Below are 260,048 nucleotides of genomic sequence, written 5' to 3'. Positions count from 1 at the left end.
ATGCTCCCTTCTACCCCATCTCATACTTGCCTACCTTACAATTTTTCTTTCCGAGTTTACCTGAGAGGAGATGCAGGTAAGAGGCAACGGGGGCAGGGCCGGACTAATCTTGCCATTAGGCCCCACCCCCTCATGACAAAATTGCCACATATTTGCATAGGGGCGAGTGTCTTCTACAGATTCCGGGACAGTAGGAAAGTATGCCCCATCTCTCATCCTAATCCTCTGCTACATGCAGGGGCATGGCCAGAAATTTGTGGGCCCCATAGCAACATTTTGAAGGGGCCCTTGTGCAAATGCTTCTAAAGAGACACCTCTCCACAGCAGTTGTTAATTTTATGCCCCATAATAGTGCCCTAGTTATTTTATGAACCATAGTAGTGCCCTAGGTCACATTATACAACATATTACCCCCAATTTACATTATGACATACAGTGTCCCCAGTTCATATTTTGTCAGACTATGGTGCCTCCACTTCATATTGTACCACCTTACAGTGCACCAGTTCACATGATATAATATTATAATCCCCTCCAGTTCATTTTATGCCACATTACAATGAGCAGTTCCAGGGGCATAACTAGATATATTGTAGGCCCCAAGGCAAAAGTTTGTAAGGGTCTCTATGTACCACCCAAATGTTGAAAAATGTATATAACACATGTAACTTTGGTAGGGAAGGTGGGCCCTCTCAGCTCTGGGCCCCATAGCAGCTGCACTGCCTGCACCTATGGTAGCTACGCCCTTGGCTACATGGCTCACTCCTATTCCTTTTGTGTCACCCCTGTCTGTCTGCCCCTCCCGTTTGGAATGTAAGTTCTCACGAGCAGGGCCCTTTTCCCTCATGGGCTTTCCCTATATACTCCATATTACCTACAACAGCACCTAACCTTCGGTTTCTGCCACCCTGATGATTATTTCAGTGTCCTGTTCCCTGATGCAGCTACGTTTATATACCGTGTACTTGTTCTACATTCAGGTCTATTCATGAAGCAGTGAAAAGAGTGGAGAAGCGAGCCAGTGGAGAAGTTGCCCATGGCAACCAATCAGCTGCTATGTATAATTTTATAGAATGCACTTGATAAATGTTACTTCAATGCTGATTGGTTGCCATGAGCAGCCGCTCCATTGACTCACTTCTCCACTCTTTTCACTGCTTCAGTCTTGTACTGTATGTCGCTGTTGCTCATTTGTTTATGTACTTTGTTGGGCGCTGCAGAACCTTTGTGCGCCATATAGGCAATAATAATAATAATAATGAATTGTGCAGTCTTGTTCACAGCCCCATATGGGTGTATAATAAAACATTACAGTGTCCATTTGATCAGGTGCGATGCCGGTGATTTAGCGCACTGTTACGCCTCATGTATTGTAATCCTTAAATCGCATATTTTAATACACAGCTATCTGGGATGCAAATAAAGATGCCCAGCTTAGGGGTGAAATCGGCACAATTTGGGGTGCCATTACAAGCATTACATTGCAGTGGCATATCATAAGTATCACCCGCAACTTGCCGGTAGTTGCATTGACAAGCCAGTAATATGCAAACAGTGCAATACAGTTAGTGCAATACAGATCAGTTGTCCAGACTAACAGAATTCTGTGTGACACCCGAGGGAGTGTCTGCAGGTGTCTGTGACCTTGTAACCTACAGCGAGGTGTCCAGCAGGAGTGTAGTATGGTATGCCGGCGGCCAGCATACCGGCGCCGGAATCCCAACCGCAGCAATACCGGCGCCGGAATCCCAACCGCCGGCATACCGACAGCTGGGCGAGCACAAATGAGCCCCTTGTGGGCTCGCTGTGCTCTCCACGCTGCGGGCACGGTTATCTATTCTCCCTCCAGGGGGTGTCGTGGACCCCCAAGAGGGAGAAAAGGTGTCGGTATGCCGGTTGTCGGGATTCCGGTGTCGGTATACTGTGCGCGGGGATCCCGACAGCCGGCAAACTGAAGACCACCAGTCCAGCAGAGCTAATGTATAATTTGGGCCTGTGTAAAACAAAGGATATAGGCCCTCATTCCGAGTTGTTCGCTCGCTAGCTGCTTTTAGCAGCCGTGCAAATGCTAGGCCGCCGCCCTCTGGGAGTGTATCTTAGCTTAGCAGAAGTGCGAACGAAAGGTTAACACTTCTGCAACTGAAAAATTTCATGCAGTTTCAGAGTGGCTCAAGACTTACTCCTAGCTTACGATGACTGCAGTCTGTTTAGTTCCTGGTTTGAAGTCACAAACACGCCCTGCGTTCGGCCAGCCACTCCCCCGTTTCTCCAGCCACTCCTGCGTTTTTATTCGACACTCCTGCGTTTTTACACACACTTCCCGAAAACGGTCAGTTACCACCCAGAAACACCCACTTCCTGTCAATCACTCTGCGGCCAGCAGTGCGACTGAAAAGCGTCGCTAGACCTTGTGTGAAACTGCATCGGATTTTGTAAAAGTACGTCGCGCGTGCGCACTGCGCCTCATACGCATGCGCAGAAATGCCGCTTTTTTACCTAATCGTTGCGCTGCGAACGAAAGCAGCTAGCGATCAACTCGGAATGAGGGCCCAAAGGCCTAATTCAGACCTGATCGTAGCAGAAAATTTGTTAGCTAATGGGCAAAACCATGGGGGTCATTCCGAGTTGTTCGCTCGTTGCCGATTTTCGCTATGGTGCGATTTGTTGCTAATTGCGCATGCGCAAGGCACGCAGGGCGCATGCGCTTAGTTATTTAACTAAAAACTTAGCAGATTTGCTGTGGATTCTGCGGCGCTTTTCAGTCGCTCTGCTGATCGGTAAATGATTGACAGGAAAGGGGCGTTTCTGGGAGGTAACTGAGCGTTTTCCAGGAGTGTGCTAAAAAACGCAGACGTGTCAGGGAAAAACGCGGGAGTGTCTGTGGAAACGGGGGAGTGGCTGGCTGGACGCAGGGCGTGTTTGTGACGTCAAACCAGGAACTAAACGGACTGAGCTGATCGCAATCTAGGAGTAGGTCTGGAGCTACTCAGAAACTGCAAAGAATTATTTAGTAGCAATTCTGCTACTCTTTCGTACGCTATTTTACTAAGCTAAGATACACTCCCAGGGGGCGGCGGCCTAGCGTGTGCAATGCTGCTAAAAGCAGCTAGCGAGCGAACAACTCGTAATGAGGACCCATGTGCACTGCAGGGGGGGCAGATATAACATGTGCAGAGAGAGTTAGATTTGTGTGGGTTATATTGTTTCTGTGGAGGGTAAATACTGGCTGCTTTATTTTCACACTGCAATTTAGATTTCAGTTTGAACACTGCAGTGCACATGGTTTTGCCCATCTGCTAACAAATTTGCTGCTATGATTAGGGGTCATTCCAAGTTGATCGCTCGCTAGCTATTTCTCTTACGTCCTAGAGGATGCTGGGGTCCATACTAGTACCATGGGGTATAGACGGGTCCACCAGGAGCCATTGGCACTTTAAGAGTTTAACAGTGTGGGCTGGCTCCTCCCTCTATGCCCCTCCTACCAGACTCAGTTTAGAAAATGTGCCCGGAGAAGCCGGTCACAGCTAGGGGAGCTCTACAGAGCTTCTTCAGTAAAAGTTTTTTTAGAGTTTATTATTTTACAGGGAGGCTGCTGGCAACAGTGTCCCTACATCGAGGGGGAGCAGTCTCCGCCCTGCGGGGTCTGAGCCACTGTCTCCGCTGACTGGACACTGAGCTCCAGAGGGGATAGATCGCTCCCCGCCACAGGGGATCGCTCACCCCAGCAGCATGCTGCCGACCCCTTACAGAGCTGAAGAGTGGCGAGTGAGACACCAACTTCCCTAGCACTCGGGGGGCCGGTGTGAAGATGGCGGCATCAGGGTAGGAGCGCAGTCTTACCTGCGCTCCGGAGGCTCAGTGGTACATAGTGCGGCGCTGTGAGGGGCGCCCTGAGCCAGCGCCTGCACCCTACACTGGTCACAAAGCCTGTCGGGGTCCAAGGATCTCAGCCAGCATAAATTCTCAGGCCAGTATAATCCTATGAAGAGCGGGAAGACAGCGCCATTATGGGGCGGAGCTGCTCCTCAGAGCGGACCCAGCAGCGTTCAGCGCCATTTTCCTGCCTGCACAGCGCTGTCAGTGAAGAGCAAGTCCCTCCACAGCAACTCCAGCTATCTCTTCCGGTACCAGGGGGTTGTAGAAGGGAGGGGAGGCTGAAAAACGACTGTGTAACCTATTAAGGTGCACAGTCAGCGCTTATAGGGGGTCTCCCTGTATATTAAAAGCGCTGTGTGTGGGTTGGCTCCAATCTCTGTGTCTCTCGCCATTCTTGGGGGTGAAACTCTGTCTGTCCTCCCCTGTGTGTGTGGATTGTCTGTGATCTCCTTTAGCTATGTCCAGGGACTCTGTGTCATATGCTGCAGAGGATACGTCCTGTCAGGATGATCCCATTCTATGTAATCAGGTTAGCACTGGTTTAGCACAGATACCAGCAAGGGAGCTGGAGTGTTTTTCCTCTATCAGCTCTGTGTTTTCTCAGATTTCTACTAGGGCTGCACAGACTGAATTTGCACCTCAGGCTTTACAGAATTTCTATGGCAGTCTGGCCCAGTTCTGTCGCCTCAGGGCCCCCCACTGTATATTCCCAAACACGTGTTCTTGAACAGATTAGGCAAGACAGCACGGATACCGATTCTGGCACTGCAGACGGTGATGGGGATGAGCTGGGGGGGAGGGCGGCATCTCTCACAAATAAGGTGCAGTTGATGATAGAGACCATTACAGATGTGTTGAATATTTCTGATACAACACCTAAGCAGGTTGAGGAAAACCTCGCTAACCTTCCCTGCGTCAAAAGTATGAAATGCTATATTTGAACAAGCATGGGTAAATCCTGCAAAAATATTCGGGATCCCTATGAGGATCAAGGTAGCTTTTCCTTTCCCTGTGGGGGATAGGACAGAGTGGGAAACCTGCCCGGTGTGGGAGCCGGCTGATTGTAAAATTGATAATACGCTCAGTTCAATGTGCATGGCTTCCGGGGCAATGTCACGTCCCACTATTGCCAGTGCTTGGATTGCCAAGTCTATAGTAAAGTGGTCAGGTACGTTACTGGAGGATTTGGATATAATGGCTAAAAATGATGTTAAATTGTTTTTACGTAACATTCAGGATTCGGCAGGCTTTCTGGCTGAATCCATGAAGGACCTGGGTTCCATGACTGCGGGGTTTCTTCCATGTCTGTCTCTGCTCGTCGAGGACTGTGGCTGCGCCAGTGGTCTGCCGACGCGGAATCCTGGAAAAGTGTGGAGACCCTACCCTACACAGGTCAGGCTCTCTTTTCTTCCCTCAGCTGTTCCTGCTACGAAGAAACCCTTTTCTTCAACTACATCACAGCCCTTTCGGACTGCCAAGCCCAGAAAGGCCAGGCCGTCAAAGGGTCGGCCCAAGTGCAAGAAACCTGCTGCTGAGCTTTCCCAGGAACAGAAACCTGTTTCAGGTACACCAAAGTCCTCCGATTGACAGTGGACTGCACGCCCTGGAGTTGGGGCCGGTGGGGGGCGACTCTCAGGCGTTTCAGTCACGTCTGGGTGTCGTCCGGCCTGGATCCCTGGGTGCAAGACATTGTATCCCAGGGGAACAGGCTGGAATTTCATAATCTCCCGCCTCACCGATTTTTCAAATCAGGTTTGCCAGCTTTGCTGGCAGACAGGGCTATCCTGCAGGAAGCTGTCCAGATGTTGGTGGAGGCACAGGTTTTTGTACCAGTCCCACCTCTTCTGCAAAACAAAGGTTACTCTTCGAACCGTTTCATGGTACATAAACCGGATGGTTCAGTCAGACCCATTTTGAATTTATAATCACTACACTCCTCTCTGAGGGAGTTCAAATTCAAAATGGAGTCTCTAAGTGCGATGTTGTCAGGTCTGGAAAAGGGGGAACTCCTGATATCCCTGGATATCAAGGATGCATACCTCCACATTCCGATTTGGCCGCCGCATATCGGCCTCTCCACAGCACCAAGGGTTTTCACCAAGGTATTGGAGGATATGATGTTTCTCCTCCGCAGTCAGGGGGTGAACCTGCTTCCATATCTGGACGTTCTGCTGTTAAAGGCGTCGTCCAAGGAGAAGCTGTTGCAATCCATTGCCCTCACGACCACTCTGCTCAGAGTACATGGGTGGATTCTGAATTTTCCAAAATCACATTTGGAACCAACCAGGAAGCTGTCCTTTCTGAGAATGATCATCGACACGGCAGAGGGTTTTTTCTTCTAGAAGACAAAAAAAGCATTGATAATACACGGTACACCAGTGCATTTGCCTTCTGGGAAAGTCGTGGCCTCCTATGAGGCTTTTTAGTACGGGAGGTTTAATGCTCGGTCCTTCCAACTAGTTCTCCTGGACAAGTGGTCAGGATCACATCTACACAGGCACCAGAGAAGACGTCTGTCGCCAAGGGCCAGGATTTCACTCCTCTGATGGCTGCAGTTATCCTCACCTTCTGGAAGGCCGCAGGTTTGGGATTCAGGACTGGATCCTTCTAACCACAGATGCTAGCCCCCCGGGAATGGGGAGCTGTCACTCAAGGGGAGACCTTCCAAGGACGGTGGTCCGGTCCAGAAGCCGGCCTACCGATAAACATTCTGGAATTAAGAGCCGTCTAAAACGGTCTTCTTCCAGTGGCCCCTCTTCTCAGAAATTGGGCCATTCAAGTGCAGTCGGACAACGTAACGACAGTGGCTTACATAATCCGACAGGGCGGAACGAAGAGCAGAGCTGCCATATCAGAGGTGACAGGAATCATCCTCTGGGCAGAAAAACGAATCTTCATTCCAGGAGTAGATAACTGGGAAGCAGACTTCTTCAGCAGACACGATCTCCATCCAGGAGAGTGGCGCCTCCATCCGGAGGTGTTTACTGAGATAACAGATCTTTGGGGAATACCCAAAATAGACATGATGGTCTCTCGTCTCAACAAGAAGCTTCGGCTATATTGTTCCAGGTCGAGGGACCCGCAAGCAGTGGCGGTGAATGCCCTAGTGACTCCGTGGATATTCCAGTCGGTGTACGTGTTTCCACCACTCCCACTCATCCCAAGAGTGCTAAAACTCATTAGGAGAACAGAAGTTCAAGCGATCCTCATTGCTCCAGACTGGCCAAGAAGGTCTTGGTACGCGGATCTTCTGGATCTACTGTGAGAAGAGCCGAGGCCTCTTCCTCTTCGGGAGGACCTGCTGCAGCAGGGGCCGTTCGCCTATCAAGACTTACCACGGCTACGTTTGACAGCATGGAGGTTGAACACCTGATACTAGCTCGGAAGGACATTCCGAACAAGGTTATTCCCACCCTGATCCAGGCTAGGAAAGGGGTAACGTCTAAACATTACCATCGTATTGGAAAACGTATGTCTCTTGGTGTGAGTCCAAGAGGTTTCCTACGGTGGAGTTTCACATGGGACGTTTTCTCCTCTTCCTGCAAGCAGGAGGGGATATGGGCCTACGTTTGGGATCTGTGAAGGTCCAGATTTCGGCCTTATCCATTTTTCTTCCAGAAACAATTGGCTGCCCTCCCTGAGGTTCTGACTTTTTTGAAGGGAGTTCTGCACATCAAACCTCCCTTTGTACTGCCTACGGCGCCTTTGGACCTTAACATGATGTTGCAGTTCCATAATCGGATTGGTTCGGGCCTCTACAGGAGGTTGAGGTCAAGTTTCTTATGTGGAAGGCTGTCACTTTGTTGGCCTTAGCTTCTGCCAGACATGTGTCGGAGTTGGGGGCTTTGTCCTGTACAAGCCCTTACTTGATCTTCCATGAAGATAGAGCTGAGCTCCGGACGCGTCGGCAGTTCCTTCCAAAGGTTGTGTCGGCTTTTCATATCAATCAACCTATTGTGGTGCCAGTGGCTACTGACTCCTCAAATTCTTCAAAGTCCTTGGATGAAGTGAGGGCTTTGACAATTTATGTGAAGAGGACTTCTCATCACAGATGATAGGACTCTCTGTTTGTCCTGTATGATCCCAAGAAAATTGGGTGTCCTGCTTCTAAGCAGACGATCTCTCGCTGGATCAGGTTCACTATCCAGCATGCGTATTCTACGGCGGGATTGCCGTGTCCTATGTCTGTTAAGGCCCACTTTACTCATAAGGTGGGTACTTCCTGGGCGGCTGCCCGGGGTGTCTCGGCATTACAACTTTGCCGAGCAGCTAATTAGCCTGGGTTGAACACGTTGCAAAATTCTACAAGTTCGATACTTTGGCCTCGAGGACCTCAAGTTTGGTCTATTAGTTCTGCAGGAGCCTCTGCGCTCTCCCTCTAGTTCTGGGAGCTTTGGTACATCCCCATGGTACTAATATGGACCCCAGCATCCTCTAGGACGTAAGAGAAAATAGGATTTGAATTACCTATCGGTAAATCCTTTTCTCGTAGTCCGTAGAGGATGCTGGGCGCCCGCCCAGCGCTTCTTTATCCTGCAGTGGTTATTTGGTTTAGTACTGCCTGGTTCCTAGGTAAGTTCTGCGTTCTTTACTGTTTCAGTACTGTTTCAGTACTGTTTCAGCTGTTACTGAGTTGTTCCGGCATGTTAGCCGGATTTGCCTTGTTGTGTGAGCTGGTATGAATCTCGCCACTATCTGTGTATTTCCTTCTCTTGAAGTATGTCGTCTCCTCGGGCACAGCGCCAGCCCACACTGTTAAACTCTTAAAGTGCCAATGGCTCCTGGTGGACCCGTCTATACCCCATGGTACTAATATGGACCCCAGCATCCTCTACGGACTACGAGAAAAAGATTTACCGTTAGGTAATTAAAATCCTATTTTTTTGCAGCGCTACAAACAGATAGTCGCCGCCTATGGGGGAGTGTATTTTCGCTTTGCAAGTGTGCAATCGCATGTGCAGCCGAGCACTACAAAAAAAGTTTTGTGCAGTTACTGAGTAGCTCAGAACTTACTCAGCCGCTGCGGTCACATCAGCCTGTTCTCGCCCAGAATTAATGTCAGACACCCGCCCTGCAAACGCTTCGACACACTGCGTTTTTCCAACCACTCCCAGAAAACGGTCAGTTGACACCCACAAACGCCCTCTTCCTGTCAATCTCCTTGCGATCGACTGTGCGAATGGATTCTTCATAAAATCCATCGCAAAGCAACAATCCGCTTTGTACCCGTACGACGCGCCTGCGCATTGCGGTGCATACGCATGCGCAGTTCGGACCTGATCGCAGCGCAGCGAAAACTCCTAGTGTGCAATCAGGTCGGAATGACCCCCCAGGTCTGAATTAGGCCCAGAGCCTGTATTATATGCTGGACACTTACAGCTGTATAACATGCTGGCCGATAGCTCTGTGTAAAGTGATGATGATGCTGTCATAGAAAATGGAGCATTTATCTGAGACAGCATTGTAACGTATTGCCCTGTGCTGTTCACAATGGTATCCGTTAAGGTTGACACTCATTAGGTCGATCACTATTGGTCGACATTGACACGGTTGACATTGACAAATGGTCGACACATGAAAGGTCGACATGTCTTTTATTTTTTTTTAAATATTTTATTTTTTAACTTTTTCAAACTTTACGATCCACGTGGACTACGATTGGGAATAGTAACCTGTGCATGGCGAGCGAGGGAACGCGGTACACTAATTGGGGTTCCTGGTCATGTTACGGAAAAAATGACACCAAAAACTGTTAAAAAATCCATGTCGACCTTTTCATGTGTCGACCTTTCATGTGTTGACCATTTGTCAATGTCATATCATGTCAATATCGTCCAATAGTGGTCGACCTAATGACTGCCGACCTTAACATTGTCGACCATTCATACCGGAACCGTTCACAATAACCTATGGTAACAAAAATAGCCTATTTATTGTGTACTGCTCACTAGAATGCTCTCTATATTGCACAGTTACTAGAATGATCTGTATTGTATAGAGATCACTAGAACGCTCTGTATTGAATATTTGTTCAATAGAATGGTCTCTGTATAGTAAAGTGGACATTAAAATGCGCTCTTTATGGTATGGCTGCTATTAGAATGCTCCCTTGTATTTTGTTAACGCTCTGTATTGTACAATGTTCACCAGAATGCTCTATGTATTGTATAGAGTTACTAGATTGCTCTCTGTATTTTAAAGTGGTCACTAGAATGCAATCCTTAGTGTATGGTTGCTCTTAGAATGCTTAATGTATTGTATTTCGGTCACTATAATTCTCTCTGTATTGTATATTGCTCATCAGGGATTGGGTACGGGATCGCAACATTGAGGATGCCGGAGGTCAGAATACAGACAGTGGTATCCCGACTGTCATAATCCAAACATATTTAGGTAAGTAAGCCAACCCTTCCTACCCGCAGCCTAACCCTAAACCTCCCCTCCCGCAGCCTAACCCTAACCTTCCTCTCCCACAGCCTACCTCTATCCCATCCCTCCCGCAGTCTACCCCTAACCTTCCTCTCCCACAGCCTAACTCTATCCCACCCCTTCTGCAGCCTAACCCTAACCCTCCCCTCGGAGCCAAACCCTAACCTTCTCCTCCCGCAGCCTAACCCTAACCCTCTCCTCCCACAGCCTAACCCTAACCTTCCCCTCCCACAGCTTATACTTAAACATCCCCTGCTGCAGCCTAACCCTAACCTTCCCCTTCCACAGCCTAACCATATCCCACCCCCCTTGCAGCCTAACTCTAACCCCGCCCCTCGCAGCCTAACCCTCCCCTGCTGCAGCCTAGCCTCCCCTCCTGCAGCCTAACCCTAAGCTTCCCCTTCCACAGCCTAACCCTATCCCACCTTGCAGTCTAACCCTAACCCTGCCCCTCACAGCCTAACCCTAACCTTCCCCTCTCGCAGCCTAACCCTAACCCTCCCCTCCCGCAGCCTAACCCTAACCCCCAATCTGGTCTAAGGGATGGCTTATGGCTAGGCAGACTGGACAAAGCAGTAGCGAAGCAGGTGCCATGTTTTTGCACATACGAGCTCGCAGCTGGGTTCATTTGCTGAAGGCACCTGGACATGACTTTTAGTGGGGGCTGACGTGCTTTTATGCCCTTAAAGCATTTCATTTTTTTACGAAATCTATGATTTTTTTTGTAGGTTTTTCTTGTGATTTGGCTTCCATTGTACTCTCGCGAGCTCGCTTCACCCGCCACCCTCCAGATGGTCACTTCCTGTCAATCACTTCTCCATGAAATCCTCATTGCGAGCGAGAACGCAGCGGCACCTTGACGCATGTGCAGTGCGATGGCAGCACACGCGCAGTCTGATGATAATTGCTCCGTTGGATGAACATTGCCCATTGCGTGCAAACATGAATTAGACCCAATGGGGTCAATTCAATTCGTCAACTTATGAATAGCACCGGGAATTAGCTCCCGACGCTATTCAATTCAGCTGCTAGTTACTCGCAATTGTCGGGAATTCTTCTCTCATCCCCGGGGGATGAGAGAAGAAACCCGACAAAAGTGCTACCTCGCGGCCGGCGCGAGGCTGATTCTGTCGGGAATCAGCCTCGCGCCGGGGAGTTAAGTCGGAGAATGCCCGTTCTCCCGACAATTCAACCTGTTTAGTCGGCGAGAACGGGACATCGCCGACTTAACTGGAGCTGAATTGAATAACGTCTGGAGCTAATTCCCGGCGCTATTCATAAGTTGCCGAATTGAATTGACCCCATTGTTTGTTAGAATATTATGTGCATTATACAATGGTCATTACAATCAGCGCTGTATCAGGGGGTCGTCCCTACCCCTATTCACGTGACATTGTGACATTACGCCTAGGGGTGGGGCCACTGGCTGTAACAGAGCACTGGTCGGAGTATCCTAAAGATGCTCTGGAGAAGGCAGAAGGCTACAGGACAGCATTGCCTGCACGCACAGTCCTAGTTAGGGTCCTGATTATAGTATATAGGTTACTAGAATGATCTCTGATTGAATATTGGTCATTAGAATACTCTCAGTGTATTAATGTAGAGTGTTGAGGCTGTTGCTGTGATGTATTTCATTATTATCATGATATGGTTCATCTTCAGGGATTGATTAATCCATGTAGTTAGTAGAAGAGGTCACAGTCCAGATCCCCTCTGGTCATACCTCCCAGGGCAGGTTTTAATTTTTTTTTTACCTGTGCGTTGCCAGGGGTTTTACGCATTGTGTCATGGTTTTTGCCATGCTCGTTGCCATGGGGAATGCACGTTGCCACGGGGAATTCTCGTTGCCTAGGGGTAGCTAGGAATGGCCACCGACCATCGATGATTCAAAATCATCGATGGTCTATGACCGACGTTTAACACTTTTACCATCGATGGGGGAGAACCAGATGGTTTCCCACCATCGATGGCTCAGTGCTACCAAATAGTTTGTTTGTTTTTTCCTAAAAGTGTCAGGGCACAGAGCTTAGCTCCGCCCCCTGACACCCACTAAACCACACCCCCTGGTCCGCCCGCATGTGTACTAAATCAGGGATGACCATCGATGGGTAAATCCATCGATGGATCCATTCCAGATGGTTTTACACCATCGATGGATAACCCACCGATGGCCATGCCCCGGTCAGCATGTGCTGGCGGGCACTAGCGAGTCCGAGTCCGTTCTGCCGGTGGGCGTTTGTAGAATGACGCGATTGCGTCATGACATCTCAACGCGATCGCGTCATGACGTGATCGCATCATTCTGCAAACGCCCACCGGCAGAACGGACTTTAAGGAGGAGGGAAGGGGAGCAGTGGCAGCTGGCCCGGACATTTTCCGGGCATGCCACTCAAGGGGTTAAAGGAACAGGTGCAGGTGATATCTGATCAGTGGGAGTACCTGCATTTACATCAGCTACAATGGAAGACACAAAGGGGTACATTTACTGAAGCTTGTAAAAGTGAAAAGAGGTGATTGTGTCTATCACTTTCTAGGATGTAATAGTACATTTAGCCCATATTGTTTGTGCAGTTACTAATGTATCACTATAGTCCTGTATTGTTGATTATAGCAGTGAGACGTGGTGAGTAAAACACCATTCCCATCACAGTTACATAGATGGATATGAGTGAGTGGGAGATTACACTTAGGGGGATATTCAATTTGGTCCGAAGAGACATCGTGAGTAAAAAACCCCCGATGTTTCTTCGGGTGCTGCGGTCGGGCTATTTAATTTGCTCGGCCGGTAACAAGTCCTCTTACACCCGAAAACACACAGGTTCAGTGAAACCTGTGTGTTTTCGGGTGAAACAGCCCCGTTTTCGGTTGAAAACGGGGCTGTTATCGGGCATTTTGCTTCGCCTGCCGGAGGCAGGTGAAGCAAAACCCCCGATAAGCCGCAGCACGCGCCGGCTTATCGGGGCCAATTAAATAGCCCCCACCGGCCGATACTTATCACCCGGCACCCCGGGCCAAATTGAATATCCCCCTTAGTGTCCGTGTTAGGGTGCTTTATCCTGTTGGTTTGAACGACCGCGCTCCCACCCAGCGGGGAAGGGGTTAATCCGTGCCAGCTGTTAGGAAAAGATCTGCATTAGAAGGATGGGACCACCCAGGCAGTGCAGGGGGCAGGGATCTGTGTGTTTGTATCTGTGCGCCCTGGGGGAAGGGGGTGGGGGGGCTTTGTATATCTTTGCCTATATGTTTGTAAGATTCTGCGTGCCGGTTATTTGTGTGTCTGTGTTTATGTGTTCGAGAGACAGATGTATTTGTGTACCTTCGCTGTATAATTGTATGCCTCTCTGCACATGGGTAATTGTGTGTGTATTTACACAATCAGGCCCAGATGTGTGTCCATCGCTTTGGGTGGCAGGATTTGTGTATCTTTGCCTGATAAATGGTATGGATCTATGCAGTGTTTGGGAGAATGTCATAAACTGACAGTATGGAACTGGGTATTCCAATGAGCAAATTGTGACCCTGATGTTACTGATCGCTATCTTATTCCTCACTGATATCAGGGACAGTAAATCCATCAACGACAACGTAACCTCCAGACAATGAGCAGTGAGCCCCTACGCTGGAATTTGTGTAGGCCTCACGATTTCTAGATCATCAACTGGACCACCATCCCCTGATGCAAAAGGTCTGCTGTCACACTTATGGAGGCACAATGGTGCCGGAGCCTGGTAAGGGGGAGGGGAGCGAGGCGGGCCAGCGGCGCAAAATCGGGGGAGCCCGTCCCAGTTCTAACACCTGGGGCAGCCTGCTGGCCAATAAGGCAGTATGGCTGCACTTGGGGGGGTCATTCCGACCCGTTCGCACTCAGCGGTTCTTCGCTGCGGTGCGAACGGGTTGGAACAGTGCATGCATGGTGGCCGTATTGCGCACGCGCACCGTCACCGGGCTGCGGCCAGAACAAAGAAGAAAGTGATCGCTAGCGTGATCGCAAGAAGATTGACAGGGAGGAGGCGTTCCGGGGGGCTACTCACCGTTTTCCGGGCGTGGAGATCCGAACGCAGGCTTGTCCAGGCGTTTGGAGGGCGGATGTCTGACGTCAATCCCGGGACCTTCGTCGCTGGATCCGTCGCACAGGGTAAGTAAGTATGACCCTGGTCTTGTTTTGCAGGAAACTTTTTTAGCATAGCAGGGCTGCACAAGCGATCGCAGCCCTGAATATGCTAAAATACACTCCCCCATAGGCGGCGTCTAGTTGATCGCACCAGCAGCAAAAAGTTGCTACGTGCGATCAACTCGGAATTACCCCCTTGGTTGGGGAGGAGGCAGGATCCAGGGATAAGGAGCAGCAGGAAGGAGTCACTCTCAGCAGAAGTTCCCCACCCTCCTAGCGCTGTAGCGGAGTGCAGGCCATTAGAGATTTTGGTGGGATTTAATAGTGGGTTTTCAGTCTGTTGTTTTCTTTTGTATGTATGGTGTTTCTTTTGTGTGTGTTATATTATGGCGATGGTTATGGTTGTTGTTGTTGGCGTTTCCTATATAATAAAAAATAAAATAAGTAAATAAAGAATAAATAACTAAAAAACAACTATGGAATGTCAATGAGGGTAATGTAATTGGGGTACAGCGGTGATGTGGCTGTCACAAGGGATGTCACAGTCTATGGGGGGGATTCAGGCCTGATCGCTGGACTGCTAACTTTGCTGTCCTGCGTTCAGATAGTCGCTGCCCCCAGGAGGAGTGTATATTCGCCGTTCAAGTGTGCGATCACATGTGTACGCCAAGCTGCAAAAATCACTGTGTGGGGTGAAAGCAATTTAACCCAGGAATAAAGCAGTGTTATTCCTGGGTTAAATACCGGGTCAGGTGAAGTGTGAACGAGTTGCCGGAAGCAGAGCGTATGTGGGCGTATGTGGTCATGGGGCTCGGGAGCCTCCTATAGCCCCACTACTTGAGGAGCTGTATGAGGCTCCAGAATTGAAATCTGGAGAAGAATTATTCCTAGGTCATAAAGAGAAAACAACTGTATATTTTGTGTTCATCATTGTGCTATGATTCATATTCAGCGCTGTCCTCCATGGGGGGTAACTCAGATCTGATCGCAGCAGCAAATTTGTTAGCTAATGGACAAAACCATGTGCACTGCAGGGGGGGGGGGGGGGGGGGGGGGCAGATGTAACATGTGCAGAGAGAGATTTGGGTGGGGTGTGTTCAAACAATAATCTAAATTGCAGTGTCAAAATAAAGCCGCCAGTATTTACCCTGCACAGAAGCAAAATAATCCACCCAAATCTAACTCTCTCTGCACATGTTATATTTGCCCCCCCTGCAGTGCACATGGTTTTGCTCATTAGCTAACAAATTTGCTGCTGTGATCAGGTCTGAATTAGGCCCCCTGGGGGTAATTCTGAGTTGATCGTAGCAGGAACTTTGTTAGCAGTTGGGCAAAACCATGTGCACTGCAGGGGGGGCAAATATAACATGTGCAGAGAGAGTTAAATTTGGGTGTGGTGTGTTCAATCTGCAATCTAATTTGCAGTGTAAAAATAAAGCAGCCAGTATTTACCCTGCACAGAAATAAAATAACCCACCCAAATCTAACTCTCTCTGCACATGTTATATCTGCCTCCCCTGCAGTGCACATGGTTTTGCCCAGTTGCTATCAAAAATCCTGCTGCGATCAACTTGGAATTACCCCCTATGTGCACTGCAGGGGAGGCAGATATAACATGTGCAGAGAGAGATAGATTTGGGTGTGGCGAATTGAATCTGCAATCTAAATTGCAGTGTAAAAGTAAAGCAGCCAGTATTTACCCTGCACAGAAACAAAATAACCCACCCAAATCTAACTCTCTCTGCACATGTTATATCTGCCCCCCTGCAGTGCACATGGTGTTGCCCAACTGCTAAAAAATGTCCTGCTGCGATCAACTTGGAATTACCCCCCATATACGGTGATAGAGAACATGTCTGTATGTATATGTCACTTTGGGATTACAATGAAGGAAGCCCTCCATCTGCCCCTTTTGTCTGACATCTTTGTTAGCACGTATCCACAGGATTTAATAATCGTTTATATGTAACCTCTCAATCGCAGGCAAAGCCATCACCTATGTATTTGTTGGTATTATGAATTATTCTACCATGGGTCCCAGAGATAAGGCTGCGATAGACAAGTCACAGATGGTTCCTATTACTCTGTCCCTCAGGGATACATGTCTCACAAAACAAATACATTGATGCTTTAATCTTGGCTGCATTCTGTGTGGCTGTTTATGGCTTAATAAGTAAATATTTATGTATCTGATGACAGTGCAATAGGGACGGAGTGGAACGCTGAATTACAATAATTGGATTCTGTTTGTATGTCTCCATAGTTTTATCTCCCAAGTATGGGTCTGGCTGGGGTTCTGCAAATATCCATTATAATAGAGGACAATTCTAGGGACGTTTCTAAACTAGTAACGAATCCAGTCTCTTCCTCTGCAGTTGCTGCTGATGATTTGTAATACTGTATAAGTCTCTGCATTGTAACATTCATGTCAGTGTTTGAAATGTACATTCACTTGGAGCTTTGGATAGAATCAACGTTCTGTGGGTGGTCTCATCCAGGGGGGAAATGATTAGGGTTTTATGTGGGCATTTTCCTGTAGGGCCAGGCTTTTATCTTTCCTGCCATCCTGGGCCCTTGCCAAACGCTTCCCAGAAGACGGTCTCTATTTATATATGTATGCATAATTCCCCATCTATTGCCACATTGTGCTAGGAAAAAAGAGCACGGATGTATAAATGGCCAGTGTGTTTATTTCTGCACGGACATGTGACTTGTAATATATTTTTATTATTAACATTTATAAGACGTACATGTATGGTTGTCATATAGAAGATATACAGTATTTAAGCTGACAGCCAATAGGTTAACAGCAATTGGTTAACATCCATTAGGTCAAAAACTCAGGGACCACACCTAAATGGAGAACATTGGAGGATTCCGGCCACCCTTCTGTATCCTATAAGAAAGGACCCAACAAATAGATAAGCAACTTTCATTGTTTTTCTGGTACCCACCAAATCTATGTGCACATTACACTGTCAGCGGCTCATTCTTCTCCACTGGATTAAAAAGAAGCGAGTTATGCGATAAAGGATTCTGCTGCACAGACAAGCATGACGTTTTTATTCACGGAGAACCAATAATATAGGGCCAGAGTCAGAGATGAAGCATAGAATTTGACGGTAGATAAGAACCCCTTTGGTCCATTTAGGGGGTCATTCCGAGTTGATCGCTCGCTAGCAACTTTTTGCAGCGCTGCGATCTGGTTAAATCTCAGCAAAACTGCGCATGCGTATGCACAGGCGCGTCGTACGGGTACAAAGAGGATGGATTTAACGAAGAATCCATTTGCACAGCCGATCGCAAGGAGATTGACAGGAAGAGGGCGTTTGTGGGTGTCAACTGACCGTTTTCTGGGAGTGTTTGGGAAAACGCAGGCGTGTCCAAGTGTTTGCAGGGCGGGTGTCTGACGTCAATTCCGGGACCAAAAAGACTGAAGTGATCGCAGCGGCTGAGTAAGTCCAGAGCTACTCAGAAACTGCAACAAACTTTCTCTAACGTCCTAGTGGATGCTGGGGACTCCGTCAGGACCATGGGGAATAGCGGCTCCGCAGGAGACAGGGCACAAAAGCAAGCTTTTAGGATCACATGGTGTGTACTGGCTCCTCCCCCTATGACCCTCCTCCAAGCCTCAGTTAGGTTTTTGTGCCCGGCCGAGAAGGGTGCAATCTAGGTGGCTCTCTTAAAGAGTTACTTAGAAAAAGTTTTTAGGTTCTTTATTTTCAGTGAGTCCTGCTGGCAACAGGCTCACTGCATCGAGGGACTTAGGGGAGAGATTTTCAACTCACCTGCGTGCAGGATGGATTGGATTCTTAGGCTACTGGACATAGCTCCAGAGGGAGTCGGAACACAGGGCTCGCCCTGGGGTTCGTCCCGGAGCCGCGCCGCCGACCCCCCTTGCAGACGCTGAAGATGAAGAGGTCCGGAACCAGGCGGCAGAAGACTCTCAGTCTTCATCAGGTAGCGCACAGCACTGCAGCTGTGCGCCATTGTTGTCAGCACACTTCACACAGCGGTCACGGAGGGTGCAGGGCGCTGGGGGGGGGCGCCCTGGGCAGCAATGTATAATACCTGTATGGCGAAAAATACATCACATATAGCCCTTGAGGCTATATGGATGTATTTAACCCCTGCCAGATATCTAAAACTCCGGAGAAGAAGCCCGCCGAAAAGGGGGCGGGGCCTATTCTCCTCAGCACACAGCGCCATTTTCCCTCACAGAAAGGCTGGTGGGAAGGCTCCCATGCTCTCCCCTGCACTGCACTACAGAAACAGGGTTAAAACAGAGAGGGGGGGCACTGATTTGGCGATATGTATATATATTAAAATGCTATAAGGGAGGAACACTTATATAAAGGTTGTCCCTGGATAATTATAGCGTTTTGGTGTGTGCTGGCAAACTCTCCCTCTGTCTCCCCAAAGGGCTAGTGGGTCCTGTCCTCTATCAGAGCATTCCCTATGTGTGTGCTGTATGTCGGTACGTGTGTGTCGACATGTATGAGGAAAATATTGGTGAGGAGGCGGAGCAAATTGCCTGTAATGGTGATGTCACTCTCTAGGGAGTCGACACCGGAATGGATGGCTTATTTATGGAAATTACGTGACAATGTCAACACGCTGCAAGCCGGTTGACGACATGAGAGGGCCGGCGAACAAATTAGTATCTGTCCAGGCGTCTCAAACACCGTCAGGGGCTGTAAAATGCCCATTTACCTCAGTCGGTCGACACAGACCCAGACACGGACACTGATTTCAGTGTCGACGGTGAAGAAACAAACGTATTTTCTTTTAGGGCCACACGTTAAGGGCAATGAAGGAGGTGTTACATATTTCTGATACTCCAAGTACCACAAAAAAGGGTATTATATGTGAGGTGAAAAAACTACCTGTAGTTTTTCCTGAATCAGATAAATTAAATGAAGTGTGTGATGATGCGTGGGTTTCCCCCGATAGAAAATTATTGGCGGTATACCTTTTCCCGCCAGAAGTTCACACGCTTATCAGAACAAGTGGCGGTACCATCTACGGATAGGGCCGTACTTAAGGAGCCAGCTGATAGGAGGCTGAAAAATATCCTAAAAAGTATACACACACATGCTGGTGTTATACTGCGACCAGCGATCGCCTCAGCCTGGATGTGCAGAGCTGAGGTGGCTTGGTCGGATTCCCTGACTAAAAATATTGATACCTTTGACAGGGACAGTATTTTATTGACTATAGAGCATTTAAAGGATGCATTTCTATATATGCGAGATGCGCAGAGGGATATTTGCACTCTGGCATCAAGAGTAAATGCGATGTCCATATCTGCAAGAAGATGTTTATGGACACGACAGTGGTCAGGTGATGCAGATTCCAAACGGCACAAAGATGTATTGCCGTATAAAGGGGAGGAGTTATTTGGGGTCGGTCCATGGGACCTGGTGGCCAGGGCAACTGCTGGAAAATCCATCGTTTTTTACCCTAAGTCACATCTCTGCAGAAAAAGACACCGTCTTTTCAGCCTCAGTCCTTTCGTCCCTATAAGAGTCATATCTGCCCAGGGATAGAGGAAAGGGAAGAAGACTGCAGCAGGCAGCCCATTCCCAGGAACAGAAGCCCTCCACCGCTTCTACCAAGTTCTCAGCATGACGCTGGGACCGTACAGGACCCCTGGATCCTACAAGTAGTATCCAAGGGGTACAGATTGGAATGTCGAGAGGTTTCCCCCCTCGCAGGTTCCTGTAGTCTGCTGTACCAATGTCTCCCTCCGACAGGGAGGCAGTATTGAAAACAATTCACAAGCTGTATTCCCAGCAGGTGATAATAAAATTACCCCTCCGACAACAAGGAAAGGGGTATTACTCCACACTATATGGTGGTACTGAAGGCTAGGTGAGACCTATTCTAAATCTGAAAAATTTGAACACTTACAAGGGTTCAAATCCAGATGGAGTCACTCAGAGCAGTGATAGCAAAGAACAAGGGGACTATATGGTGTCCCGGGACATCAGGGATGCTTACCTCCATGTCCCAAAATTTGCCTTTTCTCACCAAGGGTACCTCAGGTTCGTGGTACAGAACTGTCACTATCAGTTTCAAGACGATGCCGTTGGATTGTCCAAGGCACCCCGGGTCCTTACCAAGGTAATGACCGAAAGGAGGATTCGTCTTCAAAGAAAATGGACGACCTCCTGATAAGAACAAGGTCCAGAGAACAGTTGGAGGTCGGAGTAGCACTATCTCAAGTAGTTCTACGACAGCACGGGTGGATTCTAAATATTCCAAAACCGCAGTTGTTCCGACGACACGTCTGCTGGTCCTAGGGATGATTCTGGACACAGTCCAGGAAAAGGTGTTTCTCCCAGAGGAGAAAGCCAGGGAGTTATCCGAGCTAATCGGGATCCTCCTAAAACCAGGAAAAGTGTCTGTGCATCATTGCACAAGAGTCCTGGTAAAAATGGTGGCTTATTACGAAGCGCTTCCATTCGGCAGATTTCACGCAAGAACTCTTCAGTGGGATCTGCTGGACAAATGGTCCGGATCGCATCTTCAGATGCATCAGCGGATAACCCTATATCCAAGGACAAGGGTGTCTCTCCTGTGGTGATTACAGAGTGCTCATCTTCTAGAGGGCCGCAGATTCGGCATTCAGGATTGGATGCTCGTGACCACGGAGGCCAGCCTGAGAGGCTGGGGAGCAGTCACACAAGGAGTGTGATCAAGTCTGGAGAATTCTCTCCACATAAATATACTGGAGCTAAGAGCAAATTTATAATGCTCTAAGCTTAGCAAGACCTCTGCTTCAAGGTCAGCCGGTATTGATCCAGTGGGATAACATCACGGCAGTCGCCCACGTAAACAGAAAGGGCGGCACAAGAAGCAGGAGGGCAGTGGCAAAACTGCAAGGATTTTTCGCTAGGCGGAAAATCATGTGATAGCACTGTCAGCAGTGTTCATTCCGGGAGTGGACGACTGGGAAGCAGACTTCCTCAGCAGGCACGACCTCCACCCGGGAGAGTGGGAACTTCATCGGGAAGTTTTCCGCATGATTGTGAACCGTTGGGAAAGACCAAAGGTGGACATGATGGCGTCCCGCCCGAACAAAAAATGGGACAGGTATTGCGCCAGGTCACGAGACCTTCAGGCGATAGCTGTGGACGTCCTGGTAACACCGTGGGTGTAACAGTCGGTGTATGTGTTCCCTCCTCTGCTTCTCATAACCAAGGTATTGAGAATTATAAGACATAGAGGAGTAAGAACTATACTCGTGGCTCCGGATTGGCCAAGAGGGACTTGGTAACCGGAACTTCAAGAGATGCTCACAGAGGACTAATGGCCTCGGGAGCTAAGAAGGGATTTGCTTTCAGCAAGTACCATGTCTGTTCCAAGAGGAACCGTGGCATCGGCCTTTAAGAAAGGACCTGCTCCAGCAGGGACCTTGTCTGTTCCAAGACTTACCGCGACTGCGTTTGACGGCATGGCGGTTTGAACGCCGGATCCTAAGGGAAAAGGCATTCCGGAAGAGGTCATACCTACCCTGGTCAAAGCCAGGAAGGAGGTGACCGCACAACGTTATCACCACATGTGGTAAAAATATGTTGCGTGGGTGAGGCCAGGAAGGCCCCACGAAAAAATTTCAACTAGGTCGATTTCTGCACTTCCTGCAAACAGGAGTGTCTATGAGCCTCAAATTGGGGTCCATTAAGGTTCAAGTTTCGGCCCTATAGATTTTCTTCCAGAAAGAATTGGCTTCAGTTCCTGAAGTCCAGACGTTTGTCAAGGGAGTATTGCATATACAGCCCTTGTGTGCCTCCAGTGGCACCGTGGGATCTCAACGTAGTGTTGGGATTCCTCAAATCATATTGGTTTGAACCACTCAAATCTGTGGATTTGAAATATCTCACATGGAAAGTGACCATGCTGTTGGCCCTGGCCTCGGCCAGGCGATTGTCAAAATTGGCGGCTTTGTCTTACAAAAGCCCATATTTGATTTTCCATTCGGGACAGGGCAGAACTGCGGACTCGTCCCCAGTTTCTTCCTAAGGTGGTGTCAGCGTTTCACCTGAAACAACCTATTGTGGTGCCTGCGGCTACTAGGGACTTGGAGGACTCCAAGTTGCTAGACGTTGTCAGGGCCCTGAAAATATATATATATATATATAATTCCAGGACGGCTGGAGTCAGAAAGTCTGACTTGCTGTTTATATTGTAGGCACCCAAAAAGCTGGGTGCTCCTGCTTCTAAGCAGACTATTGCTCGTTGGATTTGTAGTACAATTCAGCTTGCACATTCTGTGGCAGGCCTGCCACAGCCAAAATCTGTAAATGCCCATTCCACAAGGAAGGTGGGCTCATCTTGGGCGGCTGCCCGAGGGGTCTCGGCTTTACAACTTTGCCGAGCTGCAACTTGGTCAGGGGCAAACACGTTTGCTAAATTCTACAAATTTGATACCCTGGCTGAGGAGGACCTGGAGTTCTCTCATTCGGTGCTGCAGAGTCATCCGCACTCTCCCGCCCGTTTGGGAGCTTTGGTATAATCCCCATGGTCCTGACGGAGTCCCCAGCATCCACTAGGACGTTAGAGAAAATAAGATTTTACTTACCGATAAATCTATTTCTCATAGTCCGTAGTGGATGCTGGGCGCCCATCCCAAGTGCGGATTGTCTGCATTACTTGTACATAGTTATTGTTACAAAAAAATCGGGTTATTATTGTTGTGAGCCATCTTTTTTAGAGGCTACTTCATTGTTATCATACTGTTAACTGGGTTCAAATCACAAGTTGTACGGTGTGATTGGTGTGGCTGGTATGAGTCTTACCCGGGATTCAAGATCCTTCCTTATTGTGTACGCTCGTCCGGGCACAGTACCTAACTGAGGCTTGGAGGAGGGTCATAGGGGGAGGAGCCAGTACACACCATGTGATCCTAAAAGCTTGCTTTTGTGCCCTGTCTCCTGCGGAGCCGCTATTCCCCATGGTCCTGACGGAGTCCCCAGCATCCACTACGGACTATGAGAAATAGATTTATCGGTAAGTAAAATCTTATTTTTTTGTGCCGTTGGCTGCAAAAGCGTTTGCACACTTGCAAAGCGAACATACATTCCCCCATAGGCGGCGACTATCTGATCGCAGCGCTGCAAAAAGTTGCTAGCGAGCGATCAACTCGGAATGACCCCCTTAGTCTCCTCCTTTAAATGGCTGCAGTTTGCAGAGCAGCTGCGTGTTTGGATGGAGCTGGTGTATGAAAATCTGCAACTGCACAGGGGATGCATCCACTGTCCTAGCCACTCATAGAAAATGGGGGCGACGCCCCCAAACACTGGCTCCTATCAATCAGGCTGCAGCTTGGGGGCACTGCATGCGAGTTCTGCACAGGGCAGCTGCTCCACCATCAAGTGTACATACATCTATGAATCAGGGCCATAATGTACAAATCTGTAAATGAACCACACCAGCCACTAGCTCATGTCACAGTTTTCCATTTATTCTCAATAATGAATTTGATTGTAATGTACCAAACCTAATATTGGGGGTCATTCCGACCCGTTCGCACGCAGCGGTTTATCGCTGTGGTGCAAAAGGGTGCGGAATGCCGCAGGGCGCGTGCGCAACGTTGCCCGGCGACAGGGGTCTCCGGGTTACGTCACGGCTTAAGAAGGAAGCGGTCGCAGGGCGGTCCGCAAAGAAGATTGACAGGGAGAGGGAGTTGCAGGGCGGATCTGGACCGTTGGAGCCGTTTTCAGGGAGTAGTGAGTAAAACGCAGGTGTGCCAGGAGAACGGAGGGCGGAGGAGTGACGTCAAAGCCGGCCCCAGCATCGCTGGATCCATCGCACGGGGTAAGTAGGTATAGGCCTACTCTTGTTTTGTGTGAATTTTTTTCGCTTAGCAGGACTGCACAAGCGATCGCAGCCCTGCTAAGCTAAAATACACTCCCCCATAGCAAAAAGTTGCTGGCTGCAATCAACTCGGAATGACCACCTTTGTTCAGTCAGTGTTCTTTCCACTCTTTATTTGGATAATTACTGAGGGCCTGATGCAGTGTTAGAAGTTAGAAGTAAAGGACACACACTGTACATTGCACAAAAGAAGAGCGCATGGAAAAAATGCGTATATTCACCCGTATGCATAGCTGTGTGCATTTCAAGATGAAGCAGCGTCTGTGTCTGCCTGGCTTACTACTAGTCATTAGCATTAATGCACACTTGCTCCTGCCCTATAATATGTGCAAGAAATACAGCTTCAAATGTCATACCTTCACCTGTGTCCGGGTCTGTATAGTGGCTGTGAACACACCCACACTGACCTTCACCTGTGTGAGAATACCCCATCACCCCCAGTTTCGCCAAAGTGCTTACAGCTCAGCATCGCCCGTAACTGCATGCGTGCAGGACAACTGTGTATGCAGGTCCTCTACACGAGTCATACACATCAGTCCGTCTCACTCATCTCTCAAGCTCCAAAGTAAAAATGTCCGCTTCCAGCTCAGTCTTTTTTTTTTCAAGCTGTCCTCTATCCGATGAGCCTGATGCAGAGTCGCAGGTAATGCAGTCACAATTATTGATGCCTAAAGCTACCCTAAGGGGGACATGTACTAAGCAGTGATAAAAGAGAAATGAGCCAGTAGAGAAGTTGCCCATGGCAACCAATCAGCTGCTCTGTATACTTTTATGGTATGCAAATGATACGTTACGTTAATTCTGATTGGTTGCCATGGGCAACTTCTCCACTGGCTCACTTCTCCAGTTTTATCACTGCTTAGTACATCTCCCCCTAAGTCCTATGCGACTGTAACACAGAATACAGGTGAATACTCAGCTATACAAGCGCTCCGGCCATAAGAGCAGCTGCCATTAGACCTATACCATACTAGAGGCAGATGTCACTCCATACGTACAACGCAGAATGGCTACATGCCACAGGACGCTTCTCTTACTTGCAGGTGTGCTGTAGCCCCCATTTACCTTTGGTAAGGAGCGTCTGAGATACAAATGACTCAGGATGGCTCCTATCTGATGAACGTTGCATATAACAGCTGCAGCACATGTGCAATTTGCTTTATGCAGCACCATTTGGACTTGCATGTGACTCAGAATCAGGGCCAATGTTACTAAAGTCGTAAACTGTACAGCACTAAGTAAATTGCTGGTGCTTTGGGGATATGGGTTCCAATGTCTCGATAGACAATCAGTAGGTTGACATTGGGAATACTGGGTAATAACAACGGTGTAGCCCATAGAAAATAGGATTTTAATTACTTACAGGTAAATCCTTTTCTCGCAGTCCGTAGAGAATAATGGGGTTCCATATAGTACCATGGGTATAGACGGGTCCACCAGGAGCCATGGGCACTTTAAGAATTTGATAGTGTGGGCTGGCTCCTCCCTCTATGCCCCTCCTACCAGACTCAGTCTATGAAACTGTGGGGGTCATTCCGACCTGATCGCACGCTAGCTATTTTTTGCAGCGCTGCGATCAGGTCAGATCTCAGCAAAACGGAGCATGTGTATGCACCGCAATGCACAGAAGCGTCGTACGGGTACAAAGTGGATCGGTGCTGGGCGATGGATTTAACGAAGAATCCATTCGCACAGCCGATCGCAAGAAGATTGACAGGAAGAAGGCGTTTATGGGTGTCAACTGACCGTTTTCAGGGAGTGTTTGGAAAAATGCAGGCGTGTCCAAGTGTTTGCAGGGCGGGTGTCTGACGTCAATGCTGGGACCGGACCTGCTGAAGTGATCGTAGCGAGTAAGTTCAGACCTACTCAGAAACTGCACAAAACTTTTTTGTACCACTCGGCTGCACAAGCGTTCGCACACTTGCAAAGCGAAAATACACTCCCCTATAGGCAGCGACTATCTAAACGCAACGCTGCAAAAAATAGCTAGCGAGCAATCAACTCGGAATGACCCCATGTGCCCGACGAGACGGACATACTTTGAGAGAAGGATATAAAGGATAGTGGTGAGATTCCGAACCAGCACACACAAACCAGAGGAAAGCCAAGCTAACCAAACAGGAACAGCAACAGCTGAACCAACAATACTTAACCAAGTAACAGTGCAGGAAGAACGAAGCACCAGGCGGGCGCCCGGTATCCTCTACGGACTACGAGAAAAGGATTTGCCGGTATGTAATTAAAATCCTATTTTCTCTTACGTCCTAGAGGATATTGGGGTCCATTTAGTACCATGGGGATGTACCAAGCTCCCAAACCGGGTAGGAGAGTGCTGAGGTTCCTGCAGAATTGACTGACCAAACTGAAGGTCCACAGAGGCCAAAGTATCGAACTTGTAAAACTTAGCAAACATGTTCGAACCAGACCAAGTAGCTGCTTGGCAAAGCTGTACAGCCGAGACACCCTGGGCAGTCGCCCAGGAAAAACCCATCGACCCAGTAGAGTGGGCCTGAACAGATTTTGGAACAGGCAAACCTGCTGTGGGATAAGCATGCTGTATAGTGAGCCTGATCCAGCGTGCAATGGACTGCTTTGAAGCAGGACACCCAATTTTATTGGGATCATAAAGAAAAAACAGCGTGTCCAATTTTCTGTGACGAGCTGTTCACTTTACATACACCTTCAAAGCCCTCACAACATCCAAAAACTCTGAAGTAGGAAAGGTGTCGGTGACAACCGGAACCACAATAGGTTGGTTGAAACACAGACACCACTTTAGGAAGAAATTGCTGACGAGTTCTAAGTTCAGCTCTGTCCTCATGGAAAATTAAATAGGGGCTTTTGTGAGACAAAGCCCCCAGCTCCGACACACGTCTTGCTGAAGCCAAGGCCAACAGTGTGATGGTCTTCCACGTAAGATATTTTACGTCCACTTCCTGTAATGGTTCAAACCAGTCTGATTGGAGGAACTGCAGCACCAAATTGAGATCCCAAGGTGCCGTTGGAGGCACAAAGGGAGGTTGGATGTGCAGAACACCTCAGGAAGAGAAGCCAATTGTTTCTGAAAGAAAATGGATAAGGCTGAAATCTGGATTTTTATGGAACCCAGACGTAGGCCCACATCCACACCAGCCTGCAGAAAAAGCAGGAAACGTCCCAGATGAAAATCTGCCGCAGATTAATTTCTGCTCTCACACCAAGAGACGTATTTCTTCCAAATACAGTTATAATGTTTAGACGTTACCCCCTTCCTGGCTTGGATCATAGTCGGGATAACCTTGTTAGGGATCCCTCTTCTGGCTAGAATCAGCCGTTCAACTTCCATGCCGTCAAACGTAGCCGCGGTAAGTCCTGATAGACGAACGGGCCCTGTTGCAGCATCTCCAGAAGTTCCGCGTACCAGGCTCTTCTTGGCCAGTCTTGAGCAATGAGTATTGCTTGAACCTTTTCCCTTTTTACTCTTTTTAGAATTCTTGGGATCAGAAGAAGTGGAGGAAACAAGTACACCATATGATAGACCCATGGAGTCGTCAGAGCGTCTACCACCACCGCCTGTGGGTCTCTCGACCTGGAACAATACCGCTTGAGCTTCTTGTTGAGACGAGAGGCCATCATGTCGATTTGTGGACATCCCCATCGAAGTGTCAAGCACCTGAACACTTCTGGGTGAAGACCCCACTCCCCTGGGTGCAGGTCGTGTTTGTTGAGGAAGTCTACTTCCCAGTTGTCTACTCCCAGAATGAAGGCCGCTGACAATGCCACAACGGTTTTTTTTCTGCCCAGAGGAGAATTCTTGACACCTCTGACATTGCTGCTCTGCTTTTCATTTCGCCCTGTCGGTTTATGTACATCACTGCCGTCACATTTTCCGACTGGACCTGAATGGCCCGATCTTGAAGAAGATATGAGGCCTGCAGAAGGGTGGTGTATAAGGCCCTGAGTTCCAGAATGTTGATTGGAAGGATGACTTCCTGACTTGACCATCTTCCTTGTAACTGCACCCCCTGGGTGACTGCTCCCCAACCTCCTAGGCTTGCGTCCGTGGTTAACAGAATCCAGTTCTGAATGCCAAACCTCCGTCCCTCGATGAGGTGAGAAGTATGTAGCCACCACAGAAGGGAGATCCTGACTTTTGGCGACAGACGGATCCTCTGGTGCATGTGAAGATGCGATCCGGACCATTTGTCCAACAAATCGAGCTGGAAGAGTCTTGCGTGAAACCTTCCGTATTGAAGTGCCTCGTAAGAGGCCACCATATTCCCCAGAAGGTGAATGCATAGATGCACCGATATCCGGGTTGGCTTCAGGACATCACGAACCATCTACTGAATTACCAATGTCTTTTCCAACGGAAGGAACACCTTCTGCGACTCGGTGTCCAGTATCATTCCCAGGAATGGAAGCCTCCGTGTTGGCTCTAGGTGAGATTTCGGTAGGGTCAGAATTCACCCGTGATCCTGGAGAAGTTTGGTTGAGAGACCAATGCTGTCCAGCAACCTCTCCCTTGACAGCGCCTTTATCAGAAGATCATCCAGGTATGGAATTATGTTTACTCCCTGTTTGCGGAGGAGGAACATCATCTCTGCCATCATCTTGGTAAACACCCTTGGTGCCGTGGAGAGACCAAATGGCAGGGCCTGGAACTGGCAGTGACAGTCCTGCAGTGCAAACTGTAGATAAGCCTGATGAGGCAGCCAGATCGGAATGTGAAGGTACGCTTTCTTGATATCCAGAGACACTAGGAATTCTCCTTCCTCCAGACCGGAGATCACCACTCTCAGAGACTCCATCTTGAAATTGAACACTCTTAAGAACGGGTTCAAGGACTTGAGGTTCAGAATCGTCCGTACCGAACCGTCCGGTTTCGGTACTACAAACAAGTTGGAATAGTACCCCTTGTTTTGCACATGAAGTGGGACTGGAACAATGACGTGAGTCTGTACCAGTTTTTGGATGACATGCTATAAAGTTATATTTGCCTCTTGTGAAACTGGTAAGCCTGATTTGAAGAATCTGTGAGGTGGGAGCTCTTGGAACTCCAGTATATAGCCCTGGGAAATAAGATCTATGACTCAGGGATCCCGGCACGAACCTGACTGAAGAATTTTAGTCGGGCTCCCACCTGACAGCCTTCCAGGCATTGCGATCCACCGTCATGTTGAAGGCTTTGAAGAAGCAGAGCCTGAGCTCTGTTCCTGAGCACCTGCAGTTGCTGGTTTGCGTGGTTTACCTCTTGCGCATCTGGAGGCCGTAGAAGCACCTCTGGATTTGCCCTTAAACTTGGCCGTCTGAAAGGACTGTAAATTTGAAGCTGAATAAGCTTTCCTGGCTGGGGAAGCTGCGGAAGGAAGATACGTAGACTTTCCCACAGTAGCTTTGGAGATCCATTTGTCTAGTTCATCTCCAAACAAGGCCTGTCCTGTGAATGGTAGGCCTTCCACGCATTTCCTGGAGTCCGCATCAGCAGTCCACTGGCGTAGCCACAAGCCCCTGCGTGCTGACACTGCCATAGTGGTGGTGCGTGCAAAGGTTGCAGAGTCCTGTATATGCTGCAGGAGTAAAACCACATCCCCCCTAGACAAGGAATCTAACCCCTCAATTAGGTTACCTGACCATTTAGCAATGGCTTTTGTGATCCATGCACATGCAATAGTGGGTCTCTGAGCCAACCCAGCAGCTGTGTACAATGATTTGAGTGTAGTCTCAATTTTATGATCAGCCGTGTCTTTTAGGGAGGCTGCACCAGGGACAGGCAATACAATTTTTCATGACAGCCTAGAGACTGATGCGTCCACTATCGGTGGATTTTTCCATTTTTTCATATCCTCCAGAGGAAAAGATGAGAGCAACCTTTTAGGGATTTGAAACTTCTTATCAGGATTAACCCACGGTTCTTCAAACAGGGTATTCAATTCCTCTGACACAGGAAAAGTGACTGAGGACTTCTTTTTTTACATTAAAATAAGATTCCTCACACTCCTCTGACACCTTATCAGGAATTTGCGGAACATCTCTGATAGCCTTTATAAGAGCCTCTATTCTCTGTAACAGAGTAGCCCCCCCCCCCCCTCCAAATCCACCTCACCCTCCTCCAAGTCTGATCCGTCAGAGTCAGACTGCAGGATATGGGCCAGAGATAGTTTTTGCAGACAAATGGGAGGGGATTTAGATGCTGGTTTGGGGACTGTGTCTCTATTCATAAACTCATCCACAGTCTGTCTTAAGTATTGCGTCTTTTTCTCATTGCGGGATAATTTCATAGAAATATTGGAGATCATTCCTTTAATGGAATTAACCCACTCCGGTTCAGCCCCGCTATTCTGGGAAGGTGCACTGCCCTGAGTACCCAGTAGCGAGCCCCCTGGTGAAGAGGAATACTCCGCTGTACAAGTAACACACTCTTTGCCTGACATAATGTAAATGTGACAGCACACACACACACACACACACACACAGGAAAAGGTTAAGCACAATTAACCCACAAAGAGCCCTTCAGGTAGACTATACCTCCCAACTGTCCCGATTTTCGCGGGACAGTCACGTTTTTTGGGGACTGTCCCGCTGTCCTACCCGCGGGCCGCAGTGTCCCGCGGTGGGGGGGGGGGGGGGGGCAGCTGGGAGGCTCTGTCTCTCGCTGCCCTGCTTAGAAGAGCAGCGGTGAATAGACGCTGTGCGCATGCGCACAGCGTCTATTCACTGGAGGCAGAGAGGGCATGCCAGCGGGTCACAGAGCGCTGGGCATGCCCCCTCAGTGACAAAAATGGGGCGTGGCTCGCGATCGCGGGTCCTCCTGCGAAGCCACGCCCCCTTTCTTAGACCACGCCCCATTTCCGGGAGGGCGCGCGGCTTCGCCGCACATGTGTCCCTCCTTGACCTAATGCAAAGTTGGGAGGTATGGGAGACACAGTTATTTGGAGCCAGCCCCCACCGTGCCCTTATCGCTAATGCCAAGCTTAGCTGGGTTGCAGACTAAGTACCCTGATATGGGACTTAGTACACTAATAATGCCCCCCCATGCTATGACCCCGATACCGCTGAGGTAAACTGGAGTCACTCTTGAGGAGCTGCGCGTCCCTGTCAGTCAGCGTCTGTGTCCACTGCAGAGGGAAAATGGCGCTGGTGAGCTGCTGGATCCTCTCATAGTGAAGGCCCTGCCCCTTCAATGGCGCGCGTCTTCCCGCTTTTTTATACTGGCTGAGGTAATCTGGTGCTTAAAATGGAGAGAAAACCGTTTTAAGGCTATTTTTGCCAGTGTGGGTACTGTGTACAGTGCACTGAGACGCAGCTGTGTACTGTGTCTGGAGACGCATTCTGCCCCATTAGAAGCCGTGCGTCTCCGTACCCTCATGCCGCAATAATGGCCGGTGACCCGCTAGCCGGGACGCTGGCTCAGTACTCACCACTCTTCTTTCTTCTGGCTTTGTTAGCGGTGGCGGCGTGCTGCGGGAATGTACGCTCGCCATGGTGGGGCTTGCGAATAGTTCCCTCAGGAGCTCAGTGTCCTGTCAGCGGGGAACAGGACCATTAACCTTTCAAGAGGGTGGGCAGTTCACCCCCTAAGTCCCATGAAGCAGCCAGGCTGGTGCCATCCAGTCCTGCGTGAAAATAACAAACATATAAAATAAATGCAGAAAACTGTTCAGGAGCTTCCATAAGCGTGACCGACTCCCCTGGGCACATTTTCTAAACTGAGTCTGGTAGGAGGGGTATAGAGCCAGTCCACATTATCAAATTTTTAACGTGCCCATGGCTTCTAGTGGACCCGTCTATACCCATGGTACTAAATGGAACCCCAGTATCTTCTACGACGTAAGAGAAATGATGGTTTAGGTAGAATGCTCACATAGCTGATTTAGGGGCGAGGTGGTGCTAATTCCATGTGGAGGCAAGTTTCCCATTTTTGAGGACCTACGCAGGAGCCATGCCATGCATTTGCAGATCTGGTCTTGCAGCGCACTGCGGCTGAAGGAGTCGGTTGGTGGTCCGCAGCTGACTAGGGAAGGGGGAGCTTGCAGAAAATGGGGCAGGTTCTGGCCGCACTGAAGGCAGTGGCTGCGTTCTTGGATGCAGGTTTAATGGCTCTGGATTGTTACTCAGATGTCTGATGGTCCAGCGATGTTCATACAGTTGATTCGATGCTGTATCTTCAAACGCAGCCAGTGGATCAGAGAAGCCAAAGGTGGGTGTCATTTCACATAAGACGCCTCATGCAGGTTTTGCATTTTGTTTGCACTACGTACGCAGCGGCAGCGCCATTAGTCTGCACCTCTGACTCAGGTCCTTTTTGCACAGTGGCTGAGCCATTAGCGCGGGCCTCTGACTTGGGCCCCTCAAAACGTTACACACACAAAAAACAAAAAAAGGTGTGAAGTGCAAAAAAGTGCAAGCACACAACTAAAAATAAATAGAGCCCCAGCCAGAAGGCCTGGTGAAAGTAAATATTATCGCTGCCCTAGCCAAAAGGCCAGGGCAAAAAATAAGAATTTACTTACCGATAATTCTATTTCTCATAGTCCGTAGTGGATGCTGGGAACTCCGTAAGGACCATGGGGAATAGCGGCTCCGCAGGAGACTGGGCACAAAAAGTAAAAGCTTTAGGACTAGCTGGTGTGCACTGGCTCCTCCCCCTATGACCCTCCTCCAAGCCTCAGTTAGGATACTGTGCCCGGACGAGCGTACATAATAAGGAAGGATCTTGAATCCCGGGTAAGACTCATACCAGCCACACCAATCACACCGTACAACTCGTGATCTGAACCCAGTTAACAGTATGATAACCGTAGGAGCCTCTGAAAAGATGGCTTCCAACAATAAACAACCCGATTTGTTTGTAACAATAACTATATACAAGTATTGCAGACAATCCGCACTTGGGATGGGCGCCCAGCATCCACTACGGACTATGAGAAATAGAATTATCGGTAAGTAAATTCTTATTTTCTCTGACGTCCTAGTGGATGCTGGGAACTCCGTAAGGACCATGGGGATTATACCAAAGCTCCCAAACGGGCGGGAGAGTGCGGATGACTCTGCAGCACCGAATGAGAGAACTCCAGGTCCTCCTCAGCCAGGGTATCAAATTTGTAGAATTTAGCAAACGTGTTTGCCCCTGACCAAGTAGCTGCTCGGCAAAGTTGTAAAGCCGAGACCCCTCGGGCAGCCGCCCAAGATGAGCCCACCTTCCTTGTGGAATGGGCTTTAACAGATTTTGGCTGTGGCAGGCCTGCCACAGAATGTGCAAGTTGAATTGTACTACAAATCCAACGAGCAATCGTCTGCTTACAAGCAGGAGCACCCAGCTTGTTGGGTGCATACAGTATAAGCAGCGAGTCAGATTTTCTGACTCCAGCCGTCCTGGAAACATATATTTCTCTGACGTCCTAGTGGATGCTGGGAACTCCGTAAGGACCATGGGGAATAGCGGCTCCGCAGGAGTCTGGGCACATCTAAAGAAAGCTTTAGGATCACCTGGTGTGCACTGGCTCCTCCCCCTATGACCCTCCTCCAAGCCTCAGTTAGATTTCTGTGCCCGACGAGAAGGGTGCACACTAGGGGCTCTCCTGAGCTCTTTGTGAAAGTTTTAGTTTAGGTTTATTATTTTCAGTGAGACCTGCTGGCAACAGGCTCACTGCATCGTGGGACTAAGGGGAGAAGAAACGGACTCACCTGCGTGCAGAGTGGATCGGGTTTCTTAGGCTACTGGACATTAGCTCCAGAGGGACGATCACAGGTTCAGCCTGGATGGGTCCCGGAGCCGCGCCGCCGGCCCCCTTACAGAGCCAGAAGAGCGAAGAGGTCCGGTGAAATCGGCGGCAGAAGACGATCCTGTCTTCAGATAAGGTAGCGCACAGCACCGCAGCTGTGCGCCATTGCTCTCAGCACACTTCACACTCCGGTCACTGAGGGTGCAGGGCGCTGGGGGGGCAGCGCCCTGAGACGCAATAAATCGATGAAAACCTTATATGGCTAAAATAAATGCATCACATATAACTCCTGGGCTATATGGATGCATTTAACCCCTGCCAAAACATACAGAAAAACGGATGATAAGGACGCCGAGAAAGGGGCGGAGCCTATCTCCTCAGCACACTGGCGCCATTTTCCCTCACAGCTCAGTTGGAGGGAAGCTCCCTGGCTCTCCCCTGCAGTCACTACACTACAGAAAGGGGTTAAAAAAAGAGAGGGGGGCACAAATTAGGCGCAGTATAAACAATACAGCAGCTATAAAGGGAAAAACACTTATATAAGGTTATCCCTATATATATATATATAGCGCTCTGGTGTGTGCTGGCAAACTCTCCCTCTGTCTCCCCAAAGGGCTAGTGGGTCCTGTCCTCTATCAGAGCATTCCCTGTGTGTGTGCTGTGTGTCGGTACGTTTGTGTCGACATGTATGAGGAGAAAAATGATGTGGAGACGGAGTAGAGTGTCTGTAATAGTGTTATCACCCCCTACGGGGTCGACACCTGAGTGGATGTACTGTTGAAATTGCGTGACAGTGTCAGCTTTGTATAAAAGACAGTGGTTGACATGAGACAGCCGGCTACTCAGCTTGTGCATGTCCAGACGTCTCATACAGGGGCTCTAAAGCGCCCGTTACCTCAGATACAGACGCCGACACGGATACTGACTCCTGTGTCGACGGTGAAGAGACAACCGTGATTTCCAATAGGGCCACTCATTGCATGATTGATGCAATGGAAAATGTTTACACTTTTCTGATAATATGAATACCACCAAAAAAAGGGGTATTATGTTTGGTGAGGAAAAACTTCCTGTAGTTTTCCTAAATCTGAAAAATAAAATGAGGTGTGTGATGATGCGTGGGTTTCCCCCCGATAACAATTGATAATTCTAAAAAGTTATTGGCAGTATACCTTTTCCCGCCAGAGGTTAGGGTGCGTTGGGAAACACCCCCTACAGGGGATAAGGCGCTCACACGCTTGTAAGAACAAGGGCTCTACCCTCTCTTGAGATGGCCGCCCTTAAGGATCCTGCTGATAAAAAGCAGGAGGGTATCCTAAAATGTATTTACACACATACTAGTGTTATACTGCGACCAGCAATCGCCTCAGCCTGGATGTGCAGTGCTGGGTTGGCGTGGTCGGATTCCCTGACTGGAAATATTGATATCCTAGATAAGGACAGTATATTATTGCCTATAGAGCAATTAAAAGATGCATTTCTATATATGCATGATGCACAGCGGAATATTTGCCGACTGGCATCAAGTATAAGTGCGTTGTATTCTACCAGTAAAGTGGTCAGGGATTCCAAACGGCATTTGGAAGTATTGCCTTAAAAAAAGGGGATGTACCCTAGGTCGCCTCTCAAAATAAGACGCCGTATTATCAGGCGCAGTCCTGGTTGGCAAGCGGACAAAAGGGTTCCTCTTTTCTGCTCGTGACAGAGGGAGAGGAAAATGGCTGCAGAGATCAGCCAGTTCCCAGGAACAGAAACCCTTTTCCGCCTCTGCCAAGCCCTCAGTATGACGCTAGGGCTTTACAAGTTCAGGCACGGTGGGGGCCCGTTCTCAGTGAATTTCAGTGCGCAGTGGGCTCACTCGCAAGTAGACCCCGGGATCCTTCAGGTGTTATCTCAGGGGTACAAAATTGGAATTCGAGACGTATTCCCCTCGCCGTTTCCAAAAAGTCTGTTTTACCGACGTCTCCCGCTGACAGGGAGGCAGTTTTGGAAGCCATTCACAAGCTGTATTCCCAGCAGGTGATAATTAAGGTACCCCTCCTGCAACAGGGAACGGGGTATTATTCCACACTATTGTGGTACCGAAGCCAGACGGCTCGGTGAGACCGATTTTAAAATCTAAAATCTTTGAACACTTACATACAGAGGTTCAAATTCAAAATTGAGTCACTCAGAGCAGTGATTGCAAACCTGGAAGAAGGGGACTACATGATGTCTCGGGACATCAAGGATGCTTACCTTCATGTCAAAATTTACCCTTCTCACCAAGGGTATCTCAGGTTATGGTACAGAACTGTCACTATCAGTTCAGACGCTGCCGTAGGGAGGGTCCACGGCACCCCGGGTCTTTACTGAAGTAATGACCGAAATGATGATATTCCTTCAAAGGAAGGGAATTTTTAGTTATCCTTTACTTGGACGATTCCCTGATAAGGGTAAGATCCAGGGAACAGTTGGAGATCGGTGTAGCACTATCTCAGGTAGTGTTGCGGCAGCACGATTGGATTCTCAATATTCCAGATTCGCAGCTGGTTCCGACGACTTGTCTTCTGTTCCTAGGGATGATCCTGGACACAGTCCAGAAAGAAGGTGTTTCTCCCGGAGGAAAAAGCCAGGGAGTTATCCGAGCTAGTCAGGAACCTCCTAAAACCAAACCAAGTCTCAGTGCATCAATGCACAAGGGTTCTGGGTAAAAATGGTGGCTTCCTACGAAGCAATCCCATTCGGCAGATTCCACGCAAGACTTTCCAGTGGAACCTACTGGACAAATGGTCCGGGTCGCATCTTCAGATGCATCAGCGGATAACCCTGTCACCAGGGACAAGGGTATCCCTCCTGTGGTGGTTGCAGAGTGCTCATCTTCTAGAGGGCCGCAGATTCGGCATTCAGGACTGGATCCTGGTGACCACGGATGCCAGCCTGCGAGGCTGGGGAGCAGTCACACAGGGAAGGAATATCCAGGGCTTATGGACAAGCCTGGAGACATCACTTCACATAAATATCCTGAAGCTAAGGGCCATTTACAATGCTCTAAGCTTAGCAAGACCTCTGCTTCAAGGTCAGCCGGTGTTGTTCCAGTCGGACAACATTACGGCAGTCACCCACGTAAACAGACAGGGTGCCACAAGAAGCAGGAGGGCAATGGCAGAAGCTGCAAGGATTCTTCGCTGGGCGAAAAACCATGTGATAGCACTGTCAGCAGTTTTCATTCCGGGAGTGGACAACTGGGAAGCAGATTTCCTCAGCACGACCTCCACCCGGGAGAGTAGGGACTTCACCCAGAAGTCTTCCACATGATTATAAACCGTTGGGAAAAACTCGACAGGTATTGCGCCAGGTCAAGGGACCCTCAGGCAATAGCTGTAGATGCTCTGGTAACACCGTGGGTGTACCAATCAGTGTATGGGTTCCCTCCTCTGCCTCTCATACCCAAGGTACTGAGATTGATAAGATGGAGAGGAGTAAGCACTATATTAGTGGCTCCGGATTGGCCAAGAAGGACTTGGTAACCGGAACTTCAAGAGATGCTCACGGAGGATCCGTGGCCTCTACCTCTAAGAAGGGACCTGCTTCAGCGGGGACCTTGTCTGTTCCAAGACTTGCCCCGGCTGCGTTGACGGCATGGCGGTTGAACGCCGGATCCTGAAGAAAAAAGGCATTCCGGATGAAGTCATCCCTATCCTGATCAAGGCCGGGAAGGATGTAACTGAAAAACATTATCACCGCATTTGGCGAAAATATGTTGCGTGGTGCGAGGCCAGTAAGGCTCGACGGAGGAAATTCAACTGGGTCGATTCCTACATTTCCTGCAAACAGGAGTATCTATGGGCCTGAAATTGGGGTCCATTAAGGTTCAAATTTCGGCTCTGTCGATTTTCTTCCAAAAAAGAACTAGCTTCAGTCCCTGAAGTTCAGACGTTTGTTAAAGGGGTACTGCATATACAGACTCCTTTTGTGCCTTCAGTGGCACTTTGGGATCTCAAGGTGGTTTTTGGGTTCCAAAAGTCACATTGGTTTGACCCACTTAAATCTGTGGAGTTAAAATATCTCACAGAAAAAGTGGTCATGCTGTTGGCTATGGCCTGGGCCAGGCGCGTGTCAGAATTGGTGGCTTTATCCTGTAAAAGCCCTTATCTGAGTTTCCATTCGGACAGGGCGGAATTGAGGACTCGTCCTCAGTTTCTCCCTAAGGTGGTTTCAGCGTTCACCTGAACCAAACCTATTGTGGTGCCTGCGGCTACTAGGGACTTGGGGGACTCCAAGTTGCTAGACGTTGTCAGGACCCGGAAAATATATGTTTCCAGGACGGCTGGAGTCAGGAAATCTGACTTGCTGTTTATCCTGTATGCACCCAACTAGCTGGGTGCTCCTGCTTCTAAGCAGACTATTGCTCGTTGGATTTGTAGTACAATTCAGCTTGCACATTCTGTGGCAGGCCTGCCACAGCCAAAAATCTGTAAATGCCCACTCCACAAGGAAGGTGGGCTCATCTTGGGCAGCTGCCAAGGGGTCTCGGCTTTACAACTTTGCAGAGCAGTTACTTAGTCAGGAGCAAATACGTTTGTAAAATTCTACAAATTTGATACCCTGGCTGAGGAGGACCGGGAGTTCTCTCATTGGGTGCTGCAGAGTCATCCGCACTCTCCCGTCCGTTTTGGGAGCTTTGGTATAATCCCCATGGTCCTTACGGAGTTCCCAGCATCCACTAGGACGTCAGAGAAAATAAGAATTTACTTACCGATAATTCTATTTCTCGTAGTCCGTAGTGGATGCTGGGCGCCCATCCCAAGTGCGGATTGTCTGCAATACTGGTACATAATTATTGTTACCAAAAAATTCGGGTTATTGCTGTAGTGAGCCATCTTTTCTAGAGGCTCCTCTATTATCATGCTGTTAACTGGGTTCAGATCACAAGTTGTACAGTGTGATTGGTGTGGCTGGTATGAGTCTTACCCGGGATTCAAAATCCTTCCTTATTGTGTACGCTCGTCCGGGCACAGTATCCTGAGGCTTGGAGGAGGGTCATAGGGGGAGGAGCCAGTGCACACCAGGTGATCCTAAAGCTTTCTTTAGATGTGCCCAGACTCCTGCGGAGCCGCTATTCCCCATGGTCCTTACGGAGTTCCCAGCATCCACTACGGACTACGAGAAATAGAATTATCGGTAAGTAAATTCTTATTTTTCAGGGCCCTGACTACGTCCAGCAACTTGGAGTCCTCCAAGTCCCTAGTAGCCACAGGTACCACAATAGGTTGATTCATGTGAAACGCTGAAACCACCTTCGGGAGAAATTGAGGACGAGTCCTCAATTCCGCCCTATCCGAATGAAATATCAGGTAAGGGCTTTTATAGGATAAAGCCGCCAATTCTGATACGCGCCTGGCTGAAGCCAGGGCCAACAGCATTACCACTTTCCATGTGAGATATTTCAAATCCACTGTGGCAAGTGGTTCAAACCAATGTGATTTTTGGAACCCTAAAACTACATTGAGATCCCAAGGTGCCACTGGGGGCACAAAAGGAGGCTGTATATGCAGTACCCCTTTGACAAACGTCTGAACTTCAGGCAGTGAAGCCAGTTCTTTCTGGAAGAAGATCGACAGGGCCGAAATTTGAACCTTAATGGATCCTAATTTTAGGCCCATAGACAATCCTGCTTGCAGGAAATGTAGGAAACGACCCAGTTGAAATTCCTCCGTAGGGGCCTTCTTGGCCTCACACCACGCAACATATTTTCGCCAAATGCGATGATAATGTTTTGCAGTTACATCCTTCCTGGCCTTGATCAGGGTAGGGATGACTTCATCTGGAATGCCTTTTTCCTTCAGGATCCGGCGTTCAACCGCCATGCCGTCAAACGCAGCCGCGGTAAGTCTTGGAACAGACAAGGTCCCTGCTGGAGCAGGTCCTTCCTTAGAGGTAGAGGCCACGGGTCCTCCGTGAGCATCTCTTGCAGTTCCGGGTACCAAGTTCTTCTTGGCCAATCCGGAGCCACGAGTATCGTTCTTACTCCTCTCCTTCTTATGATTCTCAGTACTTTTGGTATGAGAGGAAGAGGAGGGAACACATATACCGACTGGAACACCCACGGAGTTACCAGAGCGTCCACCGCTATTGCCTGAGGGTCCCTTGACCTGGCGCAATATCTGTCCAGTTTCTTGTTGAGACGGGACGCCATCATGTCCACCTTTTGGTTTTTCCCAACGGTTTACAATCACTTGGAAGACTTCTGGATGAAGTCCCCACTCCCCCGGGTGGAGGTCGTGTCTGCTGAGGAAGTCTGCTTCCCAGTTGTCCACCCCCGGAATGAACACTGCTGACAGTGCTATCACATGATTTTCCGCCCAGCGGAGAATCCTTGCAGCTTCTGCCATTGCCCTCCTGCTTCTTGTGCCGCCCTGTCTGTTTACGTGGGCGACAGCCGTGATGTTGTCCGACTGGATCAATACCGGTTGACCCTGAAGCAGAGGCCTTGCTTGACTTAGGGCATTGTAAATGGCCCTTAGCTCTAGGATATTTATGTGAAGAGACGTTTCCATGCTTGACCACAAGCCCTGGAAATTTCTTCCCTGTGTGACTGCTCCCCAGCCTCTTAGGCTGGCATCCGTGGTTACCAGCATCCAATCCTGAATGCCGAATCTGCGGCCCTCGAGAAGATGAGCCTTCTGTAACCACCACAGGAGAGATACCCTTGTCCTTGGAGATAGGGTTATCCGCTGATGCATCTGAAGATGCGATCCGGACCATTTGTCCAGCAGATCCCACTGAAAAGTTCTTGCATGGAATCTTCCGAATGGAATCGCTTCGTAAGAAGCCACCATTTTTCCCAGGACTCTCGTGCACTGATGCACTGACACTTGTCCTGGTTTTAGGAGGTTCCTGACTAGCTCGGATAACTCCCTGGCCTTCTCCTCCGGGAGAAACACCTTTTTCTGGACTGTGTCCAGAATCATCCCTAGGAACAGTAGACGTGTTGTTGGAATCAGCTGTGATTTTGGGATATTTAGAATCCACCCGTGCTGACTACCTGAGATAGTGCTACTCCGACCTCTAACTGTTCCCTGGACCTTGCCCTTATCAGGAGATCGTCCAAGTAAGGGATAATTAATACGCCTTTTCTTCGAAGAAGAATCATCATTTCGGCCATTACCTTGGTAAAGACCCGTGGTGCCGTGGACAATCCAAACGGCAGCGTCTGAAACTGATAATGACAGTTTTGTATCACAAACCTGAGGTACCCTTGGTGAGAAGGGTAGATTGGGACATGGAGATAAGCATCCTTGATGTCTAGAGATACCATATAGTCCCCTTCTTCCAGGTTCGCTATCACTGCTCTGAGTGACTCCATCTTGAATTTGAACCTTTTTATGTAAGTGTTCAAAGATTTTAGATTTAAAATTGGTCTCACCGAGCCGTCCGGCTTCGGTACCACAAACAGCGTGGAATAATACCCCTTTCCCTGTTGTAGGAGGGGTACCTTGATTATCACCTGCTGGGAATACAGCTTGTGAATAGCTTCCAATACTGCCTCCCTGTCGGAGGGAGACGTTGGTAGAGCAGACTTCAGGAACCGGCGAGGGGGAGACGTCTCGAATTCCGATTTGTACCCCTGTGATACTACCTGCAGGATCCAGGGGTCCACTTGCGAGTGAGCCCACTGCGCGCTGAAATTCTTGAGACGGCCCCCCACCGTGCCCGAGTCTGCTTGCAGAGCCCCAGCGTCATGCTGAGGACTTGGCAGAAGCGGGGGAGGGCTTCTGCTCTTGGGAAGAGGCTGCATGGTGCAGTCTTTTTCCCCTTCCTCTGCCCCGTGGCAGGAATGAGCGGCCTTTTTCCCTCTTGCCCTTATAGGGACGAAAGGACTGGGTTTGAAAAGACGGTGTCTTTTTTTGCTGAGAGGTGACCTGGGGTAAAAAGGTGGATTTTCCAGCCGTTGCCGTGGCCACCAGGTCCGATAGACCGACCCCAAATAACTCCTCCCCTTTATACGGCAATACTTCCATATGTCGTTTGGAATCCGCATCACCTGACCACTGTCGCGTCCATAACGTTCTTCTGGCAGAAATGGACATCGCACTTACTCTAGATGCCAGGGTGCAAATATCCCTCTGTGCATCTCGCATATATAGTAATGCATCCTTTAAATGCTCTATAGTTAATAATATACTGTCCCTATCCAGGGTATCAATATTTTCAGTCAGGGAATCCGACCAAGCCACTCCAGCGCTGCACATCCAGGCTGAGGCGATCGCTGGTCGCAGTATAACACCGGTATGTGTGTATATACCTTTTAAGATATTTTCCAGCCTTCTATCAGCTGGTTCCTTGAGAGCGGCCGTATCAGGAGACGGTAACGCCACTTGTTTTGATAAGCGTGTGAGCGCCTTATCTACCCTAGGGGGTGTTTCCCAACGTGCCCTAACCTCTGGCGGGAAAGGGTATAGTGCCAATAATTTATTAGAAATCAGCAGTTTTTTATCGGGGGAAACCCACGCTTTATCACACACCTCATTTAATTCATCTGACTCAGGAAAAACCACTGGTAGTTTTTTCACACCCCACATAATACCCTTTTTTGTGGTACTTGTAGTGTCAGAAATGTGCAATGCCTCCTTCATTGCCGTGATCATGTAACGTGTGGCCCTACTGGACATTACGTTTGTCTCGTCACCGTCGACACTGGATTCAGTATCCGTGTCAGGGTCTGTGTCGACCATCTGAGGTAACGGGCGTTTTAGCGCCCCTGACGGTGTCTGAGACGCCTGAACAGGCACTAATTGATTTGTCGGCTGTCTCATGTCGTCAACAGTTTTTTGCAAAGTGCTGACATTGTCACGTAATTCTTTAATTACTACCATCCAGTCAGGTGTCGACTCCCTAGGGGGTGACATCACTAACACAGGCAATTGCTCTGCTTCCACATCATTTTCCTCCTCATACATGTCGACACAATCGTACCGACACCCAGCACACACACAGGGAATGCTCTGATAGAGGACAGGACCCCACTAGCCCTTTGGGGAGACAGAGGGAGAGTTTGCCAGCACACACCAGAGCGCTATATATATACAGGGATAACCTTATATAAGTGTTACTCCCTGTTATAGCTGCTGTATTTATATATTAGCTGCCAATAGTGCCCCCCTCTCTGTTTTACCCTGTTTCTGTAGTGCAGGACTGCAGGGGAAAGTCAGGGAGCCGTCCTTCCAGCGGAGCTGTGAAAGAAAATGGCGCTTGTGTGCTGAGGAGAAAGGCTCCGCCCCCTTCACGGCGGCCTTTTCTCCCGCTTTTTTCAGGAAACTGGCAGGGGATAAATGCATCCATATAGCCCAGGAGCTATATGTGATGCATTTTTTTTAGCCATATAAGGTTTTTATATCGTTTTTATTGCGTCTCAGGGCGCTCCCCCCCAGCGCCCTGCACCCTCAGTGACCGGAGTGTGAAGTGTGCTGAGAGCAATGGCGCACAGCTGCAGTGCTGTGCGCTACCTTATTTGAAGACAGGAACGTCTTCTGCCGCCGCTTTCTCCGGACCTCTTCGCTCTTCTGGCTCTGTAAGGGGGCCGGCGGCGCGGCTCCGGGACCCATCCAGGCTGAACCTGTGATCGTCCCTCTGGAGCTAATGTCCAGTAGCCAAGAAGCCCAATCCACTCTGCAGTCAGGTGAGTTCGCTTCTTCTCCCCTTAGTCCCACGATGCAGTGAGCCTGTTGCCAGCAGGACTCACTGAAAATAAAAAACCTATTTAAACTTTTACTTCTAAGCAGCTCAGGAGAGCCACCTAGCATGCACCCTTCTCGTTCGGGCACAAAAATCTAACTGAGGCTTGGAGGAGGGTCATAGGGGGAGGAGCCAGTGCACACCAGCTAGTCTAAAGCTTTTACTTTTTGTGCCCAGTCTCCTGCGGAGCCGCTATTCCCCATGGTCCTTACGGAGTTCCCAGCATCCACTAGGACGTCAGAGAAAAATAAAGTGCAGACAGAAGTGAATGAAGTGCAATTGCAATAGTGCCATACTAGTGCATGGTGTGGATGCTCACCAGTGCATTTTCAGGCATCACTGGCTCTGAAAAGCACCAGTGTTACACAGCACCTCAGGCTTCAGGCTACTCCCAACCTCCAGCCAACCAGCTTTTCTCCATTCTATGCCAGGATACAGGTCAAACCCCTGGCACGAGAGCAGATACTACAGCAGGCGGTTCTCCTTTCCACACCAGGGGCCTATTTTGCCCCCATAGAAGGACGACAGATACTATGCCTGGCAGTCCTCCACTCTCCACCAAGGGCTGGTCCAACATTAGCATGGTACTACACAAGGTGGTTCTCCATTCTCCACCAGGTGCCCTCTCACACCCGTCAGAAGAACAGACACTACACCAAGTGTTTCCCTAGAACAGATACTACCCCCACTCATGACCTTTTCATTTCCAACTCCTTGCATCTCCTAGCCATTACAGAAACCTGGATTACTCCCTATGACACTTCTGCTGCTTTCTCTGCTGGGGGCCTCACATTCTCACATACACCCCGACCCGGGTGACACCATGGTGGTGGTGACGGGGTCCTTTTACCCTCTAGCTATACATACCAACTTATACCTCCAGAACCATCCCTTACATTCTCTACATTTGAGGGCCATGCAATACGCCTCTACCAACCTACTAATCTTCGAGTTGCTGTCATCTACCGTCCACCTGGCGCTTCCTTCATTTCTCGCAGCAACTTTGCTTCCTGGCTACCTCACTTCCTCTCTTCTGACATTATCCTAGGTGATTTCAATATCCCTATCGATAACCCCACAAAATCACCTGCCTCTACACTCCTTAACCTCACCTCTTCACTTGGTCTCTCCCAGTGGACCACCTCACCCTCCCATGCTCACTGGATCTGGTTTTCACTCACCGCTGCAATATTTCTGATTTCTCCAATTCCCCTTTTCCTCTCTCTGACTACCACCTGCTCTCTTTCAACTTATCTATCTCGGCTTCCCCATCTCTCCCTCCTAAGGCTACCATCACTAAGCGTAACATTGAGACTATTGACACCTCATCCCTATCCTCCCTGTTCGACTCACTTGTCTCTCCTATTCTCTCTCTCTCATGCCCTGAACAAGCCACATCCCTATACAATGCATCTCTTACTTCTGCTCTTGACTCTGTTGCTCCACAAACCACTATTCACCCTCGCAGATCAACACCTCAACGCTGGCAAACCAAATGCACCAGATATCTTCAAAAATGCTCACGTACTGCTGAGCGACAGTGGAGGAAATCACACTCTAAGGCAGACTTCCTCCATTTTAAATTGATGCTCTCATCCTTTAGTGCTGCCCTTTCCCTCGCTAAACAATCATTCTTCAAAATTCTCATCTCTATCCAGTTTTCCAAACCCCGGCGGCTCTTTGCCACTGTGAACTCCCCCCTCTGCCCACTATCACCTCCTCTCCCATCCTTCTCTGCTCTTGACTTTGCCACTTATTTTACATCCAAGATTGACTCCAGGACATCACATCCCACCAGACCAGCAACCAGACACCACCCATCCCTTGCCACCCCTCCCCTTCCCTCTCACCAACTCTGATATCTTTCTCCCATGTATCTGGTGAAGAAGTCATGGCCCTCATCCGTTCTTCCCCCTCCCCACTTGACCCTATCCCTTCCCACCTCCTCCGCTACCTCTCTCTTTCTGCCTGTTCCCATCTTGCCCACCTTCTCAATCTCTTCCTCTCATCAGGCACTGTCCCCTTTGCCTTCTAGCATGCTCGTCTCCCATATTCTTAAAAAACCTACCCTTGATCCAAACACCCTCTCCAACTATCGACCCATCTCTCTCCTCCATTTTGCCTCCAAACTCTTTGAGCGTATTGTCTATAACCGCCTCACTGCCTTTCTTTCTTTCTTCCCACTCACTGCTTGACCCATTCCAGTCTGGTATCCGCTCTCTCCACTCCACTGAAACTGCCCTCACAAAAGTCTGCAATGATCTCCATGCAGCCAAATCTAAGGGCCACTACTCTCTGCTTATTCTTCTTGACCTCTCTGCTGCTTTTGACACTGTGGACCACCCTCTCCTTCTGCAAATCCTTCACTCTCTTGGTCTGCGCGATACTGCCCTCTCCTGGCTGTCCTCCTACCTCTCTGATCATTCCTTCTCTGTCTCCTCTCATGATGCTACCCCCCCCCCCACACACACACACTTTCTCTAACTGTTGGTGTCCCCCAAGGTTGTTCTTGGTCCTCTCCTTTTCTCTCTATATACGACCTCTTTAGGTGAACTCATTAGTTCTTTTAACTTCCAATATCACCTCTATGCTGGTGACACTCAAATCTACCTCTCCTCCCCTGATCTCTCCCCGGCTCTCCTCACTTGTACCTCGAACTGTCTCTCTGCTATCTCTTCCTGGCTGTCCCAGCGCTTTCTTAAACTTAAAATGTCCAAGACTGAGCTGATTATCTTCCCACCCTCCCCTCCCACAATCTCATTATCCATTGATGGCACGACTATCTCCTCTAGACCCCAAGTATGCGGTCTTGGCGTAATCCTTGAGTCCGCCCTCTCCTTCAAACTACACATTCAGCACCTCTCACAAACTTGTCATTTTCATCTCAAAAACATTTCCAGGATCAGACCCTTTCTCACCGGGTATGGATCTTTGGGTCGACACAACTTAGGCCGACAGTCATTAGGTCGACCACTATAGGTCGATATGCATTAGGTCGACATGTACTATGTCGACATGAGTTTTTTCACTTTTCTCTGACGTCCTAGTGGATGCTGGGACTCCGTAAGGACCATGGGGAATAGCGGCTCCGCAGGAGACAGGGCACAAGAATAAAAGCTTTAGGATCAGGTGGTGTGCACTGGCTCCTCCCCCTATGACCCTCCTCCAAGCCTCAGTTAGATTTTTGTGCCCGAACGAGAAGGGTGCAGGCTAGGTGGCTCTCCTGAGCTGCTTAGAATAAAAGTTTATTTTAGGTTTTTTTATTTTCAGTGAGTCCTGCTGGCAACAGGCTCACTGCATCGTGGGACTAAGGGGAGAAGAAACGGACTCACCTGCGTGCAGAGTGGATCGGGTTTCTTAGGCTACTGGACATTAGCTCCAGAGGGACGATCACAGGTTCAGCCTGGATGGGTCCCGGAGCCGCGCCGCCGGCCCCCTTACAGAGCCAGAAGAGCGAAGAGGTCCGGTGAAATCGGCGGCAGAAGATGATCCTGTCTTCAGACTAAGGTAGCGCACAGCACCGCAGCTGTGCGCCATTGCTCTCAGCACACTTCACACTCCGGTCACTGAGGGTGCAGGGCGCTGGGGGGGAGCGCCCTGAGACGCAATATAACAGATGATACCTTAGGTTGGCAAAAGAATACATCACATATAGCTCTTGGGCTATATGGATGTATTTTAACCCCTGCCATTATTACAGAAAAGAGCGGGAGATAAGGACGTCGTGAAGGGGCGGAGCCTATCTCCTCAGCACACAAGCGCCATTTTCCCTCACAGCTCCGCTGGAAGGACGGCTCCCTGACTCTCCCCTGCAGACTACAGAATCAGGGTAAAAAAGAGAAGGGGGGGCACTATTGGCAGCTAAAAATTATATAAACAGCAGCTATAAGGGAATAACACTTATATAAGGTTATCCCTGTATATATATATATAGCGCTTGGTGTGTGCTGGCAGACTCTCCCTCTGTCTCTCCAAAGGGCTTGTAGGGTCCTGTCCTCTATCAGAGCATTCCCGGTGTGTGTGCTGTGTGACGGTACGTGTGTGTCGACATGTATGAGGAGGAAAATTATGTGGAGGCGGAGCAATTGCCTGGGTTAGTGATGTCACCCCCTAGGGTGTCGACACCTGACTGGATGATCGTATTTAAAGAATAAAGTGATAATGTCAGCACTTTGCAAAAATCGGTTGATGACATGAGACAGCCGGCAAATCAATTAGTGCCTGTCCAGGCGTCTCAGACACCGTCAGGGGCCCTAATACGCTCGTTACCTCAGTGGGTCGACACAGACCCAGACACAGATACTGAGTCTAGTGTCGACGGTGAGGAGACAAACGTAATGTCCAGTAGGGCCACACGTTACATGATCACGGCAATGAAGGAGGCATTGAACATTTCTGACACTACAAGTATCACAAAGAAGGGTATTATGTGGGGTGTGAAAAAACTACCAATAGTTTTCCCTGAGTCAGATGAGTTAAATGAGGTGTGTGATAAAGCGTGGGTTTCCCCCGGCAAAAAACTGCTAATTTCTAAAAAATTATTGGCACTATATCCTTTCCCGTCAGAGGTTAGGACGCGTTGGGAAACACCCCCTAGAGTAGATAAGGCGCTCACACGTTTATCTAAACAAGTAGCGTTACTGTCTCCTGATACGGCCACCCTCAAGGAACCAGCAGATAGAAGGCTGGAAAATATTCTTAAAAGTATATACACACATACTGGTGTTATACTGCGACCAGCAATCGCTTCAGCCTGGATGTGCAGTGCTGGAGTCGCGTGGTCGGATTCCCTGACTGAAAATATTGATACCCTGGATAGGGACAATATACTGCTAACTATAGAGCATTTGAAGGATGCATTACTATATATGCGTGATGCACAGAGGGATATCTGCACCCTGGCATCAAGAGTAAGTGCTATGTCCATTTCTGCCAGAAGAGCGTTATGGACGCGACAGTGGTCAGGCGATGCTGATTCAAAACGACATATGGAAGTATTGCCGTATAAAGGGGAGGAGTTATTTGGGGCTGGTCTATCGGACCTGGTGGCCACGGCAACGGCTGGAAAATCCACCTTTTTACCCCAGGTCACTTCACATCAGCAGAAAAAGACACCGTCTTTTCAAACTCAGTCCTTTCGTTCCCATAAGTACAAGCGAGCTAAAGGCCATTCCTTCCTGCCCCGGGGCAGAGGAAGGGGAAAAAGACTGCACCATGCAGCCGCTTCCCAGGAGCAGAAGCCCTCCCCTGCTTCTGCCAAGTCTTCAGCATGACGCTGGGGCTTTACAAGCAGACTCAGACATGGTGGGGGCCCGTCTCAAGAATTTCAACGCGCAGTGGGCTCACTCGCAAGTGGACCCCTGGATTCTACAGGTAGTATCGCAGGGGTACAAACTGGAATTCGAGGCGTTTCCCCCTCGCCGGTTCCTGAAGTCTGCTCTACCAAAGTCTCCCTCCGACAGGGAGGCAGTTTTGGAAGCCATTCACAAGCTGTATTCCCAGCAGGTGATAATCAAGGTACCCCTCCTACAACAGGGAAAGGGGTATTATTCCACGATGTTTGTGGTACCGAAGCCGGACGGCTCGGTGAGACCAATTTTAAATCTGAAATCCTTGAACACTTACATAAAGAGGTTCAAATTCAAGATGGAATCACTCAGAGCGGTGATAGCAAACCTGGAAGAAGGGGACTATATGGTGTCTCTGGACATCAAGGATGCTTATCTCCACGTCCCAATCTACCCGTCTCACCAAGGGTACCTCAGGTTTGTAGTACAAAACTGTCATTATCAGTTTCAGACGCTGCCGTTTGGGTTGTCCACGGCACCTCGGGTCTTTACCAAGGTAATGGCCGAAATGATGATTCTTCTTCGAAGAAAAGGCATCTTAATTATCCCTTACTTGGACGATCTCCTGATAAGGGCAAGGTCCAGGGAACAGTTAGAAGTCGGAGTAGCACTATCTCAGGTAGTGTTACGTCAGCACGGGTGGATCCTAAATATTCCAAAATCGCAGCTGATTCCTACGACACGTCTACTGTTCCTAGGAATGATTCTGGACACAGTCCAGAAAAAGGTGTTTCTCCCGGAGGAGAAGGCCAGGGAGTTATCCGAGCTAGTCAGGAACCTCCTAAAACCAGGCCAGGTGTCAGTGCATCAGTGCACGAGGGTCCTGGGAAAAATGGTGGCTTCTTACGAAGCGATTCCATTCGGAAGATTCCATGCAAGAACTTTTCAGTGGGATCTGCTGGACAAATGGTCCGGATCGCATCTTCAGATGCATCAGCGGATAACCCTGTCGCCAAGGACAAGGGTGTCTCTTCTGTGGTGGCTGCAGAGTGCTCATCTACTAGAGGGCCGCAGATTTGGCATTCAGGATTGGATCCTGGTGACCACGGATGCAAGCCTGAGAGGCTGGGGAGCAGTCACACAGGGAAGAAATTTCCAGGGCTTGTGGTCAAGCATGGAAGCATCTCTTCATATAAACATTCTGGAACTAAGGGCCATTTACAATGCCCTAAGTCAAGCGAAACCCCTGCTTCAGGGTCAGGCGGTATTGATCCAATCGGACAACATCACGTCAGTCGCCCACGTAAACAGACAGGGCGGCACGAGAAGCAGGAGGGCAATGGCAGAAGCTGCAAGGATTCTTCGCTGGGCGGAAAATCATGTGATAGCACTGTCAGCAGTGTTCATTCCGGGAGTGGACAACTGGGAAGCAGACTTCCTCAGCAGACACGACCTCCACCCGGGAGAGTGGGGACTTCACCCAGAAGTCTTCCACCTGATAGTAAACCGTTGGGAAGAACCAAAGGTGGACATGATGGCGTCCCGTCTAAACAAAAAACTAGACAGATATTGCGCCAGGTCAAGGGACCCTCAGGCAATAGCGGTGGACGCCCTGGTAACGCCGTGGGTGTACCAGTCAGTGTATGTGTTCCCTCCTCTGCCTCTCATACCGAAGGTACTGAGAATCATAAGAAGGAGAGGAGTAAGAACTATACTCGTGGCTCCGGATTGGCCAAGAAGGACTTGGTACCCGGAACTTCAAGAGATGCTCACGGAAGAACCGTGGCCTCTACCCCTGAGAAAGGACCTGCTCCAGCAGGGGCCTTGTCTGTTCCAAGACTTACCGCGGCTGCGTTTGACGGCATGGCGGTTGAACGCCGGATCCTGAGGGAAAAAGGCATTCCAGATGAAGTCATCCCTACCCTGGTCAAGGCCAGGAAGGACGTAACCGCAAAACATTATCACCGCATTTGGCGAAAATATGTTGCGTGGTGTGAGGCCAAGAAGGCCCCTACAGAGGAATTTCAACTGGGTCGTTTCCTCCATTTCCTGCAAACAGGACTATCTATGGGCCTAAAATTAGGGTCCATTAAGGTTCAAATTTCGGCCCTGTCGATTTTCTTCCAGAAAGAACTGGCTTCAATGCCTGAAGTTCAGACATTTGTAAAAGGGGTACTGCATATACAGCCTCCTTTTGTGCCTCCAGTGGCACCTTGGGATCTCAATGTTGTGTTGAGTTTTCTAAAGTCACATTGGTTTGAACCACTCACCACTGTGGACTTCAAATATCTCACATGGAAGGTGACGATGCTGTTAGCCCTGGCTTCAGCCAGGCGTGTGTCAGAATTGGCGGCTTTATCATATAAAAGTCCTTACTTAATTTTTCATTCTGACAGGGCAGAATTGAGGACTCGTCCTCAATTTCTACCTAAGGGGGTTTCTGCATTTCACATGAACCAACCTATTGTGGTACCTGCGGCTACTAGGGACTTGGAGGACTCCAAGTTGCTTGACGTTGTCAGGGCCCTGAAAATATATGTTTCCAGGACGGCTGGAGTCAGAAAATCTGACTCGCTGTTTATCCTGTATGCACCCAACAAGCTGGGTGCTCCTGCTTCTAAGCAGACGATTGCTCGTTGGATTTGTAGTACAATTCAGCTTGCACATTCTGTGGCGGGCCTGCCACAGCCAAAATCGGTAAAAGCCCATTCCACAAGGAAAGTGGGCTCATCTTGGGCGGCTGCCCGAGGGGTCTCGGCTTTACAACTTTGCCGAGCAGCTACTTGGTCAGGGGCAAACACGTTTGCAAAATTCTACAAATTTGATATCCTGGCTGAGGAGGACCTGAAGTTCTCTCATTCGGTGCTGCAGAGTCATCCGCACTCTCCCGCCCGTTTGGGAGCTTTGGTATAATCCCCATGGTCCTTACGGAGTCCCAGCATCCACTAGGACGTCAGAGAAAATAAGATTTTACTAACCGATAAATCTATTTCTCGTAGTCCGTAGTGGATGCTGGGCGCCCATCCCAAGTGCGGATTGTCTGCAATACTTGTATATAGTTATTGTTACAAAAATTCGGGTTATTATTGTTGTGAGCCATCTTTTCAGAGGCTCCTTTTCGTTTTATCATACTGTTAACTGGGTTCAGATCACAAGTTGTACGGTGTGATTGGTGTGGCTGGTATGAGTCTTACCCGGGATTCAATATCCTTCCTTATTATGTACGCTCGTCCGGGCACAGTATCCTAACTGAGGCTTGGAGGAGGGTCATAGGGGGAGGAGCCAGTGCACACCACCTGATCCTAAAGCTTTTATTCTTGTGCCCTGTCTCCTGCGGAGCCGCTATTCCCCATGGTCCTTACGGAGTCCCAGCATCCACTACGGACTACGAGAAATAGATTTATCGGTAAGTAAAATCTTATTTTTTTGTTGTCGTTTTCTTCGTAGAGTGACCGGGAACCCTAATTAGTGCACCGTGTCCCCTTGCATGGCTCGCCAAGGTTACTATTCCTAATTGTAGTCCACGTGGATCGTAATGTATGAAAAAGTCCCAAAATTTTTTACAAATGTGAAAAACTCATGTCAACCTTTTGAACTGTCGAACTAGTACATGTCGACCTAATGACCGTATCCCTTCTCACCCAGGATGCCACCAAGGCCATTATCCACTCACTGATTATTTCCAGACTGGACTACTGTAATCTCCTAACTGGCCTCCCTGACAATTACCTCTCTCCACTCCAATCCATCCTCAATGCTGCAGCCCGGCTCATCTTCCTCACCAAACGTACTACATCCACCTCCCCTCTCCTACAAGCCCTTCACTGGCTTCCCTTCCGTTTCAGAATCCAATTCAAACTTCTCGCACTCACTTACAAAGCACTCACCCACCAACATCTCTGACCTTATCTCCCTTTACTCTCCAACCAGTCCTCTTCGCTCTAATGCGCGCCGCCTCTCCTGTCTTCTGATTACTTCCTCTCACTATCTCCAAGATTTTTCAGGTGCTGCTCCCTTTCTCTGGAATTCTTTACCTCTCCCCCACTCTACAGAACTTCAATCGGGCTCTTAAAACCCACTTCTTCACCAAACCCAGCCAAATCTCATCCTAACCCTCTGTCCCACGCTCGGTCTACCCCCATCTGTGTCTGCCCCTCCCCTTTAGAATGTAAGCTCTCACGAGTAGGGCCCTCTTATCTCATGTGCTTATCCTTTTCTTACGTTAATAATCCTCAGATGCCCAAATCCTGCAGTTTTTTGGCCACCTTGGAACTTATCTCTATGTCGTTTACTGGTGTAGTTATGCTTAGTTACCCTGTACTTGTCCTATATTGTCTTCACCTGTAAGTCACTGTTTTCCTGTTCTGATTATGTTCATATGTACACTGTAACTGGGCGCTGCGGAACCCTTCTGGCGCCATATAAATAAAGAATACTAATAATAAAATACTACACTTGATCTTAGCCATAAGGCTGGTGTTTTGGGTGTGCCCACTGGCATTGCAATGGCAGGAGGATGTCTATGGGTATTACGTTGCCTGCCTGATAAATGCCAGGGGCTGTCCAGAGTGAGGAAAGCATCACAGATATAGCGATCCTGCAGCCCTGGGGGACTATTTATCAGGGTGAAGATGTCTGCTAAACATGCGGACACAGCTAGCACGGGGACAGAACTTAATTAACCAAGCTCCAAAACCGGATGGCTTTCAGAGTCTGACAGCAGGGGCTAACCCCATTCAGATCCCCCTGACTCCTCTGGGCCTCGCACATGCTCAGTAACACTTCCAGAATTTCCCAGGTAGATTTGGCGCTGCCGCTGTCAGGATTTTTCATGTCTTTGCTGATTGGTAGCAGACATACAGTATGTGATAAATGAACTGATCCCCCAGTAATCGGCGCACTGGACCGATAATTGCATAATGTATGCCCGGCTGTAAATTGCCCTCCCAACGCTAGAGAAAACCTTGTCCTTCTATTAGCTTGTCATATATTGGTAACATTAATCACCATTGAGGTGTCTTAGGTTCTCTTATCTTGTGCATGCAGAAATCCCCATCAGGACTCCTGGAGATATAATTGCTGTAAGGAATTTGTGTCTGGCTTTGACTGTGTGTGGCCATGGTGCGCTCTACACAGAAGGCTCATGCAGCAGACGGCTTGTGGAGAGACAGGCTTGCAGGTGTATGGAGACTGCTGACAGCACACAGTGAGTAACAGACTCTGCGTCATCTGCCCGGCACCACGAGACATCAGGATACCTGCAGGGTGCGACTTCCTTCTGATCTCTATTACCCAAGTGTCTCCGACTCCTTCACCCCAGAGATATTAATGGAAGTAGAACAATTTACATGATTACAAGCCCAAACTCAGGGCTATGATATGAAAGATATGAAATCCGTTTTATTCGTCAACTACTGCATCAGGGGTAGGCAACGTGTGGTACTGCAGTGGAACTATACATCCCAGCATGCTTGGCCACCATTTTGCTGGTAGATCCTGATAAAACTGTAGCAAAGCATGCCGGACAGGGTCGCCGAGAGGAGGGGAGAGTGCCGGTACTAATTACCGGGCAAGGGCCTCATGGAAGGGCATAGAGGGGGCCGGGGCCAGCTGCTAAGCTTGTCCCCCTTTACACCGTGCTGCTTCCATTTTTGTCTTTCTGGAGGGGGTATGACCATGCCTCAGATTTATCATCGCCCCCTGTAGTACGTGGGCCCCGCTGCTGCCTCAACGGCGCTGATGCTGGGATATCTAGTTCCACAGCAACTGGAGCTCCATAGGTTCCCTACTCTTGTTCTGGATCATGAACTCTTGGCCTTAGTAGATTAATAAGATGCTGAAAATAATAAGAATTTACTTACCGATAATTCTATTTCTCGTAGTCCGTAGTGGATGCTGGGGACTCCGTCAGGACCATGGGGAATAGCGGCTCCGCAGGAGACAGGGCACAAAAGTAAAAGCTTTAGGATCAGGTGGTGTGCACTGGCTCCTCCCCCTATGACCCTCCTCCAAGCCTCAGTTAGGATACTGTGCCCGGACGAGCGTACACAATAAGGAAGGATTTTAATACCCGGGTAAGACTCATACCAGCCACACCAATCACACTGTACAACCTGTGATCTGAACCCAGTTAACAGCATGATAACAGCGGAGCCTCTGAAAAGATGGCTCACAACAATAATAACCCGATTTTTGTAACAATAACTATGTACAAGTATTGCAGACAATCCGCACTTGGGATGGGCGCCCAGCATCCACTACGGACTACGAGAAATAGAATTATCGGTAAGTAAATTCTTATTTTCTCTAACGTCCTAAGTGGATGCTGGGGACTCCGTCAGGACCATGGGGATTATACCAAAGCTCCCAAACGGGCGGGAGAGTGCGGATGACTCTGCAGCACCGAGTGAGAGAACTCCAGGTCCTCCTCAGCCAGGGTGTGCCCCTGACCAAGTAGCAGCTCGGCAAAGTTGTAAAGCCGAGACCCCTCGGGCAGCCGCCCAAGATGAGCCCACCTTCCTTGTGGAATGGGCATTTACATATTTTGGCTGTGGCAGGCCTGCCACAGAATGTGCAAGCTGAATTGTACTACACATCCAACTAGCAATCGTCTGCTTAGAAGCAAGAGCACCCAGTTTGTTGGGTGCATACAGGATAACAGCAAGTCAGTTTTCCTGACTCCAGCCGTCCTGGAAACCTATATTTTTAGGGCCCTGACAACATCTAGCAACTTGGAGTCCTCCAAGTCCCTAGTAGCCGCAGGTACCACAATAAGCTGGTTCAGGTGAAACGCTGACACCACCTTATGGAGAAACTGGGGACGAGTCCGCAGCTCTGCCCTGTCCGAATGGACAATCAGATATGGGCTTTTGTGAGACAAAGCCGCCAATTCTGACACTCGCCTGGCCGAGGCCAGGGCCAACATCATGGTCACTTTCCATGTGAAATATTTCAAATCCACAGATTTGAGCGGTTTAAACCAATGTGATTTGAGGAATCCCAGAACTACGTTGAGATCCCACAGTGCCACTGGAGGCACAAAAGGGGGTTGTATATGCAGTACTCCCTTGACAAACTTCTGGACTTCAGGAACTGAAGCCAATTCTTTCTGGAAGAAAATCGACAGGGCCGAAATTTGAACCTTAATGGACCCCAATTTGAGGCCCATAGACACTCCTGTTTGCAGGAAATGCAGGAATCGACCGAGTTGAAATTTCTTCGTGGGGCCTTCCTGGCCTCACACCACGCAACATATTTTTGCCACATGTGGTGATAATGTTGTGCGGTCACCTCCTTCCTGGCTTTGACCAGGGTAGGAATGACCTCTTCCGGAATGCCTTTTTCCCTTAGGATCCGGCGTTCAACCGCCATGCCGTCAAACGCAGCCGCGGTAAGTCTTGGAACAGACATGGTACTTGCTGAAGCAAGTCCCTTCTTAGCGGCAGAGGCCATGAGTCCTCTGTGAGCATCTCTTGAAGTTCCGGGTACCAAGTCCTTCTTGGCCAATCCGGAGCCACGAGTATAGTTCTTACTCCTCTACGTCTTATAATTCTCAGTACCTTAGGTATGAGAAGCAGAGGAGGGAACACATACACCGACTGGTACACCCACGGTGTTACCAGAACGTCCACAGCTATTGCCTGAGGGTCTCTTGACCTGGCGCAATACCTGTCCAGTTTTTTGTTCAGGCGGGACGCCATCATGTCCACCTTTGGTCTTTCCCAACGGTTCACAATCATGTGGAAGACTTCCCGATGAAGTCCCCACTCTCCCGGGTGGAGGTCGTGCTGAGGAAGTCTGCTTCCCAGTTGTCCACTCCCGGAATGAACACTGCTGACAGTGCTAACACATGATTTTCCGCCCAGCGAAGAATCCTTGCAGTTTCTGCCATTGCCCTCCTGCTTCTTGTGCCGCCTAGTCTGTTTACGTGGGCGACTGCCGTGATGTTGTCCCACTGGATCAATACCGGCTGACCTTGAAGCAGAGGTCTTGCTAAGCTTAGAGCATTGTAAATTGCTCTTAGCTCCAGTATATTTATGTGGAGAGAAGTCTCCAGACTTGATCACACTCCCTGGAAATGTTTTCCTTGTGTGGCTGCTCCCCAGCCGTTCAGGCTGGCATCCGTGGTCACCAGGACCCAGTCCTGAATGCCGAATCTGTGGCCCTTTAGTAGATGAGCACTCTGCAGCCACCACAGAAGAGACACCCTTGTCCTTGGAGGAGACAGGGTTATCCGCTGATGCATCTGAAGATGCGATCCGGACCATTTTTCCAGCAGATCCCACTGAAAAGTTCTTGCGTGAAATCTGCCGAATGGAATCGCTTCGTAAGAAGCCACCATTTTTCCCAGGACCCTTGTGCAATGATGCACTGACACTTTTCCTGGTTTTAGGAGGTTCCTGACTAGCTCGGATAACTCCCTGGCTTTCTCCTCCGGGAGAAACACCTTTTTCTGGACTGTGTCCAGAATCATCCCTAGGAACAGCAGACGTGTCGTCGGAGACAGCTGCGATTTTGGAATATTTAGAATCCACCCGTGCTGTCGTAGAACTACTTGAGATAGTGCTACTCCGACCTCCAACTGTTCTCTGGACCTTGCCCTTATCAGGAGATCGTCCAAGTAAGGGATAATTAAGACGCCTTTTCTTTGAAGAAGAATCATCATTTCGGCCATTACCTTGGTAAAGACCCGGGGTGCCGTGGACAATCCAAACGGCAGCGTCTGAAACTGATAGTGACAGTTTTGTACCACGAACCTGAGGTACCCTTGGTGAGAAGGGCAAATTGGGACATGGAGGTAAGCATCCTTGATGTCCAGGGACACCATATAGTCCCCTTCTTCCTGGTTCGCTATCACTGCTCTGAGTGACTCCATCTTGATTTGAACCTTTGTATGTAAGTGTTCAAAGATTTCAGATTTAGAATAGGTCTCACCGAGCCGTCTGGCTTCAGTACCACAATATAGTGTGGAATAATACCCCTTTCCTTGTTGTAGGAGGGGTACTTTGATTATCACCTGCTGGGAATACAGCTTGTGAATTGTTTCCAATACTGCCTCCCTGTCGGAGGGAGACGTTGGTAAAGCAGACTTCAGGAACCTGCGAGGGGGAGACGTCTCGAACTTCCAATCTGTACCCCTGGGATACTACTTGTAGGATCCAGGGGTCCACTTGCGAGTGAGCCCACTGCGCGCTGAAACTCTTGAGATGACCCCCCACCGCAGCTGAGTCCGCATGTACGGCCCCAGCGTCATGCTGAGGACTTGGCAAAAGCGGTGGAGGAATTCTGTTCCTGGGAATGGGCTGCCTGCTGCAGTCTTCTTCCCTTTCCTCTATCCCTGGGCAGATATGACTGGCCTTTTGCCTGCTTGCCCTTATGGGGACGAAAGGACTGAGGCTGAAAAGACGGTGTCTTTTTCTGCTGAGATGTGACTTGGGGTAAAAAAGGTGGATTTTCCAGCTGTTGCCGTGGCCACCAGGTCCGATGGACCGACCCCAAATAACTCCTCCCCTTTATACGGCAATACTTCCATGTGCCGTTTGGAATCTGCATCACCTGACCACTGTCGTGTCCATAAACATCTTCTGGCAGATATGGACATCGCACTTACTCTTGATGCCAGAGTGCAAATATCCCTCTGTGCATCTCGCATATATAGAAATGCATCCTTTAAATGCTCTATAGTCAATAAAATACTGTCCCTGTCAAGGGTATCAATATTTTCAGTCAGGGAATCCGACCAAGCCACCCCAGCGCTGCACATCCAGGCTGAGGCGATCGCTGGTCGCAGTATAACACCAGTATGTGTGTATATACTTTTTAGGATATTTTCCAGCCTCCTATCAGCTGGCTCCTTGAGGGCGGCCGTATCTGGAGACGGTAACGCCACTTGTTTTGATAAGCGTGTGAGCGCCTTATCCACCCTAAGGGGTGTTTCCCAACGCGCCCTAACTTCTGGCGGGAAAGGGTATAACGCCAATAATTTTCTATCGGGGAAAACCCACGCATCATCACACACTTCATTTAATTTATCTGATTCAGGAAAAACTACAGGTAGTTTTTTCACACCCCACATAATACCCTCTTTTGTGGTACTTGTAGTATCAGAAAATAAGAATTTACTTACCGATAATTCTATTTCTCGTAGTCCGTAGTGGATGCTGGGAACTCCGTAAGGACCATGGGGAATAGCGGCTCCGCAGGAGACAGGGCACATCTAAAGAAAGCTTTAGGATCACCTGGTGTGCACTGGCTCCTCCCCCTATGACCCTCCTCCAAGCCTCAGTTAGGATACTGTGCCCGGACGAGCGTACACAATAAGGAAGGATTTTGAATCCCGGGTAAGACTCATACCAGCCACACCAATCACACTGTACAACTTGTGATCTGAACCCAGTTAACAGCATGATAATAGAGAAGCCTCTAGAAAGATGGCTCACTACAACAATAACCCGAATTTTTTGGTAACAATAATTATGTACCAGTATTGCAGACAATCCGCACTTGGGATGGGCGCCCAGCATCCACTACGGACTACGAGAAATAGAATTATCGGTAAGTAAATTCTTATTTTCTCTGACGTCCTAGTGGATGCTGGGAACTCCGTAAGGACCATGGGGATTATACCAAAGCTCCCAAACGGGCGGGAGAGTGCGGATGACTCTGCAGCACCCAATGAGAGAACTCCCGGTCCTCCTCAGCCAGGGTATCAAATTTGTAGAATTTTACAAACGTATTTGCTCCTGACCAAGTAACTGCTCGGCAAAGTTGTAAAGCCGAGACCCCTCAGGCAGCTGCCCAAGATGAGCCCACCTTCCTTGTGGAGTGGGCATTTACAGATTTTTGGCTGTGGCAGGCCTGCCACAGAATGTGCAAGCTGAATTGTACTACAAATCCAACGAGCAATAGTCTGCTTAGAAGCAGGAGCACCCAGCTAGTTGGGTGCATAGAGGATAAACAGCGAGTCAGATTTCCTGACTCCAGCCATCCTGGAAACATATATTTTCCGGGTCCTGACAACGTCTAGCAACTTGGAGTCCTCCAAGTCCCTAGTAGCCGCAGGCACCACAATAGGTTTGGTTCAGGTGAACGCTGAAACCACCTTAGGGAGAAACTGAGGACGAGTCCTCAATTCCGCCCTGTCCGAATGGAAAATCAGATAAGGGCTTTTACAGGATAAAAACCACCAATTCTGACACGCTCCTGGCCCAGGCCAGAGCCAACAGCATGACCACTTTTTCTGTGAGATAATTTAACTCCACAGATTTAAGTGGGTCAAACCAATGTGACTTTTGGAACCCAAAAACCACCTGGAGATCCCAAAAGTGCCACTGAAGGCACAAAAGGAGGCTGTATATGCAGTACCCCTTTAACAAATGTCTGAACTTCAGGGACTGAAGCTAGTTCTTTTTTGGAAGAAAATTGACAGAGCCGAAATTTGAACCTTAATGGACCCCAATTTCAGGCCCATAGATACTCCTGTTTTCAGGAAATGTAGGAATCGACCCGGTTGAATTTCCTCCGTCGAGCCTTACTGGCCTCGCACCACGCAACATATTTTCGTCAAATGCGGTGATAATGTTTTGCGGTTACATCCTTCCTGGCTTTGATCAGGATAGGGATGACTTCATCCGGAATGCCTTTTTCCTTCAGGATCCGGCGTTCAACCGCCATGCCGTCAACGCAGCCGCGGTAAGTCTTGGAACAGACAAGGTCCTTGCTGGAGCAGGTCCCTTCTTAGAGGTAGAGGCTACGGATCCTCCGTGAGCATCTCTTGAAGTTCCGGTTACCAATTACTTCTTGGCCAATCCGGAGCCACTAATATAGTGCTTACTCCTCTCTATCTTATCAATCTCAGTACCTTGGGTATGAGAGGCAGAGGAGGGAACCCATACACTGATTGGTACACCCACGGTGTTACCAGAGCATCTACAGCTATTGCCTGAGGGTCCCTTGACGTGGCGCAATACCTGTCGAGTTTTTCCCAACGGTTTATAATCATGTGGAAGACTTCTGGGTGAAGTCCTTACTCTCCCGGGTGGAGGTCGTGCTGAGGAAAACTGCTTCCCAGTTGTCCACTCCCGGAATGAAAACTGCTGACAGTGCTATCACATGGTTTTTCGCCCCGCGAAGAATCCTTGCAGCTTCTGCCATTGCCCTCCTGCTTCTTGTGGCACCCTGTCTGTTTACGTGGGTGACTGCCGTAATGTTGTCCGACTGGATCAACACCGGCTGACCTTGAAGCAGAGGTCTTGCTAAGCTTAGAGCATTGTAAATGGCCCTTAGCTTCAGGACATTTATGTGAAGTGATGTCTCCAGGCTTGACCATAAGCCCTGGATATTCCTTCCCTGTGTGACTGCTCCCCAGCCTCGCAGGCTGGCATCCGTGGCCACCAGGACCCAGTCCTGAATCTGCGGCCCTCTAGAAGATGAGCACTCTGCAACCACCACAGGAGGGATACCCTTGTCCCTGGTGACAGGGTTATCCGCTGAAGCATCTGAAGATGCGACCCGGACCATCTGTCCAGTAGGTTCCACTGGAAAGTCTTGCGTGGAATCTGTCGAATGGGATTGCTTCGTAGGAAGCCACCATTTTTACCCGGAACCCTTGTGCATTGATGCACTGAGACTTGGTTCGGTTTTAGGAGGTTCCTGACTAGCTCGGATAACTCCCTGGCTTTCTCCTCCGGGAGAAACACCTTCTTTCTGGACTGTGTCCAGGATCATCCCTAGGAACAGAAGACAAGTCGTCGGAACCAGCTGCGATTTTGGAATATTGAGAATCCAATCGTGCCGCCGCAACACTACCTGAGATAGTGCTACACCGATCTCCAACTGTTCCCTGGATCTCACCCTTATCAGGGAATCGTCCCAGTAAAGGATAACTAAAATTCCCTTCCTTCGAAGGAATATCATCATTACGGTCATTACTTCAGTAAAGACCCGGGGTGCCGTGGACCATCCCTACGGCAGCGTCTGAACTGATAGTGACAGTTCTGTACCATAACCTGAGATACCCTTGGTGAGAAGGGTAAATTTTGACATGAAGGTAAGCATCCTTGATGTCCCGAGACATCATGTAGTCCCCTTCTTCCAGGTTTGCAATCACTGCTCTGAGTGACTCAATTTTGAATTTAAACCTCTGTATGTAAGTGTTCAAAGATTTTAGATTTTAAAATCGGTCTCACCGAGCCGTCTGGCTTCGGTACCACAATAGTGTGGAATAATACCCCGTTCCCTGTTGCAGGAGGGGTACCTAAATTATCACCTGCTGGGAATACAGCTTGTGAATGGCTTCCAAAACTGCCTCCCTGTCAGCGGGAGACGTCGGTAAAACAGACTTTTGGAAACGGCGAGGGGAATACGTCTCGAATTCCAATTTGTACCCCTGAAATATTACCTGAAGGATCCAGGGGTCTACTTGCGAGTGAGCCCACTGCGCACTGAAATTCATTGAGAACGGGCCCCCACCGTGCCTGAACCTGTAAAGCCCTAGCGTCATACTGAGAGCTTGGCAGAGGCGGAAAAGGGTTTCTGTTCCTGGGAACTGGCTGATCTCTGCAGCCATTTTCCTCTCCCTCTGTCACGAGCAGAAAAGAGGAACCCTTTTGTCCGCTTGCCAACCAGGACTGCGCCTGATAATACGGCGTCTTATTTTGAGAGGCGACCTGGGGTACATCCCCTTTTTTAAGGCAATACTTCCAAATGCCGTTTGGAATCCGCATCACCTGACCACTTTACTGGTATAATTGGACAACGCACTTATACTTGATGCCAGTCGGCAAATATTCCGCTGTGCATCACACATATATAGAAATGCATCTTTTAATTGCTCTATAGGCAATAATATACTGTCCTTATCTAGGATATCAAATTTCCAGTCAGGGAATCCGACCACGCCAACCCAGCACTGCACATCCAGGCTGAGGCGATTGCTGGTCGCAGTATAACACCAGTATGTGTGTAAATACATTTTAGGATACCCTCCTGCTTTCTATCAGCAGGATCCCTAAGGGCGGCCATCTCAAGAGAGGGTAGAACCCTTGTTCTTACAAGCGTGTGAGCGCCTTATCCCCCCTAGGGGGTGTTTCCCAACGCACCCTAACCTCTGGCGGGAAAAGGTATACTGCCAATAACTTTTTAGAAATTATCAATTGTTATCGGGGGGAAACCCACGCATCATCACACACCTCATTTTATTTCTCAGATTCAGGAAAACTACAGGAAGTTTTTCCTCACCAAACATAATTTTTGGTGGTATTTATATTATCAGAAGAGTGTAAACTTTTTCCATTGCCTCAATCATGCAATGTGTGGCCCTATTGGAAATCACGGTTGTCTCTTCACCGTCGACACAGGAGTCAGTATCCGTGTCGGCGTCTTGAGGTAACGGGCGCTTTAGAGCCCCTGTATGAGACGTCTGGACATGCACAAGCTGAGTAGCCGGCTGTCTCATGTCAACCACTGTCTTTTATACAAAGCTGACACTGTCACGCAATTTCAACAGTACATCCACTCAGGTGTCGACCCCCCAGGGGGTGACAACACTATTACAGACACTCTACTCCGTCTCCTCATCATTTTTCTCCTCATACATGTCGACACAAACGTACCGACACACAGCACACACACAGGGAATGCTCTGATAGAGGACAGGACCCCACTAGCCCTTTGGGGAGACAGAGGGAGAGTTTGCCAGCACACACCAGAGCGCTATATATATACAGGGATAACCTTATATAAGTGTTTTTCCCTTTATAGCTGCTGTATTGTTTATACTGCGCCTAATTTGTGCCCCCCTCTCTTTTTTAACCCCTTTCTGTAGTGTAGTGACTGCAGGGGAGAGCCAGGGAGCTTCCCTCCAACTGAGCTGTGAGGGAAAATGGCGCCAGTGTGCTGAGGAGATAGGCTCCGCCCCTTTCTCGGCGTCCTTATCATCCGTTTTCTTGTATGTTTTGGCAGGGGTTAAATGCATCCATATAGCCCAGGAGTTATATGTGATGCATTTATTTTAGCCATAAAAGGTTTTCTATCGATTTATTGCGTCTCAGGGCGCTGCCCCCCCAGCGCCCTGCACCCTCAGTGACCGGAGTGTGAAGTGTGCTGAGAGCAATGGCGCACAGCTGCTGTGCTGTGCGCCTACCTTTATCTGAAGACAGGAAAGTCTTCTGCCGCCGATTTTTCCGGACCTCTTCGCTCTTCTGGCTCTGTAAGGGGGCCGGCGGCGCGGCTCCGGTGACCCATCCAGGCTGAACCTGTGATCGTCCCTCTGGAGCTAATGTCCAGTAGCCTAAGAAGCCCAATCCACTCTGCACGCAGGTGAGTTCGCTTCTTCTCCCCTTAGTCCCTCGATGCAGTGAGCCTGTTGCCAGCAGGTCTCACTGAAAATAATAAACCTAAACTAAAACTTTCACAAAGAGCTCAGGAGAGCCCCTAGTGTGCACCCTTCTCGTCGGGCACAGAAAATCTAACTGAGGCTTGGAGGAGGGTCATAGGGGGAGGAGCCAGTGCACACCAGGTGATCCTAAAGCTTTCTTTAGATGTGCCCGGTCTCCTGCGGAGCCGCTATTCCCCATGGTCCTTACGGAGTTCCCAGCATCCACTAGGACGTCAGAGAAATATGTAACACCTCCTTCATTGCCCTTAACATGTAACGTGTGGCCCAAATGGAAAATACGTTTGTTTCTTCACCGTCGACACTGGAGTCAGTGTCCGTGTCTGTGTCGACCGACTGAGGTAAATGGGCGTTTTAAAGCCCCTGACGGTGTTTGAGACGCCTGGACAGGTACTAATTGGTTTGCCGGCCGTCTCATGTCGTCAACCGACCTTGCAGCGTGTTGACATTATCACGTAATTCCCTAAATAAGCCATCCATTCCGGTGTCGACTCCCTAGAGAGTGACATCACCATTACAGGCAATTGCTCCGCCTCCTCACCAACATCGTCCTCATACATGTCGACACACACGTACCGACACACAGCACACACACAGGGAATGCTCTGATAGAGGACAGGACCCCACTAGCCCTTTGGGGAGACAGAGGGAGAGTTTGCCAGCACACACCAAAACGCTATAATTATACAGGGACAACCTTTATATAAGTGTTTTTCCCTTATAGCATCTTAATATATATAATCATATCGCCAAATAAGTGCCCCCCCTCTCTGTTTTAACCCTGTTTCTGTAGTGCAGTGCAGGGGAGAGCCTGGGAGCCTTCCCACCAGCATTTCTGTGAGGGAAAATGGCGCTGTGTGCTGAGGAGAATAGGCTCCGCCCCCTTTTCGGCGGGCTTTTTCTCCCGTTTTTCTGAGACCTGGCAGGGGTTAAATACATCCATATAGCCCCAGGGGCTATATGTGATGTATCTTTTAGCCAGTATAGGTATTTCATTGCTGCCCAGGGCGCCCCCCCCCAGCGCCCTGCACCCTCAGTGACCGCTGGTGTGAAGTGTGCTGACAACAATGGCGCACAGCTGCAGTGCTGTGCGCTACCTCATGAAGACTGAAAAGTCTTCTGCCGCCGGTTTCTGGACCTCTTCACTCTTCGGCATCTGCAAGGGGGTCGGCGGCGCGGCTCTGGGACCGGACTCCATGGCTGGGCCTGTGTTCGATCCCTCTGGAGCTAATGGTGTCCAGTAGCCTAAGAAGCCAATCCATCCTGCACGCAGGTGAGTTCACTTCTTCTCCCCTAAGTCCCTCGTAGCAGTGAGCCTGTTGCCAGCAGGACTCACTGAAAATAAAAAACCTAACAAAACTTTTACTCTAAGCAGCTCTTTAGGAGAGCCACCTAGATTGCACCCTTCTCGGCCGGGCACAAAAATCTAACTGAGGCTTGGAGGAGGGTCATAGGGGGAGGAGCCAGTGCACACCACCTGATCCTAAAGCTTTTACTTTTGTGCCCTGTCTCCTGCGGAGCCGCTATTCCCCATGGTCCTGACGGAGTCCCCAGCATCCACTTAGGACGTTAGAGAAAAAACTATTATGCTGCATATAATCAATCAAGCAGACATCTGCCTTCTTTCAGAGAATCATGTGAATGGGATCAGTATGGAAAGCCGGCGGTCGGGATCCAGACGTTCGAAATACCGACGTCAAGATCCCGATGAAGCCGACAGGGGTGCTATACCCTCTCCCTTACCCCCTTAACCACCCTACCCGCTGCCTAACCCTAACCACCCCCTTAGTGCATAACCCTAACCTTCCCCCCGTAAGTGGCAAAACCTAACCCCCCGTCCCCACTGGCCAAACCTAATCCTCCTAGCCTGCAGCCTAACCCGCGTAAGGGTGTGTCTAACCTTAAGCCCCCACCCCTTCCCGCACCCTAACTTCCCGGGGCGCAGCATGACCCCAACCCCGGAGCCTAAACCTAACACCAACCCCCCACCCGCGGCTTACCACTTCAGCGGCGCAGTGTCAGGACGTTAGGCATCCTGGCTGTCGGGATTCAGACGCCGGGATGTCTACCTATTCGGGATGCCGGTAACGGCATTCCGAATAGTGTCAGGATTCCGGCGTCTCTAATATGACTGCCTGGATCACGACTACATCCCATGTGAATTATGTAGACGATGTGATAAATAAGAACATGGGTCCTGATCCAGACGGTTGGAGTTGCTATTGCTGATGCTTCTGATAAGGTAATGCAGCAGGGGGCGTCATGCTTCCTGCTCGAGTACTGATCCAAATTGCGTCCAAGGGAACAGTATCGGATCTTCCCCAAGCGGCATCGCACTGTCAATCACTGTGTCCTGTGTGGCATCGGTACTTTGCAGTGCAGGACGACACTCTGTCCACATCTGAAGCAGCTCCATAAAGTAGTTGATAGATTGATAAATTTCCAGTTCTACTGTACAGTATGTGAAACACTGATGCCTTAGATTGTACCAGCCATGTATCCATGAACACTCTAATAAACAACCTTTGCCATTTTAGAATGGCTAAATATTCTCTGTAAAGTGCTGTAAAATATGTGTGTACTGTATAAATAATTGGTAGTAAATAAAAATAAATACATAAATAATATAATAGAAAACACAATGGCCAGTACTCAATGGTGTCCAGCATATAATACAGATACCATTCAAGTGACCAGTATACAATAGTGACCAGCATATAATATAGATCCCATTCGGGTGACCAGTATACAATATTGACCAGCACAGATCCCATTCAGGTGACCAGTATACAATAGTGACCAGAATATAATACAGATCCCATTCAGGTGACCTGTATACAATAGTGACCAGCATATAATATAGATCCCATTCGTGTGACCAGTATACAATATTGACCAGCATAGATCCCATTCAGGTGACCAGTATACAATAGTGACCAAAATATATTACAGATTCCATTCAGGTGACCAGTATACAATAGTGACCAGAATATAATACAGATTCCATTCAGGTGACCAGTATACAATAGTGACCAGAATATAATACAGATCCCATTCAGGTGACCTGTATACAATAGTGACCAGCATATAATATAGATCCCATTCGTGTGACCAGTATACAATATTGACCAGCATAGATCCCATTCAGGTGACCAGTATACAATAGTGACCAGAATATAATACAGATTCCATTCAGGTGACCAGTATACAATAGTGACCAGAATATAATACAGATTCCATTCAGGTGACCAGTATACAATAGTGACCAGAATATAATACAGATCCCATTCAGGTGACCTGTATACAATAGTGACCAGCATATAATATAGATCCCATTCGTGTGACCAGTATACAATATTGACCAGCATAGATCCCATTCAGGTGACCAGTATACAATAGTGACCAGAATATAATACAGATCCCATTCAGGTGACCAGTATACAATAGTGACCAGCATATAATATAGATCCCATTCAGGTGACCGGTATACAGTATTGATCAATATATAATGCAGATCCCATTAATGTGACCAGCATATAATATAGATCCCATTCATGTGATCAGTATAAAAAGGTGACCAGCATATAATAAAAATCCCATTCAGATGACCAGTATAAAGTAGTGACCAGCATATACTATAGATCCCATTCACATGACCACTATACATTGTATACCCTTGTCTTTGTGGTAGTTACACAAACAAATGCAATTTCTTTGGGCTTATATACAATACTCTTATAAAATGAACACTATTGTTTGGTATTGGCCTCACTTGCTCTCTAGTTCAGGCCAGGTGAATACAGCTGGAAAATACTGGGACATACGTATTCTAAAGAAAAATAAAATCTAATCCTAACACAAAGACTTCAAAGAAAGAACAAGTACCCCCTTCATGTCAAACATGTTCAACATGTTGCAACATAAATCAGCAACATAATTTTTTTTTAAGCATACTTCAGACATTTACACGGGTTAGGGCCGAATCACACAACACGTTATCTAAACAGGCCCATTGCTCCTGAAATCAGTCATCATCGCCACTGGGGGCTAAAATAAATACAAGACAAAATACACACAACAAACTGAAACAAGACTGCGTATAAAACCCAGCAACGATTTGCTGTAAAACCTTCTTATGCACATTAGAGATGATATGAGAATAAGGCGATGCATCAGCAGAGATGGCTGGAAAGGGGACTTAAACCAAAGCGTCTGCCTGCAAAGCCCATTCATGGGGCTCGATTCAATTCAGCGTAGATTGAATAGTGCCGGGAATTAGCTCCTGGTGCTATTCAATTCTGCCTGCTGTCATGTCAGGGAAGGCTGGTTCTGCTGGACTAAACAAAAAAAACAAAAAAAAAGTTTTGTCGGATTTCTGCTCGCACCCCAGGAGAAGAAAGAAATCCACTAGTCAGGGATGACGACACGTTGAATTGAATAGCTCTGGGAGCTCCCTCCCGGCGCTATTCAATCCGTGCATCCGAAAAGCATCACCAGTGTCCTGGATTAAAGGGCTATTATGGCAAGCCTAGGTATCTTGGCTGTTGTTATAGCCCCAGACTCTCATTTAAGGTCAAATAAATCACTAGAAGTAAAAATGTAATAATTCCCCGCTGTGTTTTCTTTATACACAGTATTTGTTACTGGTATTTTACTTTACATTTTGTTCTCTGACAATCCCTTGAAAACTGTTTTTACTTGTGTCTCATGCCCCAATATTAGTCTTTTAGAAAAGCAAAATGCACCAATTCCATTTAGCGGTCCACACCAACATTTATAAGAAATCAGCCTAGCAAGGAGAGTGTTACATTGCTGTAGCCTAAGGTACAGTGATCTCACTGGTTCTTAATAAGCTGCATTCCCATGGATCTTTGCCCAGCCCACCATATGGCTCCACTGTACGCATTCAGTTTAAAGACTCCTATGGATAAAAAAAAAAATAAGAATTTACTCACCGGTAATTCTATTTCTCGTAGTCCGTAGTGGATGCTGGGAACTCCGTAAGGACCATGGGGAATAGCGGGCTCCGAAGGAGGCTGGGCACTCTAGAAAGATCTTAGACTACCTGGTGTGCACTGGCTCCTCCCACTATGACCCTCCTCCAAGCCTCAGTTAGGTACTGTGCCCGGACGAGCGTACACAATAAGGAAGGATTTTGAATCCCGGGTAAGACTCATACCAGCCACACCAATCACACCGAACAACTCGTGATATGAAACACAGTTAACAGTATGAAACGATAGAGCCTCTCAACAGATGGCTCAACAATAACCCGATTTAGTTAACAATAACTATGTACAAGTATTGCAGATAGACCGCACTTGGGATGGGCGCCCAGCATCCACTACGGACTACGAGAAATAGAATTACCGGTGAGTAAATTCTTATTTTCTCTAACGTCCTAGTGGATGCTGGGAACTCCGTAAGGACCATGGGGATTATACCAAAGCTCCCAAACGGGCGGGAGAGTGCGGATGACTCTGCAGCACCGAATGAGAGAACTCCAGGTCCTCCTCAGCCAGGGTATCAAATTTATAGAATTTTGCAAACGTGTTTGCCCCTGACCAAGTAGCTGCTCGGCAAAGTTGTAAAGCCGAGACCCCTCGGGCAGCCGCCCAAGATGAGCCCACCTTCCTTGTGGAATGGGCATTGACAGATTTTGGCTGTGGCAGGCCTGCCACAGTATGTGCAAGCTGAATTGTACTACAAATCCAACGAGCAAAAGTCTGCTTAGAAGCAGGAGCACCCAGCTTGTTGGGTGCATATAGGATAAACAGCGAGTCAGATTTTCTGACTCCAGCCGTCCTGGAAACATATATTTTCAGGGCCCTGACAACGTCTAGCAACTTGGAGTCCTCCAAATCCTTAGTAGCCGCAGGCACCACAATAGGCTGGTTCAGGTGAAACGCTGACACCACCTTAGGGAGAAACTGGGGACGAGTCCTCAATTCTGCCCTATCCATATGAAAAATCAGATAAGGGCTTTTACATGATAAAGCCGCCAATTCTGACACTCGCCTGGCTGATGCCAGGGCCAATAACATGACCACTTTCCACGTGAGATATTTCAGATCCACGGTTTTTAGTGGCTCAAACCAATGTGATTTCAAGAAATTCAACATCACGTTGAGATCCCAAGGTGCCACAGGAGGCACAAATGGGGGCTGAATATGCAGCACTCCTTTCACAAATGTCTGAACTTCAGGTACTGAAGCTAGTTCCTTTTGAAAGAAAATCGACAGAGCCGAGATCTGTACTTTAATGGAGCCTAGTTTTAGGCCCATATTCACTCCTGCTTGCAGGAAATGCGGAAATCGACCCAGTTGAAATTCCTCTGTTGGGGCCTTTTTGGCCTCGCACCATGCAACATATTTCCGCCATATGCGGTGATAATGTTTTGCCGTAACATCTTTCCTGGCTTTAATAAGCGTAGGAATGACTTCCTCCGGAATGCCCTTTTCCTTCAGGATCCGGCGTTCAACCGCCATGCCGTCAAACGCAGCCGCGGTAAGTCTTGGAACAGACAGGGGCCCTGCTGTAGCAGGTCCTGTCTGAGCGGCAGGGACCAAGGGTCCTCTGAGATCATCTCTTGAAGTTCCGGGTACCACGCTCTTCTTGGCCAATCCGGAACCACGAGAATTGTGTTTACTCCTCGCTTTCTTATTATTCTCAGTACCTTTGGTATGAGAGGCAGAGGAGGGAACACATACACTGACCGGTACACCCACGGTGTCACTAGGGCGTCCACCGCTATCGCCTGAGGGTCTCTTGACCTGGCGCAATACTTCTCTAGTTTTTTGTTTATGCGGGACGCCATCATGTCCACCTGTGGACGACCCCATTGATTTACAATCATTTGGAAGACTTCTGGATGAAGTCCCCACTCTCCCGGGTGGAGGTCGTGCCTGCTGAGAAAGTCTGCTTCCCAGTTGTCCACTCCCGGGATGAACACTGCTGACAGTGCTAGTACATGATTCTCCGCCCATCGGAGAATTTTTGTGGCTTCTGCCATCGCCGTCCTGCTTCTTGTGCCGCCCTGTCGATTCACATGGGCGACTGCCGTGATGTTGTCTGACTGGATCAGCACCGGCTGGTGTAGGAGCAGGGATTTTGCTTGACTTAGGGCATTGTAAATGGCCCTTAGTTCCAGGATATTTATGTGAAGGGCAGTCTCCTGACTTGACCATAGTCCTTGGAAATTTCTTCCCTTTGTGACTGCCCCCCAGCCTCGTAGGCTGGCATCCGTGGTCACCAGGACCCAGTCCTGTATGCCGAATCTGCGGCCCTCCAGAAGATGAGCACTGTGCAGCCACCACAGAAGAGACACCCTGGTTCGTGGAGACAGGGTTATTAAACGATGCATCTGAAGATGCGATCCGGACCACTTGTCCAACAGGTCCCACTGAAAGATTCTGGCATGGAACCTGCCGAATGGAATTGCTTCGTAAGAAGCTACCATCTTTCCCAGGACCCGCGTGCAGTGATGCACCGATACCTGTTTTGGTTTTAGGAGGTCTCTGACTAGAGAAGACAACTCCCTGGCTTTCTCCTCCGGGAGAAACACTTTTTTCTGGGCCGTGTCCAGAATCATTCCCAGGAACATTAGACGTGTCGTGGGGACCAGCTGTGACTTTGGGATATTCAGAATCCAACCGTGCTGGCTCAGCACTTCCTGAGATAGTGCTACTCCCACTAACAACTGTTCCTTGGATCGTGCCTTTATTAGGAGATCGTCCAAGTATGGGATAATTAAAACTCCCTTTTTTCGAAGGAGTATCATCATTTCCGCCATAACCTTGGTAAATACCCTCGGTGCCGTGGAGAGTCCAAACGGCAGCGTCTGGAATTGGTAATGGCAATCCTGTACCACAAATCTGAGGTACTCCTGGTGAGAATTGTAAATGGGGACATGCAGGTAAGCATCCTTGATGTCCAGGGATACCATGTAATCCCCCTCGTCCAGGCTTGCAATAACCGCCCTGAGCGATTCCATCTTGAACTTGAATTTTTTTATGTATGTGTTCAAGGACTTCAAATTTAAAATGGGTCTCACCGAACCGTCCGGTTTCGGTACCACAAATAGTGTGGAATAGTAACCCCGGCCTTGTTGAAGTAGGGGTACCTTGATTATCACCTGCTGGGAATACAGCTTGTGAATTGCCGCTAGCACTGCCTCCCTGTCTGAGGGAGCAATCGGCAAGGCGGATTTTAGGAAACGGCGGGGTGGAATCGCCTCGAATTCCAGCCTGTATCCCTGAGATACTATTTGAAGGATCCAGGGATCCACCTGTGAGCGAACCCACTGATCGCTGAAATTCCTGAGGCGGGCCCCCACCGTACCTGGCTCCGCCTGTGAAGCCCCACCGTCATGCGGCGGATTTGGAAGAGGAAGCGGGGGAGGACTTTTGTTCCTGGGAACCTGCTGTTTGCTGCAGCCTTTTTCCCCTGCCTCTGCCTCTTGACAGAAAAGACCCTCCTTTTCCCCGCTTGTTTTTCTGGGATCGAAAGGACTGAACCTGATAAAATGGCGCCTTCTTAGGCTGTGAGGGGACATGGGGTAAAAATGCTGACTTCCCAGACGTTGCTGTGGAAACTAGGTCGGAGAGACCATCCCCAAATAATTCCTCCCCTTTATAAGGCAAAACTTCCATGTGCCTTTTGGAATCTGCATCTCCAGTCCACTGGCGAGTCCATAAGCATCTCCTAGCAGAGATAGATAGTACACTTACTTTAGATGCCAGCCGGCAGATTTCCCTCTGTGCATCTCTCATGTATAAGACTGAGTCTTTGATATGGTCAATTGTTAACAGGATCGTGTCTCTGTCTAGTGTGTCAATATTTTCTGACAGGTTATCTGACCATGCAGCGGCAGCACTGCACATCCAAGCTGACGCAATCGCTGGTCTGAGTATAATGCCTGAGTGTGTATATACAGACTTCAGGATCGCCTCCTGCCTTCTATCAGCAGGTTCCTTAAGGGCGGCCGTATCCTGGGACGGTAGTGCCACCTTTTTTGACAAACGTGTGAGCGCTTTATCCACCCTCGGGGGTGTTTCCCAACGTAACCTATCCTCTGGCGGGAAAGGGAACGCCATTAGTAATTTCTTAGGAATCACCAATTTCTTATCAGGGGAAGCCCACGCTTCTTCACACACTTCATTTAATTCATCTGACGGGGGAAAAACTACAGGTAGTTTTTTCTCCCCAAACATAATACCCTTTTTTGTGGTACCTGGATGTAAATCAGAAATATTTAACACCTCTTTCATTGCCTCAATCATGCAGCGAATGGCCTTAACGGGCATTAAATTTGACTCATCGTCGTCGACACTGGCGTCAGTATCCATGTCGACATCTACTTGTGCCACCTGAGATAACGGGCGTTTTAGAGCCCCTGATGACTTTTGAGACCCTTGGACAGGCACGAGCTGAAGACTCGGCTGTCCCACAGTCGGCACGTCGTCAAATTTTTTATGTAAGGAGTCTATACGTGTACTCATTTCTTGCCATAATACCATCCACTCAGGTGTCTGCCCCGCAGGGGGTGACATCTCTGCTAAAGGCTTCTGCTCCCCCTCCACATCATTATCCTCCTCAAACATGTCGACACAGCCGTACCGACACACTCCACACACACAGGGAATGCTCAAATAGAGGACAGGACCCACAAAAGCCCTTTGGGGGGACAGAGTAAGAGTATGCCAGCACACACCAGAGCGCTATATATATACAGGGACTAACTGAGTTATGTCCCTAATAGCTGCTTATACTGTATACAGTGCCAATTTAGTGCCCCCCCTCTCTTTTCCCTCTTACTGTACTGTAGAAATGCAGGGAAGAGCCAGGGAGCTTCCTTCCAGCCGAGCTGTGAGGGAAAAATGGCGCCAGTGTGCTGAGGAGATAGGCTCCGCCCCTTTTTCGCGGCCTATTCTCCCGCTTTTTTTGGGATTCTGGCAGGGGTATTTACCTCATATATAGCCCCATGGGCTATATATTGAGGTATTTTAGCCAGCCAAGGTGTTTTTATTGCTGCCTCAGGGCGCCCCCCCCCAGCGCCCTGCACCCTCAGTGACCGGAGTGTGAAGTGTGTATGAGGAGCAATGGCGCACAGCTGCAGTGCTGTGCGCTACCTTGGTGAAGACAGGATGTCTTCATGCCGCCGATTTTCCGGACCATCTTCCTGCTTCTGGCTCTGTAAGGGGGACGGCGGCGCGGCTCCGGGACCGAACATCAAGGCTGGGCCTGCGGTCGATCCCTCTGGAGCTAATGGTGTCCAGTAGCCTAAGAAGCCCAATCCGGCTGCAAGCAGGCGAGTTCGCTTCTTCTCCCCTTAGTCCCTCGCTGCAGTGAGCCTGTTGCCAGCAGGTCTCACTGAAAAAAAAAAAATTCTAAGACTATAACTTTCTAAGAGCTCAGGAGAGCCCCTAGTGTGCATCCAACCTCGGCCGGGCACGAAATCTAACTGAGGCTTGGAGGAGGGTCATAGTGGGAGGAGCCAGTGCACACCAGGTAGTCTAAGATCTTTCTAGAGTGCCCAGCCTCCTTCGGAGCCCGCTATTCCCCATGGTCCTTACGGAGTTCCCAGCATCCACTAGGACGTTAGAGAAAACTAGATATAGGTAAGCTTTTCTTCTGGTTCTTGTTCCAATATATCCCAGCGTCTGTCTCCCTCTGCTGGTAAGACAGTGAAGGTACACATTTGTTATAATGACTGGAATTCTGCTGCTCTCAGGAACAGAATTCCACATAATGCAGAAGGGTTCGTATTTCGGGGCTCGGTACGGGTGACATGCTGGTGACTAATCATTGTCTGTGTCGTCTGTGTCTTCTCCATCCAATATTTATTACCAATAAAGTTCCAAGCAGGATAAACAGACAGTCAGATCTGTCCACCTGCCATGAGTGATTTATAGCACGGAGTCCCAACCAGGAGAGACAGACTGACCAATCTGGCCCCTGACATGGGTGATATGTACCAAGTGGGTCATTCCGAGTTGATCGCTGGCTAGCAGTTTTTAGCAGCCGTGCAAACGCATTGTCGCCGCCCACCGGGGAGTGTATTTTCGCTATGCAGAAGTGCGAACGCCTGTGCAGCAGAGCGCCTGCAAAATCTTTTTGTGCAAAACAAGACCAGCCCTGTAGTTACTCTTCGTGTGCGTTGATTTTAACGACGGAGGGACGGCTTTTGACGTCACACACCCGCTCATCGAACGCCCAGCCACGCCTGAATTTTTTTTGCCACACCTGCGTTTTACCAAACACTCCCTGAAAACGGTCAGTTGCCACCCAGAAACGCCCACTTCATGTCAATGTCCTTGCGATCGGCTGTGCATTTAGAACTGTCGCTAGAACCAGTGCAAAACCACAAAGGACTTTGTACCCGTACGACGCGCGTGCGCATTGCGGTGCATACGCAGATTAACCGTTTTTTTTTCACTGATCGCTACGCAGTGAACAACGGCAGCTAGCGATCAACTTGGAATGACCCCCCAAGTTCAAACACGTGCAGGGGCAAATACCTGGGCGTTAGGTCATCACAAAAACATAAACCCCCTTCCAGCTAAAGCCCCACTGTAACCGCGTTGTCTGACCTGACCAATTTAATGGCCTGCTCTGTCCTTAGATTAGAATTACACAGATATCAACACAGTGATCTGAAATCTCATCTGCCATTTAATGATCCCACAGATGACCCAAAGCATATTCACTCAGATCCCAGCTCTGATCAGTCCAGCGACTGACGCCAGGAGGTAAGGGGTTTTCATATTACGTTTAAGATATTGAGCTTATTACAATACGATTAGACCTATGTCTGGAAGACAATGCATTCAGCAATAGTCCTGGCCACACAAGCTGATATTGGGCAATAGGGGACTCCCATCTTTGGGCTACAGTTACCAATCCCAGTGCCGCAGTGACGAAATCCAACCTCATCTATTATAACTAAACTAGACACTGATCTCATCGCTTTAATACAGCATATATGCCCCTGTTTATAGGACGGTCGTAAATACTGTGCTGGACCAATCAGCAGGGAGTGCCAGCAACGCATATGCCAGTGGTGAAGACCAACTTGCGCATAGACCGTGTGTGCCATCCGTGACAGCGGGCGCAATCATTCACCACAAGCAGGTATAGTTAGTTCTTCCATTTCATAATATAGTGCCACAGCCATATAAAAATATAATGTCATGAATTCTGTCTGCCCAGGACATCTATACAGTGACGCAGACTCTGCTCCATGCATTCAGCCTCATTAAACGTTTATATTGGATGCAGTAATGAATTAACTCTTTGCAGCTCCAGACCCAATCTGTTCATTCCTCCCATGGGCTCATATCCGTATCGATGGCGACACAGTTGTAGGCGGCATAGCGCAGCTTCTCCTCGCAGATCTTGGCACTGAAAGACAGAACAACCATCACACGGTGCCAGGAGCACCAGCAGATAATATAATAGCAATGTGCTGTCCCTCTGTATTTATATAACTACTGTATGTAATAGCTGCATCTATCGTACAGGTGGAAATGTACAGTGTGTATCTCTTCTGGAGGGAGGGCCGACATAGAACAGACACCCCAGAAGGGTTGAGTAAGAAGCAAAATATCAAAACAAATATGTAAGTTAATATATGAATAACATTCACAGCATATTATAATAAGAATTTACTCACCGGTAATTCTATTTCTCGTAGTCCGTAGTGGATGCTGGGACTCCGTAAGGACCATGGGGAATAGCGGCTCCGCAAGAGACTGGGCACAACTAAAAGAAAGCTTTAGACTACTGGTGTGCACTGGCTCCTCCCACTATGACCCTCCTCTAGACTTCAGTTAGGAGACTGTGCCCGGAAGAGCTGACACAATAAGGAAAGGATTTGGAATCCCGGGTAAGACTCATACCAGCCACACCAATCACACCGTATAACTCGTGATACAATACCCAGTTAACAGTATGATAACAACTGAGCCTCTCAACAGATGGCTCAACAATAACCCTTTAGTTAGGCAATAACTATATACAAGTATTGCAGACAATCCGCACTTGGGATGGGCGCCCAGCATCCACTACGGACTACGAGAAATAGAATTACCGGTGAGTAAATTCTTATTTTCTCTAACGTCCTAAGTGGATGCTGGGACTCCGTAAGGACCATGGGGATTATACCAAAGCTCCCAAACGGGCGGGAGAGTGCGGATGACTCTGCAGCACCGAATGGGCAAACTCTAGGTCCTCCTCAGCCAGGGTGTCAAACTTGTGGAATTTAGCAAACGTGTTTGACCCCGACCAAGTAGCTGCTCGGCAAAGTTGTAGAGCCGAGACCCCTCGGGCAGCCGCCCAAGAGAAGCCCACCTTCCTCGTGGAATGGGCTTTCACTGATTTAGGATGCGGCAGTCCAGCCGCAGAATGTGCAAGCTGAATCGTACTACAGATCCAGCGAGCAATAGTCTGCTTTGAAGCAGGTGCACCCAACTTGTTGGGCGCATACAGGATAAATAGCGAGTCAGTCTTTCTGACTCCCGCTGTCCTGGAAACATACATTTTCAGGGCCCTGACTACGTCCAACAACTTGGAAGCCTTCAAGCCTTTAGTAGCCGCAGGCACCACGATAGGTTGGTTCAGATGAAAGGCTGATACCACCTTAGGGAGAAATTGGGGACGAGTCCTCAATACTGCCCTATCCATATGGAAAATCAGATAAGGGCTTTTACATGACAAAGCCGCAAATTCTGATACACGCCTGGCCGAAGCCAAAGCCAACAACATGACCACTTTCCACGTGAGATATTTCAATTCCACGGTTTTCAGTGGCTCAAACCAATGCGACTTTAGGAAATCCAACACCACGTTGAGATCCCAAGGTGCCACTGGGAGGCACAAACGGGGGCTGACTATGCAGCACTCCCTTAACAAAAGTCTGAACTTCAGGCAGTGAAGCCAGTTCTACTTTTGGAAGAAAATCGATCGAGCCGAAATCTGGACCTTAATGGAACCCAATTTTAGGCCCATAGTCATCTCTGACTGTAGGAAGTGCAGAAATCGACCTAGCTGAAATTCCTCCTTTGGGGCCTTCCTGGCCTCACAGCACGCAACATATTTCCGCCATATGCGGTGATAATGGTTTGCGTTCACTTCTTTCCTAGCTTTAATTAGCGTAGGGATAACTTCCTCCGGAATACCCTTTTCCTTCAGGATCCGGCATTCAACCGCCATGCCGTCAAACGCAGCCGCGGTACGTCTTGGAACAGACAGACCCCCTGCTGCAGCAGGTCCTGTCTGAGCGGCAGAGGCCATGGGTCCTCTGAGATCATTTCTTGGAGTTCTGGGTACCAAGCTCTTCTTGGCCAATCCGGAACAATGAGTATAGTTCTTACTCCTCTCCTTCTTATTATTCTCATTACCCTGGGTAAGAGAGGCAGAGAAGGGAACACATACACCGACTGGTACACCCACGGTGTTGCCAGAGCGTCCACAGCTATCGCCTGAGGGTCCCCTGACCTGGCGCAATATCTTTGTAGCTTTCTGTTGAGGCGGGACGCCATCATGTCCACCTGTGGCCTTTCCCAACGGTGTACAATCATTTGGAAGACTTCTGGATGAAGTCCCCACTCTCCCGGGTGGAGGTCGTGTCTGCTGAGAAAGTCTGCTTCTCAGTTGTCCACTCCGGGAATGAACACTGCAGACAGTGCTAACACATGATTTTCCGCCCATCGGAGAATCCTTGTGGCTTCTGCCATCGCCATCCTGCTTCTTGTGCCGCCCTGTCGGTTTACATGAGCGACCGCCGTGATGTTGTCTGACTGGATCAGCACCGGCCGGTGTTGAAGCAGGGGTCTAGCCTGACTTAGGGCATTGTAAATGGCCCTTAGTTCCAGAATATTTATGTGTAGGGAAGTCTCCTGACTTTTCCATAGGCCTTGGAAGTTTCTTCCCTGTGTGACTGCCCCCCAGCCTCGAAGGCTGGCATCCGTGGTCACCAGGACCCAGTCCTGTATGCCGAATCTGCGGCCCCCTAGAAGATGAGCACTCTGCAGCCACCACAACAGCGACACCCTGGCCCTTGGAGACAGGGTTATCCGCCGATGCATCTGAAGATGCGACCCGGACCACTTGTCCAACAGATCCCACTGGAAGATCCTTGCATGGGACCTGGCGAATGGAATTTCTTCGTAAGAAGCTACCATCTTTCCCAGGGCTCGCGTGCATTGATGCACCGACACCTGTATTTGTATTAGGAGGTCTCTGTCTAGAGACAACAACTCCTTGGACTTCTCCTCCGGGAGAAACCCTTTTTATCCTGTTCTGTGTCCAGAACCATACCCAGGAACAGTAGACGCGTCGTAGGAACCAGCTGCGATTTAGGAATATTCAGAATCCAGCCGTGCTGTTGTAGCACTTCCCGAGATAGTGCTACTCCGACGAACAACTGCTCCCTGGACCTCGCCTTTATAAGGAGATCGTCCAAGTACGGGATAATTATTTCGGCCATTACCTTGGTAAATACCTCGGTGCCGGGGACAGACCAACGGCAACGTCTGGAATTGGTAATGACAATCCTGTACTACAATTTTGAGGTACTCCTGGTGAAGAGGGTAAATAGGGACATGCAGGTAAGCATCCTTGATGTCCAGTGATACCATGAAATTCTCCAGGCTTGCAATAATCGCCCTGAGCGATTCCATTTTGAACTTGAACCTTCGTATATAAGTGTTCAAGGATTTCAATTTTAGAATGGGTCTCACCGAACCGTCTGGTTTCGGTACCACAACATTTTGGAATAGTAACCGCGGCCTTGTTGAAGGAGGGGTACCTTGATTTCACCTGCTGGAAGTACAGCTTGTGAATTGCCGCCAGTACTACCTTTCTCCGAGGGCAGCAGGCAAGGCTGATGTGAGGTAACGGCGAGGGGGAGTCGCCTCGAACTCCAGCCTGTATCCCTGTGATACTACTTGCATAACCTAGGGATCCACCTGTGGGCAAGCCCACTGGTCCCTGAAGTTCCCGAGACGCACCCCCACCGCACCTGTCTCCACCTGTGGAGCCCCAGCGTCATGCGGTGGACTCAGAGGAAGCGGGGGAAGATTTTTGATCCTGGGAACTGGCTGTCTAGTGCAGCTTTTTCCTTCTTCCCTTGTCTTTGTGCAGAAAGGAAGCGCCTTTGACCCGCTTGCTTTTCTGAAGCCGAAAGGACTGTACCTGAAAATACGGTGCTTTCTTAGGCTGTGAGGAAACCTGAGGTAAAAAATTTTCTTCCCAGCTGTTGCTGTGGATACGAGGTCCCAGAGACCATCCCCAAACAATTCCTCACCCTTATAAGGCAGAATCTCCATGTGCCTTTTAAAGGCAGCATCACTTGTCCACTGCCGGGTTTCTAGTACCCTCCTGGCAGAATGGACATTGCATTAATTCTGGATGCCAGCCGGCAAATATCCCTCTGTGCATCCTTCATATATAAGACTACGTCTTTAATATGCTCTATGTTAGCAAAATATTATCCCTGCCTAGGGTATTAATATTATCTGACAGGGTATCAGACCACGCTGCAGCAGCACTATTTATGCTGAGGCAATTGCAGGTCTCAGTATAGAACCTGAGTGTGTATATACAGACTTCAGGATAGCCTCCTGCTTTTTATCAGCAGGCTCCTTCAAGGTGGCCATATCCTAAGACGGCAGTGCCACCTTTTTTGACAAACGTGTGAGCGCCTTATCCACCCTAGGGGATATCTCCCAACGTGACCTATCCTCTGGCGGGAAAGGGTACGCCATCAGTAACTTTTTTGAAATTACCAGTTTCTTATCGGGGGAACCCACGCTTCTTCACACACTTCATTCACTCATCTGATGGGGGAACAAAACACTGGCTGCTTTTTCTCCCCAAACATAAAACCCCTTTTATGTGGTACTTGGGTTCATGTCAGAAATGTGTAACACATTTTTCATTGCCGAGATCATGTAACGGATGTTCCTAGTGGATTGTGTATATATCTCAACCTCGTCGACACTGGAGTCAGACTCCGTGTCGACATCTGTGTCTGCCATCTGAGGTAACGGGCGTTTTTTGAGCCCCTGATGGCCTTTGAGACGCCTGGGCAGGCGCGGGCTGAGAAGCCGGCTGTCCCACAGCTGTTACGTCATCCAGCCTTTTATGTAAGGCGTTGACATTGTCGGTTAATACCTTCCACCTATCCATCCACTCTGGTGTCGGCCCCACAGGGGGCGACATCCCATTTATCGGCCTCTGCTCCGCCTCCACTTAACCTTCCTCATCCAACATGTCGACACAGCCGTACCGACACACCGCACACACACAGGGAATGGTCTGACTGAGGACAAGACCCCACAAAGTCCTTTGGGGAGACAGAGAGAGAGTATGCCAGCACACACCAGAGCGCTATATAATGCAGGGATTAACACTATAACTGAGTGATTTTTTTTTTTTTTCCCCCAATAGCTGCTTGTATACATATATTGCGCCTAAATTTAGTGCCCCCCCTCTCTTTTTAACCCTTTGAGCCTGAAAACTACAGGGGAGAGCCTGGGGAGCTGTCTTCCAGCTGCACTGTGAAGAAAAAATGGCGCCAGTGTGCTGAGGGAGATAGCCCCGCCCCTTTTTCGGCTGACTTTTCTCCCGCTTTTTTATGGATTCTGGCAGGGGTAATTTATCACATATATAGCCCTGGGACTATATATGGTGTAGATTTGCCAGGCAAGGTGTCTTATATTGCCCTCAGGGCGCCCCCCCCCCCCAGCGCCCTGCACCCATCAGTGACCGGAGTGTGAGGTGTGCATGAGGAGCAATGGCGCACAGCTGCAGTGCTGTGCGCTACCTGGTTGAAGACAGAAGTCTTCTGCCGCCGATTTTCCGGAACACTTCTTGCTTCTGGCTCTGTAAGGGGGCCGGCGGCGCGGCTCCGGGAACGAACACCAAGGTCGGGTCCTGCGGTCGATCCCTCTGGAGCTAATGGTGTCCAGTAGCCTAAGAAGCCCAAACTACCACCTGTTAGGTAGGTTCGCTTCTTCTCCCCTTAGTCCCTCGCTGCAGTGAGTCTGTTGCCAGCAGATCTCACTGTAAAATAAAAAACCTAAATATACTTTCTTTCTAGGAGCTCAGGAGAGCCCCTAGTGTGCATCCAGCTCAGCCGGGCACAAGATTCTAACTGAAGTCTGGAGGAGGGTCTTAGTGGGAGGAGCCAGTGCACACCAGTAGTCTAAAGCTTTCTTTTAGTTGTGCCCAGTCTCCTGCGGAGCCGCTATTCCCCATGGCCCTTACGGAGTCCCAGCATCCACTTAGGACGTTAGAGAAATATATATATATATATATATATATATATATATACACAGACTGTGATCATTGGGGGTGTGGCATATATTGCTGACATTCATAATATTGACATGAGAATGTTGACATGGCTGTAACATCATGTCACTATTGACCTCATCGCCATTTATCATGTAGACACTGATGGAATGTCGACAAGACGTTCCTAGTGGTCTATCGGTGGCTTACCTTGTACAGTGGGTTTGTCAGTTCCAGCAGTGTATTCTGGATCCTGCCTAGTGTCTACCCCAAACCTACCCTCACTTAGCATAACCCTCTGCTGGCGTGTCGCACAGAATGTCGGCATTTCTCTAATCGACATACTAGGATGGCTGCTTTGGCGCATCACATTGTAATACTTAATCTAGCACTTTTTTAGCACCTAATTATTATTTTTCTACCTATGTAACACCTTTTAACATTCTAATTATTACTTCTTACCTATGTAACACTCTTAACCCATAGCTTCTGCTTCTTACTTAATGTAATACTTTAACCTCTTACTAGTGTGATGAATTGCGGTTGGCCTGTGCTGACCTGGGGGCTCCCATGCCCTGGACGCGTTAGGGACCCACTAGAATAGGTCACCTGTCAACGGTTGGTGGGACCATATTTTTGGCCAAAAATTATGCAAAGCACCTCAATTTTGCTCTATGTTAGATTGCTGAGTGTACTATAATTATTCTGATTAGCAATGCTTAGTACTATAGAGTGTGCATCTGCATTTTCTATTTTTCTGTGTGGAACTACAAGTCTCAGCAGGATAGCACCTCTTACTATGTTTGGAATTAGGGTTTGCAGTCAAAGGTCCTGCCCCCCCAACACACATAAGTTCAATGTTGACACTATGGGCGGTATTCAATTCTTTCCACCCCCTTCCACACCCGTTCTGTTTTTGCTGACGGGCGTGGTATCATTTCAACTCGCTACCCCCCAGGATAGGAAGGCGCCCTAACCCTTTATAAAACTTAACCTGATTACTATGGGCACGATATGTGCGATAACGGGTATCACTTTAGAAAGGAGATTGGGTGTGATAAATCAATCACTCTATAAATGTTTACATTATGACTACATTTGGATCATTGGGGAGGGGGCATTTTTCAAGCACACCGAGGCTTCCTGCCTGAAAATGTACTAGATGGCTAGAGCCTCTGAAATCCCAGACTGGACAACAGCGGAGGACAATGTTTTACTCTTGGTTATGTAACAGATGTATACAGAATGGAAAAGTGTATGTGAGATTGTGCATATATTTATGAATGTTATTATAAACCAAGTAATTCTATTACAGGACATGGGCGAACAAGAGATAAGAGGGCAGGTGAGTCCGGCACTTACCTGGGGTAGCTTGGAAGGTACAAGGTGCTAGAACATGTTGATGACTCTGGTAGGGAGTTATCAGAGCTGTGGACAAGAGAACACATTATCGGAAGTGGAGACATTCTGAGCCAGGATTATATTAATTAATTAATTTCATATAACAATCAAACCTTGGATTTAGGCATGCTGTGCCTTGTAGTTCCGCAACAGTTTAGGCCACAGACTGGCTACGTTTGATGTCATTTTATGTCTGTTGTTCCCCGATTGGTTGCTACAGTTATAACATGACTGTCCCACATGATGAATATAAGTCAGCAAAGGGAGAGAATGTCCAAGTGACCGCGTTACATCATGCGCTGCGTTACTCACCCAGATGATTTATCTGGATAGATGTTGATTGGGGCTGGAAGACGGCTCCGCCCTGTGACAAACCTCAGGAAGCGGCTGCGGTCCTCTGCATTGGGAGAAATGTTGTTAGTGAGGCTAAGAGATTTCCTGTCCATCTCCCAAAATGTGACACCTCTTATATACTGACCACACTCACCATTACCACCTATCACTACATCTATATACCAACACCGCTCACCGCTACCACCTATCACCTATCACTACATCCAATGCATCCGGAAAGTATTCACAGCGCTTCACTTTTTCCACATTTTGTTATGTTGCAGCCAAATGGAATACATTTATTTTTTTCCCTCCAAATTGTACACACAATACCCCATAATGACGTGAAATAAGTTTGAGATTTTTGCAAATTTATTAAAAATAAAAATCGAAGAAATCACATTTACATAAGTATTCACAGCCTTTTCTCAGTACTTTGTTGATGCACCTTTGACAGCAATTACAGCCTCAAGTCTTTTTGAATATGATGCCACAAGCTTGGCACACCTACCTTTGGGCAGTTTCGACCATTGCTCTTTGCAGCACCTCTCAAGCTCCATCAGGTTGTTTGGGAAGCGTCGGTGCACAGCCATTTTCAGATCTCTCCAGAGATGTTCAATGTTCATATCTTGGCTGTGTGCTTAAAGTTGTTGTCCTGCTGAAAGATGAACCGTCGCCCCAGTCTGAGGTCAAGAGTGCTCTGGAGCAGGGTTTCATCCAGAATGTCTCTGTACATTGCTGCATTCATGTTTCCCTTTATCCTGATTAGTCTCCCAGTTCCTGCCGCTGAAAAACATCCCCACAGCATGATGCTGCCACCACCATGCTTCACTGTAGGGATGGTATTGGCCTGGTGATAAGCGGTGCCTGGTTTCCTCCAACCATGACGCCTGGCATTTACGCCAAAGAGTTCAATATTTGTCTCATCAGACCAAAGACTTTTGTTTCTCATGGTCTGGGAGGCCTTCAGGTGCATTTTGGCAAACTCCAGGCGGGCTGCCATGTGCTTTTTACTAAGGAGTGGCTTCCTTCTGGCCACTGTACCATACAGGCCTGATTGGTGGATTGCTGCAGAGATGGTTCCGAACTTCTTCCATTTACGGATGATGGAGGCCACTGTGCTCATTGGGACCATCAAAGCAGCAGATATTTTTCTGTACCCTTCCCCAGATTTGTGCCTCGAGACAATCGTGTCTCGGAGGTCTTCATTTCCTTTGACTTTATGCTTGGTTTGTGCTCAGACATGCGCTGTCAAGTGTGGGACCTTATATAGACTGGTGTGTGCCTTTCCAAATCATGTCCAATCAACTGAATTTACCACAGGTGGACTCCAATTAAGCTGTAGGAACATATCAAGGATGATCAGTGGAAACAGGATGCACCTGAGCTCAATTCTGAGCTTCTTGGCAAAGGCTGTGAATACTTATGTACATGTACTTTTTTCAAGTTGTCATTATGGGGTATTGTGTGTAGAATTTGGAGGGGAAAAAATAAGATTTTACTTACCGATAAATCTATTTCTCGTAGTCCGTAGTGGATGCTGGGGACTCCGTCAGGACCATGGGGATTAGCGGCTCCGCAGGAGACAGGGCACAAAAATAAAGCTTTAGGATCAGGTGGTGTGCACTGGCTCCTCCCCCTATGACCCTCCTCCAAGCCTCAGTTAGGATACTGTGCCCGGACGAGCGTACACAATAAGGAAGGATTTTGAATCCCGGGTAAGACTCATACCAGCCACACCAATCACACCGTACAACTTGTGATCTGAACCCAGTTAACAGTATGACAAACGTAGGAGCCTCTGAACAGACGGCTCACAACAATAACAACCCGATTTTTTTATAACAATAACTATGTACAAGTATTGCAGACAATCCGCACTTGGGATGGGCGCCCAGCATCCACTACGGACTACGAGAAATAGATTTATCGGTAAGTAAAATCTTATTTTCTCTGACGTCCTAGTGGATGCTGGGGACTCCGTCAGGACCATGGGGATTATACCAAAGCTCCCAAACGGGCGGGAGAGTGCGGATGACTCTGCAGCACCGAATGAGAGAACTCCAGGTCCTCTTTAGCCAGGGTATCAAATTTGTAGAATTTTACAAACGTGTTCTCCCCCGACCACGTAGCTGCTCGGCAGAGTTGTAATGCCGAGACCCCTCGGGCAGCCGCCCAGGATGAGCCCACCTTCCTTGTGGAATGGGCCTTGACAGATTTAGGCTGTGGCAGGCCTGCCACAGAATGTGCAAGTTGAATTGTGCTACAAATCCAACGAGCAATCGTCTGCTTAGAAGCAGGAGCACCCAGCTTGTTGGGTGCATACAGTATAAACAGCGAGTCAGATTTTCTGACTCCAGCCGTCCTTGAAATATATATTTTCAATGCCCTGACAACGTCCAGCAACTTGGAATCCTCCAAATCGCTAGTAGCCGCAGGCACCACAATAGGCTGGTTCAGGTGAAACGCTGACACCACCTTATGCAGAAACTGAGGACGCTTCCGCAGTTCTGCCCTGTCCGAATGGAAAATCAGATATGGGCTTTTATACGATAAAGCCGCCAATTCTGACACTCTCCTGGCTGAAGCCAGGGCCAGTAGCATGGTTACTTTCCATGTAAGATATTTCAAATCCACCGATTTGAGTGGCTCAAACCAATGGGATTTGAGAAAATCCAAAACTACATTAAGGTCCCACGGAGCCACTGGGGGCACAACCGGGGCTGTATATGTAGTACTCCTTTTACAAAAATCTGGACTTCAGGAACTGAAGCCAATTCTTTCTGGAAGAAAATCGACAGGGCCGAAATTTGAACCTTAATGGACCCCAATTTGAGGCCCATAGACAATCCTGTTTTCAGGAAATGTAGGAATCGACCCAATTGAAATTCCTCCGTGGGGGCCTTCCTGGCCTCACACCAAGCAACATATTTTCTCCAAATGCGGTGATAATGTTGTGCAGTCACCTCCTTCCTGGCTTTTACCAGTGTAGGAATGACCTCTTCCGGAATGCCTTTTTCCCTTAGAATTCGGCGTTCAACCGCCATGCCGTCAAACGCAGCCGCGGTAAGTCTTGGAATAGACACGGTCCCTGCTGAAGCAGGTCCCGTCTTAGAGGTAGAGGCCACGGATCTTCCGTGAGCATCTCCTGAAGTTCCGGGTACCAAGTTCTTCTTGGCCAATCCGGAGCCACGAGTATCGTTCTTACTCCCCTTTGCCGTATAATTCTCAGTACTTTTGGTATGAGAGGCAGAGGAGGAAACACATACACTGACTGGAACACCCACGGTGTTACCAGAGCGTCCACAGCTATTGCCTGAGGGTCTCTTGACCTGGCGCAATACCTGTCCAGTTTTTTGTTGAGGCGAGACGCCATCATATCCACCTTTGGTTTTTCCCAACGGTTCACAATCATGTGGAAGACTTCTGGATGAAGTCCCCACTCTCCCGGGTGTAGATCGTGTCTGCTGAGGAAGTCTGCTTCCCAGTTGTCCACTCCCGGAATGAACACTGCTGACAGTGCTATCACATGATCTTCCGCCCAGCGAAGAATCCTTGCAGCTTCTGCCATTGCTCTCCTGCTTCTTGTGCCGCCCTGTCTGTTTACGTGGGCGACTGCCGTGATGTTGTCCGACTGGATCAACACCGGCTGACCCTGAAGCAGGGGTTTTGCCAGGCTTAGAGCATTGTAAATCGCTCTTAGCTCCAGTATATTTATGTGAAGAGACATCTCCAGGCTTGACCATACTCCCTGGAAGTTTCTTCCCTGTGTGACCGCTCCCCAGCCTCTCAGACTGGCATCCGTGGTCACCAGGACCCAGTCCTGTATGCCGAATCTGCGGCCCTCTAACAGATGAGCACTCTGCAACCACCACAGAAGAGACACCCTTGTCCGTGGCGATAAGGTTATCCGCTGATGCATCTGCAGATGCGATCCGGACCATTTGTCCAGCAGATCCCACTGAAAAGTTCTTGCGTGAAATCTGCCGAATGGAATCGCTTCGTAAGAAGCCACCATTTTTCCCAGGACCCTTGTGCAATGATGCACTGACACTTTTCCTGGTTTTAGGAGGTTCCTGACTAGCTCGGATAACTCCCTGGCTTTCTTCTCCGGGAGAAACACCTTTTTCTGGACTGTGTCCAGAATCATCCCTAGGAACAGCAGACGTGTCGTCGGAAACAGCTGCGGTTTTGGAATATTTAGAATCCACCCGTGCTGTCGTAGAACTACTTGAGATAGTGCTACTCCGACCTCCAACTGTTCTCTGGACCTTGCCCTTATCAGGAGATCGTCCATTTTCTTTGAAGAAGAATCATCATTTCGGCCATTACCTTGGTAAGGACCCGGGGTGCCGTGGACAATCCAACCGGCAGCGTCTGAAACTGATAGTGACAGTTCTGTACCACGAACCTGAGGTACCCTTGGTGAGAAGGGCAAATTGGGACATGGAGGTAAGCATCTGTCCCGGGAAACCATATAGTCCCCTTTTTCCTGGTTCGCTATCACTGCTCTGAGTGACTCCATCTTGATTTGAACCTTTTTATGTAAGTGTTCAAATATTTCAGATTTAGAATAGGTCTCACCGAGCCATCTGGCTTCAGTACCACAATATAGTGTGGAATAATACCCCTTTCCTTGTTGTAGGAGGGGTACTTTGATTATCACCTGCTGGGAATACAGCTTGTGAATTGTTTCCACTACTGCCTCCCTGTCGGAGGGAGACGTTGGTAAAGCAGACTTCAGGAACCTGCGAGGGGGAGACGTCTCGAACTTCCAATCTGTACCCCTGGGATACTACTTGTAGGATCCAGGGGTCCACTTGCGAGTGAGCCCACTGCGTGCTGAAACTCTTGAGACGACCCCCCACCGCACCTGAGTCCGCTTGTACGGCCCCAGCGTCATGCTGAGGACTTGGCAGAAGCGGTGGAGGGCTTCTGTTCCTGGGAATGGGCTGCCTGCTGCAGTCTTCTTCCCTTTCCTCTATCCCATGGCAGATATGACTGGCCTTTTGACCGCTTGCCCTTATGGGGACGAAAGGACTGAGGCTGAAAAGACGTTGTCTTTTTCTCCTTTATACGGCAATACTTCCATGTGCCGTTTGGAATCTGCATCACCTGACCACTGTCGTGTCCATAAACAACTTCTGGCAAATATGGACATCGCACTTACTCTTGATGCCAGAGTGCAAATATCCCTCTGTGCATCTCGCATATATAGAAATGCATCCTTTAAATGCTCTATATTCAGTAAAATACTGTCCCTGTCAAGGGTATCAATATTTTCAGTCAGGGAATCCGACCAAGCCACCCCAGCGCTGCACATCCAGGCTGAGGCGATCGCTGGTCGCAGTATAACACCAGTATGTGTGTATATACTTTTTAGGATATTTTCCAGCCTCCTATCAGCTGGCTCCTTGAGGGCGGCCCTATCTGGAGACGGTACCGCCACTTGTTTTGATAAGCGTGTGAGCGCCTTATCCACCCTAAGGGGTGTTTCCCAACGCGCCCTAACTTCTGGCGGGAAAGGGTATACCGCCAATAATTTTCTATCGGGGGAAACCCACGCATCATCACACACTTCATTTAATTTATCTGATTCAGGAAAAACTACAGGTAGTTTTTTCACACTCCACAAAATACCCTTTTTTGTGGTACTTGTAGTATCAGAAATATGTAACACCTCCTTCATTGCCCTTAGCAAGTAACGTGTGGCCCTAAAAGAAAAATAAGTTTGTTTCTTCACCGTCGACACTGGAGTCAGTGTCCGTGTCTGTGTCTGTGTCGACCGACTGAGGTAAAAAGAAGTTTTAACGCCCCTGACGGTGTTTGAGACGCCTGGACAGGTACTAATTGGTTTGCCGGCCGTCTCATGTCGTCAACCGACCTTGCAGCGTGTTGACATTATCACGTAATTCCTTAAATAAGCCATCCATTCCGGTGTCGACTCCCTAGAGAGTGACATCACCATTACAGGCAATTGCTCCGCCTCCTCACCAACATCGTCCTCATACATGTCGACACACACGTACCGACACACAGCACACACACAGGGAATGCTCTGATAGAGGACAGGACCCCACTAGCCCTTTGGAGAGACAGAGGGAGAGTTTGCCAGCACACACCAAAACGCTATAATTATACAGGGACAACCTTTATATAAGTGTTTTTCCCTTATAGCATCTTAATATATATAATCATATCGCCAAATAAGTGCCCCCCCTCTCTGTTTTAACCCTGTTTCTGTAGTGCAGTGCAGGGGAGAGCCTGGGAGCCTTCCCACCAGCATTTCTGTGAGGGAAAATGGCGCTGTGTGCTGAGGAGAATAGGCCCCGCCCCCTTTTCGGCGGGCTTCTTCTCCCGTTTTTCTGAGACCTGGCAGGGGTTAAATACATCCATATAGCCCCAGGGGCTATATGTGATGTATCTTTTAGCCAGTATAGGTATTTCATTGCTGCCCAGGGCGCCCCCCACAGCGCCCTGCACCCTCAGTGACCGCTGGTGTGAAGTGTGTGACAACAATGGCGCACAGCTGCAGTGCTGTGCGCTACCTCATGAAGACTGAAAAGTCTTCTGCCGCCGGTTTCTGGACCTCTTCACTTTTCGGCATCTGCAAGGGGGTCGGCGGCGCGGCTCCGGGACCGGACTCCATGGCTGGGCCTGTGTTCGATCCCTCTGGAGCTAATGGTGTCCAGTAGCCTAAGAAGCCAATCCATCCTGCACGCAGGTGAGTTCACTTCTTCTCCCCTAAGTCCCTCGTTGCAGTGAGCCTGTTGCCAGCAGGACTCACTGTAAAATAAAAAACCTAAAAACTTTTTCTAAGCAGCTCTTTAGGAGAGCCACCTAGATTGCACCCTGCTCGGACGGGCACAAAAACCTAACTGAGGCTTGGAGGAGGGTCATAGGGGGAGGAGCCAGTGCACACCACCTGATCCTAAAGCTTTATTTTTGTGCCCTGTCTCTCCTGCGGAGCCGCTAATCCCCATGGTCCTGACGGAGTCCCCAGCATCCACTAGGACGTCAGAGAAATGAATTTATTCCACTTTGGAATAAGGCTGTAACATAACTAAATGTGAAGCACTGTGAATACTTTCCAGATGCACTGTACATAGACACCGCTCACCATTACCACCTATCACTACATACATAAAGACACCGCTCACCACTACCACCTCTCACTACATACATACAGACACCGCTCACCACTACCACCTATCACTACATACATACAGACACCGCTCACCACTACCACCTATCACTAGATATATACACAGACACCGCTCACCATTACCACCTATCACACTACATATATGTGACGATGACGCTCACCATTACCATCTATCACACTACATAAATGAGGACACCGCTCACCATTACCACCCATCACTATATATATACAGACACCGCTCACCACTACCGGTATCTGTTTGGATGGTCGACAGTCATTAGGCCGACCACTATTGGTCGACATTGACATGATCAACATGGACACATGGTCGACACATGAAAAGGTCAACATGGTTTTTAAAAAAACCGAAATTAAGATTTTTAAATTTGTCATACTTTACCATCCACATGGACTACGGTACACTAATTGGAGTTCCTGGTCAAGTTACGGAAAAAAATGACACCAAAAACAGTTCAAAAATCCATGTTGACCTGTCATGTGTCGACCATTTGTCCATGTCGACCAATAGTGGTCGACCTAATGACTGTCGACCTTAACATGGTCGACCATTCATACCGGAACCACCACTACCACCTACTACTACATATGTACGCAGACACCGCTCATCATTACCACCTATCACACTGCATAAATTCATCTCTTCTAGGGGTGGACTATTCCACCCTGGGTAATCCTACGCTGAGCGCCCAAGATGGCTGCCGCACCTGGTACCTTGTGAGGGAGGAATACACAACCCTTGGAAGTTATTATCCAAAATGCCTACACCAATCCTGCATTATGCTGTCTGTGTGCTTAAGGTTTTCTTTTATTATGTCTGTGTGGCTTATCTATTGCTGTCTTACATAAATATTCTGTATTATGTGCATTGTTTTTGATGTCTGTAAAGCGCCTTGAGTCCTGTTGGAGAAAGAGCGCTATATAAATAAAATTATTATTATTAGAAATGAGGACACCGCTTACTATTACCACCTATCACTACATATATACTGACACCGATCACTATTACCACCTATCACTACATAAATATACTCACCCCGCTCATCATTACCACCTATCACTACATAAGTATACTGACCCCGCTTACCATTACCACCAATCACTACATATATACTGACACAGCTCACCATTGCCACCTATCACTACATATATACAGACACCACTCACCATTACCGCCTACCATTAACACCTATCATACTACTTAAATGAGGACACCGCTCACCATTACCACCTATCTCTACAAATATACTGACACAGATCACTATCACCACCTATCACTACATAAATATACTCACCCCGCTCACCATTACCACCTATCACTACATAAGTATACTGACCCCGCTTACCATTACCACCTATCACTACATATATGCAGACACCACTACATATATACAGACACCGCTCACCTTTACCACCTACCACAACATATATACTGACACCGATCACTATTACACCTATCACTACATAAATATACTGATCCCGCTCACAATTACCACCTATCACACTACATATATTCAGACACCGCTCACAATTACCACCTACCACTACATATATACTGACACCGATCACCATTATCACCTATCATACTGCATACGGACACCACTCACCATTACTACCCATCACACTACATACTGTATATGAGGACACCACTCACCATTACCACCTATCACACTACATATATGAGGACACCGCTCACCATTACCACCTATCACACTACATAAATGAGGACACCGCTCACTATTACCACCTATCACTACATATATACAGACACCGCTCACCACTACCACCTATCACACTACATATATACAGACACCGCTCACCATTACCACTACATAGATACTGACACGATCACTATTACACCTATCACTACATAAATATACTGATCTAGCTCACCATTACCACCTATCACACTACATATATGTGACGATGACGCTCACCATTACCATCTATCACTACAGTTATATAGACACCACTACATATATACAGACACCGCTCATCATTACTACCTATCACTACGTATATACAGACACCGCTCACCATTACGCCTACCATTAACACCTATCACACTATTTAAATGAGGACACCGCTCACCATTACCACCTATCACTACATATATACTGACACCGATCACTATTACCACCTATCACTACATAAATATACTCACCCCGCCTACCATTAACACCTATCATACTACTTAAATGAGGACACCGCTCACCATTACCACCTATCTCTACATATATACTGACACCGATCACTATCACCACCTATCACTACATAAATATACTGACCCCGCTCACCATTACCACCTATCACTACATAAGTATACTGACCCCGCTTACCATTACCACCTATCACTACATATATACAGTCACCGCTCACCACTACCGGTATCCGTTTGGATGGTCGACAGTCATTAGGCCGACCACTATTGGTCGACATTGACATGATCAACATGGACACATGGTCGACACATGAAAAGGTCAACATGGTTTTAAAAAAAAACGAAATTAAGATTTTTAAATTTGTCATACTTTACCATCCACATGGACTACGGTACACTAATTGGAGTTTGTGGTCAAGTTACGGGAAAAAATGACACCAAAAACATTTCAAAAATCCATGTGGATGGTAAAGTATGACAAATTTAAAAATCTTAATTTCGTTTTTTTTTTAAACCATGTTGACCTTTTCATGTGTCGACCATGTGTCCATGTTGATCATGTCAATGTCGACCAATAGTGGTCGACCTAATGACTGTCGACCTTAACATGGTCGACCATTCATACCGGAACCACCACTACCACATATGTACGCAGACACCGCTCATCATTACCACCTATCACACTGCATAAATTCATCTCTTCTAGGGGTGGACTATTCCACCCTGGGTAATCCTACGCTGAGCGCCCAAGATGACTGCCGCACCTGGTACCTTGTGAGGGAGGAATACACAACCCTTGGAAGTTATTACCCAAAATGCCTACACGAATCCTGCATTATGCTGTCTGTGTGCTTAAGGTTTTCTTTTATTATGTCTGTGTGGCTTATCTATTGCTGTCTTACATAAATATTCTGTATTATGTGCATTGTTTTTGATGTCTGTAAAGCGCCTTGAGTCCTGTTGGAGAAAGAGCGCTATATAAATAAAATTATTATTATTATTAGAAATGAGGACACCGCTTACTATTACCACCTATCACTACATATATACTGACACCGATCACTATTACCACCTATCACTACATAAATATACTCACCCCGCTCACCATTACCACCTATCACTACATAAGTATACTGACCCCGCTTACCATTACCACCTATCACTACATATATGCAGACACCACTACATATATACAGACACCGCTCACCTTTACCACCTACCACAACATATATACTGACACCGATCACTATTACACCTATCACTACATAAATATACTGATCCCGCTCACAATTACCACCTATCACACTACATATATACAGACACCGCTCACCATTACCACCTACCACTACATATATACTGACACCGATCACCATTATCACCTATCATACTGCATACGGACACCACTCACCATTACTACCCATCACACTACATACTGTATATGAGGACACCACTGACCATTACCACCTATCACACTACATATATGAGGACACCGCTCACCATTACCACCTATCACACTACATAAATGAGGACACCGCTCACTATTACCACCCATCACTACATATATATATATATATAGACACCGTTCACCACTACCACCTATCACACTACATATATACAGACACCGCTCACCATTACCACTACATAGATACTGACACGATCACTATTACACCTATCACTACATAAATATACTGATCTAGCTCACCATTACCACCTATCACACTACATATATGTGACAATGACGCTCACCATTACCACCTATCACTACAGTTATATAGACACCACTACATATATACAGACACCACTCATCATTACCACCTATCACTACGTATATACAGACACCGCTCACCATTACGCCTACCATTAACACCTATCACACTACTTAAATGAGGACACCGCTCACCATTACCACCTATCACTACATATATACTGACACCGATCACTATTACCACCTATCACTACATAAATATACTCACCCCGCTCACCATTACCACCTATCACTACATAAGTATACTAACCCCGCTTACCATTACCACCAATCACTACATATATACTGACACAGCTCACCATTGCCACCTATCACTACATATATACAGACACCACTCACCATTACCGCCTACCATTAACACTTATCATACTACTTAAATGAGGACACCGCTCACCATTACCACCTATCTCTACATATATACTGACACCGATCACTATCACCACCTATCACTACATAAATATACTGACCCCGCTCACCATTACCACCTATCACTACATAAGTATACTGACCCCGCTTACCATTACCACCTATCACTACATATATAGACACCACTACATATATACAGACACCACTCACCATTACCACCTACCACAACATATATACTGACATCGATCACTATTACACCTATCACTACATAAATATACTGATCTAGCTCACCATTACCACCTATCACACTACATATATACAGACACCGCTCACCATTACCACCTACCACTACATATATACTGACACCGATCACCATTATCACCTATCATACTGCATACGGACACCACTCACCATTACTACCTATCACACTACATACTGTATATGAGGACACCACTCACCATTACCACCTATCACACTACATATATGAGGACACCGCTCACCATTACCACCTATCACACTACATAAATGAGGACACCGCTCACTATTACCACCTATCACTACATATATACAGACACCGCTCACCACTACCACCTATCACACTACATATATACAGACACCGCTCACCATTACCACCTACCCACACACCGCTCACCACTACCACCTATCACACTACATATATACAGACACCGCTCACCATTACCACTACATAGGTACTGACACGATCACTATTACACCTATCACTACATAAATATATTGATCCAGCTCACCATTACCACCTATCACACTACATATATGTGATGATGACGCTCACCATTACCACCTATCACTACAGTTATATAGACACCACTACATAAATACAGACACTGCTCACCATTACCACCTATCACTACATATATACAGACACCGCTCACCATTACGCCTACCATTAACACCTATCACACTACTTAAATGAGGACACCGCTCACCATTACCACCTATCACTACATATATACTGACACCGATCACTATTACCAATCACTACATAAATATACTCACCCCGCTCACCATTACCACCTATCACTACATAAGTATACTAACCCCGCTTACCATTACCACCAATCACTGCATATATACAGACACCGCTCACCATTACCGCCTACCATTAACACCTATCACACTACTTAAATGAGGGCACCGCTCGCCATTACCGCCTATCACTACATATATACTGACACCGATCACTATTACCAATCACTACATAAATATACTCACCCCGCTCACCATTACCACCTATCACTACATAAGTATACTAACCCCGCTTACCATTACCACCAATCACTACATATATACACAGACACCGCTCACCATTACCGCCTACCATTAACACCTATCACACTACTTAAATGAGGACACCGCTCACCATTACCACCTATCACTACATATATACTGACACCGATCACTATTACCAATCACTACATAAATATACTCACCCCGCTCACCATTACCACCTATCACTACATAAGTATACTAACCCCGCTTACCATTACCACCAATCACTACATATATACAGACACCGCTCACCATTACCGCCTACCATTAACACCTATCACACTACTTAAATGAGGACACCGCTCACCATTACCACCTATCACTACATATATACTGACACAGATCACTATTACCACCTATCACTACATAAATATACTCACCCCACTCACCATTACCACCTATCACTACATGAGTATACTGACCTCGCTTACCATTACCACCAATCACTAAATATATACTGACACAGCTCACCATTACCACCTATCACTACATATATACAGACACCACTACATATATACAGACACCGCTCACCATTACCACCTATCACTATATATACAGACACCGCTCACCATTACCGCCTACCATTAACACCTATCACACTACTTAAATGAGGACACCGCTCACCATTACCACCTATCACTACATACGGTATTTACTGACACCGATCACTATCACCACCTATCACTACATAAATATACTCACCCGCTCACCATTACCACCTATCACTACATAAGTATACTGACCCCGCTTACCATTACCACCAATTAGTACATATATACTGACACAGCTCACCATTAGCACCTATCACTACATATATTAAGACATCGCTCACCACTACCACCTATCACACTACATATATACACAGACACCGCTCCCCATTACCACCTATCACTACATATATACACAGACACCGATCACTATTACACCTATCACTACATAAATATACTGATCCCGCTCACAATTACCACCTATCACAAAATATATACAGACACCGATCACCATTACCACCTATCACTACATAAAAGTATATGGACCCCGCTCACCGGGGGTGATTCCGAGTTGTTCGCTCGCTAGCTGCTTTTAGCAGCATTGCACACGCTAAGCCGCCGCCCTCTGGGAGTGTATCTTAGCTTAGCAGAATTGCGAACGAAAGATTAGCAGAATTGCGAATAGAAATTTCTTAGCAGTTTCTGAGTAGCTCCAGACTTACTCAGCCATTGCGACCAGCTCAGTCCTTTTCGTTCCTGGTTTGACGTCAAACACACCCAGCGTTTGCCCAACCACTCCCCCATTTCTCCAGCCACTCCTGCGTTTTGCAACTCGAACGCCTGCGTTTTTCCGCACACTCCCATAAAACGGCCAGTTTCCGCCCAGAAACACCCACTTCCTGTCAATCACACTACGATCAGCATAGCGATGAAAAAGCTTTGTTATGCCGTGAGTAAAATACCTAACTTTTGTGTAAAATAACTAAGCGCATGCGCTCTGCGAACCTTGCACATGCGCAGTAAGCGACTAATCGCAGTATAGCGAAAATCGGCAACGAGCGAACAACTCGGAATGACCCCCACCATTACCACCAATCACTACATATGTATATACGGACACCGCTCACCACTACCACCGATCACACTACATATATATGAGGACACCGCTCACCATTATCACCTATCACACTACATATATATACTGACACCGCTCACCATCATCACCTATCACACTACGTAAATATACCGACACCGCTCACAATTATCACCTATCACACTACATACTGTATTAGGACACCGCTCACCATTACTACCTATCACACTACATACTGTATATGAGGACACCTCTCATCATTACCACCTATCACACTACATACTGTATATGAGGACACCACTCACCATTACCACCTATCACTCTACATCAGGGGTGGGGAACCTCCGGCCCGCGGGCCATATAAGGCCCGCAAAGCCGTTTGCTCCGGCTCACCTGCTTCTCTCAGTGAGACATGCCGCCGCTCAGTCCGGCGGCAGCGTGTCTCAGCTGTCAGAACAGGGAGGAGAGCGTGGCTGTCGGGTGGGAGCGGCGGCGTGTAGGACTTGAAACCAGCCACCGGTTCGTGAGCCAATCAGAGCTCGCGGACCGGCAGCCAATCAGGAGCCGCGGCTGGCGGTCCGCGAGCTCTGATTGGCTCTCGAACCAGCGGCTGGTTTCAAGTCCTACACGCCGCCGCCCAACATAGCCGCGCTCTCCTCCGTGTCCCGCCGAAAGGAGCGGTAAGCAGCACGGGGGGGGGGGGGGGGGGCATCTGTATACCTGGCACTGTGGGGGCATCTGTATACCTGGCACTGTGGGGACATCTGTATACCTGGCACTGTGGGGACATCTGTATACCTGGCACTGTGGGGGGCCTTTGTATACCTGGCACTGTGGGGGGCCTTTGTATACCTGGCACTGTGGGGTCATCTGTATACCTGGAACTGTGGGGGCATCTGTATACCTGGCACTGTGGGGGCATCTGTATACCTGGCACTGTGAGGGGCATTTGTATATACCTGGCACTGTGGGGACATCTGTATACCAGGCACTGTGGGGGCATCTGTATACCAGGCACTGTGGGGGCATCTGTATACCAGGCACTGTGGGGGGCATTTGTATACCTGGCACTGTGGGGGGCATCTGTATACCTGGCACTGTGGGGGCATCTGTATACCTGGCACTGTGGGGGCATCTGTATACCTGGCACTGTGAGGGGCATCTGTATACCTGGCACTGTGGGGGCATCTGTATACCTGGCACTGTGGGGGCATCTGTATACCTGGCACTGTGGGGGCATCTGTATACCTGGCACTGCACTGTGGGGACATCTGTATACCTGGCACTGTGGGGGGCCTTTGTATACCTGGCACTGTGGGGGGCCTTTGTATACCTGGCACTGTGGGGGGCCTTTGTATACCTGGCACTGTGGGGGCATCTGTATACCTGTGGGGGGCATCTGTATACCTGGCACTGTGGGGGCCTTTGTATACCTGGCACTGTGGGGTCATCTGTATACCTGGCACTGTGGGGTCATCTGTATACCTGGCACTGTGGGGGCATCTGTATATACCTGGCACTGTGAGGAGCATTTGTATATACCTGGCACTGTGGGGACATCTGTATACCTGGCACTGAGGGGACATCTGTATACCTGGCACTGTGGGGACATCTGTATACCTGGCACTGTGGGACATCTGTATACCTGGCACTGTGAGGGGCATTTGTATACCTAGCACTGTGGGGGCATCTGTATACCTGGCACTGTGGGGGCATTTGTATACCTGGCACTGTGTGGGCAATTGTGGATCTGGCACTGCACTATTGGGGGCATATGTGTATCACGTCCCATTTTAACTGGCCACACCCATTTTTTGGGCGTGTGCGCCTCCGGCACGCACACACAGTACCTCTAAGGGGCAGACCTACTGGGGGGCAGGGTAATTTTTTAAGTTGAGAATTTTTGTATGGCCCCCGAAGGATTTTATAAATATCCAAATGGCCCTCGGTAGAAAAAAAGGTTCCCCACCCCTGCTCTACATACTGTATATGAGGACATCGCTCACCATTACCACCTATCACACTACACGAGGACACCGCTCACCATTACCACCTATCACACTACGTGAATGAGGACACTGCTCACCATTACCACCTATCACTATATATATGTGAAGACGCCGCTCACCATTTGTGAAGTTATTCAGGGCTTCCCAGAAATATTGAACTCGAATATCAGTTGCTTCCAAATCCTCAAACCTGGCTGTAGAGGATGTGACGCACGTTAGTAAAGTGGTAGAAGAACAGGGGAGCAGGACTGAGTTACAGGGGTAAGGGAGACAAACAGAATATACCCAAGAAATAAAGTCACCAGCTGCGCCCGTATACGGTGTATGTATTTTTATTGATAAGCCATCCTTATACTTACTAAGCATTTTTAGGGCTGCCACAGAGATCTCAGGGTCCCCAGAGACCTTTTTCTCCAGTTCCTGCCAAGTAAGGAGATCCAGCACAGCCTGAGGAATGACTTTCAGCAGCCCGGCCTGAAGGGCCTGTACCTGAGAGACAAACCAAGATAGCCACCTAGTGAGGCGGGGAGAAGCGGAGCCAATGACAGATGGAGAAAGGCGCGGTAATGTGACACGAGGAGAGGTGGTGCCAAAGTGTGACAGGACCAATCAGCTTTCAGCATTTCCCCATTAGGACCCAGTCTCAGTCTCTGTGATATTAATTAAGCAGCTACCAGAGAAATGTAGATCTCACAATCATTTATCAGCTTTAGGTAACCTGAGGCTATAGTTGTGGAACTACAAGTCTCAGAATGCTGAAACAGCATGCTGGGACCTGTAATTCCATATGTGAATGTGGCATATTTCCGGGTAAGGCGCTCAGCGCAGCGTCCTACCTGCTCCTTACTCTCCTCCAGGCGAGCTTTCTGCACCATTCTGATAAACTCCAGGCGGTCCTCATAGCGCACAGATATACTGCCGCCGCCGGGCACCAGCTCCACCATCCGCTGATCACTCAGGACCGTCGTGTACGTCAGCTCCTCCCCAAACTTGAACTCAAACGTGTCTTTATCCATCACCTCCATCATTTCCAGCAGCTTAACCTGACAGGGTACAGCAGGACAGGAGACTCAGAAATCCCTGTCTAAGCCCACCTGACACAAGTTCTATGGGATCCAGCACACATGATCACACAGATGTTAAAAACTCTGATTTATTCACAATAGACTATGCAATGCTACACACAACACACTACTATACACAATATGTACACACATTGCTGCATACAAGATATAACAATGCTACATACAAGTTACACACAATGCTACATACAAGAGGCACACCACACAATATATACACAATTCTACATAGAAATATGCACAATGCTACATACAAGTTACACACCACACTACGCAAGATATACACAGAAGGTATACATATTGCTACACAAACCTGAAGATACAAACCACACTACACAATGCTACATACAAGAGACACATCACAGAATATATAAACTATGCTTCACAAGAGACACATTGCACAATATACACCATGCAACACAAGATATACACAATGTTACATAAAAATATATGTACCACATTACACAATATATACTTAATACACATATAAGATACACACCACAATACTCAAACTAAACATAATGCTGCACACAAGATACATGCCACACAATATATATATATATATACGCTCACACACAAAATACTATATACAAGATATACACCACACTACACAAGATACACAATGGTACATACAAGATATACACAACATCATACAAGAGATATACAATTGTACACACAATATACACACCACGCAATATACACAATGCTACATACAAGATACACACCACATTACACAAGCTAAACACAATGCTACGTACAGAATACACATCACACAATCTAAACCCAAAACTACACACAAGAGCAACACAATGCTACATACAAGGTACACATCACACAATATACACACAATGCTACACAAGCTAAACACAATGCACATAAGATCTACACAATACTAAACACAACACTAAAGAAGTGATATACAAAGCTACACAAAACATATATACAATATATACCCAAAGCTAATATATGTAATATAATATGAGTGTCTAATGTATGGAGAACTCACAAGCAGAGAGTCCACAGCCGGGAAATCTTTACTCCAACTGACTTCCTCCCCGGTCAGCTGCTTCCATACGAGGCCGGGTAACGCCAGGACCTGCGGGCAGAGTGCGGTCAGTGCCATGTCAGCAGTGGGAGGAGGCAGAGCAGGAAGTGCCAACTCTGTGCCAGTGATTATGTTACAGGGTCAGTGCCATGCCGGCAGCGAGAGGAAGAGCAGGAAGTGCTCGCTCTGTGCCAGTGATTATGTTACAGGGTCAGTGCCATGCCGGCAGCGAGCGGAAGAGCAGGAAGTGCCCGCTCTGTGCCAGTGATTATGTTACAGGGTCAGTGCCATGCCGGCAGCGGAAAGAGACAGAGTGGAAGTGCCCACTCTGGGCCAGTGATTATTTATGTTACAGGGTCAGTGCCGTGTTGGCAGCGGAAAGAGACAGAGTGGAAGTGCCCACTCTGGGCCAGTGATTATTTACGTTACAGGGTCAGTGCCATGTCGGCAGCGAGAGGAGATAGAGCAGAAAGTGACCACTCTTCGCTAGCAAGTATTTATGTTACAGGGTCAGTGTCGTGTCGGCAGCAAGAGGAGGCAGAGCAGGATGTGCCCACTCTGTGACAGTGATTATTTATGTTACAGGGTCGGTGACGTGTAGGGAGGAGAATCCCGGGATCGGGATCGGCGGGATCCCGGGATTTGGGCCTAAAAATGCCGGGATTTGAATCCCGGGATTGGAGCATCCAATCCCGGGATTCACGGGATTACACTGCGCATGCGCGGGAGGGTGGGTGTGTAAGTAATACTACTTACAATTAGGCGGGCGGCAGCCATAGACAAACGCTGAACGCGGCGGCACTTCAAATGTGGCGCCGGCCTCCAGCCAATCAGAGCTGGCGGACCGGCAGCCAATCAGGGAAGCTGCCGCAGCAGCGGCAGCCAATCAGGAGCGACTACTGCGGCCGCTTCCCTGATTGGCTGACGGTCCGCCAGCTCCGCTTCATTTGAAATGCCGCCGCATTCAGTGTGCCCATGGCTGCCGTCCACCTAATAGTAAGTGATATTACTTACACCCAGCCTCCCTCCCGCGCCGCTACCAACCCTCCCCGCTACCTACACCCTCCCGCACCGCTACCTACACCCTCCCGCACCGCTACCTACATCCTCCCGCCCAGCTACCTACACCCTCCGGCACCACTACCTACACCCTCCCGCACCGCTACCTACATCCTCCCGCCCAGCTACCTACACCCTCCGGCACCACTACCTACACCCTCCCTGCCTTCCTCGCCGCTACCTACACCCTCCCGCACCACCACCTACCCTCCAGTGCTGCTCCCTACACACTTCTTCACTGATCCCTACTGCAATCCCGGGATCCCGGGAATCCCAGGATTGAGCGTTTTTCAATCCCAAATCCCGGGATTGAAAAAACGGCCCGGGATTGGCCTCCCTAGTGCCATGTCGGCAGCGGAAAGAGATGGAGTGGAAGTGCCCACTCTGTGCCAGTGATTATTTATGTCACAGGGTCAGTGCCATGTCAGCAGTGGGAAGAGGCAGAGCAGGAAGTGCCCACTCTGTGCCAGTATTTATGTTACAGGGTCAGTGCAGTGTCGGCAGCGAGAGGAGGCAGAGCAGGAAGTGCCCAATCTGTGCCAGTATTTATGTTACAGGGTCAGTGCAGTGTCGGCAGCAAGAGGAGGCAGAGCAGGAAGTGCTCGCTCTGTGCCAGTATTTATGTTACAGGGTCAGTGCAGTGTCGGCAGTGAGAGGAGGCAGAGCAGGAAGTGCCCACTCTGTGCCAGTAAGTATTTGTTACATTACCATGTAGTGAAGCAGGGATTAAATCTGATAAACACTTGAATCAGTGCAGTGTGGATTTACTGTGGCCGTAGGGTCAGTACAGTGCAGCAGGCGAGGTCAGTATGGAGCCTGTACTTCTTACATAAGAACACATAAACAGTATATGGATGAAGCAATAAGAGGAGAGTGATGAGGACACTATGTACACATTAATACCAGGAATTCTTTTCCCCTGAGGGCTGCGCCCATTAACTGCCCGATCCACTCGTATTTGGCCAGGTCCCTACAGGATGGGTTTGGGACGTACATATCCCGGGCCTCTCCGGTGCCATTTCCCTGTAACAAAGAGAAAACCATCTCTAGCGACTACAGATGCAGTTACATCACCAGGACCAGGCAGGACAGTGACCGTAGAACACCGTCTATATACATATGTCACCATTATATAGGAGGTCCGCAGATCACAGGTCCCATATTAAATAGTGATGGCAGGGGGACATAAGAGCTCAGGCCATTACCTTTCCAAACTCACCTCACACGTGTCATATTAACCCTTTATGACCCCTTGTCCATTTAAATGGACATTATTATAAAAAAAAAATAAGATTTTACTTACCGATAAATCTATTTCTCATAGTCCGTAGTGGATGCTGGGGACTCCGTCAGGACCATGGGGAATAGCGGCTCCGCAGGAGACAGGGCACAAAAGCAAGCTTTTAGGATCACATGGTGTGTACTGGCTCCTCCCCCTATGACCCTCCTCCAAGCCTCAGTTAGGTACTGTGCCCGGAAGAGCGTACACAATAAGGAAGGATCTTGAATCCCGGGTAAGACTCATACCAGCCACACCAATCACACCGTACAACTTGTGATTTGAACCCAGTTAACAGTATGATAACAATGAAGTAGCCTCTAAAAAAGATGGCTCACAACAATAATAACCCGATTTTTTTGTAACAATAACTATGTACAAGTAATGCAGACAATCCGCACTTGGGATGGGCGCCCAGCATCCACTACGGACTATGAGAAATAGATTTATCGGTAAGTAAAATCTTATTTTCTCTAACGTCCTAGTGGATGCTGGGGACTCCGTCAGGACCATGGGGATTATACCAAAGCTCCCAAACGGGCGGGAGAGTGCGGATGACTCTGCAGCACCGAATGAGAGAACTCCAGGTCCTCCTCAGCCAGGGTATCAAATTTGTAGAATTTAGCAAACGTGTTTGCCCCTGACCAAGTAGCTGCTCGGCAAAGTTGTAAAGCCGAGACCCCTCGGGCAGCCGCCCAAGATGAGCCCACCTTCCTTGTGGAATGGGCATTTACAGATTTTGGCTGTGGCAGGCCTGCCACAGAATGTGCAAGCTGAATTGTACTACAAATCCAACGAGCAATAGTCTGCTTAGAAGCAGGAGCACCCAGCTTTTTGGGTGCCTACAATATAAACAGCAAGTCAGACTTTCTGACTCCAGCCGTCCTGGAATTATATATATATATATATTTTCAGGGCCCTGACAACGTCTAGCAACTTGGAGTCCTCCAAGTCCCTAGTAGCCGCAGGCACCACAATAGGTTGTTTCAGGTGAAACGCTGACACCACCTTAGGAAGAAACTGGGGACGAGTTCGCAGTTCTGCCCTGTCCGAATGGAAAATCAAATATGGGCTTTTGTAAGACAAAGCCGCCAATTTTGACAATCGCCTGGCCGAGGCCAGGGCCAACAGCATGGTCACTTTCCATGTGAGATATTTCAAATCCACAGATTTGAGTGGTTCAAACCAATATGATTTGAGGAATCCCAACACTACGTTGAGATCCCACGGTGCCACTGGAGGCACACAAGGGCTGTATATGCAATACTCCCTTGACAAACGTCTGGACTTCAGGAACTGAAGCCAATTCTTTCTGGAAGAAAATCTATAGGGCCGAAACTTGAACCTTAATGGACCCCAATTTGAGGCTCATAGACACTCCTGTTTGCAGGAAGTGCAGAAATCGACCTAGTTGAAATTTTTTCGTGGGGCCCTCCTGGCCTCACCCACGCAACATATTTTTACCACATGTGGTGATAACGTTGTGCGGTCACCTCCTTCCTGGCTTTGACCAGGGTAGGTATGACCTCTTCCGGAATGCCTTTTCCCTTAGGATCCGGCGTTCAAACCGCCATGCCGTCAAACGCAGTCGCGGTAAGTCTTGGAACAGACAAGGTCCCTGCTGGAGCAGGTCCTTTCTTAAAGGCCGATGCCACGGTTCCTCTTGGAACAGACATGGTACTTGCTGAAAGCAAATCCCTTCTTAGCTCCCGAGGCCATTAGTCCTCTGTGAGCATCTCTTGAAGTTCCGGTTACCAAGTCCCTCTTGGCCAATCCGGAGCCACGAGTATAGTTCTTACTCCTCTATGTCTTATAATTCTCAATACCTTGGTTATGAGAAGCAGAGAAGGGAACACATACACCGACTGTTACACCCACGGTGTTACCAGGACGTCCACAGCTATCGCCTGAAGGTCTCGTGACCTGGCGCAATACCTGTCCCATTTTTTTGTTCGGGCGGGACGCCATCATGTCCACCTTTGGTCTTTCCCAACGGTTCACAATCATGCGGAAAACTTCCCGATGAAGTTCCCACTCTCCCGGGTGGAGGTCGTGCCTGCTGAGGAAGTCTGCTTCCCAGTCGTCCACTCCCGGAATGAACACTGCTGACTGTGCTATCACATGATTTTCCGCCTAGCGAAAAATCCTTGCAGTTTTGCCACTGCCCTCCTGCTTCTTGTGCCGCCCTTTCTGTTTACGTGGGCGACTGCCGTGATGTTATCCCACTGGATCAATACCGGCTGACCTTTAAGCAGAGGTCTTGCTAAGCTTAGAGCATTATAAATTTGCTCTTAGCTCCAGTATATTTATGTGGAGAGAATTCTCCAGACTTGATCACACTCCTTGTGTGACTGCTCCCCAGCCTCTCAGGCTGGCCTCCGTGGTCACGAGCATCCAATCCTGAATGCCGAATCTGCGGCCCTCTAGAAGATGAGCACTCTGTAATCACCACAGGAGAGACACCCTTGTCCTTGGATATAGGGTTATCCGCTGATGCATCTGAAGATGCGATCCGGACCATTTGTCCAGCAGATCCCACTGAAGAGTTCTTGCGTGAAATCTGCCGAATGGAAGCGCTTCGTAATAAGCCACCATTTTTACCAGGACTCTTGTGCAATGATGCACTGACACTTTTCCTGGTTTTAGGAGGATCCCGATTAGCTCGGATAACTCCCTGGCTTTCTCCTCTGGGAGAAACACCTTTTCCTGGACTGTGTCCAGAATCATCCCTAGGACCAGCAGACGTGTCGTCGGAACAACTGCGGTTTTGGAATATTTAGAATCCACCCGTGCTGTCGTAGAACTACTTGAGATAGTGCTACTCCGACCTCCAACTGTTCTCTGGACCTTGTTCTTATCAGGAGGTCGTCCATTTTCTTTGAAGACGAATCCTCCTTTCGGTCATTACCTTGGTAAGGACCCGGGGTGCCTTGGACAATCCAACGGCCTCGTCTTGAAACTGATAGTGACAGTTCTGTACCACGAACCTGAGGTACCCTTGGTGAGAAAAGGCAAATTTTGGGACATGGAGGTAAGCATCCCTGATGTCCCGGGACACCATATAGTCCCCTTGTTCTTTGCTATCACTGCTCTGAGTGACTCCATCTGGATTTGAACCCTTGTAAGTGTTCAAATTTTTCAGATTTAGAATAGGTCTCACCTAGCCTTCAGTACCACCATATAGTGTGGAGTAATACCCCTTTCCTTGTTGTCGGAGGGGTAAATTTATTATCACCTGCTGGGAATACAGCTTGTGAATTGTTTTCAATACTGCCTCCCTGTCGGAGGGAGACATTGGTACAGCAGACTACAGGAACCTGCGAGGGGGGAAACCTCTCGACATTCCAATCTGTACCCCTTGGATACTACTTGTAGGATCCAGGGGTCCTGTACGGTCCCAGCGTCATGCTGAGAACTTGGTAGAAGCGGTGGAGGGCTTCTGTTCCTGGGAATGGGCTGCCTGCTGCAGTCTTCTTCCCTTTCCTCTATCCCTGGGCAGATATGACTCTTATAGGGACGAAAGGACTGAGGCTGAAAAGACGGTGTCTTTTTCTGCAGAGATGTGACTTAGGGTAAAAAACGGTGGATTTTCCAGCAGTTGCCCTGGCCACCAGGTCCCATGGACCGACCCCAAATAACTCCTCCCCTTTATACGGCAATACATCTTTGTGCCGTTTGGAATCTGCATCACCTGACCACTGTCGTGTCCATAAACATCTTCTTGCAGATATGGACATCGCATTTACTCTTGATGCCAGAGTGCAAATATCCCTCTGCGCATCTCGCATATATAGAAATGCATCCTTTAAATGCTCTATAGTCAATAAAATACTGTCCCTGTCAAAGGTATCAATATTTTTAGTCAGGGAATCCGACCAAGCCACCTCAGCTCTGCACATCCAGGCTGAGGCGATCGCTGGTCGCAGTATAACACCAGCATGTGTGTGTATACTTTTTAGGATATTTTTCAGCCTCCTATCAGCTGGCTCCTTAAGTACGGCCCTATCCGTAGATGGTACCGCCACTTGTTCTGATAAGCGTGTGAGCGCCTTATCCACCCTGAGGGGTGTTTCCCACCGCGCCTTAACTTCTGGCGGGAAAGGGTATACCGCCAATAATTTTCTATCGGGGGAAACCCACGCATCATCACACACTTCATTTAATTTATCTGATTCAGGAAAAACTACAGGTAGTTTTGTGGTACTTGGAGTATCAGAAATATGTAACACCTCCTTCATTGCCCTTAACGTGTGGCCCTAAAAGAAAATACGTTTGTTTCTTCACCGTCGACACTGAAATCAGTGTCCGTGTCTGGGTCTGTGTCGACCGACTGAGGTAAATGGGCATTTTACAGCCCCTGACGGTGTTTGAGACGCCTGGACAGATACTAATTTGTTCGCCGGCCCTCTCCTGTCGTCAACCGGCTTGCAGCGTGTTGACATTGTCACGTAATTTCCATAAATAAGCCATCCATTCCGGTGTCGACTCCCTAGAGAGTGACATCACCATTACAGGCAATTTGCTCCGCCTCCTCACCAATATTTTCCTCATACATGTCGACACACACGTACCGACATACAGCACACACATAGGGAATGCTCTGATAGAGGACAGGACCCACTAGCCCTTTGGGGAGACAGAGGGAGAGTTTGCCAGCACACACCAAAACGCTATAATTATCCAGGGACAACCTTTATATAAGTGTTCCTCCCTTATAGCATTTTAATATATATACATATCGCCAAATCAGTGCCCCCCCTCTCTGTTTTAACCCTGTTTCTGTAGTGCAGTGCAGGGGAGAGCCTGGGAGCCTTCCCACCAGCCTTTCTGTGAGGGAAAATGGCGCTGTGTGCTGAGGAGAATAGGCCCCGCCCCCTTTTCGGCGGGCTTCTTCTCCGGAGTTTTAGATATCTGGCAGGGGTTAAATACATCCATATAGCCTCAAGGGCTATATGTGATGTATTTTTCGCCATACAGGTATTATACATTGCTGCCCAGGGCGCCCCCCCCCAGCGCCCTGCACCCTCCGTGACCGCTGTGTGAAGTGTGCTGACAACAATGGCGCACAGCTGCAGTGCTGTGCGCTACCTGATGAAGACTGAGAGTCTTCTGCCGCCTGGTTCCGGACCTCTTCATCTTCAGCGTCTGCAAGGGGGGTCGGCGGCGCGGCTCCGGGACGAACCCCAGGGCGAGCCCTGTGTTCCGACTCCCTCTGGAGCTATGTCCAGTAGCCTAAGAATCCAATCCATCCTGCACGCAGGTGAGTTGAAAATCTCTCCCCTAAGTCCCTCGATGCAGTGAGCCTGTTGCCAGCAGGACTCACTGAAAATAAAGAACCTAAAAACTTTTTCTAAGTAACTCTTTAAGAGAGCCACCTAGATTGCACCCTTCTCGGCCGGGCACAAAAACCTAACTGAGGCTTGGAGGAGGGTCATAGGGGGAGGAGCCAGTACACACCATGTGATCCTAAAAGCTTGCTTTTGTGCCCTGTCTCCTGCGGAGCCGCTATTCCCCATGGTCCTGACGGAGTCCCCAGCATCCACTAGGACGTTAGAGAAAAAGGTATTAATAATAATATTATTTAATATTTTAATTGAATAATAATTGACTAAATTATATAATACTTTAGTAATAATTTAATAAAAATTATTAAAAAAAATTTTTTTTTTGGGGGGGGGGGGTTTACCTAGGTCCTCATTAGTCTACTTTACCAGTGTCGTCACTGGGATACACCAAAAACATGCAATGGGTCATAAAGGGTTAAACCTCCGCTACACGAGTAAACAGGTTCCACACAGCTTTAACATCTGCTTGGAGCAGCGGTTTCTTGCAATAAATGCTAGTACTTGTCAATTGGGAATTGTCATTTAGAGGCATTTCCTTTAAGGACGGAGACGAGGAGTAAGAGCCCACCTGATTGGATGTGCGCACAAAGAATGGCAGCGGCACAGGAGTGTCTGCCGAGCTTGGACAGAGCTCTTCTGAGATATCAGCCAGACTGTCACGGAAACCTCCGCCTAGGTGCAAGGATCACACAGAGCATCCAATAAGATAAAACACTTGTCACTGCAACATGGTATCGTCACCAACAGCAACACACAGCGCACTGCAATACTCCACACACGCCAATGTGACAACATGGACCAGTATGTGCGCAGCTGCCACCAGATCTCTCCATTATCTTTCCTATGGCTGTATAAATACAGCGCTGTAGAACTATGGGGGTAATTCTGAGTTGATCGCAGCAGCAAGTTTGTTAGCAATTGGGAAAAACCATGTGCACTGTAGGGGGGGTAGATATAACATTTGCAGAGAGAGTTAGATTTGGGTGGGTTATTTTGTTTCTGTGCAGGGTAAATACTGGCTGCTTTATTTTTACACTGCAATTTAGATTTCAGTTGAACACCCCCCACCCAAATCTAACTCTCTCTGCACATGTTATTTCTGTCCCCCCTGCACTGCACATGGTTTTGCCCAACTGCTAAAAAAATTGCTGCTGCGATCAACTCAAAATTAGGCCCTATGTTGTAATTAAATAGTTTATTTGCCCTGTTTGCATGTAATTGAGAGCTCTCTATGCCGGTATGGCGGCTCCAGGTATTATGTTTACAGTTCTAATGACGAAACAGTAACAATTCCTGAAATAAAATCACTGCAATCTCCTAATCCCACGCATATACGTTTGTACGCCTGACGGAGAAACACATCTGTTGGAACTAAACTGAGATACGTGCGGAAGTTTTATATCTATATACTTTATATAAAATCTCTACATGAAGCCAAATATCTCTAGTACTACATCTAGATATTGTACCATTGATCGATCTGTATATAATGCATTACAAATATAGACATTTCCATGTACCTTGATCGATGATTCCCTCAGCGATGAATTTACACTCCCACCACTGGTCATAGCGCACCGGCCACCTATTATGTCAGACATCCACAGAAGTAGGTTACACAGAGACACATGGGACAGTAGAGGAGATAAGGAGCAGTGACACAGTGGACAGTAGAGGTGATAAGGAGCAGTGACACAGTGGACAGTAGAGGTGATAAGGAGCAGTGACACAGTGGACAGTAGAGGTGATAAGGAGCAGTGACAGTGGACAGTAGAGGAGATAAGGAGCAGTGACACAGTGGACAGTAGAGGTGATAAGGAGCAGTGACACAGTGGACAGTAGAGTTGATAAGGAGCAGTGACAGTGGACAGTAGAGGTGATAAGGAGCAGTGACACAGTGGACAGTAGAGGTGATAAGGAGCAGTGACAGTGGACAGTAGAGGAGATAAGGAGCAGTGACACAGTGGACAGTAGAGTTGATAAGGAGCAGTGACAGTGGACAGTAAAGGTAATAAGGAGCAGTGACATAGTGGACAGTAGAGGAGATAAGGAGCAGTGACATAGTGGACAGTAGAGGTGATAAGGAGCAGTGACAGTGGACAGTAGAGGTGATAAGGAGCAGTGACACAGTGGACAGTAGAAGTAATAAGGAGCAGTGACAGTGGACAGTAGAGGTGATAAGGAGCAGTGACAGTGGACAGTAGAGGAGATAAGGAGCAGTGACACAGTGGACAGTAGAGTTGATAAGGAGCAGTGACAGTGGACAGTAGAGGTGATAAGGAGCAGTGACAGTGGACAGTAGAGGAGATAAGGAGCAGTGACACAGTGGACAGTAGAGGTAATAAGGAGCAGTGACATAGTGGACAGTAGAGGTGATAAGGAGCAGTGACAGTGGACAGTAGAGGTGATAAGGAGCAGTGACACAGTGGACAGTAGAGGTGATAAGGAGCAGTGACAGTGGACAGTAGAGGTGATAAGGAGCAGTGACATAGAGGACAGTAGAGGTAATAAGGAGCAGTGACATAGTGGACAGTAGAGGTGATAAGGAGCAGTGACAGTGGACAGTAGAGGTGATAAGGAGCAGTGACACAGTGGACAGTAGAGTTGATAAGGAGCAGTGACAGTGGACAGTAGAGGTGATAAGGAGCAGTGACAGTGGACAGTAGAGGTGATAAGGAGCAGTGACATAGTGGACAGTAGAGGTGATAAGGAGCAGTGACAGTGGACAGTAGAGGTGATAAGGAGCAGTGACAGTGGACAGTAGAGGTGATAAGGAGCAGTGACATAGTGGACAGTAGAGGTGATAAGGAGCAGTGACAGTGGACAGTAGAGGAGATAAGGAGCAGTGACACAGTGGACAGTAGAGGAGATAAGGAGCAGTGACACAGTGGACAGTAGAGGTGATAAGGAGCAGTGACAGTGGACAGTAGAGGTGATAAGGAGCAGTGACATAGTGGACAGTAGACGCGATAAGGAGCAGTGACAGTGGACAGTAGAGGTGATAAGGAGCAGTGACACAGTGGACAGTAGAGGTGATAAGGAGCAGTGACAGTGGACAGTAGAGGTGATAAGGAGCAGTGACACAGTGGACAGTAGAGTTGATAAGGAGCAGTGACAGTGGACAGTAGAGGTGATAAGGAGCAGTGACACAGTGGACAGTAGAGGTGATAAGGAGCAGTGACAGTGGTCAGTAGAGGTGATAAGGAGCAGTGACAGTGGACAGTAGAGGTAATAAGGAGCAGTGACAGTGGACAGTAGAGGTGATAAGGAGCAGTGACATAGTGGACAGTAGAGGAGATAAGGAGCAGTGACACAGTGGACAGTAGAGGTGATAAGGAGCAGTGACATAGTGGACAGTAGACGCAATAAGGAGCAGTGACAGTGGACAGTAGAGGTGATAAGGAGCAGTGACACAGTGGACAGTAGAGGTGATAAGGAGCAGTGACAGTGGATAGTAGAGTTGATAAGGAGCAGTGACAGTGGACAGTAAAGGTAATAAGGAGCAGTGACATAGTGGACAGTAGAGGAGATAAGGAGCAGTGACATAGTGGACAGTAGAGGTGATAAGGAGCAGTGACATAGAGGACAGTAGAGGTGATAAGGAGCAGTGACAGTGGACAGTAGAGTTGATAAGGAGCAGTGACAGTGGACAGTAGAGGTGATAAGGAGCAGTGACATAGAGGACAGTAGAGGTGATAAGGAGCAGTGACAGTGGACAGTAGAGGTAATAAGGAGCAGTGACAGTGGACAGTAGAGGTAATAAGGAGCAGTGACAGTGGACAGTAGAGGTGATAAGGAGCAGTGACAGTGGACAGTAGAGGTGATAAGGAGCAGTGACAGTGGACAGTAGAGGTAATAAGGAGCAGTGACAGTGGACAGTAGAGGTGATAAGAAGCAGTGACAGTGGACAGTAGAGGTGATAAGGAGCAGTGACAGTGGACAGTAGAGGTGATAAGGAGCAGTGACATAGTGGACAGTAGAGGTGATAAGGAGCAGTGACAGTGGACAGTAGAGGTGATAAGGAGCAGTGACAGTGGACAGTAGAGGTGATAAGGAGCAGTGACAGTGGACAGTAGAGGTGATAAGGAGCAGTGACAGTGGACAGTAGAGGTGATAAGGAGCAGTGACACAGTGGACAGTAGAGGTAATAAGGAGCAGTGACATAGTGGACAGTAGAGGTGATAAGGAGCAGTGACAGTGGACAGTAGAGGTGATAAGGAGCAGTGACAGTGGACAGTAGAGGTAATAAGGAGCAGTGACATAGTGGACAGTAGAGGTGATAAGGAGCAGTGACAGTGGACAGTAGAGGTAATAAGGAGCAGTGACATAGTGGACAGTAGAGGTGATAAGGAGCAGTGACATAGTGGACAGTAGAGGTGATAAGGAGCAGTGACAGTGGACAGTAGAGGTGATAAGGAGCAGTGACAGTGGACAGTAGAGGTAATAAGGAGCAGTGACATAGTGGACAGTAGAGGTGATAAGGAGCAGTGACAGTGGACAGTAGAGGTGATAAGGAGCAGTGACAGTGGACAGTAGAGGTGATAAGGAGCAGTGACAGTGGACAGTAGAGGTGATAAGGAGCAGTGACACAGTGGACAGTAGAGGTAATAAGGAGCAGTGACATAGTGGACAGTAGAGGTGATAAGGAGCAGTGACAGTGGACAGTAGAGGTGATAAGGAGCAGTGACAGTGGACAGTAGAGGTAATAAGGAGCAGTGACATAGTGGACAGTAGAGGTGATAAGGAGCAGTGACAGTGGACAGTAGAGGTAATAAGGAGCAGTGACATAGTGGACAGTAGAGGTGATAAGGAGCAGTGACATAGTGGACAGTAGAGGTGATAAGGAGCAGTGACAGTGGACAGTAGAGGTGATAAGGAGCAGTGACAGTGGACAGTAGAGGTAATAAGGAGCAGTGACATAGTGGACAGTAGAGGTGATAAGGAGCAGTGACAGTGGACAGTAGAGGTGATAAGGAGCAGTGACACAGTGGATAGTAGAGGTGATAAGGAGCAGTGACAGTGGACAGTAGAGGTGATAAGGAGCAGTGACAGTGGACAGTAGAGGTGATAAGGAGCAGTGACAGTGGACAGTAGAGGTGATAAGGAGCAGTGACACAGTGGACAGTAGAGGTAATAAGGAGCAGTGACAGTGGACAGTAGAGGTGATAAGGAGCAGTGACAGTGGACAGTAGAGGTGATAAGGAGCAGTGACAGTGGACAGTAGAGGTGATAAGGAGCAGTGACACAGTGGACAGTAGAGGTGATAAGGAGCAGTGACAGTGGACAGTAGAGGTGATAAGGGGCAGTGGCATAGTGGACAGTAGAGGTGATAAGGAGCAGTGACAGTGGACAGTAGAGGTGATAAGGAGCAGTGACACAGTGGACAGTAGACGTGATAAGGAGCAGTGACACAGTGGACAGTAGAGGTGATAAGGAGCAGTGACAGTGGACAGTAGAGGTGATAAGGAGCAGTGACAGTGGACAGTAGAGGTAATAAGGAGCAGTGACATAGTAGACAGTAGAGGTGATAAGGAGCAGTGACACAGTGGACAGTAGAGGTGATAAGGAGCAGTGACAGTGGACAGTAGAGGTGATAAGGAGCAGTGACACAGTGGACAGTAGAGGTGATAAGGAGCAGTGACAGTGGACAGTAGAAGTGATAAGGAGCAGTGACAGTGGACAGTAGAAGTGATAAGGCGCAGTGACACAGTGGACAGTAGAGGTAATAAGGAGCAGTGACACAGTGGACAGTAGAGTTGATAAGGAGCAGTGGCACAGTGGACAGTAGAGGTAATAAGGAGCAGTGACATAGTGGACAGTAGAGGTGATATTAGAGGTAAAAAGGAGCAGTGACACAGTGGACAGTAGAGGTAATAAGGAGCAGTGACACAGTGGACAGTAGAGGTAATAAGTAGCAGTGACATAGTGGACAGTAGAGATGATAAGGAGCAGTGACAAAGACAATGGTAGAGGTGATAAAGGAGCAGCGTAATTTCCCAGAATCCCTTGCCAGAGAAACATATGTAGTCATTTTAAATCATATCTATGAAATGATCAGGTATGTTTTCTCCAGGTTTTCCAATTTCCAGTGCTTAGCACAATATTCAGACTCACCTGTAGTCCAGGGGCTTCTCTGCCTTATCTGTGGGTTTTAGACCTTCGTACACCTAAAGGCAGAGAATTGATGCAAAGGTCAGAGGAATAACTTATATAACGCTTCTGAGAACAACTGGTGCACAGAAAAAAAGAAGGTGTTGTTGTATAAAGTGAAATTCATTATCTGATTGGTTGCCACAGGTAAGACAACATCTTTCCTTTACACCAATTTCACAACTGTCCCCCAAAGTATTATAATGGCACAGTGGTGTCATTATATTAAGGCTGAATTATAAGGTTTTTCCTGTATAGATTTATATATACAGCAGCTCTAGTCCAGTCATAGCTTAATGTGATGGAACTTTGGAATATATAGGACATTGTCACTTAAACATCCCAACAGTGACTTTTACGTATATTTCTCTAGCATCCATAAGGGATATTGGGGAATCTAGTGCGATGGGTATAGACGGGGTCCAAAGGTGCCAGTGCACTTTAAATGTTCTTCACTGGGTGTGCTGGCTCCTCCCCTCTATGCCCCCTCCCACAGGCAGTTTAGAAAAAATTGCCCTCAGGAGAGGATGTACATCTCTGAGCTCCAGAGAGTTTTCTTCAATTTCTTTTTCATGTTTGTTATTTTCGGTATGCTGTTTGGGCAACAGCATACCTGCACCGTGGGAGTTAGGGAAGGGGGCGGTCACCGGCCTTACAAGGTGCAGAGCCGCTTCCCCGCTGCAGGACCACTGTCCTGAGGGGTTGTTGTTCAGCGGGGCACTGCGCCTTAGCCATCACAACCGCAGCACGCCGCACACCCCTAACGCTGCCAGAAGGTGACATCAGTGGGGAGTACAAACCCGGGGGCCCCGCTAGGGGGGTCCCCCAGTTCACTGTGCGGCTGACCACTGGCGCGGCGTACGGGACCCTCCCGCTAAGATCCCCCGTGTAGACTGGCACAAAAACGCTTTGACTAGCATTTGCTGTGATGTTTTTAAGCTATATGGAGACTTTGCCAGTATAATATACCAGTGTAACTCCGGCACCATTGGAGGGGGCGGAGCTACATCAGAGCGGGACCTGAGGCGTTTTGGCGCCTTCCTCTGCTTACTACAACCACAGACAGCACAAACAGCGCTTCCTGACTCAGCCACGCTGGATATCTGGTACAGGGTGTAACAAAGGGGGAGAGCCGCTTGTGTACACTATCTAGGTCCTCTTTAGGACAGGAATTGTTAGTGTTACTGTATTATAGAGAGCCAACAGCCTCACTGGGGCTGTACAGCTAGGGGTATGCTGGTGTCCTCTCTCTGTGTCTCCTCTCACATACAGTATGGCAGGCTTGCAATATAACTGTCTCTGTGTATGTTGTTGTGCTTACTGTGAAACATGGGTAAACACAAGCTGTGCTGTGCATCCCACACCAGATTCTCTCCATTAGCTACTGATTCTGTTTCATGTGAACAATGCAGCCAATCTTCACAACTCAGTGAAGAGGCTGGGGGAGAGGATACAGAGCCCCACTGGATAGGGTCTCTTAAGACTGATGTCAGATATGTCATCCCAGCTCACTGCTGATGTGCAGAAGACTCAGCTAATACAACAATCTGTTGCAGATTTAGCTGCTAGGGCTGATGCACAGCCGCCCTCCACTCATGCAGGACCACAAAAGCGTGGTTTACCTGCACTGCTCTCCGATACAGATGAAGATATAAAGGAGGATGGAGAGGACTTAGACCCAGTTAGTGGAGATCCCGATTCTGCTCAGGGTATTGAACCCCTAATTTTGGCTATACGGGACGTGTTAAAGCTCCCTCTAGAGGATGCTGCTTCACAGCAGTCGTTTTTCTTTGTACAAAACAAGCCTAATGTCACTTTTCCTGATTCTGCAGAGTTAGATGACCTATTCAAGCTGGCCTGGAAAAATCCAGACAAAAAATTCCAAGTATCCCCAAAAATTTTGCACACTTTCCCATTTGCTCCTGAAGGTAGGAAATTTTGGGAGGAACCCCCAGGGGTTCATGTATCAGTCTCTCGACTGTCCAAAAAGGCGGTGCTGCCTGCCCCGGGTTCCTTTACCATAAAGGATCCTGGGGATAGAAAAACAGAAACTACACTCAAATCTATTTACATGGCAGCAGGTATATCACAAAGGCCGGTCCTTGCGGGTTGCTGGATGACCCATGCCATTCATTACTGAGCCACTCAACTTCAGGGGGGCCTCTCGGGGGATATGCCCTTGGTCACTATGGTGACCCTCCTCAAAAATATTCAGGACACTACACGTGTCCTCTGTGATTCACTCAAGGAAATGGGGAACATTAATGCTAGGACTTCTGCCATGGCAGTGTCGGCACGCAGGGCCTTGTGGTTGCGTCAGTGGATTGCGGATGCAGAATCCAAACGTAGTGTGAAATCCCTCCCCTTTTCTGGAGAATGGCTCTTTGGGGTTGAATTGGATACCTGGATTTCCAAAGTTATGGCTGGGAAATTCACGTTTCTCCGCTCTGGGGCTCCGCCGGCGAGACGCTCCTACCCGGGGCCGTCTGTCCAGTCTTTTCGGTCTCACAGATTTCGATCTAAGGCCAGAGGTGTCTCCAATGCAACTAGAGGCACCAGAGGTAAGTCCTGAAAGCCTGCAAGCACCAGCTCTCAGGAACAGACCTCCAGGTCTGCTTTCGCTAAGGCCTCAGCATGACGGTGCCCACCCACCCCGAGGGGATCTCGAGGTGGGAGCTCGACTGAATTACTTCAGCCGCATCTGGGAGACTTCCTGCCGGGATACCTGGGTCAGAGATCTCGTTTCTCAAGGCTACAAGCTGGAGTTCGACAGTACTCCTCCCCAACGATTTTTCAAATCAAGCTTACCAGCTTTGGAGTTACGTTGCAACAGGCCATCCTAAAATTGGTCCTGTCCCACGTCTTTGTCCCAGTACCAATACCGCAACGCGGCAAGGGGTTTTACTCAAACCTGTTCATGGTGCCGAAAGCGGACGGTTCGGTCAGACCCATTTTGAATCTAAGATCCTTGAATCTTTACTCGAAGGTGTTCAAGTTCAAAATGTAATCTCTGAGAGCAGTGATTGCGGGCCTGGAAGAACAGGAATTCATGGTTTCCTTGGATATCAAGGACGCCTAACTCCATATTCCGATTTGGACGCCTCATCAGGCATACCTGAGGTTTGCCCTGCTGGACAATTACCAATTCCAGGCACTGCCCTTCGGCCTGTCCACAGCTCCGAGGGTGTTCACAAAGGTGATGGCAGAGATGATGTTCCAGCTCCGGGTCCAGGGAGTCAATATTGTCCTTTACCTGGACGATCTTCTAATAAAAGCAAGATCCAGGGAGCTTTTGTTGCTCCGTATCGACGCACTATCCAATTTCTGTCACACCATGGGTGGATCCTCAACTTACAGAAGTCCCACCTGGAGCTGACTCAGCGGCTCCTGTTCCTGGGGATGTTGCTGGATACTGTGGCCAAGAAGGTGTTCCTGCCAGAGGACAAGGCGAGAACACTTCAGGAGATGGTCCGCATGGTGCTCCGACCTACTTGTGTGTTCATCCATCTTTGCATAAGATTGTAGGGCAAGATGGCCGCCTCATACGAGGCAATTCAATATGGGAGGTTCCATGCCAGAACCTTTCACAGCTGGAACTCCTGAGCAAATGGTCCAGATCATATCTTCAGATGCACCAGATGATATGGCTGTCGCCTCATTCCAGGATTTCCCTCCTGTGGTGGCTGCAGTGCTCCAATCTCCTGGAGGGCAGGAGTTTCGGGATTCAGGATTGGACCCTCCTCATGACAGATGCAAGTCTCCTAAGGGGAGCAGTTCTAGAGCAGGTGGTCAGCCCACGAAAGCATCCTTCCGATCAACATTCTGGAACTTTGGGCGATCTACAATGCTCTACTTCAAACCTCTCCTCTGCTCAAGGATCACGCGATCCAAGTACAGTCGGACAACGCCACAGCAGTGGCGTACATTAATCGGCAAGAAGGGACAAAAAGCAGAGCCTGCATGCTAGAGGTGTCCAAGATACTCCTCTGGGCAGAAAGAAATGCAAGAGCAATGTCCGCAATCTTCATTCCGAGAGTAGACAACTGGGAAGCGGACTTCCTGAGTAGTCACGATCTACACCCGGGAGAGTGGGGTCTCCACCAGCAGGTGTTCCAGAAGATCATCCACCGGTGGGGCTGCCCACAGATAGACATGATGGCCTCTCGTCTCAACAAGAAGCTTCACTGGTATTGCTCACGAACCAGGGACCCTCAGGCGAGGGCAGTAGATGCACTGACGTCGCCTTGGCCTTACCGGCTGGTCTACCGGTTTCCTCCGATTCCGTTGCTTCCAAGGGTGCTTAAGCGCATCAGAAATCAGGGAGTCTAGGCAATCCCGATTGCCCCGGATTGGCCGCGGAGGGCATGGTACGCAGCTCTTCTGGACATGTCTGTCAAAGACCCTTGGCCTCTACTACTACGAAGAAATCTTCTTCAACAAGGACCGTTCGTCTACCCAGACGTACGGCGGCTGCGTTTGACGGCCTGGAGGTTGAGCGGAACATCCTAGCTCACAAGGGCCTTTCCAAAAAGGTTACTGCTACCATGGTTCAGGCCAGGAAAACTGTGACGTTAAAACACTATCATCATATCTGGAGGAGATATGTCTCTTGGTGCGAGGAACGCACGTATCCACCTGCAGAATTCCACTTGGGTCATTTCTTACATTTCCTGCAGGCTGGTGTGGATGAGGGCTTACATCTGGGTTCCATTAAGGTCCAGATTTCAGCTCTCTCCATTTTCTTCCAGATGAAATTGGCACTATTGCCAGAAGGTTAGACCTTCTTGCAAGGGGTACTCCACATACAACCTCCTTTTGTGCCGCCTACGGCGCCCTGGGATCTGAATGTAGTGTTGGTTTTTCCACAGTCCTCCTGGTTTGAACCTCTGATGACGGTAGAAGACAAGTACCTTACGTGGAAGACGATGATGTTACTGGCCCTGGCTTCTGCTCGACGTGTCTCAGAATTGGGGGCCTTATCGTGTAAAAGTCCATATGTGGTCTTTTACGAGGACAGAGCAGAGCTCCGGACTCGGCAACAGTTCCTGCCGAAGGTGGTCTCTGCATTTCATCTGAATCAACCTATTGTGGTTCCGTAAAGTTCTGGCGCCTTGCTCCTCCGGAGGCATTGGATGCTGTTCGAGCCTTGAAGATCTATGTCAAGCGAATTACTCGGATCAGAAAAACGGATTCCTTGTTTGTGCTCTATGATGCGCAGAAAAAGGGTTGTCTGGCTTCTAAGCAGTCCATTGCTCGTTGGCTTAGGCTTACTATCCAACAGACCTATGTGGCGGCAGCCTTACCTGTTCCTAAGTCTCTAAAGGCCCACTCTACAAGATCGGTGGGCTCATCCTGGGCGGCTGACCGTGGTGTCTCGGCCTTGCAACTATGCGGAGCAGCTACCTGGTCGGGGAAGAACACTTTTGTTAAGTTCTACACGTTTGACACCATGGCCAAAGAGGATACCCAGTTTCGGCAGGCGGTGCTGCAGCAGTCTCCGCACGTTCCCGCACGTTCTGGAAGCTTTGGGACGTCCCCATAGTACTAGATTCCCCAATATCCCTTACGGATTTTAATTACCTACCGGTAAATCCTTTTCTCGTAGTCCGTAAGGGATATTGGGCGCCCGCCTCAGTGCGTTGACTTTTCTGCAGGTTCTTGTTATTTTGGTTACCTGTTCAGCTGTTGCTGTTTTTACCAGCCATTGCTGGTTGTTGTATGTTAGTGGTGTGGTGGTGTATAAATCTCACCACTCTTTGTTATCATAATTCCTTCTCTCATATATGTCCTTTCTCCTTCGGGCACTGTTTCTCTAACGTCCTAGTGGATGCTGGGAACTCCGTAAGGACCATGGGGAATAGCGGGCTCCGAAGGAGGCTGGGCACTCTAGAAAGATTTATGACTACCTGGTGTGCACTGGCTCCTCCCACTATGACCCTCCTCCAAGCCTCAGTTAGATCTTGTGCCCGGCCGAGGTTGGATGCACACTAGGGGCTCTCCTGAGCCCTTAGAAAGAAAGTATAGATTTAGGTTTTTTATTTTCAGTGAGACCTGCTGGCAACAGGCTCACTGCAGAGAGGGACTAAGGGGAGAAGAAGCGAACTCGCCTGCTTGCAGCCGGATTGGGCTTCTTAGGCTACTGGACACCATTAGCTCCAGAGGGATCGACCGCAGGCCCAGTCCTTGGTGTCCGGTCCCGGAGCCGCGCCGCCGTCCCCCTTACAGAGCCAGAAGCAAGAAGAGGTCCGGAAAAACGGCGGCAGAAGACATCGGTCTTCACCAAGGTAGCGCACAGCACTGCAGCTGTGCGCCATTGCTCCTCATGCACACCACACACTCCGGTCACTGATGGGTGCAGGGCGCTGGGGGGGGGGGGGCGCCCTGAGCAGCAATATAAACACCTTGGCTGGCAAAAATACATCACATATAACCCCCAGGGCTATATGGATGTATATTAACCCCTGCCAGATTCCATAAAAATGCGGGAGAAAAGTCCGCAAAAAAGGGGCGGAGCCTATCTCCTCAGCACACTGGCGCCATTTTTCCCTCATAGCTCCGTTGGAGGGAAGCTCCTTGGCTCTCCCCTGCAGTCTACACTACAGAACAGGGTTAAAACAGAGAGGGGGGGCACTAAATTTAGGCGCAGTATAAATTATATAAAAGCAGCTATAGGGGACATAACTCAGTTAGTCCCTGCATTATATAGCGCTCTGGTGTGTGCTGGCATACTCTCACTCTGTCCCCCCAAAGGGCTTTTGTGGGTCCTGTCCTCATTGGAGCATTCCTTGTGTGTGTGCGGTGTGTCGGTACGGCTGTGTCGACATGTTTGATGAGGAGACTTATGTGGAGGCGGAGCAGTTGCCGATAAATGAGATGTCGCCCCTGTGGGCCGACACCAGAGTGGATGGATAGGTGGAAGGTATTAACCGACAGTGTCAACTCCTTACATAAAAGGCTGGATGACGTAACAGCTATGGGACAGCCGGCTTCTCAGCCCGCGCCTGCCCAGACGTCTCAAAGGCCATCAACGCTCCCTCAGATGGCAGACACAGATGTCGACACGGGGTCTGACTCCAGTGTCGACGAGGTTGAGACATATACACAATCCACTAGGAACATCCGTTACATGATCCCGGCAATATAAAATGTGTTACACATTTCTGACATTAACCCAAGTACCACTAAAAACAAAGGGTTTTATGTGTGGGGAGAAAAAGCAGGCAGTGTTTTGTTCCCCCATCAAATGAGTGAATGAAGTGTGAAAAAGCGTGGGTTTCCCCGATAAGAAACTGGTAATTTCTAACAAGTTACTGATGGCGTACCCTTTCCCGCCAGAGGATAAGTTACGCTGGGAGATATCCCCTAGGGTGGATAAGGCGCTCACACGTTTGTCAAGGTGGCACTGCCGTCTTAGGATACGGCCACTTTGAAGGTACCTGCTGATAAATAGCAGGAGGCTATCCTGAAGTCTGTAATTACACACTCAGGTACTAGACTGAGACCTGCAGACTGCTGCAGCGTGGTCTGTACCCCTTTCAAACAGGGATACTATTTTGCGAACATAAGACGTCGTCTTATATATGAGGGATGCACAGAGGAATATTTTGCCGGCTGGCATCCTGAATTATTGCAATGTCCATTCTGTCAGGAGGGTATTGGAGTCCCGACACTGGACAGGTGATGCTGACTTTAAAAGGCACATAGAGCCTTATAAGGGTGAGGAATTGGTTGGGGATGGTCTCTGGGACCTCGTATCCACAGCAACAGCTGGGATGAAAATATTTTACCTCAGGTTTCCTCACAGCCTAAGAAACGCACTGTATTATCAGGTACAGTCCTTTCGGCTTCAAAAAAGCAGGCGGGTCAAACGAGGGAAGAGGAAAAATGCTGCACCAGCAGCCAGTCCCCAGAATCAAAATTCTTCCCCTGCTTCCTCTGAGTCCACCGCATGACGCGGGGGCTCCACAGGCGTAGCCAGGTACGGTGGAGGGCCGCCTCAAAAATGTCAGCGATCAGTGGGCTCGCTCACAGGTGGATCCCTGGATCCTTCAAGTAGTATCTCAGGGGTACAAGCTGAAAGTCGAGGCGTCTGCCCCCCCGCCGTTTACTCAAATCTGCCTTGCCGACAACTCCCTCAGGCAGGGAGGCTGTGCTAGAGGCAATTCACAAGCTGTATTCCCAGCAGGTGATAGTCAAGGTGCCCCTACTTCAACAAGGACGGGGTTACTATTCCACACTGTTTGTGGTACCGAAACCAGCCGGTTCGGTGAGACCCATTTTAAAATGGAAATCCTTGAACACTTACATAACAAAGTTCAAGATGGAATCGCTCAGGGCGGTTATTGCAAGCCTGGACGAGGGGGATTACATGGTATCCCTGGACATCAAGGATGCTTACCTGCATGTCCCTATTTACCTTCCTCACCAGGAGTACCTCAGATTGTGGTACAGGATTGCCATTACCAATTCCAGGCACTACCGTTTGGACTGTCCACGGCACCGAGGGTGTTTACCAAGGTAATGGCAGAAATGATGATACTCCTTCAAAAAAAAAAGGGAGTTTTTATTATCCCATACTTGGATGTTCTCCTTATAAAGGCAAGGTCCAGGGAGCAGTTACTGGTCGGAGTAGCACTATCTCAGTAGGTGCTACAACAACATGGCTGGATTCTGAACATTCCAAAGTCACAGCTGGTTCCTTCCACTCGCTTACTGTTCCTGGGGATGATTTTTGGACACAGAACAGAAAAAAGTGTTTCTCCCGCAGGAGAAAGCCAAGGAGCTGTCATCTCTAGTCAGAGACCTCCTAAAACCAAAAAGGGTATCGGTGCATCGTTGCACACGAGTCCTGGGAAAAATGGTGGCTTCATACGAAGCAATTCCATTCGGCAGGTTCCATGCGAGGACCTTCCCGTGAGACCTCTTAGATAAGTGGTCGGGATCGCATCTTCAAATGCATCAAATGATAACCCTGTCTCCAAGGACCAGGGTGTCTCTACTGTGGTGGATGCAGGGTGCTCATCTTCTAGAGGGCCGCAGTTTCGGCATACAGGACTGGGTCCTGGTGACCACGGATGCCAGCCTTCAAGGCTGGGGAGCAGTCACACAGGGAAGAAACTTCCAGGGCCTATGGTCAAGTCAGGAGACTTCCCTACATATAAATTCTGGAACTGAGGGCCATTTACAATGCCCTAAGTCAGGCAAGACCCCTGCTTCAAAACCAGCCGGTACTGATACAGTCAGACAACATCACGGCAGTCGCCCATGTGACCCGACAGGGCGGCACAAGAAGCAGGATGGCAATGGCAGAAGCCACAAGGATTCTCCGATGGGCGGAAAATCACGTACTAGCACTGTCAGCAGTGTTCATTCCGGGAGTGGACAACTGGGAAGCAGACTTCCTCAGCAGACACAACCTACACCCGGGAGAGTGGGAACTTCATCCAGAAGTCTTCCTGCTGTTGGTAAACCGTTGGGAAAGGCCACAGGTGGACATGATGGCGTCCCGCTTAAACAAAAAGCTAAAGAGATATTGCGCCAGGTCAAGGGACCCTCAGGCGATAGCTGTGGACGCTCTAGTGACACCGTGGGTGTACCAGTCGGTTTATGTGTTCCCTTCTCTGCCTCTCATACCAAAGGTACTGAGAATAATAAGATGGCGAGGAGTAAGAACGATACTCGTGGTTCCGGATTGGCCAAGAAGGGCTTGGTACCCGGAACTTCAGGAAATGCTATCAGAGGACCCATGGCCTCTGCCGCTCAGACAGGACCTGCTTCAGCAGGGGCCCTGTCTGTTCCAAGACTTACCGCGGCTGCGTTTGACGGCATGGCGATTGAGCGCCGGATCCTGAAGGAAAAGGGTATTCCGGAAGAAGTCATTCCTGCGCTTATTAAAGCCAGGAAAGATGTTACGGCAAAGCATTATCACCGCATGTGGCGGGAATATGTTGCATGGTGCGAGGCCAAAAAGGCCCCAACAGAGGAATTTCCACTAGGTCGATTTCTACATTTCCTGCAAGCAGGAGTGAATATGGGCCTAAGTCTAGGCTCCATTAAAGTACAGATCTCGGCTCTGTCGATTTTCTTTCAAAAAGAATTAGCTTCAGTACCTGAAGTTCAGGCATTGTGAAAGGAGTGCTGCATATTCAGCCCCCGTTTGTGCCCCCTGTGGCACCTTGGGATCTCAACGTGGTGTTGAGTTTTCTTAAAATCACATTGGTTTGAGCCACTAAAAACCGTGGATCTAAAATATCTCACGTGGAAAGTGGTCATGTTATTGGCCTTGGCTTCAGCCAGGCGAGTGTCAGAATTGGCGGCTTTATCATGTAAAAGCCCTTATCTGATTTTCCATATGGATAGGGCAGAATTGAGGACTCGTCCCCAATTTCTTCCTAAGGTGGTGTCAGCGTTTCACCTGAACCAGCCTATTGTGGTTCCGGCGGCTACTAGTGAATTGGAGGACTCCAAGTTGCTAGACGTTGTCAGGGCCCTGAAAATATATGTTTCCAGGACGGCTGGAGTCAGAAACTCTGACTCGCTGTTTATCCTGTATGCACCCAACAAGCTGGGTGCTCCTGCTTCTAAGCAGTCTATTGCTCGCTGGCTTTGTAGTACAATTCAGCTTGCACATTCTGTGGCAGGCATACCACAGCCAAAATCTGTAAATGCCCATTCCACAAGGAAGGTGGGCTCATCTTGGGCGGCTGCCCGAGGGGTCTCGGCTTTACAACTTTGCCGAGCAGCTACTTGGTCAGGGGCAAACACGTTTGCAAAATTCTACAAATTTGATACCCTGGCTGAGGAGGACCCGCAGTTCTCTCATTCGGTGCTACAGAGTCATCCGCACTCTCCCGCCCGTTTGGGAGCTTTGGTATAATCCCCATGGTCCTTACGGAGTTCCCAGCATCCACTAGGACGTTAGAGAAAATAAGAATTTACTCACCGGTAATTCTATTTCTCGTAGTCCGTAGTGGATGCTGGGCGCCCATCCCAAGTACGGATTGTCTGCAATACTTGTAAATAGTTATTGTTAACTAAAGGGTTATTGTTGAGCCATCTGTTGAGAGGCTCAGTTGTTTTCATACTGTCAAACTGGATATAGTATCACGAGTTGTACGGTGTGATTGGTGTGGCTGGTAAGAGTCTTACCCGGGATTCTAAATCCTTCCTTATTATGTCTGCTCGTCCGGGCACAGTGTCCTAACTGAGGCTTGGAGGAGGGTCATAGTGGGAGGAGCCAGTGCACACCAGGTAGTCATAAATCTTTCTAGAGTGCCCAGCCTCCTTCGGAGCCCGCTATTCCCCATGGTCCTTACGGAGTTCCCAGCATCCACTACGGACTACGAGAAATAGAATTACCGGTGAGTAAATTCTTATTTTTACCTACAACTGCCTGTGGAAGAGGGCATAGAGGGGAGGCGCCATCACACCCAGTGAAGAAAATTTAAAGTGCACCGGCTCCTTTGGACATGGGGTCCAAAGGAATCGGTGCACTTTAAATTTTCTTCACTGTACCCTATACCCATCGTACTAGATTCCCCAATATCCCTTATGGACTACGAGAAAAGGATTTACCAGTAGGTAATTAAAATCCTATTTTAAGCTGCTCTTTAAGCTCAAGAAAATAGCAGCCAATGAGATACTGGGTTTCAATAGTCAAATCTGCATGTAAGTATGAAACCTTTGCCAGATTGGTAGCTTGTTATATAAACCCCATTATTATTGGTAGTGCCCTGCGGAATGCACCTGATACTATCTGTAAGATGTTTTCCTGCACCAGCTGTCTGGGGTCTACACGGTACCTGACTGAAGACGGTCTTCTTGTAGGTGGGGTCTAGTGTTGGATTATCCCGGTGCTCCACGGCCAGCCGCCGGTTGATGTACAGACGAGGCATGCAGTTGGGTTTACTGGTCTCGGAGTCTTTCAAGCACTGGGTGGTGAGCGGAGAGCGGCGTTTGGACAGCAGCAGGAACTGTTTAATGTACTATAATAGGAGAAAGAGTTCCACAGTCACTAATTAATAAGAATTGTAATAAAAACTCTATCCGAGAGGTACATGGCAATCAGACTCTGACAATGAAATCATCACAACTGAATTTAAGTAAAATACAGCAAAAAGTGTCTGAAGGCCTTGAGAGGGGGCGGACAGGGAGAGGAGGAGCCAGTTATCTGTCCAGTGACCACGCCTCCTGGAGGGTGGAGCATAAGCCACTGTCCGTCCCCTTACTGCAAATGGAGAAAAATGTATCGTATCCTAGGTAATATATACATAGAATACCTTACACATGTATTTATAGACTGAGACTTCCATATTGGTAAATAAAACTTTGCTATATATACCCAGAAGAAGTTAGAGAATATTTGACAACTCTAATACTGCACATCATGGGCGGATCACATATCTACCGGCACCTGAGGACAGAGTCGGTCCACCATGTCATTTTGTGGTACCACGTTCATTAAGGTAAGTCTTGGCAATATAGGCCCTCATTCCGAGTTGTTCGCTCGCTAGCTACTTTTAGCAGCATTGCACACGCTAGGCCGCCGCCCTCTGGGAGTGTATCTTAGCTTAGCAGAATAGCGAACGAAAAATTAGCAGAATTGCGAATAATAAGATTTTACTTACCGATAAATCTATTTCTCGTAGTCCGTAGTGGATGCTGGGGACTCCGTCAGGACCATGGGGATATAGCGGCTCCGCAGGAGACAGGGCACAATAATAAAAGCTTTAGGATCAGGTGGTGTGCACTGGCTCCTCCCCCTATGACCCTCCTCCAAGCCTCAGTTAGGATACTGTGCCCGGACGAGCGTGCATAATAAGGAAGGATATTGAATCCCGGGTAAGACTCATACCAGCCACACCAATCACACCGTACAACCTGTGATCTGAACCCAGTTAACAGTATGATAACAACGAAGGAGCCTCTGAAAAGATGGCTCACAACAAGAATAACCCGATTTTTGTAACAATAATTATGTACAAGTATTGCAGACAATCCGCACTTGGGATGGGCGCCCAGCATCCACTACGGACTACGAGAAATAGATTTATCGGTAAGTAAAATCTTATTTTCTCTGACGTCCTAGTGGATGCTGGGGACTCCGTCAGGACCATGGGGATTATACCAAAGCTCCCAAACGGGCGGGAGAGTGCGGATGACCCTGCAGCACCGAATGAGAGAACTCCATGTCCTCCTCAGCCAGGGTATCAAATTTGTAGAATTTAGCAAACGTGTTTGCCCCTGACCAAGTAACTGCTCGGCAAAGTTGTAAAGCCGAGACCCCTCGGGCAGTCGCCCAAGATGAGCCCCCTTCCTTTTGGAATGGGCTTTTACCGATTTTGGCTGTGGCAGGCCTGCCACAGAATGTGTAAACTGAATTGTATTACAAATCCAGCGAGCAATCGTCTGCTTAGAAGCAGGAGCACCCATCTTGTTGGGTGCATACAGGCTAAACAGCGAGTCAGATTTTCTGACTCCAGCCTTCCTGGAAACATATTTTTCAGGGCCCTGACAACGTCAAGTAACTTGGAGTCCTCCAAGTCCCTAGTACCCGCAGGTACCACAATAGGTTGGTTCATGTGAAAAACAGAAAACACCTTAAGGAGAAATTGAGGACGAGTCCTCAATTCTGCCCTGTCAGAATGAAAATTTAAGTAAGGGCTTTATATATGATAAAGCCGCCAATTCTGACACACGCCTGGCTGAAGCCAGGGCTAATAGCATCGTCACCTTCCATGTGAGATATTTTAAGTCCACAGTGGTGAGTGGTTCAAACCAATGTGACTTTAGGAAACTCAAAACAACATTGAGATCCCAAAGTGCCACTGGGGCACAAAAGGAGGCTGTATATGCAGTACCCCTTTTACAAACATCTGAACGTCAGGCACTAAAGCCAGTTCTTTCTGGAAGAAATTCGACAGGGCCGAAATTTTAACCTTAATGGACCCTAATTTTAGGCCCATAGACAGTCCTGTTTTCAGGAAATGTAGGAAACGACCCAGTTGGAATTCCTCTGTAGGGGCCTTCTTGGCCTCACACCACGCAACATATCTTCGCCAAATGCGGTGAAAATGTTTTGCGGTTACATCCTTCCTGTCTTCGACCAGGGTAGGGATGACTTCATCTGGAAAGCCCTTTCAGGATCCGGCGTTCAACCGCCATGCCGTCAAACGCGGCCGCGGTAAGTCTTGGAACAGACAAGGCCCCTGCTGGAGCAGGTCCTTTCTTAAAGGTAGAGGCCACGGGTCTTCCGTGAACATCTCTTGAAGTTTCGGGTACCAAGTCCTTCTTGGCCAATCCGGAACCACGAGTATCATTCTTACTCATCTCCCTCTTATGATTCTCAGTACTTTTGGTATGAGAGGCATAGGAGGGAACACATACTCTGACTGGTACACCCACAGTGTTACCAGAGCGTCCACCGCTATTGCCTGAGGGTCCCTTGACCTGGCGCAATATCTAGTTTTTTGTTCAGGCGGGACGCCATCATGTCCACCTTTGGTTTTTCACAACGGTTTACAATCATGTGGAAGACTTCCCGATGAAGTCCCCACTCTCCCGGGTGGAGGTCATGCCTGCTGAGGAAGTCTGCTTCCCAGTTTTCCACTCCCGGAATGAACACTGCTGAGAGTGTTATCACATGATTTTTCTCCCAGCGAAGAATCCTTGCAGTTTCTGCCATTTCCCTCCTGCTTCTTGTGCCGCCCTGTCTGTTTACGTGGGCGACTGCCGTGATGTTGTCCCACTGGATCAATACCGGCTGACCTTGAAGCAGAGGTCTTGCTAAGCTTAGAGCATTGTAAATTGCCCTTAGCTCCAGTATATTTATGTGGAGAGAAGTCTCCAGACTCGATCACACTCTCTGGAAATTTTTTTCCTTGTGTGACTGCTCCCCAGCCACTCAGGCTGGCATCCGTGGTCACCAGGACCCAGTCCTGAATGCCGAATCTGCGGCCCTTTCATAGATGAGCACTCTGCAGCCACCGCAGAAGAAACACCCTTGTCCTTGGAGACAGGGTTATCCGCTGATGCATCTGAAGATGCGATCCGGACCATTTTTCCAGCAGATCCCACGGAAAGGTTCTTGCGTGAAATCTACCGAATGGGATCGCTTTGTAAGAAACCACCATTTTTCACAGGATCCTTGTGCAATGATGCACTGATACTTTTCCTGGTTTTAGGAGGTTCCTGACTAGCTCGGATAACTCCCTGGCTTTCTTCTCCGGGAGAAAACATTTTCTGGACTGTGTCCAGAATCATCCCTAGGAACAGTAGACGTGTCGTCGGAAAAAACTGCGATTTTGGAATATTTAGAATCCACTCGTGCTGTCGTAGAACTACTTAAGATAGTGCTACTCCGACCTCCAACTGTTCTCTGGACCTTGCCCTTATCAGGAAAGCGTCCATATTTCTTTTAAGAAGAATCATCATTTCGGCCATTACCTTGGTAAAGACCCGGGGTGCCATGGACAATCCAAACGGCAGCGTCTGAACTGATAGTGACAGTTCTGTACCACGAACCTGAGGTACCCTTCGTGAGAAGGGCAAATTTGGACATGTAGGTAAGCGTCCCTGATATCCAGTGACACCATATCGTCCCCTTCTTCCTGGTTCGCTATCACTGCTCTGAGTGACTCCATCTTGATTTGAACGCTTGTATGTAAGTGTTCAAATATTTCAGATCTCACCTAGCCGTCTGGCTTCAGTACCACAATATAGTGTGGAATAATACCCCTTCCCTTGTTGTAGAAGGGGTACTTTGATTATCACCTGCTGGGAATACAGCCTGTGAATTGTTCCCAATACTGCCTCCCTGTCGGAGGGAGACGTTGGTAAAGCAGACTTCAGGAACTTGTGAGGGGGGAGACGTCTCGAATTTCCAATGTACACCTGGGATACTACGTGTAGGATCCAGGAGTCCACTTGTGAGTGAGCCCACTGCGTGCTGAAACTCTTGAGATGACCCCCTACCGCACCTGAGTCCGCTTGTACGGCCCCAGCGTCATGCTGCGGACTTGGCAGAAGCTGTGGAGGGCTTCTGTTCCTGGGAATGGGCTGCCTGCTGCAGTCTTCTTCCCTTTCCTCTACCCCTGGGCAGATATGACTGGCCCTTTTGCCCGCCTGCCCTTATGGGGACGAAAGGACTGAGACTGAAAAGACTGTGTCCTTTTCTGCTGAGATGTGACTTGGGGTAACAAAAGGTGGATTTTTCAGCTGTTGCCATGGCCACCAGGTCCGATGGACCGCCCCTTTATACGGCAATACTTCCATGTGCCGTCTGGAATCTGCATCACCTGACCACTGTCGTCTGGCAGATATGGACATCACATTTACTCTTGATGCCAGAATGCAAATATCCCTCTGCGCATCTCGCATATATAGAAATGCATCCTTAAAATGCTCTATAGTCAATAAAATCTTGTCCCTGTCAAGGGTATCAATATTTTCAGTCAGGAAATCCGACCAAGCCCCCTCAGCGCTGCACATCCAGGCTGAGGCGATTGCTGGTCGTAGTATAACACCAGTATATGTGTATATACTTTTAGGATATTTTTCAGCTTCCTATCAGCTGGCTCCTTGAGGGCTGCCGTATCTGGAGACGGTAACGCCACTTGTTTTTATAAGCGTGTGAGCGCCTTATTCACCCTAAGGTGTGTTTCCCAACTCGCCCTAACTTCTGGCGGGAAAGGGTATACCGCCAATAATTTTCTATCGGAGGAAACCCACGTATCATCACACACTTCATTTAATTTATCTGATTCAGGAAAAACTACAAGTAGTTTATTCACACCCTACATAATACCCTTATTTGTGGTACTTGTAGTATCAGAAATATGTAACACCTCCTTCATTGCCCTTAACATGAAACGTGTGGCCCTAAAGGAAAATACGTTTGTTTCTTCACCGTCGACACTGGAGTCAGTGTCCGTGTCTGTGTCTGTGTCGACCGACTGAGGTAAATGGGCGTTTTTACAAGCCCCTGACGGTGTCTGAGATGCCTGGACAGGTACTAATTTGTTTGCCGGCCGTCTCATGTCGTCAACCGACCTTGCAGCGTGTTGACATTATCACGTAATTCCTAAATAAGCCATCCATTCCAGTGTCGACTCCCTAGAGAGTGACATCACCAATACAGGCAATTTGCTCCGCCTCCTCACCAACATCGTCCTCCTACATGTCGACACACACGTACCGACACACATCACACACACAGGGAATGCTCTGACAGAGGACAGGACCCCACTAGCCCTTTGGGGAGACAGAGGGAGAGTTTGCCAGCACACACCAAAAACGCTATCATTATACAGGGACAACCCCTTATACAAGTGTTTTCCCTTATAGCATTTTTATATATGTAATCATATCGCCAAATAAGTGCCCCCCCTCTCTGTTTTAACCCTGTTTCTGTAGTGCAGTGCAGGGGAGAGCCTGGGAGCCTTCCTCACAGCAGAGCTGAGCAGGAAAATGGCGCCGTGTGCTGAGGAGAATAGGCCCCGCCCCCTTTTCGGCGGGCTCTTCTCCCGGAGTTTGTGAGATCTGGCAGGGGTTAAATACAGCCATATAGCCTCAAGGGCTATATGTGATGTATTTTAGCCATAAAAAGGTATTATACATTGCTGCCCAGGGCGCCCCCCCCAGCGCCCTGCACCCTCAGTGACAGTTGGTGACTGTTGGTGAAGTGTGCTGACAACAATGGCGCACAGCTGCAGTGCTGTGCGCTACCTTATGAAGACTGAAAGTCTTCTGCCGCCTGTTTCTGGACCTCTTCAACTTCGGCATCTGCAAGGGGGGTCGGCGGCACGGCTCCGGGACCGGACTCCATGGCTGGGCCTGTGTTCGATCCCTCTGGAGCTAATGGTGTCCAGTAGCCTAAGAAGCAAATCCATCCTGCACGCAGGTGAGTTTACTTCTCTCCCCTAAGTCCCTCGTAGCAGTGAGCCTGTTGCCAGCAGGACTCACTGAAAATAAAAAACCTAACTTAAACTTTTATTCTAAGCAGCTCAGGAGAGCCACCTAGATTGCACCCTTCTCGTCGGGCACAAAAATCTAACTGAGGCTTGGAGGAGGGTCATAGGGGGAGGAGCCAGTGCACACCACCTGATCCTAAAGCTTTTATTATTGTGCCCTGTCTCCTGCGGAGCCGCTATATCCCCATGGTCCTGACGGAGTCCCCAGCATCCACTAGGACGTCAGAGAAAAATAATTCTTAGCAGTTTCTGAGTAGCTCCAGACTAACTCCTACACTGCGATCAGCTCAGCCCGTTTTGTTCCTGGTTTGACGTCACAAACACGCCCTGCGTTCGGCCAGCCACTCCCCCGATTCTCCAGACACTCCCACGTTTTATCCTGGCACGCCTGCGTTTTTCCGCACACTCCCAGAAAACAGTCAGTTTCCGCCCAGAAACACTGACTTCCTGTCAATCACACTCCGATAACTTCAACAATGAAAATTCTTCGTTTGGACGTGAGTAAATCTACTAAGTTTTGTGCTAGAATACTTAGTGCATGCGCACTGCGTACCATGCGCATGCGCATTTTTGCCTTAATCGCTCCGTTGCGGAAATCGGCAACGAGCGAACAACTCGGAATGACCCCCATAGTTGGAGATATTTCCTACAAGCTGTGTTCTTACAATTCTAACATCTGACACCGGATACGACTCTCTCACCTTCAGTTGGTTGAACGTGCCGACACTGTGGTCCCAGGTGGGAACGAGGTGGTGGAGAACTTTATCTAGCAGCTTGACAAACCTGGCAGGAGAACAGGGCAATGATCAGTCACTGCAGATGCGCTGTTTCAAATGTTTAATCCTACACATGCTGGGAAACCATCTACATCAGTTAGAGAACACAGATATATAGCTTTGGTGACACAAAAAAAGAGGTCATTAATGAGGTGTAAATTTTAATAGGACCTTTCATGATCAGTTGCGGACGCTGCCCGTGGACTGCAGCGCAGACCACACATTGCATGGGGAAGGGGGAGAAGGCTCGGCAGTAAACAATGCTGCGTCCTGGGTGCAGCGGCTGGTGTGAAACGCACAGCGTTGCTGATCCCCGGGGTCAGGCAGCCAGCACATGTATAACATATAACATTATATGTATATTTATACGTGTTACCCCCACTCCCATGCAATGTGTGGTCTGCGCTGCAGTAGACACTGGTTGTGAGCGTATTGGGGATGAATCTCGGAGGAAGACATGGCAGAACCTTTTGTCACAGTCACTTCTATGTTTTTATGATAATGCAGTGAACTACCGAGATGCCCACTGGCTGCAGAGCAATTCCATCTTGGCGCCTCAGGAATGACACCATTGGCACCTGCTCTATAGCAGGTGAGGTTTTTCCGTCGGAACCTGGCATCCGGTGTGAGCGATTTAGCAGCCGCTAACGGCGTCTCACCCACGTCTGGCTAGCCCCCCCCGTTACCTCTGAGGAACGCCCATGTCTGGCCAGGCACCCCGGTTACCTCCCACGTCTGGCTAGCCACCCCCATTACCACCCAGGAACACATGCGTCTGGCTAAACACCGACCTCCCCTCCTCCTGTTACCAATGAGGAACGCCCAACGTCTGGCCAGGCACCCCCGTTACCTCCCACGTCTGGCTAGCCACCCCCGTTACCACCCAGGAGCACCCGCGTCTGGCAAGCCACCGTGGTGGTGGTGGTGGTGGGTACACAAGTGTTTATGTATATTCTGACCTCTTGATTACCATGGCTCTCCGGTATAGGATGTCTGGATCAATAGCTTCTAGACGTGGGTATCGTACCAGGTTGGGTGGATGAAACATGTCCGCCGTGAGCCCTAAATCTCTCTCTTTGGATGACTTAATCTTTATCCCATGTATTCGGACATCAATTCCTTCATCTAAGGAAACATAAATTAGAGGAGATGGAGCAAATTAAGAAGCCGCAGACTTTAGTGATGAATGAAACATCTACTGAAACATAGGGGGAGAGCTTGCTATAGAAGTAATTGGCCAATATACAATACATTCATGGTAACATTGTAGATTGACAGTGCGGGGATCCAAGAGACAATGAAAGAGAAAAGGCTCCTACAGGACTGTGTTATTTCCATAATAGGTTAACCATAAATCCCTGATCAGTGGCACTGCTACCAAGAACAGGTGTATTATCCTTAATACGGTATCCTGTTTCCTCTGATAACACGGTACACGACTGACAGGACATTTAAACTTTCAATAAAGGGGAAGGGGGGGGGGGGGAGATCAGTACTATTAATTTGTTCATTAGAGAAAATTAAAAAAAGTAACACTCTTTGGAAAATGTGACTTTCCTTTATCCTAAATATGTGCAACTCTATTTGCCGTTTATAACAATAGCAATCCCAAATCTGAGATGTTTTGTTTAAAACAGTCAAAATAGATGTCCACTAGGTGGAGCTGTTTTATTGGATTATTATGGATGCATCGCATATCAAGCAATAATATACCGCCCAGGTTTGGAAGAAAAAGAAACAATTGTTTTGGTTTAAACCAGGATTTTTTTGCATTAAAAAATACGTTAATACAAAAAATACAATCCTGCTTATTATATTAATATTTTGAAACACTGCTATGTATAAGAAATCTTGATCAACTATGTGTTAATGCTTAATAACATTAACAAACCAAAGTTATTAGGATTTGATATGATTTATTTTACATCTTTCAAGAAAACCATTTTTGAATGCTTATTATTCCTATTACATCTGAATATCATATTACATCTGAATATATGTACTGTAGGAAGACATATTAAAACATACAAAGTACACTCAGAGATGAAAATAAGAATAACTAGTTAATGATAAGCACTAGTCCTACTTATTACTTATAATTCGAGATGTGCCATCTGAGAGCCAATAAGATGCAGCTTTGAGATCTGAGTAAATCAGAACCTGCACATATCTACTTATAATTAAATCAGAATAGTAATAAAAAATGGAAAATGCAAAAGCACTTTTCAGAAAAACACACACACACACACACACACACACACACACACACACACGAGTTAAGGAGAACTGGGCAGGCCCCTGGCATTGAGCATTTTGAATAAAAATGCTAGTTTTTTTAGTATAATAAAGTTTTTTAGTTTGTTTTTTTTAAGAAGTCATGGTGCCGTACCAGTAGACGCAGCATAATAAAAAAAAAGTGTTTTTTTTATTTTTTTTAAACCATTTGGTGACAAGTACAAGAAGCTTATGACAGCAGCCAACACGCAGCTGATGTGTTACTATGGTAAGGCCACTGACCAAAACACTCAGTGATCCGGATCTCAATGAGCGGGAAGTGAGACGTCATATCTTCCAGGGCACACACGTCTCCAATCAGATTACTGTCAGGAAAACAGGACAAGTCAGAACCTATCATATAACCTGTATTAGGAAGCAGAGGACATTGATTATAGATAAAAAAAATATATTCATTTATTCTTACAGTGTTTGGTAAAATTTACTTCCACATAAAAGGACGAGATTATAAATAACACAACATTACACACTGAGACATTACCTTTTACGGCTCTCATTGTACTGACCACATGCTCATCTCCTACTGCACTCCCTCACACTCACTCCTCCAATTTGTCCTTTCATAATCACTCTCCTACCACTGTCCCCCCTCATACTCACTCCCCCACTGTCCCCCCCCACATACTCACTCCCCCACTGTCCCCCCCACATACTCACTCCCCCACTGTCCCCCCCTCATACTCACTCCCTCACTGCACCCCTTCACGCTCACTCCTCCAATGTGTACTTTCATAATCACTCCCCCACTGTCGTCTCCCTCATACTCTCTCCTCCAATTTTTCCTTTCATAATCACATCCCCACTGCGCCCCCTCATACTCACTCCACCACTGTCCCCCCCTCATACTCACACCCCCACTGTCCCCCCTCATACTTACTCCACCAGTCACCCCCTTATACTCACTCCCTCACTGCCCCCCCCTCATACTCACTCCCTCTCTGCCCCCCCTCATACTCACTCCCCCACTGCGCCCCCTCATACTCACACCCCCACTGTCCCCCCTCATACTTACTCCACCAGTCACCCCCTTATACTCACTCCCTCACTGCCCCCCCCTCATACTCACTCCCTCTCTGCCCCCCCTCATACTCACTCCCCCACTGCGCCTCCTCTCATACTCACACCCCCACTGCGCCCCCTCATACTCACACCCCCATTGTCCCCCCTCATACTTACTCCACCAGTCACCCCCTTATACTCACTCACTCACTCCTTCAATTGTCCTTTCATAATCACTTCCCCACTGTCCCCCCCTCATACTCCCTTACTGCCCCCCCCATACTCACTCCCCCACTGCACCCCCTCATACTCACTCCACCGCTGTCACCCCCTTATAATCACTCCCCCCTCATACTCACTTCATCGCTGTCCCCCCTCAATACTGCCACAACCACTGTGCCCCCTCATTCTCACTCCACTGCTGTGCCATCCCCAAACTCAGTTCCCCACCCTCACTCACTCCCCCACTGCCCCCCCTCATACTCAGTACCCCACTGTCCACCCCTCATACTCACTCCAGCACTGTCACCCCCTTATACTCACTCCGCCACCGACCCCCCCCAACATACGCCCGCACTGTCCTCCCTCATACTCACTCCCATACTGCCCCCCCACCATCATACTCACTTCTCCGCTGTCCCCCCCCAATACTGACTCCACCACTGCGCCCCCTCATTCTCACTCCACCGCTGTGCCATCCCCAAAACTCAGCCCCCCATTGTGCCACCCCCATACTCACTTCACCAGTGTGACGCCCCCCCTCATACTCACTCCATCGCTGTGACCCCTTATACTATACTCACTCCTCTATGAGGACATCATTGAGTTTCTTCAGGTTGTCTCTTTCGCCCCCATACACTACAACTCTTTTGGGCATGTAGTTCTCATCTGTAGAGTCAACCGCCAGCAGCAGCTTCCTGTGGGCACCAGGTGAGACGGAGAGCTTATACTCTACAGGAATCATAGTCTACATTGTAATATATAATAATATCACTGACCACTAGTCACACCTACAGTAAAGAAGCTGACTCAACACATCTAAAGGATGTTCCACCCTAACTACATTCCCCCATTCCACCCACTGGCCAGACAGGCAGATTGTGCTGGGATTTGTAGTTGCAAATGCACTGCAAAGCAAGGAAGCTGCCTACCCTTGGTCCGTATTTTCCAGTGACAGACAATGGCATTGTATGAAAATCTGGTGGACACCTGGGCAGGAGATGTTGCTAGATGAGATATAATTTGGGTTAGAAGTTTGGGATGTGACGTACTAATAAAAATTTGGGGGAAATTAGGTTGCTGAGGTTCCTAGGGGTATATGCAATTGCGGTCGAATTCCCGAAATTGTCGAATTTCGGGAATTTTTCGCCAAAAAAAAAAAAAAAATCGACAATGCAATTCAGTACTTTCCGACAAAAAAACGGACTTTCAAAATTCGACTTTTTGAAATTCGACTTTTGACAAATTCGACTTTTTTGCAATGATACACATTCTGCAATTCGACCAAAGTCTATTCAATGGAAGTTTGGAAATTCGACAACAGTACTTTTAGACAGTAAATTCGTCATTTTCAATCCGCCACACTTTGGAGGGTGAAAGCAATAAAAAAAAATTAAAACATGTTTTTTTTGGTGTTTTTTTTTTGGGTAATAGCATATCTATTTATATTAGAAGGGATTAGGTACTTGGTTTGTCTTTTTTGGAGGCACAAGTATTATTTATATATTTTTAAAAATAATATTTTTTTATTTTTTTTTGGATGGAATGGTAAAATCCCTGAAAAAAATGGCGTGGGATCCCCCCTCCAAAGCATAACCAGCCTCGGGCTCTTCGAGCTGGTCCTGGTTCTAAAAATGCGGGGGAAAAATTGACAGGGGTTCCCCCATATTTTTAAAACCAGCACCGGGCTCTGCGCCTGATGCTGGTGCAAAAAATACGGGGGACAAAAAGAGTAGGGGTCCCCCGTATTTTATACACCAGCATCGGGCTCCACTAGCTGGACAGATAATGCCACAGCCGGGGGTCACTTTTATACAGCGCCCTGCGGCCGTGGCATTAAATATCCAACTAGTCACCCCTGGCCGGGGTACCCTGGGGGAGTGGGGACCCCTTCAATCAAGGGCTCCCCCCCCCCCCAGCCACCCAAGGGCCAGGGGTGAAGCCCGAGGCTGTCCCCCCCATCCAAGGGCTGCGGATGGGAGGCGGATAGCCTTGAGAAAAATGTCAGAATATTGTTTTTTCCAGTAGTACTACAAGTCCCAGCAAGCCTCCCCCGCAAGCTGGTACTTGGAGAACCACAAGTACCAGCATGCGGGAGAAAAACGGGCCCGCTGGTACCTGTAGTTCTACTGGGGGAAAAATACCCAAATAAAAACAGGAGACCGACATCGTGAAAGTAAAACTTTATTTCATACGTCGACACACACATACTTACCTATGTTCACACGCCGACATCGGTCCTCTTCTCCAAGTAGAATCCAGTGGTACCTGAAAAGAAAAGATTAATACACTCACCTCATCCATGGTCCAGAGGTAAATCCACGAACTTGTCAAAAAAACAAACCGGACACCCGTACCACACGGACTGAAAGGGGTCCCATGTTGACACATGGAACCCCTTTCCACGAATGCAGAGAGACCCCCCCCCCGTGACAGCTGTCACTGAAAGGTCTCGTAAGCCAATCAGCGAGTGCAACGTCCTTGCACTCTGCTGATTGGCTCTGTGCGCGTCTGAGCTGACAGCGCATCGCAAAGCCTCTCCATTATATTCAATGGTGGGAACTTTGCGGCTAGCGATGGGGTCACCCGCCGGTCAGCGGCTGACTGCGGGTAACCCCACCACTGACGGCAAAGTTCCCACCATTGAAAGTAATGGGAGAGGCTTTGCGATGCGCTGTCTGAGGTCACACGCGCACAGCCAATCAGGTGAGCGCCACGGAAGTAGCGCTTCCTGATTGGCAGAAGGGACCTCAGTGACAGGAGTCACGTGGTGTCCCGGCATTCGGGGAAAGGGGTCCATGTGTCAACATGGGACCCCTTTCAGTCCGGTGGTACGGGTGTGCGTGTTTTTATTTTGCCAAGTACGAGGATTTGATCTCTGGACGTGGATTTATCTCTGGACACTGGCAGGTGAGTCTAATTTTTTTCACAGGTACCTCGGATCGTCGCAGACTGTGACAGTCGGCGTGTCAACATAGGTAAGTATGTGTGTGTCGGCAGTGTGTAATAAAGTTGTACTTGTCAAGGTGTGTGTCTCCTGTTTTTATTTGGGTATTTTTTTTCCAGTAGTACTACAGGTACCAGCGGGCCCGTTTTTCTCCCGCATGCTGGTACTTGTGGTTCTCCAAGTACCAGCTTGCGGGGGAGGCTTGCTGGGACTTGTAGTACTACTGGAAAAACCAATATTCTGACATTTTACTCAAGGCTATCAGCCTCCCATCCGCAGCCCTTGGATGGGGGGGACAGCCTCGGGCTTCACCCCTGGCCCTTGGGTGGCTGGGGGGGACCCCTTGATTGAAGGGGTCCCCACTCCCCCATGGTACCCCGGCCAGGGGTGACTAGTTGGATATTTAATGCCACGGCCGCAGGGCGCTGTATAAAAGTGACCCCCGGCTGTGGCATTATCTGTCCAGCTAGTGGAGCCCGATGCTGGTGTATAAAATACGGGGGACCCCTACTCTTTTTGTCCCCCGTATTTTTTGCACCAGCATCAGGCGCAGAGCCCGGTGCTGGTTTCAAAAATACGGGGGATCCCCTGTCAATTTTTACCCCGCATTTTTAGAACCAGGACCAGCTCGAAGAGCCCGAGGCTGGTTATGCTTTGGAGGGGGGACCCCACGCCATTTTTTTCCGGGTTTTTCCCGTTTTTTCCCGTTTTTTTAATTCGCTGCAAAATCCGGCAAATCGGACGTTTTTCGCCCGCGGGACTGTCGAATCCGTTTTTCATTGAATATGGTGAATTCCGGCAGCCACCTGCCGGAATTCACCTGTCGAATTGTGTCGAATTAAAAAACGGCGATAATTTGCCGCGATTCGACGTGAATTGCATATACCCCCTAGTGTGACTGTCAGGAGGTAAACACAGGCCAATCACAGAGATCACTTACTTGACAATGGTGCCTTCCTTCATGTGCAGCTGGATCCAGTGCTGTCCGTGAGATCCGTCACTCTCCCAGTAGGTGTCGTGGTAGCCGTCCGTCAGGCAAGACAGGTTGTTATCATCCTGTGATGAGAGATTTTAAAATCCAGGCTCTGACTTTGACTAATAAATCGCACAAACCTGTCCATCTCCCTCTTCACACGCCTAACAGGATCCATTACCCAACACTGCCGAGCCTCAAGCAGGGCAACATAGTCTGGAGAGAAGTACAAAAATTGCAGATGTGCAGCACAAAATCAGCTTTACATAGAAGTATCCAGGTTCACAGAGGGGAATATCAATGGGTGCGAAAGAGCAGAAGTTTCTACCCAATGGGAGCGAAGCAGATTTCTAGGTGCCCTCCAATTACAGCAACAATAAAAAGCTTAACCTGGACACAAGTGTCCCAATGTCCCTTTCATTTCCACGATCAATGAGGATAACCCCCTTAACGTGAGCGAAGAGCAATCCTGCACCAAGACGGGAAAGACCATGCAAACCAAGCCGTTTCGCTCTGTGCCTTCAGTGTGCTTCATTAGTAAGGTCCTCTGTGTCTACCTACTGTCCCAGCACCTGATTGGCTCTCAGATGTGACTGCTTTGGGCTTGGAGCCAATCGGTCCCATTTTCTCATGTTTAGTTAAACACTATATAACCACGCACTGTAATAAGATTCGGTTTTGTTTTTTTACTGCTATGCTTGAAAAACAAACATAAGCATGTAGCATAAAGGCCCGTACACACTGGCCGATATATCGGCCGTTCTCTTGAATGGCCGATATATCGCGGGAGCGTCGGCCAGTGTGTACGGCCGATACGTCTGTGAACTCAGTCGTTCACAGACGTATTGTGTCGGCCCCGCAGCACAGCCGACGGCCAATATATCTACCGATATATTGGCGCAACGCTGTGTGTGTACGGGCGGTCGGCCGACCGCCCGTACACATGCTGCGGCGGCCGGCGGTGATTGACAGCTGAACTGGGCGGGCGGGTGTACACGCCCGCCCAGTTCATGACGTCAGTCGGCGATGGATTGGGCAGTGTGTATGCTCAACACGCTGCCCGATCCGTCCATAGATATATCTGCCGATCAATTGATCTGCAGATATATCTTCCAGTGTGTACCCACCTTAAGAACAACATTATTATGGCATTATTCTTTCATACTATGCAATTACACCCATTTGTTTGTTGTTGGTTTACCCATATGTTTACACATTTTCGGAGAAGAATCAGTATGTATTTTATTTGGGGAAAACTTCTCAATACCCTTCTGGAAGACCCCCAGCTAGCACCACCAGACCCTGTTTTTCCTGCTATACAGTCGTTAGCGTAGACAATCTTACATAACCAGAGTTTACAGGCAGAGGTCCAATGCAGTGAGAGTCAGGGGTCTATTCAGTTTCTCCTGTTATCCAACCGTTCATATGGCAATAATAACGTCTAATGATAAAGTGTCAGGTTCTGCCTGACAAGTGATGGGTAATGGGCTGATGTTGAGAACCAGATTCTCAGCCCCTCTCATGCCACGAAGGGACTCACCGTGGCGGAGGACACGTTAATACTCTCCACAAACTGTTTCATGTTGCCCAGACTCTCATCCTCCTTCCCAACGTGTTCACACAGAAAGTGAACCAAATCCTCGTCGCACTCGTAGGTCCAGGAGGGAGGCACAAATCTGTTGGACAAGAGAGAAGTAACTTTATCAAAGGCTCGGCGATCTGTCTGCACTGCTATAATGATATAGGCCCGTCCTGATATACAGTGTCATTCAGCAGAACAATATGGGTACTGTGACTAATGTTTCATAAGCTGATAAGCTTAGAAAGTGTACACAGGGCCATTCCAAAACCAGTCAGATGGGATGGTTGTATATGACTTGTTGCAGAACTTTTCTCCAAAATGATGAGTCAACATTGGGGGTAATTCAGGTCTGATCGCTAGGCTGCGATTTTTGCTGCCCTGCGATCAGATAGTCGCTGCCTACAGGGCGAGTGTATTTTTGCTGTGCAGGTGTGCGATCGCATGTGTAGCAGAGCGGCACAAACTGATTTTGTGCAGTATCTGCGCAGCCCAGGACTTACTCAGCCGCTGCGATCACATCAGCCTGTCCGGGACCGGATTTGACGTCAGACACCATCCATGAAAACGCTTGAGCCCGCCTGCTTTTTTCCTGACACTCCATGAAAACGGTCAGTTGCCACCCACAAACGCCCTCTTCCTGTCAATCTCCTTGCGAACGCCAGTGCAAATGAAACCTCCGCACAAACCCATCGCTGGCCGGCGACCCCCTTTGCAGCTGTCCGTCGTGCCTGCGCATTGCGGTGCATACCAATGCGCAGTTCGTATCCGATTGCCCGCTGTGCGAAAACGCACAGCAGCGATCAGATCTGAATGACCCCCATTGTGCACATTTTGTAATGTGTATGCATTTCTGATTATCCGTCCAACTGTTCTGCTAATAGTTCGTTTAAAAAAGTCACCTTAGTGGCAATCTTAGAATAGACAGTCGTTCGGAATGGAACAATAAATCACTAGTGTGCACACTCCAAATCGGATGTTCTCAAGGAAAATGGAAAACGCCCAAAACGGGTGTATGGGAGATACGCGAGTCTCTCCATAACTACAGGTGAAAGGACAGCGAGTTATTACCGTAATTTCTGTACAGCCTCAACATCTGGTTCAGTACTTATGGGTTTTCTTCCCAGACGCATGGAGTACGTAGTGTCCACAACCTCCTCCCACCTGCAGACGCGAAACGATAGTCAGCACAAAACAGCGGCAGCTCAGTAGACGTATATCCTATATAACAAAAAGGCTACTGCACCTCTATGGGGAGAATTCAAGTGTTTTGTGCACTGACGGCCACTAGATGGCGCCCAACAGAACAATTCACGTGTTGCTCCGTTCGGGTGCACACAGCCGCCGTAACTGGCATGTGTTATGTTGTTCCATCATTTTGATGGGCTTGTAACTAGTATGTGCCATAAAGGTGCTCATCCCAGAGACGTGCAGAAAGCCAGGGACGATGGTTTACTCCTCCTAGGTCTCACTGGGGCAGATGTATTAACCTGGAGAAGGCATAAGGAAGTGATAGACCAGTGATATGTGCAAGGTGATAAATGAACCAGCCAATCAGCACCAATATGTAAATTAACAGTTAGGAGCTGATTGGCTGGTGCATTTATCACCTTGCACATATCACTGGTCTATCACTTCCTTATGCCTTCTCCAGGTTAATACATCTGCCCCACTGTTTGATAAGTACCTGCTGATGGGCCTGTAATCAACTCCAAATAACTGCTGTTGTTTGGTGGTCTTATCGGGGGACTCCACAGGAACCAGTTTGTCACCCCCCTCTTCTTGTCTGCAGAGTAGGACCCATCCCTCTGCCATGTCACAACTACTCCTGTATTCATCCATCTGCTCCTGCGTAAGAGAGACCGGCAGGGTTACACAGAACATGGTGGCACTTCATAAATCCATTTATCAGATGGACGGCTCTGCAGACAGCGGACTATACAGCCAGACAATAATGAACATACCATCCTAGAGAAAGTCACATACCTGCACCACCCCTTCTTCTCCTTCACGTTACCTGCTAGAATACCTTGCACAGTATGTGAACTAGGAGGCAATGTGGGATATATCCTGTGGACTGAAGATCTTGTGATCACAGCCAACGTGCAGAAAGCTACCAGACTTCCTACAGCAAGTTGATGTCATGGAGGAAGCACAAGAGGACTTAATGGTGGGGCTCAAAAGAATGCCCTGAAGAGCCTTAAGAATAAAGTTAAAGGTTACACTAAGCAATTTTAGGGAACATCAGACTGATCAACCCTGCACCAATAGCGCAGACACACTGAGGATGCAGCAAAGACAGTCCAGAGTCCCCTGGAGGAACAGAAAGATGGAAAGTAACCTGTTTCTTGCAACATGGAAGCTTTGGGCTATATTTAGAAAGTGATTACTTTTTTTTAAGCCACCACTTAGTGTACACGGACTGTGAGCGCCGCTTTACACTGCACTTTAAACTTTCAGCTCCAACCCACCGAGAAGCTGCCGCTTGCTTCATAAATATAACCCTACGGTGTATGTGGGACTAGGAGAGTATCCAAATCACAAAGGGGCCCATTTATCAATACAGTCTGGGGACGATACTAGCTCCCAGAATCACACTGCAGTATGCAATGTAACACTGAACACCTGCACGGACAGGGAGTCTGTCTCTGCAATGTGTTCAGAGTGGTTGAAGGACTCGTGGACATGTGTGGTGGCTTCTGCTGGGAAGGTTCTCTCTCTCTGTGACTTTTGCGAAGTGTAGCCCATAGACTACAACGAGCTAACGCCATCCTCATCTTGGCGAGGGACCAGCTTGGGAATACTTTGCATTTTGAGCTTGGTAAATCTGACAGCATCATATTATGCATAGAAACTCATTGAGGGCTGCAGCTGCTGTCAGGAGTGGAGGACAGAGATATCTGCTGCGGTCCCTCTGTGATATATGGACGTGATACTTAATATCTGCAGTAACCTGGGGAATAAGCTGCAAATATTTAATTATAAACGGGCCCCAAAGTCACTACTTTTAAGAATCAAAGTATCAGGAGCCACATCGTTAAAGTCAGATCTTTTAGGCTTTGCCAAACAATTGGCCTTGAGAAGGAATGTCTGGACCAACTAGATCGAACTGCCTGGGACAATCATGGATTGATACTTAAGGCCCATACACACTTGGCGATAAAATGAGCGATGTCGCTCATTTTCCCCCTCCCTGAGCGACGTTGCTCATTTTATCGGCAAGTGTGCATGCCGCCAGCGACGACCGATGCGCGGCCCCGCGGGTCGGCAACGATCGTCGCTGGCGCCAGTGCATGCATGCAGGATCTGGACCGTCGTCCACGACCTGCATGCAGGGCTGGCGGAGATGTGACGTCACTGAGCGATATGAGCTGTACAGTCGGCGGCCGGCCTGGGTGGGGAAACATTAGACGACGTCGCTCACAGAGCGACATCGTCTAATGTGTACGGACCATTACTCCCAGGTCCCAGAATATGGCAAAACAAAGAGAGAGTATATGACTAATCTGCGACACCAGAACTACCAGTGGTTATGTGCCATTATGCTGAAAATAAGAGACTGTTCTATTACTAACTAAACGGACTGTTATAAGATTCCGCTATTGACAACAAAGACTGCATACGGAAATTATTAGTCTCAATCTGATATATATTAAATGATTGATTCAATACCCAGCAAGGATATAAGTATAATCACCTATGTGATTAAGTAACCTGGTGGAATAGTATGTCATATAATTGTGGTTTTTGGGATAAGTGAGTAATTGATATTTAGTATAAATTAATCAAATGGTTATTGGTCACCTGGATGAGCTACACAATAAATACGTGGAAAATCTCTTTCTATCATTTATCAGCAATTGGCCCCTATGTATGAGGTGCTCTGTGTGACAGCCATTTGGTGACCAATAGTTCATCGCCGGCACATGCCGTCGTTGCCTAGCGATCACCTCTGCCTGATTGGCAGGCAGAGGCGGGAGGAGGCGGCACGGCGGTGTCCGGGCGCCGTTTTCGGGGTGCGGTCCAACCAACGTAGTCGTGGCCGGACCGTGCGGGGGGGGAAGGGCAGGCCGCAGCGGCTGCGTGACATCACATGCAGCCGCTACGACCCAGGCAGCGACAACTAACTAACGCAGGAGCTGTGCTGGCTGGGAGCTACTCTTCAAGTACAAAAGCATCGCTGCTGTGCGATGCTTTTGTATTTGTGCAAGGGGGGGGGGGGGAGACGAGGCCAGACTGACATGCGGGGGTGTCCCCCTGCGTGTCAGTGATTGTAGCTGTGCTAAATTTAGCACAGCTACGATCAGGTCGGAATGACCCCCTTTATCTTTCACTCCCTTAGCTACACCGAAAACTAGACTGTTATCGCTAGGTGCATGGCTCCTGTAATAAAGCCTGCCAGCGGAGTGGATGATAGTATTGCGCAAGTGGCCATCAGATGCTCACCTTGCTTAACTTCACCCAGAGGCCGTTGGCGTTTCCGTATTCCTCCCCTGTAGCCCTGATACAGCTTCCTTTGCGGACTTCAACAGTGGCGCGGGAAAGTTTCTTAAGGTTCTGTTTTGAGTACCCCGGGGTCTCCCACACGGTCAGCAGGGAGCGGGAGGCAGAAGCGGCACTGAGGTCCTTGCAGATCTTGTACTGCACTTCTCCGGGGACGTAACACAGGGCTTCAGGGAGCGGCTGTGCGCGACGGAAGCAGTCAATACACTCCAAGACGCAGCGGATATGGCCCAGGAGCCGGCGCGGGTTATTGTGGTCCTGCATAGCTGGGGTTGTCATGGGAGCTGATCCAGAGGGCCGAATCTTTTACTGAAACAACTGGAAACAATGAGACGATCATAGTTATTATAGCACAAGGCTGCATAAACACACCTAAAATGTATCTCCTTACTGCAATGTGCATGATCCCTGCAGAATAACAATAAGCTGGGTGTAAAACCATGAGTCACCTTCGTTATCTCAGATGGAGGGAGCTGGTGATATATAAATCCATAATTATATGAGTCATTAGTTCTATCAGATAGTTTCCTGGTGTGGTCAGCACAGAACATAGTGTGTCTCAGTTACTGTGTGTGCAACTCACCACGTGCTGTAACCCATAGCAACCTATGTAACATCAGGTGACTGATCAAAGCTGATCGCTGGCTGGTTACCAGGGGTTACTGCATTTTTTATTCTGGTTCGGTGTGCAAGAGACATGAGGTGTGAGGCGGGTAGGAAATGCTGCAATCCTCCTCCTCCTCCTCCTCCTCCTCCTCCTCCTCAGGCTCAGGCTCCTCTTTACTCCTGCACACTCAAAACATCAAGGTGGTTGTGGGATCCGGTCTGAAGATCGACAGTGTCTAGGTCGACAATGTTTAGGTCGACCACTATAGGTCGACAGCCACTAGGTCGACATGGATGGAAGGTCGACAGGGTTTCTATGTCGACAGGTCTAAAGGTCGACATGAGTTTTTCACATTTTTTATTTTTTTTTATTTTTTCATACTTAACGATCCACGTGGACTATGATTGGAACGGTAAAGTGTGCCGAGCGAAGCGGTAGCGGAGCGAAAGCACCATGCCCGAAGCATGGCGAGCGAACGCGGTGCACTAATTTGGGATCCCGGTCACTCTACGAAGAAAACGACACCAAAAAATTTTTTTGCCCTCATGTTGACCTTTAGACCTGTCGACCTAGCACATGTCGACCTTCCATCCATGTCGACCTAGTGACTGTCGACCTATAGTGGTCGACCTAAACATTGTCGACCTATATACTGTCGATAAAATGAACCACACCCGGTGGTTGTACCCAAAGAACACATTAGCTCATCCTATAAAGGTGTGATAACTCCCAGCCAACCCTCCAGTCCATTCATTTTTATGTGTCCCCCCACACACACACACTAGATGTTACATATATTACATTATGTTGATATATACTATGCTTTTTGTTCACTCATTTTTCCACATGGGCAATCAAAGGGGGGGAAATCAGTTACTCATGATATGCTATTGGACATCACTGCGACGTGCGGCTGCACGCATTACCATCTATTCCAGTAGCCAATCCTTTCCCTTGCTTATCTATGGGGTGCGAAGAAGAATGAATGACACTGGTGGCAGTGATTTCACCTGACTTTTGTGGCCATCACATAGAATTCCGTTCCCCTTATTGTGTCTGTAAACCAGCAGTGTTCATATATTTTAGCTGTGGCCCCCATGTGCCAATGTGGCATTATTCTGAGACCACCACGATACAGTGTTTTGCATACGTGTAAATTGGGGGCCGCAGAAAGCGTTCTGTAACCTCATGAATTCCCACCTGAGGTAAATGTTATATACTAAATCGCCCAGCACTATCTGACACTGTAACTGTTCCAGGTGGGGGGGGGGGGGGGGGGGAGTGGAACCCAGGGCTGTTTCTAGCCAATTTGGCTCCCAGTGCGAGATTTAAAAATGCACCCCCCCCCCCCCTCATTGGCATAACATAAAAATGTGCCCCCCACCCATAGATATAAAAAGTAAAAGGTATCCCGGCAAAGGGGGCGTGGCCTCGATAAAATGGGCCTGGTCTCTGTCAAATATGCGTGTCCTCGTCTGAATCGACTACTTTACACCCCAGTTTTTGACCTTGCACCGACAGATCACGGCGAGCACAGGAAAAAAATAAAAATATATATTATGCCATACACCAACATATCCAAAAAACATATAAAACATAAAAAAACATATCCAAAATACGACCATACCTTACACAAGACACTGCTAAAACTCTAATCCACGCTCTCATTATCTCCCGCATTGATTATTGCAATAGTCTCCTAACTGGTCTTCCCAAAACGAGACTCTCACCACTACAATCCATTCTGAATGCAGCGGCGAGGCTTATCTTCCTCGCTAGACGTTCATCGTCTGCAGATCCACTCTGTCAGTCCCTCCATTGGTTACCTGTACTCTACCGCATTCAATATAAAATACTTTTACTCACACACAAGGCCATTAACCAAACTACACCAACGTACATCACTTCGCTTATCTCAAAATATCTCCCAACCCGACCTCTCCGCTCTTCACAAGATCTGCGTCTCTCATCCACACTCATTACTCGCTCCCACTCACGACTGCAGGACTTTCATCGGGCTGCACCCACTCTGTGGAATGCCCTACCACACACAATAAGATTCTCCTCTAGTCTCCAAACCTTCAAGCGTTCCCTGAAAACGCACCTCTTTAGGCAAGCGTATCAAATTCCAGAACCGCCCACATAACTTTCATAAACCTTCCTATCAAATTGCATCCACTCTGTACAGTCCACACATATCCTCACATGTCTTCTCATTCTATGCAACAGATAGCACCTTTCCTTGTGTACACATGCCTATTTCCCTATAGATTGTAAGCTTGCGAGCAGGGCCTTCCTACCTCTATGACTGTTTATCACCCAGTTTGTTATTGTTACTTCAAATTGTAAAGTGCAACGGAATTTGCTGCGCTATATAAGAAACTGTTAATAAATAAATAATAAATAATACACCGCAATGCCCTGATACATTAAATCCCCATTTTACACGTTACGGCAGGCAAGAGTCCCCATTTTCCACATTACGGCAGGTAAGAGTCCCCATTTTACACAGTACGGCAGGCACGTGTCCCCATTTTACACAATACGGCAGACACGTGTCCCCATTTTACACAGTACGGCAGGCAAGAGTCCCCGTTTTACACAATACAGCAGGCACGTGTCCCCATTTTACACAGTACGGCAGGCAAGAGTCCCCATTTTCCACATTACGGCAGGTAAGAGTCCCCATTTTACACAGTACGGCAGGCACGTGTCCCCATTTTACACAGTACGGCAGGCACGTGTCCCCATTTTACACAATACGGCAGACACGTGTCCCCATTTTACACAGTACGGCAGGCAAGAGTCCCCGTTTTACACAATACAGCAGGCACGTGTCCCCATTTTACACAGTACGGCAGGCAAGAGTCCCCATTTTCCACATTACGGCAGGTAAGAGTCCCCATTTTACACAGTACGGCAGGCACGTGTCCCCATTTTACACAGTACGGCAGGCACGTGTCCCCATTTTACACAGTACGGCAGGCACGTGTCCCCATTTTACACAATACGGCAGACACGTGTCCCCATTTTACACAGTACGGCAGGCAAGAGTCCCCGTTTTACACAATACAGCAGGCACGTGTCCCCATTTTACACAATACGGCAGACACGTGTCCCCATTTTACACAGTACGGCAGGCAAGAGTCCCCGTTTTACACAATACAGCAGGCACGTGTCCCCATTTTACACAGTACGGCAGGCAAGCGTCCCCATTTTATACAGTACGTCAGGCAAGAGCCCCCATTTTACACAATACGGCAGGCACGTGTCCCCATTTTACACAGTACGGCAGGCAAGAGTCCCCGTTTTACACAATACAGCAGGCACGTGTCCCCATTTTACACAGTACGGCAGGCAAGCGTCCCCATTTTATACAGTACGTCAGGCAAGAGCCCCCATTTTACACAATACGGCAGGCACGTGTCCCCATTTTACACAGTACGGCAGGCAAGAGTCCCCATTTTACACAGTACGGCGGGCAAGAGACCCCATTTTACACAATACGGCAGGCACAGGTCCCCATTTTACACAGTACGGCAGGCAAGAGTCCCCATTTTACACAGTACGGCGGGCAAGAGACCCCATTTTACACAATACGGCAGGCACAGGTCTCCATTTTACACAGTACGGCAGGCAAGAGTCCCCATTTTACACAGTACGGCAGGCACGTGTCCCCATTTTACACAGTACGGCAGGCACATGTCCCCATTTTACACAATACGGCAGACACGTGTCCCCATTTTACACAGTACGGCAGGCAAGAGTCCCCGTTTTACACAATACAGCAGGCACGTGTCCCCATTTTACACAGTACGGCAGGCAAGCGTCCCCATTTTATACAGTACGGCAGGCACGTGTCCCCATTTTACACAGTGCGACAGGCAGGTGTCCCCATTTTACACAGCGTGGCAGGCAAGAGTCCCCATTTTACACAGTACGGCAGGCAGGTGTCCCCATTTTACACAGTGCGGCAGACAAGAGTCCCTATTTTACACAGTGCGGCAGGCAACTGTCCCCATTTTACACATTATGGAAGAGGAGTGTCTCCATTTTACACATTATGGCAGGCAGGTGTCCCCATTTTACACAGGACAGCAGGCAGGTGTCCCCATTTTACACAGTACTGCAGGCAGGTGTCCCCATTTTACACAGTACTGCAGGCAGGTGTCCCCATTTTACACATTATGGCAGGCAGCTGTCCCCATTTTACACATTATGGCAGGCAGGTGTCCCCATTTTACACAGTACGGCAGGCAGGTGTCCCCATTTTACACAGTACGGCAGGCAGGTGTCCCCATTTTACACAGTACGGCAGGCAGGTGTCCCCATTTTACACAGTACGGCAGGCAAGTGTCCCCTTTTTATACATGATGGCAGGTGGCAGAGGGGGTGGGGGGAGAGAGAGAGGAAGAGGCTGACTTACAGTTGAAGCGGTTCTTCCCGCTCTTCGCCGCCTCTCCCTCCTCTTCGCGGCGCCGCCGGCTTGGCTCCCCCTCTTCCCTCCTCCCGAGTACCCAGCTCGGGGGGCGGAGTTTTGCGGAATGACGCGATTGCATCGTGACGTCATGACGCACCGCGTCATTCCGCGAAACTCCGCCCCCCGAGCTGGGTACTCGGGAGGAGGGGGGATTTTGAAGTGTTCAAGAAGTGCCGCGGCGGGCGCCCCGTGCGGTTGTACGGCTCGCCCGCCGCAAGAAACGGCACTGGTGGAACCATCAGTGGAGCAAGTAGAAATTTTTTCTTAGTGGTACTGAGAGTTAAAATGGGCGTGGTCACATGTAGTGAGGGGTGTGTGGTCACACAACTAGGGGAGTGGCTACATGACAATAGGGGCATGGCCACATTATGCCACACACCATAATGACCCTTACACATTATGCCAAACACCGTAATGCCCATTACACATTATAGCAGACACCGTAATGTCCATTACACATTATGCCAGACACCGTAATGCCCATTACACATTATGCAAGACACCGTAATGCCCATTACACATTATGCCACACACCGTAATACCCATTACACCACACACCGTAATGCCCATTACCCATTATGCCACACACCATAATGCCCATTACACATTATGCCACACACCATAATGCCCATTACACAGTATGCCACACACCATAATGCCCATTACACATTATGCCACGCACCGTAATGCCCAATACACATTATGCCACGCACCGTAATGCTTATTACACATTATGCCACGCACCGTAATGCTTATTACACATTACGCCACACACCGTAATACCCATTACACATTATACCACAAACCCCAATACCCATTACACCACAAACCGTAATGCCCATTTCACATTATGCCACACACCGTAATGCTTATTACACATTATGCCACACACCGTAATGCCTTGTATATTACACCACACACCATAATGCCTATCACATATTATGTCACACACAGTTATGCCACTGACACCATTTTATGTCCCACACACAAACATGTTCCTTATAAATTATGCCCCAGCAGTGGGCTGGTTACCACCACCATATTTCTTAATGGTACTCTGTACCACCCTACTTTCAGCACAGTCCCTATATATCCACAGGAGCTGCCCATGCACACAAAATGTCCTGTCAGTGTCGAGGTATATATACAGTAAATATACTTATATTATAATTTCATTGTACATACAGAACATCTAGATTGGGGAGATACACTGTGTGTGTGTAGAGGAGGCTGTCAGTGTAATGGGCAGTTACCGTGTGCGGGAGAATATACGGGCCCCGGGCGCTGCTCTTCTCCTCCCGTGATCTCCAATCATTACGGTGTAGCCGGAAGACCAAGCAGTAAACCCGGAACTCCGAATACCGTATGTTTCTGTGTAGATGCGCCGCCCAATCTCCAATGAACCCGAGTACCGTATGTCGCTGTGTAGTTGAGCTATAGATGAGCTGAGTCATTGATCTCATCTCCGGGAATGACATCTTTTATGTAATAATAAGCATGGTGACGGCCTGCTGGTGCCGATCATAGCATCACGTCACCTCTATTACAGTATATGTCACTTACTACACTTGCGCTGTAACTCAGGCTGTGCCCACAGCGTTCCCCCACTTACACATGCGCTATAGAGTCTGTGCTTTCCATCCATGTCTTTATATCACCAGGCAGTGTCGTTTATTTGTGTGTCTGGGGCACAGCACAAAGCCATTATATGAATCTAGTAGAACATAGTCTTCCTGATGATATATATACAATGTTGAAAAGAGAAGTACTCTATTAAAGATAAAGCAATGCATTTAGCAAAAGTCGCAGGAGGGCTAAGGGTTTCCCAGATCCCAACACAATTTAATCAACACACTTCCCTTCAAATTAGTGTTTCTGGGCATAGTATGGACCCCTATATCCAGGATCTCTGTCAGTCAACTTCAGGGCCAATGGGATTGCGGAAAGTCACAGCCCTAGAAGAAAACATTTAAAAATGATTGCGGTTATTTATATAGCGCACACATATTCCGCAGCGCTTTACAGAGAGTATTTTGGTCATTCACATCAGTCCCTGCCCCAGTGGAACTTACCACTAGCACATTTACTGTAACCGGAGTACCCTGAGAAAACCCACACAAGTACGGGGAGAATATACAAACTCCACACAGTTAGGGCCATGGTGGGAATCAAACCCATGACCTCAGTGCTGTGAGGCAGTAATGCTCACCATACACCATCCGTACTGCCCAGCTCTCATCACCCCCTATATAACTCAAACATGGATAGTGACAGCATAAATATTAGGCATTCTCAAGTACCCACAGAGCTGGCTCCCATGGACCCCGCTGTATGGGATCCGGTCTCTAGGTCGACAAGACTTCGGTTGATAATGTCTAGGTCGACCACTATTGGTCGACAGTTAGTAGGTCGACATGGTTTCTAGGTCGACAGGGACACTAGGTCGACATGTACTAGGTCGACATGAGCTTTTCACAATTTTCTTCTCCATTTTGGACTACAATTGGTAACGGTAACCTGTGCCGAGCGCAGCGGTAGCGGTGCGAGGCGCCTTGCCCGAAGTTCACGAGCCATGCGAGGGGACACGGTGCACTAATTGGGGTTCCCGATCACTCTACAAAGAAAAGGACACCAAAAAACTAAAAAAACTCATGTCAACCTTGTACAAGTCAACCTAGAGTCCCTGTCGACCTAGAAAACATGTCGACCAACTTACTGTCGACCAATAGTGGTCGACCTAGACACTGTTGACCTGAGTGAGACTAGTAGTCTATCTAACATACCGCACACACACACACCTTCCCCGTATGTGTGTTTGTACCGTTCTAAGGGGGTTATTCCGGGTTGTTAGCAAACCAAAAAGCTTAGCAATTGGTCAAAACCATGGGGGTAATTCAGATCTGATCACTGCTGTGTGTTTTCGCACAGTGGGCGATCGGGTCCAAACTGTGCATGAGTATGCACCACAATGCACAGGGCTTCGCCGGTCAGTGACGGGATGGTGCAAAGGATCCATTCGCACGGGCGTACGCAAGGTGATTAACAGGAGAAAGCCGTTTGTGGGTGGCAACTGACCGTTTTCAGGGAGTGTCTAGAAAAACGCAGACGTTTCCAAGTGTTTTCAGGGAGGGTGTCTGACGTCAGCTCCGGCCCCAATCAGCAGGATGCTATCGCACTGGAAGAGTAAGTCCTGGGCTGCGCAGAGACTGCACACACTGATTTTAGCAGCTCTGCTACACATAGGAACGCACAGCGATCAGATCTGAATTACCACCCATGTGCACTGCAGGTGGGGCAGATGTAACATGTGCAGAGAGAGTTAAGGTGCCTACACACTTGCTGAGAAAATGAGCGACGTCGCTCATTTTCACCTTTCCTGAGAGGTGTCGCTCATTTTCACTGCAAGTGTGTATGCTGCTGACGATGAGCGATGCGCGGCCCCGCGGGTCATTACCGACCCTCGCTGTCGGCCGTGCAGGCAGATCAATCTGGACTGTCATCCAGGAGCAGCCTGCACAGCCCGGCCGCTGCGTGGTATCCGGACTCTAGGTTGACACCAATTAGGTCGACACCCATTTGGTCGACATGAGTTTTTCACTTCTTTTTTTTGTGGTACTTTTCATACTTTATGAATCTGATCCACGTGGACTACGATTGGGAATGGTAACCTGTGCAGAGTGCAGCGAGGCACCTTGCCCAAAGCATGGCGAGCAAAGCAAGCCATGCAAGCGGATGCGGTGCACTAATTGGGGTTCCCCGTCACTGTACGGAGAAAACGACACCAAAACAAAATAAAAAACTCATGTCGACCTTGTTCATGTTGACCTAATGTCCATGTCAACCCATTTCTAGTGTTGACCTACCCACTGTCGACCAAAGGGTGTCGACCTAATAGGTGTCGACCTAATTGCTGTTGACCTTGAGTCCCATACGCCCGCTGCGTGACGTCACTGAGCAATATGGTCGTCGTGTATGCTGGGCCGCTGACCACCCTAGCCCGGGGAAACACTAGGCGGCGGCGCTCATAGAGCACGTTGCCTAGTGTGTACCCACCATTAGATTTGGGTGGGGTGTGTTCAAACTGAAATCTAAATTGCAGTGTAATAATAAAGCGGCCAGTATTTACTAGAGATGAGCGGGTTCGGTTCCTCTGAATCCGAACCCGCCCGAACTTCAGGTTTTTTACACGGGTCCGAGCAGGCTCGGATCTTCCCGCCTTGCTCGGCTAACCCGAGCGCGCCCGAACGTCATCATCACGCTGTCGGATTCTCGCGAGGCTCGGATTCTATCGCGAGACTCGGATTCTATATAAGGAGCCGCGCGTCGCCGCCATTTTCACACGTGCATTGAGAGTCATAGGGAGAGGACGTGGCTGACGTCCTCTCCGTTTAGAGAAGAGAGAGACACAGTATTTTCGGGGAGCATTATTAGGAGGAGTACTACTGTATACTACTATACTACTTGCTGAAGTGATATTTATAGATTAGATAGTGTGACTGTAAGTGTATTATCTGACTTGTGGGGAAGACACTGACAGTGGGGAGCAGTTAGAGTCTGAGAGCAGGACTCAGGAGTACATATAACGTACAGTGCACACTTTTGCTGCCAGAGTCAGTGCCACACTGCCATTGTTGTGACCACACTGACCACCAGTATAATAATATATTTTGTGATTGTCTGCTTAGGCCTCGGAGTACTAGTTGCAAGTTGCAACGTGACCTGTCCTGAAGTGACCACCAGTTTAATAATCAATCACCACCAGTTTAATATATATATATATATATATATATATATATAATTGTATATAATATATATATATATATATAATATTGTATACCACCTACCCGTGGTTTTTTTTTTTTTCATTCTTCTTTATACATACTACTATAGTAGCTTACTGTAGCAGTCTGCGGTGCTGTGCTGACCTGACAGTGTCCAGCAGGTCCGTCATCAGTCATTACATAATAAATATATATAGTACCTGTCCGGCTGCAGTACTAGTGATATTATATTGATTTCATCTCATTATCAGTAATTTATCATCCAGTCTAGACTCTATATTAGCAGCAGACACAGTACGTTAGTCCACGGCTGTAGCTACCTCTGTGTCGGCACTCGGCAGTCCATCCATAATTGTATACCACCTACCCGTGGTTTTTTTTTTTTCTTTCTTCTTTGTACATACTACTATAGAGTATAGTAGCTTACTGTAGCAGTCTGCGGTGCTGCTGAGCTGACAGTGTCCAGCAGGTCCGTCATCAGTCATCATTACCTAATAAATATATTATCTACCTGTCCGGCTGCAGTACTAGTGATATTATATATACATACATATATATATTGATTTCATCTCATTATCAATCATCCAGTCTATATTAGCAGCAGACACAGTACGTTAGTCCACGGCTGTAGCTACCTCTGTGTCGGCACTCGGCAGTCCATCCATAATTGTATACCACCTACCCGTGGTTTTTTTTTTTTCTTTCTTCTTTGTACATACTACTATAGAGTATAGTAGCTTACTGTAGCAGTCTGCGGTGCTGCTGAGCTGACAGTGTCCAGCAGGTCCGTCATCAGTCATCATTACCTAATAAATATATTATCTACCTGTCCGGCTGCAGTACTAGTGATATTATATATACATACATATATATATTGATTTCATCTCATTATCAATCATCCAGTCTATATTAGCAGCAGACACAGTACGTTAGTCCACGGCTGTAGCTACCTCTGTGTCGGCACTCGGCAGTCCATCCATAATTGTATACCACCTACCCGTGTTTTTTTTTTTTTCTTTCTTCTTTGTACATACTACTATAGTATAGTAGCTTACTGTAGCAGTCTGCGGTGCTGCTGAGCTGACAGTGACCAGCAGGTCCGTCATCAGTCATCATTACCTAATAAATATATTATCTACCTGTCCGGCTGCAGTACTAGTGATATTATATATACATACATATATATATTGATTTCATCTCATTATCAATCATCCAGTCTATATTAGCAGCAGACACAGTACGTTAGTCCACGGCTGTAGCTACCTCTGTGTCGGCACTCGGCAGTCCATCCATAAGTATACTAGTATCCATCCATCTCCATTGTTTACCTGAGGTGCCTTTTAGTTGTGCCTATTAAAATATGGAGAACAAAAATGTTGAGGTTCCAAAATTAGGGAAAGATCAAGATCCACTTCCACCTCGTGCTGAAGCTGCTGCCACTAGTCATGGCCGAGACGATGAAATGCCAGCAACGTCGTCTGCCAAGGCCGATGCCCAATGTCATAGTACAGAGCATGTCAAATCCAAAACACCAAATATCAGTAAAAAAAGGACTCCAAAACCTAAAATAAAATTGTCGGAGGAGAAGCGTAAACTTGCCAATATGCCATTTACCACACGGAGTGGCAAGGAACGGCTGAGGCCCTGGCCTATGTTCATGGCTAGTGGTTCAGCTTCACATGAGGATGGAAGCACTCAGCCTCTCGCTAGAAAACTGAAAAGACTCAAGCTGGCAAAAGCACCGCAAAGAACTGTGCGTTCTTCGAAATCCCAAATCCACAAGGAGAGTCCAATTGTGTCGGTTGCGATGCCTGACCTTCCCAACACTGGACGTGAAGAGCATGCGCCTTCCACCATTTGCACGCCCCCTGCAAGTGCTGGAAGGAGCACCCGCAGTCCAGTTCCTGATAGTCAGATTGAAGATGTCAGTGTTGAAGTACACCAGGATGAGGAGGATATGGGTGTTGCTGGCGCTGGGGAGGAAATTGACCAGGAGGATTCTGATGGTGAGGTGGTTTGTTTAAGTCAGGCACCCGGGGAGACACCTGTTGTCCGTGGGAGGAATAGGGCCATTGACATGCCTGGTCAAAATACAAAAAAAATCAGCTCTTCGGTGTGGAAGTATTTCACCAGAAATGCGGACAACATTTGTCAAGCCGTGTGTTGCCTTTGTCAAGCTGTAATAAGTAGGGGTAAGGACGTTAACCACCTCGGAACATCCTCCCTTATACGTCACCTGCAGCGCATTCATAATAAGTCAGTGACAAGTTCAAAAACTTTGGGCGACAGCGGAAGCAGTCCACTGACCAGTAAATCCCTTCCTCTTGTAACCAAGCTCACGCAAACCACCCCACCAACTCCCTCAGTGTCAATTTCCTCCTTACCCAGGAATGCCAATAGTCCTGCAGGCCATGTCACTGGCAATTCTGACGAGTCCTCTCCTGCCTGGGATTCCTCCGATGCATCCTTGAGTGTAATGCCTACTGCTGCTGGCACTGCTGTTGTTGCTGCTGGGAGTCGATCGTCATCCCAGAGGGGAAGTCGTAAGCCCACTTGTACTACTTCCAGTAAGCAATTGACTGTCCAACAGTCCTTTGCGAGGAAGATGAAATATCACAGCAGTCATCCTGCTGCAAAGCGGATAACTGAGGCCTTGACAACTATGTTGGTGTTAGACGTGCGTCCGGTATCCGCCGTTAGTTCACAGGGAACTAGACAATTTATTGAGGCAGTGTGCCCCCGTTACCAAATACCATCTAGGTTCCACTTCTCTAGGCAGGCGATACCGAGAATGTACACGGACGTCAGAAAAAGACTCACCAGTGTCCTAAAAAATGCAGTTGTACCCAATGTCCACTTAACCACGGACATGTGGACAAGTGGAGCAGGGCAGGGTCAGGACTATATGACTGTGACAGCCCACTGGGTAGATGTATGGACTCCCGCCGCAAGAACAGCAGCGGCGGCACCAGTAGCAGCATCTCGCAAACGCCAACTCTTTCCTAGGCAGGCTACGCTTTGTATCACCGCTTTCCAGAATACGCACACAGCTGAAAACCTCTTACGGCAACTGAGGAAGATCATCGCGGAATGGCTTACCCCAATTGGACTCTCCTGTGGATTTGTGGCATCGGACAACGCCAGCAATATTGTGTGTGCATTAAATATGGGCAAATTCCAGCACGTCCCATGTTTTGCACATACCTTGAATTTGGTGGTGCAGAATTATTTAAAAAACGACAGGGGCGTGCAAGAGATGCTGTCGGTGGCCAGAAGAATTGCGGGACACTTTCGGCGTACAGGCACCACGTACAGAAGACTGGAGCACCACCAAAAACTACTGAACCTGCCCTGCCATCATCTGAAGCAAGAAGTGGTAACGAGGTGGAATTCAACCCTCTATATGCTTCAGAGGTTGGAGGAGCAGCAAAAGGCCATTCAAGCCTATACAATTGAGCACGATATAGGAGGTGGAATGCACCTGTCTCAAGCGCAGTGGAGAATGATTTCAACGTTGTGCAAGGTTCTGATGCCCTTTGAACTTGCCACACGTGAAGTCAGTTCAGACACTGCCAGCCTGAGTCAGGTCATTCCCCTCATCAGGCTTTTGCAGAAGAAGCTGGAGACATTGAAGGAGGAGCTAACACGGAGCGATTCCGCTAGGCATGTGGGACTTGTGGATGGAGCCCTTAATTCGCTTAACAAGGATTCACGGGTGGTCAATCTGTTGAAATCAGAGCACTATATTTTGGCCACCGTGCTCGATCCTAGATTTAAAGCCTACCTTGGATCTCTCTTTCCGGCAGACACAAGTCTGCTGGGGTTGAAAGACCTGCAGGTGACAAAATTGTCAAGTGAAGCGGAACGCGACCTGTCAACATCTCCTCCTTCACATTCTCCCGCAACTGGGGGTGCGAGGAAAAGGCTCAGAATTCCGAGCCCACCCGCTGGCGGTGATGCAGGGCAGTCTGGAGCGACTGCTGATGCTGACATCTGGTCCGGACTGAAGGACCTGACAACGATTACGGACATGTCGTCTACTGTCACTGCATATGATTCTCTCACCATTGAAAGAATGGTGGAGGATTATATGAGTGACCGCATCCAAGTAGGCACGTCACACAGTCCGTACTTATACTGGCAGGAAAAAGAGGCAATTTGGAGGCCCTTGCACAAACTGGCTTTATTCTACCTAAGTTGCCCTCCCACAAGTGTGTACTCCGAAAGAGTGTTTAGTGCCGCCGCTCACCTTGTCAGCAATCGGCGTACGAGGTTACATCCAGAAAATGTGGAGAAGATGATGTTCATTAAAATGAATTATAATCAATTCCTCCGTGGAGACATTGACCAGCAGCAATTGCCTCCACAAAGTACACAGGGAGCTGAGATGGTGGATTCCAGTGGGGACGAATTGATAATCTGTGAGGAGGGGGATGTACACGGTGATATATCGGAGGATGATGATGAGGTGGACATCTTGCCTCTGTAGAGCCAGTTTGTGCAAGGAGAGATTAATTGCTTCTTTTTTGGTGGGGGTCCAAACCAACCCGTCATTTCAGTCACAGTCGTGTGGCAGACCCTGTCACTGAAATGATGGGTTGGTTAAAGTGTGCATGTCCTGTTTATACAACATAAGGGTGGGTGGGAGGGCCCAAGGACAATTCCATCTTGCACCTCTTTTTTCTTTAATTTTTCTTTGCGACATGTGCTGTTTGGGGAGGGTTTTTTGGAAGGGACATCCTGCGTGACACTGCAGTGCCACTCCTAGATGGGCCCGGTGTTTGTGTCGGCCACTAGGGTCGCTTATCTTACTCACACAGCTACCTCATTGCGCCTCTTTTTTTCTTTGCGTCATGTGCTGTTTGGGGAGGGTTTTTTGGAAGGGACATCCTGCGTGACACTGCAGTGACACTCCTAGATGGGCCCGGTGTTTGTGTCGGCCACTAGGGTCGCTTATCTTACTCACACAGCTACCTCATTGCGCCTCTTTTTTTCTTTGCGTCATGTGCTGTTTGGGGAGGGTTTTTTGGAAGGGACATCCTGCGTGACACTGCAGTGACACTCCTAGATGGGCCCGGTGTTTGTGTCGGCCACTAGGGTCGCTTATCTTACTCACACAGCTACCTCATTGCGCCTCTTTTTTTCTTTGCGTCATGTGCTGTTTGGGGAGGGTTTTTTGGAAGGGACATCCTGCGTGACACTGCAGTGACACTCCTAGATGGGCCCGGTGTTTGTGTCGGCCACTAGGGTCGCTTATCTTACTCACACAGCTACCTCATTGCGCCTCTTTTTTTCTTTGCGTCATGTGCTGTTTGGGGAGGGTTTTTTGGAAGGGACATCCTGCGTGACACTGCAGTGACACTCCTAGATGGGCCCGGTGTTTGTGTCGGCCACTAGGGTCGCTTAGCTTAGTCATCCAACGACCTAGGTGCAAATTTTAGGACTAAAAATAATATTGTGAGGTGTGAGGTATTCAGAATAGACTGAAAATGAGTGTAAATTATGGTTTTTGAGGTTAATAATACTTTGGGATCAAAATGACCCCCAAATTCTATGATTTAAGCTGTTTTTTAGTGTTTTTTGAAAAAAACACCCGAATCCAAAACACACCCGAATCCGACAAAAAAAATTTGGTGAGGTTTTGCCAAAACGCGGTCGAACCCAAAACACGGCCGCGGAACCGAACCCAAAACCAAAACACAAAACCCGAAAAATTTCCGGCGCTCATCTCTAGTATTTACCCTGCATAGAAACAATATAACCAGTGCCAGATTAAGGGGCCTATTTATCACCATCCACATCCAGGATGTGGATGACAGGTGATAAAATCACCCAAACTCGCACTGGGATAATTGATTACATCGCAGGGATGTATCAATTATCACATGCAGGAACAGAGCTTGCGGTCAAGCTCTGTCACTGCGATGCCTCTTCGCAGCATCATCGGGGTATTTTTCATATAAAATAACCCAATGTCCTGCTGCGCATGCGCCGCCCCCGCCGACATCGCCGCTGTCTGGTCGACCCCCCCGTTGCGACTATCCCCGCGCGCCGCGGACCCCCCAAGCAGGATAATATACTCACCTGCCCAGGGAGCCAGTCCGCGCTGCTTCAGGAGGCTGCCGGGCGCCGGGTCCTTCTTCTGCGCTGTGCCTACCGCTGCTGTAAAGTGCGCTTCCATTTTGCAGCGTCACTTTACTGCACCGGGGTCACAGTACAGCATATGTGGGACCCGGCACCAGGCAGCGCTCCCCGGAGCAGCGGACACCGGCTCCCTGGACAGGTATGTTTGTTTTTAACACTGTGATCAGCTAGTGGGTCCATTGGACACACATAGCTGATCACTCTGCCGGGTCGCCGCACAGCTTTCTCTACCAGGGGCAGAGAAAGCTGGGCAAAAGGGCGCTTATCGCAGTGCTGCCCTGTGAACTCGCCAGCCTGAGCTGGCGAGATTATCACAGGGCACACTGCGGTATTTTTTCACTTTTTTTTTTTAGTAAATTTGTCCACATCACATTTTCCATTATAAGTATGGGGAATGCGATGTGGGTAAAAAAAAAAAAAAAAAGAGTGAATTAAAGGGTTTGGAGCCGTTTTTCATAAAAACTGCTCCAAATGCCCTTTAATACATTCAGGTGATACTAAGATAATGTGAAAAGGGTGTGAAAACAGAAAACACCCCTTTTCACATTATTTTAGTAAAAATAATGTTAATAAATAGACTCTTAAGTCCATGGGGGCCTGGAGCTGAATTTTTTGATTGGTCTACTGTGTCACATCACAGGGTGTATGATCAGCACCAGGTGGGTGTGGCTAGTGAATTGGAGGGAGTGACCAGTGCTGTGGATGGGGGGGTGGGGGTTCTTCAGAGGGGGATTGGTATGCACCATGGAGAGCACAGCTGGCGCAAACTTTGAAGCTCCTCACAAAATAAAAAAAATACGCACATACACATACATACTCACACACACACACACACACACACACACACACACACATATATATATATATATATATATATGTATATATGTATACATACCTCCCAACATGACCCTCTCCAGGAGGGACACAACGCTCTGCTTCTGGACTTTTCTCTTAGTGAATGATTGCTGGCACCTGTGTTGAACAGGTAAATGGATAAGAAATGTGTTTCAGCACAGGTGATGGCAATCATACATGAAGAGAAAAGTCCAGGAGCAGAGTATTCTGTCCCTCCTGGAGAGGGTCATGTTGGGAGGTATGTGTATATACAGACATGTCACTTTTCATCCTACCCACAAACGGGTCACTAGTGTGAATTTGCGAATATTAATGGGAAACCAGTTGCTGTTGCCGCAAATATTGTTTAAGATGAGCAAGGACACGTGTGTGTGTGTGTGTGTGTGTGTAGGGGCGGATTGGCCATAGGGATCACCAGGAAGATTCCTGGTAGCCTGATGTGTATGTGGGACCTGCTTTGTGCGTTGTCATGTAGCCCCGCCCCCCACATGACAGGCAGCCCACCACACTCAGTACACTGCATTGTCCCCATTCATTCTGTTATTCCATCTCTGCAGTACAGCAACTCTGCAATCCCATACCTCCCAACCAGGGCCAGATCTAGACCTTGTGGTGCCCAGGGTGAAAAAATAGGGGTGTGGCTTCATGGAGAAGGAGCGTGGTCAGTCATGCCCCCTGTAGCTGTGCCTCAGTAGTTGTGCCCCCAGTACTGTGCTCCCAGTAGCTGTGCCCACAGTAGTATTGCCCCCAGTACTGTGCCCCCCTGTAGAGTTGTGTCCCTGTAGAGTTGTGCACCCAGTAGAATTGCCCCCAGTACTGTGCCCCCTGTAGAGTTGTGCCCCCTAGTTGCGTCACTTAAAAAAAAAAAAAAAATTTAAAAAATGAATACTTACTGTCGAAGTTGAAAAATATTGCAGTACATACATCACGTACAAACTACACACAGATGGCCTCCGTGTGTGTACTTGTTCTGCCGTGCGTGCACATATTCGCAATTTGCATATGGTCGCTCCCGCGGTCCTGCGTATTAGCGCGTGGTATGGGTAATTACAGTAGAGTTTGTGATCGCATGGAAAAGCCATAAAAACACATTACATATTTAATCCAAATAGTGCACAATGTACACAGTCTCCCTGCACCACACCAGCAAGTTGCAACAGTTTAAATGGTATCAGAACAAAGGGATTCACCTTTACAGGATAGGAGGGGACAGAACTAGGTTATAAGGTGGTGTTTGGTATCCAGCTGTAGGGTATATTAAGGGAAATATTCCGGTGTTGGTTTGCAGAAGATTGCACGCTCCTGCGTATAGTTATGCGCAGGAGCAGAATATAAATATTAACTGTATTTACTGTACATTTGGTATGCGGCGGGAACCCAGAGGAGACCACCTGCAAGTGCACCTGGAACAGACATCGCCCACCTATTCAAACCAACCTATGACCTCTCCTGTACTGTAAATGACCATCCCTGTGTCCAATGGACAAAGAAATTACAGTATCCATTGTGTTAGGTTTTGGACTATTGTATAAAAGAGCCAGCTGAATGCCCGGTCACACACAGACTCTGAAGGTCATCTACCTTGATGACTGAGGACCAGACTGGGATGCGCAGGCGAAACCAAACACGTATGTACCATTGACTGTAGCCATTATTCTATTGTATTGTATTGTTATTGTAACACCCTTTCAGTAATTATATGTTGGTGTGTCGGAACCCGGCATTTTAAGTACAATCTGGTGTCGTGTCTCCTTTCCCTGCTAAGGTTATACGTGTATTTCAGTCACACGTGCAGCTGCTAAGTGCTCACGGTGTATCTTTGGGTGTGTACGCACTGCGTGTACTTTGTACGGCCAGCGTGGCGCTTGTACGCAAAGTACGTACACTGGGGGTGATTCAGAGTTGTTCGCTCGCTAGCTGCTTTTAGCAGCATTGCACACGCTAAGCCGCCGCCCTCTGGGAGTGTATCTTAGCATAGCAGAATTGCGAATGAAAGATTAGCAGAATTGCGAATAGAAATTTCTTAGCAGTTTCTGAGTAGCTCCAGACTTACTCAGCCATTGCGACCAGCTCAGTCCTTTTCATTCCTGGTTTGACGTCACAAACATACCCAGCGTTTGCCCAACCACTCCACCGTTTCTCCAGCCACTCCTGCGTTTTGCAACTCGAACGCCTGCGTTTTTCCGCACACTCCCATAAAATGGCCAGTTTCCGCCCAGAAACACCCACATCCTGTCAATCACACTACGATCAGCACAGCGATGAAAAAGCTTCTGTTATGCACACCAGTGCTAACAGGAGTATACCGGTGTATGAACAGAGAGGGAAGCGAAGCAAACGAACTCACAGACAGTATAACATAACATACACAGGAGGTGATGGAATAACTAATAAACACAAAGTGAACGGAGAAGCCCAAAGGCTCAGGAATTGGGTGTCTCCCTAGTGTCAGGAATGCTCAGATGGAATAGAGCGGACAATGAAGCGATGTATAGTGATTTAACATGTGGACCACCTGAAATGATGTTGCTAAGAGCAACAGAAAAAACCCCAAAGGGTTACCAACGGGTGTGGGAATAAACTCCTTTGTCAGAGATAGAAATATAGACACAAGGAGAGTATCCACAATCCTAACCCCCACTTGCAGGGCACAGGTTCAGCTTACTGCCACTAAACTGACACCTGGACGCCCTGCACAGTGATGGAGGATTAAGCAAGCAGGTCTGAGAGTACAGCCGGAAACCTGCTGGGTTCACAGAATAGCAAAAGAACCCCAGCAGGTCAAACAACTGACTCCAGTCTTACTGCTAGGTCCGGATTGGCAGAATGAAGTACCGAATCCCAAGGCCTATTCGCAGTAAGCAACAAGTAAATACAAAGTCACACAGTACTAGCTAACTCTCTGGAACTGACTAACAAACAAAGATTCAGCAGCATTTGCCTAGCCTGAGAGGATGGTTTAACCGAGTAAAACCGAGTAAAACCGAATCCGCTCATCACTAGGCCAGGTGCTGTCCACGCCCCACTCAGACCTCACAGACTGTGAGCACAAAACCAGCGCCGGATTCCCTGCCGTGCACAGAGCCTGTAACCACTACACAGTAAAAACCCGGACCGGAGTATCAGCTGCGCTCAGGTTACTTCGCTAACACTTGCCTCCCGGTTGCCATGGCGACGTGGCAGCACAGAGCAGGAGATCCTAACAGTACCCCCCCTCTGACGAGGGGTCAAAGAACCCCTACCACCGGGTTTATCGGGGAACTGCGAGAAGAAAGAGCGTATCAGTCTGGGGGCATGAAGATCACAACTGCGCACCCACGACCGCTCCTCCGGGCCATACCCCTTCCAGTGCACCAAAAATGACAGCCGACCCCGAACCATCTTGGAGTCAAGAACCCTTTCAACCACAAACTCCCTCTGACCCCGTATCAGAAGAGGAGAAGGTCTTCCACTGGAAGAAGGATTACTAACCGCCAGTTTTAAAAGGGAACAATGAAATGTTTTATTGATACCCAATGAACGGGGCAGATCTAACTGAAATGCCACCGGATTGATAACCCTGGTGATCTTATAAGGGCCGATGAACCGGGGGCCAAACTTATGAGATGGCTGTCTCAACTTCAAATTCTTGGTGGACAACCAGACGAAGTCTCATAATTTGAAGCTGCAGGGTCTTCTCCGCTTATCAAAAACCCTTTTGGTCACTAATGACACAGACACAAGGGCTTTCTTCACTTTCCTCCAAATACCCCTAAGGACCGAAACAACAGAGGAACCACCAGACGTGGAATCCAGGGGGTCAAAAGAATTGGCCTTAGGATGATGCCCATACACACAAAGGAAGGGAGAGATCCCTGTAGCAGAGTGAGCCGCGTTGTTATAGGCAAACTCCGCCATGGACAGATGAGCAACCCAGTCAGTATGACACTTGGAGACATAACACCTGAGGAACTGCTCCAAGGACTGGTTCACCCTCTCAGTCTGCCCATTAGACTGTGGATGGTAGCCTGACGACAAGCTCACAGAAATCTGGAGATCAGAACAAAATGCCCTCCAGAATTTGGCCACAAACTGGGATCCACGGTCAGAGACCACATCAAGTGGCAACCCGTGGAGGCGCACAACATGCTGCATAAATAACTCAGACAGGCGTCTGGCCGATGGCAACCCAACCAGTGGAACGAAAATGCGCCATCTTCGAAAACCTGTCAACGACAACCGAAATGGCTGTCATCCCCGAGGATTTGGGCAAGTCCACCACAAAATCCATGGAAATGTGGGTCCATGGCTTAGACGGAATAGAGAGTGGATGTAATGGGCCGACAGGAACCCCTCTAGGAGTTTTATTTCGGGCACAAACGTCACATGCCCGAACCCACTGATCCACATCCCTAGCCACCGAGGGCCACCACACTGCCCTAGACAGCAACTCCCGAGTTCTGGCAATACCCGGATGCCCTGCCGACCTCTTGGCATGGAATTCCAGGAACACTCGCTGTCTTAACCTAGGAGGCACAAACAAGAGACCTACCGGAAGGTCTGGAGGAGCCTGCTCCTGTGCTCTAAGGACTAATGATAAGAGGTCCTGGGTAATGCCCACTTTAATACATGATGGGGACACAATGGGCAATGGCTCCTCGGTGGTCTCTTGAACTGGAGCAAAACTCAGCGAGAGCGCATCAGCCTTGATGTTTTTTGACCCAGGGCGATATGTTATCAAAAAATTAAAGCGAGCAAAAAACAAAGCCCATCGTGCCTGCCTGGCATTGAGCCGCTTCGCTGACTCTAAATATGCCAGATTCTTATGGTCGGTGAGAATTGAGACCACAAACTTAGCCCCCTCAAGCCAGTGTCTCCACTCCCCAAGTGCATCCTTTATAGCCAACAATTCCCGGTTACCCACATCATAATTCATCTCGGCAGACGAAAATTTACGGGAAAAGTAAGCACAGGGATGAAGGCGATTATCAGACACCCCCATCTGAGAGAGCACTGCCCCAATACCTATCTCAGAGGCATCCACTTCTACCACAAAAGGACGCTCTGGATCTGGGTGTCGCAGCACCTTGGCCGAGACAAATGCCCTTTTGAGACGGGCAAAGGCCGCTTTGGCCTCACAAGACCAGTGAGCAACATCCGCCCCTTTCTTAGTGAGTGCCACCAAGGGGGCCACTATAGACGAAAATCCAGCGATAAACCGTCTATAAAAATTCGCAAAGCCCAGAAAACGCTGAAGCGCCTTCAAACTAGTGGGCTGCACCCAATCCAGGACTGCCTGTACCTTAGAACCCTCCATTTGGAAACCTTCTGAGGAGATAATATACCCTAGAAATGCGATTTGCTGGACTTCAAACTCGCACTTCTCCAGCTTCGCCCCAAGCTGGTGGTCTCTGAGTTTCTGGAGGACTAAGCGTACATGCTTCCGATGTTCCTCCAGGGAATGAGAGAAGATTAGGATGTCATCTAGATAAACAACTAAGAATCTATCCAAATATTCCCTGAGCACATCGTTCATGAATTCCTGGAAGACTGCCGGGGCATTAGAGAGCCCAAAAGGCATCACCAAATATTCATAATGCCCTGAGTGGGTATTAAAGGCAGTCTTCCATTCATCCCCCTCTCTTATTCGGATTAGATTGTAAGCACCGCGTAGGTCAATCTTAGAAAAAATGGTGGCAGTACGAAGCTGGTCAAACAAAACCGAAATGAGAGGCAGTGGGTACGAGTTTTTAATCGTGATACGATTCAATTCCCTGAAGTCGATGCAGGTTCGCAACGAACCGTCCTTTTTACCCACGAAAAAGAACCCCGACCCAACTGGGGACTGTGAGGGTCTGATAAATCCCTTAGCCAAGATTTCCTGATGTACTCTGCCATAGCCTGAGTCTCAGGACGTGACAGTACAACCTGCTCTTGGGAAGCTTAGCATCCGGCAACAAATCAATGGCACAGTCATAGGGGCGATGGGGAGGTAGTACCTCCGCAACTTTTTTGGAGAACACATCCGCAAAATCTGCATAACATCCTGGCAATCCTGGCAAACTTAGCTGTGAGAGCCTGACTGGAAGGCTCAAGCAACTCCTGAAACAATCAGTACCCCAACTAAGAATCTCCCCAGAGACCCAGTCAAATTGAGGGTTATGGGCCTTTAACCAGGGTAACCCCAAAACCAATGGGGCAAAAGAACAGACAGTCACATAAAAAGACAATTTTTCAGAGTGTGTGGCTCCAATAAACAAAGGAATTTGGCTGGTGCAGGAGGTAATTTTACCCTGGGACAATGGTTCCCCGTTTAACCCACAGATCTCAATCTCTGATGCCAAAGGTACTGAGGGAACAGAGTGTTCCAGGGCGAATTGACGGTCCATGAAAACCCCATCGGCCCCACTGTCAACAAAGGCCTCAGTCTTGACAGTTTGACCGAGGATCTACAAAGTCACCGGAATGAGAAAAGTCTTTTTAGGAAATTCTGACTTCTGGCCTGACAGGATATTTCCCATTACCCTCAGGCCCTGAAGTTTTCCGGTTTTTCTGGGCATGATACTACAACATGACCTTTATTCCCACAGTACAAACACAAACCCTGCTGTCTCCTCCGCGTCTTCTCACGCGAGGAGAGGCGGGTAGCCCCAATCTGCATAGGCTCCTCGGAATATTCCTCAGAGTCTGAGGTTCCCTTGGGAAAAAAGGAAACTGCGGTCTCCCTTTCAAGCCTACGCTCTCTCAGCCGTCTATCCACCCGGATGGATAACTGCATGAGCTGATCTAAGCTATTAGGCGAGGGATATTGTACCAGTTGGTCCTTTATCTGGTCAGAAAGGCCCCTTCGGTACTGGTTTCTCAGGGCTGGGTCATTCCACTGGGTATCATGAGCCAACCTCCGAAACTCCGTACTATAAACCTCAGCTGGCCGTCGCCCTTTCTTAAGAACCGTAATCTGAGCCTCGGCTGAAGCCATCTTGTCAGGGTCATCATACAAAATGCCCAGTGCCGTAAAAAAAACATCAACACTTTTAAGCGACGGACAGTCAGGCTGTAACCCATATGCCCAGACCTGTGGGTCTCCTTGTAGCAAGGAAATCACCATGCCCACCCGCTGAATCTCCGACCCAGAAGACTGGGGCCTAAGCCTGAAATATAGCTTACAGCTCTCCTTGAAACAAAAGAACTGCGAGCGATCTCCAGAAAAACGATCCGGGAGATTTACTTTCGGCTCCTTAACCCCTGAACTTGCCGCTGCTGCTGCGGGAGCTCCGCTAGCGGCCTGCGGGGTGTTCATTTTAATGGACATCTCATTAAATTGTCGAGTCAGGACCTGCACCTGATCGACCACCTGTTGCAAAGTATTTTGAGGGGTATGCTCCATATTCCCACAAAATTTCAACAGGAGTAGGGCTGCTGAATATGTTACGCACACCAGTGCTAACAGGAGTATACCGGTGTATGAACAGAGAGGGAAGCGAAGCAAACGAACTCACAGACAGTATAACATAACATACACAGGAGGTGATGGAATAACTAATAAACACAAAGTGAACGGAGAAGCCCAAAGGCTCAGGAATTGGGTGTCTCCCTAGTGTCAGGAATGCTCAGATGGAATAGAGCGGACAATGAAGCGATGTATAGTGATTTAACATGTGGAGCACCTGAAATGATGTTGCTAAGAGCAACAGAAAAAAAACCCAAAGGGTTACCAACGGGTGTGGGAATAAACTCCTTGGTCAGAGATAGAAATATAGACACAAGGAGAGTATCCACAATCCTAACCCCCACTTGCAGGGCACAGGTTCAGCTTACTGCCACTAAACTGACACCTGGACGCCCTGCACAGTGAGGGAGGATTAAGCAAGCAGGTCTGAGAGTACAGCCGCAAACCTGCTGGGTTCACAGAATAGCAAAAGAACCCCAGCAGGTCAAACAACTGACTCCAGTCTTACTGCTAGGTCCGGATTGGCAGAATGAAGTACCGAATCCCAAGGCCTATTCGCAGTAAGCAACAAGTAAATACAAAGTCACACAGTACTAGCTAACTCTCTGGAACTGACTAACAAACAAAGATTCAGCAGCATTTGCCTAGCCTGAGAGGATGGTTTATATAGCAGGTGCTGTCCACGCCCCACTCAGACCTCACAGACTGTGAGCACAAAACCAGCGCCGGATTCCCTGCCGTGCACAGAGCCTGTAACCACTACACAGTAAAAACCCGGACCGGAGTATCAGCTGCGCTCAGGTTACTTCGCTAACACTTGCCTCCCGGTTGCCATGGCGACGTGGCAGCACAGAGCAGGAGATCCTAACAGCTTCGTTATGCCGTGAGTAAAATACCTAACTTTTGTATAAAATAACTAAGCGCATGCGCTCTGCGAACATTGCGCATGCGCAGTTAGCGGATAATCGCAGTATAGCGAAAATCGGCAACGAGCGAACAACTCGGAATCACCCCCACTGTATGGGGCTCTGTACGCTAATGGTGTAAAAAGTACGTAGGCTAAGGATTGATTTCAGCGGCCGCAGTGGCTCCATTTAAAGTGTATTGAAGGTCTTTTTAGTGTTGCTTTTAGTCCTGTAAGTAAACCGACGTTTACAATTGGGGGCTCGGATCCGGTTTTCACATGCTCACAGCCTAACAGGTCATAGCAGACTTAATCTATCAGCAAAGGGTCGGTGAATGTACTGAAAACCCTATTTGTGTGCTGTTAGATTGCGTCTGCTCTGTCTGGTCTGCAGAGGTGCTGATAGAACCCGTAAAACAGGAAAAAAGCTATTTAAAAATCTGTGATTTTTTTTTGGCGCCAAAAGCGTACACAAAGGGCACCGATACTTTGCATTTCTCTCACATTGTTGCCGCAAGGTTTATATTGTTAGATTTGTTTAGATCTGTGTGAAATCGGATACATTTGTTGCTATATAGGTAAATTTGAAATAAAAGTATTTAAGGAAGTAAATATAAAGCACAACACGCAGGTCTGGCCCTGTCGTAAAGGGTTACACAGAACAAGCGGGGATTGTGCTTGTGAGCGATTATAGTTAGCATTGCTCACATTTACAGAGGTTGTGGGATTTGTTTTATTACGGACGCACGGTTTTGTACACGTGTCTCGGACAAAGTACAGGACTGCGCACGCAGCGTAAAAGACACGCACGGTCGCGTATTTACGCAAATTGCGTAAGAGTGTGGACGCTAAGTACAAATTACACGATAGTTTCGTTCAGTTAAAAGGTGGGATAGTAGCCATGCTACAATAGCACATAACTATCCGGTTTCAAAAGCAGATTAGTATAAGACTTTTGTTTAAATTGTATTGCCTCTGGGGGTAAAGCTGCCGACCAGAATGAGTGAAAATTTTCTGTACAGAAAAACAAAGCATATTTGAGTGAGTGAAAGTAGGAGTGAACGTATTGAACCCCGGGAATTCGGGATCCCGTCGTTGGTACACCAAGTGAGTGGAGGCTTGGCGGCGTGAGGCGGCTGACTCACGTTAGTCTAGATTGGAATACGTAAGTTGTGAGGAGACTTACACAGGAGCTTGGTAGGGAATTGTGAACTTGGTGACCCATATAGTTTTGTTTATACGCTCCGGCTGAGGTTTCGCAGCTTGTGATTCGATTCCAGTGGTCGTAGGGCGGATAGGTAACAAGTACATATACGCTGTGCGACTGGACCGTGCGTTTGTGGGTGCGATACATAGCGCAACTTGATACCCTTTTACGAGATTTTGCGTAAAATCGCGGTATCATTAGCGCTGTATAGAGCATACGCAAGCGTGATTTGTGTACAAGTGCATAAAGGGAGTTTTCGCTGGTCTCTCAGGAAAATCTCCAACGACAGATATTTACTGGAAAAGGTAAGTCACTCCTAAAAACTTCCAGTAAATATAGGTCAAAGTAGGGGCCCTAAGCTGGATACATCGCTATCAACAGTTTATGGTAGTACCGGCCAACGTGGGCGGGAGTGGGTAAAAGCGCTCGGATAAACTTTCACCGTCGGCTTATATTGAGTATTTTGGTGTTTGTGGGAAAAGGCCCACAATTATGGAAGCCAGTTGCTCAACGAAGGGACGTATGGTAGCCAGAGTTCAGGCAGAAGAGTTGCGGCCCAAGGGGTCCGCAAGGTTTATAATGTATGAGGAATATGGTCCACACGTTGAAGTTTATTGTGACGAATGGGTATGTATGACTGACAACGATAGGGTATCATTCCCTAGGGTGGGCAGCTTTGAACCAGAGGTATTGCAGAATGTAGGCAGTAAAATATGTCTGATTAAATCCAGAAAACAAAGGGTTAGACATAACGAGTGTTTAAACCTGTGGCAACAAGAGGGGAAGGTGCAAAGGGAACAAACTCGCAAAGCAAGTTCCAAACCTAACAGGAATGAGGGCACGGACACACCATTATCGACACAGGTCGAGAGGGAAGAGATGGCTACAGTCAATGGTATGCTGCAACAAAATGTGATAATACATACAAGCGCCCATATGGAGGGACCGACTGTAGTACAGAATTCCTCCGGATGATTTTCAATGTTATATAACAAAGAAAAAGTGCATATAGTGATGTACCGTTTAAAAATTTAATATACAATCACATATAACAACAGAATAATAAAACAATCAGTGCATGGTATCCAAGGTGCAGAGAATCCAAAGTGCGTAATTACCAGCAGTAAGTAAGAACTGTCTCACGGTAGTTCTAAGAGCATGAGGATTTGTTTTCCACGGCAACTGCAGCTGTAGCTTCCTCGGCTTTTATATCCAAGGGGACACCGTGTGCGTTTGAAAACATACCAGAAGACCGAGGAAGCTACAGCTGCAGTTGCCGTGGAAAACAAATTACGCTCTTGGAAATAGTAACTCCCAATGGGGGAACCGATAGTCAGGGAGTAATCCTCACCAGGAACAATGCAATGTATTGCCCGTGGTCCAGAGCTAAGCTGCGGTCAATCATTTCAGAATTCCCCGATCCCCGGAAGCATTTAGCCAGATGTCAGAAGTTTATCAGAGATCTGGGTAAGCTCATGAACCAGCTAACAAAGATTGGCGGATATTTTTGAAAGCGTGCCTACCCCCTAATATTGACACCCAAAAATGTATCACTGATTGTAGATTAGAGTCGGATAGTCCTATGAATGATGGAAACAATCAGGAGAATGTGGAACGAATTAACAGGCAACTAGAGTTGTATTTCCCCACTACTGTTAAGTGGAGAAGAATTTTCTCAATAAAACAGAGAAAAAATGAAATGGCATCTGAATATTTCCATCAGGACCTGCAAATAATGGATAGATACATTGGGGTATCAGATACAGGGAACGATGCGGATTACAGGGAGGTGGCTGTCTCTGTGCTAATGGACGGGCTCAATAAGACAGTAAGGGGCAGGGTACAAACATCTTTGCCAAATTGGAGAGGGGTCACAGTAGCTTGTCTTAGAGAGTGCGCAATTGAACACCACAAGAATATTGCTAGGCGCAGAGAACAACAGGAGGAGAAGCTGATGACACTAAGTCTACAGGCTCTGAGAGGAAAGCCTCATCAGACCAAACCCCAGACCCTTGCTGTTTGGAAAAGACAGAGAATATGTTACATTTGTAAAAATAAAGGGCATTTTGCCAGAGATTGTAGGAGTAGTAGAACACATAGTCAATATAGTCCCCTAGACAGAGAAAACAAGCCACATTATTAAACACATAGACGGGATCAAGGGACATATAGTAAGGAATCACGAGCCATATAGAAAACACAGATTCGGTTAATGGGAAGAATGGAATAAATGCAACTTTACCCTTTTGACAAAACTTTCTGGGGTTAAGATGAGGCCTCTAAACGTTTGCTTCTTTCTCTAGCAGAAATGGCCACTGATTAACTTAACAGGAGTTTTGTTAGAGATGGTATACATATAGCGTGCTCCCACCCAGGAAGTACAAAGTATGTTGGATACCCACAAAGACTAATGTTGCATTTCACTGTTCTAGATGCATGTCCATCACAAGTAGAGAAAAGTATCTCACAGATACCGGGTTCTCTATGAGCTTAGGATGGACAGGACACTGGATTGATGGCTGGGATAGTCCCAGTAGAGATACGACACACATAGAATTTTTTTTAAGGGGAGCAGACCCAGTAGAGAATCACCTCCCCGTAGTGCCCAATCCAGTTGTCAAATTTTATAAAATCCTTTTTGCCGCTACAAACTTATGTTACTAACCTCTATGTGATTTTTCTTCAAGGTTTCCTCCTCATCTCTTACGTTCACCGACAGGAGGGTACAATACATGGACCCGATTACAGTTCAAATGCTACATGCCTACTCGGTCCTTCAGAGTTCTGCCCAAACCCAGTATATCTCACCAGCATAAGGACACCAGTATTAATGCAGTGTGCCTGGTCATGCACAAAGGGTGGAGAATGAGAATACTGGTGAATGCAGACTGTGTACAGACACCGATATGCATGATGGTGTGACAGCCTGTTGGTGAATGCCAAACCTGACATTTTCTTTTTTTTTATTTACTATTTTTCCCCTCTCTTCTCTCATCCAGAGACGGTTTACTTCACACAACTGATAACACACGATAGTAAATTAAAATGCAAAATTTGTGTTCCCTACAGGAAAAGGCAGTCTGGAGGTCAAAGGGGTATGGCCAGGAGTCCTCAGGACTTTGGACAGGTGGACACGGTAAGCCGGTGGCCCCCAGAGCATATCTTCCAAGTCTAGCTGAGGCGGCACACGGTCTGACTCATCTGGGCAAAGAGGGTATGTGCAATTGGTGAGAGCCTACTGGTGTGCGCCAGGATTCTCTTCTCATGCAGGTAAGAGAGCAATGACATGTTTTACTAGCTTGAGGAAGAATGTTGGTAAGACAATACCAACAGAGCCATCCCATATCCCTCCGACAGACGGACCTTTTCAGATAATACAAATCGACTTCATACAGTTACCACCCTGTAGGAATTTGAAATATGTGTTAGTATGTATTGATGTATTTTCCAACTGGGTAGAAGCGTTTCCTGCTGCCACAAATTCTGCTACGTTCACTGCAAAGAAAATTGTGCAGGAATTTGTGTGTAGATATGGTATCCCTAGAATGATTGAAAGTGATAGGGGTACCCAGTTTACAGGTGAAGTCTTTCAGGTCATGTGCAAACTGATGGGAATTAATAGCAAGCTGCATACTCCGTACCGACCACAGGCGAGTGCGAAGGTAGAGAAAGTGAACAGCACTATTAAGAACAAACTGAGCAAATGAATGGCTGAAACTGGATTGTCGTGGCCAGAAGCTTTACCACTAGTGTTGTACAGCATCAGAACCACTCCCAGGTCTCCACTTAACTTATCACCCTTTGAAATTCTTTTTGGTCGACAACCTCATGTAATGATAGACCCTCAGGATGATTTGAAATGCAATAATGAAGTGACTGTGAAATATTTGGTTGGGATGAGCCAGCAGCTGAGAAATCAACAAAGAAATCTAAAGCTGGTGATTCCTGACCTACCGAACAGTAATTGTCATGACATTGAGCCTGGGGATTATGTGTTGATTCGAAATTTCTTACGCTCAGGTTGCCTCATAGACAGGTGGGAAGGACCATACCAAGTCTTGTTAACCAGCACGACAGCACTAAAGGTCGCCGAAAGAGCGACTTGGGTCCACTCGTCCCACTGCAAGAAGGTCGCTGACCCGGAGAGAACTCGTGACTGTGTGTTCAAAGAGCAAGGCAAAGAGAACCTCGTATCACTAGAGTGTTTGTTCCGGGAAAGTTGAGAGGCAGGACTGTTGAAAGGCACCTGAGCACGGAGAGCAACAAGATCTAGGACGGTTGTCGCACCATTTTCTTTTTTTCACCTCCCCCTGCATTTTCCTTTCTTTTCTCCTTCTCATTTTCCTTCTTTCCCCTAACGAAAATGGATCTATCACAAGAGACTGCGTTTCGGGTTCTACTAGTAATTCTGTTTTTGATCAGGACAATTTGTTTTGGTGAGGGTCCCGGAGAGGTCGAGCAGGGATCTGGAATGGGTTCTGATGGTGAGTACGAATTTGTAGGCTCTCAGGAGCAGCACATCACTCGAGTAAAGGCTGGTATCAGTAAGCGCTCTGGTAGTCATGGAGCTCGGAGGCACTGTGAAGGGATATTGTCTGCTGAACTTGTACGCCAAATAGCCAACAGTGGAAGGTATTTTCGGTATAGGTATACCCGTGGAAGCAAGTCCATGTGGGTTGGAAAAGTATCGTCAGGGTATTGTGCCCATATCATCCAGCCCGATACTTGTACTGAGCAAATGGGAGAACTAGGGATTGGTTTCTTTACTTGGAAAATTTGCAATATGGTGATGTTACATTTTGTCCCCTATGTTCTCCCAGATGATGCCTATTTCATATGTGGGAGGAAAGCGTACAAGTGGCTTGCCCCGAGCTCTGAGAGATTGTGTTATATTGGGAGAGTACTACCAGAGGTCATGACCATAACCCACGATAAAATGAAAGACGTTCACCGCAGTGCTCAGGCTCCTTATACTCATACTCACTATGAACACATCATCAAGAGACACCTCATAGATAGGGCAGAGCACGCAGCCTCTGATTTGATCCACGAATCCACCGGGATTCAGTTCCTTCTCGCATTAGACATCACCCGTACTGCCAGAGGAACTATAAATTATAAGTATATCCATGCGCTAGCGAACTTGATAGATAATATCACTGAGATGTATGATGACACCTTCAGGTATACGGGAAGGGAGTTACAAGCTTACAAGAAGGAACTGATCCAGCACAGGATGGTCCTTAATTATGTCACAGCCGTGATAGGTGGGTACTGTGTGTCACGATCCATGCAGTTTCTCCTCCATGCCTGGGGTGGCGCTCTCTGCTCTGGTGCTCAGCACTCTGCTCTGTATCTGCAACTTGATAATTAGCTGTTACCACAGCTGTGAGCAGCACCTGAACTCACTACTTAGGCCAGCCAATCAGGCTCCCAGTTGCCAGTTCATCGTGTCAAGGTTGTCTCAGTTCCTTCCTGGTCCTGGTTATGCTGGTCTCTACTGCTAAATCATCCATAGAACTGCCAGGTTCCAACAGCTATCCTGTGTCGCTACTCTGCTGTAGTGCAATCCCGTTATCCTGGTATGTTGCATACTCTACCACAGTGCTATCCTGTGATCCTGCTTCAGTGCAACCCTGCATTCTCTGCTCAAGTGCATCCTGCTATGGTGCTAACCTTCCACAGTGCAATCCTGCAACCCTGCATTCCCTGCTCAAGTGCATCCTGCTATGGTGCTAAATCTGCTACAGAACAATCCTATTACAAGTGCCTTCACAGTCCACAGTGTCTCAAATGTTTCCACAGTCTACACCGTTTTCATGTAATCACAGTCTTCAGTGTGTCCGTGTACTCACAGTCTCCTGGCATCCCGTGTACTCAGTCTCCTGGCATCCCGTGTCCCCTCAGTTCCCCGCATCACAAGTGAGTTTCCAATCCCAGTATCACAAGTGTGTTCCCAAGTATCCAGTACTGCCAAGTACTTCCCAGACTCCCAGCATTGCAAGTGCAATTCCAGTTCTCCCTTTCATTTTATGTTCTTCAATCATTCCTGGTTTATACTTATTGTTTACAGTTGTACACTGCTTTACCCTGTATAAATAAACCTGCTATTGTGCAGAGAACCTCAGTCCAGAGCCGGCCCTAGCCAATATGATGCCCTAGGCAAGATTTTGGCTGGTGCCCCCTAGCACCGCCACTGGTTCTGCCTCTGACCTTGCACCTCTTTCCCAGCACCATCACCCCTCATCCATAGCAGTCCTTATTTTGGGGTTTGTACCCCCTATATTTTAAATAGGAACAGTTCGCACATTTGGCGCACAGCCCAAAAAGGGGTGTGTTTTTGCTGGCAAGGGGCATGGCCACACAATAGTAACCCCAATTCCAATTACACCACTCAGTACTGCAACTTTATTCACATTTGATCATGCGATAGTGTCCATAATTCATATTACATCCCACAGTAGTATCACTTTACCTTATAAACGTTACTCCTCACAGTAGAGCCCCTTATTCACATTACATCACACTGAATTGCTCCTTATTCACATTACACCACACCCTATTGCTCTTTATTCACATTCGATGACACAGTAGTGCCCTTTCTATACGCAACGCCATATAGTAGAGCACCTTATACACATAATGCCACACAGTAATGCCCCTTACACATATGAGACACATTTTTAATGTCCTTATAAACATAATGCACCTTACACATTATGACAACCTTTATTAATGTCCTTTTACACGTAATGTCCATTACACATATGCCGCACATTATTAATGCCCTTATACACATAATGACACACATAGTGCCTCCTACACATTATTAGTGCCCACATTATTTGCACATTATTAGTGGCCCTATACACATAATGACACACATACAGTAGTACCCTGTTACACATATGCTGCACATTATTAATGTCCTTATACACATAATGACACACATAGTGCCCCTTACACATATGTTGCACATTATTAATGCATTTTTACATGACACACATAATGCTGCTTACACATATTTCGAACACTACAGCACAATCAACCTACTCACATGCACACAACACTCACACTAACACTGTGACCTCTGCCTCTGCTTGAATACAGATGTGTCCTCATAAATCTTGCCTCAATGCTAAAGTCGGGCACATTTGTTTTAATGAAAATGCATCTTATTTGCATTGCTATGTCGCTAGGATGCACAATCAGCTTCTGCTGATTAAAATGATATGCAACATGCATATATACTGCGTGAGAGGGTTCACTACGATATGCCGGCGGTCGGGCTCCCGGCGACCAGCATACCGGCGCCGGGAGCCCGACCGCCGGCTTACCAACAGTGTGGCGAGCGCAAATGAGCCCCTTGCGGGCTCGCTGCGCTCGCCACTCTTTGGGCACGGTGGCGCGCTACGCGCGCCACACTATTTTATTCTCCCTCCAGGGGGGTCGTGGACCTCCACGAGGGAGAATAAGTGTCGGTATGCCGGCTGTCGGGATCCCAGCGCCGGTATACTGTGTGCCAGGATCCCGTCAGTCGGCATACTGAAGACCACCCACGTGAGACTGTGGTTGTATCTGCATATGAAATGCTACACACAGAATATAGGCATGCCGCATATCATTTTAATCAGCAGAAGCTGCTGATGCCCCTAGGCATATCAAATGCCCTAGGCAATTGCCTAGTTTGCCTATGCCTATGGCCGGCTCTGCCTCAGTCCCTGTGAATATGTTCCTACAGAGGGAAATCCAAACGGATTCTGACACTGTGTTACTCTGGCAACTCAATATGGTGTGAAGTGCTATACGTATATTACGAACAGCACTGACGACCCCACGGAGATCATCGATCAGAAGATGGACGCGATCTTGCAGTTGAAGTGGGAGTTCAGGAGGAAGCACAACCTTACCTTAGCGACTGTGGGTAATGAACTGACCGGCTGGGTCTCATGGTTGAACCCACGCAAATGGTTCTCAGGGTTAGGAGAGTGGGCACAGAATGTTATCATGAGTGTGGGGAAGTTTCTCCTTTGTATCCTGGGAATCATCATAATTATTGGTTTGATATTTAGGAGTGTTCAAATTCTAACGCGGCGCAAGCACGGCACAAATTTGATGAGTCTAAGGAGCGAGGGCGCTGTTACAGCAGCAGATTTAATTTATGACCCATCCATAGAGACAGTGTTATGATAAGGATTGCAAATGAATTTCATGACCTGTTTCTTTCACTCGTTTTTCTTTGTCTCCCCCTCTGCCCAGATACATCCAACCGGAAAAGACGTCAGCAGTACCCAAAATGTTTATGTGAATGTATTTTTATATATGTGTCTTATCTTCATCTCTGCAATCTCCAGTTAATGGCACACATAGTCGACAGGTGATATCCACATATACTAGCACTCACATATGTTTCCCCTCCATGGATCATCAACTAAATGTGCACCCCATTTGTTGGAACAAGAAGCCGAAAAGAGCTCGGTAGTGTTTGTTGGCCCATTTACAGACCCTTAATACGGGATGAGAAGGATTTAATGTATACTTCGCAATACCTCGAAGCTTATTTAGAACATATACAGCATGATGATACATGCCCCTCAGACATGGATTCATACATACATGCTTTTTACTATCCCACTAGGTCATACATTTCTCACCTACAACTCTCCTCCGATTACCCAAGCTTCTGTATATATTGTATAGATATTTTTCTGTTTATTGATTAGTGTTGCCTTATAGGTAATTGTCTGCACTTAGTCTAATATTAGGGCAATAGATGTTGTCTGAATCAAAATATAATTCATTATAAATAGGCGATGTTACCATAGTGGACAGTATAGTGGATATATATAGTAAGGAATAGATATGAAATAAGTTTGAATGTATGAGGTAATGTTTAGCTGATTTAAGAAATTAGGTTTGTGTATGTGTTTATATAGATATACTGTATATTTGTGTTTTACTGCAAGATGGTAAAAAATAGTGTAGGGAACAGGTTTATTCTGCTCTAGTCATAAATAAGGCCAGAGAGGTTACAGTAAGATCAAGAGTCATTGTAGAGAAAAGGTATTAGGCCATAAATGATAATAGGTATGTGACAGAGCTCTGTTGGTCATTGGAATTCACAGGTGTGCTTACAGTAGATCAGAATCTACTGGTTTGTCTATTGTCCAGTGAAGGTTAAAAGCTAGGGAGTATAAATTAACTACTATGAAAAGAGATCACATCCATTGATAAAACATTGTGTAACCGACCCCAGGAAAACTTGTCAATACAACAGAACTTTGGATGAAAAGACATTCCAGATTTTACAATACTATACTTGCTTAAGGCAGTGTGGACACCACACTTTTATGACACCATGCCTCCGTGAACAGGACACGACAGCCCAGTTCAATGTTTGTTTTATTACACCTTGGAATCTGACAAACCTATAATTACCTATTCCATTGGAAACTATGAGAATATGATAGTTTGAATTGGTAAAATATGAGATAAAAGGACCAGACTTGTAGTTAGGAGTTAGAAGGAAGAGGGAGAGGGAGAAGAAGAAGGAGAAGGAAGGAAGTCAGTCAGGAGGAGAAGTCATGGAGAACATGCAGAAGGAATGATTCTCGGAATGGCAATCTTTAACTTGCAAGTATAAATATGATAGTAATTGAAACTGTTTGTGAAACTTATGTCATGTTGTTTTATGTTATGTAACGAAGGAAACATAGCATAGCTTAATATAATTATAATTAGTATATATATCACTACTGTGTATATCTTATTCTGTACGATTTGATCTGCCTGTAAATAAAGAATCATATAAAAAGAGCGGTAATATTCAAGCTTGAACTCTCTTTAAGGAATCTTAACTTCATAATTTCATAAGTCATATATATATAAGGACTGCATATATTTATCAGCCAATTAATTTGTAAGCCTGACATAATATATTTGCAGATATATATGATAACGCATATTAATTTAAATATATCCATATATTAATAACCATATATGTTATATTAAATATTAATATTCATAAATATGATTCCATAAAGCAATATTGGCGACCACGAAGGGACTTGTTATTACTGAATCTGATTATCTGATTTATAATATTTATGAGGAGTAGCAAATGCTATAAGCTGGCTACCAAATCTACAGAATCACGGTGGGGATGTATCTATGAAAATTTATTACCATTGTGTAATGTCAATTTTGTATTCTGTATAACCTAGGATAAATGTGTTAGTGCAATATACGTTATTTTAACTAACATAATATCTATTAGGAAGCAGCACCAATGGCTGTAAGCCTGCTGGCAAAGTACAAGATCACAGTGGAATAGGTTACAAATGAGAATAAAGAATTTAAAGGCCTAGAATAGAAAATGTGCACAGTGGAAATTAGTATTTCCAAATAAATGAATATATGTACCAGGTATTAGAGTTTAACCTTAAGACACCGGTCAATCTTAAGGAGAGGATACCGTCAGTACAAAAACAAGGAATATAAAAATTTAGCATTGTAAATGATTGCAATGTTAAAAATGCAAAAGTTTTCTGTAGCATTAAGAAAAATGCGCAGAACTGCGGCTTTAGAAGCCAAACAGAAATGTAAAGAAGAATCAGGTTCTCGTCTTCGTAAGGCGTGCCTGACCATTAATGCAAAAATGCATTCATTATTTAAGTCCCTTAAACAGAAAAATAAACAGAAAAAGTTTGGGGCAGAAGCAAAAAGCCTGGCAGATTGTAAGCAAACTGTCATGACCTCTCAGGAGGAGATAAAAGAAAGTACAAGGGAGAACATTGTAGATGTAGGTGAGACTCAGGACAGCATTGTCCATGTGCAGCACACAGAGTCTGCTATGGTCACACAGACCACCAGCAGAACAGCCTCTTTGGTAAATGAAGAAAGTAGCAATGTGCAGGATGTGTCTATCATCAGACAGCACATTAATGTAAAGGAGGTAGCAGCAATAGGAGATGTCCCCTATACTGTGTCTAGTAAGGGGGAAGATCAGTGTAATTCAGATTATGAGTATTCTGCTGAATACACTCTCAGAGTTCCCAATGTAAATGAAGAATTTGTTATGCCCTTAGGCAAAGGTGAATTGTCAGCAGATTTAAACACTGATCGCAGCAGTACAGTGCACACAGGGGTGGAGAAGTTCCCCATGGTGAAAACTCCCATGGCAACCAGAGTTGCAAACCTTGAAATGTATTCACCTGGAAACATGTTTAAAGGGGAAATCCATGAAATTAATTCAGGAATGCATGTTTACAAACAAGGTTCCCAAACTTTTGTAACCCCCACACAACACTCAGAGACATCTAGTGATGGTGCAAATGTTTGCATGCTCTCAGAGAGACCACATGCAGAATGTCATTCTGCAAACCACACACCAATTAACAATGACAAAAAGGATCACCAGGATGAAAATGTTTTTATGCACTGGTGCCATAACCATTTTATTAAAGGTGTGGACAAACAGAAGGCCCTGGAACCTACAAAACATATTTGGCAAAGTCTAACAAGTTTCTCTCCCCACAAGAATATTTTTCAGGAAATACAAGATGCTTCAAGACCAAGAAGCCATGCCAAGCAGCAAACGCTATGGTTGGAGACAGTCTGGGACCAGGCTGCATCACAAGGGAGTATGGTCACAAGTGAATACGGTAGTATCATTCCTTTACTTGTTAGATCCAATGTAGCCATTGTTTGCTTTGATGTTCCAACAGCCACAGTTTCCAAATTAAACCTGCATCATATCTGCAGCGACAATTGTGCTGTCATTGACACACAAGGTGACAGGAAAGATTGGCACAGGCCAGAAACAATTGTTTGTTTGTTATTCAATCTTTAAAGACACATTTGTAAATTCTGTACCTGATAACATGCAGCAGGTAGGACAGAATGCATAGCAAGCTATGTTAAATCACTGTATAAATATCTGTGATATTCATTGTATGTCTTTTTGTTTGATTCATAGTAATCCTGGCAACCTGTATACAGAATGGTGCAAGACTCCAAAAAGACTCCAATTTACAAGGGAAAAGGTCTTCATTAACCCTTTCATCGCTGCTATCCAGCAAAATCTACATAGCATCCCTAAAGACTGATATATGGACAAATCCTGAAGGAGTTTTCCAGTTTCACAAGAAAGGGGAAGGTTTTCATTAACCCTTTCATCACAAGTAATCATTACTTGTCTTTCAAACTACATGTACACCCCCACAACAGTGTACAGCACATCTCATCACTGTGATTATACAGAACTGTCTCATCCCTTCATATACCTTAATCAAATATATGTAAACATTTGTCTGATATATATATATATATATATATATATATATTTATTTATTTGATATCATTGTATTATATACCTTGTAAATATTTTATGGTATTTTTTTATATTACACAGTAGATACTACCTATGCTTCCTTCGTAAAAGCTTCAAAAGTAATTAAATATCTAATACTGGATGGAATTAGATTTAGTCAAAGCCATTCCTAAATGATATTTAATATCTGTTTGAAGCAAAATTGTATTCATTTATTGTATTGATAGGATGTTACTATATACACATCAAAAGCATTTTAAATAATTATTAGTCAAAATATAGGTAGGATAGAAAACGCCTTTATATGGGTTAAACTGGTATAAGTTTATTTAAGATTGAGATGTATAAATAGGTTCAAGGTGATTGGTTGCTAGACGATTCCACTTTCACAGACGTGGCGCTGGACAATGCCATTTTTGCTCCCCTTTCCCCCGCCGCTCTACTACACCTCAAGTCCTCAATCATACCACCTTCAGTCTATACAAATATTATCTTCCATGACACTTACACCAACTGGATAAGCCTCCACAAGAAATTAAAAAGAGACTTTCGATACTCTCCTTATCTTCCCCTGTGGGGTAATCCAGATTTCTCCCCCTCCCTGAACAACCCAGCTTTCCGGGTCTGGAGGAGGAAAGGTGTGGCTCTCGTGAACAAGGTCTTTGACCCAGGTGGGAAAATTATCCCCTTTGCTGACATTCAGCAACAATTCTCTCTTCCCAGTAACATGTTTTACCTATATCTCCAAATCAGACACTATGCTCAATCTCTCCCTCGACAGGCCTCTACTGCGGCCAACACACACATCATTATCCAACTCTTACAAGCTCGCCCATCCATTGGGTATAGACTTAGTTACTTATACCCCCGACTCATCTCCGCGAAACCAGAGGTCACCCAGCTTTCAAATAAGATTCTTAGAAGCTGGATTACAGATATACCCTCTCTCAGTGCGAGCCCAGATATCTTGTTTACAAGATATTTCACATATGCAAAACATCTGCAATCTGCTTATTTACAAGAAACACACTTTAGATTCATTCATAGGGCCTATATCTCACCTGCCCAGAGGAAACACATGGCTGATAAGGAATCAGGTATCTGCTTGAAATGCTCTATGTCTAACGCAAAGTTTTACCACTGCTTTTGGGAATGCTCCAAAATCTATAGATTCTGGTGCAAGCTGATAACATATGTTAATGAAATTCTCAATGTCTCTTTATTACCCTCCCCGGAGGCTTGCTTATTATTCTGGTTTGACAAATGGAAGTTGGGACCTAGCATGCACGCCCGAATACCCTTTCTGGTCATTATTTTAACTCTAGCTAAAAAATTAGTTCTGAAGCACTGGATTAAGAAAACAGCTCCCACTATTCTAGAGTTGAAAACTCGCCTCCTCCAAATGATGTATTTTGATATGAAATCACTGCTGCTTAATGAACCATTAACTCTCGCTACATATCATAATAAATGGGACGCATTCATAAGATCGCTAGACCCGCAGTCTAAAAGTAATTTCTCGCTATTTTTTGGTAACCAGGACTGGTCCAGAATAAAAACCCACTTTGATTGCTGACTACCTGTAACTCTTGCAACCAAAGATAATCCACCTTATCTGTATCACCCCCCCCCACAACACTAGGAACAGGCACCCGCCCACAATCTCCTTCTAGCACCTACAGTTTAAGAGTTTTAGACCATATCCATATGTAAAGTAAAGGTTTTCAATAACATGTTACTCGGGTATCCCAGGCTTTCCCGCTTTTACTCATCTATTTCCCCCCCGGTTATACTCCACCCCCCCCCCCCCCCCCCCCCTTCCTATATGTGGCCCTAAGTGTTCCTGTCTGGTTGTATGTCTTGTCTGTCAAATGGTTAAAGTAATAACATTTTTCAACTGATTGGAAGAACGGACATTCCCCGATCAACACTTGAAATTATATATGTTGTAACTGCTAACGTTGACCAGTTTGGAGGAATGTCTTCCGTTTGTATTGTTGAATCTGTACACCTGTGAAAACTCAATAAAATGTTTGTACAAAAAAAAAAAAATAGGTTCAAGGTAGAATAAGGAGACTTAAGACTGCATGGTAATTTATTCAGTGAGGAAATACAGAACAGAGTAGGTGTACTACTCACAGCCATTTGTGGTACTATTGCCCGAAGACAATTAAGACCTACTATTAACAAGCAAAGAAAGAAAGAAAGACTGGTTCATATATGACTGTTCTATTCAAAATCACAACCTGTTTTGTGCAAAGCAATATGGACACTGGTCACAACTGCGGTATTGGATAAACGCAAAGGAAACAGAACTGCTAAATACTGTATAAAGACCATTACCGAGGGTCATCACAAGTACTGAGTTGCAAACTCAAGATCATAGTACGCAAAATACACAGCCCTCTGCGTCAAACAGCGAAATGGCAAGCAAAGGAGCAGCTGCTATGAAGAATTCTACTTCAACTGCCTCCATAATGCAGACGCAAGGCGTCTCCAATTGCAAGCAAACCACGCAGATGACAGTCTTATCCCAGTAAATTGCTACAGCCAAGAACAGCAAAAATGTCCAAATGTACTGATCCAGATACAGAAAAAAGGTCTACAATTGGGCTATGGTATTCCAAATGTCTGTAGAAATTAGTTTTCCTCATGAATACTGAATAAAAACCTCAGTCTTGGTCTGCTTTAGTTAAAAAGTAGAATAAGGTTAGGTAAGCTAAGAATTTTTAGAGATTTTTAAAAATCACAATGGTTATTATTATTACACTTATGGTATATATTAGGGTTACAACAAAAGTTATGTTTTGAAGAAATATTTTGAAATGTATTTGGAAGCAATTACGCTAGTTTAATGTGTGGCCAATCAAAATAATTTCTCATGGCCACAAGGGGGCGACTGTTGCCTTATAGGTAATTGTCTGCACTTAGTCTAATATTAGGGCAATAGATGTTGTCTGAATCAAAATATAATTCATTATAAATAGGCGATGTTACCATAGTGGACAGTATAGTGGATATATATAGTAAGGAATAGATATGAAATAAGTTTGAATGTATGAGGTAATGTTTAGCTGATTTAAGAAATTAGGTTTGTGTATGTGTTTATATAGATATACTGTATATTTGTGTTTTACTGCAAGATGGTAAAAAATAGTGTAGGGAACAGGTTTATTCTGCTCTAGTCATAAATAAGGCCAGAGAGGTTACAGTAAGATCAAGAGTCATTGTAGAGAAAAGGTATTAGGCCATAAATGATAATAGGTATGTGACAGAGCTCTGTTGGTCATTGGAATTCACAGGTGTGCTTACAGTAGATCAGAATCTACTGGTTTGTCTATTGTCCAGTGAAGGTTAAAAGCTAGGGAGTATAAATTAACTACTATGAAAAGAGATCACATCCATTGATAAAACATTGTGTAACCGACCCCAGGAAAACTTGTCAATACAACAGAACTTTGGATGAAAAGACATTCCAGATTTTACAATACTATACTTGCTTAAGGCAGTGTGGACACCACACTTTTATGACACCATGCCTCCGTGAACAGGACACGACAGCCCAGTTCAATGTTTGTTTTATTACACCTTGGAATCTGACAAACCTATAATTACCTATTCCATTGGAAACTATGAGAATATGATAGTTTGAATTGGTAAAATATGAGATAAAAGGACCAGACTTGTAGTTAGGAGTTAGAAGGAAGAGGGAGAGGGAGAAGAAGAAGGAGAAGGAAGGAAGTCAGTCAGGAGGAGAAGTCATGGAGAACATGCAGAAGGAATGATTCTCGGAATGGCAATCTTTAACTTGCAAGTATAAATATGATAGTAATTGAAACTGTTTGTGAAACTTATGTCATGTTGTTTTATGTTATGTAACGAAGGAAACATAGCATAGCTTAATATAATTATAATTAGTATATATATCACTACTGTGTATATCTTATTCTGAACGATTTGATCTGCCTGTAAATAAAGAATCATATAAAAAGAGCGGTAATATTCAAGCTTGAACTCTCTTTAAGGAATCTTAACTTCATAATTTCATAAGTCATATATATATAAGGACTGCATATATTTATCAGCCAATTAATTTGTAAGCCTGACATAATATATTTGCAGATATATATGATAACGCATATTAATTTAAATATATCCATATATTAATAACCATATATGTTATATTAAATATTAATATTCATAAATATGATTCCATAAAGCAATATTAGTTAGTGGCAGTTATTGGTGACTGCCAAAGGGTGGACTGTCGAAGTCGAAAAATATTGCACTACACACATCACGTACAAACTACACACAGATGGCCTCCGTGCGCGTACTTGTTCTGCCGTGCGTGCACATATTCACAATTTGCGTATGGTTGCTCCCGCGGTCCTGCATATTAGCGCGTGGTATGGGTAATTACGGTAGAGTTTGTGATCGCATGGAAAATCCATAAAAACACATTACATATTTAATTCAAATAGTGCACAATGTACACCTAGTCTCCCTGCTTCACACCAGCAAGTTGCAACAGTTTAAATGGTATCAGAACAAAGGGATTCACCTTTACAGGATAGGAGGGGACAGAACTAGGTTATAAGGTGGTGTTTGGTATCCAGCTGTAGGGTATATTAAGGGAAATATTCCGGTGTTGGTTTGCAGAAGATTGCACACTCCTGCGAATAGTTATGCGCAGGAGCAGAATATAAATATTAACTGTATTTACTGTTCATTTGGTATGCGGCGGGAACCCAGAGGAGACCACCTGCAAGTGCACCTGGAACAGACATCACCCACCTATTCAAACCAACCTATGACCTCTCCTGTACTGTAAATGACCATCCCTGTGTCCAATGGACAAAGAGATTACAGTATCCATTGTGTTAGGTTTTGGACTATTGTATAAAAGAGCCAGCTGCATGCCCGGTCACACACAGACTCTGAAGGTCATCTACCTTGATGACTCAGGACCAGACTGGGAAGCGCAGGCGAAACCAAACACGTATGTACCATTGACTGTAGCCATTATTCTATTGTATTGTATTGTATTGTTATTGTAACCCCCTTTCAGTAATTATATGTTGGTGTGTCGGAACCCGGCATTTTAAGTACAATCTAGTGTCGTGTTTCCTTTCCCTGCTAAGGTTATAAGTGTATTTCAGTCACACGTGCAGCTGCTAAGTGCTCACGGTGTATCTTTGGGTGTGTACGCACTGCGTGTACTTTGTACGGCCATCACGGCGTTTGTACGCAAAGTACGTACACTGTACGGAGCTCTGTACGCTAATGGTGTAAAAAGTACGTAGGCTAAGGATTGATTTCAGCGGCCGCAGCGGCTCCATATAAAGTGTATTAAAGGTCTTTTTAAAGTGTTGCTTTTAGTCCTGTAAGTAAACCAACGTTTACATTACAATCCCTGCTCCTACTTCTGACCGCTGCTGCCCTCCGTCTCTGGGCGCCGGGGTCGCTCCTCGGATCTATGGGAGAGACATCATGACGTATCTCCCATAACACTGCATAGACACTAGAGGTCAATTATGACCTCTAGCGTCTATGTGCCGCTCCCACAATGCAGTGCGGTGCACGATGACTTCATCGCGCACTGCACAGCACTGCATCTACACAGCACCGGGCGGCATCAGAACCGATCTTGCCACGGTGGCGACGCCCCGGGCAAAAATCCTGCTTGCCCGTAGCAAGATCCGCTACTGCTCCCAACTGTCCCGATTTCAGCGGGACAGTCCCGCTATTCGGACATTGTCCCGCTGTCCCTCCCATGCAGGGCCGGCTTTTGGCTGGTGGGGGCCCCGGGCAACGAATGTGTGGGGGCCCCCACCACTAAAAATTGCATCCAAATAACCCCCCCCCTGTGCGCGGGTGGGTCAGCGGGCAGTCGCACACTCACATACATACATAATACACACTCACTCACACAAACACACACACATACTCACCCACATACAGCTTTACAGCAGCGCACGCTGGGGGCTCAGTCAGTGTCTCGCGGGCCAGTGAAGTGAAATCCCACGAGACACTGACTGAGCCGCTGGCGTGCGTTACCGAGTCACACATTAGGGGCCCCCACAGACTGCATTTTATATTGGAGCAGTCTCTGTCAGCAGCCGCTGAGGAGCTCCGTGTACACTCTGTACACGGAGCTCCTCGACGGCAGCTGAGGGAGACTGCTCCGATTTATAAAGCAGTCTGTGGGGGCCCCTAATGTGTGGGGGCCCCGGGACAGCTGCCCTTGTCGCCCCTAGGATAATCTGGTGCTGCTCCCGTGGGTCACAGTGTCCTGCGGCCGGGGGGGCAGTTGGGAGAGGCTTTGATCACCCGCTGCTCTGCTCTGCAAAGCATTTGATTAGATGCAGCAGCATCTGAATAGATGCTGTGCACACGCGCACAGCATCTATTCAGTGCGGGGAGTGAGCCGGGGGGCTGCCCAGCTGCTCAGGGAGCACTGGGTATGCCCCCAAAATGACGGAAAATGGCCCCTCGGTGCTTGGCCACGCCCACTCAATCATAGCCATGCCCTCCCACCTGAGGCCACGCCCCTTTTCGCCACGCGAGTGTCCTGACTCAGATGGATTCAAAGTTGGGAGGTATGCCATCCAGTGATGCTGCCATGGCTACACTGTATGCATAGTTGCCTACCCTCCCTCATTCTGCAGGAGACTCCCTGAAATAGCAGCGATCTCCCTCACTCCCTGAATAGACCAGCAATCTCCCTGATTGCACCTTATCCCCATTATGCAGCTATTACATTCTTGGGGGGGAAATAAATCAGAAAAATAAATCATTCAAATGGGATCATTAGTGCCATTTTCCTGCATTGGTTATAAGGCACAATTATCCCTATGGCCACTTACAGTATATGGAACCTCTTGTAAAACACAATACACGAACAAATCCTGCAAAATATCACTGTCTTTTCTTCAACAAGTAGATCTTACTAACTTTGGGGCTCATTTACATTTGTATGAAAGTCATGTTTATGACACGCCTCTCTGATGTAGAAGTACATGCCCGCACTGATAGGTGTTACTTTCACATCTCCCTGAAATGCTTTTTCAAAATTAGGCAAGTATGCACGGTATGTTATACCTCTTGTGCTGCTCATGTCTGGGCACTTCTACACAAGGGCCCTCATTCCGAGTTGTTCGCTCGTTATTTTTCTTCGCATCGGTGCGATTAGTCGCAAACTGCGCATGCGCAACGTTGCAGTGCGCCTGCGCCAAGTAAATTTGCTAAAAAGTTTGGTATTTTACTCACGGCTTAACGAAGAAATTTCTTCGTTCTGGTGATCGGAGTGTGATTGACATGAAGTGGGTGTTTCTGGGCGGAAACTAGCTGTTTTATGGGTGTGTGCGAAAAAACGCAGCCGTTTCTGGGAAAAACGCGGGAGTGTCTGGAGAAACAGGGGAGTGTCTGGGCGAACGCTGGGTGTGTTTGTGACGTCAAACCAGGAACGAAACTGACTGAACTGATCGCAGTGGCAGAGTAAGTCTCGAGCTACTCAGAAACTGCAAATAAATTTCTAATCGCAATTCTGCTAATCTTGCGTTCGCAATTCTGCTATGCTAAGATTCACTCCCAGTAGGCGGCGGCTTAGCGTGTGCAATGCTGCTAAAAGCAGCTAACGAGCGAACAACTCGGAATGAGGGCAAATGTTACAGGGCCACCTAGTTCCCAGTCTGCCCTTGGTCTCAGAGACAACTGCAGCAAAAGACGCAAGGAAGGCCGCAATTGCATACAATCAGGTCCTATGAGGGATCCCGCCCCCTCGACAGACCCCACCCCCTCATCAGACCACACCCCCATTAGGGCTGCTTGTGTACAAGATAAATTGCACCAGGCCAGGAACACCATTTTCAAAATAAGAAGTGGTGGAACTAGTGATTGCTGAACTGAGGTGTGAAATGATGCTTTTGGCTCCCCTACAAACCTCCCTTCTATTACTTTTTATTCTGCATCATGCTAAATACACATATACCCATTACATGCTACATGACTTTTAGAAACACCATGGTGGCTAGCTATAAGTAAAATAAGGAAAAGCAGGTTTGTTTATACCCATCATATGAAGAAGGAAATTATGAGCAACAATAGCAAACTAATGGGCCTTACACATTAATATGCCACGAGGTACGATACGGCCGGTGGGCGACCCGGCGGGGAGGGGTGAGTGACGGGGGGAGTGAAGTTTCTGTCACTCGGCCCCATAGCCCTGCATGCTAATATGGACGAGATCGTCCATATTGGCTTGCATGCATAAGCGACCCGGCACCAACGATGAACGAGCGCGGGGCCGCACATCATTCATCGTTGGTGCCTCCACACTGAAAGATATGAACGATATCTTGTTAATTAATGGATGAGATAGTTCATATCTTTCAGTGATATCGCCTAATGTTTAGGGCCTATAAGGGGAATATTTATTCATTACTGCAGTCAGTCTCCAATAGTAAAGAATCCTTTCCACTGCAAATTGCAGCAATAAGGAATCTTTGCCGGAATGTGTAATCAGGGGTGTAGCGAAGGTGGCTCCGGTGGAGCACAAGCTCCTGGCGCCAAACAAGTTAGAGGGCGTGCTGCCGCCTGCCCCCCTTCCCCTTCTAGAGGGCCACGCTAATGGCAGCCGTAGATCAGGAGCAGGAGAAGCAGAGGGGTGCACACTGACTTGGAGACTAGGTAGGGAACACGGCATGCCAGAGGCGACAGCAGGAGACACTGACAGCCGGAGCTCTGCCCGCCATCTTTATATGTCTCACTGTCAGCTTGTAGCTGTGCAGCAGGGTTACTTCTGTCTTGTAGCACCACTCTCTACCCCCGCTGCTGCTGCACCTCTCTTTTCTGGAAGCTGCAGCACATGTCTCTACTTCAGTTGCTGCATCAGCTCTATCTGCCCTAGTTGCTGCAACACCTCTTTCTACCCTGACTTCAGCAGAACCTCTCTCTGCTCTGGCTGCTGCAGCACTTCTCTCTACAATGATGCTGCAGCACCTTTTTCTGCATTAGAAGCTGCAGCAACTCACTCTGTCATGTCAGGCTGCTGCAGAATTTCCCTCTACCCCTCAGGCTGCTGTGATGCAGCTCTCTCTGCCCCTCAGGCTGCTGCGGCACATCTCTCTCTACCCCTCAGGCTGCTGTGATGCAGCTCTCTCTGCCCCTCAGGCTGCTGCGGCACATCTCTCTCTACCCCTCAGGCTGCTGTGATGCAGCTCTCTCTGCCCCTCAGGCTGCTGCGGCACATCTCTCTCTACCCCTCAGACTGCTGTGATGCCGCTCTCTCTGCCCCTCAGGCTGCTGCGGCACATCTCTCTCTACCCCTCAGGCTGCTGTGATGCAGCTCTCTCTGCCCCTCAGGCTGCTGCGGCACACCTCTCTCTACCCCTCAGACTGCTGTGATGCCGCTCTCTCTGCCCCTCAGGCTGCTGCGGCACATCTCTCTCTACCCCTCAGGCTGCTGTGATGCAGCTCTCTCTGCTCCTCAGGCTGCTGCGGCACATCTCTCTCTACCCCTCAGGCTGCTGTGATGCAGCTCTCTCTGCCCCTCAGGCTGCTACGGCACATCTCTCTCTACCCCTCAGGCTGCTGTGATGCAGCTCTCTCTGCCCCTCAGGCTGCTGCGGCACATCTCTCTCTACCCCTCAGGCTGCTGTGATGCAGCTCTCTCTGCCCCTCAGGCTGCTGCGGCACATCTCTCTCTACCCCTCAGGCTGCTGTGATGCAGCTCTCTCTGCCCCTCAGGCTGCTGCGGCACATCTCTCTCTACCCCTCAGACTGCTGTGATGCCGCTCTCTCTGCCCCTCAGGCTGCTGCGGCACATCTCTCTCTACCCCTCAGGCTGCTGTGATGCAGCTCTCTCTGCCCATCAGGCTGCTGCGGCACATCTCTCTCTACCCCTCAGGCTGCTGTGATGCAGCTCTCTCTGCTCCTCAGGCTGCTGCGGCACATCTCTCTCTACCCCTCAGGCTGCTGTGATGCAGCTCTCTCTGCCCCTCAGGCTGCTGCGGCACATCTCTCTCTACCCCTCAGGCTGCTGTGATGCAGCTCTCTCTGCCCCTCAGGCTGCTACGGCACATCTCTCTCTACCCCTCAGGCTGCTGTGATGCAGCTCTCTCTGCCCCTCAGGCTGCTGCGGCACATCTCTCTCTACCCCTCAGGCTGCTGTGATGCAGCTCTCTCTGCCCATCAGGCTGCTGCGGCACATCTCTCTCTACCCCTCAGGCTGCTGTGATGCAGCTCTCTCTGCCCCTCAGGCTGCTGCGGCACATCTCTCTCTACCCCTCAGGCTGCTGTGATGCAGCTCTCTCTGCTCCTCAGGCTGCTGCGGCACATCTCTCTCTACCCCTAAGGCTGCTGTGATGCAGCTCTCTCTGCCCCTCAGGCTGCTGCGGCACATCTCTCTCTGCCCCTCAGGCAATTATGGGACATTATTTTCATTTAACATAGTGGTATTATCAAGTCTGGGATAGCAGTTTTAGGGTATTATTTTAATTGAGGCATTGGGGGACTATCAAATCCGGGGGCAGGGGCAATTTTGGTGCATTATTTTCATTGAGAGTTTGGTGGGGGAGTTTCAGGTCTGTGGGGGGTCTCAGTTTTAGGGAATTATTTTCATTCAGAGATTGGGGGGGTTATCAGGTTCGTGGGGGGGGGGGTTTACATTTGGGGATTTATTTTCATTGAGGAATTGGGGGTTGTGAGGTCAGGCCAGTCGGGGCATATATAGTGTTTTTAATTTATTTGAATCAAACAAGTGAATAGCTAAATACAGCTACTCCCATAGCGGCTCTACCATGATGTAATGTGTATATGTGGCTCAATCATTTTGTTACTTGTATAAGAGGCTCTACTGTGTGGCGTAATGTGTATAAGGGGCTCTACTGTGTTGTATAATGTGTATAAGGGGTATTACTACTGTGCGGTACAATGTGAATTGGTACTATTCCATGCACCTTCCTAATGAAGCCATTGTTTATTATTAGCAGTTATTTTATATATTGCACACATACGCATGGGGAGAATATACAAACTCCACAAAGGTAGGGCCATAGTGGAAATCGAACCCATGACCTCAGTGCTGTGAGGCAGTAATGCTAACCATTACACCATCCATGCTGCCATGCCCCTATATTGTTGTTGCAAGCCTTCGGCACGCACTGACCCTATTTAAAACATTGGCGGCAGCCAGCGGAAACTTTTGCTCTGAACTCCACGGGGTTTAGAACCTGTCACCAATTTAGGATTTTTTAATATTGTTTCTTTTGAAATGTAATATGTCACCACATTTTAGCTAGGCCCCCAATTCAGTACAGGGCAGGGGGTGCCAAAACATACCCTTGCTCCGGGCACCATGGTGCCTATAACAACACTTCTGTGTGTAATGTTTGAGCCGGGTGGTATTCAGTATGTCGGCTGTTGGGATCCCAGCACTCAGTATACCAGCTCCGGAATCCCGACACACCAACAACTATTCTCCCTCTGGGATACGGTCATTAGGTCAACACCACTTAGGTCGACCAATATTGGTTGACATGTATTAGGTCGACAGGGTCACTATGTCGACATGTACTAGGTTGACAGTTCAAAAGGTCGACCCAACGACCCATACTCCTCCCTCTTGGGGGTCCACGACCCCCCTGGAGGGAGAATAAATATGCGCCACCGTGCCCGCAGCGTGGTGAGCACAGCAAACCCGCAAGGGGCTAATTTGCATTCGCCCAGCTGACGGCATGCCGGTGGTCAGGTTTTTCGGTGCCGGTATGCTAGGCGCCGGGATCCCGGTTGCCAGCATAACATACTACACCCGTTTGAGCCGGTGGGATGGAGGCTCTGGAAGAAGTAAATTGATCGCATGTGTGATCACCTTCCAGCTTCTGCTCCCCAATGTGCAGGAGGACGTCACTGGAGAGGGATCCTACTGATCCCTTTCTCAAATAAATAAATCTGTGGACTGTAGACCATAGGCTAATGCCATCTGAACATATCATAAGCCACTGGCATCAAGCACGTTGGCAATTAAGCAGCCCCCATACAGAACTATGGGGTCTGCTTTGCAGTTGGAAATGGAAAGACAACGGTGGCTCTCTCTGATATCTGCTGCGATACCTCTTTCTTACATCCTGGGGATCCCTAATATTTGTGGGGGGGTGGTCTTCAGGTTGCCGGCGACCGGGTTCCCGACGACCACCATACCGGCGCCGGAATCCCGACTGCCGGCATACCAACATCTTTTCTCCCTCTTGAGGGACTCATTTGCGCTCGGTATGCCGGCGATCGGGATTCCGGCGCCGGTATACTGGTCGCCGGGACGCCGACCGCCGGCAAACCATACTACACCCATTTGCGGGTACTCCGGATTTTACGCAAACATACTTTAATAAATATGCCCGTAATATACTACATTAAACGTGCACCAGTGTCTGGTACCTGGAATATGAACTCACATGTGCAATTTCTGAGCCTTCTTGTATGCTAGACTGCTCAGACATTAATTTACTGACATGACATTATTAGATAAGGTGTCAGTAAATATACATGTGTGTGCATAGTAGGATACACTGTGGGATCGGTATGATTTACCTACAATCAAAATACTGACATGGTCAAAATGCCGACATTTAAAATGTTGATGGGTTTAAAAAAGTCGACACAAGCTTTTCACAATATTTTGGGTGTGTATGTCGCTGCGCTCCCCATGCTTCGGGCGTGGTGCCTTACTGCGCTTGGCACACTATTATATTATCCCTCCAGGTCCACTGGGATGGTAAAGTGTGAACAAGTCGGTTTCAATAAAAAAAAAATAAGAATTTACTCACCGGTAATTCTATTTCTCGTAGTCCGTAGTGGATGCTGGGAACTCCGTAAGAACCATGGGGAATAGCGGGCTCCGAAGGAGGCTGGGCACTCCAGAAAGATCTTAGACTACCTGGTGTGCACTGGCTCCTCCCACCATGACCCTCCTCCAAGCCTCAGTTAGGTACTGTGCCCGGACGAGCGTACACAATAAGGAAGGATTTTGAATCCCGGGTAAGACTCATACCAGCCACACCAATCACACCGTACAACTCGTGATATGAAACACAGTTAACAGTATGAAACAATAGAGCCTCTCAACAGATGGCTCAACAATAACCCGATTTAGTTAACAATAACTATGTACAAGTAATGCAGATAAACCGCACTTGGGATGGGCGCCCAGCATCCACTACGGACTACGAGAAATAGAATTACCGGTGAGTAAATTCTTATTTTCTCTAACGTCCTAGTGGATGCTGGGAACTCCGTAAGGACCATGGGGATTATACCAAAGCTCCCAAACGGGCGGGAGAGTGCGGATGACTCTGCAGCACCGAATGAGAGAACTCCAGGTCCTCCTCAGCCAGGGTATCAAATTTGTAGAATTTTGCAAACGTGTTTGCCCCTGACCAAGTAGCTGCTCGGCAAAGTTGTAAAGCCGAGACCCCTCGGGCAGCCGCCCAAGATGAGCCCACCTTCCTTGTGGAATGGGCATTGACAGATTTTGGCTGTGGCAGGCCTGCCACAGTATGTGCAAGCTGAATTGTACTACAAATCCAACGAGCAATAGTCTGCTTAGAAGCAGGAGCACCCAGCTTGTTAGGTGCATATAGGATAAACAGCGAGTCAGATTTTCTGACTCTAGCCGTTCTGGAAACATATATTTTCAGTGCCCTGACAACGTCTAGCAACTTGGAGTCCTCCAAGTCCCTAGTAGCCGTAGGCACCACAATAGGCTGGTTCAGGTGAAACGCTGACACCACCTTTGGGAGAAACTGGGGACGAGTCCTCAATTCTGCCCTATCCATATGGAAAATCAAATAAGGGCTTTTACAAGACAAAGCCGCCAATTCTGATACTCGCCTGGCAGAAGCCAAGGCCAATAACATAACCACCTTCCACGTGAGATATTTCAGATCCACGGTTTTTAGTGGTTCAAACCAATGTGATTTTAAGAAACTCAACACCACGTTGAGATCCCAAGGTGCCACAGGAGGCACAAACGGGGGCTGACTATGCAGCACTCCTTTTATAAATGTCTGAACTTCAGGTACTGAAGCTAGTTCTTTTTTGAAAGAAAATCGACAGAGCCGAGATCTGTACTTCAATGGAACCCAATTTAAGGCCCATAGTCACTCCTGCTTGCAGGAAATGCAGAAATCGACCTAGTCGAAATTCCTCTGTTGGGGCCCTTTCGGCCTCACACCATGCAACATATTTTCGCCATATGCGGTGATAATGAGTTGCTGTAACCTCTTTCCTGGCTTTAGTAAGCGTAGGAATTACTTCCTCCGGAATGCCCTTTTCCTTCAGGATCCGGCGTTCAACCGCCATGCCGTCAAACGCAGCCGCGGTAAGTCTTGGAACAGACAGGGCCCCTGCTGCCGCAGGTCCTGTCTGAGTGGCAGAGGCCATGGGTCCTCTGATATAAATTCTTGAAGTTCTGGGTACCAAGCTCTTCTTGGCCATCCACGAGTATCGTTCTTACTCCTCGCCTTCTTATTATTCTCAGTACCTTTGGTATGAGAGGCAGAGGGGAGAACACCTAAACCGACTGGTACACCCACGGTGTTACCAGAGCGTCCATAGCTATCGCCTGAGGGTCCCTTGACCTGGTGCAATATCTTTTATAGCTTTTTGTTAAGGCGGGACGCCATCATGTCCACCTGTGGCCTTTCCCAATGGTGTACAATCCTATTGGAAGACTTCTGGAGGAAGTCCCCATTCTCCCGGGTGGAGGTCGTGTCTGTTGAGAAGATCTGCTTCCCAGTTGTCCACTCCGGGAATGAACACTGCTGACAGTGCTAACACATGATTTTCCGCCTATCGGAGAATCCTTGTGGCTTCTGCCATCGCCATCCTGCTTCTTGTGCCGCCCTGTTGGTTTACATGGGCGACTGCCGTGATGTTGTCTGATTGGATCAGTACCGGCTGGTTTTGAAGCAGAGGCCTTGCTGGCCTCAGGGCATTGTAAATGGCCCTCAGATCCAGAATATTTATGTGTAGGGAAATAACCTGACTTGACCAAAGTCCCTGGAAGTTTCTTCCCTGTGTGACTGCCCTCCAGCCTCAAAGGCTGGAATCCATGGTCACTAGGACCTAGTCCTGTATGCCGAACCTGCGGCCCTCTTGAAGATGGGCACTCTGCAGCCACCACAGTAGAGATACCCTGGTCCTTGGAGACAGGGTTATCAGCCTATGCATCGGAAGATGCGATCCGGACCACTTGTCCAACAGGTCCCTCTGAAAAGTTCTTGTATGGAACCTGCCTAATGGGATTGCTTCGTAAGAAGCTACCATTTTTCCCAGGACTCGCGTGCAATGATGCACCGCTACCTATTTTGGTTTCAGGAGGTCTCTGACTAGAGATGACAACTCCTTGGCTTTCTCCTCCGGGAGAAACACTATTTCTGGTTTATGTCCAGAACCATCCCCAGGAACAGTAGACGTGTCATAGGAACCAGCTGTGACTTTGGACTGTTTAGAATCCACCTATGCTGTTGTAGCACTTTCCAAAATAGTGCTACCCCGACTACCAACTGCTCCTTGGACCTCGCCCTTATAACGAGATTGTCCAAGTACGGGATAATTACAACTCCCTTTTTTCGAAGGAGTATCATCATTTCGGCCATTACCTTGATAAAACACCCTCGGTGCCATGTACAGTCCAAACGGCAGTGTCTGGACTTGGTAATGGTAATCCTGTACCACAAATCTGAGGTACTCCTGGCGAGGATGGTAAATGGGGACATGCAGGTAAGCATCCTTGATGTCCCGGGATACCATGTAATCCCCCTCGTCCAGGCTTGCAATAACCGCCCTGAGCGATTCCATCTTGAACTTGAATTTTTTTATGTTCAAGGATTTTAAATATAAAATGGGTCACACCGAACCATGCGGTTTCGGTACCCCAACCCGTGTGGAATAGTAACCCCGTCCTTGTTGAAGTAGGGGCACCTTGAGTATTACCTGCTGGGAATACCGCTTATTAATTGCCTCTAGTACAGCCTCCCTGCCTGAGGGAGTTGTCAGCAAGGCATATTTTAGGAAACGGCTGGGGGGAGACATCTCGAATTCCAGCTTGTACCCCTGAAATACTACTTGGAAGAAACAGGGATCCACCTGTGAGCGAGCCCACTAATTGCTGAAATTTTTGAGGCGGCCCACCACCGTACCTGGCTACACCTGTGGAGCACCCGCGTCATGGTGTGTACTCACAGGAGGCGGGGGAAGAATCTTGATTCTGGGAACAGGCTGACTGGTGCAGCTTTTTCCCTCTACCCTTGTCTCTGTACAGAAAGGAAGCGCCATTTGACCCGCTTGCTTTTCTGAAGCCGAAAGGACTGTACCTTTGTCTGTGAGGAAACCTGAGGTAAAATTATTTCTTCCCAGCAGTTGCTGTGGATACGAGGTCCCAGAGACCATCCCCAAATAATTCCTCACCCTTATAAGGCTCTCTATGCGCTTTTTAAGTCAGCATCACCTGTCCAGTGACAGGTCTCTAATACCCTCCTGACAGAATGGACATTACATTTATTTTGGATGCCAGCCGGCAAAATATCCCTCTGTGCATCCCCCATATATAAGACAACGTCTTTAATATGTTTTTATGTTTGCCAACTATTATCCCTGTTTGACAGGGTCACCAACCACGCTGCAGCAGCACTATCTGCAGGTCTCAGTCTAGTACCTGAGTGTGTAAATACAGACTTCAGGATAGCCTCCTGTTTTTTATCAACAGGTACCTATTAAAGTGGCCGTATCCTAAGACGGCAGTCTTTTTTGACAAACGTGTGAGCGCCTTATCCACCCTAGGGGATATCTCCCACCGTAACTTATCCTCCTGCGGGAAAGGGTACGCCATCAGTAACTTTTTATAAATTACCAGTTTCTTAACGGGGGAACCCACGCTTTTCACACACTTCATTTATTCATCTGATGGGGGAACAAAACACTGCCTGTTTTTTCTCCCCAAACCTAAAACCCATTTATAGAGGTGCTTGGGTTAAAGTCAGAAATGTATAACACATTTTTTATTGCCGGGATCAAGTCACGGATTGGATTGTGTATATGTCTCCACCTTGTCGACACTGGAGTCATACTCCGTGTCGACATCTGTGTCTGCCATCTGAGAGAGCGGGCGTTTTTGAGCCCCTGATGGCCTTTGAGACGCCTGGGCAGGCGCGGGCTGCGAAGCCGGCTGTCCCACAGCTGTTACGTCATCCACCCTTTTATGTAAGGAGTTGACACTGTCGGTTAATACCTTTTACCTCTCTATCCACTCTGGTGTCGGCCCCACAGGGGGCGACATCACATATATCGGCCTCTGTTCCGTCACCATATAAACCTCCTCATTCAACATGTCGACACAGCCGTACCGACACACCGCAGACACACAGGGAATGCTCTAAACGAGGACAGGACCCACAAAAGCCCTTTGGGGGGACAGAGTGAGAGTATGCCAGCACCCACCAGAGCGCTATATACTGCAGGGACTAACTGAGTTATGTCCCCTATAGCTTTATATATATATATAATGTATACTGCGCCTAAATTTAGTGCCCCCTCTCTCTTTTTTTAACCCTTGTAGACTGCAGGGGAGAGCCAGGGAGCTTCCCTCCAACGGAGCTGTGAGGGAAAATGGCGCCAGTGTGCTGAGGAGATAGGCTCCGCCCCTTTTTCGCGGCCTATTCTCCCGTTTTTTATGGACTTCTGGCAGGGGTATTTACCTCATATATAGCCCCTGGGGCTATATATTGAGGTATTTTTGCCAGCCAAGGTGTTTTTATTGCTGCCTCAGGGCGCCCCCCCCAGCGCCCTGCACCCTCAGTGACCGAAGTATGAAGTGTGTGAGAGGAGCAATGGCGCACAGCTGCAGTGCTGTGCGCTACCTTGGTGAAGACTGAGTCTTCATGCCGCCGATTTTCCGGACCATCTTCTTGCTTCTGGCTCTGTAAGGGGGACGGCGGCGCGGCTCCGGGACCGAACATCAAGGCTGGGCCTGCGGTCGATCCCTCTGGAGCTAATGGTGTCCAGTAGCCTAAGAAGCCCAATCCGGCTGCAAGCAGGCGAGTTCGCTTCTTCTCCCCTTAGTCCCTCGCTGCAGTGAGCCTGTTGCCAGCAGGTCTCACTGAAAAGAACAAATTCTAAGACTATAACTTTCTAAGAGCTCAGGAGAGCCCCTAGTGTGCATCCAACCTCGGCCGGGCACGAAATCTAACTGAGGCTTGGAGGAGGGTCATGGTGGGAGGAGCCAGTGCACACCAGGTAGTCTAAGATCTTTCTGGAGTGCCCAGCCTCCTTCGGAGCCCGCTATTCCCCATGGTCCTTACGGAGTTCCCAGCATCCACTAGGACGTTAGAGAAATCATGAAAAACTCATGTCGATTTTTTGACCTGTCGACATTTTAAATGCCAGTATTTTGACCGTGTCTGTATTTTGACCTTGTCTGTATTTTGACCGTCGGGATTTTGATTGTAGGTAAAGTGACTGCATCCCTACACTGCTAGTGCACACTATTTCTAAAGGATGGGAGCACGGTAGATATAGAATCAACCATGGGAGCACCCCTGTACTAAACACCAGCAACAAGTGTAAACACAAGTCACACTCCCCCTGTTGGTACCTGCACACTTCCAGATCAAGCATCTGCACACAGCTACTATATCTCACAGCTCCATCGCTGTCTTTACTGGTTCCAGTCAAAATTGGGGGAGTTTACAGGCTGCAGGTCCAGACATCCATCAGACCATCACCAACCAAGATCTGAGTCTGACATACAGCCACTGCAGGGGAGCAGCAGCACAGGAGGGTGTGGGGTGTTGTGGTGCTGGAGGAGGCACTGCTGGTCCCAGGGGATGAGATGCAGATACAACACACAGCTCTAGCTGGACGTATTGGGCAATCCCCCCTGATGATGTCAGTGCTCAGAGGTTCCCTCTGACCAGGGGCTGTCTGGCAACTTAGCCTGGAAGGGGGGGGGGGGGAAGCAAGTCCAGAACACTGGCCCATAAGTAATGGCCTATTCTATTAAGGAGGTTTTTTTCAGTACAATAATTATTTCTCAACATATAAAAACAAGCGAGGCCTGGCCTTTGACAGGGTAGCCTGGCCTTTTTTCAACAAACTCTATGTAGTATGGGATTTGAGGGGGCCTTCTTCCAAGGGGTTAACTCCCTTTATCATAACCCAACGGTCGGCGTCTGTACTGGTACAATGGCCTTTCCTCCGAACCATTCCAAATTAATAACGGTACCCGGCAAGGTTGTCCCCTTTCTCCTATCTTGTTCGCCCTCATCATGGAACAGCTAGCCACGAAGATCAGACTTAATAACAGTATCATGGGTATAGCAGTGGGACACTCGGACCATGGGGGTGATTCAGAGTTGTTCGCTCGCTAGCAGATTTTAGCAGCATTGCACATGCTAGACCGCCGCCCTCTGGGAGTGTATCTTAGCTTAGCAGAATTGCGAATAGAAAATTCTTAGCAGTTTCTGAGTAGCTCCAGACCTACTCACAGATTGCGATCAGCTCAGTCCGTTTCGTTCCTGGTTTGACGTCACACACACGCCCAGCCACTCCCCCGTTTCTCCAGACACTCCCGCGTTTTTCCCTGACACGCCTGCGTTTTTCCGCACACTCCCAGAAAACGGCCAGTTTCCGCCCAGAAACACCCACTTCCTGTCAATCACACTCCGATCACTTCAACAATGAAATTTCTTTGTTCGGACGTGAGTAAATCTACTAAGTTTTGTGTTAAAATACTTAGCGCATGCGCACTGCGTACCATGCGCATTTTAGCCTTAATTGCTCCGTTGCGAAAATCTGCAACGAGCGAACAACTCAGAATGACCCCCAAAAGATAGCGTTATATGCGGACGATGTGATATTGACACTAACCAATCCTATTATTTCCCTTCCGACTCTGTCTGATGAAGCGCGCACATATAGCCATTATGCAAATTACAACATCAACGCAGATAAAACAGAATTTCTAGATATCAATATTCCACATTCAGATCTCTCGTTGTTACAAACTGAATATCCTTTTCGATGGCAACCCAGCAAACTTAAATATTTGGGTTTATCTCACAAAATCATATCACCAGCTGTATGCTGCTAATTTCCTGAGGTTGCTGGCTTCTATCAGCCTGGAAAAAACACTTTATTTAATGGTTCGGTCGCACAGCGGCGGTCAAAATGAACGTTCTACCCCGCTTATTGTATCTCTGGCAAACACTCCCAATTCATATTCCCACATCAATCCTCAAGAATCTGCAACGAGAGATTTTGAATTTTATCTGGGCAGGTAAGAAACCGAGAGTTAAAATGCGAATATAACAGAAACACCAAACTTCTGGGGGTGTGGGCATCCCTGATCTTATTACATATTTTCCAGCTGTCCAATTAACCCCCTGTATTCATTGGCATACCCCTCCAAATCAGAAAATGTGGATGTATATCGAAGCTCACACACTCTCTGTTTATTCTCCTTCTACCCTCTAATGGTGCTCCCACACACACCGACCGACAGCTATCTCCCTCCTCCCTACAATACGGTTCTCATTATCCATCTGGGACTTCTGTATGAGTTTCTATAAACTTTGTTCATTTCATCCACATCTAGTCCCTCTCTGGAACAATCCTGCCTTCACCCCAGGTATGGCTCACCGTCAAATTCAACTATGGACTAACCATAGGGGTATATTCAATTGAAGTCGGATCCATTCCGACATTCATTTGTCGGAATGGATCCGACCTGGGCTATTCAATGACATCTCAATTAGACTTTAAAAATAGTCGAACTGAGATGCGGGGTGAAGGGGGGGCAGGGGAGAGCACCGCTACAGCAGCGGCTATATAGCCACTGCTGCAGCGCTGCTCTCCCCCGTCTGCCCGCGGCTCTCCCCCGTCTCTCCCCCCCCGCCCCGTCTCTCTGCCTCTCCCGTCCCTCCTCTCCCAGTCCCTGCAAGGTCTCGCTTGCTGGAGCTGGGTGGACGCTGCTGTGAGCGGCGGCTGTGACATCCCCAGCGCTGCTCACCCCGTCCCCGCCTCGGCTCTCCCCATCCCCGCCTCGGCTCTCTCCGTCCCCGCCTCGGCTCTCCAGTCTCCAACGCTGCTCTTCCCATCTCAGTTCGACTTTTTTTAAAGTCGAATCGAGATGGTAAAAAATGAGGCCAAAACCTGTCGACACAAGCACATGGATCGGCAGCTATTCCGCCGATCCACGTGCTTTTCGACAAGTCGAATTCCTCGACTTGTCGAAAAATTTGGGGTTTGATTGAATAGGTCGGAACCCCTTCCAACCAAAAAAAGTCGAAAACTGCCGGCAGACGGCAGCTTTCGACTTCAATTGAATATACCCCATAATCTCTTATTTCCTTGGACATAGCCCCCCTACACGCCTTTCCAGATTTTGCCAGCATACAATCTCTTTAATCTCCCTCATAGAGTCGTTCACCAATTTGTACAAATTCAGCATTTTCACCACTCACTCGAGCGCCCCACCCTGGGTCCACCCACTTCAACCATTGAATCTCTCTGTCGTCACCATCAATCATCTAAAGAGCTCATATCATCAATATATCAAACCCTATTATCCCACAACCAACCCCCTAAAGAAGCTTATGAACTGGCCTGGGAAAAAGATGTAGGGGAGGTCCTCACTCCTGACGAATGGTCTCAAATTAAGCAAGCAATATCGAAACGCTCAATATCAGTGCGTATTAAAGAAAATGCTTATAAGCTTTATGCTCGCTGGTATCTAGTTCCAACCCGGCTCCGTACTATTTATCCTAACACGTCGGATCTCTGTTGGCGCCAATGTGGCCAAAAAGGGACTTTGTTGCACATTTGGTGGGCATGCCCTAGTATAAGTCAATATTGGAAGGAAATACATAGATTAATAAAAAAAATACTGATTTTGATATGCCCCCTTCACCTTTGTACTTGCTTTTAGCTAGACCAAATGCCCGCCTCCCACGACCCACATACAAATTGATCACCCATATACTCAATACAACTAAATGTCAAATTGCAGCACATTGGAGGTCTACCGGCCCTCCCCTCTTACCTGCTACTATCACTGCTATATGGTCGACTTACAGACTGGAGCGTATCTCCTCAGTTATCCATGATACTCCGACTCAATTTGTTCGAGTTTGGTCACCTTGGATCACCTACGAGGCCGAACCTCCCTTGGCAACCATTTCATCTCATTTTGCAGATTACTATGTTGCACTGATGCAGCGCAAACACCTCAACTGGCTATTCCTCTCTTCCTTTATACCTCTATTCCAGGGCTGGCCAAACCAGTCCTCGAGATCTACCAACAGTTCATGTTTTCCAGTCCTCCTGGAGATCTGTAGAATTGTTAGTTAGGAATGAATGCAGCACATCTTAATTAGTAATGACTACACCTGTGCACCAGCTAGGTGGTATGGAAAATGTGAACTGTTGGTAGATCTCGAGGACTGGTTTGGCCAGCCCTGCTCTATTCCAAAGGTTCTCAAACTCAGTCCTCAGGACCCCACACAGTGCATGTTTTGCAGGTCTCCTCACAGAATCACAAGTGACATAATTAGCTCCACCTGTGGACCTTTTACAATGTGTCTGTGAGTAATTAATACACCTGTGCACCTGCTGGGTTACCTGCAAAACATGCACTGTGTGGGGTAATGAGGACCGAGTTTGAGAACCTCTGCTCTATTCCTTTGATTCTTTATTTCTCTATTCTCCTTCCCCCCATTCCTTCTCCCACTCCCTTCCTTCGTCCTTCTCTTCATATTCTCTTTTTTCTCCTATTTCTTTACTTGTACATTTATAAAAGTTTTATATGCAATTTTTCTCTTTTTGTTACGTACTTTTCTGGTTGTTAACCTGATCATTCTCCCCCACATAGATAAAATGTTATACTGCAGAGGTTCTCAAACTCGGTCCTCAGGACCCCACACAGTGCATGTTTTGCAGGCAACCCAGCAAGTGCACAGGTGTATTAATTACTCACTGACCCATTTTAAAAGGTCCACAGGTGGAGCTAATTATTTCACTTGCGATTCTGTGAGGAGACCTGCAAAACATGCACTGTGTGGGGTCCTGAGGACCGAGTTTGAGAACCTGTGTTATACTGTGTTTCAGTATTTTGATAGGTTACGCCTTTATTGATCTTTATTGATATCTACTAGGCCTCGACTCCAAACTTTTTATATTGCCAATATTGTTTTGTTTGAGATTCCATTTTCAATGATGTCAGATCTACTTGGTGTATCTTTTTTCTGCTTTGCTTAATACAATTTTCACTTAAAAAAAAAAAAAAAAAGACAAGCAAGGCCTGGTGTTGCTTATTGAAAAGATACTTTCTTATATTATACTTGTTAATTAAGGTACCCTCACCTGCCAGGTTACATAGTTGTTGAGGTTGAAAAAAGACAAATGTCCATCGAGTTCAACCTATATTATAATTTGTTATGTTAATTAAATGCTGTATCCCTGGATATTCTTTTCCGCTAGGAATTTATCTAATCCATTTTTAAACTTATTGATTGAGTCCACCATTACTACCTTCTCTGGCAGAGAATTCCAAATCCTTACTGCTCTTACTGTGAAGAACCATTGAGGTCACCTCAGCAGTTATGACCCCGCAGCTGTTCCTTGGGTCCTGTTATGCTTACTTCCCTCACTGTTTCCTGTCCTCTGCTCTCCCAGCGCATGCGTGCATGTTACACCTATAAATAGGGCAACACTATAATTTCACAGCATATGCTTAGGTGTCACAGTAACAAACAAAGGGGGTCATTCAGACCTGATCGCATGCTATATTTTTTTGCTGCAGTGTGATGAGGTCAGAACTGCGCATGCGTATGCACCGCAATGCGCAGGCGCGTCGTACGGGTGCAAAGCGGATCGTTACTGTGCGATGGATTTTACGAAGAATCCATTCGCAGTCGATCGCAAGGAGATTGACAGAAAGAAGGCATTTGTGGGTGTCAACTGACCGTTTTCTGGGAGTGATTGGAGAAACGCAGGTGTGTCCAAGCGTTTGCAGGGCGGGTGTCTGACATCAATTCCGGGACTGGACAGGCTGATGTGATCGCAGCGGCTGAGTAAGTCCAGACCTACTTAGAAACTACACAGAACTTTTTTTGTAGAGCTCGGCTGCACATACGTTCGCACACTTGCAAAGCAAAAATACACTCCCCTATAGGCGGCGACGATCTGATCGCAGCGCTGCAATAAATAGCTAGCGAGCGATCAGGTCTGAATTAGGCCCAAAGAGTTGGTGTCACAAAGTGGAGCTTTTTAAGTGTTTCACTAACCATGCAACACAAACACTAACAAAGAAATATTAATTAAGTATATTCAATGATTCTTCTATAAGATGTGGCAGTCCAACTCAGAACAACTTGCTATTGGGGGTAATTCAGATCTGATCGCTGGGCTGCGTTTTTTGCTGCCCTGTGATCAGATAGTCGCCGCCTACAGGGGGAGTGTATTTTTGCTGTGTATGTGTGCGATCGCATGTGTAGCAGAGCTGTACAAACTGATTTTGTGCAGTCTCTGCGCAGCCCAGGACTTACTCTTCCAGTGCGATTGAATCCTTATGATCGGGACCGGAGCTGACGTCAGACACCCTCCCTGAAAACGCTTGAGCCTGTCTGCGTTTTTCCAGGCACTCAGTACTGTGCCCCCTGTACTGTGCCCCCAGTAGCTCCGATCACCAAAAAACAAATAAGATTTTAAACCTACCGGTAAATCTTTTTCTCGTAGTCCGTAGAGGATGCTGGGACACCGTAAGGACCATGGGGTTAGACGGGCTCCGCAGGAGACATGGGCACTTTAAGAAAGACTTTGACTCTGGGTGTGCACTGGCTCCTCCCTCTATGCCCCTCCTCCAGACCTCAGTTAGAGAAACTGTGCCCAGAGGAGACGGACAGTACGAGGAAAGGATTTTAGTTAATCCAAGGGCAAGATCCATACCAGCCACACCAATAACACCGTATAACTTGTGATATACTATCTAGTTAACAGTATGAAAAACCAACATAGCATCGGTCCAAAACCGATGAAACTGTAACATAACCCTTATGTAAGCAATAACTATATACAAGTCTTGCAGAAGTAGTCCGCACTTGGGACGGGCGCCCAGCATCCTCTACGGACTACGAGAAAAAGATTTACCGGTAGGTTTAATATCTTATTTTCTCTAACATCCTAGAGGATGCTGGGGACTCCGTAAGGACCATGGGGATTATACCAAAGCTCCCAAACGGGCGGGAGAGTGCGGATGACTCTGCAGCACCGACTGAGCAAACAGGAGGTCCTCCTCAGCCAGGGCATCAAACTTATAGAACTTTGCAAAGGGGTGTTTGACCCCGACCAAGTAGCAGCTCGGCACAGCTGTAGTGCCGAGACCCCTCGGGCAGCCGCCCAAGACGAGCCCACCTTCCTAGTGGAATGGGCCTTAACCGATTTTGGTAACGGCAAGCCTGCCGTAGAATGCACCTGCTGAATCATGTTACAGATCCAGCGAGCAATAGTCTGCTTTGAAGCAGGGCCGCCAAGCTTGTTGGTTGCATACAGGACAAACAGTGCTTCTGTTTTTCTGATCCTAGCCGTTCTGGCCACGTAAATTTTCAAAGCCCTGACCACATCAAGGGACTCGGAATCCTCCAAGTCACGTGTAGCCACAGGCACGACAATAGGTTGGTTCATATGAAAGGATGAGACCACCTTAGGTAGGAATTGAGGACGGGTCCGCAACTCCGCTCTATCCATATGGAAAACCAGATATGGGCTTTTATGTGATAAAGCTGCCAATTCAGAAACTCGCCTAGCCGAAGCCAAGGCTAACAACATGACCACCTTCCAAGTGAGATATTTCAACTCCACTGTTTTAAGTGGTTCAAACCAATGTGATTTAAGGAAACTTAACACCACGTTAAGGTCCCAAGGCGCTACCGGAGGTACAAAAGGAGGCTGAATATGCAGTACTCCCTTCACAAAAGTCTGTACTTCAGGTAAAGAGGCCAATTCCTTTTGAAAGAAAATGGATAAGGCCGAAATCTGAACTTTAATGGAGCCTAATTTTAGGCCCAAATTCACTCCAGTTTGTAGGAAGTGAAGAAAACGGCCTAGATGGAATTCTTCCATAGGAGCATTCCTGGCCTCACACCAAGATACATATTTTCGCCATATTCGGTGATAATGTTTTGACGTCACGTCCTTCCTAGCCTTTATTAGCGTAGGAATGACCTCCTCCGGAATACCTTTTTCCGCTAGGATCCGGCGTTCAACCGCCATGCCGTCAAACGCAGCCGCGGTAAGTCTTGGAACCAACAGGGACCTTGTTGTAACAGGTCCTCCCTTAGAGGAAGAGGCCACGGATCTTCTGTGAGCATTTCTTGCAGATCCGGATACCATGTCCTTCGTGGCCAATCCGTAACAATGAGAATTGTTCTCACTCCTCTTTTTCTTATTATCCTCAACACCTTGGGTATGAGAGGAAGAGGAGGAAACACATAGACCGACTGGAACACCCCCGGTGTCTATTTGGGGCAGTCCCCACCGACTTGCAATCTGTGCGAAGACTTCCTGATGAAGTCCCCACTCTCCCGGAAGCAGGTCGTGTCTGCTGAGGAAGTCGGCTTCCCAGTTGTCCACTCCCGGAATGAACACTGCTGACAGAGCGCTTACATGATTCTCCGCCCAGCGAAGAATTCTGGTGGCTTCCGCCCTCGCCAGCCTGCTCCTTGTGCCGCCTTGGCGGTTTACATGAGCTACTGCGGTGACATTGTCTGACTGGATCAGAACTGGTCGATCGCGAAGTAAGATCTCCGCTTGAGGTAGGGCGTTGTATATGGCCCTTAGTTCCAGGATGTTGATGTGAAGACAAGTCTCTTGACTTGACCAAAGGCCTTGGAAATTTCTTCCCTGTGTGACTGCTCCCCAACCTCGGAGGCTCGCGGCCCTCTAGAAGGTGAGCACTTTTCAGCCACCACAGGAGAGATACTCTGGCCCTGGGGGACAGGGTGATCCGCTGATGCATCTGCAGATGTGTCCCGGACCATTTGTCCAATAGGTCCCATTGGAAAGTCCCTGCATGGAACCTGCCGTAGGGAATGGCTTCGTATGTCGCCACCATTTTTCCCAGGACTTGAGTGCAATGATGTACTGACACTTGTTTTGGCTTCAACAGGTTCATGACTAGAGTCATGAGTTTCTGCGCTTTTTCCGTCGGAAGAAAAACCCTCTTCTGGTCTGTTTCCAGAATCATGCCCAAGAAGGGCAGACGAGTTGTAGGATTCAGCTGCGACTTTGGAATATTGAGAATCCAGCCGTATCGCTGTAACACATTTAGTGAAAGTGATACGCTGTTCAGCAACTTCTCTCGTGATCTCGCCTTTATGAGGAGATCGTCCAAGTACGGGATAATTGTGACACCCTGCTTGCGCAGGAGCACCATCATTTCCGCCATTACCTTGGTGAAAATTCTCGGGGCCGTGGAAAGCCCAAACGGCAACGTCTGAAATTGGTAATGACAATCCTGTACCGCAAATCTCAGGTACGCCTGATGAGGAGGATATATGGGAACATGCAGGTATGCATCCTTTATGTCTAGAGACACCATAAAATCTCCCCCTTCTAGGCTGGCGATCACCGCTCTGAGCGATTCCATCTTGAACTTGAACCGTTTCAAGTAAAAGTTCAGGGATTTTAAATTCAAAATGGGTCTGACTGAACCGTCCGGTTTCGGGACCACAAACAGAGTTGAGTAGTACCCATTCCCTCTTTGAAGCAGGGGAACCTCTACCAACACTTGTTGAAGACACAATTTGTGAATCGCATGCAACACTATCTCCCTTTCCAGGGGGGATTTCGGTAGGACCGATTTGAAAAACCGGCGAGGAGGCACCTCTTCGAATTCCAGCTTGTAACCCTGGGAAACAATTTCTATTGCCCAGGGATCCACCTGTGAGTGAACCCAGATGTGGCTGAACAGTCGAAGACGTGCCCCCACTGGAGCGGACTCCCTCAGGGGAGCCCCAGCGTCATGCGTGGATTTTGCAGAGGCCGGGGAGGACTTCTGTTCCTGGGAACTGGCTGTGTTGTACAGCTTTTTCCCTCTGCCCTTACCTCTGGCCAGAAAGGACGATCCACGTACTCTCTTGCTTTTATTGGAACGAAAGGACTCCATTTGATAATGAGGCGCTTTCTTAGATTGTGAGGGAATATATGGTAAAAAATTCGATTTACCTGCCGTAGCCGTGGAGACGAGGTCCGAGAGGCCTTCTCCAAACAATTCCTCACCCTTGTAAGGCAACAACTCCATATGCCTCTTGGAGTCGGCATCACCTGTCCACTGTCGGGTCCATAAAACACGCCTAGCAGAAATAGACATAGCGTTTATCCTGGAACCCAGTAAAGTAATGTCTCTTTGAGCATCCCTCATATATAAGACAGCATCTTTTATATGCCCTAGGGTAATTAAAATGGTATCCTTATCAAGGGTCTCAATATCCGCTGATAAGGAATCTGTCCATGCTGCTACAGCACTACAAACCCAGGCCGACGCAATAGCTGGTCTGAGTAACGTACCAGAATGTGTGTAAATGGACTTCAAGGTAACCTCCTGCTTGTGGTCAGCAGGATTCTTGAGGGTAGCCGTATCTTGGGATGGAAGCGCTATCTTTTTTGACAAGCGTGTCAAAGCTTTGTCTACCCTAGGGGAGGATTCCCACCGTATTCTGTCCTGCGACGGGAAAGGATACGCTATTAGAATCCTTTTGGGAATCTGCAGTTTTTTGTCTGGAGTTTCCCACGCTTTTTCGCATAACTCGTTCAGCTCATGTGAGGAGGGAAAGGTGACCTCAGGTTTCTTTCCCTTATACATGTGTACCCTCGTGTCAGGGACGGGGGTTCCTCAGTGATATGCAAAACATCTTTTATTGCGATAATCATATATCAAATACATTTAGCCACCTTTGGCTGTAATTTTGCATCATTGTAGTCGACACTGGAGTCTGAATCCGTGTCGGTATATGTGTCAACTATTTGGGATAGTGGGCGCTTCTGAGACCCCGAAGGTCCAGGCGACATTGGGACAGGCATGGGTTGACTCCCTGACTGTACCCCAGCTTCAGCTTTGTCTAATATTTCGTGCAATAAATTAACATTAGCACTTAAAACATTCCACATATCCATCCAGTTAGGTGTCGGCACTGACGACTGAGACATTACATTCATGCACTCACCCTCCTCCTTAGGTGAGCTTTCAATCTCAGACATGTCGACACACGCGTACCGACACACCACACACACAGGGAAGCTCTTTTCTGAAGACAGGTTCCCCACCAGGCCTTTTGGAGAGACAGAGAGAGAGTATGCCAGCACACACCCCAGCGCTATATGACCCAGGAAAAAACACAGTATGTTTACCCAGTAGCGCTTTTGTTATGTATATGCGCCAATTATGTGCCCCCCCCCCCCTCTACTTTAAAACCCTTCTTTCACCGTGTGTCAAGCAGGGGAGAGTCCGGGGAGCTTCCTCTCAGCGGTGCTGTGGAGAAAAATGGCGCTGGTGAGTGCTGAGGGAGAAGCCCCGCCCCCTCGGCGGCGGGCTTCTGTCCCGCTCAAATTTCCCAATAACATGGCGGGGGCTCTTTATATACATGTACAGTGCCCAGCTGTACATGTATATATGTGTATTTGCCATAGTAGAGGTTTATATTGCTGCCCAGGGCGCCCCCCCCTGCGCCCTGCACCCTTACAGTGACCGAGGTGTGTGAGGTGAATGGGAGCAATGGCGCACAGCTGCAGTGCTGTGCGTTACCTCAATGAAGATCAAGGTGTCTTCTGCCGCCTCAGATGTCTGTTCCTCAATACTCACCGGCTTCTATCTTCCGGCTCTGCGAGGAGGACGGCGGCGCGGCTCTGGGACGGACGGCGAGGGTGAGACCTGCGTACCGATCCCTCTGGAGGTAATGGTGTCCAGTAGCCTAAGAAACAGAGCCCTGAAACTCAGTGAAGTGGGTCTGTTTCTCTCTCCTCAGTCCCTCGATGCAGGGAGTCTGTTGCCAGCAGACTCCCTGAAAATAAAAAACCTAACTAAAATGCTTTCTTTACAGGAAACTCAGGAGAGCTCCTGAAATGCACCCAGTCTCCACTGGGCACAGTATCAAACTGAGGTCTGGAGGAGGGGCATAGAGGGAGGAGCCAGTGCACACCCAGAGTCAAAGTCTTTCTTAAAGTGCCCATGTCTCCTGCGGAGCCCGTCTAACCCCATGGTCCTTACGGAGTCCCAGCATCCTCTAGGACGTTAGAGAAAATAAGAATTTACTCACCGGTAATTCTATTTCTCGTAGTCCGTAGTGGATGCTGGGGACTCCGTCAGGACCATGGGGATTAGCGGCTCCGCAGGAGACAGGGCACAAAATTTAAAAGTTTGACCACTAGGTGGTGTGCACTGGCTCCTCCCCCTATGACCCTCCTCCAAGCCTCAGTTAGGATACTGTGCCCGGACGAGCGTACACAATAAGGAAGGATTTTGAATCCCGGGTAAGACTCATACCAGCCACACCAATCACACCGTACAACTTGTGATCTGAACCCAGTTAACAGTATGATAAACGTAGGAGCCTCTGAAAAGATGGCTCACAACAATAAACAACCCGATTTTTTTGTAACAATAACTATGTACAAGTATTGCAGACAATCCGCACTTGGGATGGGCGCCCAGCATCCACTACGGACTACGAGAAATAGAATTACCGGTGAGTAAATTCTTATTTTCTCTGACGTCCTAGTGGATGCTGGGGACTCCGTCAGGACCATGGGGATTACACCAAAGCTCCCAAACGGGCGGGAGAGTGCGGATGACTCTGCAGCACCGAATGAGATAACTCCAGGTCCTCCTTAGCCAGGGTATCAAATTTGTAGAATTTTACAAACGTGTTCTCCCCTGACCACGTAGCTGCTCGGCAGAGTTGTAATGCCGAGACCCCTCGGGCAGCCGCCCAAGATGAGCCCACCTTCCTTGTGGAGTGGGCATTGACAGATTTAGGCTGTGGCAGGCCTGCCACAGAATGTGCCAGTTGAATTGTGCTACAAATCCAACGAGCAATCGTCTGCTTAGAAGCAGGAGCACCCAGATTGTTGGGTGCATACAGTATAAACAGCGAGTCAGATTTTCTGACTCAAGCCGTCCTTGAAATATATATTTTCAATGCTCTGACAACGTCCAGCAACTTGGAATCCTCCAAATCGCTAGTAGCCGCAGGCACCAGAATAGGCTGGTTCAGGTGAAACGCTGATACCACCTTAGGAAGAAACTGAGGACGCGTCCTCAATTCTGCCCTGTCCGAATGGAAAATCAGATATGGGCTTTTATACGATAAAGCCGCCAATTCCGACACTCTCCTGGCTGAAGCCAGGGCCAGTAGCATGGTTACTTTCCATGTAAGATATTTCAAATCCACCGATTTGAGTGGCTCAAACCAATGGGATTTGAGAAAATCCAAAACTACATTGAGATCCCACGGTGCCACTGGGGGCACAACCGGGGGCTGTATATGTAGTACTCCTTTTACAAAAGTCTGGACTTCAGGAACTGAAGCCAATTCTTTTTGGAAGAAAATCGACAGGGCCGAAATTTGAACCTTAATGGACCCTAATTTGAGGCCCATAGACAATCCTGTTTGCAGGAAATGTAGGAATCGACCCAGTTGAAATTCCTCCGTCGGGGCCCTCCTGGCCTCACACCACGCAACATATTTTCTCCAAATGCGGTGATAATGTTGTGCAGTCACCTCCTTCCTGGCTTTGACCAGGGTAGGGATGACTTCTTCCGGAATGCCTTTTTCCCTTAGGATCCGGCGTTCAACCGCCATGCCGTCAAACGCAGCCGCGGTAAGTCTTGGAATAGACACGGTCCCTGCTGAAGCAGATCCCTTCTTAGAGGTAGAGGCCACGGATCTTCCGTGAGCATCTCCTGAAGTTCCGGGTACCAAGTCCTTCTTGGCCAGTCCGGAGCCACTAGTATCGTTCTTACTCCCCTTTGCCGTATAATTCTCAGTACCTTGGGTATGAGAGGCAGAGGAGGGAACACATACACTGACTGGTACACCCATGGTGTTACCAGAGCGTCCACAGCTATTGCCTGAGGGTCTCTTGACCTGGCGCAATACCTGTCCAGTTTTTTGTTGAGGCGGGACGCCATCATGTCCACCATTGGTCTTTCCCAATGGACCACAATCATGTGGAAGACTTCTGGATGAAGTCCCCACTCTCCCGGGTGAAGATCGTGTCTGCTGAGGAAGTCTGCTTCCCAGTTGTCCACTCCCGGGATGAACACTGCTGACAGTGCTATCACATGATTTTCTGCCCAGCGAAGAATCCTTGCAGCTTCTGCCATTGCCCTCCTGCTTCTTGTGCCGCCCTGTCTGTTTACGTGGGCGACTGCCGTGATGTTGTCCGACTGGATCAACACCGGCTGACCCTGAAGCAGAGGTTTTGCCAGGCTTAGAGCATTGTAGATTGCTCTTAGTTCCAGTATATTTATGTGAAGAGACGTTTCCAGGCTTGACCACACGCCCTGGAAGTTTCTTCCCTGTGTGACCGCTCCCCAGCCTCTCAGGCTGGCATCCGTGGTCACTAGGACCCAGTTCTGTATGCCGAATCTGCGGCCCTCTAACAGATGAGCACTCTGCAACCACCATAGCAGAGACACCCTTGTCCTTGTCGACAATTTTATCCGCTGATGCATCTGCAGATGCGATCCGGACCATTTGTCCAGCAGATCCCACTGAAAAATTCGTGCATGGAATCTGCCGAATGGAATCGCTTCGTAAGAAGCCACCATTTTTCCCAGGACTCTTGTGCATTGATGCACAGACACTCTCCCTGGTTTTAGGAGGTTCCTGACGAGTTCGGATAACTCCCTGGCTTTCTCCTCCGGAAGAAATACCTTTTTCTGAACAGTGCCCAGAATCATCCCTAGGAACAGCAGACGTGTCGTCGGGATCAGTTGGGATTTTGGAAAATTCAGAATCCACCCGTGCTGTTGGAGCACTACTTGGGTTAGTGCTACTCCGACCTCCAGCTGTTCTCTGGATCTTGCCCTTATCAGGAGATCGTCCAAGTAAGGGATAATTAATACGCCTTTTCTTCGAAGAAGGATCATCATTTCGGCCATTACCTTGGTAAAGACCCGGGGTGCCGTGGACAATCCAAACGGCAGCGTCTGAAACTGATAATGACAGTTTTGTACCACGAACCTGAGGTACCCTTGGTGTGAAGGGCAAATTGGGACATGAAGGTAAGCATCCTTGATGTCCAAGGACACCATAAAGTCCCCTTCTTCCAGATTCGCTATCACTGCTCTGAGTGACTCCATCTTGAACTTGAATTTTTGTATGTACAGGTTCAGAGATTTCAGATTTAGAATAGGTCTTACCGAGCCGTCCGGCTTCGGTACCACAAATAGCGTGGAGTAATACCCCTTTCCCTGTTGTAGAAGGGGTACCTTGACTATCACCTGCTGAGAATACAGCTTGTGAATGGCTTCCAATACCGTCGCCCTGTCGGAGGGTGACGTTGGCAAAGCAGACTTTAGGAACCGGCGAGGGGGAGACTTCTCGAATTCCAACCTGTAACCCTGAGATACTACCTGCAGGATCCAGGGGTCCACCTGAGAGTGAGCCCACTGTGCGCTGAAATTCTTGAGGCGACCCCCCACCACCCCTGAGTCCGCTTGTAAGGTCCCAGCGTCATGCTGAGGCCTTTGCAGAAGCCGGGGAGGACTTCTGCTCCTGGGAAGGAGCTGCTTGCTGCAGTCTCTTACCCTTTCCTTTGCCTCGGGGCAAATATGAATGTCCTTTTGCTCGCTTGTTCTTATAGGAACGAAAGGACTGCGGCTGAAAAGACTGCGTCTTTTTCTGCTGGGAGGTGACCTGAGGTAAAAAGGTGGATTTCCCGGCTGTTGCCGTGGCCACCAGATCCGATAGACCGACCCCAAATAATTCCTCCCCCTTATACGGCAATACTTCCATATGCCGTTTGGAATCCGCATCACCTGACCACTGTCGCGTCCATAAACTTCTTCTGGCAGATATGGACATCGCACTTACTCTTGATGCCAGAGTGCAAATATCTCTCTGTGCATCTCGCATATATAGAAATGCATCCTTTAAATGCTCTATAGTCAGTAAAATACTGTCCCTATCCAGGGTATCAATATTTTCAGTCAGTGACTCCGACCAAGCCACCCCAGCACTGCACATCCAGGCTGAGGCGATTGCTGGTCGCAGTATAACACCCGTATGTGTGTATATACTTTTTAGTGTATTCTCCAGCCTCCTATCAGCTGGATCCTTGAGGGCGGCCGTCTCTGGCGACGGTAACGCCACTTGCTTTGATAAGCGTGTGAGCGCCTTATCTACCCTAGGGGGTATTTCCCAGCGCGCCCTAACCTCTGGCGGGAAAGGGTATAATGCCAATAACTTCTTTGAAATTAGCAGTTTTCTATCGGGGGTAACCCACGCTTCATCACACACTTCATTCAATTCCTCTGATTCAGGAAAAACTACCGGTAGTTTTTTCACACCCCACATAATACCCCTTTTTGTGGTACTTGCAGTATCAGAGATATGCAAAACCTCCTTCATTGCCGTGATCATATAACGTGTGGCCCTACTGGAAAATACGTTTGTTTCTTCACCGTCGACACTGGATTCGGTGTCCGTGTCTGGGTCTGTGTCGACCGACTGAGGTAAAGGGCGTTTTACAGCCCCTGACGGTGTTTGAGATGCCTGGACAGGTACTAACTGGTTTGCCGGCCGTCTCATGTCGTCCACCGACCTTTGCAGCGTGCTGACAGTATCACGTAATTCCATAAATAAAGCCATCCATTCTGGTGTCAACTCCCTAGGGGGTGACATCACCATTACAGGCAATTGCTCCGCCTCCACACCAACATCGTCCTCATACATGTCGACACACGCGTACCGACACACAGCAGACACACAGGGAATGCTCTGATAGAAGACAGGACCCCACTAGCCCTTTGGGGAGACAGAGGGAGAGTTTGCCAGCACACACCCAAGCGCTATAAATATATAGGGACAACCTTAAATAAGTGTGTTCCCCTTATAGCAGCTCAAATATTGTTAATATCGCCAAATAAGTGCCCCCCCTCTCTGTTTTTACCCTGTTTCTGTAGTGCAGTGCAGGGGAGAGCCTGGGAGCCTTCCTAGCAGCGGAGCTGTGTAGGAAAATGGTGCTGTGTGCTGAGGAGAATAGGCCCCGCCCCCTTTTCGGCGGGCTTCTTCTCCCGGTTTTTCTGAAAACCTGGCAGGGGTTAAATACATCCATATAGCCCCAGGGGCTATATGTGATGTATTTTAGCCAGAATAGGTATTTCTCATTGCTGCCCAGGGCGCCCCCCCCAGCGCCCTGCACCCTCAGTGACCGTTGGTGTGAAGTGTGCCGAGAGCAATGGCGCACAGCTGCAGTGCTGTGCGCTACCTCATGAAGACTGAGAAGTCTTCAGCCGCCGGTTTCTGGACCTCTTCTCTTTTCGGCATCTGCAAGGGGGTCGGCGGCGCGGCTCCGGTGACCCATCCAGGCTGTACCTGTGATCGTCCCTCTGGAGCTAGTGTCCAGTAGCCTAAGAAGCCAATCCATCCTGCACGCAGGTGAGTTCACTTCTTCTCCCCTAAGTCCCTCGTTGCAGTGAGCCTGTTGCCAGCAGGACTCACTGAAAATAAAAAACCTAATAAAACTTTTTCTAAGCAGCTCTTTAGGAGAGCCACCTAGATTGCACCCTGCTCGGACGGGCACAAAAACCTAACTGAGGCTTGGAGGAGGGTCATAGGGGGAGGAGCCAGTGCACACCACCTAGTGGTCAAACTTTTAAATTTTGTGCCCTGTCTCCTGCGGAGCCGCTAATCCCCATGGTCCTGACGGAGTCCCCAGCATCCACTAGGACGTCAGAGAAATAAAAAAAATAAACTAAATAAAAAAATACTCACCATCCTCGCTCCTGTTTCCCGACCGCTGCTGTCCTCCGTCTCCGGCCGCTGGCGCCACTCCTCGGATCTATGGGAGAGATGTCATGACGTCTCTCCCATAGCACAGCATAGACAATGACCCCTAGCGTCTATGTGCCGGTCCCACAATGCCATGCGGTGCGTGATGCCGTCATCGCGCACTACACAGCACAGCACCGGGGGGCACCACCAGTAGCGGATCTTGCCACGGCGGCGGCGCCCCGGACAAAAATCCTGCGTGCCCGTAGCAAGATCCGCTACTGCCTGGAGCTACTATGTGTGCGCGGTTCAGGAAGAGAGCACTGCAGTGTAACGCGGAGGTAGCATCTAGATTCCCATGGGCTCCATGCTGCAAGGGGGCAGAGCCAGGCGCGTATGTGGGAATGGAGAGGTCGGGGGCGAATCACTAGCGTAACATGCAACGCAGTGGGCGCCTGGCATTAGGGATTGTGGTGGTGGGTGAGCATGGCAGATTGTACCAACAGAGCATCACGCCCTGTGAGACGACACCAGCAGCAGCACCCTCCTTACAGCGCTGCCTGTGACTACCTCCTGGCCACCAGCAATGTGTGGGTAGTGTATGGCCACATGCTGCCTGCGGCCCCTGAGTGTCAAAACTGTATTGGGCCGGGGGCAAACGGCACTCTTCCCCCCGGCTCAGCCTGCCACTGCCTCTGACACAACCTGCTGACCCAGAGCAGTGCAGCTGATGAACTTCGTCCCGCTGGTCAGTGCAGAAGGATGAGTCAGACCAGGGGGCACGGCCTGTAGCGTAAATGGGCGGAGCCTCAGATGGCTTTTGGCAGCTTGTGACAGGAAAAACTATATTTTTTCCTGTCCGTACTCTCAATCTCCAGGGGATCCTATGGGTCTATTTTCATGGGAGGGCCTGGAGCTGCAGCTCCACCCTTCCAATTGTTAATCCGGCCCTGAAAATAACCCACCCAAATCTATATCTCTCTGCACATGTTACATCTGCCGCACCTGAAGTGCAACATGGTTTTGCCCAATTGCTAACTTTTTGGGTTTGCTAACAACTCTGAATAACACCCTAAGTACAACAAATGGTGGGAACCCAAATACCAATGTACCTTATAGGTAATGGAGCAGTGTTAGTTGAATAAAATTTTAACTCAATTTTCCTTCTACTAGTAGGGATTATTGGTGCTGTGTGCCAGTCTCCTGTGTCACACTTGGTACAATGAGTATCTCGCCTGGCAGAGCAGCGTCTGATAATAAACATCTGTGTTGTCGCTGTGGTCACCGGTCAGGACTGGGTGTTGGGGTGACAGCTTTGAGCTGCATGCACTTTGGATCCTCTCTAGTTTGTGTTCTGGCATGATGCCCAGTATTAGACATGTAGGCTCCAGCCAGAGTCTAGCAGGGCATTGTGTGACTGCGCACATATCAGCCAGTTACAGTACCTCTGACGTCACAAGTTTTCCTGCTCATCACTATAAGGTTATACATACCCTCCAGCATGACTCATTCCATTAGGTACAAAATGCATTGTTCGTGGGCTTCCTTGCCAATGGTGATTCCAGAGGTGAGGCTGCAGCGCCTTCCAGAATTCAAATCGGGGACCCACACCAACTGCCAATAAGTCCCGGACAGTGACGTTGGCAGTGTTTGGCAGTTGGTGTGGCTCTCCTATTTGAACCATACTTGCCGACTTTCTGGCAGCTCTCTGCGGGAGGGAGCAGCCAGGTCCGCACCACAGGGGGCGTGGCTCCAGAAAGGGGGTGATATGGGGGCGTGGATACGCGATGACATTATCGCAGCCCCACCCCCAACTATACAAGGCACCCCTGGTAAGGGTTAAGGTTAGACTGCGGAGGGGGGTGTTAGGTTGAGGCATCACTCGGGTGGGGGCGGGGGGGGGAGGAGTTAGGCTGTAAGAAGGGAGGGTTAACGGGCATTGGAGAAAAGTAAGGTAAGCAAGGTAAATACTTACCTTGCCCCTGTTGGGATTCTCACCATTAGGATGCCGCAGTATTTTGACCGTCGGCATCCCGACTTGAGCGCCAGCATATCGAACCCAACCTGTTAGAAGGTATGGTAATTGATTTACCCTTTTATGAATCATTTTTCTGCTCTGCACCTGTACGTCTTGTATTCTGCCTCCTGGGTGTTCTGTTTGTTATATATAGGTTTACCATACTGTCCCTTCCAACTGGAATACTCATGGATTACACAGGTTCTGTGGCTGATTAAAACCAGGTGTATGCAGGCTTGAAGTCAGCCAGCCACAGAACCTGTATAATCCATGAGTTTAAAGAGATAATATGGTAAGCCAATTTATATACCTCATCTGTTGTATCTTATGTAGTTTTATGCCCAATTTTCTGCTATTCTTGTTTTTATGTTTCCTGAATTTTTGCCTGTCGGTCCTCGATGTCTTTTTAAAACGACCATTTACTGTCTGTAAAATTGTTATTATTGCAGGGTGGCTCACCATATGTGAATACTTAATGAATGATGGCTTGAAATAGGGTTGGTAATTGAATGGTGGTGGTAACCACTTGATGGTTTAACTGGGAGCCACAAATTGGCTCATATGCAAAGGTGCTGTGGGTTTTGAAATGGGATGCCGGCATTTGGGATACTGCAATCCTATCACCAACACCGGCATCACGAAGCTCAGCAAGTATACTTACACCCACCCCCACCCCCCGCAACATAACCCTAACACTCCCTTCCCTGCAGCCTAATCCTCCCCGGGGGTGCCTAACCCTAACCCTCTCTCCACGCAGCCTAACCCTAACCCTCCCCGGGGGTGCCTAACCCTAACCCTCCCCAGTGGTGTCTAGACCTAACCCCCTCACACCCCTCCCCACAGCCTAACCCTCCCCCTCCCCCGCAGCCTAACCCTAACCCTCCCCAGGGGTGCCTAACCCTAACCCCCTCTCCCCGCAGCCTAATTCTAACCCTCCCTTCCCCGCAGTCTAACCCTAACCCCCTCTCCCCGCAGCCTAACCCTCCCCAGGGGTGCCTAACCCTGACCCCCTCTCCCCGCAGCCTAATTCTAACCCTCCCTTCCCCGCAGCCTAATCCTAACCCCCTCTCCCCGCAGCCTAACCCTCCTTTCCCTGCAGCCTTACCCTAACCCCCTCTCCCCGCAGCCTAATCCTAACCCTCCCTTTCCTGCAGCCTAACCCTAATCCTCCCCAGGGGTGCCTAACCCTAACCCCCTCTCCCCGCAGCCTAATCCTAACCCTCCCTTTCCTGCAGCCTAACCCTAATCCCCTCTCCCCGCAGCCTAATCCTAACCCTCCCTTTCCTGCAGCCTAACCCTAATCCTCCCCAGGGGTGCCTAACCCTAACCCCCTCTCCCCGCAGCCTAATCCTAACCCTCCCTTTCCTGCAGCCTAACCCTAATCCTCCCCAGGGGTGCCTAACCCTAACGCTCTCTCCCCGCAGCCTAACCCTCCCTTTTCCACATACTAAAACTAACACACACACACACACACACACACACACACACACACACACACTGCCAAAACCTAAGAAGCCCCAGCATACTTACGTTCGGGATGTTGGTGGCCTGGGTTTCTAGCGTCTGTATTTTAAATGATGTTGGGTTTCTAGTGCCGGTATTTTGGCCACATGTTGGGATTCCGTCGCCGGGATTTTGAGTGCAGGCATCCCGACTGCTGGCATCCTGACCGTATCCCGTGCTGTGGGCTCTGCTTCCAGTAAGTGGATGTAATCGCATGCAGTGTTATTAACCATTGCAGTCCCACTCCACCCACTAATGAAGAAACACTGGGTAGTAGTATATACACTGGGTAGTAGTATATGTGCTACAAGAAAATGTCAGCCGCTCTCCACAACACTGATCGCTACATGAGTGTCTGTGTGCCTACGGATGTGATGAATTTAGTGTTTTGTACCCAAGAAATGTACTAATTTACTGGAGATGTGTGCCTCATTATAAGGGGCTTGTGCATTGCCAATTGCATGAACCTGTGGGAAGGGAGAAAGTTAGAGGGGGACATCTAAGATGCTAGAAAATAATAGAGTGGAGCATATTGGTACACGTCTATGGTAGAATATCTCTCGTTAGTAGGTTCATGGGCTAAAATGTAGATTTATTGGCCATCTGTGCAGGCTCTGTCTGTGACCACTGGCGATTTATATTGCCTCTAGGTGGCAGCATTGTGAGTATCCAGCAATGACTGAGTTGCACCGTTTCATGCCAACTGCCAAGCTTGGTGGTCTCATAGTGGATACACCCCAGGTCATGTCCCTAGCTGCAGGACGTTCTCATGGCTGGCAAACAGTCTAGCCAGGTAGCCAGCAGAGACTAGCATGTAGCAGGCAGGCCAGAGCCTAAAGTTGTTAAAGGTCCTCTACTCTGGGGTGATATAAGGGTTGTGGCAAGTTATGGCACAGTTGGTGGTCTGTCCGCTGTAACTAGCCAGAGGAACACAAGTAGGCCGTGTCTGAGCCTGATTAAGAGTTGTGTGCAAGTCAATTGTTTGCATACACCTCCAATGGTGGGTGGAGTGCGCATGTGCTGCGATGAAGCGGTGACTCCAGTTGCAGTATCGGGGAAGCCGGACTCTGATTGATAGGCTTCAGGGGGATGAGCTTTTCAGAAAACGGAGGCATGTCAGCCTCATTTTCTGGCTGTGCCATGGTCAGTGTCTGCGTCTTCCAAGGCAGATTTACCGGATTCGGCTGTGAAGTTCTGGTGGTCATTCTGAGTAAGCTTAGGATATGTACTGAATAAACTGGCCCCATCCCCTTGTATCACTTGACATCAGTTTTACCTGGCTAGGACCCCAGTAATCCCAGAGAGACCCACTTTCTCCTACTCATCAATAACTTATATTACACAACTTCATCAGGGTCTGTATGTAGCTGCTTATATGCCACACTACTGGCATTAGCTGTTAATTATAAAAGCATAAACTGAAATATAACACCCACCATCTATTATAATCTATAATATATGGTTGTAAATATCTAATACATATAATATCTGACTTGTGAAAAAGTAATTTAGCTAGTAACGTCTAGTTACCCTTCGTGGAAAGGACCTTTCCCATAAGCCTCTGGGTCCATGTCACAAGCTATTTGGAATAGTAACCTGTGGCGAGGAACATAGACACAACCAGTACTGTCACTGCGCAGAAGCAGCACAGTGATGCTGCGCGCGTACTACAAGTAATACGGCAATGTTACGCTGACAGCCGCAGAAGTCCTTCCTGCTCGACTTCACGTTACCCAGCAACGCCGGCTCTACGTCTCAATTCTGATTGGTTAGGTGAGAAACTCCTGAGTAATGTATGGAGCAATGTGAGTTCCGCCCTCCTCATGATCACATGGATGAGTAAAGAGGAGGGGGCGGGGCCATAGAGTAAGTTAGTGCGGGGACTGCTGCTGCTTACTGACACTTACTGACACACAGCAGCATGGAGCAGACAGAGCACCCACTGTGAGTATATAGCAGCCTGGGTGCATGGGGTCATATTGCACCCTTACCCTAAAGCTATGGGCAGATCTAAGTATTTTTTTTCCATGGTGTTCCTGTACTGTGCATACTGATAAGTTGAGAATATGTATGTATGTATGTATGTATGTATGTATGTATGTATGTATGTATGTGTATATATATATATATATATATATATATATATATATATATATATATTTTCTCAAATTGTGCCAACTAGCCCCATTTGGTGCAGCACAGACTGTGTGACTGCCTTTATGGAAGTACATAATGCACAGTGATCACTACCCCTATTGTCTATACGTATTGAATGACTGTACGGCTCCTGTTCTCCAACCATGTAAGTTGCTCTGATGTCCGGAGAACATGGTAGGGCATGTTGGCACTTGTGGTTCCACAACCGTTAAAGAACCGCTGCAGTTGAAACTTTTGATGTTACGGAGATAATATAATTTCTGTAAAAGTGTTTATGTAATTCTGTTATTTTTGCCCGTCTAAGTGTTATCCTGGCTGACTCTGTAGAGCGGAGCTGGTCAACGGTAGCGTCTAGATTCTCTTCGTGCAGAGGACCTTTCCCATAACCCCCTGGGTCCATGTCACAATCTATTTGGAATAGAAAAGTGTGGCGAGCGAAGCGAGACACCGTGCCCGATGCGAAGCGAGCCCGCGAGGGTCCAATGCTGCATAGAAAAAAAAAAATACCCCAAATGGACGGAGAACGAAGAAAACATTTAGGAGCTGTAAGGGCGGAAGTTCTCTCCTGCCCACTCGTTTTGTCACGTCCAGGTCCTTTGCACGATGGCAACATAGACACAACCGCTGGTCAACCTGTGGCTCCCCAGCTGTTGTGAAACTATAAGTCCCAGCATGCCTTGTCAGAGTTCTGCCATTCGGTAATGCTAAAACTGTGGCTGGGCATGCTGGGATGTGTAGTTTCACAACAGTCGGAGAGCCGCAGGTTGGGCAGGCCTGTTGTAGTGGGTTGTCTCTAATGGGGAGAGAGAGCACACCCCAGTCATCATATTATATAACTAGAATATTTATACTGCAAACTACATTCACCTATACAAACATAGTGAATTTAATGAGACTGGCTTTCTATCTAGCAACTAACTTGGGCAACCCTTGTTCCCAACTGTGGAACTATAAGACGTTTAAGGTCTCTGTGTCAGAAAGTGTAACTGCACACGCAGAGACATATACTATACTATACTATCTATCTATCTATCTATCTATCTATCTATCTATCTACACCCCCCTTATACATATATATATACAACCTAAGTCCTAGACTAGCAAGTGGGGGTTCCACAGTGTGGATTTTGAGTTCCTGGTGGCTGGATATGAGCTACAGTCTATTCACAGTCATGCACAGACATTTACTGACTGATACATACTGACAACCACACACTGCTATAAAAAGTTGTATTTCAGAATGTCGACTTGGACTTTAGGTCGACAGGAGAAAAAGGAGAAATGTTGACATTCATAAATGTCAACATGTTGATAAGGGATGATTCAATTGTGTGAATTTAGCGTCTAAGCCAGTGGTTCTCAAACTCGGTCCTCAGGACCCCACACAGTGCATGTTTTGCAGGTAACCCAGCAAGTGCACAGGTGTGTTAATTACTCACTGACCCATTTTAAAAGGTCCACAGGTGGAGCTAATTATTTCACTTGTGATTCTGTGAGGAGACCTGCAAAACATGCACTGTGTGGGGTCCTGAGGACCGAGTTTGAGAACCTGTGGTCTAAGCTAAGGGCCTGAGAGCTATTCAGTGTGCGGAATTCAATTGTTTTTTTTTCCCACTGGCAACCAGACAGTGGCGCCCAATGGAGCTATTCAATGTTAGCTCCATTCGGACACGATCGGCTGCCGGTGCCTGCATTTCAGCTTACGTTCCCTGAGCGGTGCCAGCTGTAAGGCGCGAAAAGTGACCAGTTTGAGCGCTCAAATGGGACTTTTTCGCATTGTGCCCCTGCGATCTCCCATCACTTTAGGTGGGAAGTCAGGTGTGCAAAACAATTGAATTACCGCCAACAAATTCCTGTGAGAATGCACAGTATTGGCGCCATTAAGCAGCTTGTCTTGTGCTAAGTGCCGGGCGTGATGCTGTTACAATGTGTCCAGCACTCAGCAGCCCCAAAGCTCTACTTAGGAGGGTGGGAGCAGAAATCTGTGATAAATGCAACCTCACATTGCTCAGTCCTGTTCCAACATAAATATCCAAATGAACCTTTAGAAGACGTGTCCTATAGGGGTCACTGGACAATTTTTGAATGATGTATCAAATCCTGGTCATCAGTCCCAACAGTTCAAATATTCTTTTTCAATAATGAAAATACCTCAAAAGAAGACCAGATGGAAAAAACATAGTGTAGTATGTCTAGGAAATTAATGACACACAAGTGGATGTATATTATGCGGTGAAAGAAATCTGTATACCAGAACTCACACAGTGTATAGGTGAATGACTCCCATAAAGGTATCTTTAAAAACCAATAGCCAATAATGTAGATGGGACACCCGTAGAGACACCTTTATACAGTGATCTTTGAACTCGGACGTACCGTACTCGCATAACATAAAGCAGATGTACTCCCATAAAGGTATCTTTAACCACCGCTCGCCACCAGTGAAAAGGTAGACCGTTAACACACCTTCATATATCACTCTCTATGCCAGAATGTACCGTACTCGCATAGCACAAAGCAGTTCTGCTCCTATAATGGTTTCTTTGTTTTTCCTCCTCCACTCATGTGTAGCTGACCCAGAATGGTATTGTGGACACTCAATATCACAGATGGAGGAGTAACCATCAAAAAAGAAACCAAAAAGGAATTCTTAAAAATCTTTAAAATTTATTCCAAAAAGCAATACATAAAAACAAAGGATACCAGACAGTGGATGGAATGAAGGTATACCTGAGAGGCACAATCGGCCGTGAATGCCTAGCAGGAAATGCCTATCGCGTCTGGTCCCACAAATAAAAAGAAGAATCAGTAGCGCTCCTGAACCAACATGTTTCGACTGTAGTATTAAGTCTTTGTCAAGGTTAATACTACAGTCGAAACATGTTGGCATTCACGGCCGATTGTGCCTCTCAGGTATACCTTCATTCCATCCACTGTCTGGTATCCTTTGTTTTTATGTATTGCTTTTTGGAATAAATTTTAAGGATTTTTAAGAATTCCTTTTTGGTTTCTTTTTTGATGGTTACTCCCCCATCTGTGATATTGAGTGTCCACAATACCATTCTGGGTCAGCTACACATGAGTGGAGGAGGAAAAACAAAGAAACCATTATAGGAGCAGAACTGCTTTGTGCTATGTGAGTACGGTACGTCCTGGCATAGAGAGTGATATATGAAGGTGTGTTCACGGTCTACCTTTTCACTAGTGGCGAGCGGTGGTTAAAGATACCTTTATGGGAGTACATCTGCTTTATGTTATGTGAGTACGGTACGTCCGAGTTCAAGGATCACTGTATAAAGGTGTGTCTTCGGGTGTCCCATCTACATTATTGGTTATTAAAGATACCTTTATGGGAGTCATTCACCTATACACTGTGTGAGTTCTGGTATGCAGATTTCTTTCACCGCATAATATACATCCACTTGGGTGTCATTAATTTCCTAGACATACTACACTATGGGGGTCATTCCGAGTTGTTCGCTCGTTATTTTTTTTCTCGCAACAGAGCGATTAGTCGCTAATGCGCATGCGCAATGTCCGCAGTGCGACTGCGCCAAGTAAATTTGCTATGCAGTTAGGTATTTTACTCACGGCACTACGAGATTTTTTCTACGTTCTGGTGATCGTAATGTGATTGACAGGAAGTGGGTGTTTCTGGGCGGAAACTGCCCGTTTTATGGGTGTGTGCGAAAAAACGCTACCGTTTCTGGGAAAACGCGGGAGTGGCTGGAGAAACGGAGGAGTGTCTGGCCGAACGCTGGGTGTGTTTGTGACGTCAAACCAGGAACGACAAGCACTGAACTGATCGCAGATGCCGAGTAAGTGTGGAGCTACTCAGAAACTGCTAAGAAGTGTCTATTCGCAATTTTGCTAATCTTTCGTTCGCAATTTTGATAAGCTAAGATTCACTCCCAGTAGGCGGCGGCTTAGCGTGTGCAAAGCTGCTAAAAGCAGCTTGCGAGCGAACAACTCTGAATGACCCCCTATGTTTTTTCCATCTGGTCTTCTTTTGAGGTATTTTCATTACTGAAGAAGAATATTTGAACTGTTGGGACTGATGACCAGGATTTGATACATCATTCAAAAATTGTCCAGTGACCCCTATAGGACACGTCTTCTAAAGGTTCATTTGGACATTTATGTTGGAACAGGACTGAGCGCTGTGATATACCCCATTTTCTGTATTTTGTGTTTTCTTTGCAGGGATTTGGTGGTCCTTGGGGGTAGTTCCAGCGGCATAAGTCTTTTTTGCGCCTTGGGACAGTTCACTTTTCCACATTTCTAGCAACCTCACATTGGTTGCAGAAATTCCCATGTTATAACTGAATTGCCCCCATAATGTTTTCATTAACCATTCTGACACCAGAATATAGATTTGCATACTGTGAGCAGCGCTGTGTTAGATGATTACAAGTTCAATCTGTCAGCAACTTGCCAGGGTGGGGGCTCCTATAGCTGCCTCACCCCGCCCTCCTTCCATCCACTTCACAGCTCTATCTGTAGCCTCAAGATAATGGGATCTGCCTCAACCTGCAGACATGACACTTGTGAGTAGAAGTTGTGGTTTTTATAGCTCCTGGGACACAGAGGTTGGGTATAGGGGGTATTGTATAGGGGAAGGGCGGGTTCTCTGTGACTCTTACATGTCTCAAATGTGTCCTACAATTCTAACTTTTCAGAGTTCCCAGGTTTTGCAGTTGTGTAATTATAAGGTAATAATGTGACGTAGTGTGCTCATTAATTCACGTTTCAGTTGCAGCTACAGTGTCCATGCATTGTGGCAATACTCACAATGTGCCTTTAGAACGTTAGCGAACTTATAGCGGTGCGTATGAAATTTTAGGGTCTACCGTAAGTTTTGCTGATGTGCGAACTGCGCCACCTACTTCAATTGCCCCCTATATGTTTTGTCGGAGCTGCTATGTTTACTATAGATTTTTATAAGCCACAATTGCCAAATGGCCACCAAAGCATGATTGCGGTGTACTGTGTCTTCTTCCTGTGTGCGACAATTAGCCTACCTGTAACCTGCCCAGAGTTAGAGGCGGCCATTTTTGTGGGCTGAACCACTATGCAGCCTATCGGTAGGAACCAGTGATAGGACGGATGTGCTGCCCGACTAATATTCGTGAGGCTCCGGTTCTGAATCTTTTCTCACTAAATGACTGTACGTGACGGGTACAATTTAATGAGCGACGTCTGTGCACCTCTAACAAGGGCGGGAGGGGGGAGGAACAGCTGCGTTTGGCCGCCGTTTCGTGGGTTTGGTGCGGCCAACGCAGGCGTGGCCGGGCCACAGCGGCTGCGTGACGTCACATGCAGCCGCTGTGTGCCGGGGAGCGATGAGTAGCTCCCGGCCAGCACGCTAAAGCTGCGCTGGCCGGGAGCTACTCTTGAAGTGCAAAGCCATCGCCGCGTACGATGCCTTTGCACTTCTGCGAGGGGGGGCCGGACTGACATGCGGGACGGGCTAGCCCTGTGCAGGGCGTCACCCCGCATGTCAGGGAAGAAGATCAGATCGTAGCTGTGATAAATTTAGCACAGCTACGATCAACTCGGAATGGCCCCCCTGGTGCACTAATTGGTGTTCCCGGTCACTGTATGGAGAAAACAACACCAAAAAAAACCCATTAAAAAACTCATGTCGACCTTTTGTCCTGTCGACCTAGTTACTGTCGACCTTGCATACCATACCCACAAAAGATATGTGCAGAGGGTTATAACTCGGCTCTTATTTCTTTCTCTGCAGCCCTGAGGGCTTCCCGGCCCTGAAGAATGACACATTCCTGCGGGCGGCTCGCGGGGAAGAGTGCCACCATGTTCCCGTGTGGTGCATGAGACAGGCCGGCAGATATCTGCCAGGTAAGTGGTCTGCCGGGCCATGATGTAATATAGGAATCCTGCCTTTCGCTCCCTATGTGCAAGTGGGCTTGTCTGATCTCCGGGCTACAGCGCACCTCTTGCCTGCACGCAGCGGACGCAGCCATCCTGTGGGATGTAATAATATTTCTCTAACGTCCTAGTGGATGCTGGGGACTCCGTAAGGACCATGGGGAATAGACGGGCTCCGCAGGAGACTGGGCACTCTAAAGAAAGATTTTAGTACTACCCGGTTTGCACTAGAACCTCCCTCTATGCCCCTCCTCCAGACCTCAGTTAGAATCTGTGCCCGGCCAGAGCTGGGTGCTTTTAGTGGGCTCTCCTGAGCTTGCTAAGAAGAAAGTATTTTAGTTTAGGTTTTTTTATTTTCAGAGAGCTTCTGCTGGCAACAGACTCTCTGCTACGTGGGACTGAGGGGAGAGAAGCAAACCTACTAACTGTGGCTAGGTTGCGCTTCTTAGGCTACTGGACACCATTAGCTCCAGAGGGATCGAACACAGGTACCTAACCTTGATCGTCCGTTCCCGGAGCCGCGCCGCCGTCCCCCTCGCAGAGCCAGAAGTACAGAAGCAGCAGAAGCATGAAGACATCGAAATCGGCGGCAGAAGACTCCTGTCTTCACTTAAGGTAGCGCACAGCACTGCAGCTGTGCGCCATTGCTCCCGCAGCACACCCGCACACTCCGGTCACTGTAGGGCGCAGGGGGGGGTCGCCCTGGGCAGCAATTAAGGTACCTTTTGGCAAAATAACACATATATCCAGTCAGGCACTGGATATATGTTCGAGCCCCCGCCATTTTTTACACATAGAAGCAGGACAGAAGCCGCCGCTGAGGGGGCGGGGCCTTCTTCCTCAGCACACCAGCGCCATTTTCTCGTCATAGCTCCGCTGGAAAGATGCCCCCCAGGCTCTCCCCTGCAGTATCCAGGTGAAAAAAGGGTAAAAAGAGAGGGGGGGCACATAAATTTAGGCGCAAAACGATCACAAACAGCAGCTACTGGGTAATCACGAAGGTACAGTGTAATCCCTGGGTTATATAGCGCTGGGGTGTGTGCTGGCATACTCTCTCTGTCTCCCCAAAAGCCTTTGTGGGGTCCTGTCCTCAGTCAGAGCATTCCCTGTGTGTGTGTGCGGTGTGTCGGTACGTCAGTGTCGACATGTTTGATGAGGAAGGATAGGTGGAGGCAGAACAAGTGCAGGTGAATGAGGTGTCGCCGCCGACGGTGCCGACACCTGATTGGATGGATATGTGGAAGGTGTTAAATGATAATGTAAGCTCCTTGCATAACAGGTTGGATAAAGCTGTAGCCTTGGGACAGTCAGGGTCTCAACCCATGCCTGATCCTACAATGCAGAGGCCGTCAGGGTCTCACAAGCGCCCACTATCCCAGATGGTTGACACAGATGCCGACACGGAGTCTGACTCCAGTGTCGATGACGATGATGCAAAGTTGCAGCCTAAAATGACTAAAGCCATCCGCTCCATGATTATAGCAATGAAGGATATATTGCACATATCAGAGGAAAACCCTGTCCCTGACAAGAGGGTTTATATGTATGGGGAGAAAAAGCAAGAAGTGACTTTTCCCCCTTTAAATGAATTATGTGTAAAAGCGTGGGATTCCCCTGATAGGAAAGTAGTAATTTCCAAGAGATTACTGATGGCGTATCCTTTCCCGCCAACAGACAGGTTACGCTGGGAATCCTCCCCGAGGGTAGACAAGGCGTTGACACGCTTATCTAAGAGGGTGGCCCTGCCGTCTCAGGATACGGCCGCCCTAAAGGATCCTGCGGATAGAAAGCAGAAAGCTATCCTGAAGTCTGTTTATACACATTCTGGTACTCTACTGAGGCCAGCAATTGCTTTGGCTTGGATGTGTAGTGCTGTAGCAGCTTGGACTAATAATCTCTCGGAGGAGATAGATACCCTGGACAGGGACACTGTTCTACTGACCCTGGTACATATCAAGGACGCTGTGCTATATATGCGCGATGCCCAGAGGGACATTTGCCTGCTGGGCTCTAGAATAAACGCAATGTCCATTTCTGCCAGAAGGGTCTTATGGACTCGGCAATGGACAGGGGATGCCGACTCTAAAAAAAAACACATGGAGGTTTTGCCTTATAAGGGTGAGGAACTATTTGGGGACGGTCTCTCGGACCTAGTTTCCACTGCTACGGCAGGGAAGTCAAATTTCTTGCCATATGTTCCCTCACAGCCGAAGAAAGCACCGTATTACCAAATGCAGTCCTTTCGTTCGCAAAAGAGCAAGAAAGTCAGAGGGGCATCTTTTCTTGCCAGAGGCAGGGGTAAAGGAAAAAATCTGCACCATGCAGCTAGTTCCCAGGAACAAAAGTCCTCCCCGGCTAACACTAAATCCACCGCATGACGCTGGGGCTCCACAGGCGGAGCCAGGAGCGGTGGGGGAGCGTCTCCGAAATTTCAGCCACCAGTGGGTTCGCTCACAGGTGGATCCTTGGGCTATACAAATTGTGTCTCAGGGATACAAGCTGGAGTTCGAAGTGACGCCCCCTCACCGTTACCTAAAATCGGCCTTGCCAGCTTCCCCCATGGAAAGGGAGGTAGTGCTGGCGGCAATTCACAAGCTATACCTCCAGCAGGTGGTAGTAAAGGTTCCTCTCCTTCAACAGGGAAGGGGTTACTATTCCACTATGTTTGTGGTACCGAAACCGGACGGTTCGGTCAGGCCCATCTTGAATTTAAAATCCCTGAATATTTATCTGAGGAAATTCAAGTTCAAAATGGAATCGCTCAGAGCGGTCATTGCAAGTCTGGAAGAGGGGGATTTCATGGTGTCTCTGGACATCAAAGATGCTTACTTGCATGTCCCCATTTATCCGCCTCATCAAGAGTACCTCAGGTTTGTGGTACAGGACTGTCATTACCAATTCCAGACGCTGCCGTTTGGCCTGTCCACGGCACAGAAAATATTTACCAAGGTGATGGCGGAGATGATGGTGCTCCTTCGGAAGCAAGGAGTTACAATTATCCCATACTTGGACGATCTCCTCAGAAAGGCGAGGTCCAGGGAGCAATTACTGATCAGCGTAGCACACTCTCAGGAAGTGTTGCAACAGCACGGCTGGATTCTGAATATTCCAAAGTCGCAGCTTATCCCTACGAAGCGTCTGCCCTTCCTGGGCATGATTCTGGATATAGGCCAAAAGAAGGTATTTCTCCCGGAGGAGAAGGCTCAGGAGCTCGTGACTCTGGTCAGGGACCTCCTGAAACCAAAACAGGTGTCGGTGCATCACTGCACGCGAGTCCTGGGAAAGATGGTGGCGTCATACGAAGCCATTCCCTTCGGCAGGTTCCATGCCATGATTTTTCAGTGGGATCTGTTGGACAAGTGGTCCGGATCGCATCTTCAGATGCATCGGCTGATCACCCTGGCCCCCAGGGCCAGGGTGTCTCTTCTGTGGTGGCTGCAGAGGGCTCACCTCCTCGAAGGCCGCAGGTTCGGCATACAGGACTGGGTCCTGGTGACCACGGATGCAAGCCTCCGAGGTTGGGGGGGCAGTCACTCAGGGAAGAAACTTCCAAGGGCTGTGGTCAAGTCAGGAGAGTTGTCTGTACATAAATATCCTAGAACTAAGGGCCATATACAACGCCCTAAGCCAAGCGGAGCCTCTGCTTCGAGACCAACCAGTGCTGATTCAGTCAGACAACATCACTGCAGTGGCCCATGTCAACCGACAGGGCGGCACAAGAAGCAGGGTGGCGATGGCAGAAGCCACCAGGATTCTTCGTTGGGCGGAGAATCACGTGCAGGCACTGTCAGCAGTGTTCATTCCGGGGGTCGACAACTGGGAAGCAGACTTCCTCAGCAGACACGACCTCCACCTGGGAGAGTGGGGACTTCATCAAGAAGTCTTCACGCTGATTGCAAATCGATGGGAACTCCCACAGGTACACATGATGGCAGGTATTGCGCCAGGTCAAGGGACCCTCAGGCGATAGCTGTGGACGCACTAGTAACACCATGGGTGTTCCAGTCGGTCTATGCGTTTCCTCCTCTTCCTCTCATACCCAAGGTGCTGAGAATTGTAAGAAAAAGAGGAGTGAGAACAATATTCATTGCTCCGGATTGGCCAAGAAGGACTTGGTACCCGGAACTGCAAGAAATGCTCACAGAGGACCCATTGCCTCTGCCTCTCAGACAGGACCTGTTACAACAAGGGCCCTGTCTGTTCCAAGACTTACCGCGGCTGCGTTTGACGGCATGGCGGTTGAACGCCGGATCCTAGCGGAAAAGGGCATTCCGGATGAAGTTATTCCTACGCTGATAAAGGCTAGGAAAGACGTGACAGCAAAACATTATCACCGTATATGGCGAAAATATGTTGCTTGGTGTGAGGCCAGGAAGGCCCCTACAGAGGAATTCCAGCTGGGTCGATTCCTGCACTTCCTACAGTCAGGAGTGACTATGGGCCTAAAATTAGGGTCCATAAAGGTCCAGATTTCGGCCCTATCCATTTTCTTTCAAAAGGAACTGGCTTCACTGCCTGAGGTTCAGACGTTTGTTAAGGGAGTGCTGCATATTCAGCCCCCTTTTGTGGCACCTTGGGATCTTAACGTGGTCTTGGGGTTCCTGAAATCCCACTGGTTTGAGCCACTTAAGACCGTGGAGCTAAAGTATCTCACATGGAAAGTGGTCATGCTGTTGGCCTTAGCGTCGGCTAGGCGTGTGTCAGAATTGGCGGCTTTGTCATGTAAAAGCCCCTATCTGGTTTTTCATATGGACAGGGCAGAATTGCGGACTCGTCCACAATTTCTACCAAAGGTTGTGTCTTCGTTTCATTTGAACCAACCTATTGTGGTGCCTGCGGCTACTCGTGACTTGGAAGATTCCAAGTTGCTGGACGTGGTCCGGGCTTTGAAGACTTATGTTAACAGAACGGCTGGAGTCAGGAAGACTGACTCGCTGTTTATCCTGTATGCATCCAACAAGCTGGGTGCTCCTGCTTCAAAGCAAACTATTGCGCGCTGGATCTGTAACACGATTCAGCAGGCTCATTCTGCGGCAGGATTGCCGCATCCAAAATCAGTGAAAGCCCACTCCACAAGGAAGGTGGGCTCTTCTTGGGCGGCTGCCCAAGGGGTCTCGGCATTACAGCTTTGCCGAGCTGCTACTTGGTCGGGTTCAAACACTTTTGCAAAATTCTACAAGTTTGATACCCTGGCTGAGGAGGACCTTGTGTTTGCCCATTCGGTGCTGCAGAGTCATCCGCACTCTCCCGCCCGTTTGGAGGCTTTGGTATAATCCCCATGGTCCTTATGGAGTCCCCAGCATTCACTAGGACGTTAGAGAAAATAAGATTTTACTCACCGGTAAATCTTTTTCTCGTAGTCCGTAGTGGATGCTGGGCGCCCGTCCCAAGTGCGGACTTTCTGCAATACGTGTATATAGTTATTGCTTAATAAAGGGTTATGTTATATTGGCATCCTTTGGTTGATGCTATGTTGTTTGTTCATACTGTTGACTGGGTAAGTTATCACAAGTTGTACGGTGTGGCTGGTATGAGTCTTACCCTGGATTCCAAATCCTTTCCTTGTAATGTCAGCTCTTCCGGGCACAGTTTCCTTAACTGAGGTCTGGACGAGGGGCATAGAGGGAGGAGCCAGTGCACACCAGGTAGTACTAAATCTTTCTTTAGAGTGCCCAGTCTCCTGCGGAGCCCGTCTATTCCCCATGGTCCTTACGGAGTCCCCAGCATCCACTACGGACTACGAGAAAAAGATTTACCGGTGAGTAAAATCTTATTTTATGTCTGTACTGACCACATGATTGAGGTGTGGGGCACTTGTGTCTCTCCTCTTTCCTGCAGGTGCCTCTAGTGTGACACTATTAAGGCCGCAGATGGAGCATTCTGATCTGTCTTCAACGCAGAGTCATTGGACAACGTGTTATTTTGTGTTATAAAGACAAATTGTGGTGCTATGTGGAGTTTCAGGGTACACAGTAATGACACCCGGGAGTGTGTCAAGAGTGATAAAGTACCAACCAATCCGCTCCAAAGTGTCATTTTTCAAACACATCCTGTAACATGGCAGTTAGGAGCTGATTGGTTGGTACTTTATCTCTCTCCACTTTTTCACTTTCAAGGCTTAATACTCTGCCCCCAAAAATATGTTACACCCACACACCCTCCCTCTGTCCTTCACATCTGTGTAGCATTTCCGTGGGTCTTATCCCTGGGACCCATGATTATCTTACTTCACATTACCCCACATGTCTGCTTTAGAATACTCTGTGCTGTTCTTTGGGGGCCAGGAATGACCTTGCTGGAGGACTGCAGTAACCTTGCCTGGGCTGGGATTTGCTTTGCGGGGGGAATGGAGTGTCCCCGCTGGAGGACTGCAGTGACGGGATTTGCTTTGCGGGGGGAATGGAGTGTCCCCGCTGGAGGATTGCAGTGACGGGATTTGCTTTGCTGGGGAATGGAGTGTCCCCGCTGGAGGACTGCAGTGACGGGATTTGCTTTGTGGGGAGGAATGGAGTGTCCCCGCTGGAGGATTGCAGTGACGGGATTTGCTTTGCTGGGGAATGGAGTGTCCCCGCTGGAGGACTGCAGTGACGGGATTTGCTTTGTGGGGAGGAATGGAGTGTCCCTGGTGGAGGACTGCAGTGACGGGATTTGCTTTGCGGGAGGAATGGAGTGTCCCGCTGGAGGACTGCAGTGACGGGATTTGCTTTGCGGGGGGAATGGAGTGTCCCCGCTGGAGGACTGCAGTGACGGGATTTGCTTTGCGGGGGGAATGGAGTGTCCCCGCTGGAGGACTGCAGTGACGGGATTTGCTTTGCGGGGGGAATGGAGTGTCCCCGCTGGAGGACTGCAGTGACGGGATTTGCTTTGTGGGGGGAATGGAGTGTCCCCGCTGGAGGACTGCAGTGACGGGATTTGCTTTGCGGGGGGAATGGAGTGTCCCCGCTGGAGGACTGCAGTGACGGGATTTGCTTTGCGGGGGGAATGGAGTGTCCCGCTGGAGGATTGCAGTGACGGGATTTGCTTTGCGGGGGGAATGGAGTGTTCCCCCTGGAGGACAGCATTGGAGGGGGATAGTCACATCTGCCTCTGGGAAAGTGTTTAGTGATCATACCCCTGACTCTATGACCACCCCTCCTTCCGGAACACCAGCTTAAATGTTTCAGTGATCCTATAGTGATCACTCCCCCACCCCCTTTGAAATCTATATCAGAGTTTTTAATCTGAACTGCACACACTCTTAACAATGCACCAGATCCCAAGCTTGTAGTGTACACAGTGCTGCCCTCTTGTGGTTAGTGTTTGATGTACTTCTCTTGCAGAGTTTCGGGAGACCCGCGCTGGACAGGATTTCTTTGCTTCGTGCCGCAGCCCTGAAATATGCTGTGAGCTCACCTTACAGGTGATGAGCTGGGGCGAGGGAAGTGTGATTGGGAGATTATATAGAAAATACCTTTTTACTGTATTTATAGGAGTATCATGTGGCCTTCTAGGTGGGATAATGCCTTGTTTCACTTGCTGTAGCTAGAATTATTAGAGAGGCTGGTGCTCTGGTGCCTATGGAATTCATTTACAAGCAGGATATCGGTGTAAATATATCGGGGAACATGGATTCTTGATAGAATACCCGGGATGGGGGGATGTTGTGTCCTCCTTCTGACATTGTGTTTCTTCTCACAGCCGCTGCGTAGGTTCCCTTTGGATGCTGCTATCATCTTCTCTGATATTCTTGTTATACCGCAGGTTAGTGGTGGTTTCATATAGACCTTAGCATTGTACTGCTTAACAGAGTTATTTTATTAGCTGCCCTACTAATGTGTGATATTGCATATAAAGCATCATTCCAGCCAAACAGTACGTTTTAATTAACTCCTCGCTACCTCCAGCCCTGTATGTCCCATGCTATATCACATCACCCTCACCGGGGCTGTATCTGCACCCAGGAGAATTGAAATATGGGTCTTGCTAATGCAAGTGCTGATTGGACAGAGCCAGCATTAATAATTCAGTTTATGGTTCTTCCTAGTAGTATGGATTATTCTATAAATATATTCACAAACTAGAAATTATTGTGCACTAAAATGACCTGTTAGTCTGGCTGTAAATGTAAAATCCATTTTTGTAAAGCAGGGATGGGGAACCTTCGGCCCTCCAGCTGTTGTTGAACTACACATCCCAGCATGCCCTGCAACAGTTTTAGCATGGCCAAATAGCAAAACTGTAGCAATGCATGCTGGTATGTGTAGTTCAACAACAGCTGGAGGGCCGAAGGTTCCCCATCCCTGTTGTAAAGAGATGTGTTCACATTTTTGTGTAAGTCCTTGTTGTAACTCCACTTGTCCACTAGATGGCTGTTATGGGCAGCTAAACACACGTAAGGTGCATACTGGTAGTAATGTATACGATGCCATCAAAGCGCCTAGAATTATAGTTTCTATATAGCCGATGTAGGGCCTAATTCAGACCTGATCGCTGGGCTGCTAATTTTCTTGTCCTGCGATCAGATAGTCGCCGCCCAGGGGGAGTGTAAATTCGCCCCGTGCAAGTATGCGATCGCATGTGTACGCCGTGCTACAAATATCCCTCATTCAGCGGAAAGCTGCAAATCCGTTCACAACTCACTCACCGTCAAATGGTTTTTCCACTGTGTGCAGTGTGTGCGCAGCCCAGGACTTACTCCTACAGTGCGTTAGAAACAGGCTGACGTCACACACCCTCCCTGATATCGCTTAGGAACGCCTGCGTTTTCCCTGACACTCCCAGATAATGGCCAGTTACCACCCACAAACGGCCTCTTCCTGTTGCTGTTTGGTGACGCGCGTGCGCATTGTGGTCCATGCGCAGTCAATCGATAATCGCCCGCTGTGCAAAAACACACAACAGGTCTGAATCACATAGATCGCTCCTCTCTTGGGACAGAAAGGTTGTGTACTTTGATAAGTAAACGGTGATCTGCACATTCTATTGCTCTAGAGAAGCTTGTGATGAAACGCAGCGAACGGTCATATAACTTAGCTACTGCTGGCCATTCACAGTGTGACTCCTACACATGCTGCGGGGAATGGATAAACCTCATAGGAAGATCTCCTACATCGCACACAAAATAAGATTTTACTTACCGATAAATCTATTTCTCGGAGTCCGTAGTGGATGCTGGGGTTCCTGAAAGGACCATGGGGAATAGCGGCTCCGCAGGAGACAGGGCACAAAAAGTAAAGCTTTTCCGATCAGGTGGTGTGCACTGGCTCCTCCCCCTATGACCCTCCTCCAGACTCCAGTTAGGTACTGTGCCCGGACGAGCGTACACAATAAGGGAGGATTTTGAATCCCGGGTAAGACTCATACCAGCCACACCAATCACACCGTACAACTTGTGATCTAAACCCAGTTAACAGTATGATAACAGCGGAGCCTCTGAAAGATGGCTTCCTTCAACAATAACCCGAATTAGTTAACAATAACTATGTACAATTTATGCAGATAATCCGCACTTGGGATGGGCGCCCAGCATCCACTACGGACTCCGAGAAATAGATTTATCGGTAAGTAAAATCTTATTTTCTCTATCGTCCTAGTGGATGCTGGGGTTCCTGAAAGGACCATGGGGATTATACCAAAGCTCCCAAACGGGCGGGAGAGTGCGGATGACTCTGCAGCACCGAATGAGAGAACTCCAGGTCCTCCTTAGCCAGAGTATCAAATTTGTAAAATTTTACAAACGTGTTCTCCCCTGACCACGTAGCTGCTCGGCAAAGTTGTAATGCCGAGACCCCTCGGGCAGCCGCCCAAGATGAGCCCACCTTCCTTGTGGAGTGGGCCTTTACAGATTTAGGCTGTGGCAAGCCTGCCACAGAATGTGCAAGTTGGATTGTGCTACAGATCCAACGAGCAATCGTCTGCTTAGACGCAGGAGCACCCATCTTGTTGGGTGCATACAATATAAACAACGAGTCAGATTTTCTGACTCCAGCTGTCCTTGCAATATATATTTTTAATGCTCTGACAACGTCCAGTAACTTGGAGTCCTCCAAGTCACTTGTAGCCGCAGGCACTACAATAGGCTGGTTCAGATGAAATGCTGACACCACCTTAGGGAGAAAATGCGGACGAGTCCGCAGTTCTGCCCTGTCCGAATGGAAAATCAGATATGGGCTTTTGTAAGATAAAGCTGCCAATTCTGACACTCTCCTGGCAGAAGCCAGGGCTAGAAGCATGGTCACTTTCCATGTGAGATATTTCAAATCCACCTTTTTTAGTGGTTCAAACCAATGAGATTTTAGGAAGTCCAAAACCACATTTAGATCCCACGGTGCCACTGGAGGCACCACAGGAGGCTGTATATGCAGCACTCCCTTAACAAAGGTCTGGACTTCAGGGACTGAAGCCAATTCTTTTTGAAAGAAAATCGACAGGGCCGAAATTTGAACCTTAATAGATCCCAATTTGAGACCCATTGACAATCCTGATTGCAGGAAATGTAGGAATCGACCCAGTTGAAATTCCTCCGTCGGAGCACTCCGATCTTCGCACCACGCAACATATTTTCGCCAAATTCGGTGATAATGTTGCACGGTTACTTCCTTCCTTGCTTTAATCAAAGTAGGAATGACTTCTTCCGGCATGCCTCTTTCCTTTAGGATCCGGCGTTCAACCGCCATGCCGTCAAACGCAGCCGCGGTAAGTCTTGAAACAGACAGGGACCCTGCTGAAGCAAGTCCCTCCTTAGAGGTAGAGGCCACGGATCTTCCGTGATCATCTCTTGAAGTTCCGGGTACCAAGTCCTCCTTGGCCAATCCGGAACCACTAGTATCGTTCTTACGCCTCTTTGCCGTATAATTCTCAATACTTTTGGTATGAGAGGCAGAGGAGGAAACACATACACCGACTGGTACACCCAAGGCGTTACCAGCGCGTCCACAGCTATTGCCTGCGGATCTCTTGACCTGGCGCAATACCTGTCCAGTTTTTTGTTGAGGCGAGACGCCATCATGTCCACCATTGGTCTTTCCCAACGGGTTACCAGCATGTGGAAGACTTCTGGATGAAGTCCCCACTCTCCCGGGTGAAGATCGTGTCTGCTGAGGAAGTCTGCTTCCCAGTTGTCCACTCCCGGGATGAACACTGCTGACAGTGCTATCACATGATTCTCTGCCCAGCGAAGAATCCTTGCAGCTTCTGCCATTGCCCTCCTGCTTCTTGTGCCGCCCTGTCTGTTCACATGGGCGACTGCCGTGATGTTGTCCGACTGGATCAATACCGGTTTTCCCTGAAGCAGAGGTTCTGCCTGGTTTAGAGCATTGTATATTGCTCTTAGTTCCAGAATGTTTATGTGAAGAGACGTTTCCAGGCTCGTCCATACTCCCTGGAAGTTTCTTCCTTGTGTGACTGCTCCCCAGCCTCTCAGGCTGGCGTCCGTGGTCACCAGGATCCAATCCTGTATGCCGAATCTGCGGCCCTCCAATAGATGAGCACTCTGCAACCACCACAGAAGAGACACCCTTGTCCTTGGAGACAGGGTTATCCGTAGGTGCATCTGAAGATGCGACCCTGACCATTTGTCCAACAGATCCCTTTGGAAAATTCTTGCGTGGAATCTGCCGAATGGAATCGCTTCGTAAGAAGCCACCATTTTTCCCAGGACTCTTGTGCATTGATGTACAGACACCTTTCCTGGTTTTAGGAGGTTCCTGACAAGCTCGGATAACTCCTTGGCTTTTTCCTCCGGGAGAAAAACCTTTTTCTGAACCGTGTCCAGAATCATCCCTAGGAACAGCAGACGAGTTGTCGGCATTAACTGGGATTTTGGAATATTCAGAATCCACCCGTGCTGTTTTAGCACTTCTTGAGACAGTGCTAATCCCATCTCTAGCTGTTCTCTGGACCTCGCCCTTATTAGGAGATCGTCCAAGTATGGGATAATTAATACGCCTTTTCTTCGAAGAAGAATCATCATCTCGGCCATTACCTTTGTAAAGATCCGAGGTGCCGTGGACAATCCGAACGGCAGCGTCTGAAACTGATAGTGACAGTTTTGTACAACGAACCTGAGGTACCCCTGGTGTGAGGGGTAAATTGGAACGTGGAGATACGCATCCTTGATGTCCAAGGATACCATAAAGTCCCCCTCTTCCAGGTTCGCTATCACTGCTCTGAGTGACTCCATTTTGAACTTGAACTTCTTTATGTACAGGTTCAAGGACTTCAGATTTAGAATAGGCCTTACCGAGCCATCCGGCTTCGGTACCACAAAAAGAGTGGAATAATACCCCTTCCCTTGTTGCAGAAGAGGTACCTTGACTATCACCTGCTGAGAGTACAGCTTGTGAATGGCTTCCAACACCGTCTCCCTTTCGGAGGGGGACGTTGGTAAAGCAGACCTCAGGAAACGGCGAGGTGGATCTGTCTCTAATTCCAACCTGTATCCCTGAGATATTATCTGCAGGATCCAGGGATCTACTTGCGAGTGAGCCCACTGCGCGCTGTAATTTTTGAGACGACCGCCCACCGTCCCCGAGTCCGCTTGAGAAGCCCCAGCGTCATGCTGAGGCTTTTGTAGAAGCCGGGGAGGGCTTCTGATCCTGGGAAGGAGCTGCGTGTTGCTGTCCCTTCCCTCGACCTTTGCCTCGTGGCAAATATGAATAGCCCTTTGCTCTCTTATTTTTAAAGGAACGAAAGGGCTGCGGTTGAAAAGTCGGTGCCTTTTTCTGTTGGGGAGTGACTTGAGGTAGAAAGGTGGATTTCCCGGCTGTAGCCGTGGCCACCAAATCTGATAGACCGACTCCAAATAACTCCTCCCCCTTATACGGCAAAACTTCCATATGCCGTTTTGAATCCGCATCGCCTGTCCACTGTCGCGTCCATAAAGCTCTTCTGGCCGAAATGGACATAGCACTTACCCGTGATGCCAGTGTGCATATATCCCTCTGTGCATCACGCATATAAAGAAATGCATCCTTTATTTGTTCTAACGACAGTAAAATATTGTCCCTGTCCAGGGTATCAATATTTTCAATCAGGGATTCTGACCAAACTACCCCCGCACTGCCCATCCAGGCAGTTGCTACAGCTGGTCGTAGTATAACACCTGCATGTGTGTATATACTTTTTTGGATATTTTCCATCCTCCTATCTGATGGATCTTTAAGTGCGGCCGTCTCAGGAGAGGGTAACGCCACTTGTTTAGATAAGCGTGTTAGCGCCTTGTCCACCCTAGGAGGTGTTTCCCAGCGCTCCCTAACCTCTGGCGGGAAAGGGTATAATGCCAATAATTTCTTTGAAATTATCAGCTTTTTATCAGGGGCAACCCACGCTTCATTACACACGTCATTTAGTTCTTCTGATTCAGGAAAAACTATAGGTAGTTTTTTCATACCCCACATAATACCCTGTTTAGTGGTACCTGTAGTATCAGCTAAATGTAACGCCTCCTTCATTGCCAAAATCATATAACGTGTGGCCCTACTGGAAAATACGGTTGATTCGTCACCGTCACCACTGGAGTCATCGCCTGTGTCTGGGTCTGTGTCGACCGACTGAGGCAAAGGGCGTTTCACAGCCCCTGACGGTGTTTGAGTCGCCTGGACAGGCACTAATTGATTGTCCGGCCGTCTCATGTCGTCAAACGACTGCTTTAGCGTGTTGACACTATCCCGTAGTTCCATAAATAAAGGCATCCATTCTGGTGTCGACCCCCTAGGAGGTGACATCCCCATATTTGGCAATTGCTCCGCCTCCACACCAATATCGTCCTCATACATGTCGACACACACGTACCGACACACAGCAGACACACAGGGAATGCTCCTAATGAAGACAGGACCCACTAGCCCTTTGGGGAGACAGAGGGAGAGTTTGCCAGCACACACCAAAAGCGCTATATATATATCAGGGATAGCCTTATAATAAGTGCTCCCCTATAGCTGCTTTGTTATATAAAAATATCGCCATAAATTTGCCCCCCCTCTCTGTTTTACCCTGTTTCTGTAGTGCAGTGCAGGGGAGAGACCTGGGAGCCGTCCTGACCAGCGGAGCTGTGAGAGGAAATGGCGCCGTGTGCTGAGGAGATAGGCCCCGCCCCTTTTCCGGCGGGCTCGTCTCCCGCTATTTTGAGAAATTAGGCAGGGGTTAAATATCTCCATATAGCCTCTAGGGCTATATGTGAGGTATTTTTAGCCTTTATAGGTACTCATTTGCCTCCCAGGGCGCCCCCCTCCCAGCGCCCTGCACCCTCAGTGACTGCCGTGTGAAGTGTGCTGAGAGGAAAATGGCGCACAGCTGCAGTGCTGTGCGCTACCTTTAGAAGACTGCAGGAGTCTTCAGCCGCCGATTCTGGACCTCTTCTGTCTTCAGCATCTGCAAGGGGGCCGGCGGCGCGGCTCCGGTGACCATCCAGGCTGTACCTGTGATCGTCCCTCTGGAGCTTGATGTCCAGTAGCCAAGAAGCCAATCCATCCTGCACGCAGGTGAGTTGACTCCTTCTCCCCTCAGTCCCTCGCTGCAGTGATCCTGTTGCCAGCAGGAATCACTGTAACATAAAAAACCTAGCTAAACTTTCTCTAAGCAGCTCTTTAGGAGAGCCACCTAGATTGCACCCTTCTCGGCCGGGCACAAAAATCTAACTGGAGTCTGGAGGAGGGTCATAGGGGGAGGAGCCAGTGCACACCACCTGATCGGAAAAGCTTTACTTTTTGTGCCCTGTCTCCTGCGGAGCCGCTATTCCCCATGGTCCTTTCAGGAACCCCAGCATCCACTAGGACGATAGAGAAAATAAGATTTTACTTACCGGTAAATCTATTTCTCGTAGTCCGTAGTGGATGCTGGGGACTCCGTAAGGACCATGGGGAATAGACGGGCTCCGCAGGAGATAGGGCACTTTAAGAAAGCTTTGGATTCTGGGTGTGCACTTGCTCCTCCCTCTATGTCCCTCTTCTAGACCTCAGTTAGAGAAACTGTGCCCAGAGGATATGAACAGTACGAGGAAAGGATTTTTGTAATCTAAGGGTGAGATTCATACCAGCCACACCAATCACACCGTATAACTTGTGATAAACTACCCAGTTAACAGTATGAACAATTACCATAGCCTCGGTTCAAGACCGACCAACTATAATATAACCCTTATTGAAGCAATAACTATATACTAGTCTTGCAGAAGAAGTCCGCACTTGGGACGGGCGCCCAGCATCCACTACGGACTACGAGAAATAGATTTACCGGTAAGTAAAATCTTATTTTCTCTAACGTCTTAGTGGATGCTGGGGACTCCGTAAGGACCATGAGGATTATACCAAAGCTCCCAAAAGGGCGGGAGAGTGCGGATGACTCTGCAGCACCGATTGAGCAAACACAAGGTCCTCCTCAGCCAGGGTGTCAAACTTATAGAACTTCGCAAAAGTGTTGGAACCTGACCAAGTAGGCGCTCGGCAAAGCTGTAATGCCGAGACCCCTCGGGCAGCCGCCCAAGAAGAGCCCACCTTCCTTGTGGAATGGGCCTTAACCGATTTAGGTAATGGCAATCCTGCCGTAGAATGCGCCTGCTGAATCGTGTTACAGATCCAGCGAGCAATAGTCTGCTTTGAAGCAGGAGCGCCAACCTTGTTGGCTGCATACAGAACAAACAGAGCTTCCGTCTTCCGGATCCTAGCTGTTCTGGTCACATAAATCTTCAAAGCCCTGACCACATCCAGGGACTCAGAATCCTCCAAGTCCCGTGTAGCCACAGGCACGACAATAGGTTGGTTCATATGAAAAGATGAGACCACCTTGGGCAGAAATTGAGGCCGAGTCCTCAACTCTGCCCTATCCACGTGAAAAATCGGGTATGGGCTTTTATATGATAAAGCCGCTAATTCCGAAACACGCCTTGCAGAAGCCAAGGCCAACAACATGACCACTTTCCAAGTGAGGTATTTCAACTCCACTGTTTTGAGTGGTTCAAACCAAGGTGACTTGAGGAAACTTAATACCACGTTAAGATCCCAAGGCGCCACCGGAGTCACAAAGGGAGGCTGAATATGCAGCACGCCCTTCACAAAAGAAAGAAAATGGATAAGGCCGAAATTTGGACCTTTTATGGGCCCTAATTTTAGGCCCAAATTCACTCCCGTTTGAAGGAAGTGAAGCATCCGGCCCAAATGGAACTCCTCCGTAGGAGCAGCTCTGGCCTCGCACCAAGAAACCTATTTCCGCCATATACGGGGATAATGTTTCGATGTCACATCATTCCTAGCCTTGATCAGGGTAGGAATGACCTCCTCCGGAATCCCTTTTTCCGCTAGGATCCGGCGTTCAACCGCCATGCCGTCAAATGCAGCCGCGGTAAGTCTTGGAACAGACAGGGCCCCTGCTGCAGCAGGTCCTGCCTTAGAGGAAGAGGCCACGGATCTTCTGTGAGCAACTCTTGCAGATCCGGATACCAAGTCCTCCTTGGCCAATCTGGAACAATGAGAATCGCTCTGACCCTTCTTAGTCTTATTAATCTCAACACCTTGGGTATGAGAGGCAGAGGAGGAAACACATAGACCGATCTGAACACCCATGGTGTCACCAGAGCGTCTACCGCTACCGCCTGAGGGTCTCTTGACCTGGCGCAATACCTCTTTAGCTTTTTGTTGAGACGGGACGCCGTCATGTCTATTTGAGGCAGTTCCCACCGATCCACGATCTGTGTGAAGACTTCTTGATGAAGTCCCCACTCTCCCGGATGCAGGTCCTGCCTGCTGAGGAAGTCCGCCTCCCAGTTGTCCACCCCCGGGATGAACACTGCTGATAGCGCGCTTACATGGCCTTCCGCCCAGCGCAGAATCCTGGACGCCTCTGCCATGGCCACTCTGCTCCTTGTGCCGCCCTTGCGGTTTACATGAGCCACTGCCGTGACATTGTCCGACTGAATCAGAACCGGTTTGTTCTGAAGCCATTCCTCCGCCTGGCGTAGGGCGTTGTAAATGGCCCTTAACTCCAGGACATTGATGGGGAGACAAGTCTCTATGCTTGACCAGAGACCTTGGAAATTTCTTCCCAGTGCGACAGCTCCCCAACCTCGGAGGCTCGCGTCCGTGGTCACCAGGATCCAGTCCTGAATGCCGAACCTGCGACCCTCTAGGAGGTGAGCACTGTGCAGCCACCACAGGAGAGATACCCTGGCCCTGGGAGACAGGGTGATCCGTTTCTGCAAATGTAGATGGGACCCAGACCATTTGTCCAATAGGTCCCATTGGAAGGTCCTCGCATGGAACTTGCCGAAGGGGATGGCCTCGTATGAAGCCACCATCTTCCCCAGAACTTTTGTGCAATGATGCACAGAAACCTTTTTTGGCTTTAAAAGGTTCCTGACCAGGGCTATGAGCTCCTGAGCCTTGTCCACCGGAAGAAAAACTCTTTTTTTGGTCTGTGTCTAGAATCGGGCCCAAAAAGGTCAGACGTGTTGCAGGCACTAGCTGGGATTTCGGTAAATTGAGAATCCAACCGTGCTTCTGCAACGTCTTCACGGACACGCTGTCCAGCAACTTCTCCCGAGATCTCGCCTTTATCAGGAGATCGTCCAAGTACGGGATAATTGTGACTCCCTGCTTGCGCAAGAGCACCATCATTTCCGCCATTACCTTGGTGAAAATTCTCGGGGCCGTGAAAAGACCAAACGGCAACGTCTGAAATTGGTAGTGACAATCCTGTACTGCAAATCTCAGAAACGCCTGATGAGGGGGGAAAATCGGAACATGAAGGTACGCATCCTTTATGTCCAGGGACACCATCCAATCCCCTCCCTCCAGGCTGGCGACGACCATTCTGAGCGATTCCATCTTGAACTTGAACCTCTTCAAGTACAGGTTCAGGGATTTTAGATTTAGAATGGGTCTGACCGAACCGTCCGGTTTCGGTACCACAAACAGGGATGAATAATAACCCTCTCCTTGCTGGAGATGAGGAACCTTGATTATCACCTGTTGAATGTACAATTTGTGAATTGCCGTTAACACTAGCTCCCTCTCTGACGGGGAAGCTGGCAGAACCGATTTGAAAAACCGGCGAGGGGGCATGTCTTCGAATTCCAGTCTGTATCCCTGGGAAACAATCTCTATTGCCCAGGGATCCACCTGTGATTGAACCCAGACGTGGCTGAAAAGACGAAGACGTGCCCCCACTTGATCTGACTCCCCCCGGAAAGCCCCAGCGTCATGCTGTGGACTTTGCGGAAGTAGGGGAGGACTTCTGCTCCTGGGAACAAGCTGAGTGCAGCCGTTTTCCCTTACCTTTACCTCTGGCAACGAAGGACGATCCTCGTACCTTCTTGTTTTTATTGGAACGAAAGGACTGCATTTGATAATGCGGTACCTTCTTAGAATGCTGCGGGGGAACTTAAGGTAAAAAATTCGATTTACCGGCTGTAGCAGTAGAGACTAGGTCCGAGAGGCCTTCTCCAAACAATTCCTCCCCCTTGTACGGCAATGACTCCATATGCTGCTTCGAGTCGGCGTCTCCCGTCCACTGTCGGGTCCACAAGAGTCGCCTAGCAGAAATAGACATAGCGTTTATTCTAGAGCTTAGTAAACAAATGTCTCTCTGAGCATCCCTCATATACAAGGCAGCATCTCTGATATGCTCCATGGTCATTTGGATGGTATCCCTATCTAAGGTGTCAATCTCCGTAGATAAGGAGTCTGCCCATGCCACGACAGCACTACAAACCCAGGCCGACGCCATGGCCGGCCTAACTATAGTTCCTGAATGTGTGTAAATGTGCTTCAGGGTGATTTCCTGCTTACGATCAGCAGGATCCTTAAGGGAAGCAGTATCCGGAGAAGGCAGTGCCACCTTCTTGGATAAGCGTGTCAGCGCCTTGTCTACTTTAGGCGCAGATTCCCATCGTATCCGATCCTTCTGTGGAAAGGGATACGCCATGAGAATCCTTTTGGGAACCTGTAGTCTCCGATCTGGAGATTCCCAAGCCTTTTCGCATAATTCGCTTAGCTCAAATGAGGACGGAAACGTGACCTCAGGCCTTTTCCCTTTATACATGTGAACCCTCGTGTCAGGGACAGGGGGTTCTTCCGTGATATGCAAAACCTCCTTTATGGCAATAATCATGTACCTAATACCTTTTGCCACCTTCGGCTGTAATTTTGCATCCTCATAGTCGACACTAGAGTCAGTATCTGTGTCAGCGACCTGGGATATGGGGCGCTTTTGAGACCCTGAAGGTCCTGGCTCCCCAGGGACAGGCATGGGCTGGCTACCTGACTGATCCCTAGCTTCAGCCTTGTCTAATCTTTTATGCAGAAGATTTACATTTGCATTCAAGACATTTAGCATATCCACCCAGTCCGGTGTCAGCGTTGCCGACGGCGACCTTACATTCAAGCACTCCCCCCTCCACATTTAGCGAGCCTTCCTCATCAAACATGTCGACACACCCGTACCGACACACTGCACACACCCAGGGAAACTCTTTCTGAAGACAGTATCCCCTGAAAGGCCCTTTGGAGAGACAGAGAGAGAGTATGCCAGCACACACCCCAGCGCAACAACCTGGAGACCAACACAGAATGTTTTTCCCCAGCAGCGCTGTATTATATTGTATCCGCCACTTATGTGCCCCCCCCCCCCCCCCTCTTTTTTTAAACCCCCTTCACCGTGTGTAAGCAGGGGAGAGTCCGGGGAGCTTCCTCTGAGCGTTCTGTGGAGAGAGAAATGGCGCTGGTGAGTGCTGAGGGAGAAGCCCCGCCCCCTCAGCGGCGGGCTTCTATCCCGCTCAAAATTGTGAAAAAATGGCGGGGGCTCAATTATATACATGTACAGTGCCCAGCTGTACATGTATATACCTATTTGCCATCCAAGAGGTGTTACTATTGCTGCCCAGGGCGCCCCCCCCTGCGCCCTGCACCCATACAGTGACCGGAGTGTGTGAGGTGATGTGGAGCAATGACGCACAGCTGCAGTGCTGTGCGTTACCTCTGTGAAGCTGAAGGCTTCTGCCGCCTGAGACGTCTTCTTGCTTCTGCTCTTCTGGCTCTGTGAGGAGAACGGCGGCGCGGCTCCGGGGGTGGACGCCCAGGACGAACCTGTGTTCACCCCCTCTGGAGCTAATGGTGTTCAGTAGCCGAGGCAGCAGATCCTATCGGTCAAGTAGGTCTGCCCCTCTCTCCTCAGTCCCTCGATGCAGGGAGCCTGTTGCCAGCAGTGCTCCCTGTAAAAAAGTAAAAATCCAAAACAAAAATGCTTTCTGTAGCAAAGAACTCAAGAGAGCTCCCTGCAGTGCGCCCTTCATCCTCTGGGCACAGGATCTAACTGAGGTCTAGAGGAGGGACATAGAGGGAGGAGCCAGTGCACACCCAGAATCCAAAGCTTTCTTAAAGTGCCCTATCTCCTGCGGAGCCCGTCTATTCCCCATGGTCCTTACGGAGTCCCCAGCATCCACTAGGACGTTAGAGAAAACACAATATGTAATAGCCTGCGAAGTGCCTTGTAAATGATTGTCTCTTTACAAATACGGGCAGACTCGCAGTAATTCCCAAACAACCACGCAGGCTATTAAATATTGCCCAACATCTGAAAATAGGGGGTCATTCCGAGTTGATCGTAGCTGTGCTAAATTTACAACGGCTACGATCAGGCACTCAGACATGCGGGGGGACGCGCCTTGGCACTTCAAGAGTAGCTCCCGACCAGCGCAGCTTTAGCGTGCAGGCCGGGAGCTACTCGTCGCTCCCCGGCCCGCAGCGGCTGTGCATGACGTCATGCAGCCGCCGCGCCCCCTAAACAGCTGCTTAACGCCGCCATCCAGCCCCCTCCCGTCCAGCGACCGCCTCTGCCTCAGAGGCGATTGCTAGGCAACGACGGCTGGCATGCGCCGGCGCACTGCGGCGCATGCGCAGTTCTGACTCGATCACTGCGCTGCGAGAAACTGCAATGAGCGATCGGGTCGGAATGACCCCCCATGGTGCTATCCTGATCAGTTTCACCTCATTCTCTGTCTGTATGGGGTCTGTTCAATGCTGCGAAGGGGGGTGAGCTTCCGTTGTAATGTTGTGGAAATGCCACCAAAAGCACCGCAACTTGTGGCCCCATCTTGCCCCAGACTTGTCTATTTATATACACAGGCCAATATAGCTGCACTTAATCTCTCTGCAAGGGGACCCACAGGTAATTTATTGACCCCCCCCTATGTATGAAACATCTGTTAATGGTAATTAGATCATGTCCCAAATATATAACCAGTTCCATTTGTGAATCTAAATTTACAGAACTTTATAGATTGTGAAGTGACCAGAATTAACTAGTAATGTCATTAATTAGTAATATCACTGGGCTCCCAAGTTTATGAATGGTAATTTTTATGAAGGGAAATTTGTCTTTCTAGGGTCAATTATGCTTAACTAAATATTTCCAACTCGCTCCTGCTGCAGACTGCCATGTTAGGGGGAGGGGCTTCTAACAGCAGGCACAGAGTGACTGACAGCTTGGCATCTTGCTTTGTGGCTATGTACTGTGTTGATTGGATGATACATGCACAGTGAAGAGCCAGTGATGTCATTGTAGGTTAAACCGCACAGAGGATTAATACTTTTACAGAACTGCAGGAGAGTAACACTGACCAATGTAATTAAACGTCACTGTTCCTATCTTAAAGTTAGGGGTCTTCCAGGAACGTTTGTGTTGCCCAACTGAGTGAGTTCTGTTATTGTTCCCAGGCATTGGGGATGGATATCCATATGGAACCAGGAAGAGGACCTGTATTCCCCAACCCTCTTCAGAACCCAGAGGATCTTAAAAAACTGAAGCCTACAGTGGACGTTTCGCAGGATCTTGGCTATGTGTTTCGCGCCATCACGCTAACGCGTCATAAAATAGCCGGGCAAGTGCCCCTAATTGGATTCACTGGTGCTCCAGTGAGTGTTACCGAGAGAGGTATTAGTGACTGGGTTACATTGTGATGTGTTCCATGACCACCTTGTCTTCTGGTTTTACCTTCTTGCAGTGGACTTTGATGACCTATATGATAGAAGGTGGAGGCTCTAACACAATGTCCAAAGCAAAGCGCTGGCTGTATCAGAACCCATCTGCCAGTCACCAGCTTCTGAAGCAGCTCACGGATGTCATTGTGGACTATCTGGTGGGACAGGTGGCAGCAGGAGCCCAGGTGAGGTGCAGACTAGCAGAAGATGCTGTTGGCCACTAAGACTACAATACCAGGTCTCGATGTCCATTAAACCATTGTGTATTTGTGTTCCAGGCTCTGCAGGTGTTTGAGTCTCATGCCGGATGTCTTGGGCCCCAGCAATTTGCAGAATTTTCTCTGCCCCATCTCCGGGAAATCTCTTGCAGAGTCAAACAGAAGCTAAAGGATGAAGGATTGGAACAAGTGCCGATGGTGGGTTCGTGAATATAGGTTTGTGTAAGAAAGCACCAATGTGAGCTCTTTGTCCGTGCCGCTGGTTTCAACCTTAAGAGGAGATCACAAACCATAGACGGCCTTAGTTTAGCGTAGTATTCTTACAGTCCTTCGTTGTAAAGCTTTGTGGCTCCTTACAGTTATACTAGGTTGATGATAGCATGAATACTTCTTTAGCGGTCATCCTTATTTTACGTCCATCATTTGATGTAGATGAACAATGGATACTTTCTTGCAGATCGTTTTTGCCAAGGATGCTCATTACGCACTGGAGGATCTCTCACAGTCAGGTTATGAGGTTGTTGGCCTGGACTGGACGATTCGACCGCAAGAAGCTAGGTAAGGAGGCGGCGCTGTGGTCCATCAGACGCCAATGGTCCCCAGCTATAGGGCGCTAGCATAAACTGCAGAGTATAGCAGATGACCCTTTGCTACATATCCCATGCACTAAAGTCCTCTAGCAACTTTTAAAGAGCTCTTATCCTGCTGCAGTGATAACAGATCTCACTCTCTCTAAGACCTTTGGAACATTGAAAGTTTTCCTGGTTTAAACTAATTTGAATCTTTGTTTCAGAGAGAGAACGGGGAGGAGGGTGACCCTGCAGGGCAATATGGATCCCTGTGCTCTGTATGCCAGTAAGGTGCGTATTATAGAATTATCTGTAGCTTATAATTATGGCTTCATGTTCGGGTCCTTTGGCACGTTGGAAGAATTGGACGTGGGTGAATTAGGGAACCACTGTGGTCGGCTATAATGATTATATAGAGCAGGGGTATTAAACATGCGGACCTCCAGCTGTTGTAGAACCACAAATCTCAGCATGCCCTAAAAGCAAAACTGTGGCAGGGCATTCTGGGATGTGTAGTTCCACAGCAACTGGAAGGCCACCTGCTGAATACTCAGAGGCTAATTTTTACAAAACATAAAAAAAGTTGATCTGAGGATTTCTGTGAATAAGGTGAATTCATCTAGTTCAGTAACTAATGCTTGTCCACAAAGTCATTTTGAAAACCTGTCCGGGGGAAAGTGGGGTGGGGGGTGGTGTATATAAGGTATCGTGAGTTACTGAGTCTTTCCTGTTTCAATCTCTGCTGCAGGAGAACATCGAGGAGGTGGTGAAGAATATGCTGCAAGCCTTTGGAACGCGGGCCTACATTGCTAACCTGGGCCACGGCTTATATCCCGACATGGACCCAGAGCACGTAGGAGCCTTTATCGCTGCAGTGCACAAACACTCAGAGGACCACGGCCGACGTGGAACCACTAACTCCTGAGCATCAGCCCTGGACTTATAGGAACCAAATTGTCTCCGTTTTTAGGAATCTGCTTTGTATGTGTATATTTCTGAGGATCAATAGGAAATGTTACATTAGACCCTGTGAATTATTATGTATTAAAGACCAATTTGAGACACTCGTGTCCATGTGACTTTATAGATTTCTAGCAGTTTTTTGGGCAGTTGAGTAATATAAACCACAGCCTCATACTGCGGATCTCCAGCCTTTGATAATATAATTTTCCCAGCGCTATGGTAGGTCCACGCCCCCACAGTCACAACGGTAGCAGATTACAGATAGATAGGTTTGGGTGCCAGGTCACAGATGTATAACTTGTTGAAGTGTTACTGGGCTTGATCGCTGCTGTGCGTTTTCTCACAGCGGGCGATCAGATCATAACTGCGTATGCATAGTAATGCGCATCTGACAACAATGGGCATCGCCGGTCAGCGACAGGATGGTGCGAAAATTTCATTTGCGCGGGCATTCGCAAAGTGATTGACAGGAGGCCATTTGTGGGTGGTAACTGACCGTTTATAGGGAATGTCCGGGAAAACGCAGGCGTTCCCAAGCGGTTTCAGTGAGGGTGTCTGACGTCAGCTCTGGCCCTGATCAGCCTGTTGTGAACGCACTGTAGGAGTGAAGACCCCCATCCACTAGTCCGATTTGGGCACTTTTCTTCACATTTCGACAAATCTGACCGAAAAATCTGAAGGAAAGTTACATCGGATGGCTCTTCCGATCCGATGCGCAGTCCCGTGTCAGATATATCTGAACTACAGATCTTTGTGGCTGCCCCAACTATTTATCTGAATCTGAAGAAATCAGGTGCACATCGGAGTGTTTTTTTTTACTTCAGATGTATCTGATCAGATACATCTGAAGCGTCATGTGACTGGCATCTCCCTGGCCACTCCCACCCACCACAGGGGGCAGCAGCATCAGATCAATCGCATGTACTGTAGCATGTGTGCATCAGATATATCTGATGCGATCTGGCACATGATAGATCGCAT

General features: G+C 48.2%; 2 protein-coding genes and 1 long non-coding RNA gene across 4 annotated transcripts; 1 reads left to right on the top strand and 2 right to left on the bottom strand.

The window, feature by feature from the left end:
- Positions 1-17,088: 17,088 nt before the first annotated feature.
- On the bottom strand, positions 17,089-69,402 carry LOC134957475 (uncharacterized). Its single transcript, XR_010186611.1, has 2 exons — positions 69,238-69,402; positions 17,089-17,312 (listed from the first exon to the last, which is right to left on the bottom strand). It is a non-coding gene; the product is annotated as an uncharacterized LOC134957475 (long non-coding RNA).
- Positions 69,403-76,053: 6,651 nt separating this feature from the next.
- On the bottom strand, positions 76,054-228,932 carry HECTD3 (HECT domain E3 ubiquitin protein ligase 3). Of its 2 annotated transcripts, none has more exons than XM_063939433.1 (22): positions 228,852-228,932; positions 148,963-149,337; positions 146,204-146,364; positions 145,588-145,680; positions 144,478-144,613; positions 142,905-143,020; positions 139,602-139,715; positions 138,022-138,104; positions 136,464-136,629; positions 135,430-135,511; positions 128,561-128,743; positions 116,724-116,776; positions 112,130-112,194; positions 111,178-111,281; positions 104,889-105,008; positions 102,888-102,977; positions 101,639-101,845; positions 101,162-101,291; positions 100,922-100,996; positions 84,409-84,493; positions 84,058-84,123; positions 76,054-76,800 (listed from the first exon to the last, which is right to left on the bottom strand). In XM_063939433.1, the coding sequence occupies exons 2-22, from the start codon at positions 149,296-149,298 to the stop codon at positions 76,716-76,718; spliced, it is 2,550 nt and encodes an 849-aa protein (XP_063795503.1). In that variant the 5' UTR covers positions 149,299-149,337; positions 228,852-228,932; the 3' UTR covers positions 76,054-76,715. The 2 variants fall into 2 exon arrangements, with proteins under 2 accessions (XP_063795503.1, XP_063795502.1); XM_063939432.1 differs by lacking the exon at positions 228,852-228,932 and adding an exon at positions 155,360-155,651.
- A 203-nt stretch (positions 228,933-229,135) lies between these two features.
- Positions 229,136-259,166, top strand: UROD (uroporphyrinogen decarboxylase). The gene is made up of 10 exons (XM_063939434.1): positions 229,136-229,265; positions 235,228-235,340; positions 242,690-242,769; positions 243,048-243,110; positions 257,054-257,251; positions 257,341-257,502; positions 257,596-257,733; positions 257,993-258,093; positions 258,329-258,395; positions 258,853-259,166. Exons 1-10 carry the CDS (start codon positions 229,243-229,245, stop codon positions 259,027-259,029), a joined length of 1,122 nt encoding a protein of 373 aa, XP_063795504.1. The 5' UTR covers positions 229,136-229,242; the 3' UTR covers positions 259,030-259,166.
- Positions 259,167-260,048: the final 882 nt, after the last annotated feature.

This window comes from Pseudophryne corroboree, chromosome 9 (assembly GCF_028390025.1).
Source record: "Pseudophryne corroboree isolate aPseCor3 chromosome 9, aPseCor3.hap2, whole genome shotgun sequence".
Taxonomy (NCBI): domain Eukaryota; kingdom Metazoa; phylum Chordata; class Amphibia; order Anura; family Myobatrachidae; genus Pseudophryne; species Pseudophryne corroboree.
The sequence above is the reverse complement of the archived record's forward strand: the minus strand, read 5'-3'. Positions and strand labels throughout refer to the sequence as shown.

Excerpts from the sequence above, each read along its gene's own strand:
- HECTD3 (XM_063939433.1), bottom strand. The coding sequence starts at position 149,298 with ATGACAACCCCAGCTATGCAGGACCACAATAACCCGCGCCGGCTCCTG. Across the intron at positions 136,630-138,021 it reads CCGGATCACTGAGTGTTTTG|ATGAAGGAATTGATGTCCGA; the intron begins GTCAGTGGCCTT and ends ATGTTTCCTTAG. Across the intron at positions 135,512-136,463 it reads AGAGCCATGGTAATCAAGAG|GTTTGTCAAGCTGCTAGATA; the intron begins GTCAGAATATAC and ends TTCTCCTGCCAG.
- UROD (XM_063939434.1), top strand. The coding sequence starts at position 229,243 with ATGGAGCAGACAGAGCACCCACT. Across the intron at positions 242,770-243,047 it reads GCTGTGAGCTCACCTTACAG|CCGCTGCGTAGGTTCCCTTT; the intron begins GTGATGAGCTGG and ends TTCTTCTCACAG. Across the intron at positions 257,252-257,340 it reads TTGGATTCACTGGTGCTCCA|TGGACTTTGATGACCTATAT; the intron begins GTGAGTGTTACC and ends ACCTTCTTGCAG.